This window comes from Mytilus californianus, unplaced genomic scaffold (genome assembly GCF_021869535.1).
Source record: "Mytilus californianus isolate M0D057914Y unplaced genomic scaffold, xbMytCali1.0.p SCAF_3, whole genome shotgun sequence".
NCBI lineage: Eukaryota > Metazoa > Mollusca > Bivalvia > Mytilida > Mytilidae > Mytilus > Mytilus californianus.
The window spans coordinates 18,972,760-19,261,117 of NW_026262679.1; the positions used below are offsets into that span (position 1 = coordinate 18,972,760).

Sequence of the window (288,358 nt, forward strand, 5' to 3'; positions counted from 1 at the left end):
AAAACGCTATAGATTGTGGAAACAATTCATATCTATTCTATCAGTCACCCTACCTACCATAAACTGAAACGTCGCCTAAGGTTCAGTAGGTAAATTATTTAAAAATCAAGACTTGCATCAAAAATATCCCAATATGAGAGACAATGGCGTCATTTTTCCTTAGAGCTTTCAGCTCTTTGATTGAAATGTAATAGCTTAGTCAAACCTCTGCAGTTGACATGAGTCAGAAATTGCAAGATTGTTAACTGTTGGCACAATATAAAAATAAGGAGATGTGGTATGAATGCCAAAGAGACAACTATCCACCAAAGTTCAAATGAAGTGGATGTAAGAATTATAAGCAATATATACGGCCTTCAACAACGAGAAAAAACCCATAACTTATAGTAGGCTATAAAAGGCCCCGACATGAAAAATATGAAACAATTCAATTGAGAAACTAATGGCCTGATTTATAACAAAACAATATAAGAAAAACAAATATGACAGACATGAACCAAAGAACCACTTACGGAACTACAGGCTCTCGACTTTGGACAGGCACACTCATTGGCACTCATACCACATCTTCTTATATCTACGTATAGAATGTGGCCGTGTTAAACTAGTTTGCTTGCGCCAAACGCTCCCTTTACCTAGGACAATGGTGTAACAGTACAATATATAAGACAACTATTTGATAGGAAAAGGGCACACGTGTACTAAATTTCAATCTCCATATATGCGGAATCAATTTAGGGAAAATCTCTTAAATCCTCATGGGAAAAATTGATTTTAATTGATTTGGTTAAGTATGACATTCATTTCAGTTTCAATTTACTATGTATTTTGGTATCAACATTCCAGAATAGAAACCCAATGTTTACAGTTTTGTTTGTGGTGATGTCAAAATCATTTGTATTGTGTCCGAGTTGTTGCCTACACTACAATTGAATTTGTGGTGTTCTTTTACAAATGTAAAGGATTATGGTCTCTAATTTTGAGAACGTAATTTTAAATGTTGAAGTGCTTTCTTACAGAATTGCGAATTGCCAAAAAGTATGGAAATAGAAATTGAAAGTTCCACAATGTGGAATCTAGATGTAAACGCTCATCAAAGATAACAGGCTTATAATTTGGTAAGACAAATGCACGTTTCATCTACTTTAGATTCAACAGTGGCGCTCCAATCAAAATAGGTGGAAGGCCAAATTAAATACGAAGTTGAAGAGCATTTAAAAACGGAAAATTCCAAAAAGTTGCGCCAATACGGCTTAAGGAATCTAAGTCTAGGGAGATAAACCTTAGCGTTTTGAACGTAAATGTAAGTCTAGATTGAGGCATACTTAACTTTCTGTGGCATCTTTCATAAAGTTCGATTGGATAGATAAGTTATATTTTCTCAGATAAAGGCCATAGGTCCGCTATATTTGGTAAAAAGATTAATTGTAAGGTATACATATATTCGACAGTGTTCTCAGATATTATATTAGTCCCTTCCTCGAAAATACTAGAATCAATAGCTATAGGTTAACTATATTTGGGGTGGAATGAGTATAAATAAAGCAAAAGTAGTATACCACTGTTCAAAAGTCATAAATCGATTGAGAGAAAACAAATCCGGGTTACAAACAAAAACCGAGGGAAACACATCAACTATAAAAGGAAAACAACGGAACAACAGAAACACTGAAGTGCAACAAAAACAAACGCCACTGCATCTGGCAGGTTTCATACGATCTTGCCCTCATTTACATGGATTAAGTAAATGATGGAATGATTTGGATTACTGACCAAAAAATTGGAATTCACAGCAAATCTTTGAATCCCACTTTCACATCAACATCATTCGCGAAAGAAGAAATACACCAATCACGAATTGGTTGCATACAGGTTTTGGTGCTTCAAAACAATTCAGACATACTAGTAAACAGAACAGTTAAAACAGTATAAGATGAAGGTTCCTGTTGCAGTTGCAACCTTAATCTAAATATATTTACATGTATGTATGTTTCAGGTAGGGTGAAGGTTGTCGCCTATCAAAACGTTTAAACCCGCTGCATTTGTTTGCACCTGTCCTACGTCAGGAACCTGATGTTCAGTGGTTGTCGTTTGTTGATGTAGTTCATTAGTGTTTCTCGTTTCTCGTTTTTTATATAGGTTAGACCGTTGGTTTTCCTGTTTGAATTGTTTTACACTAGTCATTTTTGGGGCCCTTTATAGCTTGCTGTTCGGTTTGAGCCAAGGTTCCGTGTTGAAGGCCGTACTTTGACCTAGACTGAGGGCAGGGAGTCCTTTAAATATGTGTGTGTGTGTATATATATATATATACAGAGAGAGATAAAAAAAAACCATGATGATTATAAGATGTATATGTATTGATTGTTGATATATATATATATGTTTGTAAGCCATTGGCCCATATAGGCGTAAAGCGCTTTTTCAATAAAGATTGATTTGGATAAGGTTTCCAATCGGTGTAAGGTTGGAGCAACATGGTCCATAATTAACAAATAGAGTATATAAGTTCAAACGAAGGTATATATAACTCGTCATACACACTTCTTTTTCAGACTAACTTATATTTATGAATTATTCATATGTATAACAAAGTGTCTAGGAGTAATGTTATTTCAGGCAACAGTAGCATACCGATGTTCAAATCTCTTAAATCGATAATGAATATACAAATCAAGGCAACAAACAAAAAACTGATGTGATCGCAAGAACTCCAAAAGGAGCTAGACCAGGTACGTCGACAGGGTACGCGTTTCCTTTGCATGCCTGAATCAGAAATAGCTTGTTTGTGAAAAGGAAAATTTCACTTTGTAAAAACACTTTCGGAAAACGTCATCATCAACAGTTGGTATTTTATTAGAGCCGTTTTTACCGGACGTCGGTATTTCAAACTGTATTTCTTTTCTCTTTCTCTCCCCCTCCCCATATTTTCGTTATTGGTGTGTGGCAACATAGGTAAAGTGACGTCTCAAGATGATTAAGATGAAGTTATCCTTATTCTCCCATTTCCACTTTCTAGGTGTTTTTTTCCACTAAATATGGTTTGGAGACTATGGTGATTGATTTGTACTTACTGATTAAATCCAATTGCTTTGAAAAAGAGTATACGTTCATAAAGATACAACAAAACAATTCTTGATAGATATTTTTAACATTACAACCATATATTTAGATGATGTGTTCTCTGTAAACAATCCAATTGTTTTTAAAAATACAAATGAAATTTATCCACCTGAATTCACTCTCACTAAATCAAACATTAAAAGTGACGTGTGTCGTTTTGTAAGGTTATATCCATAGCAAAAATAGTTGTAAACAGGACCTTTCATTTTCTATAAATAATTTTCCTTTCCTTGATGGTGATGATCTGTTGACTCCTTTTTTAAGAAGAGTGTTTGATATGGGCATGTTTGCAGTGAATTCTCGAATGTCAATAAACGTATTGTTATTATTTCGGGTAGAAAAAAATAACAGCAGTAATATACATATCCCGTTTGAATGGTTTTACACTAGTAATTTTTGGGGCCCTTTATAGCTTGCTGTTCGGTGTTAGCCAAGGCTCCGTGTTGAAGACCGTACTTTGACCTATAATGGTTTACTTTTATAAATTTTGACTTGGATGGAGATTTGTCTCATTGGCACTCATACCACATCTTCTTATATCTATATCATCAAGTGGTCAAAATGTTAAGTAAATGTTGTTACAAATATGAAACTTATTGTGGAAATATGAACCCACTTGCAGGAATTAAATAAAACGTGACATTTCGCAGTTTATTATGTCCATCTATCACCTTTGCTTAAACTACTTTTTGTTAAAGGTTATATTCATAATGGTATTTTTTTATATTTCATCTGAAAAAACAAGTATACCTACTAATTAGAAAGAATATCTACCTCTTTTTCCTCAAAGGAAAATTGTAGAATAAATGTATTAAAAATATTGTTTATATGTGAGGGGAGATCTCATATTTTTAATCATTTAAGGCGTAACTATAGCATAATATAATAATTTATGTCGAATTAATAAGATGTTAATGCACATCCGTGACAATTGGACAGTGGTTAATGTGCATTATTACAATGCTATCGATGATGTATATTGATATTGGTATATGTATATGTTACGCCATCACCAGTTGGTTGGCCGTTATAGAATATTTGTTGCACAGATAACGACGAGTATGTTCCAATGTCGTAACCACAATCCCGTCCTCTTTCCTCGAATGTAACCTAACAAATTAGACTTATTAGCGGGTTTATACTAAATGAGCAACACGATGAGTGCCACAGGTGGAGCAGTATCTGCTTACCCTTCATGAACACCTGATATCTTCTCCGGTCTTGCTGCTCAGTCCTTAGTTTTCTATATTATGTTTTGTTAACTTGGTGACCGTTATGAGATGTCTGTATCACTTATGACTTAGATATGTTACACTTGGTTGTAGTAATAATTCTGTCCTCATCCATGACTTGTCGCCGGATTGTTACGTGTAAAGAAAAATATGACCTCTTGCATTGAAACTGGAAACTTTTCTTTTTCCAATAAACATCCTTTGGTGTATGATATTCTATTTTTGGTGTATATTTTTCACTTTTCCGGACCGTAGTGGGTTTTCCTTTTCTTCCCTTTTCGTGAAATTTTATGTCCTTTTTCGACTTATGAATTGTGAATGTCCGCTTGGTATCGACTTTGTTTTAGTAGAAACACTTGACCGTACTGTTCTTGTTGTGCTTCTTGAGCTGCTCAATTCGTGAGTAAAACAATGTATTTATTATCAACATGAACAACAATAAAACATTGATGATTTGAATTATTTGATATCAGGTAGTATTTCATGGAATTGTCTCATATGCATCCACACATATATCCATTTTTCTAGACTTTAACAAGACTGTTACTGATAAAGACTTGTTAAATCAACAAAAATGAGCATACAAAAAATCATGGATCAGTCGTAACGTTGAAGGTTATAAATGTATGACTTTTAGTAGCATTGTCATTCCTGTTACTTTTGTTTATTATTATGGTGACACAACGGTATTATTACAACCACAAGAGGTTGTAAACAGGATATGAATGAAAGTTCTTTTAAACTTTGATTACCATTTTATGTTCTTTTATGACATCCTACAATAAATCCTTGTGCAAGGTTTATATTCAGATCATCGTAAATCAGTATCAATGGGTGAAACACCCAAGGTAAAAAGTTAATTTAATCTCGGTTATGATTAATGATATATCCCATATTTTAACCTTTTTTAGGTTGAAAATTATCAGGATTGTTTAAAGAAAATTTATACATCCTCCAGCATGTCAACATTGTAATCAGATTCGAATATTAATATGCTGCAACTCATATAGAACTGTCTTCTGTAATAAAAAGAAATGCGAAAGAAGAGATACGATTAGAGCCATCATTCGGTTCCTGAGATTGCAAAAAAAGTAAACTTAGTAAAGCATTTCATAATTATATCAATTGTATTGATAAACGAAAAGATTGATATAGTCTCAACTCTTAAGGTCACTTGTGGTGTCACTAATACGTCTTAAACAAATTTACGTAGTTGACCTTAAATTGCCATTTCACGCATAGATTTTTTATCAAGGCATATATGAGCAACAGCTTCACCCCAAAAGATAATTTACACACATTAAATCTTTGTAAAATACATTTTGTAGCAAAATATCCTTTTAGATCATATCTTAATATTGATTACAAAATCTCATCTTTTTTCACTAAATATAAGAAGTGTGAATCCCTACGGCTAATATATATTTAGGAAAATATTCAAATATATAAATACTGATGTACATATCCAACAGACTAATGTCTTATGAACATATGAAGGATGTTATTTGGTAGATTGATAATACTTGTAAATAAATGAAAATAACTTTATAAATTTATGCGTCCGAAGCATTTTTCTTAATTTACTTTCACCCTGAACTCTCAAAACCCAATATTTGAACTCCAAGAATAAATAAAAAACATATGAAGATCCATAGGCATATGACCAACAGGAACCTTAGAATAATAGCCAAATCCACATCAGGTCAACTTTGCTTGAGAGAGTTGGAACTTTAGTTCTTAATTATTTCTGGATTTATAAACGGACAATTCAAGAAAGGTCACTTTTAACTAGAGATAAAGGATACTATACTACAGATACAGTTAAGTCTGCCTCATATATTGACTTACATCTAGAAATTGACAATGAGGGTCGGTTGAAAACAAAACTTTACGACAAAAGAGATGATTTTAGCTTCCAAATTGTGAACTTTCCATTTCTATGTAGCAACATTCCAGCAGCGCCTGCATACGGAGTATATATCTCCCAATTGATACGATATTCCCAGGCTTGTATTTTCTGTCATGATTTCCTTGATAGAGGATTGCTGCTCACAAGGAAGCTATTAAACCAAGAGTTCCAAATGGTGAAGTTGAAATCATCCCTTCCTAAATTTTACGGACGCCATCACGAATTGGTTGACCGTTATGGAATAACCGTTTCATAGATGATATCAGATATGTTCCTTATGTCGTAACTACAATACCCTTCGCTTTTCACGAATGTGACCTACCGAATTATACCGGATTTGTAATAACATAAGCAACACGACGGGTGCCACATGTGGAGCAGGATCTGCTTACCCTTCCGGAGCACCTGAGATCACCCCAAGTTTTTGGTGGGGTTCGTGTTGCTTAGTCTTTAGTTTTCTATGTTGTGTCATCTGTACTATTATTTGTCTGTTTGTCTTTTTATTTTTGGCCATGGCGTTGTCAGTTTGTTTTCGATCTATGAGTTTGACTGTCCCTCTGGTATCTTTCGTCCCTCTTTTAAATCATGCCAGTACCGAATCACCGACTACTGAGCTGATGATACCTTCGGGAATTAATAGTCCCCAAATAGCGGTATCGACCAAGAACAATATTCGAATTCAAGAGGCCTAAAAAGTAGCCTTGATGATTAAAGCTGTTAGTTTTCTCATTGACATCATCTTTGTGCGTTTCGGCAATAAAGTTTATCGTCAGAATGAAGGTATTCCTATTGCCACCCATTGCACCACTTTACAGCTGACCTGGTCCTGCATTGTTACGAATTACAGTTTATGATCAAACTCAGTAAAGATCTGATTTTAAATGAATAAAATATGAACAGCTTTGCCGATTACAAGTTAATCTGTTGAACACTAATTCTTTTCTATAGATACTGTTTTTATCGAGCCTGCGAAATTTATTTCGTGAAAGCGAGACATAGCGATTCTAGATTCCGTCTTCGGCGTCAACATTTAGGTTCAGTCTGTGGTTGAAGTTTTTTTTGGGGGCATCCATGACTTTGTCAAAACTACATGGAATTAGATGAAATTTGGAATGAAGCTTGTTTATGATCAAAATACAGTATCCAGAGCAAAATTTTAAAAATATTTATTTTCATTTTTCCGTATTTTACCTATAAAAGAGGGACGAAAGATACCAGAGGGACAGTCAAACTCATAGATCGAAAATAAACTGACAATGCCATGGCCAAAAATAAAAGGACAAACAGACAAATAATAGTACAGATGACACAACATAGAAAACTAAAGACTAAGCAACACGAACCCCACCAAAAACTTGGGGTGATCTCAGGTGCTCCGGAAGGGTAAACAGATCCTGCTCCACGTGTGGCACCCGTCGTGTTGCTTATGTTATTACAAATCCGGTAAGTAGTCTAATTCGGTAGGTTACATTCGTGAAAAGGAAAGGGTATTGTAGTTACGACATAAGGAACATATCCGTTATCATCTGTGAAACGGTTATTCCATAACGGTCAACCAACTCGTGATGGCGTCCGTAAAATTTACGAAGGGATGACTTCAACTTCACCATTTGGAACTCTTGGTTTAATAGCTTCCTTGTGAGCAGCAATCCTCTATCAAGGAAATCATGATAGGAAATACAAGCCCGGGAATATCGTATATACATATAAATGGACATTTAACAAATAGATACAGTCTGGGGTGAAAGTTTGTTACACATCAATTACTTCGTCAAACCTTCATAGAATTTTATGAAACTTTTTTATGATTAAGAGATAATGTCTGAAGCACACTTACACTTTTGAAAATATATTTTCATTTTCAGTATTTTTCTGAAAGATGGACTTTTTTAACGGTTAACATATACTGACAGTCTGGGATTACATTTTTTTGGCATGATAAGTTTCTTTGCCTTCATAGATTGTTATGAAACTTTGACAGAGGCTAATCTTCAAGACCAAGAAATGGCATCTAAAGACAAAGATTGAATCTTTTTAACATTCTGTATTTTACTGATAAATGGACTCACTTTTTAATTCAACATTACACTTTTACACAGACAGCAGCAATCGTAGGTGAGACACAGGGTTCCGCGGAACCCCTTACAAAGTTTTTTATAAGTGTACTTGTGTATGTTATTTAGAAGGCAGTTTTAGGTCTTGGTTCTTGTACTGTACGGACCCTATAATTAAGTGTAAAGTATTGGTATTCAGACTTTGATTTACTATAGCCTGAATAATTTCCATTTACAACCTGTACTTATTTCTTTCATAGATACACATCAAAGATATGTTCGACCGAATCTTTAAAAAGCTTATTACAATTGGAAAAACACCTAATTATTCACGCTGGTGTTTTATAGAGCCCATATCAAATAGTATTTGTGCAAGGTAAGTGATTAGGGTTCAAGAATTTTTAAAAGTACAGAACGATTGCGTCAAGTTATTGACATTTGAACTTATTGATTTGTTGTGATTATTTCTACTAATTCACCGGAAATATTAGGCTCTAAAATCACTTAAGAGGACTGTAACCCCGCGTACCAAATTTTTTTGTAGATGTGTTTAATTTGCTTATATTTTAACCGCAAAAATGTTGACATTGTTGTCATAAAATTGAAACTAAATCTTTTCGGTTATAGGTTCTACTGTCTATGCTTGAATTGCATTTTACCTTGGAACTCCCGATGACGTAACAATAAAACAAAATACGATTGAAACTGGAAACGCTTTTTCGCACGTATTTCTACTACTCAATAGCCTCTCCTATCATAATTGGCTAAGGCTGTTTCACAAAATTACGTCGTGACTTGGGGAAACCTATGTAAAGGATGGGATTTGAAAACAAGAAACCAAGTGAACCTGGTCTTATTCACACATTCTGAAAACAAAAATACTATTGGCTGTTTATTGTCGTTTTATGCTTATTCAGCCTTAAATGGCTTGTGAGTCAAATGAACTTGAAATGAATTAAACAAAACGTTTAAAAAAGAAAGAATATGATTGGATGACATACGGGAATTAATGTAGAGTTTGGATGGGTCGGAAAATTTTCCTCTTTAATACTCTGAAGAAAGGATATTGGGGGTTTAGTTTCTTTTTTGTGCACTCTCATTTTATCATTGGTAAATAATTGGTATCAAAATAAGAAGATGTGGTATGATTGCCAATAATGATACCACATAGCAAGCTATAAAAGGCCCCGACATGTCAAATATAAAACAATTCAAACGAGAAAACTAATTCCCTGACACATGTACAAACCAATAAACGAAAAATAAATATGATATACAGCAACAAATCGACAACCAATGAACTACATGCTCATTACTAGAAACAGGAACATGCAGAATGTGGCAGAGTTGAACATGTTTGCGAGCACCCGACTCTACCTCTGACCTGTGACAGTGGTGTAACAGTACAACATAAGAAAAAAATGGTTTGAGGACTAGGTGTTATAGAATATTTTTAGATTATGAAAAACTAAAAAAAGGGGGGAAATGAAAAATGAAAAATTATAAACAATAATCAAAGCACATGTATCAGCTTAAAGTAAAAGATTATGTTTCGTTTGAGGGCTACATGTTAATGACACTCAGTCTTAAGTTTTCTTTGTAGTGTTTTGCAGAATATCGTCATTTCGTCGTTTTTCCTTTTGACCATGGAATTGTCTGCTTTTCTTCGATTTACGATTTTTCATTGTCCCATTGGTATCTCCTGTCTCTTTTTCTTGATTTTTTTTTTTTACCTTAGAACAATTTAAACAACAACATCAATGCTCGCCCCTGTTGTGTCACCAATACATAAACTATGAAAAAAACTTAAATATCCCATTAGTCTGTTTAAGAAAGCATTCTTATAGAAATTATTTTACTGATTATGTTTGAAAGAGACCAAATAAAAAAATTTTAAGTATGCAGTATTTTTTTCGGGGTGGTTTGAAGTTGTTGTAGAGAGCCATATGTTGGACTCTGTATGACGTATTTATGTCGATGGGTGTTGTACTGTTAACGTTTACATATAAAAAAAAATGTCAGATCAGTCAAATAAATAGTATGAAATGAATACTAATCAATGTTCTAATGATGTTTCTAATTGCAGAGGATACAAAGGTCATTGCCATAGATATGAATTAAGACCATTCGAACAATGAAAGAAATCCTAGAATTCCTATAATACAACATTAAGCCATTCAGTGTTTATGTGTGAAGGACTGATGCGAAAATAAATATCAATTATATAGTTCAACGTTAAAATTGTATTTTTATCGAAATTTGATACGGTTGCCAATATGATTTGGTGACCGGTACGGGGATGATTTACTCTGTCCCATTGTTTTTCTTGTCCTTATTGCGAGGGTTGAGCTATTTTTTCACTGAACCCTTTCATTAAAATATGGATGTTTTTATATATTTATTGTGCAGTATTCCATATCCATTTTACAGTCGGTAAAATTGAAACCAATGCTTTATAAATTTCATGCATCAGAATCGCTTTTCTGGATTTACCTTCATCTGGAACGCTCAAAGCCGAATAATTCAATGGCAAGGATGTATAAGAACCAAAACAGTCGAAGAGCTATATGACCAAAAGGGCCTTCAAAATAAAAGGAGTGTAAATGATAAAAACTTGTACAATCATTATGAATGAGCAAGCTATTTATCAATGAGCATTGCATGTTATCAATGTAGAACGTATAGTAGAGTTATCGGTCCTGTTACTGATGTTTAATGTTATGGTGATATAGCATTATTATATAAACACAAGAATGTAAACATAATATGAAAGTAATACATCTTTAACCTTGATAAACATAAATATGTTAAAAAATGCGTTTGTTACGTCAAAGAATAAATCCCTCGGCAAGGTTTATATCCAAATCATAAATCAGTATGAATGGGTGACACCTAAAAGTTCAAAAAAGGCAATCTAGTTTATCTCAAATGAACATATAACCCATATTTTAACCTTTTTAGTCTGGCAATCGATAGATTTTTTAGTAAACATATACAATATCTAGAAGTCTCACGATAGCCTGTTACTGTAAATTCAGAAATTATTGCGTGCATTTATTATTGCGATTTATGAAGAATGGACAATAATGCGAGATTAATTATTGTGATTTAAGGAAATTCTGCATACAGATGCATATATCAGATATCAGAATGCGAGTTCTAATTATTGCGATACTAACCCAGTCGCAATATTCGCATTAATATAAACCTCGCAATAATTTCTCAAACTACAGTATTGTAGAGATGTAAAATGCTAAGTACATACAGTTCGTAGACTTGAATAGCACAATGCCAAGCAATGAAGCTTGTCAAATGTAACAAGATATTGAAAACTTTCAAAACATAATTCTTTTTCAACATAAAATTACCCTAGAAGACTAGCAATGCAACAATGATACGGAAAATATTAGATAGGAATTTACATAACCGGAGCAACACAAGGATTAAAACTAAACAAATCATTTACAATATCAACAACAAACAACAATGAAAACTCAAGTTTGTTATAAAAAAAACTGCAAGAAAAGCCGGGAATGGTATTAGATCTTCCGGAAGTAGATAAATATTTTTGTCGATGAGTCTAATTTAAATCTTTATCTACTTTCTGGAGTTGGAATCTTAGTTTCTTTATAATTTCGAAATATATCAACGGAGAATTTAGGAAAAAAATGTATAAAAATTGAAACAAGAACATGCAGAACACATCAGCAAAAAATATCGAATGCCATGCACCCATTGTGTAATGGTCAACTTCTTCAGAGGTGAAACAGACGTGCTCTTAGCATACATTTGATGCAGTAATTTCTGATACAGCAGTTTTGGTCGGTAAAAAAATCTCTTGAATTTAAAGTATATATTATCTAACTTAACGTTGAGGAACTTCAAGAGGCATAGGAAAAGTCACCGACAAAGATATAAGACTTATGATCGTGTTTGCCAGACGAGCGTTTGTCTCATCTACATTAAAAACCAATCATTCCAAAACGATGTGCCAAATCAGTCTACGGTAAACTCTGCCGGTGAGAAATGTACATGGGGAAAATGGCGTATTATTTCATGACAAAAAATTCTTACACGCACTTGAAAAAAAACCAAGACAAGAAACAAGGCTTTCAAAGCTTTTCTTGCTTTAACAAAACCGCACAGGGTGTGAAACGCTGACTCGTCACTGCAAGTTGAAGACAACAGCTCTAGTACTGAATTTAAAGAAAATCTTAAATGCTTGATTGTTAAATAGATGTGTTCATAAAAGTGCTTTTTCATTGATCTGTGTTAAATTTTCAAATGATCGATAACGGGTTTGTTTTCAGGGGTGCATCATCCACATGTCATAATGTCAAAATATTAAATCCTTTGAATGAATAGGAAGTGCTGAATGATGTAGTCCGGGTTTATTACTGCTATAATAGTTCCAACATTTCAAAATCTGGTATGTCAGTTAAAAGAAATCCATAAAAATATAGTAGGATTACTTGAATATACAAGGTATTATATTGGATTAGGTTGTAAAAGCTTAAAGCTAATCAACTTCAGGTTAATATCCACAAAATCAATAAGTTGTCAATAAATGTGCAATTTTAAATTACTAATTATCATATCCGGGCCTTATAGCTGACGTTACAATAAAAATCAAAGTTGCTCGACTATCTAATAGTTTTAAATATAAGAATATGTCATAATTTCAGTCCATTTGAAGCAAGAATTTAAGTTCTAACTAAGTATTCCATGAAAAAATTAACAAAGTTGCAGAATATTGATAAATATAAAGGCATCAAAATGTTAAAATTTATCACAAAATCAGTCTATACAAATAAACTCATCATAGATACCAGGATTGAAATTATAAAGTCGATCATGTGACCTGGGACTAATACATGAATTGGTCCCATCTATTGGTCCCAGATGTAATGCAGAATATGCGTACTCTGCTGGGACTATCTTTCTTTTAAATAGTTGCCATGACGAGTTGTTAAAATTTGAGTTGGCCTTATCGACCTTATAATTAAGTTGTGTAGCATTTATCCCAACATCAATGCCATCTACTAATACGATTACGGTCCATTTTTAATAAAGTTCATAACACGATATAATTTTACATTTCATAATACTAGTAGCACATTCATCTTTTCGAATATTTTCTATCCTCGTTACTTTTTGTAATAAAAACATTATTTTTATATAAAAGTACATTTCTATATTTATTAATTTACTATTTTATTTCCCCCAAAGTCCATTGTTTGTTTTTAATTACAATTCTTTCTATTACAAAATATGTAAAAAAAAAGAAGTTTGTGTCTCTCACATATTAACATGTGCTTACCTGTATATCAATTAAATTGCTAAATCAACAAATTACTTTATAACAAAAGCTATTGTTCATTGCTTGTAAGAATAGAAGATATATGTAATTTCAAAACGATGAAATAGCAGGAAGACACCGTTTTCCGATAGCTTAAGCGGAATAACCCATTTGTGGTGTCATTGTGACATCATTGGTTAGTCGATAATTGACATACTTGAATGCAAGGGACCTATCTGACCAGTTTTTTTGGTAGAATTTGATATGAACCATAGCCTTACCAAAACAAATTACGCAAATCAACATCCATCTTTGAAGGAAATATTTTGTGGCAAATATATTTTTGTTTTTGCTAAGATTAATGCGTATGTCTGAATATCAATAACAATCAGAAGATTTTAAAATATGACCGTGTTTGTTATCTTTTGTCGTTGTATCAAAGGAGTTTAAATATGTAAGGACATTTCTGAAACAGAATTTATTCTAAATATATGACACACAAATTGAACATACATACAACAATTAAGGATGAAATAGAAGTGTCTGTGGTACATTTTTTACACTCAAATTAATTTCCCCAAAACAACTGGTACAGCAGCACTAAAGTCTTGTGTCAAGACATTAACATTCTAACTTATGATAATTTTCTCCTAAATCACCGGAAACTATAGGCTCTCAACTCATGAGGTGACTGTAATTCCAAGTACATAATATTTTCGATCTCTATTTTTGTAGACGGTGTATATAATAAAGGCGAAATTTGTTTAATCTATCAATGTTTTAACCGCAAAATTGTTGACACAGTTTTCATTAAATTGGGAGTAAATCTTTTCAGTAATGTTATACCTTTTGCTACATTATGTTTATACCTTGGTACTCCCACTGACGTTGTAATATAATGTATAACTGAGGATGGTTAATTTGTTCCTATTTCAACATCCCAAAGACCTCTCCTCTCAGAATTGGATAGAGTAAGACTGACTCACAGCGTTACGTCTTGCCTAGGGTAACTCTGTAAAGGATGGGATCAAAACATGAAAACACGCGTTTACCTGGTCACACACACATACTAAAATATATTATTGTTTGATGTCCCATCAGAATACAATAGCTATATCGCGACTTGGAACATGAAGTATTGTATATTAAATCGGTAAAAAATATGAAAAGGGGATAGGATGGGACACAATAGTTCAATAAATTTTTGCTGTCAAAGAGTTGGGTTAGATTGATTTTTGTTTGCCTCAAACGAGCCTTCTCTTGACGAATTTATTTTCGTGCAAGGATCACTACACCTTACACGGGACCATCACCTACGTTCCTTCTTGCGCATGGTTTGCTCTCATGACATAACCTACACAGTATTTCCTAAACAGTTATACCTTTTACAGTACTGGATACTATATATACAACGTTTTGGTGAGCAATAGACTAGACGTTCAAAGGGTACTAAACCCTTTTAATGTTGCTTAACGCATGTTGGTGTTGTAAAAACGCTTGTTGGCTTTAAGAAGTTTTGAAGTGACTACAAAAAAAAAGAATACGGTTATGCTTTTGCTTTTCCTAAATTTAGTTTTTAGAGCTAGACATGCTGTGTGGATGCTTGCCTGTTGTTTAGGACTTTGTTGACCTCAAATAAACTATTCAGTTTAAATTTAGCGGAAGATTAACAAAAATTAAGACTGTTTCTTATTGCATCTAATTACAGAAGCCGTTACCCTTCTGGAGTCTTTGACATATTTTATCACCGAAAGAATTCCTACAATATAAACGTATATCATTTAATGTTAACGTGTAAATTACTTATGTAAACATTGCATAAATAATGATAAATTGTTTATAAATACTATACGTCGACGTCAAATGTGTGTTTGAATTTAATTTAAATATTTCGAAAATGAGTGCATATGACATATGTTTGTAAGAACATGATTATAAAAAAAATTTAAGTAGCCGAATAGTTCATAGTTAGTCTGAATAACCCGGTTGCTAGGTCGTCTATTTTGGCAATGTACTTTACTGGTATCGTTTTCAAAGTTTGAGTGCATATTATCAAAAGATTGTTATTCTGACAAAGTGATTGGTGTTGACAAGTGCCGGTAATCGTTTAAATAACAGAAGACGTAATGAACGTTCAGGAGGCGACAACCAAGCAACAAATATTCACCAAAATAGGCATCAAGAGGTCATATGAGAGTCTTCAAAGATAATCAAGTGCCAAAGCCATACTCCAAACTCGTTGAGCCTAGACAGGTTGTGATCAGTCTAGATCAATAATGGTGAAAACGTTTAAGCATTAAATATTCAAACCGGCAGAAAGGACACTTAATTGGTTAAAATCGGCTTGTATCTTGTAACGACTAAATTTGACTTTCCTGCAATCTACCGGAACAAATATGTAAAAAACGATATTTAAGGTCGACGTCCACCACATACCAATTCAACAATTTAAATGAACCAATTTAGAAATCTAGAGGTTATGGTGTGGCTTACGACAAAGAAAAAAACTCCAATAACGTACGGCAAGCTCTAAAATCGACCCAATGTCAGGAAAGTTTTGCGTTTTTGCGTATTTTGCCTTCGGGTTTTTTGTTTTTTGCTTTCGTGCTTTTGCATTTTTTACCTTTGTCTTTTTTGCTTTTTTGTTTCGTGTTTTTACTTTTTGATTGTCCTTCACATTTTTTAGTTTTTTGTTTTTTGTTTTTTGTTTGTTTTTTGTTTTTTTTCGCCTATGAAATATCAAAGGCGAGTACACAAAATTGCAATAACGCGAAAAGGCCACCAAAGAAAAGTACTTTTTACTTCATTACATAGTTAGTTTAATTTAATTTTAAAGAAAGCAAGGCATAACTGTAAGAAAAGCAAATACTTCCAACACTTCATGAAAAATGCTCTCGACAAGATTTTATCCGTTGATAGTGACTTCATTACTTCTTTACAAACGTAATGAACGTTGCATTCTAGATAGGTTTCGTATTAGTATTATAACGTAATACATATTGTTAGAAAGCACGATCTTGTGCAATCGTGCTGTAATATTCTATATTCAATTTGCTTATCATTTCATTGGAATATTTTGTTCTTAACTATGACAAGATAATCGTTCATGAGTTGAAAATTTGAGAGAAGAATTTGAGAAACATAGTTTGTTAGTCTTAATAAACAAAATCAAAATCAAAACAAAAGACAAGGAGAAATATAAAACCGAACTGAATAAAAACACTAGTATTATGCACAAAACCAAATGCTGCAGTCAAAATGGATTCGCTTGAAGAAAACCGGGGCTTTATTGACAAGAAAGAAGGTTGATGTCAAACAAAATGCTTCCCAACTACAGTAATGGAACGAACCAACTACGTTAATAGAGTATAATATATATCAAAATCGGAAGAAAGACGGTACAAGAATAAGAATTTTTACTACCAAAGTCGGGCATACAGTATAGAACAATAGGATTGGAACAAGCATTTACAAAACAATAGTATACAGTATTTATATTAAATGTAACAAACGGATTTGTAAAAAAGCAAGAAAGTTGTTCGCCTGCAAAACACTTAATGAAGGTACAGAGGCTAATTACAGTTTCATTACAACCGCGGAATGTTATAGAGCATTACAATAATTAATCATATCATATAGTATTCTTTAACTTTGCAAACCAAATCGGTTAGAGACTTTCCTGTCTATGTCTTTTTTGTCAGTTGTATTCGCATTGATATACTTAGGCCATATATCCTCTTTTATTCCTTGATTACCACAAAGAATTATAAACAATTTAGGTACTACCAACAAGCTTTTTGTAGAAGTTTCGATAACATGTAATATTGTCTGATTTTCTCTACCTATTTTCTATTAAAAATGTACAACATTCGGATGAGTATGGAATATCTCACTTGAATCCAAGGGATATTTAAAATTCAAGATATATCGTTAAGAAACATTAGGGATATGAAATATCGCTTGACACTCCACAAACAAACGCACAAGCGCATTTACATACGCCTACCATATAAGCATGAAATAAAGTAAAACCTATTAAAGAAATAAAGAAAAGATGAAGAATGCATCCCTTGCTTTTAAATCTCTGAGATTTGAAAAAACGATTTTAATCTGTTTATCGTTTAATTATAAATTACAGAGGAACTAAGTTTAATTGCACTGTAAGGTTGTCCTGAAACTAGAACAAACTTATCACTGAATGTAAATACATTTAAATATCTGTTGACCGTCACATACACTTTGAATTAAACGTCAGCTTCTGGGTGACGTCATGACTCTTATAAATCATTTCCAGGGGTTCATAATTATTCTAATTCAAAATTCACTGCTTAATCCTAACCCACGCATATCTTTTGTGCGGGGGCTATAAATTTTTGATAACATATCAAATCTTGGGAGTTACTGACATAAATGGACAATTCATTCATATAAATTAACTTAAATATTTGATAAAAGTTTCTACTTGACGAGAGAATCAATGATAGACTGTCGTCCTGCATTATAAATAAAACTCATAACAAATAGAAATTTCGGTTACAATAAAATAAAAACAAAACATAAAACATAAACACGATAGAATTGCACACTTCTAAAGATAATAAACATATAGCTATTGTAGATTATATAATACATTAATGAGACGGCAACCCAACAACAGGAAAAATTTCAAGAAATAAATATACGATCTTAAACAATGGGCTTAAACAACTATATCTTATGGAAATCTTAAGTCCTGAGTCTTTAAAATGGTGCAAATGGTGGAATTTATGGCAGATGCAAAAGCTTCATGAGAAGGCGATCCGTCAAAGATAACCACGATTATGTCCCACTTGTTACATAGCAACAATCCCTTTCTTTTTTCATTGATCGGATTATCACCAAATTTGACTTGCAATGAGTAACACTACGGGTGTCACTAGCGAAGCATCTGATTTATTCCACGATTTTTTGTTGGTGTTCTTGTTCTCTATCTTTTATTTTCTATGTGATTTTTATGGACAGTGTTTTGTCCGGCCAGTCATTTGTATTTTGGGGGGTTATGGTGCAATATTTTTTTATGGACATTTGGTTTTGTATCGTCCCCATGGTATCTTATTCCTATTTTAAAACAAGTTGTAAATACTTTAACTAGACTACGAAAGGTCTGTCATCAACATTCAATTATATAAGATGATAACAAAGGTACTTTTAAAAATAAGTAAATAAAGGCAATCACTAAAAATTTTCCGAAATTGGGAAAAGAACATTTGCGGGATTAACAATGCATATGATTCTTATTTAAAAAAAAATATTAAGCAAAATGCATGTGATCAAAACAGAGTTGATCAATTAATCAATTAACACAGATAAATAAACAAATAGACAAATAAATAAAGAAAATAAAATGACATATATATTCCCTTAAAAAAGATTTAGAAAATATCTCAATTTTTGTTTCGCCAAAGAGGTTGTTCCATCAAAACTCCCAACATTTCCAAGCCACCACATTGACCATTGCCACCATGCACAATCATCAGCCACCATAGAACATTAAAACGGATTAATTACTAATTAATCAGTTAACTATTACTGTTATATTTACTATTCTTTAAAGCAATTTTCTTCACTATTTCTAATGGCCTCGTGCATCGAATCACTGTCTAAAATAAAGTATGTTCCTCGAATTAAGGAAGTGTTTTGCCTCCAAACATTATTGGTTGCCATCGGAAATGGCTTACCTGATTAGTAACGTTTCCATCTTTTTTGTTCATAGACACACCTACACAGATGATAACGCATATAAATTTGGTATCAAACCAAATCATTTCTATATTTAAACTAATAAGAAACAGACTCACGTGTGTAATATATATATATAGTAGTAAATTGTCAGATTTTGAAATTATGATATCATAAATTGGTTATCTTGAATTACAAGTGCGATATCATATTATGCATAAAAGACAAGGAGTATTTTTAACATTAGTAATTTTGACAATTACATCTGAAGTGGAGGGGAGAAGGTCCGAAGGCTCACGCATTTCCTGTTGTTTTATAGACATATTCTGTGCGACTTCGTGCTTAAAGGGGTTGAGAGCCCTCCACCAGGGACAACAAATCCATAGAATCCGCCATCACAAGCATTTAGCGAGGTTACTGAGAGCTAAAAGACATGCGGCAACTGGTTTGAATTTAGGTAAATTTTTAATACAAGATATAAGTGTTTTAGATGAAGAAAAAAAGTGTCCTTCTAAAGAAAACTAGTCCGATTTCATTTGTATGTAAGATAATCAAAACATATTTATTCTAATAAACCAGAAATAAATGACGCAATCAGTCCAAGTTATTGACCGGCAGTTAAAGATGAAAATGTTTTACTACTAGATATCAAACAAAGTTGATAAATGTGTATATTTCAAATTAAATACCTTTTTAATTCCAACTTGGTATTTTGTTTTACATATTGAAATACTTGAAGGTAAACTATTGATCAATACATGGATATAATAAAATATGTGTAATTAGCAATCCTGTCCTAGCTATAACAAATAAATAAAATTCTAAAATTAAGTTGAAATTTTAAAATTAATGCACGCAAGGAACTTGTGTAAATTACATGTTCTAAATTTCTAGATTTTTCGTTGACATAACATGTACACCAAACATCATGAAATCACATGTTGTTCCACTTTTTTGTCTTAAATTTCATATATTTCATACATTTATATGCCGATAGTATTTTATAAATATATTGCCGTGTGTAAGGCTTACTTGGTATATATCGGACAATTCATGGAAACTTTTAAACTTTTTGGACGTTCATCGTCATATTTTTTAAATTATTGTTTTAAAAAATAAAATACATTAAGACCTTCGCCTATCTAGCCGACATGATCTTATATTAAAGGACATTACTGCTTAAGATTGATGACCAGTCCACGATTGAAGGGATGAAAAAATGTGGAAAAAACAACATTGAAATGTGTTTCATGTCCTTCTTTTTTTATTATTGAAGCGTTAGTGCTCAAAGTTCTATTCAATCTGAATATTAAATTTAAACAACAAGATACCCATTGTATTCTCGTGAAATGTCATTTTAGTTTGTTTGTTGCATCTGATTCTTTTCATGTCATAAGTTCTGACAGAGTTATCTCCAGTGATTCAGTTTGTTGAGTAGATTTTCACATTTTCTACAATTTTATTTCAATAATAGTCGGGGATATATGTTTTAAGGTATGATCATGATAATCCAAATTCTTATAAACTACTAGTAACTCTTCTTTTAATTTGTAAATGCTTATCGACCTTCAGAAAGATCATAAGTAAATTTTTCTTCACTTGGCGCTTTTCTCTCTCTCTCTCTCTCTCTCTCTCTCTCTCTCTCTCTCTCTTTCTCGTGTTTAAAAGAAATGGACATTTTGTACAATAATGTGAAATCCTTTAAATATATAAATAAGTATTGTGAAAGTAGGAAGAACAATACGGTTCGGCATTTGTTCAAAACACAATTTGAAATGGTGTCTATAATTTGAGGAACATTTTTATCGTTGGATCTAAAACATTTAAATATGTTTTCATTCAGAAAGCTTATAAAAAAAATATCCTGTAAAATATCGTGTGATATTACGAATTGGAAAGACTAGTTTTGTTTTTTCAGAAATTGATAGATTACAAAAAATGGCCTTCTGTGGAAATTTTACAGAAAAAAAATAGTTGTGATGGAATAAATTCTCAGCTGATTATATTAATTGACCAAGCCATAACAAAAACTATCAAATTAATCAATCAACTTTGTAAGTGCTTTACTTTACTATAAAAAAAAAAAAAACAGGACAGTTGAAAAAAATAACCAATCTTTTGCAGAAAAAAATCTCTCAACTAAGTTGCTATTTTGATGTTGTTCCTTCTTAATTCAGATTTTAATCCCCAGATAATTTTTTTCTGTTGAAATTTTTAATGCGTTATATACTCTTACTCTATAAAATACCATTCATGTCTTCAATAATAATAATTGTCAGGTTGTAACTCTTTCTGGCAATGTTGAAGTGAGAAGTTCAGGATTAGTTATTTGTTTATGCTCTAAAACGTTATATTTTTTGACTAAATAAGAATCTAAATAAATAAATATAAAAATACAACTGGAATCTTAAAATGTACGCTTTGATAACAAAAATATGAAATATTATTTATTCCTCAAAATTACCAGAAGAACTAAAATCGATTGAACGCAGTCAAAATCCATCTTTAACAAACCCCTAACATTTTATAGAAGCTAAAAATGGTTCTGTAAACGTAAAATGTATGCCTTTAATAACGCAAGTGTAAAAATGTACAACAACGCCAAAAATGTAGTATTTTGTATAGTTGAAATAGGAATAGCAAAAAATTATATGTACAGAGTAATGTTTTTTTATGTAGAAAATAAAAAATAAAACAGGTCTATGTAAAAAAACCAACTTTAATTTTCTTTTTTTATTGACTTGATTCGTGGCATTGGTATAAGCAGATATTTCTGTTTTATTGTACATTGGTTAAGACAAAGGCAAACTGAGACTATTAAAAAGGAACTCAGAAATTTGTAAAGACTTTCAAGATATACAAATATTGTAAGATAGTAGTTTTTTCGTTTAAAACAGTTTCTTAACCCAAATTTTAACATAATAAAGTTCTGATATAATTTTGTATTGCTCTTTCTAGTTGAAGTGTAGCCTTAAAAATAATTAAATAATTCTTTCGGTTTCAACCTTAAGCTGTACTTTAATTACGCAATTATATCGACGTTTACATTTCATTGAACCCTGGACTATTTTTAACAAGACTTTTATCTACTAAGCTAACAATTAATTCGTCTGTGATAATTGATTGTTCGTATAGGTCATTCTTTGGTTGGTGTGCACTGGTTTTGTCTATGGTATATCGCAGTATGTTGTGTTTGTTTCTGGGTTCCGTTGTCCTGTAAGAGAGGATGAACTGTGTCTGGTGGATTTAACATTGCAGTTTAATTAATGCTATAGCTGTACCCTATTTGCGTTGAGTAAATGTCAAAGTGTGTTTAAATTCAATCATTTCAGCACTACAAACATTCTAATTGAAGTAGCAAATAAAAAGATAAAGTACTCTAATTTAATCGGTGTTTATTTATCCGACACCCCCGCGTTTGTACTGATCGACATTTTACAGATAGGTCCGATACTAGGTGTTACAGGGATGTTTGACCATAGATTAAAGGCTCCATGTTGAAATCGAAGTTTTAACAAAAATAACATATGATTGTAACTGCATCGATGTGCAAAATACAGAAAATATAATTTTTATTCAATAAAAACTGTCATAACTAATAATGGATAAATTTTGTTCCTTTTCGTGCCCCATACTTGGTATTACTTGGTATCAAAGAACTGATTGGACTAAACAAAGAGCATCAAAGTAAATAATTTTGAAGGACACAACTTATATAGTATCCTCCCTCACTGTAAATAAATAAAAACCGAATAAAAATGTTCAAAATTAAAGTCACCATATCTGGGACAGCGGTCAATAGCCTGTGCACATAACGCCACATGGCGTACGTTTTGTCTAGCATTTTCCCATGACGTATGCTACTGATGTCTTTATATTTAATTGAGGCTATCTTTTACAAAACAATAGTTACTTAAACGTACGAAAAGGTCAAAATGTCGGAATTTCGTTTGGTCGTTTTTTGGATATAGGATTATAACGAGTGCAAAACTTAAAAAAAAAAACTGTCTTTTTAAATAGATATAAATAATTTATATTCTAAACCTTTATCTTTAATTTCCTAACTTGTAGTTTCAATACGTATTTTTTTAAACTAAAACTATACATGTAACTATCATTATAACAATACTACAGAATGTATATACAACTGTATTCTTTGCAGTAAAATGAATCAATATTGCTCGTCCTGAATAATCATGAAATATTTCTCACTGGACGTTAAGGAAATAGTAAATGTTATTATACCTTAGTATGTATTTTCTTTATAAAATTATAGACAAATAAATTTACTATTTTTTCGAAATAGTCTGAAAAAGATTATAACCCAGTTCATAGTTTCAAAAACTATTAACCGGTTAATAGTTTTTTACGGGACATTTTCCAGTACTCTCTGTATTTTTTTAATTGAATTGTCTCCCGAAACCCCTGAATGATTGAGTATACTGCAACAGTGCTACTTATGACGTCAATACAGCATATAGCTTCGTGGGATTTTCACGTCGTCCGCTTCAAATGAAAAAAATTTTAGTTACCCAAAATATTGCATTTGGAACAGTTGTAAGAGTTGCAATAGAAACAGAATAACTATACATTGTTTCGAAATATATATATATATATAAACTAGTTTCATTTTGTACAATAAAACACTTATTTACTGGCTATTCGGACAATAGCAAAATTATTGTCCCCTAGACCCTAGACAACAACTTTCCTCCGCTTCGCATAGTTGGTGCATCGGGAGACAATAAAATTGCTATTGTCCTTGTAGCCAGTAAATAAGTGTATACAATGTCAGGTTTAATATTCCGAGTTATTACCTACTTATATTTACTAAAATATCTTCTTCTTCTTTCAGAACACTTTGAGTCCTATAGCTAACATACAGCAAGATAATAAACAAGTCATAAACATTTCAACGTCTTCTATTTTCTACAAACTACAGTTTTGTCAGGAGAAGAACGGCTGTCCTTCCTATCAGCAGCAATCTCATTTTTGCCAGACGACAATTTTGTGCGGGACAACAAAAACTTTGCAACAGTATTTTGAACTTTAGATCTTTGTCAAAGAAAGAACGCTATTAACAAGATCATCAAAACGAGACAAGTCGGAATTTTCTGAAGGAATGAGGATAAACATAACAGAATAATGGAAACTTCAAAACAAACAAAGCAACACCAGCCGCATTACGCCAACATGTTCTCTTGACAAACTTATTATAATGCGAAACTAATCTAGTCTTTTATTTGTACAGTACTTTTCATCTAATTTCTAATTAATGGAACATTCTGACTGTATACATTAATTAGATCTCAAGAAGTTTGCTAAAAACACTTTTGTGATCGGTGTGGATATATGTGTTTTATTGCTTGTTAGAACCACAGATCTGATTTTTTTATTTGCACATGCTTTCCCTTATATGTTCGATGGATGGATCATGAAAGGAGTTATCAGAGTTATTTACATAATGCGTATCAACCTACGAAACACATCACATGACCATATTGATGACTTTACCATATTCATATACATGTATTTTAAACGATATAAAATTGTATCCGTGTCAAAAACATAGAATGATTGAATTTATACTGAGTCACTAGTTGGCAGCATCATGGCATGTAAAATAAAACTATAACCGACAGCATTCGGGTACGTAAACTTATAATATGGAACTTCGAAACAACCATATCTGGCAATATTCTGACGTGTTTATAGTAGTCTTTATTCTATCACCTTTGACATATCAACCATAGCTGACAAATGTTCAATCATGTCAGTCCATAGTTAAAAGCTGTTAATTCAAAATTTTCTTGGACATCCGATGACGTTAATAAATGAATGCAAGCTAGGAACTTGCCTCCATTTTAGTCAATAGTTCTAAATAAATTTAAAATGTAATTAGTATCTTTCTTATTTATCTAAATTCATCAAACCTTTCGAAAAGTTGTATACATTCATTGCTATTTAGAACATTCTAGTGAAATATCAAGCAAAATTTGGTAATTAAGATTTTCAAATATTCCTTCTCAAAATTTGCCCTATCATATTTGACATCTACTCTGTTATAAATATTAACAAGCATGCTGTCTTATGGTATTGTAAGTTCAACGGTAAAATAGGTTAATGTGTTAAAATATATATATATCATTACCGATTCATTTGTTCATTCCATGTACTTAGTACATTTATTAGTTTTTGTCTTGCCGGACGAGAAATAAGCCTTAGCAGTTTCGCTTTCATCCGTGATTTCAAACGTTTTAAAATTAGTGGCTTATTGTGCTCCTAACATCATAAATCATACATTTTGCATTGTAGTAAATTTTGCATTGAACATATTGTATTGTATGCGTCATTCATGTAAATATGTTGAATAATGATGAAATCTCATTTAATTTATTATTTATTGTTACTGTTTTGTTTTTAATAAAAATGTGTTTCACACCATGTATTTTTATATTAAATTCAAGTGTTGCATATAGATAGAAAAATCTGTTTAAAACATGTATTTAACCCTCACCAATTTGTATGTGACTTCCTACGGTGATTGTTATTTCTGAGTAGGGAATATTGACCTTTCTATAGTACATCAGTTCAATGAGTTTCTAGTGGTGTTTGTTTGGTTTTCTATGTAGTATTTTGTGGACTATTATTTGTTTTTGGACGTTTTTCTTTTCGGCCATGTTTTTGTTTGTGACTGTTTTTTTCTTCTATACCTATTGTTTTTTTTTTGTTTTTTTTTTTGCTCTTTCGAAAGTATTCCGTGTTTTCCATGTCAAGGGTGTATATGCATTTTCGTGATTTTGTTTGATTAAAAATTGACATTGGTGTGAGATATTTGGTTTTCTCTAATGAATTAATTCTGAAATTGTGTACACTTTATCTGATTTTTGTTTGCTATACAGTGTGGGAATTTGTCAATCCTAGGATACCATATGCCATCAAAATCGAACTTCAATTAGAAACACTTTCTGTTTCAATTAAATATCCTGTGATTAGTCACTTTTGTTGGTGTCAAAATCGAGGTAAAGAGGATAAAAGTAGAGCATATCCGTGGGCATCTGTGGACACAGATATTCCATAAAGGTCAACCAAATTATGAAGGTAACCGTAAGCTTCAACCAAATTATTATGGCAACCGCAATCTTCAACCAAACTATGATGGCAACTGTAAACTTTAGGAGTCACAACTTAAACTTTACCGTTAAGATCCACTTGTTTCAATAGCTTCTTTGTGAACAGGAACTGTCTACCAATGAAATCATGATAGAAAACGCAAAGAATATCGTATTAATGTACAGACATATATTTCATATGCATGTGGTGTTGGAAAGTTGCTAAGTATAAATGGAAAGTTCACAATTCGAAAACCGAAATTATCCCATTTGCCGTGAAGTTTTTATTATCAAGTGGATTTCACTATCAATTTGTATCAAGATATACATAAGCGCTACTATATCTATAGTATTTTTTTCAAGTTCAATGGTATAATGAAATCAAAAGAGTCAACACTATGGCATGCCGTTTTACTATTTATTCTAATTTAAAGATATCTAATTAACTTTATAAGATATCTCATAAACTTTATAAGATATTTTATATAGTTTATAAGATATCTTATATAGTTTATAAGATATCTTATATAGTTAATAAGATATCTTATATAGTTTGTAAGATATCTCATATAATTTATAAGATATCCCATATAATTTTCTTTATAAGATATCTTATAAATTATATGAGATATCTATAAAATATATGAGATATCTTATAAACTATGTAAGATATCTTATAAAATATATGAGATATCTTTTAAGTATATAAGATATCTTATATGAAAAATATTTATAAGATATTATAAACTTTATAAGATATCTTATAAACTTTAAAAGATATCTTATGAAGTATATAATATATCTTATAAATAATATAAGATATCTTATAAAGATTACAAGATATCTTATAAAAACCTGATTATATAAGATATCTTATATATTATATGAGATATCTTATATAGTTTATAAGATATCTTATATAGTTTATAAGATATCTTATATAGTTTATAAGATATCTCATATAATTTTCTTTATAAGATATCTTATAAATTATATGAGACATCTTAAAAATTATATGAGATATCTTATAAACTATATGAAATATCTTATAAACTATAAAGTAAATAATATATCTTATATAAAAAATATTTATAAGATATCTTATATACTTTATAAGATATCTTATATACTTTATAAGATATCTTATAGATATCTTATAAAAACTAGATTATATAAGATATCTGATATTTAATATGAGATATCTTATATATTGTATGAAATATTTTATATATTATACGAGATATCTTAAATTTGGAATAAATAGTAAAACAGCTTGCCATACAACACACTTTGAAATATTCAGTGATAGGAACTCATGCATATAGCGCAGTTTCAGGAAATGGATAATACTAGCCTCTTTTCAATCTTCTTCAGAAGCCCTAGTATGAAGTCTATCACATATGTAAAAAAGGAACGAGTCAGTAAAAAGAGGAAGTCAGTTGGTCTATATGGAAATGCTGTCTGTTGAAAAAACAGTCCAAAAACGTAGCAAATATGTTGTCAATAGCATCTTAAAAATGTAATTTTCAAAGAATGTTTTGTTTTAATCAGAGTTTGTCTTTTTAAAACAAAGTATGATTTATCCCTCCATAAAGCAAAATAAGCGGACTAATTCTTTAAAAAAACAATAATATACAATATATCAATACATGATATAATATGCAAGTTAAGATATGAAGCTGAGCTAACACTGTTTTTAATATTTCATCAACATACTTTAAATTATTTAGTGAGAAGACTTCATGTATATAGCGGAGTGCAAGGTAATGGATATTATGAAAACAGGGAATGAAGATATCAAGCGGATATTCAAAACTCATAAGTCGCGTGAAACTGACAACGCTAGGGCAAACAAAGCGTGAAACTGACAATGCTAGGGCAAACAAAGCGTGAAACTGACAACGCTAGGGCAAACAAAGCGTGAAACTGACAATGCTAGGGCAAACAAAGCGTGAAACTGACAACGCTAGGGCAAACAAAGCGTGAAACTGACAACGCTAGGGCAAACAGAATTTAAATAACGACGACGAAAAGACAAACAAGTTGACAAACTCTCAGATGCTCCGGATTGGTAAGCTGATCCTGCTCCACTAGTAACTAACGGTATGCAAACATATGTAACATCGATCAGAAATATAACATAATACAAACGAGTCAATGAAAAAACATTTCTCGAAGAAAGACAATACCATTACATAGTGAACAATAAATACACAGACGAATCCAATTTGAAATCGGAATGAATTAACTCTGATGCACTGGAAGGGTAGTAAGTTCTTGGTTAACTAATGACATCCCTCATGGAAAGGAAACCCACATTCTGTGCTGTCTCAAACGAGGTACAGTCTACAAAGAGTGGAACATATCCGTGGGCATCTATTGCGGAGATATTCCATATGGTTAACCAAAATTATAATGGCAACTACTTAAACTTAACCATTCAGAAACTCTTGGTTCAGGGCTTCACTGTGAACAATAACCCTAAATTAATGAAATCTAATAACACAATAGTCGCCTAAGTTGTATTTTCACCGATTGTGGCCTATTCCCGAATGTAATATTTTGACTGTGTGAGGATTCACATAAGCAGATGCTTTTCCTGTCGACGCAATTGATCATGTTCCTTTTCATTTCATTCCCTCAGTTTTTATCTCTTAACTTAATTTGTCTTTCAAATCGATTTGTGAGACCATCGTTAAACTATTTTTGCCTTACTCGGATCGATATATCAACCATTCACCACTTTTTATTATCGTAACGATACATATACTTGTGCATTTATTATATTCCCAACTAAAATATCTTAAACTGTAAAACAACCACCTAGGCAAATACTATAAATGTATCTGCTAGGTATGCATGTATTTATGTATAAATAGAGCTCCATTTTGTCAAGGTTACAGTATCGAAATAAGAAGATACGACATGGTTTGGTCATAAAGGGTTGCTGAAATTACCAAGTGATGCATTTAAAAGAGGGACGAAAGATACCAGAGGGACAGTCAAACTCAGGTTTCACTTGTATCCTTGTACATTACAAAGACTTCCTTATTAATCAAATTACAATACAATACAATACCTAATTAGTTTGAAGATAACCATCTGGAATATTATCAAAACCAAAATGGTTAATAGTACACTCTGAATGCAGAAGACCCATAAACTTTTCCCAGAGGTATTTGTACAATTTTCGCCCTAAATAAATTATTTTGACAGTTATCCAGTGGTACTTCAGAAATCAATATCTTTATTCGAAGAGCTGACAAATCTTGATTTTTTTTAGTGCCGTCATCTCTGTTCCAATCTATTTTATTACCTTTAATGAATGAGTTTTGACTTTCTGCATTAATTTTCCTTGCACCACTGTCACTTCAGCGAGGAAAATATTTAAATTTAAGTGATATCATAAGCTAGCTAGAAATACCTACTTTAAATCAAATAGTCAATGTTTGCAATCAATGTTTGTGGATCTCTGACAATAGAAAATAATACACCATAAGTAATTGTTGTTTCTATAAAAAAAAAGATGCGAGGGGTACCAAAGGGACAATAAAAACTAATAAGTTGAAAGAGACAAACACAATCATGACAACAACAAAACGACAAAGACAAACATCAATCTACATGGAAAACAAAACATTACATAGAAACTAAAGACAGCAATACGAACCTCACCTAAAACTGAGGATGATCGCTGGTGCCCTGTGAAGGTAAGTAGATCCTGCTCCACACGTGGAACGCGTCGAGGTGCGCAGTCATGGAAAGTACACATTCGGTGTTGTCACTATCAAGGACGGGAGTGTGGCTACGTCAATAGGAAAATATCTATGGTTATCGGGGACTATGACACAAATATTCCTTAAAAGTCAACCAAATCAGGATGGGTTCGTTAAACTTTTGAAGGGATAGCTTCGACTTGACCACTAGGAACCCTTGGTTCAGTAGTTTCCTTGTAAACAGCAACCATCCATCAAGGAAATCGTGATAGGAAACGCAAAGTATTAAATATCGTAGCAACTGGGAGATATACACTCCATATGCAGGGACTGCTAGGATGTAGCGATAAGTTCACAAGTGAAACAGCTGAAGTCAGCTCTTTTGTTGTGAAGATTTGTTCTCAACCTACTCTTTCTGTCATTTTTTTTCCGATGCAAATCAAGATTGAAGGCAGACTTGCCTGTATCTGTGGTATCCTTTATTTCAAGTTCGACGGGATAGATGCATCCAATTAAGGCAAATAGTTAACCGATGTTCAAACATAGTCACCATTTAACTGAACGTGGGGTTAAAAGATTATACAAGCTTCTTTTCTTTCTTCCTATGAAGCTCTTGAATGAAATTTGCCTCATATATATAAAGAAAAAGGTCTGCAAGAAGAGCACAATTTGTTTCCACAGGAATGCCGTTTGTCTGTTGAAAACACCTAAAGTGTTGAGGAAATTATTGCTTTAAAAATTACAATGTTAAATTATTTTTTTTTTATTCATCCCATATCATTTCTAACATCAATAAACATGCATTCATTCATGGTTCCAGAGTATTCTTTTTTATATAATATTCACAACATTCTTTTTGAAATCAAAATATAAAGTGCTTGTGAGCACTTAAGGGTAGAGAATGCAATCATTTTGCAGTGGGAACTAAAAATTCAACATTGCATTGCATTAAGCATAGGTAGGAAATACTGTGAATTGGTTCAACTGCAATTCTGGACAAAGAAAGATAAATCCAATTTTTAATATTACTTGAACAATAATATCATTGATATTTTAGAACAGATACTAGATTCGTGCAATATGCACAACCTATGTAATTTTCTTAACAAGTATTGTTACATACATACACACAGTTTTGTAACTTGAATATTTGACAAAATTTTAATGTTCATGGATAGGATGTGAAGAATGATGTTCTCAGTATATTTTGTTATATATCAAATAGGTAATGATAGAGTCAGGAATACTGATAACTAATAAGCCAGCCACATTAGGGTTTTGATTGCAATCGTTCCCCAAAAAAGCATTCTCTTCACATCAAAGGTTTTATAACCCCAATGTTTGTCTGAGATATAGATGTATTTTCATCCATGGACTCCTCTCTAATGAGGCACTAAACACATGGTAAAGGGAGGCATCCTTTTGGCTGTGCTAGAAGTATAAATATGCAGCCACATCTGGCCAATATGGGGATATAAATTTAAAAGAACATTTCATCAACTCATTGGGAATTCTGCATGTGTCCTGTTGCAAAGAAAAATAATGTATGTTCCTATCAATCATACCCTCATTTTCCAGTTGTAGTCCTATGTCCCTCTCAACCCACCTTACAGAACCTACCCATTGCATGTATTGTTAGTTTGTTCCCGTCTTCAATATGCATGAGATACCAGAAAATCAATTAACTATTTGGCCGAAAGTTTTTGTTGGTGTATAATCAAATTTTGACATAATCTTATTTTCACATTTTACAGAGATAACAGGAGGCCGGTTTAATTCCAAAATAATAAAAACACTGATGTTAAGGACATTAAATATCTATGAAGTAGAATCAGAACATATAACAAACACAGCAGGCAACCGAAATCAAGTTATAATTATTTAATGTTATAAAAATCACTGAATGATCCATCAATACAGAAATATATATATAAAACATAAGATTATAATGCTCTTCTTTTCAAAGAACCACATTACATGGCATGAAAATTTTAACATGTGACTAGCAGTATAATGGCAAGCAGTAATTAAAAAAAGATGGACTCTGAGCTATTGTTCTGTATTAAACTCTTGTCCAATGGTGTTGACTATTTTGCAGTAAATATTTGAAGCAATCAAATTTCCCATGTGAATTCTTTATGGTCAAGTAACAGTAAATGGGTCATACCACAGATTTTTATAAAATTTTGCATACAGATGTAGTATGTTAAACTTGAACTGAAAATAAAAAAAATAATGCATTCTTCTCTTTTATTTTCAAAAGTATTATTAAATGAATTCTTTCAAAATAGATGTATATTTGAATTGAAAGCACATAAAATTGAACTATTTTGGTACCTAGCGGGTACTGAAAAATGTCTAAAAATGTTGTTTTACAGCTTTACACTGCTGACACGTTATGTCGACATTTGTAGTATTTTTTACACAAGAAACACTTTGACTGATGTAACCCCCCCACCCAAATAAAGGGAGTATTATATTATTTATTGGGCACCACTGTCTTAATTTTATCAGTTAAAGTTCAAGGTGGCAAAGTTGTTTGCAAAATATTTACCAAAATCTGTGACACAGGTCATTTACTGTTCCTTGGCCATAAACATGTAGAACATATAAGGAATTTAAAATATGTCACACATTTTAAAAGACACGACAAGATAAAGCTGGGTGCCATATGTCAAGCAGCTTTGACTCCTTGTTGCTGAGAAAAATTTAGAAAAAAATTCGTATATTTGGATGACATTTTTTAAGACACAATTTTTTGGCAAACAGAATGTAGAACATCAAAGCAACTAAAAATGTGTAACACTTGAAGCTTTGCTTCATATATCAGTAGGTATCATGTAGTTACTCCAAGAAATGGACCAGAAATGTGTTATAGGTAGACAGAGGTAAATCATATAGTACTTTACCTGCTTAAGCTGCAAACAATGTTCTAACTCATTCAAAAATTAATTGAATGAAAGAATTAGCATTAGCATTGTCACTGAAATACCATAATGAAACCATAGGTTTGCTGACATCAGACATCATAATTATACTTATTTATTCATGATGTCAAGACATTTGGTGAAAGTAATCTGTAATCTTAAACATTTGAAGCTTTTATAACATCTGTAATAATTCATTTTGAGGTTAAAAGTAAATGTTAAATTAAATTTTAAACTGTAGTCATGATTATACCTATAACACAGAAATTTGATTTGCTAGTTACACATGTATAATTTGTCAATTTTTCTATTTTTAAAATACCCTAGGAATTACACTTAAAATCTGACTCAAATAAAAAATATTAAATATTTTGAAAATATGCATGCAACACTTGGTTATACATATAATTTTGACATCTTTCAATGGTTAGATGTTGACTTTGTCTATGCAATTGGCTTGGTTTTTTCTACAGTAAAAATGTCCTTAGAGGATTGTTCCTGACCTTGACCATAACTTACAAATGGACTGATTTGCAGGGCATGTTGAAAGTCTGTTACTCTATGGTAACCTCTAGTTGCTATTTGCTTAATGCCCAGTGGAAATATTCATTACAATCTGGTATTATCAGGGAAAATTGAGAACAAAATTATGTTTAATTTATTAATAAGTAAATATTTAGATGCAATTGTATCATAATTCAGATATCCTTAGATTGACATTTTTCAATTAACCTTTTGTATATATGCATGTGAATTTAGACACTTTTAGGGATTACCGTTAAATGAATTTTGGCACGTAGTTTTACAAATATATATTTGCCTCCTAAATTTCTTGTCTTATGTACCTGATGGTGGTTTTTCTTGTACTGAAAAAAAATATTGTACATGTCTATTGGTAGCAGGGGAATTGAGACTACCAACATAAAGTAACAGTCTTTTGTGTTTGGCTGTCCAAGGTTCTTTTCATTGAATTGTTGGATATATCAATATAGGCAACAATGATAATATAATAAATTACATTATAATGATGATATAAAAAAATACTTATTTACAGGTGCTTTGATTGTAGCTAATGATTAAAACCACACAACAGTAGTGCCCTTGTGTGAAAAGCAAAATAAAATATGTGGTAAACAAAACTGAATCTTTATAAGGTACAGTAAAAAAAGTACAATAATGACAAAAATATATAAGGGATTATATACATTAATCAACTAAACATTAAAGTAATCTTTTAAAGACTTATTAAAAAGAAACTCATCAAAGATACCAGGCTTATCATTTTGTACGCCAGACAAAAAATTAAAATTAAATGGAGAAATTTGTCATACAGTAATTTCCTATGTAATATAAGATATTCTCATTTTTCAATTCCATTCAGAAAAAATTGGAAGAAATTCTTTCAACACAGCCAATGTCTTTTGGCCTGGAAGGAAAATTATACTGATAAAAAAATATAGCATGATTTTTTTTTCTGTCATCTGTAACAATAGAAAGAGAGGAAGGCATAATAAGGCCACTAATTTCAACACTTGAATTGGATAATAAAAGCTTAGAACTGCCACTGCGAAAATTAGGGTATGTTGGATAGGCCATTGATTTAGCCTTCCTTCATGTCACCTACAGACCTCTCAGAGAATTTTTGCAAAGGGCTCCTTAACAAGGCAGACAAAGGAGCCCTTTGTGAAGTAAGCTAAATGAAACTATCTAACAATGAAATAACTAGGTATGTAGGGCCTTTAAACAGAACAGATCTAACAATGAATAAAAAACATTTTTGGTACAAATTATGGCAAATGGACTAGCACAGTCTAGTACAAACCAAACATAAACGTTACAAGTTATATATCATCATAAGTCATCACAGAGAGCTTGTGTAAACCACAACCTTATCATTAAATTCATCTGAGATACACATATTAGAATAGTGTTTTCTGCATGTAAATCTTCAGAAAGCCAGTACCCTCACATATATTAATCAGCTCACATAAATATTGTTGTATATGTTGGCACCTTTGACTTGATCACTGGTAAAGCTTCCTGGAAAATTGAAGAAAAAACATTATTTAACAAACTTTTATTCAATCAATAAATACAGATTATAATCTGCATTAATCAAACAATTTACCATCTGACTGAAGCAGATGTCTCAGCTGTAAGATATTTCTATACATATTCACTAGTTAGTTAGAAAAAAAAGTCAACAAGAACTTTAAAACAAGTGAAGTGTAGGAAATTTCCATTCCTTGTAGATCTAAATATGACTTTTAAGTTTTAGAATGTTGATCTTTTGCCATCATTGAAGGTTTTTCAATGACTGTATGGATGATGATATTTTCCAGTCATTGGATATATGATATTGGATATAAATTAAATTACAGAAGCACCATGGGTTCATGATCCAAGTTGTATTCTTTATGAATCTGTAGCAGAAATAACCTGTTTTTTGTGTCAAGTACATTGAAGACTTAAAGTCTGCTGACAATTTATGACAAATGGTGTGGAAAAAAATTGCCCAAATTTTAGTCTATTGATTGTTGCTGTAACCCTGACCCTGACACAACACCAAAAGGTTTTTTTTTCAATCCAAGGTGTATTATTCTCAAAAGGAAGGGAAAGATCTGATAAATGGCTCAAAATAAATTGTCCCTTAACCAAAAGTTTTCCCAATCTGTTAATGTATTTATAGTTACCTAATGACTAAAAAATTAACAAATGATTAACATGGTATCCATCTATCCAAGTAAAGTGACAGTATCCAGCTAAGTTAAGTGAGAGATTTACAAATGATTCAAATGATAACATCCAAAACCAATGTAAACAACAATTTCAGTAAGCCAATTGCTGATGTTCCCTTAACCTTGACTTTGTGACATCAAAATCAAAAGGGGTGTTTAGTCATCTTATAAGGCATTATCAAATCTAATTTGGTAAAAGATGAGCATATGTTTCAAAAGATGTGTGGAAACCAAATTTCATTTTATCCATAGCTGCTGTGATCTTCACTTTTAACCTAGATCCCAAAAACAATAAGGGTCTTTCCAATCACAAGGGGCACCATCAAACCAATTTTTATACGAGTTGGACATGTGATTCAAAAGATAACATCCAGAAACAAAAATACATTGCAAAAATATCAGTCTATCAATAGCTGCTGTGACCTTAACATTTGATCCTAAAATCATTAGGGTTCTTCCTTATCCCTTGAAACATTATTTATCCAAGTTTCAAGATAGTTAGATATAAATCTTGCCAAAATGTTAAAATATTAATACCTTCTGGGACTTTTGACCCCAAAAATCAATGGGGTCTTTCTCTTCAAATGGGGTTTTATCATCATGCCTATTTTTGCAATTATATTCATTATGACTCAAACAATTTTGTCTAGAAACCAAAATGTATACATCAGAGCATCATTCATATTTTTAGCAAAGCTTGACACTGTTGCAACTCAGCTAAATAATACATTACTGATGCCCCCTTGGAGTATATGTTTATAAATGTAGAACAAGACTTACCTTTCCTCCATTTTGTTCAAAAGTCTGTAATGCTGTTGTAATTTTATCTCTAAACTTTTTATCCATCATTCTTTTGGAAACCTGAAAAATTAAATACACTTTAAAACAATGTTCACTCACATCTTATTTCTTTGGTATTTTTGGACAGTTGTATTATCAGCAATCATACCAAATTTCCTTATTTTTATACTTGATCATATTAAACAATGAAATTGGAAGTTAGGCTATATGGCAGTCAGGAACTTGCAATTGTTAACCTAATATGTGCTTTTTTGGACAAAAATAGTTTCTATAAAAAGCTAAGAGGTTAAAAAGTTCCCATTCAAAAAATTTGGAAATCATTTTTTTCATATTTTTGGTTCTCTCTGTTAAATTCATTTAAAAATTGTTTAGACACAGAATGTATTTTATGAAATATCTCGTGTTGCCTATGGATGTCTTTTTTATAGTATTGTGATTTAAGAGTTTCTTTCATTGAGGTATACCCTGTACATCTTATTTTTTTCGTAAGTCATTTAGTTATATAATACTAGAGCACACCTGCGAAATCGCTGGCATTTAGAGCGTGGTTGAAAGTATGTAAACTGTTGTAGGATGAATTTTTGCAAAAGATTTTATGACTGGAGAATTTCAGGAAAGGTATCAAAAATCATAGGTACTTGGGGACAGGACAATTTTTTTAGCCCTCCCCCTTTTTTCCAAAGTCTGTTATTTTTTGTTTTCTGTTAATTTCAATTATTTTCGTATATATATGTCTCTGATTATATAGAGACTCTATTTACTATCAATTCCAAGTTTAATACTATCCATGGCGGTCACTCTCTATATAATTAATCAGTGACCGCCGTAGATAGTAAACTTGGAATTGATAGTAAATAGCAAATACACTTTATTTATAGTATATGTATGATCATAGTATACAGAAAAACGTGAAAATAATTGTCCTGTCCCCAAGTACTTATGAAAATTATGAGTAATTTTAAAACAGTCCTAAACAGAAGACTTGTCTATGACTTAAAAGTCCTTCCGATGACGGAAACAATATTCGGACGCCTTTATTTTCGTTTTCCTCCCAAAATAACCCAAACTGAATAATTATAAGCCAGGATGACAAATGTGACTATGCATGGTACCTATAGGACATAGAGGCATGATGATTAATTTATAGAGGAAGGAAGAGAAGCGACACACAAAATGAGGTCTTCTCATTTAATAGTATAGATGTATGATGAGAGTTCTGCTTTAATATAATAAGTTATGCTGTCCTGTCATTTGTCTGAAGTAGCAATTTTTGGGCAAATATTTGCTCTATAATATTATGCATTTTTTAAAGCTCTCTGACATATCATATTTTTGCTTTCAAAACTTTTGTCTTGAATGTTCCTGTTGACACTTATTTTAGAAACATATGAAAGGAATTAAAATAATTATTTTCTTTCAAGTGAAATTTATAATTGGGGTCAATTAAATATATGCAGGCACCTTGACCACTCATCTTGCATAATACATTGTTATATCTAGTGTTTTTCCCACATTTCAAATATGAAATAGGAATTAAGTAATTAAAGGGCATTTCAGGGTTCTCACTAAGGTGAGTCAATGAGTCCTGGACTCATCATTTTCAAAACTGGTGAGTCCAAAGAAGCATCAAGATAGTAAAATGTTGTGTCAACTGAGCACAAATATCATCATTTTATGACAAAAGTTTAAAAATAATCAAAACTTGATGTTATTTCCTTGCTATACTTTTGTCATGAGGACTGAAATAATAAATGATATAGCAATAAAATTTCATCTTCTCACTGTTGTACTCACCATGGCCAAACATGACAAGTCTTGGACTCGCCATTCAAAATTCCTTAGTGAGAACCCTGCACTTGATGTAATTTAACTCTACAGGAGAGCACAATGAACAGAATTTCTTTATTTCAATAGCATTAAAATCCCTGTTGGAACCTTTAAAAGAATTGAAGCAGTAGCATTAACCCAGTCTAACCCCACTGATATGTGGTCTTTCGTGGAAAAATTTTGCTGGACAACAAGTATGCAGCATATGATTTATATGTATTGTTTTTGCCTATTTTACCCGTATGTTCTATTCAAAGTAACATTGGCCAAGTTGATTGGTCAGAAGCATTATCATAGTAAAAAAGCTTGGTAATTGTGGCAAAGTTTGGTTTGTGCAATTGCACCAGTGATTTCAGAGAAGTAGCTTCTTGGTAAAAACTTTGCTAAGTGATAAGAAAAGATTAAACAGTCTACGTTAGAACAGAATTACTCTTTTTAAATTATGCAAATCAAATAAGTGAAACTTTGTTACTTTTCTGTTATACTCACTTTAATGCGGACATGAACCAGCTTACTGTGATATCTTAGTATATAGGAAACACTAAATGGGACAAATTCTACAGATACTTTAGGTGAAACATCATTCCACACAGTCATTAATAATAATAACATTATCTGCAGATTATAGTTTACAGTTTTAAAATTTAGGGGGAAACAAATATTAGTGGAGAATTCTGATTTTTTTCAAATTTCTATCAAACTTACAGGAACAAGAAGATTTTTAAGATGTGGGTTTAAGTGAGGTCCTGTCAGATTACTTAATTGTATTGTGGCCTCTAGTCCTGCTGCAAATACATCACTGTTTTTGTTGCCCTGAAAAAAATCACATCAGATCAAATATTATTTGTAATTAATTAAACTTCTTTCCACAATATATATTGTTATAAAGTATGGTGATAAAAGTAAGACATCATTTCGGCAATAAGATTACTACAAAAATAACAACTACAGGTCAATGTATTGTCTTTATCGATTACCAATTAGGCATATATTTTAGAAAGTTCTCATTATAATGAACATGTGTACTAAATTTCAAGTCAGTGTGACCTTTAACTTTATGTATAGACTTTTGGTAGGAATTATAACACTTACTAGGGCAGCTCGAACACCATAGCAAACTTTTGGCAGGAGTGGTAATACTTTCTCAATGGCACCATTGGATTCTAACATTTCTTTAAAGCCTGTCCTTGCTACAAATGAGTAGGGATGTATGCTTTCTTGCAGACCCTTAATCATAAAAAAAGAATAAATCATGTGAAAAAAGTATTATTCATTGTTATTCTCAATGACTGTATATGCAAGTTTAATTTTTAACAAAATTGCTGTTAAAACAAAATGTTCTTGGTATGCAATGTTAGTTACAATTTCAGATCTATTCACTGAAAACAGTCTTTCAGACTGAATCACAAACTGAATATTTGAAGAATTTTTCTTTTTAATTTCTGAAATCTGAAATAAGAAAAAATTGACCCCCCACAATTTCTTTTTACCCCCCCCCCCCCCCCTTTCCCCCAAAAAAATTCTTTCCCTCAAGATATGGTCATAATCTCAATTCAAATTTCCAATGGAGTTTGCAACCATAATTACCCATTTAAATTTACCATAGTGCTAACTTAATCTATTTTATAATAGAATTTAAAATATGGTGTCAAATCTTTCATATGGATTTTTTTGTAAAAAAAAAGGTGCAACATTTGCAGATATTTTTACTGGTCTACCGAAATATGTATTTCTTTAAACATAATTTAAAAGCAGTGTGAGGGAGGTAATCAAAACATTGTATTTGGATTACCTCCCTTACACTGCTTTTAAATTGTCTTAATTGTTCATTAACCATTACTTTATACATAATTTGAAAGCAGTGTAAGGGAGGTAATTCAAATGATGTATTTGAATTACCTCCCTTACACTGCTTTAAATTATGTTTTGTACTAAAGTATTTGTCCATTAACCAGGACACCCTTGTTTTCCCCCTTTTTTGCCCCTAATTCCTAAACGGTTTGAGCCATAACCCCCAAAAGCAAATCCCAACCATCCCTTTGTGGTATGGAAACTTGTGGTATAATTTCAGAGAGATCCATACACCGTTCCACAAGTTATTGTCTGGAAACTAGAAAAATGCTTATTTTTGGCCCCTAATTCCTTAACTGTTTGTACCATAACCCCCAAAATCAATCCCAACCTTCCTTTTGTGGTATTGAACCTTATGGTAAAATTTCATAGAGATCCATTCACTTAAACTAAAGTTATTGTGCGAAAACCAATGTGTCTTTGGACGACGACGACTCCGCCAACGTCATACCAATATACGACCGCAAAATTGTTTTGCGGTTGTATAAAAACAAATTTAACATTGACCAATGAACCATGAAAATGAGGTCAAGGTCAGATTAAACCTGCCAGACTGACATGTACCCAAACCAGTCATTCCATACACCACATATAGTTGACCTACTGCTTATAGTATTTGAGAAACGGACCTAATCATGTAACTTTCACCTTAATCACTGATCCATGAAATGAGGTCGAGGTCAGGTGAACCCTGTCTGACGGACATTAAGATGTTGAAAGGAACCCATATACCAAATATAGTTATCCTATTACTCATAATAACATGAATAAGTGAGAAATTCACATGACAAAAAAACTCAAATTTTTTTTCAAGCAGTCACTGAACCATGATAATGAGGTCCAGGACATTGGACATATGACAGACAGTCACTTTGTAACATAAGGTATCTGCATACAAGATATGAATCATCCAGGTCTTCTACCTTCTGAAATATAAAGCTTTAAACAAATAGTTTACGCTGCCGCATAGTTATACCTACCGTATGTCTCGCATACTGCGACTTTTGTAGCAGGCGAAACAAAAAAGCATTTAAATTATGTCAATTATCTTGAACCAATACACATATGTCAAAATGTGAAGTTGGGGATTCAAATGGATTGAAGAGTTGATCTGACAATACACCTGTAATTAAATCTCCCGTCATTGACCACTGTATTGATTTATGATATTCTTTTCCCATGACTATTTAACTAAGGTTATCTTTGATTAACATGATAAATAATTAGCAATACATTGTTATAGATTATGAAAAATTATTTTTAATGTTTTATAAACAAATTAGCTTAACCATACATTAATTAACTTGGTTGTGCATAAAGTGTGGTTTAAGGGAGCAACTGGAAATTATTCAATCGGCATTTTTAATCTTTTGTTTTTTCTCTTGGGGAAAACAATTGAAAAAAATATTGACCTTACACATACCAGGTTAAAGGGTTTATTCAATATTGCCTGACCTTCCAGATACCAGCTGGTCTCTTTTATGTTTAATAACAAATGTATGCAAAAAGGGTGACTATTATACAGTTGCACTCTGTTTAAACCTGAGTAATCTATGTGAGTTATTACAAGTAGTTTATAGCATAAATATCGTTTCAAAAGAGAATAATGTGTCATTTCTTTTGCACTGATCACAAGGCACCTTAACTGTGCTGGTGACATAAAAGAACTTACAAGTGTGTATGTGTGTGATACTTTTCACTTTGTAAGGCCAAAAAAATTGGTGAAAATTATAAATAAATGTCTGGATTTCTGTAGTTATATCCTGCAACATGCTGCATTTACCTGAAATTTTCTGATATCCATGACAAATACTTAATAGATCATCCTACCTCTGATAATGTTACTAACACAGGATCAAAAGGAAGCTGATCTGGATGAGTATCCCATCCTAATTTGTGTTTCACAGATCCATGTTGCAACCTGCATATATAAAAGATATTAAAGCAAATATATCACTCATTTTCGTAATAATTTGAAAAGACACTGTTAAATCAATATTACCTTAATTTGAAAATATATAAATTTTGTAAGTAAATGAGGCCCTTTGATAACAATGTAGACTTTACTGTGTGTATCTGATTTTTTTTAACTGTACATTTGTATCCCTTTACTATTTTTAAATTATATGAACTGCAAAGAAAATTTACCTGAATATTTTCTTTCTACATGTACATGTTCTATACCTAAGTTCCTATACAAATTCTAACTTGAATGATGAAAACATCTGATGAAATATTGATTAATTTAACAACAGCATCATATCATTAAACCACTTTCAGGATTACTGTTAATGGCAAGTACATCATCATAATTTGATGTCACTTCTAGAAAATCAATGTCAAAGAATTTAAATAAAACAAGGTTTTGGGTATACATCAATGCTACAGCAATCCAACACTAAGAATCCTTGCCTTCAACTAAACAACAGACTTACACTGTATCAATTTTATCTGAAATTCACCAAATCTTTCTATTATAGAATTACCATTATTGCAGAACTCAAGAAGATTTGTTAACAAAACCTATGAAACTTTAACCCTTTTCCTACTAACACAGGGTTCTCAAAAAAGATTTAAAGAAGGCAGCTAAAGTTGGTGGCACATCTGTAATATACTCTTTCAGTTTTTAATTCTATGTTGGCCATGATACTGAGTAGACAATGAATCTGGATAGGCTGGCAGATTTTGAGAACCATCCATTTTATAAGTAATCAATGCTATTTTAAAAGAATAGCAGTAAAAAGATATCAGAATATTCTTCCTTTTTAACAAATATGCTAAAATAATGAACCAAGATACGAGTGGTTAGTTATTATCTTCATTGTACATACCTGCATGGTACCCCTCCTTTTGTATAGACAGCTGCAAATGCTGACTGACTCTTTGATGATGAGCTAAACTGAAAATATACATTAAATAATGAAACTAATTAATTGTTACTAACAGAAACACACCCTCAATGGTCGTGTGGTAGTGTTCTTGATTCAATCTAAGGCAATGCCAAACCATAAACTAATATGGGTATTTGCTGTTTCTTTATCATGTTAATATTACTAAGTATTTGGCATTTAGAATATACATTAAATAATGAAACAAATTAATTCACATCAACCGAATCACACAGACAATGGATTTCAAGTGCCTGTGAATAAAACTAAATTTGTAGCTCCCATACACAGACAAAGAAGACCTGGACAATTCTGACTGTTCTAATAAAGCCTATTTAGACTCTGATGCTTTGTACTTCAAATTTTTTTTTTAATTTGCCTGACACATGCCTGATGGATTTTGTACTAGGAACTTTTGTTGTTTGCACTGAAATTGGTAGCATGTGTTAAATTATTATAATTACTTACATAAGCATTAGTTACCAGTGCGACAATTCTACAATTCTACACACGAGAGGTAAATTTATTACCAACATTAACTAGTGTCAACAGCCACACCTACAGAATATTGTAATTTACCTAAAGACAACTGATTTTCATTTTAATATTCTATTTGCTATTTGTACACCATTAGTGAAAATCAAAGACATTCTCTAAATACATAATCTTCCAATTGATGCTTTTTCCAGGAAAAATTTGACGTCACAAAGCAACTATCTTTACATCACAAGGTGCTATGACACTTGAGGGTCATAATGAGGGTACCTTCATGACGAAAAACGGTAATTTTTGGTGCATGACGATAAAATGTACCCTTTCTTTCAGACGGTAAAAAAATCAACTGATTTTGACAAATCACGTTAAATTTTTTCCTAAAATAACGGTAACGATAATTATTTCAGACCTTTGACGAATCACGATAAGGATATTTTGACGAATCACGGTAAAATTTAAACCAATTTGACGCTAACGTACAGTGTAGCCGAAAATGACCGTTTGACGCCTGACGGTAAAGGGCATTCCTACCCTCACACTTTTCCTCCCACATCATGGCAAATGACCCCAGGTCAACTGGCCAGTTCATTCATAAAATCGAAATCTCATATATAATTAATAATAAGAGAGGCAAAAGATACCAAAGGGACAGTCAAACTCATTTGTCGAAAATATACTGACAAAACACCATGGCTAAAAAAGAAAAAGAACAACAAACAACAGTACACAAAACACAACATAGAAAACTAATGACTGAGCAACACGAACTCCACCAAAAACTGGGGTGAAATAGGGATAAAGTCTATGACATTCCACTTACAGGGTCTACTGTTTTGGGGTTTAATTTATCTGATGGTTTTGTCAATCTTGTGCTTTGTTGAGATTTGGTAGAGCTCTCTGCTTTTGAACTTGCTGCTTTGTTTGCACCGAAAAGTGGTGTTCTGGATGGCAAGCCGCCTGAACCCAGCCTTTTCTGTCCTGATGTTGCCATCTATAATTCAAATTCGGAATTAAACTGTTAAAGTCAACATGATTTCTTTAAGATCGAATAGTTTTTTAACTTGATTGTGTACAACTTTGGAGTTATGATTCGTCTGCATTAAGTTTTAAACTGGTTCTGAAATATGTTTTTAGCCAAGAATAACACTGAATAAATACCGAAAACCAGTCTTTCAAAAACCGGAAGCATTTTGCCGGAAGTACACTGTTTCTACGACAATATATCCATCCGCAATTTGAAAATTTTAAACCATTTTGTGGTGTTATTTTAGCAATAACGTGCTTTTAAGGTTAAAATTCAAAGAATATATGAAAACATCTTAGAAAAAAAATAGCACCACTTACCAAATTTTAGGCAAATGTAATACTAACTATTAAACTATTTTGTAGCGAATTGGTCAACCGAATTACTACGAAAGGCCAAACAACATGGCGTCTGCTGAACAGTAATGTGCTCTTAAAAATAAAAAAATCCAAAATAAATAGCAAATATGGATACAAGTATAAGAACTCTCTTGGCTGCAGCACAAAAACATTCAGGTACATCAATTCCTAACAGTTTGCAATTGAGGGTCTTACTGACAACAAGAAAAATCAACATAATTTAAAAAAAAAAACAAACACTCAAGTTTTTCAAAGATGGTATCGGGTCCGTTCGCTCCCAATACTCGTTCGCATCCTACATGTTCGCTCCTCACACGTTCTCCTCCTGGGTTCGTATGCACCCTATTTTTTCAAATACTGGTTGAATTATTAGATGTTTTTAGGTGAATTTATCAACATATCTAAATTTTCAGTAATAAAAATTCGGTAATTTTTAAATGAAATATTTTTCAGTGAATTGATAATTAATTATTAAATATTAATTTCATGTGATTACTGTTAATTTGTATTTACAAAGTCAAATTTGGTATGATTGTTCTGTTTTTGAAAATCATGATTGTTGTTACAACTAGCTTTGACTCAGATTCTTCAAAGATATTGCTGAAGAACCAGTTAACATGGTTAAAAGAGCAGTCCATGGTGAAAAAATCTTTGATTTGTGCAAAGCACTAAATTTGCTAGTTAATTTAGAATGCAATGAAAGTTGTATTTATACAGAAATCAGACCCTGGGCTATAGAAAATAATGCCATTAAAATTTTTGAGACAATATATATTTGGCAAAATTCATTTACAATGAATGGTTATGGCAAAACAGTTTTTGAACTTTATATTGAAAATTATTACATTGGTCATGTTGGTTACAATGAAATGGAAATTAAATATGCCAGATAAACTATGAAATAGAATATATCAGAAAGTAGTGTTTATATAGAAATTAGTTTCGGTGCTAATTATTTCATTTGTTACAATGAAGTACACTGACTCTCGTTTACATTTCTTGTAGGGTTCGCTAGGTGGGTAGGGATTTTATTTTTTTTGGCCAACACCATGTTTTAGACAAGAAAAAGACATTAGAGCAGGAAAAAATCTTTTACAAAAAAAAATTTGGAACGATTTGTGTCATAAATTTTTTGGGGTAGGTAGGACAACATCTAACATCATATTTTTGGCCTAAGTACAATGTAAGTAATTTTTATCTAAAGTTGGCATATATGTACACAATAACAGACAAACATGAGCTCTTGTGAGCTCTTTAACCGACTATATATAATTTCACATACACGTGAAAAAAATCAAACTGAATACAGAAAACCTTTAAAACAAATAAATCCCCAAATATTATTAGACAAATGCAGCTTCAAGTAAGTCAGTCTCTGTCATAATTGTTTTAGTAAATTGTTTTGTTATAGGCCATTAGTTTTCTCAATTGAATTGTTTCACATTTTTCGTGTCGGGGCCTTTTAAAGTGGACTAAACGATATGGTTTGAATGTCAATTAGATAACTATCCAGTGTATCCATCAGAGATCAAATCAGGTAGATAATAAATGGCAAGCAGTTATACGTCACAATTCTACAGCCTTCAACAATGTAAAACAATTCAAAAGAGAAAACCAATGGCCTATCATGCTGTTCGGTAATCAGATAAATTTGGGAAATTAGATGCTCTTCAGATAAAAATGTGCAAGAAATCATGTGCACTTATGTTTTACAAAAAATCTGGAAAAGAATTAAAACTGGAATCAATTTAAATGCTGTAGGTTGTTGAAGTTATCTCAGTGCAAGAATGGTAAAGAACCATATATATACATTTTGTAATTTGCGGCCATACTATTCAGACAGATATTTGCAATTCACTATTTTCTGTATGTAACAATGTGTGAATATATGCTGATCATCTTTTTACCACGAACACAGAGCACCCAAATTATATACTACAAGATATAAAATATAATTGGCTTGTGCCTGTGTAGAATTATATTATGATGTTGAGGTGGCCTTGCTGCCTAGGGATAAAACATTTGCACTGTTTTACTTGTAACACAAAAGGACTGTACATTTGCGCTGTAAACTTTATTACACCTGAACTTAATTGATTGGGCTGTGCTTTTTACTTATATTTTAACTGCCATCTTAACCATACTTTAGCGAAGTTAAGGAAAGATCTTTATTCATTCTTGAAAGTTCTCCCGTACAAACCACAAAATCAGAAGAAAAAAAAATACTGACAGGTATACGATAGAGAAAATGATATTATTATGGATGGAACATTCAAATTTTGCCCTAAATTCTTCAAGCAGCTTTATACACTTTGTGAAGAACGAAATTTGATTTTTAACCCCCTGCTGTTCATGTTGACTTTGAATTAAAGAGTCATGGTTGTTTTAAGGAATTAACTTTCATCTGCCCTGGCCCCTCTTTAAGTGCTGTCATTTTCATCTGACACAAGGATGATGGCAAAAGATTAAATCTTTTATATGAATATGTTGTGTTTTTTTTTATATTAAATGATTTTTAAACTTTTAACTCAAAAGTTATGTTGATAAAGCGCAAATGTCCTATGAATTAAAGCCAAAATGTCCTATCAAAAAGCACAAACATCACATGCAGCCAGGACTCGTTGCATAAACCATCTAGGGAACACTGTCCAGGCAAACGTATGATAATATGTAAATATTTGTCCATTAAGAATGATAAGAATTATCACTGGCAATTATTTTGTTAAATCTGAACCTTCAAATCTTGACAGGTTTTGTCTGTAATTATCATGTTTTCAGTATAATTTTGTATGAAAATGATGTTATGGTGTTTTACAGGGCCAGAGAAAAATCAGCCACTGCATCAAGCTTACAGTTTATTGAGAAATGTAGCTGAGAGTAAACCAGCAATAGATGCCCCAGAATCTTTTGGTCCAGATCTCTATGTCATATGTGCTGAAACTGCATTTCAGGTACAGTTTCATCACTTAAAATATGAAATATAATTATTTCATAAATATGAAATATAATTATAAAATATAATTATTTCATAACACAGAAAACAAAAAGATTTTTAACTTTGAATTTATAGGCCTTCAAAAACACTTATACTTTTTACAGTATTGTATTATAGTATGTTTCAATACTCACAGATGATTAAATATTAGTCTGTTATCTTTCAGCATTAGAATCAAATTAGTTTGAAGATATGACATCTGGCAAGTCAAAGTCGTTGACTTGGACTTCCTTTCTACACATGACTACATTTAAATGAAACTTAATCTATGCTTTTCTGAATTCATGACTGTTTGGTATCAGAAAATGAAACGCTGGCAACTTGTCAACCTGTTTTTTTTTTGCTTTCCCTTCAAAGGTTTATTAATAGTGTAGATTTGTAAGTAGTTACTGGATTTATATCATGTATTTAAATTTTTCCATTTTCAAAATGTATTGATAATCTACATGTGTACATGGGTTAATATTTTTCATTTTCATGATAATTCAATATTGTCTTTTACAGAATGGGTTAACCGAGATGGCAAGGGAGTGTTTGAAGATGTACTTTATGAAACCACCACCAGGAAACCAGTTCCTGTGTAGAGCTTACCTGTGTCAGGCACAGTTGTTAGCACCTAAAGAAGCTAACGATCCTGTAAGCCAACTAGACTTTTAATATCCATGATGATCTTTATATTCTAAATACAAAAAGACAAGTGCAATTGTAAAATGGTGTTGATAATCACTTTTCAGAATAATACAATGAAATCAACATGATCAATGTAATCAGAATTGACTCATAAATGTCTGAAATTATGTCATACTGTGGATTCATTTAATTTCGTGGGTACCAAATTTCGTGGATGAGGAAAACCTCCTTTTTCGTGGATATTTGATTTCGTGGTTTTGCCAATTTCTTCATACAAGCCTATTTAAAATTTGTAATTTGTTGAACATTTAAATTCATGGTTTCCCTGTACCCATGGAACCCAGGAAAATTGGTATCCAACGAATAATAATGAATCCACAGTATGTTAAATTAACAGAAAATATGATTTATCTGTTAAAATATAAATACTTGAATGGCTTAAATATGTATATTAATGAAGTGAGTCATTGCAGTTAGTGGTTTATTGGAGATTTTACATGAGATCTATATATATGTTGTTATACTTAGTCATTGCAGTCAGTGGTTTATTGGAGATTTTACATGAGATCTATATATATATGTTGTTATACTTAGTCATTGCAGTCAGTGGTTTATTGGAGATTTTACATGAGATCTATATATATGTTGTTATACTTAGTCATTGCAGTCAGTGGTTTATTGGCGATTTTATATGAGATCTATATATATGTTGTTATACTTAGTCATTGCAGTCAGTGGTTTTTTGGAGATTTTACATGAGATCTATATATATATGTTGTTATACTTAGTCATTGCAGTCAGTGGTTTATTGGAGATTTTACATGAGATCTATATATATGTTATTATACTTAGTCATTGCAGTCAGTGGTTTATTGGAGATTTTACATGAGATCTATATATATATGTTGTTATACTTAGTCATTGCAGTCAGTGGTTTATTGGAGATTTTACATGAGATCTATATATATGTTGTTATACTTAGTCATTGCAGTCAGTGGTTTATTGGAGATTTTACATGAGATCTATATATATATGTTGTTATACTTAGTCATTGCAGTCAGTGGTTTATTGGAGATTTTACATGAGATCTATATATATGTTGTTATACTTAGTCATTGCAGTCAGTGGTTTATTGGAGATTTTACATGAGATCTATATATATGTTGTTATACTTAGTCATTGCAGTCAGTGGTTTATTGGAGATTTTACATGAGATCTATATATATATGTTGTTATACTTAGTCATTGCAGTCAGTGGTTTATTGGAGATTTTACATGAGATCTATATATATGTTGTAATACTTAGTCATTGCAGTCAGTGGTTTATTGGAGATTTTATATGAGATCTATATATATGTTGTTATACTTAGTCATTGCAGTCAGTGTTTTTTTGGAGATTTTACATGAGATCTATATATATATATGTTGTTATACTTAGTCATTGCCGTCAGTGGTTTATTGGAGATTTTACATGAGATCTATATATATGTTGTAATACTTAGTCATTGCAGTCAGTGGTTTATTGGAGATTTTACATGAGATCTATATATATGTTGTAATACTTAGTCATTGCAGTCAGTGGTTTATTGGAGATTTTACATGAGATCTATATATATGTTGTAATACTTAGTCATTGCAGTCAGTGGTTTATTGGAGATTTTACATGAGATCTATATATATGTTGTTATACTTAGTCATTGCCGTCAGTGGTTTATTGGAGATTTTACATGAGATCTATATATATGTTGTAATACTTAGTCATTGCAGTCAGTGGTTTATTGGAGATTTTACATGAGATCTATATATATGTTGTTATACTTAGTCATTGCAGTCAGTGTTTTTTTGGAGATTTTACATGAGATCTATATATATGTTGTAATACTTAGTCATTGCAGTCAGTGGTTTATTGGAGATTTTACATGAGATCTATATATCTGTTGTAATACTTAGTCATTGCAGTCAGTGGTTTATTGGAGATTTTACATGAGATCTATATATATATATGTTGTTATACTTAGTCATTGCAGTCAGTGGTTTATTGGAGATTTTACATGAGATCTATATATATATATATGTTGTTATACTTAGTCATTGCAGTCAGTGGTTTATTGGAGATTTTACATGAGATCTATATATATGTTGTTATACTTAGTCATTGCAGTCAGTGGTTTATTGGAGATTTTACATGAGATCTATATATATATATGTTGTTATACTTAGTCATTGCAGTCAGTGGTTTATTGGAGATTTTACATGAGATCTATATATATGTTGTAATACTTAGTCATTGCAGTTAGTGGTTTATTGGAGATTTTACATGAGATCTATATATATGTTGTTATACTTAGTCATTGCAGTCAGTGGTTTATTGGAGATTTTACATGAGATCTATATATATGTTGTTATACTTAGTCATTGCAGTCAGTGGTTTATTGGAGATTTTACATGAGATCTATATATATATGTTGTTATACTTAGTCATTGCAGTCAGTGGTTTATTGGAGATTTTACATGAGATCTATATATATATGTTGTTATACTTAGTCATTGCAGTCAGTGGTTTATTGGAGGTTTTACATGAGATCTATATATATGTTGTTATACTTAGTCATTGCAGTCAGTGGATTATTGGAGGTTTTACATGAGATCTATATATATGTTGTTATACTTAGTCATTGCAGTCAGTGGTTTATTGGAGATTTTACATGAGATCTATATATATGTTGTTATACTTAGTCATTGCAGTCAGTGGTTTATTGGAGATTTTACATGAGATCTGTATATATGTTGTTATACTTAGTCATTGCAGTCAGTGTTTTATTGGAGATTTTACATGAGATCTATATATATGTTGTTATACTTAGTCATTGCAGTCAGTGTTTTATTGGAGATTTTACATGAGATCTATATATATATGTTGTTATACTTAGTCATTGCAGTCAGTGGTTTATTGGAGATTTTACATGAGATCTATATATATATGTTGTTATACTTAGTCATTGCAGTCAGTGGTTTATTGGAGATTTTACATGAGATCTATATATATGTTGTTATACTTAGTCATTGCAGTCAGTGGTTTATTGGAGATTTTACATGAGATCTGTATATATGTTGTTATACTTAGTCATTGCAGTCAGTGTTTTATTGGAGATTTTACATGAGATCTATATATATGTTGTTATACTTAGTCATTGCAGTTAGTGGTTTATTGGAGATTTTACATGAGATCTATATATATGTTGTTATACTTAGTCATTGCAGTCAGTGGTTTATTGGAGATTTTACATGAGATCTATATATATGTTGTTATACTTAGTCATTGCAGTCAGTGGTTTATTGGAGATTTTACATGAGATCTGTATATATGTTGTTATACTTAGTTATTGCAGTCAGTGTTTTATTGGAGATTTTACATGAGATCTATATATATGTTGTTATACTTAGTCATTGCAGTCAGTGGTTTATTGGAGATTTTACATGAGATCTATATATATGTTGTTATACTTAGTCATTGCAGTCAGTGTTTTATTGGAGATTTTATATGAGATCTATATATATGTTGTTATACTTCTTATAATAATTATAGAATAACTAACCCAAAAATTCAAATATAGAAAAATATTCAACAAGTGACAGAACATCACATTATTAATTTAACTCACAAATGTGTGTAGCCCATGAGTTAATTATCAGTGTTGGTCGGTCACAAGTTGAATATTTTTCTATATTTTAATTCTTAGATTAGTTGACCATGGACTTATTAATTGAAATAAGGTAGAAAATGAAAGGAACTATATTTTTTTCCATGCATTCTCAATTTCTTTTTGATGCAAAGTCATAGATAACGTCTTGACAACACCCCTTGTTGTATGACGCCAGATAAGTGAAATTGGCAGATGTATTTCACATGTGAAATTATCGGTTTTTATTTCACTGGGAAATCAAGGTAATTCTTTGCAACCAATTTAATAACAGGAATTATAAGTGCTTTAACTGTTTTGACATTTTGTTTTTGTTTTTGGGGGGTCTAATATCAAGAAACCCAATATTAAATGAATATGCCTACCAGATGTTTTTACATGAATGAAAAATTTCCATTGAGTTATTTAAGCATTATTTATATAATTTTGTTTTATTTTTGTAGGAACAGTTAGAAAAAGCTGTTGTTTATCTGATAAAAGCCATCAATTTTGCCAAAAACAATCCAAGGTATGTTAAATGAACTCTTTCATAAGTAGGCTAGTATTTACTTGTTGATAAAGAGAAATGAGGGGTTTACTATAATGAGACAGCAACTCAAAAACAAAAGTTATCCAAGATAATCACCATCTAACCTTCAACAATGGACAATCACTGAAACCATTTAACATGCTCTGAATCACCTTAAGTTTAGACAGGTTGTGAGTAAAATAACAGATGACCTTACATCTGACAGAAAATTATTCAAAGATTAAAGATTAATTATGTAGAGATAGTGACAACAACTAATCCAGATACCTGACTTAGGTCAGACAGGGCAGTTAAGTTGTTGTTTCTCAGTTTGAAAAAAACATGATAAGACATACATGATGTGAACCAGTTAATACAAAGAATATGATGGACTTTCACAGTTATAGTATATGATACATACACCAGGACAAAATCAAGAGTGTTGGGATCAAAATTATTTCATTGTAAAATTATTAAAATATTTTTGTTAAATACAAATAAGTATGCATGGTGTTGTGATATGTTGTTTTTATGCAACAACAGCATTTGGTCCATGGGAGACAACTCTATCTCCTTACAAGAATACATTTTCTTCAAATAGTTAATCTAACCTCATGAATTCAGTTTTAATGGATTACACCTTTACCTTTCTATAACTAGCTTTTTTTTAAAGTTGTGATAGTTTTATTTCAAAATTTTTTTTTGTCATGTCCAATAATGATTGTTATTTAGAGTCTTTTGATAAGAATCCTGGTTTGTATTTATAATTTTTAAAATCTCTGCATTTTATTAATTTTTCTTTTCAGATACCATTTTCTGGTTTACAATGCATCAGTGATTTACTGGCAGTTCTGTCGTCCTTTTCTGAAACCCAGATACAGACAATATCTTGCCCACAGCTTACATCAAGTAGTGAAGGCTTTGGATGATATTGATGACCAAGACTTTGAATGGAGAGCTCAGTTGATGATGTAATATACTTTGTTTCCTATTGTTGCTTTTAATTTTGAGAAAAAAAATATGTATGTATGTAATATACCTCCTGTGGTTGATGATTATCAAAATTCCTCCAATATAACTTGCAACATGTACTATTGAATCATAAAAGTAACAGAAAAATAATAGGTTGCACATGAACCTATTTAAAAATACAGATACAAACATAAAATATTCTGTTTGAATGATAATCAGATTTCTGTTAGATTTGAGATATCCATTATGAAAATTGATTGCTTGTTATAGTTGGAGAATAGATGAGTCAAGCTGTTTTAGATTTCATTAGTAATGAGACAACAGTCAGTCATTGACAAGATGGATATATCCGGTAACCAAGAAACCTAGTAATAGTATTAAATCGTGATAGAAATTTAGAATGTTCAGCTGAAATATCAGGTTCTGTCACAAACTAAGTTTGTAAACCTATCCTGGGTCAAAATATTGAAGTTGATTCTCTATGAATGTTTGCAAAACTTTATAGTTTATCCAACACCATCAGTTTTCATGAATGAGATTGCTGTTTCCAACTGTTAGGTCAGTATAACCTAGGTAAACGGTTAACATTTGTTGTACATAAAAAGTCCATTAATCACTTCCCTATTTTTTTAGTGCACTTATAGAATGCCATTTAGATGCTGGTAAGAAGACAGATGCCACAGGAATAGCTGGTCCTGCAGCTTCATTCATTAAACAGAATGTTCCTCAGTTATACAAACAAGTTTTTGGCCTCATTGTAAGCTTCATTTCAATATTTTAATTTAGATTTGTCTCTACCTTAAAAAATGATGTCTCATAGATTCGTAACACACATCTTTCTTTTATCAGTGTATACACTATTGTGCTAATTTTGTTTCGGTAAGAAGAAAACTAAATGAAAAAGACATTGACTTTAACCATTTAGGCATTTTGAATTTATTTTTGAATATATAAATAATAAAATGTTTCACTTACATTTGAATTGAAGCCTTTCGTATGTTTATAGACTATGTGGTTTTCCAACTTACTGCTTGAGTGTGCCTATCAATGGATAATGAAGAAAAGTATCTAAAAATACCAAAGGGACATTCAAAGTTCAAAGGTGAAACAGGAACTGACAACAACATAGCAAAAAAATGAAAAACAACAAAAAGACAAGTCCACAAAACACTACATTTAGAATAAAGACTAAGCAGCACGAACCATACCAAAATCAGGGTTGAACTCATTTGCTTCTGAAGGGTATGCAGATCCTGCCCAACTATTGGCAAATGTTACAAGAAACTTGGATAGTTGGAATAAAAATCCCCATCTTAACACTGACATGAAATTAGCTACAATGGGGCTAAACAGTCAACCATTTTATATGGTACTTTTCTGGTAATGTTTTTAACAAAAAAATTTGTTGCATATATATTTTAGGTTAGAAACCAATTGCTTGAAGCAGCCAAGTTGCACAAAGATGTGAAAAATTCTCCTGAATTAGCAGTTTATTACAAAATATTGAAATTAAAAGTGTAAGTATAGTAACAACTGAGTATTTATGCTTCATTTATTGAATATTCAACTCAAACCTTTACAAATGTAGTGTCCTCTCCACAAATTTCATATTGCATTCTTGTAAACCAGGAATTTTGAACTAGAATCTTTTTGTGAGAATTTATAGCATAAAAAATGACTTCTCACTGGGACAGAGATTACAGTCAGCTAAAAAAAGTATCAATTTTTTTAACTAAAAAAAAAAAAGAGACAAAACAGATACAATAAAAATAGTTCTGTAGAGTTGATACAAACAAAATTATAATTATGAGTAACATTTAGTTAATTTGAGTGAATTTTCTTCAGTGTTCAAATCCACAGTATTGATAATTCATCTGTTTCTGCAGGGCAAATGACATAAGTGAACCTAGAGACTACTATAGTGAGATGCAACACATTCTCAATCAAATGGGTGTACCACAGACCTTAAACGCTAACAGGGGCAAATCTAGGGCATCACGTCCTACCACAACCACCAGTCCTGCTGGACGTAGTCAGGAAGAAGAAAGGTATAGGCATTTACAATTTTTTTCTGTTCGTTTGACAGGTTTTATGATTAATGAACTGCTTTTGTATATGTAAAATTATTTTGTTAGCAATCTAGAAAATAGAATAGAGCTCAGATTTATCCAAATAATTTCTCCTTAAATAGCATTTAATAATTGTGTATGCTTCATGAAAAGTTAATTTTTCCATCTATCTTACCAATGTATGATTTGTTAGTTTAATACTCCTAAAGAATTGTAAAAGTTTGTTTTTTGATTTTGAAGAATCCATTATATTTAGTTGTACATTAATTTTCAAAGCATAAAATGACAAAGTTGACTGCCAAGATTGCAATGTTTACTTCAAAGCAGACTATATAGTAAATTAGAATTGTGAGACATTCAACAGTATAGTGATGTTTACAATAAAAAATTGAAAAGCATAGGTTTGATTCATCAGATAAAGTTTTGAATGTATAAAGATTTATTATTAGATTATCAGCTTCTTCATCTGGACAACATGAGTCTCGTAAAGAAGTCTCAAAATATCCCTCGTGAGTAAAAATAATGTGGTGATTTTAAATATGAAAATCATTCACAATGTGTGGTCATCACAAATTTTACAGCACAGGTTTAATCACTGTCTATGTTGGAAATATTTTAAAGACATTTCGATATAAATGAGTTCTAGCTAAAAGATTACTTTATTTGTATAGAAATAAAAAGAAAAAAGAAAAAAAGGTTAAGGTTTTTGAAAAAAAATATTTTTTTCTTTTTGAATATCTGCTTTTGTTGTTTATTGGTTAAAGAATTCACTCACTGGACATTAAACTCCATCTGTCAATCTTAATGAGTTTTCACAAATACATTTGTGTACCAGTGTTATAGCATGAGTTCTGCACTCTAAGGGACAGTTACATGTTGATGTGAAGTGACGTTGAAATGAGGCACCCTGTATTGTTTATTTTTATGTATATCTAATAAAAAAATAAACATCTCAATTAATTACAAATCAAATATGATTTAACATAGAATTAGTTCCATTTGAATCATGGTAATGTAAAAATATTCTTTATATTGCTATGTTTTTTCTTTAAAAATTGAAAAAATCAGAAATATATAATAAATTTGGAGAATAAGTAAGATTCTTAAAGTGTTTAGTTTTCCGAGGCATAACAGGAACAGAAAGGAAGTTGAAGCACTTAAGTAATTAATTATTAATTACGAAACGTAACTTTGATGGTTTTTATCAACAGTTTAGAGGACCTAGATAATATAATCAGTGAAATAGAATTACCAAAACGTAACGTATCATTAGAGGAGGAAGAAAATGATCCGGGGGATGTGTAAGTCACGGCATGAATCAATAGAATGCTACCATGTGCATGAGTCTAAGAATATGCATGATATAATAATAGTGATAATCTTTAAAGAAAATCAAAATGCTAGATTGGAGATGAAATTGTATCTTTATGCAAAAGAAAACAGAATATTTTGTATTAAATTTCTGGGTTGGGCAGGTCTTTTGGATGATCTTAAGTGGAGCAATGCATTCATTTAATGTCAAAAACTCAAATTTATAATGTATAATTATGGTCAAAAACTAATGCAGAAAAGATTTTTTACTGGTATGTATTGTCTGTTTGTAGTATGGTTGGTTCTAAAATGTCCATAGGTAAACCAAGTTTAATGAAAATGGATGGAAATCATATAAAGATGGATCAAAATGCCTCTAAAAATAGGCCAGATGGCGGGTGTGTCCAAATAAGTTAATTTCATGTTTCTATTTGCTGTTCGAAGAGTTTTGAAGAAACTTTTAATTTTGTCATAGTAAAAATTTTAAAATCATACAAAACCTGTTCACATGTATATTTTTTCCAAAAAAATTACAAATATCAATACAATAACTATTTGGTTATCTGTTATAAAAGTTCATTTGTCAGATAGAAATAAAGCCTTGGGCTTTAAAAAGTTAATATACTATTGCATTCATTTTAAGTTAGAAGTGTATAATGAGATTCATTATTGAAATAAAAGACTGAATTCTAGGTTGATAATATTTGGCAAAGACCTTTACAATATGTTTTGATACTTTGCTTTTCCTCTGATTGTAAATCTGAATGACGAAAGAATTTGTTCTTGTTTTTTCTCTTGCTTTTTTGTTTGATTGTCTTCTTAGCATGGATTGTTTATTATATTTAGTCTGAATTAAAGTGCTCATTATATTATTTTTTAGGAACTGTATAATATAGTTCTAGGGATTTTTGTGTTTTCAGAAATATTTTTAGGAGTAGTAAACCCCAGAACTTGATGTAACTGTTATAGAATGAAATGAAAAAAAGTTTATCATGATTTGTTTTCGAGATTAAAGATACAATATTAATAAGTTGTGGAATTAACTAATAATCAACCTTTAATACTAAGATATAATTTGTAGAATTATTTATAGCAATTACCATAGAAGTGAAAAATTTGTAATTTTAATATGAAATTGATTTACTAAATTGGCAATACATTTTCTGTACAAATAATTCACTTCAGGAAAAAGATTTGCTATTGAAATTTTGAGGTCTTCAAAAATTATATCAGATTTTACATTAGTCTTAATATTTTGTTCTGAGAACAAAGGTCAAGTCTGATGATTTACATGTGTCCTACATACATTTCTTGTGATGCTGATGGATGATATGAGATGCATCAAAATAAAAAGAAAAACACATTCTAGTAGACCTTTTTCGTTTTTATAAAAGCTTATTATCAAATCTGTCTTTTTATAGGTACATTATGTAAAAGGATTGATAAGGCAATAGAGTTATTTGTGTATAATTTTGAATGAAGATAGCATTAAACATTTCAACTTTGTACAATTAAGAGAAATTAATATAACAAATAAACATCAGATGGCAGAAACTTCATTTGACTTGACCTTGATTGTGCTAAATAAATAACTAGTTTCAATTAACAAAATATTACTACTGATAATTGTTATTTGAACAGAAAATGTATTGATTTTTTAATATTTCCACAAAACACAACATAATCAAGTAGACTATTCACTTTTTTCACGCAGAAAGACGCCAGTTAAGGGTCGTCGTACTCCGACCCCAACATCTACCAAAAAGCTACAACCAGAAAGCTTGGACAAGTGAGTTGTTTATGTTTTGTCTTGTTTCTCCTTTCTCTCCTGTCTTGTCTCCTTTGTATAACTTTGTCTGACCTTGGTCACTAGTTTTCCTGAGTTTTATCACCTATCGTTTGTTTGGAACCTCGGTCCTGTAGGGAAGGCGGTCTCACTAATTAGAAACAAGAAGAATTTTAGCGACAGGAAGCATCAAGAAGTGACAAGAAGAAAAAAATAGCGACAGGAAGACAAATTTAGCGACAAGAGTTATATACTATTAAAACAATAAAATTATAGAAAAGTCAATTAATTACAGTTGATTATTTGCTGTTTTATAAAGTTTCAAATTATGTTATATTTAGTAGCACTACGTACGTCTTGCAATTATTTTATTAAATTATTTTAAAGTATGTTTCAATCTGAACATTTTGTAGCAATCCCATGTCCCATCCTATAATATCTTTTTAGTGGTTAAAATAAAGATTAGATTATCTTATAATTTGGTTTGAACCTTTGATAATAGTCCCAGCTTTGATATATCACCCGTGCTGACTTTTACATAAAATCAATTCATTCATTTATACATATACTAAACTGTAAACTGTAAATATATCTTTTTAAACATATCCTTGATAACAAAAAATTCTTTTTAGAACAAATGAACAAATGTTTATTTTCTTCTCTCAGTATCATGAAATAATGAAAATACTCTTATATTTAAAACAAAACCACACACTTTTATACATGTTTCTATATATATATTTATTTGAAATAATCATTATTTAGATATATCTTGATGCTAAATTTATTTTCTTGTCGCTTAATTATTCATCTTGGTGCTTCTTGTCGCTAATAAGTGAGACCCGTAGGAAGGTATATTTGTTTTTTCTGTCATGTAACTAGATAGGACCTATAGAACTGGCACCTAATAGAGTCAGTAAGTACATGTAACCAGACCTATAGAACTGGTACCCTATTGAGTCAGTAAGTACACGTAACCAGACCTATAGAACTGGTACCCTATTGTGTCAGTAAGTACAGCCACCAAGGGTTTAGGTATTTTTCAAATGATTTTGGTTATTTTTTCATATCTTCAACATTCAGAGAATTCATGTTCACATTGATCCATAAAGTCAGAAAAGATGCAGTTTCATTAATTCTGCAATGTTGTGATAGTAAATCTTATTTCTTTATCATTGTTATTTAAATGACCCAAACTAAGTTAACAACTTGCTTTTTGCCAAACTTTTTTTTTAGTTGTATAACTAGTTGTATAGTTGTATAAAATGAGTTATTAAAACCAGACCCTTGGTGTCTCTTTATTTACTGGTGCATTATGTAGAAATTCACTTTTAGAATTTCCTACCACTTCCACAGGGTTTTGAACTTGTATAAAGGGAGTGTATCCCTAAGATCCTTTTCCTAAGATCTCTCTTCTAAGGAATAAACTTATAGTTCTTATTTAAATTTCTCATTAATGTATATATACACATCAAACATTATTTATTTCACAAAACGTTTTAGTCCCCTACCGACAAAGTATTTTTTCACACTTATTTTTTGTCATTTGTCAGATTCATGAAGATATTGATTTGATATTTGTTATATAGTTTACACCATGACAAGTTGTGGTTCAAGTTAGCATATTGTTCCATTACAATGAATTTTTAACCGGTAGTGGTCTATGTATTGCCATGCAATACTCTCAGAATTCTTGTTGAGTTATAATTGCTGATTCAATTCTACTTTTTCTTTCATTTTAGATTAATCCTGTTCCTGTCTTAAATATTTGAACTTAATTTATAATTTTCAGTCTGATTACTAATTAAGTCTATTGAAGAAAAACTAAGTTTGATTAGGTCCTTGTTATTGACCCAAATATTTTACATCAATTTCTTCAGATATAACTTTTATTTACTTCTATGTAGATAATTATTATGTATAAACATAATGATTAGTTTTAGATTAAAGTTTAATTTGGACAAAGTGAGGCCCCTGTAGACGTTTGCTGGTGGTAGGGAAATTTGTATGTCATATATGCATGTCTAAATTGTTTGCTTTTAATTATTTGATGAAAACTTAATATTCATCTCAATTAATTAGACACAGTGCTTCAATTCAATTGTGAACCAATAAGATAATATCAGGTTTTGATTGATAAAATGCTTCTTTTTTAACAACAGCCATTATGAATTAACCAAGATAAATGTGTTTATTGTTTTCATTGTTACCTTATTTCAGCAATTTAGATGTAAATGCACCAGACAGGTAATGATTGCAGCAATTTGAATTTGACAGAAATTTGATGTGTTCTTGCTTCAATTCCTTGTTCTTACTTTATGTGATGAATTATTTATTCAGGAATCTGAATTAGACAAAAAAAATAATAGATCATTGAATGATATTGTATGATTTTTATTCGATGTTTTCAATAAACATGAGGACTACTTCAATTTTGGGGTAAAAGTGTTTGACATTTTTCCACAAAATTGTTTGGTTGTCATCTGTTAATTTCAATATTAATTTCATTCATAAATGTGCCTTTAAATACGAATAAGGATTTGTGATTTGATTGCCAATGAGACAACTTAAGAACAATTACAAGTACCTGTACAGCGTTTGTTTTTTTCTTTATATTTTTTTATAATGTGGACTTTTATTATAACTTTTCCTACTGTCTTAAATCATTGTTTGATCAGATACAGAATAATGTGCGTTTTGTTTTTTATGAATGAATTTTATAATGGTACTTTATCTTTATATATATATATATAGAAATATACAATTAACATAACTTTCTTTCAACATGAAAATATTGTAGTTTGTGACATCTTTTATTGCGAACCCAATGAAAGTTTTCCACAGTGCCATCTCTATCTTGACCAGGTATTTAAACTTTTGCAAGTTCACCTGTCCTATTGAATAGATACAATAGCTATTGTTCTCTGTGTAGTTTATTCTCTGGGACCTTTAAATTTCTTCTAAGAGAAATCTATCATTCATTGATTAATTTACCTGAGTAAAAAGAAAATCTTATATATAGACAAAAATACTGTTTTTATACTCATTAATTGCATGTGATGATGTAGTTATTCAATATTAATAATATATTTTCATTCAGTTTAATATAAACATTGATTCAATCATAAAAATTTGATTTCTGACAAAACTTTCAACATTGTTCCTTTTAAAAAAAAATTTGCTTGACATGAATAAGAACTTGAAAATAATGATGTTTCAAATTAAGATCTTCTTAAATGTATTCTATAACTAAACAAAAAAAAATCAAATTTCAATAGGAACATTGATAAAACTTTTGTTAGAAATCAACTTTTTATGATTGAATCAATGTTTATATTAAACTGAATGAAAATATATTATTAATATTGAATAAATACATCAGCACAGGCAATTAATGAGTATAAAAAAAGTATTTTTGTCTATATATAAGAATTTTTTTTTACACAGGTAATTTAATCAATGAATGATAGATTTCTCTTAGAAGAAATTTAAAGGTCCCAGTGAATAAACTACACAGAGAAAAATAGCTATTGTATTCATTCAATAGGACAGGTGAACTTGCAAAAGTTTAAATACCTGGTCAAGATAGAGATGGCACTGTGGAAAACTTTCATTGGGTTTGCAATAAGTCTAATTATATATTTTGTATTGAAAATGGCATCTAATATCATTGTAGTTTTATATATTCATATTTGGAAAGTCTTAAGAAATCTATTTAGTTTTGTATATATTCAAGTACATACAGTCAAACATGTTTGTGTGGAATTTTCTTTAGAGTTTACAAAGTGGCTGTTACCACAAAACTTCTTTTTTCTTATTGTCTATGTTGACAGCTTGAATCAGATCAACATAAGTAAAATAAAAAGAACTTTCACAAATACATATCTTTGTTGTATCTGTTGCCATGGTGTTTTTTTTTTTTTATAGCTAAGATTGAATTAAACAAAGTATGGGTTACAAAATTAAGGAATTAATGTATAGTATTTTTCATATTTTTTCTGTTTCAAATTTTTAATGTAAATTATGATTTATAACTACTTCATTTAAAAATGAGACTTAGATGTACAAATAATTTGTGATAATGTTAACAGATTAGTTAATATAATGAATAAGTTTATGTAAACTGGCTGCCACAACCTTGTGAACACAGCTGTGTTTTACTGTATTGTTATCAAATATTAAGCTTTATTCTGTATAATACAAAGAGGCATTAACTACTTTTGGTCTACTTCTCATCTTCTCTGCTAGAAAGGTATTAACGACATGATTACAACTGTTGTCACTTGTTGCCCAGTAGAATTTTAGAGGGGATCAGAGAACAAACTTTCTTTTTAGTGATTTAATTTGAGAAAGAAACTAGCAAAACCTTAGATAAGGTGATGGTCTTTTTTATTGTTGTTACACCACTACATCTCCCATCAAAAACTTTAAAAAAAAGCAACATATATGTACTTCAATGGAATAAATTAAGTTCTAAATATAATTGCATGAAGGGCAAAAAATGAGAGAATCTCACTCTAGAATTTATAATTTTGCTTTAAACACACATCAAAGCTTTTGAGTTTGTGTCAGCCTTAATTTTCAGTAAGGTTACCCTTTGTTGCCTTGTGATTTTGAGGCTGTTTCATTTTGCACATACTATTATTACACGATTTTGATTTTTAACGAAATATGTTTCTTCATTAAACCATGGTTGAAATTATGCTTAATCAATGATTGACACATTTGTTGCATTTATAACAGTCCTAGTTGTGTGTCAAAAATTGTTTATTACCTGTGTGCTCAGGTAAATATTGACAATGCATAGTACTTGTTATAATTGACAATCTGCATAGTAATTGTTATAGTTAACAATATGCATAGTAATTGTAATAATTGACAATGTGCATAGTGATTGTTTGACACCTGCTAGTTAGAGTGATTGTTGATTTCCTAATGCCACCATATCACAAAAGTATCATGGCTAGATAGTTTCAAAAGCTGAACTGAAGTGGTGCTATGAAGTTTGGTTACATGCATGTAATTTTAAAAGATAAATTTATGTAAAATATTTGGTTATTTCAGTATTCAAAAATAGGTCATTATGTTGACCTGAGGACTGCAGTTTCTTTAAAGGTCTATTGAATTAGGAAAAATTTTAAATGTTTAGGTCTAGATTTCTACTAAATAACTTTGAGCAAACTGTGATTCCAGAAAAACTTTTTGTCTACATTTTTTGATATAATGTAATATTTGTCTTTATGCTGTTTTTCAGACCATATCTGTTGTTAGAATTAGCCAGGTTCTGTTTGGAGTTAGATTTTCCTGATCTTGCTCAAGATTGTGTTGACCAGATGAAAAATTCTAATGTAAAGGTATTGTCAATTGGATGTTATTATTTCGATATTCTAAAATGAATTAAACTTTCAATAAGGAAAGCCCATCTGGCATATGAAATTCACAAAAGTCAATTTAGAAAATGTTTTTATCTGGTGGCTCCATGATATTTAATTTCATGCCCCATGCACAGAATGTCACAAATAGACCATCATACAGACAAAAATAAATCAGTCCACATTGTACAGCAGATGCATTTCTACAAATTGCAAATGAATACATTGACCTCACAGTGAAAAGTAATAATGTTTGTCTGCTTGGGGATTTTAACACACGAACTGGTAACAAAGTTGATTCTACAACAATAGACAGTAAAGCTGAGTCCCCCTAGTCACCTTAATACTTTTATAATTATTATCTTTTATTTTACTGCTAGATATTGTCCTGTTGAAATATTCTATATTCAGTACAATTTTATGCATCTGACGTGCATTACTCAGTATCCACTTTATTTTTATATAAAACCTAAATCTTTTGTAGGATCCTGGATTTTTTTTAGAGTTGGAGTTTCTGCAGAGTGACTTAACAGTGAAAAGTTTAGGAGACAAGCAGGAGTCGTATCAGAAATCATCAGTTGATGTTAGTTTTGTTTTCAATTTAAGAATTAGTATCTTATTTAACAGGTTGATTGAAATTTATGCAGGTTAACATAATATATAAATAGCATATAGCTGAGAGGGTGATAGAGCAGATTCTTACACGCAGAAAACATAGACCGTCTGAGGCGAAGCCAAGGTTGATACTTTTTTTTCCCAGGGGTAACAATCTGCTCCCTCATCATCTCAGCTATGTGTTATTAATTTATTATACTGAATGTTCAGTTATTATTGTCTTTTAAATTTTGAATTAAATGTAATAAACTATGACGTCTTGTAAATAACAACCATCTGTTTTAAGTAAAGCACACTATTGATCAAGCATCTCAGTGAAGGGTAATAGAATATAGCCTTGTGATAATTATAGATTATTGTTTGTCATCTCAAAGAGATTGATTTTCTCGCTTGAGAAAAGCAATCTAGTTGAGATGACCAATGATAATCTGTTTATCGCTATTTTACCTATGACGACGTTGTTAATTTCATCGCTATTTTACCTATGACAACGTTGTTAATTTCATTGACAACAGCACATGCGCCCTTAGTTTCTAGCGATAATTTTTCATATCACTCTACATTGCTGAGAAAGGAAATTATCAGTCAGTAAAATCAAAGGAAAATTTTGTAAAATAGCAATAAAGTACATTATCACCATCGTATTAACCAATCAAAATCTGGTATTTTGTCATGAAGTTTTATAAATTGGAAATGAAAAGCTAGATAGGCAAATCGTCATCCCCAACAAAAAAAAAAATGACTATAATACATGTTTAAGGAGACCGTTATTGAGGCAAACCCCCACTCCCCACGAAACAAAGATGATGAGGCAAATATCCTACTCTTCACTGAATTAAAAAGTGTGATAAAACATTCATAAAGAGACAGTCATTGAGGCAAACCCTTCTCATCAAAAAAAGAAAAATGACAATAATACATATATTATATTGATGTAACAAAGCCCAGACAGCCATTGAGTAGTAGATAGACCAAATGAATGGTTAGAATTACACGTTAAGGAGACAAAGGCCTTAAAAATATTGATCATACATGGTTTTACACTATTAAACTTGTTTATGATGTTTAAGACATCAGATAGTCCATAATTTATCCAATTTCTATAGTAGACACATTTTAAAAATTATATATGAGTAAAATAGATCTGGCTAGGCATAAAAAACGAGGGTTGTTGAGCTACCAGAAATAATGGTTTAATTTTTGTCCTGAGTATGACAAAAAAAATCTCAATTGTATTATATTACAAAAGATTCATGAATTAAACTGTTTTTGGTGGGTTTTTTTCCCTGGTTCTAATCTCCTTCAATGATTAAATTTACTCAAGGAAATTTTTGTTCACAATTTTATCTTAATTACAAAATAACCTTAAACCTCACACAATTTCTCACTTTATATTATTATTTCTGACATTTTTTAAAAAGAATGAAATATGGAGAAAATAAGTAGCAGTCTAAAAAAAATATGAAGACAAGAAAAGAAAGTGATTATATGGATGTAGTATTTAAATACATAATGTGAGAAATTATTAATATGACATGATTCTGATTGTACACTTGTAATGATAATCCCTTTTAATGAAAATAACATTTGATATATTGTAAAAAAGCTTTTATTAACATCATTAGGTTAGACTTCAAGCCATCAAGAGATGTGAAGAGACAATGATGAATGCTATAAGGAATGGAGATCCAAATGTTATACAAGCTGGCTGTGTTACAACATTCAATCTCTGCTTACCTCTCATACAGTCCAATCTCCGTAAACACATCAGAAAACCTCTCACACTGTTAGCTGAAGCCCTGGAAGGAATACATAGGTAACATTTTATTTTGAATAATTGATTAATTCAGCCAAAAAATATCATTTTTTGCAGGATATTAAGAGAAATGTCTGTCCTGCAATTTGTAGGTACTTAAGTATTTTGATTATCATTTTCAAAATCATACTATTCTATTATTTGAAAATGTTTGTTTGTAATTTCAGTCTGCTTATCTACCTGCAATGTCAGATCCACATAGAAAATCTAAATGTGGAGATTTGTTTCCAATTTTGGTCCTTTAATAAGTCTGTGATGTCAGATCCATACAGGATTGTCTAAATGTGAAGATTTTTGTTTCTACTTTCTGTTCGTTAATCAATTTGTGGTGTTAGATCCACATAAAATCTTCAAATGTGAAGATTTTTGTTTCTAATTTCAGTCTTTTAATCAATTTACGATGCCAGATCCACACAGAATTGTCTAAATGTGAAGAAGATCAGGAACAAATACAAGTAGCTATGGATCATCTGAAAAAGGTAATATGACGGCTATAAAAATAAAAAGAAGTGGTATGATTGCCACTGCAATGAGAACAACTTTCCACCAGGTACCAAATGTTGTAAAAGTTAGAAACTGTTATTCACTGTTCGACTTTCAACAATGAGCAAAACCCACTCTGTGTAGTAAGCTATTAATAAAGACTCCAACATGACTCAAAGCAGGGTTCTCAATAGGGATTTTTGAAGACGAGTCCAGGGACTCATCATTTTTGGCCATGACGAATCCAATAATGAGAAGAAATTTTATTGCATTATAATTTCAGTCTTCATGACAAAATAAAGCAAGAAAATGACATCAAAATTATATTATTTTCAAACTTTTGCTCTAACATGTCTAAAATGTGGATATGTGCGCTTAGTTGATACAACATTTTACAATCTTCATGCATCTTTGGACTCACAAGTTTTGAAAATGATGAGTCCAGGACTCATGGACTCACCTAAGTGAGAACCCTGCTCAAAGAGAAAGCTAACAGCCTAATTTTATTTACAAACAATAAACGAAAAATAAATATGATATACGTGTACAGCAACAAACGACAACCACTGAATTACAGGCTCCTGACTGAATAAATAGTTAAAGGTAATATTATGTACTGTTACAAATGTTAAGAAAAGACAGCAGTAAGATGTACATCAAAAAACAGTTCAAAGAAAACACCAAAATATAGTTTTATATATAACTAAGGAACAGCTTTTTCGAATATGAGGAAGAAAGTTTACATTTGACAATATGATTGAGACAGGTGTCCCTAGTGTTGATACTGTCTTACATTGTTAACTGTAATATATTTTTTGAAAGGAACAATGTAGGATTAATCAACAGATGAAAATAAATCCTAGAAAAATCATTATTGAAAGTGCAATTAACTATTTTATAACTGTAGCCTTAATAAAGTTACTTTGAAGAAGACTTTTTTGTTAGTAGACTTCAAAATAGTTAGGCATGTTAGAAAAAAATCAATGTTTAAAAAAACTTAGTTGTAAGTAAAACACAACATATTCCAGTTCATACTAGGAAAAAAAAACAGGAGTCAACAATCAGGCAAAAAGCCAATTAAAAAAGTAGGAACAATATATTATGCAGAGAACGTTACAAAGGTTGACAAACAAAAGTTGAACTTAGATGGATTGTATTACAAAAGTATATAATGCATATATATGTATATTATAGGCAATACAATTAGATGATGGAAGTGTGTATAAGGAGAGATTAGAGGTAGCTCTACATAGACTAGAACTTCGAGCTCAGCTGTATAAACAGCCAGACAGACCTGAAGACATGGCGGCCATGATCATAGAACAGGTTTGGACAGTGTTGCTTCTTATACATTAAAAAATCAAATTAAACTTCTTAAATTCTGGATAATTTAATGTCCAAGTCATGTATGTAGTACAAACATAATTCAAATTGAGAATGGAAACGGCGAGTGTGTCAAAGAGACAACAACCCGACCAAAAAGCTGAAAACAGCCTAAGGCCACCAATGGGTCTTCAACACAGCGAGAAAATCCTGCACCTAGAGGCGGGCTTCAGCTGGCCCTTAAACCAAAAAAGCTGTTTTGTAACTTCTTTGACAATTCACATAACAAATGTTATGGCTCAACAGCAATAGGTGAATTATTGTTATAAGTTGGATATCTTAATGAGGAAATCTGACAATAAGAAAGATATTAGATTAATATAATATGCAAATGAAAGAAAATCTCTTTAAACCGAACGAAGGAACAGGACATGTTTTGTTTATTAACTGTAAATTAAGAAACTATTCTACAAGTGAAATCTTCAATGCAGCGGTCAACCTACAGACTATTCAACAATAAACAAGTATATATACCATATGTCAAGCTCTGAATTGCACAGAGTCTAGACAACTTATTTTCTTGAGTGGATAGATTCAGATAGGCATTGTTGAATAAAGAGATAATTTGAGGTAAAGGCTTCAATGGCTCAAACTCCCTGTGCTTTCCTGATGGTAATTGATTTTGTCTATATTTAATTCTCTATATTTAAGGCTAGGAAAGCTGATTCAGGTACCATGAGAATGAAGCGATCCTTGTTAGTGAAGGCAGGAGAGGCTCTAGCACCAGACGCTTTCCAGTTAGTGTTAGATAGTGAAAGTGACACTAAAGGTATAACTTTCATTTTGATGTAGATTATTATGTGCTTATAGTGTAACCCTGACAACTATATGCATTCATTTCCTTTTGCAGGTTTTTACTTTTACAGTTTGATTCTCAAACTCCTGATTTTTAATGTAATCACGTTAATGAAATAATTTTGATATGTTTACTTGCTTTAATCTGTTTTTTATTTTTTTGTGTAAATGTGTGAAATAAATATGTGCTTGAAACCTTGTTTTTTTTGTACTGTAACATTTTAACTTTAATGAATGTTTGTTTGCTTGGATCCCAATTTGCAATGTTATAGACTAATCTACCCTTATTTTTATGGATGTATCTATTTGCTTTGTAGATATTGTTGATTTTATAATATCTAGTATTATGTAAATTGATTCATTTTTTTGATTATCCATACATTCCTTATTTTTGGTAGTTGTGGTCAATTACATTTTACCAAAAAGTCATTTGCTGAACCCAGGCATGAGTTTACAGTAGAAAAGAAGTTACTCTCCTCTTTTGGTAGTAGCACTGATTCCGACTGCAATAAAAATCAATGAGGGATTTCTGCCTATTAATTTCCATGTACAATTAGTATTTAGTTAAAGTAAAAAAAAAAATGTTTTTAGATTTTACTTGTATTCAACTTAAATGTGGTTGGAAATAATTATATATTTAGGTAAATGATAATTTTTTGCTTACTTTTCTTCAAAGCTCTACATTGCAGTGAACTAGTACCAAAAACCCCTTAGAACAGGAGTTGTTCTTTTCATAATATAAAATTTTACAATAAAATTCAGAATTAATCTCATGACATATTAAAATTTACATTCATTTTGCTTGAACTCCTCATTGTCCATGGAAGTATAATGAATACTGTTTAGACGAATAGAAATATATATTGTAGTTGCAATGGCCTTATTTTGCTTAAACCTTCCATTTTTATCAAAATATGATACCATATTGAACTTTAGATATGCATATTTTATATTGTATTGATAGTTTGCTTGCACCCTTCCTTTTTCAGAGAAGAATGGAGACAATAGTTACTCAGGTTCCACATTTAGTATTTATTTTAGTTGCTATTCCTTCTTAGTTCCATTATTTTGACTGTTCTCTTAGCTGCTATTACAAATGAATAAAATTAATAACTTGCTATTTGCTTAATTAAAAGAAAAAATCTGATTATTCACTTTTCATACTCTTTATTTAATTTTGTGGTAATTTTTACACCATTTTGTTAAAGGTAGAACAACAGTCTATTTTTGAATATGTAGTTGTTTATGTTTGAAATGCTGTATTTTTTTATGATGTCACTTTAAGCTTGAGTAGAAAGAATAATCTATGAGCTACTCCTTACAAACACTGATACCAATATTTCAAATAAGGAAATATTAAAAGGTTCAATATTTGGAGAAAATTTGAATATTTTTCATAGCTCCTTTTTTTTTAAATTAGTGCTTTTAGATTTACAGCAACCAAATAATTTTATTTTGCATGAATAAGCACAGGATACAAGCTCAAAAACCAAGTATCAGATTTGTAATAGCATGACCTATTACGGAATAATGGCTGGATATATTTTTTTTAAGAAATCAATAAGCTGTCGATAACAAGAATTCTATTTTAACAATGTAGAACTAACTCATTCACTAAGATATATGTATGTTTCACTTAACAACAACTGATAGATAAAAGTTAACTAACAGACTGTAAAACATAGAAATTTATCAAGTAAAGATCACCAGTATGCTAGTACAGATTCCTTTATTTTTGTTGGTATCAATTTTCATGGATTGAGGAAAAAAAAATTTTTTGTGGATATTTGATTTCATGATTTTGTAAAAGTCTGCAGACAAGCCTATAGAAAATATGTACTTTGTATTTCACCTATACCCATGAAATCCATGACAATTGGTCTCCCACGAATAATTATAAATCCACAGTACCTATTTTCATATTAAATTTGGTTTCATGTTTCAAAGTTGAATTAAAATTCAGTGTCCTCATTATTAATTGTATATGTTATAACTTCAATTATTTGATAATTCTCATCTTTGGTAATGGCTTTATATCTATGTAAAATATCTCTATTTACTAATGTTTTTATAAAGAAGTCATTAGGTTGTCAAAAGTTTATGAAATCTGCTTGTCAGCTAGGGGGAGACAGTGTAGAACTATGCTTTTGTTATAGGAAATGTTTGGTTTATTGAAAAAAAACAATGTTATTCCATACACTCTTAGTAAATTCATATTTGTATTTTTTGTTCTTTTGTATTATATTCATTGGCTTATTTAATCGTAATTAATTACATGTAAAAAAGAACATTCTGAACAATTCAGTACTGATAAAGCTGGTATTTAGAATTAACCTGTGATTTTTTTTTAAACAACTTAGATAATTCTTTTTATCTTATTTAAATATTTAGTTACCAATAGTGAATAACATGATATGAAATATGAATAATTTAGAAAACAGTATGACCTGAAATTTATGTGGGTTTCTCCTTAAAAAATCCAAATAGATATACAGCTTAAATTAAATTAAATTAAAAAGGAATACAGAAATACAGACACATAACTTAAAATCACAAAAAAACAGAGAAACAAACCATAATTTGGTGTCAGAAATTGACAATATATCTCTATTGGTAACAGAAAAGACACTTCTTTCAAATAAAACCAATCTGATTATATTTAAAACCACATATTAAGAATATTTGTATATGCACAAATGCACAATATCTTGATTATTGTCTGGAATCCCCCCTCCTCCCAAAAAAATCAACGTTGAACACATGTATAACTAATTAGTATGTTCATTGCAGTAATGTTTTAAATTTTAGATGTCACAGGTGGGAAAGCTCCCCAGACACAAATAAAGAAACTTGCAAATAAAGCCAGACAATTTAACAAATGTGTGAAGAAAGCTGAAGGCCATTTAAAGAGGCTAGGGGATGAGAATGATAGAGAAAGGTGAGATTTACCAATATCATGCATGTAATGGAAGCACAAAGTACTGTTAAATGTATTTCTAAATGGAAGCACCAATATATACTTGGATATTTCTTAGGCACTACGTAGTTCTTTAAATATTAACTCATTGTATATGTTGCTTGTTATATATATATTTATCCATTTGTGTTGCACTAAATAAATGTAAACACATTGTTGCTATCTTCTTTTAGTTTATTACAGACATTTGTAAATTCAGAATATTTACTTTATGGACCTAATTATGTGTTAGATAAGTGATTAGGAATTAAAATATTTCCTATTCCCAATTTTCAACATCTTCCAAAGAATTTACTCAATTTCATGTGCCATACTTTCATTATTCTTTGTAAATTTACTTTTTAACCTTTAGTTTTATGTATTTTCCAAATGAATGGAACTTTAGCTGATTCAGTTGGCTATCATGTTGAATCGTTCTTAATTTACATAATGTAACCAAAGAGTTTACTTTTTTGTGGAGCTGCCATGTTGTAATTATTTGAAATTTAAGATGCTAATGCAAAAAAAGAATAAGATGGCTTGCATAAAACTACTTTTCATGATATTTTAAAGCATATTCGAAGTAAACAAAAATTATATGTTCATATGAGTTTTTTGGAATTTCTTCAAAGTTATGTGCCAATTGGAACAATAGTTCATCAACTTTCAGTTTCATTTTAACCAAACAAAAGCAGATGATTATGTTTTGATTTATCATGTATTTGAATAGCAATAGCTGTTGTGTATTTAAAATTTGAAAAATAAATTTTGGTTTTTCTTTGGCTTCACCAATATATGTTTACCTAGCCCTTCTTTGGGTTGCTTCATGTAGGTAACATTAATTGGCAAATACAGAACCTATGCATGTAATTATGTCGACTCTTAGAAGAAAAATTAAATAAAAAGACCCTTATTATTATACATAATGCCCTTTTATTTTTCTCCAGAAATACTAATCAGAGCACCATGAAATTTGTATTGACATTTTTGTGAGCATGCTATACTGTTTGATGTGTTTTCAGATCCATTGCTCTTTAACTTCCTATTTACCGAATACATATAGTAAGGGTATCATTAGCAAGCAGTAGTTGACAATTTAACTTCTTTTTCTCTGATAATTAAACGAATTAGAAAAAGGTGTATTTAAACATCGTTTAATAATCACATTGAAAAATAGATTAATATTTATTGGATATTTGATTGCCAGTTTTATAAATGACAGTTATGAAGATTTATATAAGCTAACCCACTGGCGGTATGTAGTTTTGATGTTAACACAAATAAGTTGATCAGAACAGAATGATTTGATTTTGTCTTTTGTTTATTGCACTCTTCACTACTTTTACAATCAATTGTTATTTTTGTTTGTTTTTTTCCACATGTTACTTTGTACTTAAAATAAGATAACTGAAGTGCTGAAAAAATACTGAAATGTAGCAACAGTAATATCATACAAAAACAATCACTGTATATTTACCTTACATGAAAGGTTACATGTGATGTAAATAGTATGTGATGCGAGAATTTGATATGTTACAAAGGATTCTTAAAATTATGTTATAGTTATGCCAGGAAAAGATAAGATTTGGGGTTTGGAAATCACCTTTTTACAATAACCTTCAATCTTTACAAATTTGATAAATGTATGTAATCAAGGTGTTCTTAAGAGAGAGATGCTGAGAAAAGTCCTGAACATCATCATCCATGTATTGTTGTAAAACCCCCAACCTTACAATATTTCTGGGAATAACTCCTTATGCTCCAGTCCATGTCCAAAATTTACATTATTAATCCAAAATATGTTCACTTGAATGGTTTGAAGCATTGCAATATAATAGGAGCAACGATGCATTGTTTTTGTCTAAATACCAGATGGAAACCCATTTCTGCCCATTTGTCTTTAACCCATAAATTTACATTCCTAGAGAATTAAGGTGTTACAGAAATGTCTTATTTTTATGGGAAATAATATGTTGATGCTCGTTACAGCCATGGCGACGGGAGGGAAGAGTTAAGTATCGTGTTTTTGTTTGTGGCTAGTTGTTAATAGTGCTTCTGTATAATTCTAACTCAATAATTTAAATGAATTCATGTGACTCTAATGTAAATTACATAAAATATTAGAAATTAGCTTAATTTGTATCTGAAGATTAACTTTACAAATTTTGAGGAGTGACTATTGTTTGAATGATGTATTGAAATATTGTTTGTATTAGACAAGTAGCATTAACAGTAAAATTAACAATGACATAGTTACAACAATTTTATATATATATTGTTAATAAAACATTGTAAAACTCAATGGCATTCCCTTATATTATGAGCTGTGTTTGTATGGTATTTAGGAAAGTACATTTTTTTTTATACTTATAACTTTTAATGATAGTGAAAATTGAAAGAGGAGCAGAGATTTTGGAGTTTATATAATTAATATTTATTTGTAATACATGTAATAAAAGAATAATGCTTGTTATGTTTTGAGAACTTGTTTTGGGGGCTTTCAGTTTTAAGATTAAGTAAAGAGATAGAAAATAAAATATATTGGTTATTTTTCATTTTGTTAATATATTTGGAAATCAGTTAAGAGAAAATTTGACATATAATAAATTGTGTTAAAATTGTGTTACTAATTTTAGGGCACGTCTATGGGGAGATTTGGCTAAGACAGCGAGAAAACAAGAAGTTTGGGATGTGTGCCGTGTAGCAGCTAGATTCTGTCTCCTGTATGATGATGATAGATGGAAAAATGTTTCTCCCATTAAGCAGGAAAGGTGAGATACTGGAAGTCTGTCACAAAGTTTATCAGTGATTGATGCTTCCCTTGAATATTTTATTCCTTTCATTTTACAAAAGAAATTGTTGGGAATTGTAAATCAGACATCTACAAATATTTTATGCACAAAATGTTCTTGCTGTTTACTGTTACTATTAGCACCAATACATATTGAAATACAGTTAAGACATTTTAAAACACAAGATATGGTGTTTAGAATTTGATCGTCCATCAACACAGAAGAAGAATGTTAACAAATTAAATGGTTACTGGATGAAATAAAAACACTGAATGTATAAATTATAACCAATTTTGGTACCAGTACTAATTTAATCCTTGAGTAATCTTAGGTTACAGGGCTTTTAAGTTACACGATTAAATCAGTTAGAGTGGAAATACCATCCAATAAACTGCTGTTTTTCACAGGATCTTTGCAAATTAATTCTGTTACCCACAGGATTGTTTTTACATTGCCTGACAGTACATTCTGTTTTTATATTAATTCTATTTATACTTTTATTTACCTGTTAATACATATTCATGTAAAAAAACAGTTCAATGGAATTAATTTTGAAAATTAACTTTTTCAGTCCTAAACCAGAAAAAATGAGAGACACAGGAGCTTCTGTAGTTTCAACTGTTCCTGAAGGAACAACATCTGGTACTGATTTAGGTGATAAATCTAAGGCAGATAGTAAACTTGGAACCAGACCATCCAGTCCAGAGAGACCTGTACCATTATATGATAAAGACTTGATTCGTATGCTGGCAGAAGTACAGTTTATTCAAGGAGAGGTAATGCTGGTTGTTGAATGTCAGAACATATTTTTATCTGCATTTTGGCCAGGAGTGTCAAAAACCTCTTATGTTACAACCTTATTTTGTCATTATTCCATAAGTTTTTTTCCCAGTGTCAGTGTATTTTAGATTGATGCCTTCAAAGCAGGTGCCAGATAATGTTTTGTTAACGCAATATCTTTTTTTATATTAAAGGCTATGGTACATTTACTGAGAACAGAAGGTGTAGAACTAAATGACATGCCTATACCTCCAGTAGATAAAAGTAAACGACCTAAAGGTTATGTTGCCAAAAAACCAGAGGAAGATCCTGATTGGCTAGAATACTGGTAAGTATGATATAAGATTTTGAGTGAATTAAATGACAATGTTTAGACAATGAAAGCTTAAAATACTCAGAAAGAGTATTTAAAAGTTGAAATAAAGACTCACAATAATCGATATCAATTCTTTTGTTTTAGTGATTGGATTCAATCGTTATCACAAGATTGCACTAAGAGTTTCCTGCGTGGCCTTGACCTTGGTGTAGAATTGGAGGAACCATGGCTGGTCTGTTGTGCCACTGCCTACATTTGGAACTACAATAATCATGTACTGACACAGAATAGACATAGGGAAATCATGGATCCTTTAATGGCATGTTTTGAAGGCTTGAAGAAAGTTGGCCATGCTGGGTAAATATGTATTCTGACCCATAGGTACATATCTGTAAGAGCCTCCCATTTTTCGTCTTCAAGTTAAAAAGAAAAGAAATTTTCCATGAAAAGTCTGCTGACAGGCAGGTCAAATCTCCCAATTTCCCAGTTTTACACATTTTCTTTGTTTTAAGTAGGAATTTGTCCTGTAAAAGATTGATAATGGTCAGAGTATTGTTAGTTTACTCTATTTAGAGTGTCAAATACCTGTCATGTTATTTTACCTAATTAATTTTTGAATTTTTTTTATTTCCAAAATTAAAGCATATACATTACATACAATATAATACATGTAAGATATACAATATCATTATTATTTCCTTATTAATTCATTAAAGATTTTATTCATTTTATTTCGCTTTTAATAGTTTACCCCAAAAATATCATTAAATATGAAAAACAACAAAAAATAGGTTCTATAACAGAAACTCCCCATAGAAGTTTCTCCCCACATTGGAGGATTGAATGTCAAAATCCTCAATTATCACTTGAGTTCTATTTGTATAGGGTTCACGGTACAGAATTATGTTATATATACATTTGTTTTATATGCCTAGGATAAACACATAGCCATGAAATGTATACTAATGATTAATACAAATTCAAACAGTAACCAGTTAGTAATGTACCATGTATTTACTCTTTCAGAGTTCATAATCAATGCTTGTATCGCTTAGCTAAATATGAACATATCAAATTATATTTAATTTTGTAATTCCTAATTTTGAAATGATCTGTATTTAAATTAGTGTAGTTCTATTTTTCTAAATACTTACTGAATGTTGTGATAATATGTAAATGTATTACTTGTAAATTAAGACAGTTTCAAGTTTCTGTTTTCTTGTTTCAGTAAGCATATATCGTTATAATTTCAGAGAAACAGTTATGTTGGTGAATGTATGTGGTGCATTGGCTTTTGCTTTAATGAAGCCCTGGATTCCAGATGGACCCAAGGAGCCAGAACTTCCAAGCCCAACACCGTCACAGTCCCCAGCTAGTAAAAAAGGAGGCAAAGCACCAAAGGATGCTAAGAATAAACCATCCTCCACAACACAGATCTCTATAAGTCCTGATGCTCTACCTGATCTCAAGAAAGCTATAGAGGTAGGAATTAGGATAAGATCCTACATTTTTGATATATATCATCTTCTTGGAAAAGAAGGGTCATGTCTATTAATCCATGACACAAAATCTCAACATACACCTAACAAAACATAAATCGTTGTTCATTGCTGCCTGTGGCTGTTTGAAGTATTATTGTATATATAGGGTTATTAGATAATGATAGATTTTTAAAGCTAGAGCATTGTTTATAGACAATATTAAATTCAATGAAAAAAATTCAACATTGAATATCAATAAAGGAAAATATTCCCTGACCCTAGAAATAATATATGTGTATTATTTATAGAGATAGAAGTATATCACATTCCAAAATCAAAACATTAAGATGTATCAAGTTGCAATAATTAAAACTGTGATTACCCTCTAATCACCTCCCCTCCAAAAAAAACAACGGAAAGAACCCAAAATGGCTCAAGTTTACTGGCTCAAATCAGGAATATTTGTTTAAACTAATAAAATAGTTTAACAATTCTAAAACTCTTTGACCATTTATGTAACTAAATTGAGGTATCACTCAGGAAGTCATTGTAAATAACTATTGTAATTTTAGGTTTGTGAGTATGCTATAGAAGTGACCAATGGTAACAATCCTTTACATGTAATACCAATGGCTAACAGATTAGCATTACTACAGACGTGGGTGGCTGCCAAACAGATGGCACAGCAACAGATAGCTAAAACATTTGGTGCTGATGATGAACCGTACACAGAGGGTCAGAGACAGATGACCAGAGCTATTGTGGCTGTAGAAATGTTACATCTCAGTAGGAATGGTATTTTGGAGTTTAAAGACACACCACCAGTTGCAGAGGTAATAGTTGTAGATACTTAGAATATAGCGTCCCCTTTTCTCCGATATGTTTTTTTTCAGTCTTAATTGTGTGAAATCTTATGATCCAATGACACAATGATGGCACTGTTGACAACAAAGTTGTTAGTAATTTGACATCATAATGAATTAGCTACTTATTGCAGCACCTAAAATAACTTTTGGAAAGTCAGTTTAACCCACCAATGGGAGAAAAGTCTTTTTTACCATGGGTCCTGGCAACTATTCAGTGAGAGCCCAGAAGACAGTAATTTTATCTGGTACTGACCTGGTCTATATTTGACTAGTTCAAGCTATTGATCCCTAATATGGAGACAAATTATTTTATAAAATGGACTTTTGGACTCAGAAATTCAAAATCCAGCAAGTATTATACTGAATGATTATGTAAAATAAATTTTTGATTTCACTTAAAATCAGCAAAGATTTTCTCTGTTGCCAATCTTCAGTTATTACCTAGGTTTACCTTAATACATTGAGAGTATCAAGTTTGAATTGTCTATATTGCTTACTTCAGATTGCTTCCATGATAGAAGAATGTAAATGGGCAGACAAGTTTGTAGAACTACAGTTATGGGCAAGGTTGACTTACCTATCATACCTGCAGAAGAACCACACCCTTGTTATGAGATGCAGTAAAAATGCCTTGAGATTTGCTGTGACAGGGACACAGCCTAAAGGCAAAAAAATTGAGGCGTAAGTTGCATTTAGTTAGATTTGAATAAAAGGAGATTTGGGGTGTACATCAATGTGACAGCAACCTAATGACAAAAATAACCAGAAGACATATAAAGGTCAACATAAAGTCTTTAACAACAGACAAGAGACAAGGGGGGAGGGGGCAGGATAAAGTAACAGTTCCAGAGAGGAAATTAAAGTTATTCATAAATTTCATTACCTGTCAGCATTTTTTTTTTATAAATTATGTTTCTAAAGGTTCGGGAAGCTAATTTGCAAGGGAAATTGATATTAACTAGTTTGTTTCTTGCATATTATTAAAAATATAATTTATTTCATATGACACAGTCACAGATATTTGGTAGAACAGGAAATGTTATCCTATGCCAGTGGAATTCTGGGACAGAGTTTGATGGACAATATGGCTGGCAAGAATGCTATCAGAAGAGAGGCAATGGAAGCATTCCTAAACAGTGCCAGGTATTAATTGTACATATCTGATAATAGTAAGGATCAGTAAAAGGTGGAAAATTATAAGTATGTGAATAAAATATGAGGTATACCAGGAATGCATATTTATAAGATGTGATAATATTGGTCAAAATAGTAGAATGCCTTTGAGTTTAAATAAGTGAGGTTTTGTGACTGTTGACCAGAGGTCAGTTTGCTTGTATAGAGAGATTTTATTGTACTTTTAAACATTTGAAAGGTAATGCCTGGAATGCAGATATGTATTGTACAAAAAGGACAGCAGCCATACATTTAAGAAATAACAGTATTATTATTCTAATTTTAATTCATTGATCTTAAAAAATCAATATAAAACGTTTTTGATATCTTTTAAACATGATTGTACAGTGATTGTCATAATCCAAAAAGTGGTATTACATGTCATATTGCATTAGAATATTTGAATGTTTGTACACCATTTGTCAGTCACCTTCAGAGACAGCTTGTACATAGAGATTTGACACTGTTTGTATATTTTACAGATATGCCAGAAATGCAGATAATTATGAGATGGTGATGACAGCAGCCCGACATTATTGGAATGCTTGTGTACCACTGGTCAGTCAGCCTATAGAGAGAGAACTACTGAGAGAACCCATTAAAATGATCTTACAATGTATAACAGCTACTGCTGAGAAAATAAAAAAGAAAGAGGTAATTAATTGTCTTCTGTTAAATATAAAAATTTAAGATTTGATCTTTTATCATTTCACCTGCATTTGATTCTAGATAAGTAATTCTATTGAAATATCTCATTTATAAATTCCAATTTTTTTAAATTACTGCTGAAACAGGATCACAACTGTGATGTGCAGTACAATTGCTGCTGTAACAGGAGTATTGAAGAATGTGTATAGATGTAAAACAATTATGAAAATTTGGCCTGTACAAACTCAGAAAAGTATATAACTTCTTACATGTAGAAATAGATGCCAAAAATGTTCTTTTTTTTTAGAGACATAATTTTAAAGTCTTGAGTGCAAGGCAGTTAATTTATTTAATTTTTGATAAATTATGGAAATGTTGGTTTTTTTTTTATAGGAAAAGCAAGAAGGAGAGGGAGAAGAGAACGAGGAAACAACAAAAGAAGTAGCAGTACCACAGAAATCACAGTCTACTATTGGTAGTCCTGAAGATGATTTAACTCTCAGGGCTTCAATGTATGGTGTTCTGTTCCAGTCATTTGCTGACAAGGTTAGTCCTGTTGGTCTCTGTAGATAATGCTGATTATTAGTCCCAAGAGTAAAGGACCTTTATAGTTAGTCCTTCAAATAATTAGGATCTTAATGTATGGTTTCTGTTCTAGTTATTTGCTGTCAAGGTTAGTCCTTTTGATCTGTAAAGACCTGGTGATTAGTTGGCAAAGAGTCTATGCCTCTATATAGAAATAAAGAGAGGTGGTATGATTGCCAATGAGACAACAATCCATTAGAGACAAAATGAAAAAAAGATGTGAGCAATAACAGGTGACTTTTTGGCCTTCAACAATGAGCAATCTATAGTAAATCCTGCAAATGATTAGGGCCTCAATTTTAATTTCTCATTGATACAGGGCTTGTGACATTTCACTAGGGTGTAGCAATCTTATTTTATTTTATAGACAGATGTAACTTTTTGTAAGTTGTTCTATATGAAAATAAGGAGATATGGTATGATTGCCAATGAGGCAACTATCTGTAAAGACCGAAGTACAAAAATGTGAACAATTACATGTTATTTTATCAATATTTTATTGCAATAAAAATACCAAAAAAGACAAACAGGAAAATTGTAAGAAATAACAAGTAAGATGCATTGTCATTTCAGAAACAATGGGAGGAAGGATTGAGAACTATGGACCAGGCCATTAATGACATGCCAAGGACAAAACATAGATTGTAAGTACTTGTAGGGAGAGAGTTAAGACAAGTTTTACTATTGAGAATCTTGACAAGGCTATAAAAGACACTTCAAAGACTAAATTTAGATGGCAAATACTGTCGTCAGGGGATAATAGGTATCAAGCCACGAATGAAATTCCAAAGACTAAAACATAAATCCCAAGTATTATGCTGAGGGACATTAAGGATTGAAGCCAACAGGATAAAGTCCCAAAGTTTGTGACTTGATAGTTAGGAAAGTTGGGTTAAAGTCAGGAGAGAGCATTTTGTTTATCAACATTCAAAGAGTGTAACTGTCTGAAAAAGGTATGACTGGTTTGAATAGATATAAGATCAGCAGAGCAGCAACTCAAAACCACAATAAAACCACAAGAGACATATGTTGGAATCTTTTTCTAACATTCCAATCAACTTTTGGAAACATTTCTGAAAGCAAAAAAATTTGTCTTCTGCTAAGACAAGTCAATTAAGACTATAATAATTTACTTATAAGAATAAGAAGATATGGTATGATTGCCAATGAGACAACTCTCCAGCAAAGACCAAATGACAGAAGTTAACAGCAATAGGTCACTGTATGGCCTTCTACAATGAGCAAAACTCATACCCCATAGTATGCTATAAAAGGTCCCGAAATGACAAATGTAAAACAATTCAAACAAGAAACCTAACATACTGATTTTGAAAAATTTTGTTTATAAAGATAAAATTCCTGTTTTCTAGGTTGATCTTCAAACACAGAGTAATGACTAAAGCTAAACTTGGAAGAAGTGTTAATATGGATATCCAGAAATTCAAGGTACTTTTTAATGTTCTTTTTTTCAAATTGAAACTGATTAGGTAAAGAATAGAGGATCAAAGTTTCTAGAAGTTTGTTGTTTGAAGGGTGTTCTTTTTATCAAAGCATGGTTTGACCATTTTCTTCAACTTTATGTATAATACTTTTCTTCTTGTTTGTAATTGTCAACATTACTAGCTTGCTTTGTTAAAGTGTTTTAAGCATTTGATATGACAAATATTATTATAGCATTACATGTAAATAGTAGAATTTAAATTGATTATATATACTCCAGTGTTTAAAGCAGATGAATTATATTTCAAACTTAATCAGAACAGACACATTAGAAGAAAATGATGATATTATATCATCAGATTTTACATCTAGTTTTGCTTTGATATAACAATGGCTTTTATATTTAAATTTTTTTTTTTTTTCTATCAGTAGTTTCAACATAGTGATAGTTATATTTTATTTATTCATATTTAGCTTCATGGAACAAAAGTGAGACAACTTAATTGTCAAAATATTATTTTTCAGTTAAAGTTCTTGTTTTTAGGCATAAATTTTATAGGAGTCCGTGTAAATGATTATTTCTGACATTAGCTGATGCTTTAGAAATATTTATTACATCTATCTAATAAAATTTATGCCTTTCCGGTACATTTTATTTTTTTGCTGTAATTTACTTGCATAGTTAAGTCATTTTATTCTCAAATATTCGTTTAGAAATATTTTTATATTTTGGCATGTATTTATTATTGTAAAGTTTTATTTTAGTAAATTATTATATAATTTGCTATTGAATGTGAAAAGGATTTATTATAAGTATTTTTGGACCTAAAATAGAAATAGGGTTGTTTGTGAAGCCTGCTCTCCACTCAGAAATTTTCCATTCTACAAAAAAGTTTTAAGCTGTACTTTTAAAATCACATATCTTCACATAGAAAAATGCAGTTTTAAGAATAATTTTGTCAACCTACAAACTACAGTGACATTGGAAATCAAGCAACAAACTTTTTTTTTTCAATCATGACATTTGGCCATTACAGAAAATTGGATGAACAACAAATAAAATCCTTATTTATAAAAACATGTTATTTTGTTTCATTTTTATAAAGGATGGATTGAGACATGTCAATAAGGTTTGATAATTGTAATTTAGATAATAAAAAAAGGTAGAAAATCTGCACAAGGAATTTTGTTTCATTGTTGAACAGATAATATATCTTGTAGTAAAAACTTTGAAAAATATCTCACTATCAATAATGAGTATATTTAAACATAGAAAAAAATGTATTTCTGTCAATAAAAAACTTTTCAAGAGTGAAACAGAGAATTCCTGTGTAATTTGACACACATGAAAGCTTATTACAGTCAAACCTGCTGTACCTTAACATTTTTTCAATGGTTTGAAATAATCTACTATCATTTTTTATTGGAATCCTTGTTTATTGGCCCCAAAACTTTTGAGAACTGAAAGGTTATGTGAATTGCAGGAAAATTCATACAGATCACTTACAAACATAAATGTAATTTTCATATAGTTCTTTCAACTTTCAAAATAAAAATTGAATGATTACAAAGCTTTCAAAATGAAGAAACAAATCAAAATTGGTCTGAATTTCCTTGTACATATGTATCCCAGTTTCAGTAGATTTGACTGTAACCCAGGTGTAAGTCTGTTATTTTCTATTTTCACGCTGATAGGACCAGGTAATTTGTTTATCACCCAAACATCTGCATGACATTGATTAGAATATAGTCATCAAATGGTTTTAGTATAGATATAAAATGTGTGCAGTGACACAAATTAGTTGAATGATACACATCATGTAGCTTATGTTGTCTGTAATTGCCATATATGTGATTCCATTCCCCTTAGAGTTTGTACAAGGCTTAATAGGGTGTGCAAAGTGCAGAAATTGAATCAGTGTGTGCAACTAAAATCATTGAAATATAGAAAAAAAAACAAAAATGACAAAATCGATGGAGGAGAAAGATGAGGAAAAATTTATAAAAGTCATTTACTATAATTGATAAATTAAAAATCAGACAAAAGAAGTTATTAACTTGAATATATGTTTCTTACCAATATTATGATATTTAGATATTTAGCAATATACATGTACAGTTGGTTTTTGAACTGATTTCAGTAATTTTACTTCTTGAAATTTGTTAAAAAGTTAATGAACAATGAAAATAATAAAAATTGGTAAGAACTGCTAAAATTGCTAACTTTGTAAAGGTAGTTCATCAGTTTCATAATAATATTATTTTTCTTGACAAAATCACTCTTGGATATATGACAAATTTCTCCAAACAATAAATTGACTTTGATTAGAATGTCAGATGGATAATAGTAAAAAAAATACCAGTTTGTTTAATAATTTTACTGCACACCTTTATATATATGTAAATGTATGTTGATTTGTACTAATTATTTTCACAGAACAAAACTGTTGATGCTTTTTGTTTTGATAGGATGAGAGTGAAGATTATGTGGCACACATGTGGAGAAGAGTGGCATTGAGTTCTAAAGAAACATTAGAACAACTTATATCATACCAAGCTGCTATTGAAGCTCTCAATGTAAGGATCATTTCTACAATTCTTCATGCATTTAAAAATTCTGACCATTTAATGATGTTTTAAATCAATGCAGAATATAACACATAGAGTTTTTCATTAAATCATCAGACAAACAAATTCTACCACTTTACCTTATCAATCAAGGCTTTCTTTAAGAGGGAAGTTCCAGTTGAAATCACTGCATGGTTTCTTTACTTTCTTTACATAATTAAGGGAACATATTGTAGTGTGTCATATTTTAATGTTTTTTTCATTATTTAGAGAATTGGATGTTAATGGTAGATCTTTGATAGATTTTGTTAAATTTATTCACAACTTGTATCGACTCAGGACGATTTATAGCATGACATATTGTTCCGACACCTGTCAATTGTTTTAGACTGTATGCTGCCATCTAGACGTCTGAAAATTTTGATCATTTGGTTGCTGCCTCATTGACACCCCACAACTCATGTTATTCCTATATGTAACAAATTTCTAATTTTACTTATATTCCACATTAATAAAAATTAAATATCCAAACAATAGATGTATGTAACCAAATGAACGGAAAACAAAATATTCAATTCAATAACTCAAATAATGGATTAAGTTTGTATTGGAAATTTTATTTAATATCAACAAGATGTTTTAATTTCATAATGCTGTAAAGCTTTTAACATTATCAGGGTACCTTGCTGTTAGCAGTAAGCTGTTAGCAGTAAGGTTATTTCTTTTGTGCAATAAATTTATAAGTTATAAGTGAGTTTAATCATCCCCCATCCCTCCTCAATAAAGATTTTTTTCTGAACTAATAATATTCATTTCTAATTGATGAAAAGTCTATTTACAGTAGAGATGAACTTCTACGTCTTTTGCATTCTTTACACAAATGAGTTCTGAGTGCAATGTGATGACACCCTGTATATATTTGATTTTTAACAGAGCCCCAGTAACGAATGGTTGAAGGTTGACTTATTGATCGAGTTTGGACAGTGGTTGTACAGCAATGAATTCCCACTACAGGATGCCATTGATCAAATAGAATGGGCTGTTGATATTATTCTTAATATGAAAACGGAAACAGATCTAAAGAAAGAACAAGGTAGATAACTCTATATGAATATTCATGCTAGAGAATGATCTTATATGTATTTATGTTGGTTTTTATAGGTGATAAGCATTAGTTTGAATTATAGTTCTTGGTGTTAAAAAAAGTAGGGGAGCCCATTTTCTGAGGTTAAAAAGTTGAATTTGCTTTCTACAACCTTCATAATTTTGGTAATCTGTGTTTGAATCTTGAAACTAATTGTCAGCAATAGTCATTGATAGTATAATCAGTTTAGGAAATCTGATTTTTTTCTTCCTTTTTTTTCTGTATTCTGACGCAATTGATACCTTTGAAAATTAATAATTGAATCAAATGATATATCTCAAAAATTGCAATTTACCCAAAAGGGCTGCAGCCAATTATTTTTTGTTTTCAATTACATAGTGATACTAAAGTCTTAATTTTGAAGAATGTAAACAATCTCAAATTTTGCATGTTTCCATCTTTTTGAAATGAATTATTTGCATGCTAATATTTGATAACCACTTTTTGTTGGTGCATGGTTTTTTAAAGAAGATTACAAATTAGCATGTTTTTATAGTGCTAGTACCCTAAGTTTCCATTACGAAACTGAAAATGTAAATTTTTCAGGGTTGCATTTAAGAAGAGCATTGAAAGATAATACTCAAATTTTATTACTGAATTCTGTTTTCCGTTTTAAGAGGGCATAGATAAAGATAAAAATTGACACAAATATTTAAACATCACTGGGCATTATTGTAAATAATTATAAATCATTTTGAAGGTTGAGTTTGAGGAGCAAAACATTTAAAACAGAACAAACAGAGATCTTACAATCTTTTAAAAGCAAATAGTGAAAATACCATAGCAGTTTTCTGGTAAATACAGTGATGCAATTGAAAATATATATTGTAAACTCCATTGATTTGTATTCAGTTAAAACGTTAGTTGATACATGCAACCCTGACATTTTTTCCTTTTTCAAAACTTTAATACTACTTGTATTAACATTTGTTATGTTTAAAACTTTGACTATATGTAGTTTATACATTTATTTATGTAATATTTACCTCACAGGAAAATCAGCTGGTGCAGACAGGAGAAAAGGTATACACACAAACACACATGCTGTAGTTGCACTTTTTCCCTAGATCCTTTTACTTCTTTATCATAAAGCACATTATTTTACCAATTGTTTTTGTCATACTTTTGATGAAAGTTAGGGTTGGCAAGAAAAAGGCACTGCTTTTCTACTGTTGATAAATGTGTCTACGTTAGCATCAACAATTGTTTAAGTTTATAATTAGATCAGTTGGCGCCATTCAAGTCAACTGCATTTTTAATTTTTATTAGCATGGAGATTATCCCGGCCCTTTCAGTCATGGTTAATTGACTGTAAGAATTTTTTTTTGCTTGCATGGTTTACAAGTACTGTTTGTGACTAGGTCAGTTTAAAAGAACCACTCTCAGTCTTAATATATACAATGCTTACATATGCAGTTTACAACTATGAAGTTTTATAAGAAATAATTTGTATAAGTCCATGGTATTATGTATGTGGCTTTGTTAGTTTTATAGTATCTCAATTTCAAGGATATTTTATGCTTTTTTTCAAATAATTGGTTAGCTACAGATGTTTTACTTTTGAATTTTTTTCTTTTTGCATATTACAATTAGTTAAGAAAATTAGGCCTTTGATTAACAACCAGTTTTAAGAGTAAATGCCAAATGATATTAACCTCATGTACATATAGTGCTCAGAATTTAGGATACAATCCATCAGATTGTTTTTTTGGGTTTTTTTTCTGCTATTTGGAAAGACATATTTTTTCTGCTATTTGGCAAGACACATATCTCTGTTGCCATTTTGATTTATTTTGAAGGTAACACTACCTTTTAGCACAAATAATATCTGATGCTTGAAAGACTATTATGTCCACAATATTGATCAATATAGAAACTTCTAAGTGGAAACATCACTTTTGAGAAAAAAACCAGTAAATTTGTATTGCATGTATACATATTATTCTAGACAAAAATTTTAGTTTTTCCCAACATGTTTCACTATTTAAAAAAATATCATATACAGTAGTCTTATAGATAGCTGCAGTTTAATAGATTACTATCCTTACCATAATAGGATAGCTACTGAGCTACTTTCCATGCTGAACTTACATTGGTTTAAATTTACATCAATATTGAAATCTTAAGTTCTATATTGCCTTCTGAATATATTAGTTAATTAGTCTGCATTCAGTTACAGTAGATCAGTTTGACCTATTTTTGAAGTAAGCATTAAATTTAGTATTGTAATATGTAAGATCATTAATAACTCACAAGAAAGTATTTTTGGAATAAGGGATACATCCCTGAACCATTTCACTGTACTAAATCATGTACTATATGTAAGCTGAACTAAAACATTAGGAGAGGTTAAAATAGGATATGGTGTGGCTGCAGCGGAAGGGGCATTTAATGTTACCCTTGTCCGTCTGTATGTCAACCCGTCTGTCCGTACGTCCCAAAATTGGTTTCTGTTCTCTAACTTTAGTTTGCCTCAACCAAATGTTATGAAACTTATACACAATGCTTATTAATACACAACACAGATCAAGTTCGAATTTGGGTTGCGTCACTTTTACCCTTCTTGAGTTATGTCCCTTTATAACGTTATATGGAAGCGGGGACATCATTTGTGTCCCATGGACATATTCTCCATTACAGTACCGGTACATTTTGAAATAGTGAATTATATATTTTTGTTATTAGTTTAAGAAATACATGTGCTTGCTTTTCTTTTATTATACCCTGCAAAATTAGTTGCAAGATATAATATAAAACAGTAATAAATAAATGAAGATGAAGGTTATATAAAATCTTAATTTTAAAAATCTCTAATATTTTTTTATATCAAGACAAGATTGCTTATACAGTGTGTGTTTTGTACTTTCTTCTGTGATTTTCTTCGCTCTTATTTTGAAGCAAGATTATCTGACAAGCTGTTTTGATATGAGTTTCTTTTAGGAGTTTCAATAAAAATGTGCTCTTTTGCAGAAGAAAACTTTGCAGTTTGCAGTTATGCTACATTTTGAAGCTTTTACATCATTAATTTGATTTGAAATTTTATTAAAGTGAAATCTTGCAGCACAATGCATTAGAGACAGTTCAAGTATTTGTGTAATATTTCTAAATAGAAATTTACAGATATGAAAATAACTTGTAAGAAGATATATATCTGAAAAACATATTTATTCACTGTTGTTTTCTTTCATGTATTTAGGAATGGGTAAAATGAAAGGTGAATATTGTGTTGTATACAGTATTTATATTCATTATATGGACTTAAACCCCTCCTCTCGAAATATCCTCACATATGTATACCTCTCCACTTAAAATTTTGATCTTGCACCTGTGAAAGTCAAAGGTCAAAGTTTAATGTTTTATTTTTGGATACCTTTTCAATATTTGATAAGGTTAGACATAGAAAAGCAGGGAGTTGGGTATTGTTTTGTCCATTGGGTTACTCCTCTGACCTCACACTTTATATCTGCAAACCCTCTTTATCCTTAGTCACTAATGGTTTTGTGCACTTATATTTTATTTTTTTAAGCAAATGATATTTTGAGTTTTTTAAAACAAAACATGCACTTGCCATAACTTCAAAAAATATAATATTTTATCGCACGTCCAAAAATATTTTATAAACACTAACACAAATCCCTACTCGGAACAATCTTTGGGTGCTTGTATATTATGACACATTTTGAATAATGAAATATTAAAACCTTAAACATTTACGCTGAATGATGTCTTCATTATTTTTTTCAAGAAATATATACCAACATCAAATAAAATATGTATTTTAACTATGATAATCTGATATTCTCTATTTTTACTAAAGACAGATTTCAATATTATCTTTCAGAAAAGAGTGTAGTATTTGGTAATTACTGTTGCTTTAAATGTTGCTTGAGTGCAGAATTGTTTTTGCCAAACAAAAATCATCGTCTTCAGTCAAAATGCTGGATTGTCTAAAAAAAAATATTCGTTAAGTTCCAGTTGAAAATGAGTAGCACATGTAACTCATTACAAAATTTCTTAATGTTACGCTATCATATCTCAGTTTGTTATTTTGGTCAAGCAATATCAGTAAAGATAAAAGACAAAGTAAGACATTTAATCATAATAATGCAATATATAGTGTTTCAGTCTGGTGAAGCTTAATATCATAAACAAGCTAAAAACAACTATCAACAGTCAAAATGTCTGATTAGTTTGAATCATTGATATATTATTTCAGATTTTTTAACCATTCATCATACAGCGCTGCAGGACTGTGTTGTTGTTTGTACTTCGCAGCATTACATGTTCATCTAGATTTATTATTGATTTTCCTGTGATATATCTGAATAACTGCATGCCAGCTATTTTTTCATTGCAGCCTAATATTTCATGTATTCATAGAGTAAAAAGAACAATCGGTTGTTGATAGGCAACCAAAAAGATCTTGTCATATTGCTCATTTTTTTTTTAATAATTATCATGTGATTTTATGAATTATAAAAAAAAATAAAATGATATCCTTTTAATGAGAACATTTTCAATCCCTATATAGCTTCCCAACATGATTGCTGAGGATGGTAGATGATTTGATTATTCTTATATACAAAATTTAAGATACATTTTATACATCTTATAAGATATCAACTCTGTTCATAATATTCAGTGTAACTTTAGCTATAGAAAATCTTACTGAATTTACTAATAAGTTTAACAAGAGAAATTGAAAGGTTGTTCAGTATGATGACTGAGACTCTTGTATATAATTATTCTGTATATATTCTGTCAGATATATAAGTAGAAATATAAAAACTTTCAAAGTACTGAGAAATGTACTTCAATCTTTCAGGGAAGAAAGGTGATAAAGGGAAACCTAAAGGAAGGAGTTCAGCTAAGAGTCGTGGTGCTGCCACCCCAGTTCCTACCCAAGAGGAGGTTAAGAAAGTAGGTGATGGAACCGGATCAGATACGAGGAGTATAACTAGTGATAGTGATAGTGAACTTAATCCTGAGGGTATTGTCCCAGTCACCAAACAGGCTATCATTGGTAAGTATTACAAGTTAAAAGCAAAATTTTGGGTATTTAGCTATAAGAATAAAGCTAAATTTTGGATATCTATAAATGTTGATTATGAAGTATTTGGTTCTTTAAATTCACTTCAAAATTGCCAATGTATTTGCCTTGTTGAAATGCCATCTCACTGATGAAACTTCTCCTTTTATTCATATGCATCTCAAAGTGAATGTGTATGTTTCAGGTGTTTTACCAGCTAACACATCTTTGACAGTCAGTGACCTTGAAGATGTCAGACAGATAGATAGTTTGATAAGGACACACATCTTACTGGCCGAGTTAGCTGGACATGACTCTCCATGTTATAAAGATTACCTTCTAATGGCTCAGACATACATACTTAGATTGTTACAGGTAAGATTGACTAGAACACACATCTTACTGGTCGAGTTAGCTGGACATGCTTCTCCATGTGCTAGGGTAAATGAATTATGACCACTTAGACATAGATACTAAGGTTGTTACAGGTCTGATCAAACCAAGGTAGAGCAGCATTAATCAGGACACTTGTTCTTTGTTTTCTGTATTTCATAGATCACTTCTACTTCAAATTTCATATTCAAGGTTTGAATTTAGTCTTGGTGAGATGAGCGTTTTTTGTCTTGCCTGCAACAAAAGTTGCAGTATGCGAGACATATTGATTACTATCTGGCGGTGACAATGTCAACTATTTGTATAAAATTTTATATTTCAGAAGGTAGAAGACCAGGATGCTTTATACCTTGTATGCAGATACCTTATGTTATGAAGTTTCCGTCTGTCATATGTTCATTGTCATTGACCTCATTTTCATGGTTCAGCAATATTTTTTTCTCATGTGAATTTCTCACTTGTTATGAGCAATAGGATAACTATATTTGGTATATGGGTTCCTTGCAACATCTACATGTCCAACAAACAGAGTTCACCTGACCTTGACCTCATTATATTTATCAGTGATCAAGGTTAAAGTTACATGATTAGTCCGTTTTATCCGATACTATAAGCAGTAGGTCAACTATATGTGGTGTATGAAATGATTGTAAAGGGTACATGTCAATCTGGCAGGTTTCATTTAACCTTGACCTCATTTTCATGGTTAATTGATCAATGTTAGGATTTTATACGCCCGTTTACGGGAGGTTTTTATGGTATATTGTAGTCCGTCTGTCGTCATCATGTCAGCCAATAACTCAAAAACGCTTTAACCGATTTGCATGAAACTTTAGAGAATTGTTTATATCTATTGATGTGAGCTCCCTTTCGATTTTTATAAATTATGGCGCAGCTGTTTGTTGTGTTTTGGTATGATTTTCAAGTACTATAAGCAATAGGTCAAATATGTTTGGTGTACATGTCTGTCTGGCAGGTATCAACTGACCTTGAACTCATTTTCATGGTTCATTAGTCAATGATAAGATTTTGTGTTTTGGTTCGTTTTTTCAATTAATTTATTCAACTATATTTTGTGAATGGAATAATTGTAAGGTGTACATGTCTGATGTCTGTCTGGCAGGATTTATCTGACCTTGAACTCATTGTGATGGATCTTTAAAATGTTAAGTTTATATGATACTTGTAGTTAAACCTTTATCTTTAAGACTTTCAACATAAAATTTATGGTCGGTAAAACAGGCAAGACATTCTTGCATTCTTGTTGCAATAATAATATTTTTCTCTGTTTAATATTATCTGAAGGTGACAGTTAGTCAGACAGGTCCAGTGATCAAAGAAATTGCCAAAAATCCTCCTGCTCAGGATCCAAAAGCTACATCTGCTAAAGGCAAGAAGGGAGGTAAAGAGAAAGAGGCAGCTCCACCAAAGGAGAAACCTAAGAGGAAGGGACCTTTGGATATTTTACCATCAACTGTGGAGGAATGGTCTATCTATGATATACCAGAAGAGGTAAGTTACAGCTGTTTATAAAAACCTATGTTATAATGGTCATCATTGTTTGTTGATTAAGGGGGGATTTGTTATTTGGAAACTTAATTTATCACTTTAATCTTGACAATGAAGTTTTTTATTTTCACATAAAAACACATGATAGTCTTTTTTATGCCTCAACCAAATGTTATATAAACTTTAACATATTACCAACAAACACAAATCAAGATCAAATTTGGGTGGCATCTCTTTTCCTGTTCTCAAGTTATATTCCATTTTAAATGGAAAAATTGTCCAATTTGCTGTATATTCACAAGCTGGTCATCTGGGATTTAACAGTTGAAAAATGTAGTTTTATTGGCCATGCAGAGTGCAGCCAGAAGAACAGATATTTTCGTCGGACAACCCCCAATTGATATGGGCAGCTCTTCAAATACAGAACTGTTATCTTAATTCTAATGCAATACAAGTGAACTGTTCAAAATTTAAATTTGAAATATCCTAGAAACAGTCACTGCAATTGTGCTACGCTAGTATCAATGACTCTGACTGTCAATACAGGCAGAAGTCATCCAATCAGTAGTTGCATTAGAATAGTGTTTTTATTGCTGTTATTCATCTTAATTGTCCTCATAAAGTTTCCAATTTTGATGAGACTCTTATTTCAAGTTCAAGATCTAGATGATATTTAGCATTTACACAAGCTTTATTTCCTTCTACATGTTGACAACAGTTATGTATGTGCTGCTTTTACACAAATTTGCAGGAGTATATAAATGAATATCAACAAAACTGATCAAGTTGTTTTACAATTTTTCCTAATTTTTGCTAAAATTAAACATTTGAACAAAACAGCCATGAAGGCTACCACAGAATATTTATATGGAAACTTTACCCAAGAGAAAGATGACATGTAGATAAAACAAAACAAGTTGACTGCAGTGAAAATCATATATAAAGTTTGACACAATAAAATCCTAAAAAATTCTTTCAAGATCAGTTATTAAATCTGTTATGATTATTTTTGTAGGTAATGGAAGCATTTAATCATGATATGATGAAGACCTCAGGAATTAATAATACTACTATTGTCAAACCTGTAAGTAAAATACAATTTTTTTTAATATTTTACTATGATGGCTAAAAATATGCTGACAACTTTTTTTAAGATTATATAAGTTTCTATTTTTCAATATCTCAATGGAAGACCAAGAAAAATGTGATGGTTGTTATCAGCTAACTTACAGTTTTATGATATAGAACATACCTTTATGTTTCAATGTTTCTAGTAATTATGGAATCTTTCAAAGAAAAGGAGATGATCTCTAAGGCCAATTAAAATTAATTGATAGATTTTCATCCCCGCCCGCCCCTCTGAAATCGTCCCGCCCCGAATTTTTTTATTTTTCAAAAAGTTACGATTTCCGGATTTTGTTCATTTCTGTTACCGGTAACCGTCAATAATTTCGTTTCATTCATAACTTCCTGTTTAAAATTTCGTTTTTCGTATTTCTTCGAGTAATTTAACCAAAATGATAAAGTCGACTTATTCTGCTGCTCTATGATGACAACATTATCTTCCGAGAATAGAGATTGATTACGAGAAGGGCATGAAATATTCGGGTTACGAGTAATAGGCAGTGTCTAAGAACGCAAATCGCGATATGTCACAAAATTCAGTGATTAGAAAACCGTGGATTTTTTTATTAATACAATGACTTCGTGTTAGGAAATTGGACTGTGAATGATATCCGAAGCGCAAGAATCAAGGAACACATTGGTACAAAAACATGACGGAATAAATAAATTGACACAAGCAGGAACTTGTCCGATTTATGACCGTATTGTCAATTAAAAAAGTCGGCCAACGAACAAAATGAATTATAGCAAGTCCTTAGATGTACCACAAGGCTGTCGTTTTTTTGTTGACAAACAGCAAACACCTTCTGTCCCCAGTCCCTCAATAGAGTCATTTAACAACTTCTTTATGGTCAAGTCCATGTTTTCAATTGTAATTATATTTGCACCTTGCATAATAATCTTAAAAGCATAAACCCTAGTATTTTCAACACAGTTTGAGTTTTCATTTCACTCTGTACTCATAATACTTGTGTTGCATACCAATGCATATGCTTTATTTTATCCCAGTCCTTCAATAGAGTCATTTAACAACTTCTTCTTTTTGGTTAAGTCCATGTTTTCAATTGTAATTAAATTTGCACCTTGCATAATAATCTTAAAAGCATCAACCCTAGTATTGAGTTTTCATTTCACTCTGTACTCATAATACTTGTGTTGCATACCAATGCATATGCTTCATTTTATGGGCACTACAAACCATAGCTTAGAAATCAAAATAAATTTGATGTAGGTAGTCTAAAAGAGAGCATTTCTCCACGTTTTTGCTATTTACTAAAAATAGGTTTCTAAAGTGACAATTACATGTAGAGCAGTGGTTGCCAATCAAAAATATGTAATTAAGAATCTGAAAAATTATGTAGAACATTATATATACATGATATAAGCTTATGATTTCCCTTGCATATGAAGAACACGTCACAAAAGGGTTTCGGAGGAAATAAAAATAAAAAAATAAAATCCTCCCACCCGCCCCATTTTTTTCAAAAATCTGGATGAAAATCTACTAATTAATTTTAGTCGGCCTAATATTGGTAAGATACAATAATACAAGTTTTGACCCTGTACATTTTTCAGACTACATATTTTATACTTTACAGATGTTGACAATGTACTACCTTGATCAGTTGTTAGTGAGACTAAGAGGTATAGGCTACAACCACCTGACTTTCCCAATCTTAGTCACATGTGATATTCTATCCAGAAATCTGTTAAAGAATAATCCACTCTATGTGTTGGTTCACTCAAGGTATGGATAATATCACCAGCAATTAAAAACTCATTTACAAACAAATTTCCAACACAGTTTTCGATCATTCCTTTTCATTTATGCTTTGCATGTGATATTGAAATTGTGGAATCATTTTCTTAAATTTTATAAAGAATTTTAAATTCTTAATCACAATAACTTTGAATATAACAAAAATATGGCTGTCTGACTGTTCACATTTTCACATTTCCTGTGACAACTCAAGTTTACTATGACTGAACTTCATTTGATCTTTTACATCATCTTTAGATCAAGGTTTTTTAGAATTAGGGATGTTGATAATGTAAAAACATTTATTTTTTCCACATAGATAAATAATAACTGAAGTTTTCTATCATTAAATCTCATGAAATCTTGACATATGCTGCCATTGATGTTTCACATTTTTTACCACAGTTTTGTGGGAAAATGTGTATTTTTCACATTTTATATGAAAATTCTTTTGCCTGAATTATATGCAAATTTTTACATGTGCTCATGGAAGAGTTTTTTTATTATTATTAAATTAGGGTAAATAGTTCCACAATTATCTTGTACTTTTCACACATTATTTTGAAGTAAATAAGTAAAGTGAAACATTTTTCAGTAAACTAATTTGACATTTAACTTTTTTCAGGGCTAGTGAGATCTGTTTAGAACTGAATTTAAAGAATGGTTATAGTTTCCATGAAAAGTTAGCAGGACCTGTATTACTGAATGAAGATGATCAAGCTCTGTAAGTAAAAACAAATTAGTATGACCAAATATTGGGTTATAATTTCAAAGAAAAGTTGATGTTATACTTATAATTAAGATGTTCATTCTCTTAATGACTTGTAGAGAGAAGTATGTGCAAAAACAATCTCTTTGAAATTATTTCCACAAATGATTATTATGCTCTATATGATACCTTAATACAAGTTGAAAAAATGTCAAAAAATATGCAGTACTTACAGGAAAAGCTGTTTAATTGGTAAAGTATTACAATTTCCGTAACTATTGGTATGCTTACAATCTAAGATCATCTAACTAAAGATAGCACTGTTTATTTATAGATCGAGAGATGAAATAGCTTTATGGAAAGAGAAACAGATACAGGTAGCAAGGGAGGAAATGAGAGTGAAAGAATCATTAGCTAGATTGAAAGAAGAGGCACAGAATCAGAAGAAGACACCTCAGCCTAGAACTGCTCCATCAAGTGCTGCCGTTAGTAAGGTAAAATTGTTCAGTGCCAGTTTATTACACTTTGTTAATCTATAGTGCATGTTCTAAAAACATTTGATACCTAGTAAGTGGACAATATACTGTTAAAAACTTGATAAAACAGTCATGTTCAGTTTTAAGGATTGCCTATAAGATGTATGGATTCAGGAAGTTTTCAGAGTCATTTTCATGACTCTAAGAATGACTTGGGAGGTCCATGTTTAGAAATCTGTAAATTAACATTAACAATCATGTACTTAATTGATATATCTGCAAGATCCTAAGCAAATCCTGACATGAATTAACCATTGGATTTATATAGCAGGTGATTTTTATACGATGTAGTATGTTTATGCATTAATAATTTGATATTTCAGGTTGAAGACCAAGTGATTGAATCACATCTTGGAAAGGTATTGAGTATCATTACTTACAGAGAGGTATGGACAGACACTGCAGAACTACTTATCAGACAGGTGATTATAAAGTAATGGAAAAATCTATCATAAACAGAGTTGAATAAATTTTATTTGTGCATAAATAGCTGTTTTCCAAGGGATATTGGTCATAAGAGATTTGTACGAATGGGGAGATCTTTTAATGAGTAAAGACAGAATTTTGGTCAACTAGTTTAAATGAATGATTTTTCAGAAGAAATAATGAAAAATTATATTGTGTTTAATGTACACCAGTTGATACATGATAGAATTTCCCTCACTGATAAATATGAACTTATACAAGGAATGTAAATATATAGTATATTCCTAGACAACAACTGTTTATTTTTTATTTAAGTTTTTATTAAATATTTGGCACTAAAATAATATTTCCTACCAATGAAAATATTTTCTTTTTCAGTGTAATTACCAAGCAGCGCGAGAGTATCTGAATGAAGCTTTCAATGCTGCTTTGGTGAGTTTTGTATTAGTTTGTGAAATACTGAGAACAAATATCATACACTAGTCTGTTTTAGAGTCTAAAACTTTCAAAGTATTTTCCTTTCAAAAGCATATATATGTAGGTGCTGTTTCTTTCCAAAAGTGATTCTTTTTGTTTGAAAAAATGAAATTCTGTGATGAAACATTACAATTTCTTAATAATTCTTTTTCTTCAACATTAATTTATCATCTCTTAAAGCAGTCATAGTTTACCAGAAACAGCTAAATTAGACAAGGGTATCTAGGTGTATACTTGAGACTTTATTAAACAAAGAATGGGGAAATAAGTAATATAAAAATAAGTAGATGTGGTAGGATTGCTAATGAGACAACTCTCCACCAGAGACCAAATGACAGAGAAGAAGCATTCATTCTACCATAGCTGGGTTTCATTATCAGTATAAGCATATACTATAGGTGATGGAATGGACTTAATTGGTTTGTTACCTGGCTTTCAGAACACAGATCATTAAAAGGAGGAATTTTGAATTGCAACACAATAGACTTGTATAATGTAAAAAAATGATTTTTGAAGTATTTTTCAATAAACAAATTAAAAAATAAGAAATATTCCTTGCTAAATTTACCCAATGTTCTATTGAGTAAATTGTCAGGTAAGATATACTAGCATAAATATCATTCTAATTTTTGTTTAAAATTTTTCTATCGACAGGCCTTTGAAGACAAGATTCTACAAGCTAAAATCTTATATTTCCTTGGGAAACTTTCATTGGCAGAATCTCAGCATGGACAGGCATTTAACTTTTGTCAGCAAGCTCAGGTTAGTAAACAAGTGTTATAGCAGGTTCCCTTTATTTGTGCAGTAATTTGTTGATCTAATTAAGCACACAAAGTATTGGAACTGAACGCAAATAATAAACACATAATTGCTTCTATACATTATTACCCCATTTTCAAAATGCCTCCCCTGGGTACCATGTATGTTTTAATGGAATAGCCATGAACAACATTGTTTCAATGTCTTACTGTATCTTTTTTTGTATGATATATGGTTCATAATGAGCTTATGTTAATATATTTTTAGCCAGCAAAACTAAACATGAATATAATCAATAATATAATAGATTTTTAGATACGGGAGCACAAGTTGCAAAAGTTTTCAATGTTACTTTATGATGTGCAGTGGGAATAAATACATATATAGAACACTGACTGTTTATATTTCTTTAGGCAATCCACCATGGAGATGAAATGTTTTGGTATGAGACAACTATGCTGATGGTTGATGCTACTCTACATGATTATGAAAGCAGAAATTGTAAAAGAATTGTAAGTTTACTTTATAAATAGAATACTAAAAAAAATACTGAGATTAATTTGCTGCAATTATAAAATCTGTTTGAACCAAATGATGGTGAACTAATCTTATGATGCACTTTTAGAATATGTAATCCCATTGCCTAACCAATATGGCCACCATTGCTATAAAACAGAAACTTGATCATCACATGATCGAAAAAAAATAATTATGCAACCAGTTCCAATAACTGATATGACTTCAGTTTCTATCAAAAGAAAAATGGACAAAACATGAATATTAGTATTTTCCTGTACAAATACACAATGAAAGATTTGTTACCTGGTTGAGAGTTGATGTTTGGATCATTATCAGATAATTCCTGTCGAACTGAGCCTACATACTTTATATTACATATAAATTTGAGTCAATATTGTGAAAAGAACTCGTCCCCGAATATTGGATACCCTCATGGGCAGTCAAGGTCCTTAAATACACCTGTAGTAAAAAGATCTCAGATAAACAATATAGGCTTTTTATCAAAAAGACTGATATGGACTGTAACTAATTTTTCTCCAATACATGACATGATCAAATAAATCATACTATATATAATCCTTTTTATACACTGATTAATTTCTGATAAAATTGAGTTTTTCATTTTTAATATTGTTTTAGGCTCGTGGAGTTTTGATTCATGGTTTGAATGAGTTCATGAGAATATGTGATGAGAGACCAAACAGAAATAGTGTTACGGCATTTATAGTTGCTATGATGGAGGCCAAGTAAGACTTCTGAAAATATTAATTATTTCAAGAAAATTAATTTAATTCACATAAATAGATATAAGATAGCTATGGTCAAGACTGGGATGTAAAAAAAAAGAACCTAAATTTATCAGATGTAGATAGAAGTTCCTTTTAATGTTTGTTTGATTTTCAAAATTTTCTATGTTTAAAAGTAGTCTGGGATTGTATATTTCAGAGTTGTAGAACCGGTATAAGAAATTTTAGAATGATAATTGTTTCAATAGTATTATTCTATCATATAATATTTTATTGTAGTTGTAAAATTGTTTTATTTATAGACTAGCGGAGATTCAGACTGACATTATATTTGAAGATGAAGAAAGAGATCTAAATGATCCAAAGGTCATGAAGGCTGTATTAACAGCATGTGAGGTAGGTAGTCCCTCAATTATAATACTTCAGACTTATTAGACCTATTCGATTTTCAATGTTGCTGCTATTACTTTTCCAGAGTTATGGCCCTTGAATTTATGAGTGATAATGGATTCAGAAAGATAACTTTAGTATGCTTTGGAAATGTACTTTAATAACTTTGCAACATTACTACCTACTATAATATTCAGTTCGTGTTTGATTCTCACTGTAGGTGCAATTACCCATTTAGAGTTTTGTCTTTAATTTCCATAAAATCGATGGTACCATATTTAGATATTACTAGTAATTTCCCTACCAATGTAAAACTGATGGTACCAGATTTTAATATTTATTCCCCATGTGCTAGATTCTCTTAGCCATTAATCCTTTATGCTTTTTGTCAGTTTGTCTTTTTGAGAGCATGTTTTGGCTTTGCTATATTTTTATAAGTTAGCTTATTGAACTTAGGGACATAGTTTTCTCTATTTGCAATGATTACATGTTACAGAAATTTGAGTCTGCCTCTGAAAAACTTATCATGATGAAGTTCAGACGAGAAGTGTTACCTATAATGAAGAAACATGCTGGAGTTCTGCAGAAACTTGCAAGAAAAGCTATAGAGAAAGAAATTTGTCATACTTATTATTTACAGGTGAGAAAACCATATAAAGTTTTTTATTTTTACTAGGACAAATTTTGTTTTACTGCATCTTTTAATTAAGATAATTGCATCATAATTACACTTACATGACACATAGCAATTTTATATTCATAAGTTCTCACCTTTTCTTTAAATTTCCATACAAACATATTGAACCTTGGACCATAAAATAATTTCTGAATTTCTGTTTGATTTATTACCAGGGAGTGATGGTGCTAAAAGAGGCAGTCTGCATAGCTGAGGAGGCTTATCAAGATGTTCTCACACTCCTCTCATTACAAGAGGTAGGTTTGTTACAGGATTAGAATTTTTCATGTGTGTTAGTCTCTGAATATAGTGAGAATTGAAACATTTTTCTTGCAAAACTTTTCGGAAATTAAGCTTTGCATGAAATGAACAATTGTAGGCTCTTAATAAAAACTGTAAGGTGACCTATAGTTGTTAACTTCTACATCATTTTGTCTCTGGTGGAGAGTTGTCTCATTGGCAATCATACCACATCTTCTTATTTTATATGGAATGATATGAATTCATTCAATTCAGGCATGATTTTAATTATTTTGTCAAAGAAGTGCGATGTGAGCTTTTGAATCATATATATGCCATGCAAAGTTCAAACTAAAGCAATGACAATTCAAATATTCAACAATTTTGAAATAATGTTCATATTGCAATTTAATTATAGGTTTGAAATTTAAGTTTAGCCACAAGGAATTGTCACATTGAACTGGTCTAAAAAGTAAAAAAAAAGAATATATAATTGTAGGTTAGAAATTTGAGTTTACCTATACAGAGAGAGTTAGCAGACATTAAAATTTGTTGTGGTGAGCTGATGTTAGAAATGTTCCAGGTTCATTCTAAAGAAATGAGAAACATACAACTACAGGACATGAGGAAAGGATCAGTAATGATGGTAATGGATTTCATCATTGCCCCATTTGAAATCACAGGAAATGATTTTCTTATTGAAGGGAACCACATAATTCCCCAAAATTAGTACCCCACAAAGTAGAATACTTACATAGTATTTTGATTAAGAATGCTCTAACTTGGTATTTCCAACTCACAGTAAAAAGTATGTGCCATCAAGCTTGTTCGTACACATTCCTCATATTTCATTAGGATTATACAGGGAAAACACAAATTATGTGACCATATAGAAAACTAATTGATGGAATTTTGAAATGAGATTAAAAAGATAGCTCTCATTTAACTATTTTAGAAATTAAAATCATGATCACTAAAACTGTTTTTATTTTTAGATATCAAAATAGAAAAAAATACAGTAGAATCTATTTTAATATTGTATCTTCTGAACAATTCCAATTATATAATGACAATTTAATTTTGGATGTAACACGTCTTCTGATTGGCTGAAAGTTTTTTGTCTATCAGCTCAGACATAATTTTGTCACATGACCGTGACGTTATCAATGTTTTTTCATGATTCACTCCTTAAAAATGGAATTTAGAATTATTATTTAGAATACAAAATATATCAGTCATTCCTTAAATAATTTAAAAAAAAAGACAATTTGTGAAAAATGTTAGTATCTTAGGTAAAAAGATATTTTAACAAACATTCATGCAATTGAATCTGATTTAATAAATGATATTAATCTTTATTTTCAGATGGTAGAAGATTTCATTAGAACCACCCCACATTATACTCACATGGAAAAAGAATGGGTTGATATGACCAAGTAAGATTAAAACAATGTATTTGATGTATTGTAGATAATTCTTCATTTACTGCTACAATTTTTTATTGAAGCATTATTTAGTTTATTTATAGATATATTTTATTATGAAGATCGATTGTTACTTGCTTTTCGTCCTGAACATGCATGAAATATTTGCCATTTGACAATAAGCAACCAACAATCAATCATGTTACGTGCTTAACGTCCAGTCAAAAATAATATATTTTTGATAAGGTACAAGATGTAGATAAAATATATAAAAACAACTGTTTTTCTGTATTTTTTTATTTTCAAAAAGTAGGTTAGTTTTGGACAAATTTCCATTTTTTTTTTTTACTAATTCATATTAAAATTTTATGGTTGATTAGATTATACAGGTTGATTATGACAACGAGTTAAAAAAGTTATTGTTTATCAACTGACCTGAATATAAAGAATGGTTTCCAGAATAAGAATAATAAATATATATGAATATCACAATAAAGTGTCAGTGTTCTATATCTCCGTGAAGAATTTGAAAAGAGTGCCTCAATATCAAAGGAGTTCACAGAGTAACCAATCGGAATAAAGAATTAGAAAACCCAGGATGTAAATACTTGTGAATAGAAAATCAAAGTACTGCCATACTGTGTACTCTGTCAGAGTCAGTAAATAAGTCAATGCATGAACAATGAACAAATATATACAAATACTATTTATTAAAAAAAAAAAAATCAATTCAAGCTGTACTACACAAATTTAATTTAAAAATAACATGATCTATTTATAAAGTGATCTGTTGTTTATTGCAGGGTTTTGGGAGAAGATGCTATTCTGAAGTTTGAAGATGCTCATAATTTAGGAATGTCTGTACCTAGAATAAGAGCAAGGGTAGGTAACTCCTCATCATAATATTGATGGGTAAAACTACATTTATTGAAAGGCCTGGACTTATATCTTGGCCAGGTTGCATAAGTGCTAATTGGCTAAAAGTGTGGTGATGTTAAAAGTATAGAGGTATATATATGTGTGGGCTAAAACCATTTAATCGAAGAACTAAAGTAAAATGGTAATTTTCAGAGTATTTTTGATGATTTATAATTAATTATCTTATATTATAATGTGGCAAACAATTAAGTCTTTATGTACCTGATCACTTGCCTGGTGATTTAAACATAAGTGAATAGCTTGTGAAATGTGACATGTCTAATAAATTCTCGAGCAAACCATAGTGAAGTAAGAAGGATGAGAAGAGTAATACTTAAAAAGGATAATAGGAATCACTAAAAATATTGGACAGTACAACAAACAAACATCAACCACCAACAACCATCTCCTCCGGAAAACAACAGACAACAATGATCAATTCATGGCCGTGTTTTCCTAAATTGTTAACGGCAGAAAATGTGGTGGGGTTAAACCAGATTTTGTGTGCTCAAACCTCCCCCTTTAACTATCTAAATCATAAGAGGTAAATATACATGTACATGTTTATATTTTTTCAGGCTTAGGATACTGTAAAAATCACAGTTTTATTACCTGACAGATACATTTGTATTTAAATGGTATCTGGTTAATATGCTAGTGACTGAAAAAAAAATGACCTATCTTTATAATTCTGAATAAATGAGTTTTGAATATTTATCAATGTCATTAAAGTCCAAATTTAGTTGATGACTGGCTAATATAATGACTCTTGACTCCGATCATCTTTGATATTCCGGTGAGATCTCGTAAACTTTTTTGTGCTTTTCAGGGATTTTGTATTGCCTGGATCAGCCATGATGGCTTACAGGTATTCTACATATGTAATAACTCATTTAATTCTTTATGCAGGAATTGTGAGTTTTTTGCCAGACCAAAAAAATCATATTTGGATGTTTATAAGTGTTTCTTTTTTTTCAGGCTTTGTGTTGTCTTGGCCAGACCATGAGAGCTTATTCTACATTTATAAGTCCAGATCCACCCACACAGTGGTTAGTCCATGAAATGGTAAGTTCTAGAAAATCATGTACTGTTAAATGGTCTCAGAAAAAGTTTGTTTTAATATGCCAGGTGCCAAAAAATAGGAAACAGGAGAAATTTTACACATAATAATTTAAAGGGACCAAGGGTTACTCATTTTTTTACAGCATGAAGAAAAATATTGATGGTTTCTTATAAATACATGAAAAGTATTTCATATCACATGGTATTATGGTATACCATGGTCCATCTGTGTTTTTGTCCACATGACATACAAAATTCAAAGAATGCTTTGATCCAATTTCAATAAAGTTTGACTTGGTAGGAGAAATCACACTTTCCATTTGGAATTTTTTCCATGTACAATCATTTCAGATCTATGGATCTTTTGCCATAAGATTTAAGACAATTTTTCACTAACTTGAGTATGCTCTGATTGATTTACTTGATTTGTTTGGATTGGTGAAAGTAAGCCCCTTTTCAATTTTGAAAATTTCATGATTTGTCATTACACTACAGAGTTATGAGTCTTTAACTGTCAAATTAAAGGCAATTTCTAACCCTAGGATTTCAAGTTTTATTGCAGGACTATTTTAATATCTTTTTAATACTTTCCACTGTATTCCCTTGGAATCTTGCAACAATTTCAATATGCATACTAGGGACGTATCTTGTGGTCCTGGTGCAGCTGTTTATTTTTCAAAGATGGTAGCCCATTTCCTTGTAATACTGACAACAATTTCACATCATAACATTCTGATAGAATTACATTAAATATTTTTGAAAAATTCAAATAAGAAAACACTTTAATTTAGATATAAAGATAAGAAGATGTGATATGATTGCCAATGTGACAACTCGCTACCAGAGAGCAAATGATGTAGACATTAGCAACTATAGGTCACTATATGGCCTTAAAGACTTTATGGACAAAAGTTTTCAAGCAAGGATTTGGGTTTTCAAGAAATGAGTTTTGTCTATTTATGATTTGTCTTTAGTTTATATCATTCATATAATTTCCAGGAATTAGAAAAGGTAGCAGATTCTGTAGAAGAGGAAGAGAAAGAGGAAAAGCCTGAGGTTGATATGGCTTCCAAAAATTATATCAGATATTCTAAACAGATAAAGGATATGAAAGTAAGTGCATAGAATGAAAGCCAGAGATTCTTCTAACATCAATCAGATAGTGTCTTAGATAGGAGGATGTATGTCCATGTCTTCTTAGAGTTTTACTTCATCACAGACATTTTGCAAATGTTTCAATTATATGATAGAGCTGTATTGAATTACTATTCATATTTTAGACAACAAGAAAAATGAAAGGCAAATAAAATATAGCAGTAACCTATTTGTATGAAAACCAGATCTTAGAAGAAGGAATAATGGGCAAATTTATATATGAGCTGGGCTTTCATAAGCATGAGAAAACTTCTACTTCATAATCAGAAAAATAAAGAGAATTATTATATGAATGAAAAGAGAGACATAAATAAAAATAAAGGGTAAACATAAAAAAACAGCAACCCAACAACACTAGTCTTCTTCTTTTTCAGGATCAGGATGAAGTCAGCAGACATTACATGTTACAAGCATCAGAATGTTTGGTTCAAGCTCTTAATCTGTCATTACAGAAAGGCTTTGTGGTGAGTATCTGGTCCTAATGGATTAAGTTGACAGTAGAGAAATGGGGAGGGGACATGATCTGTTATAAACCTTTGTTCAATGACTTTGGAAGTTTCACATTGTTAAAAATGTTAGTTTTCTAATATGATTATGAAGAAAGACTTACAATAAACAATTGATATTTGGTGTGGTTTTATATTAAGATTCATGCATGTTAGTTGCATGCAGTATCCATCCATCATACTTCTTCATTCTGTAACTTAGAAGGTTCCTATGTCTGTTCGTACACCAGTCCTGTATCAGGTTAAAGTTTTTGTTTAAATTAGTTTACCATGAAGTTGTGGTGGTCATATCAACTTTAAACTTTAATTCTACACATGTTCAATATGATTCAAACTTTTAAAAATATATGTCAAATTATGGTTTTGACCTAGATTTCACTGCTCACTGAACATAAAAAGGTGATAGTGCTAGCAGGGCATATTTCTCTAAGGACACATATTCTTGTTACATTCTAATTGGGTTTCAAAAGGAGAATAAGTTACAAAGACCATTGATATTTAAAAAAAAAAACTATTGTATGAGCCTAGTGATATCTCCTTTTTGAAGAAGATTGTGATACGTTACTCTTTAGTCCATGTTGAATTCAAAGTAATTTCATTGTTCAGTGTTAAGTTTTCAGCAAAGGTGAGTTTTTGAAGTACAAGGTAAGTGATATCCATTCCCATGTTATAAACAGGATAAGGAAGTTCATTGAAGTGAATTTTATGTGGAACTTTATCCTCATCTGATGGGTTTTACAAATGTACTAATACATGTATTGACTCTATTTCATAACATTGCTGGTACCAAATACCTGGATTTGGTAGACTGTTGATAATAATGTGTCTACTTATATTGACTTTTATCTATTTCAGGACATTGCTGGTACCACATCTCTTGAGTTGGTGGACTGTTATGGACAATATGACCCACAATCAGCTAGTCAATTCTTAGCTCTGTTCCAAGTAAGAAAAGTCACATGTCAGATGTTAATCAATAGAAATTATGCTTTTCATGAAAGGGTTTCATATGAGGGGAGATTTTCCTGTAACTGTTTAGTGACATTTTGTACCATTTATTTAGAACATTATAACAATTTAAAAAGATCAATGATATAAGCTGACAATTGGGCACATTTTCAATCTATTGAAGTTGCTTCATATAATGTAATTAAAATGGAATATTTTCATGAATAACACTTTTTTTTTCAATGAGTATATAGAGAAAGTTTTTAATTTTATTTTTGAAGCATTTTGAACCTGTAAAAATCTATATTCTATTAATTGTTGGATCATATAAAATTTGAGTAGGCTATATAATAATTCATGAAATTAGGCCATAGGTAAAAAATATGAAAGATAAATTATAAATCATCAGATTTGGACAAGGGGATATACTTGATCACCAGATTTCTAGATATTTTTTGTTGAGCCTGCATCATTTTGTTGCAGAACAAAATGTAGCAATCCTACATAACATCGTTGTCAACAGAAATTTTTTTTTTATGATAAAGAGATAATGTCTGAAGCAAAATATTGAAAAATGTGTAGATGTAATGATAAATGGACTTTGTTCAACCTTTATGGAAAGTTATGAAGTAAGAAATGGCATCTTAAGAAAAAAAAAATTGAAATATTTTTAGTGTACATTACTGATCAATAGAATTATATTTTGGAAGTCAACATAACACTTTTTCTGATAGCAGCAGTAGCAGGCAAGAGACATGGTTCCCTTTTCAAATTTCATTGTTTTATAAGCCAAACTTTGTTTGTTACAGAGTTGTTCAGCTTCCCAGACTTTGAAGACCTTACTCAGTAAAGCCCAAGTTGATCCAAGAACATCCAAGTTAGCTGCTTTACTTCACCAAAGAGACCATTTGATAGATGGTGACCTGACAGCCAATCTATCATGTGGTTCTCTAATGTCAACAGTACAGAAGTCACTAGATGATAACTGGCAGGTATGTATAATGTAAGGATAGACCAGATTCCATTTGTATGAATGAAAGGAGATGAAGGGTATATGACAATAAGACTGCAAACCAAGGACAATCTTACAATAAAGAAAAACAAAATCTAGAGGTCTTATAACAATATCCGTTTCTGTAAGATCATTAGGATTCTGTCAATGGTCAACTATGCTATTCAAATCAAGGATCCGGAAATTTTTCCACACAATTTCGGTCATTTTGAAATGATTGAAAAGTTGGTGCCCTTTCCAAATTGTCGATGTCAACTTAACTAGATTCATAGCATCAACGAACTTGTATTGCTGTTTCATCGCATTAACTAAGTAAATGTCTTACCATTACCATGAAGAACAGTTAAGGGAAGGCAATAGTTTAAAATTGAAATAATTTTAATGACTCAAAATGGTAAATCTTTCAGACATTGCTTACGTTTCTTTCGATTTGACAAATGTTAAAACCGGAAGTTTGCGATAAAGTTAAAGTAGGAATAATTCCGGATTCATTTCCGGGATTTGTTTTGTTTATCAAATTGACAGGAAATCACCGGCTTTTTTATTTTATTACCTTTAAAAGTGTTTGAATGTAACAGACAATAGTTGCACTCGTTTAATTTAGCATTAAATCAATTTGCATTTTACGATTAAATATTAAATTTGCTGAAGACAATTTCACGCATGCGTATTATATAGTAAATAAAGCACATGAAAAAAAAAACTTTTTTCTCCGTAAATTTAGGTTTAATTCTTAAATCAGATTTGATGATTGTCTTTGCTTAAAAGTAAATAAATAATGAATACACTTGTCAGGGAATTTCAATTTTTGTTAAGATATTATTCTGAGCTTGTGATCACTGTCAGGTGTGAATATTAAAACCACAGGTAAAAAGTGATTAGCGATCATTAGCCAATGTGTCCCGAAGGCTTTGATATAGATATTAGGAGGGCCCTCAGGATTATCAAACTACTGGAGTGGCAGTTTTATTACAGGAAAGGGATTATAAACAAAAACAAGTGATCACAACTTACACAAGACAGTGCAAAATGGCGATTAAGAAATCCGATTTCAAACATTGAGTCAAGGATTTGTATAGTGTACACTATACAAATCCTTGATTGAGTCAATGAAATGACCGAAATTATTTCTTTAAAAAAATAAAATTTGTCCTAAATCCCAATTTCTCGTTTAGGACAAATAGTTTCATCTTAGGACATGACTGGCATATATGACCGTTTCCGGACCCTTGATTCAAATTGTACATCTGTTAAATCAACAATATTAAGATATAAATCATTAAATTTGAAGCATTTTGATAATAAAAAAAATTATGCATTTTCTTTGTTTGAAAAAGAAAACAATGATCCTTCGCTACATGTTGAAAACTATAAAAGACTGAATTTCAGTTTTTAAAATAAACAATGAAACAAATACAGTTGTAATGTACCATGTAATTACAAGAAGCAATAGATTTTTTTTAGCCTTATTTATGTTTTCACTTTCAGGCATGGAAGAGATTGATAATTCAACCCAATCATTTAGATATACTGAAAGAATTTCCAGCCAACTTTAATTTCATTATACTCCAACACAGTCCAGATAGGTAAGATACAATACTGTAAACCAACTCAGAAACTATAATATAAATTGTCACGAGTATGTCATACTAGGACCTTCTCTTATATTACTATAATGCACCAGCAGAGTAAGAAAATAAGAAACAAACCACTGTGAAATAGGCTAGAAAGGGCTAAAGGCAAAAATAAGTATTCTTGAAAATAGTTTGATTACAGTATAAATTTGAGAGCTAGGACCTGTTTTAATTAAACTTGCAGTGAGTTGTGCTTTTTCATCAAGCTTATATTTTCCTCTTTGCATTAAAGATATTGATTTTAAAATAAATCTTTGTTATATCTTACATCTTCAAACTAAAAAAAATACATGCAGAAAACTAAGATATCAGATGTTATCATTTTTTGTTTTCCATTTCAGGTCCTATTTGTATGGTGCTTTATTAGATAAACCAAAGGCTCAGCCAGCTGGTGGTAAAAATCCAAAGGCTCAAACAACCCCTGGTAAGTAGTAAGGTGCAAAAATTAAAAAAAAACATGAGTAAGTAGGGGGAAAAAACCTCACTGGTGATCAAAAGTCATAAGGCACAAACAACCTCTAATTTAAATATCTGGAATACTATTATATTAATACTCTGAGTATCTCCTTGTAAAGAAGATTTTGAGGCCTAACTGTTACGTAATGCCAATATGAGTTTAATGAGTTAAAAAAATTAATGTTCATTTTAAAGTTATTTGATATGATGAGTTATAGAAGAAGATCCCATTTACACTCCTATGAATGGACAACTATATGTTAGTCTATCAAATTGCTGTTTCGGGTATTGCTCCAAAGCAGATGAGACATATCATTGTGTTAACAAGATTTTGAAAGAAGAAAAATTTCTTGCAATTTTTTTACTTTATTTACATTAAGATTCAATGAAATTACAAGAAATAACTAATCAAAGAATTCAAGTATTGAAAGATGTTCAACTTATGACTGAACAACACTGATATCTTAACCATTTGCTATGCACAAACCTGAATTAATGTGTTGTTTGTTCACTCAATATTTTCTCCAAATTCAAATTCTTGGATTTGTTATTGTAAAATTGTTTTCTTAACAGTTCCAAGTAGATCAAAAGTATATGGTGTAGAAACAAGTCCACAGCTGTTAGACGAACTGCTTACGAAGTTTGCTGATCATAAACAGAGTGTGCAACAACTTCTGTTGAAACAAGAATATCAGAGAGCACAGGCCATGATGAGACAGAAAATGTTAGAAAACTTGGATGAGAGCCTAAAGAAAAGTACAAGGGTAAAATCACATGCAAAAATGTAAATTAGTTAAACAGAAAATGTTATGCTAAAGGAAACCCCATTTTTAGAAAACAATAGAAGAATTTTGTATAGGTCAGTGGGTTGCTGTCTCCTGACATATGTTTTTTTAACTTGTGTCTTCAATTAAAGATCTCGTCCTGAATATGCATGAAATATTTGCCACTGGACGTTAAGCAACCAACAATCAATCAATCAATTAAAGATCAATAACAGTTTATTTTACTCAAACAACATGACAGCAAATTGAAAATTCTGCTGTTTTTATTGTGAAGATTTAATTTTGTTTATTTTTTTCAGGGTCCCATTTATGATGAAGACGATGCTGAAGAAGAAGCAAGGTTGCAGGAAGAATTCAAGGAACTACTGAATGACATGGAGGCTTATCTTAAGCCAATCACAGCACAGCTTACAGGGACTCTAAGGTAAGGTTAAGGTATATTAATAACACCACATTTTAGAAGATCAATTAGGGTAAAGTTGTACAATACAGGGGCATTAAAAGATACAAAAATTAGAAGATGTGGTATGATTGCCAATGAGACATCTCTTAAGCAGAGACCATAGAAAAAAAGTATGGCTGGACTTAACAATCACAACCTACCTTTCATGGATACTGAGATAAAGCTGAAATTAACAAGGCCACAGCTAGGCAGAAGAAACAAAATAAAGAAAATAATCTTGGCATACTGGTATGCTTGTGTCAAAGCCTTTAAGAGTTTTCTATATGGTAGTTCAACAGGTTGGCAGGCATGTGACTCCATATATTACAGTGAAATAATTTGAGAAACATTCAATCAATCCTTTTAAAATTTTGGTATGTTGTTTTTCATAGCAAATTAAAGGTCAAGTTTGATATTGACAATTTTCACTTTTTCCATTATGGAGTTCCAATCATGGATGGTTTGACAAATGCTTCTTGATGTGGTTTGTGTTCTGATAACTTGTCAACCATTCCACTAATTCTTTTCCAATTTTGATATGTTGTTTCTGATTACAAATTTGAGATCATGTTTGTTTTTAAAAATTTACACTTATGCTGATCAGGAGTTATGGCCCTTGATTATTTTGTTTTATTCTCTATGTAATGTTTTTTATTAATTTCTATCCCAGACAGATCGGTACCAGTGCTGTTCGTCGGCAAGTCTTTTAGATTGATTAATGTGTTGGAATAAGGAACATTATATATCAAATTTTTGCACAAATTATGAATGAATCACATATACCAAGATTTAGTTTCGCTATAAAATCTCAGGAATGAGTGCTCACATGGTTGAAGGGTCCTAAATGTGATTTGCAACCCTAGATTTTTATGTGTTCTGGTTTTACTTTGATTACCACATTTTCATATTCTTTTATGATTTTATATTCTTGCTTCTGATGTGGATATGAAGCTCCTACCTACTGCTGATTATAATAACTATGATAACAATAATATAATTAATATTTTCAGCCCTGAAGCTTTGACACCTGCCAGCAACCCAAACCAGAAAGCGTCCCTAGAGCCCCCACCCAGTAGTGAGTGTGTAATATTACTGGCTGACCCAATGCTGATGCAAATGCCACTAGAGGCACTGCAGTTCCTACAGTTAGATAACATTATCTCTATTTCACGAGATTTCTCCTTACAAATGTTCAACCACCGAGGTTACAAGGAGGATGGTGCACAAGGTAATATATGTGATATTAAATGACTGATTTTACATTCAGTGTCTTTCAATGTAGACAATACATATAACAGCCGCTACATTTAAAACATATTAGGTACCTTGGGAAAAAAGCTTTAAACTTCTGCTGTTGAGGATTGTATCAAACCTTCACTCTCAGTAGGATGGCAAACCCAAAATTCTATATTGCTTCTTTTCCTGGTTCCTTTATCATAAAAATTGTTTCGGTAGGTACCTTAGATGTTTTAATGAAAGATATCTGAATTATATGCATGAAATGGTTTTGAAGTAAAAGTCACACATAACTTATATATGCTTGTGGTAAATAATGAATATACAAATAAAGGTGTCAAGTGAAATAATTTGAATATTGGTAAAATAATCCACAGTTGTTATCTATATTTGTCTACTGTTTGCTGTAAAAAAATAGGAAACACCAAAAACTATCTGTAAACGTGGATATTTTCTCGGGTTTTTATTTTCCTGATTTCAATGCAAAAAACTTTTCTTGCAGCAGTTTAATTCATGCATTGAACAATAACTTTGCCATTCATTCCAATATTGTTTATTAGGACATATTATTTGTGTGGAGGACAAATTCTAGTATTTTCTGTGATTGTGTGTAAATTACCACGTTTACAGTAACTTTAAACAGCAAGTTTTTCTTTTAAACCAGAAATCAATGAAGACACCAAATTCACAAATTACAACTCACTTTGATATGGGAAATTTTGAAAGCATGTGGCACACTAACTTGCACAAAAAGCATCATTAATGGAGACACAAAAAGCTAGTTAAATATGGTGTGTTATTGTGAGTTAAAAGCATATATAGTAAATGCTTTATTTAATCACATTACTAAACTATTTACTTCTTAAAAGATAAATTTGGAAATTAATGGAAAGTTAGTGTTTTATCTTTTTATGAGATATGACAAGAGAATCAATAAATTACATTTTATGATAGCAAAAAGTGAGAAATACACAAATTATAGTGGAAAGGGGAAAGGGATAAAACACCTGGAGAAAAATTGTGAAAAAAAACCAAATACATTGACCATATTTGACCAGACGTATTTTTTCCAACAGGAAATGAGGGTAGGTAGAGATTTTCCACTCTAACAGCTTCCTTTAGTCACTAAAACTCCAGTTATTGGTAGGGCCTTTACTCCTTTGATTCCATATTTTATAGAATTAGTTCTGACTCAGTATTATTAGTGTTTGTGTGTTTTTTAAATTTGTTTTGTTTTTTCAATTAACAGGTTATTAAAACTTTATCATACTATATTGAATGTATCATTAAATTGTATATTTTATGCATTTTCATCAAACATTTCATTTTTTCATTTTTCACTTTGCATGTATTTCAACAAAGAACAGTTGATTCAATCTATGCAGCCAGATACTGTCTGGCAAGATCAATGATGAACAGTGACCCTTAAAATGAATGTAATAATGCTACAACTTTGCTTTAACAGAACTTTGTGATTGTTTGATGTTTTTTAAAGATAATGAATTGAGATAAAGGGGTCAAGACCACTGTAAGGTCAAGGTTGAGAATTCTAATAACAGTCATAACTAACTTGCTGAAATATTACTAAAAACAGGGTCAAGCTCAGGGGCAAGTCAGATGAAACGACCAAGTATGTGTGCAATCAAAACATCGGTTCTTTCTGTATTTTATGAAGTTGTTTTTTATTCTTAGGTCTATTCCATTAAAATGAATGGGGTACAGTAGGAAGGGAATTCTAATTTTTGGACATTGGTTACCAATAGTTTATGGTGATGGTGATAGATGTATGCAAAATTCTAATTTGTGGGGGGGGGGGGGGGGGGGGGGGGGGAGTGGACTTTGAAATTCCCTTAGTACTGTCCCACCTCCATTTTCATGGAATAGACTTTGCAATATGCATGAATTTTATATATTTGTATATCTTTTGATAATAATCAATTTTTGAAGAAGAAAGTAAAAAACAATGAAAATACTTCTTTGACAAACAAAATAATATATTTTTGATGAAATGAAATAAAATAAAAAATAATAAAAGCAAATATAAGTTACTAAGGTAGAACAAGGTAAGTATGGCAAATATAAGTTGCCAAAGAAAGAATAGCATATAAAAGTGTATGGAATTTAATAGTTCTGAAGGTGATAAGATCAGTTTAAAATACAGAATTTGGTTTACTACAACAAGATGGAAAAGTGTCTGTGATGGGCAGAGGTATGCCAAAACCACTGAATAAACAGGCATCATTCAAAAAACAGCAATCAAGGAGTTCTGTCATGAGTGGGCGAGTGTCGATTCTACAAAAACAATCATCAACAAGGTCTATTTTAAATGGGCGAGTGTCGATTCTACAAAAACAAACATCTACAAGATCTATTTTAAATGGGCAAATGTCAAGGCGTTAGTATGAATGCACAAAATACCAAATTGATGTATTGTTTAAGTTCGTCAAAGTATTGTGTGCAAAATGTATCGTCTGTCAAATTATTTTGTGTAAAATAAAATTTTAGCCACTTATGTTATGCAAAGGTTTGATATTTGACCTTTGATATAATTATTTTACATTTTAATAAAAGTGAAAAATTACTTGTATAATAACTTTTTTTTCTAATTGTCATCAGTCATAACACACCATTAGCAAATATATTTGATTAGTTTCAGTATCAAAATTGATTACAGACTAAGGTCAAATATCATGTATGCCAAACATTTTGTTTTAGTTTTTGTTACTTGTTTAACTTTTTATTTAACTGCTGTTCTTACTTCTTATTTTATTATTATTTAAGGGTTATTTACCTATTGTTATTTCACATTGTATCTTTCTTGATTTACAGTCTCGTCTCGTCTCATTTCTATTCTGTTCTCATCAATCTTTCCAAAGTTTGGTCCATTTTATTTAATTGTAACATACTTTTCTACTGATATGAAAATGAGTGTTAATTATTTTAGAACTTTTTTATCGATTAAAACCCAGCTAGAATCTTCACCAATGCTTTGAACATTTGCAAGTTGCAACAAAATCACTGGTTAGATGATTTAGAAATCACTCCAATAAGTAGGCTTCTGCTGTACTTTTACACTTGTTGTTGATATTTTTATTCTTAATTTCTGTTTCTTTTTTTTTCTGAAAAGTTTGTTTTTCATTTGTCAATAGGAGAGCAACCCAACAAAACAAGATCACAAAAATGGACAGATCTTGTTTTTTTATTTTATATTGTTAAGTTGATTATGATTATTTGTTTTACAGAAGCCTTCGTTTATTTTAATAATAAGTTCATAAAATCAATACATATGTTTTAAAGTATAAATACACAGGTTACACTTGAATATGTAAATTATGTATTGCACACTGTACACATTATTGTACTTGCATGCTGTCCTTGCCATTGATATTGCTACCCCATTCATAATTTGTATCATGCAGAGAAATCATTCTTTTATTTTTGGCAATTTACAAACAAAATATGTAAAAGTAAGGCTTTTTTTGTTAAAAATTTACTTGGGCTTTGAAGAATGCACAATTTAATAATTTACTGTAAGTATTAAGTCGTGCATGTAAAAAGGTCAATGATTTCACATGTGAAAGATATCCTGTAATTTAACTCCCCTGATGTCATACAACAATAGATGTTGTCAATGACATTGCATCAAAACATAGGGAGAAGTCATAGAAAAAGATATGGTCACATTTTCTAACATGGTTACATTAAAAGTCAATGTAATTAAAAGAATAACTAATCCAAGAAAATCAAATATATAAAAAAAATATTCAAGTCCTGACAAAACAACACTGACAGTTCACTCACGTGCTATTTTCACTTCAGTGAATTGTTGTTATGATCACTTGTTGAGTATTTTCAATGTTTGAATTCTTGAATAAGTTATTCTATAATTATCACATAGTAAATTTTACTAATGTCCATGATCACATAAATATTTGTTATTTACAAGTCTACTATTACTATTGAAGACACTAAATTTCATTGACTATATACTACATGTTTATCTTGGATATAATATGTCTGTAAAAAATCTAGCCATAGACATTTCTTCTTCACAGAATGCTTTAATATAATTGTATTTTAACAATTGTACACATTGTCACTTAAGGCACTTTGTAAGTATAGCTAGTTCATCATTAAACGATTTCCATTAGAAGATTTTGTATCAAGAAAAGTTTACAGAACATCAAATTAGATTATAGTCACATTGCATACGTAAAAGAATGTTACATTGAGTGAATCAAGTCTTAGATCCAGTGAATATAAAAACTAATCTCAGAGTAATATTTCACTATTTCAGAGGAAACAGCTGGGGGTGACAAGAAGAAACCAAAATCTTCAAAGACTGCAGAAAATCCACTATCTAGGATTCCTGGTATGAGAGATGCCAGTAAGAGGACAGCCAAAATTGTAAGTGTCTGTCATTTTTTTGTCGAGCCTGCAAATTTTGTCGCAAAAGCGAGACATAGCGATCCTACATTCCTTGGTCGGCGTTGTCGGCGTCCACAAATATTCACTCTGTGGTTAAAGTTTTTGAAATTTTAATAACTTTCTTAAACTATCCTGGATTTCTACCTAACTTGGACAGAAGCTTGTTTATGATCATAAGATAGTATCCAGAAGTAAATTTTGTAAAAATAAAAATCCTGTTTATCCGTATTTTACTTATAAATGGACTTTTTTTTCTGCCAGTTAACATTACATTCACTCTGTGGTTTAAGTTTTTAAAATTTTAATAACTTTCATAAACTATCCTGGATTTTTACCAAACTTTGACAGAAGCTTGTTTATGATCAAAAGCTAGTATCTAGAAGGAAATTTTGTAAAAAATTATTTCATGTTTTTCCTTAATTACTTATAAATGGACTTTTTCTTCCAGTTAACATTACATACAGTCTGCAGTTGAAGTTTTTAAAACATTTATTAGATTCATAAACCATCCTGGATTTTTACCAAACTTGGATAGAAGCTCCTTACAATCAAAAGATAGTATCTAGAGGAAAATTTTTAATAATTTTTTCCCCATTTTTGTTGAGCCTGCGACTAACAGCAAAAGTAGGCGAGACACTGTGTTTCGTGGAACCCTTACGAATTTTTTTATATAATTGAGATAATATCTTATTTAAGATTCTTGGTAACAGGAATGCCAGTAAGTTTTTGATAGAATTTTACTAAAATTGTTGTAAGGATCCGGTCAAAAAGTTTTAAAATTTTGTTGCATAAGCACATAACCCAGTATTTCCAGTTGGTTTTTGTCTCGTCTTGATGGAGTCGAAATGCGAGACATAGGTATGCTGTGTCTGGCGTCGGCAACGGCATCAACAATGTATTAGTTTGTGATTAGGTCTAGTTTATGGTGAACCACTAGTGGTACATCTCATTTCCATGGAGATTATTTGCCCCCCCCCCCCCTTAGTTTACATGTATTAGTTTTTGATTAAGTCAGTTTAAGCGGAACAATTAGTGGTAAGTCAATGATGTTTGGTATGCAGTTGTATAAGCATTGGCAGATCTCATTTCCATGGAGATTTTTTGGCCCTGCCCCTTCAGTCATGGTCTATTGACTTTAAATGTTTTGCATAGTTTACATGTATTAGTTTGTGATTAGATCAGTTTAAGATGAACCTCTAATGTTAAGTCAGTGATATATGGTATGCAAATGTATTTGCATTTGCAACTTTCGTTTCCATGGAAATTATATGGCCCCACCCCCTCACCACTGTTCATTGACTTTGAAACTTTTACATTGTTTTTAAGTTGATGTTTGTGCTTAGGTTTTTTTAAATGGAACGTCTTATGATAAGTCAATGGTATTTGGTATGCAGTTGTATAAGCATTGGCACATCTTATTTCTGTTGAGATTGTTTGGCCCTGTACCTTCAGTCATGGTTCATTGACTTTGAATAATTTGCATAACTAATTGCATGTTTAAGTATTGCTATTTTAATTTCAACATTTGCATTATCAAAATAACAAAAAAGGCGAGACATATCTCTGTGTGAACAGTTTATTGTCGAGCCTGCGACTTTTGTCGCAGAAAGCTTGACTAAGGGATAGTGATCCAGCGGCGGTGGTGGCGGCGTTAGCTCACTTCTAAAAAGCTTTATATTTTAGAAGCTAGAAGACCTGGATGCTTCATACTTTGTATATAGATGCCTTATGTTACGAAGTTTCCGTCTGTCATATGTCCATTGTCCTTGACCTCATTTTCATGGTTCAGTGACTACTTGAAAAAAAAGTGAACATTTTTTGTAATGTTAATTTCTTTCTTATTATGAGTAATAGGATAACTGTATTTAGTATGTGCGTACCTTGCAAGGTCCTCATGCCTGTCAGACAATTTTCATTTGACCTCTACCTCATTTCATGGATCAGTGAACAAGGTAAGGTTTTCGTGGTCAAGTCCATATATCAGATACTATAAGCAGTAGGTCTACTATATTTGGTATATGGAATGATTGTAAGGTGTACATGTCCAACTGGTAGGTGTCATCTAACCTTGACCTCATTTTCATGGTTCAGTGGTCAAAGTTAAGTTTTTGAGTTTTGGTCTTTTTTTCTAATACTATAGGCAATAGGTCAACTATATTTGGTGTATGGAAATATTTTATGATGTACATGTCAGTCTCGCAGGTTTTATTTGACCTTGACCTCATTTTCACAGTTCATTTCTCAGTGTTAAGTTTGTGTGTTTTGGTCTGTTTTTCTTCAACTATAAGCAATAGATCAACTTTATTTGTTGTATGGAAGGATTGTAAGGTGTATATGTCTGTCTGGCAGGTATCATCTGACCTTGACCTCATTTTCATTGTTCATTGGTCAATGTTAAGTTTTCATGGTTAAGTTTGTTTCTTAGATACTATAAGCAATAGGTCAACTATATTTAATGCATACATTGAATGTAAGGTGTACATGTCTGTCTGGCATGGTTCATCTGACATTGACCTCATTTTTATGGTTCATTGGTCAATGTTAAGTTTTCTTGGTTAAGACTGTTTCTTAGAAACTATAAGCAATAGGTCAACTATGTTTGGTTTATTGAATGATTGTAAGGTGTACATGTATTTCTCGTTTGGTTTATCTGACCTTGACCTCATTTTCTTGGGTCATGTTAAATTTATGTGTTGCTTGTAGTAAAGCTTTATATTTAGGACTATCAACATAAAATCAATGGTTAGTAAAGAAGGCAAGACATTTCAGCGTGTGCACTCTTGTTTTTATAACATTACCAATTATTTGATTTGAAAATTACATTCTATAAATAATAATTAGCCTGCACTTATTTAGTAAAAATAAATATCCAGCATGTTCAGAAGAAATCATGGTCAGAAATGTACACCAATATAAGTTGAATTTGTTTGTATTATAACATTTTCTGTTTTCTCTTTCAGATTCCTCTCAGTAGAGATGTTCCAAGTTGGTGCCATGCAGTTGATACTCATAATTTTAGATGTATCCTTTCATCTTACATAATTTTTACCAATAATGGAAATAAAGGCTTTTGTCACTCATACCACATCTTCTTATATCTATTTTGTAACTTTTTTCAATTATTTATCAACAGTTTTTTTGGGAATATTTAGAATGATTCAGTTGTGTAGAATGACTTTCATATGGTTTTAAAATGATGAAAAGTCGGTTAAAAAAAACAAGTCAGTCTGTTAAAAATATAACTATTATGAATATGAAAAATTTGGAATGTTTTTTGCCTTCAAAAGAGGATAGAACACAGAGGCAGTGGGCAAATTGGATTTAGGTTTTCCTTTCCATATGGGAAAGTGCATGAAAATCTTGATTATTTAGGTAGTTTGAATAACCTTAACTGATTATAAGATTTTGTGGATACACATTTAGATAGTGCTGAAACAGGTATGTTTATTACAGTAAGGGTATCTTCATTTTAAATTTTGAAAGTTATAATTTTATATGATAAGTTCAGTAGAAAAGTATCAAATAAATTGTGTAAAACAATTCTTTAAAACTTACTTGTTGATGCTTTGAATATATTCTACAAACTGTTTTTTATGCCCCTGCCGTTACAAGAGGGGGCATTAAGTGTTTACCTTGTCTGTCCATCCGTCGGTCTCTCCGTAACGAACGTATGCCCAAAAATTGGTTTCTGTTCTCTAAGTCTCCCAAACGAAGTTTGGGAAGACTTATTGTTTTTGCTCAGTTATTATTATTTTTATTCTTCTTCTTCTTCTTCTTCCGCCGCTTTTAAAATTGAACTTGTCCGCACCCGTTCTCCAAAACCCCTTGTCAGATTAACTTAGGGTTTCACAATATGTTAGACTAACATGTCTAGTGGTGCAATCAGGGTTTTGTTTGTGCAATGGGGGTTATAAAGGGGTATTTTGAGGGTCAAAAAGAAAAGAGGGTTTTACTATAGAACCCTATGGGATTTTATTTTTTTAAATTTTCAAATGATTATAAATTGAAAACCGTTTGTGATAAACACAATCTTTTTAATTGAAAATGTTCTAAATGATAAAGCCCATTAAATGAAATACAGGGTTAGTCCCCAGGGGTCACCCCACCCCCTGCCATTTAAGAAAGTTCTAATACCTTGTAAGTGGTCAAGATCCCCACCCCTAAACCATATATATTTTGTTTTGTCATGCTAAGATGGTTTAAATGATATACAGGGTTAGTCCCCAGGGGTCATCCCAACTGCCTGCCATTTGAGAAAGTTCTAATATCTTGTAAATGGTCGAGATCCCCACCCCTAAACCATATATATTCTGGTTTGTCATGATAAAGCACATCAAATGAAATACAGGGTTAGTCCCCAGGGGTCACCCCCACCCCCTGCCATTTAAGAAAGTTCTAATATCTTGTAAGTGGTCAAGATCCCCACCCCTAAACCATATATATTCTGGTTTGTCATGCTAAGATGGTTTGAATGATATACAGGGTTAGTCCCCAGGGGTCATCCTGACCCCCTGCCATTTGAGAAAGTTCTAATATCTTGTAAGTGGTCGAGATCCCCACCCCTAAACCATATATATTCTGGTTTGTCATGCTAAGATGGTTTGAATGATATACAGGGTTAGTCCCCAGGGGTCATCCCGACCCCCTGCCATTTGAGAAAGTTCTAATATCTTGTAAATGGTCGAGATCCCCACCCCTAAACCATATATATTCTGGTTTGTCATGATAAAGCACATCAAATGAAATACAGGGTTAGTCCCCAGGGGTCACTCCCACCCCCTGCCATTTAAGAAAGTTCTAATACCTTGTAAGTGGTCAAGATCCCCACCCCTAAACCATATATGTTCTGGTTTGTCATGCTAAGATGGTTTGAATGATATACAGGGTTAGTCCCAAGGGGTCATCCTGACCCCCTGCCTTTTGAAAAAGTTCTAATATCTTGTAAATGGTCGAGATCCCCACCCCTAAACCATATATATTCTGGTTTGTCATGATAAAGCCCATCAAATGTAATACAGGGTTAGTCCCTAGGGGTCACCCCCCACCCCATGCCATTTAAGAAAGTTCTAATATCTTCTAATAACCACTTCTGAGTGGTCAAGATCCCCACCCCTAAACCATATATATTCTGGTTTGTCATGCTAAGATGGTTTGAATGATATACAGGGTTAGTCCCCAGTGGTCATCTCGACCCCCTGCCATTTGAGAAAGTTCTAATATCTTGTAAATGGTCGAGATCCCCACCCCTAAGCCATATATATTCTGGTTTGTCATAATAAAGCACATCAAATGAAATACAGGGTTAGTCCCCAGGGGTCACCCCCACCCCCTGCCATTTAAGAAAGTTTTAATACCTTGTAAGTGGTCAAGATCCCCACCCCTAAACCATATATATTCTGGTTTGTCATGCTAAGATGGTTTGAATGATATACAGGGTTAGTCCCCAGGGGTCATCCCGACCCCCTGCAATTTGAGAAAGTTCTAATATCTTGTAAATGGTTGAGATCCCCACCCCTAAACCATATATATTCCTATTTGTCATGTCTCGAACATTTGAATGACCTATACGGTCAGTCCCCAGGGGTTCCCCCGACCCCCAATGTTCTAATATCTAGTAAATGGTTGAGATCCCTACCCCTAAACCATATATATTCCTGTTCGTCTTGTAACGAACATTTCAATGACGTATAGGGTCAGTCCCCAGGGGTTCCCCCACCCCCAATGTACTAGAATCTTGTAAATGGTCGAGATCCCCACCCCTAAACCATATATATTCTGGTTTGTCATGCCAAGATGATTTGAATGATATACAGGGTTAGTCCCCAGGCATCACTAATGCATATAACTTCACTGGACCAAACCAATTTTCACTGGACGTTGCCCAATGTCAGGCGACCCTGGGAATTACGAATTATGGGAGCTTCGTTTGGGAGACTTCGTAACAGCATCCTGTTACAATCATTTCTTGTTTTTAGTCTGCCTCAACCAAATATGAAACTTATACACAATGCGTATTACCACAAAATACAGCGACTCTTTTCACAAAAAATCTTACGATTAAAATTTATAGTAAGTTATACTGAAATGTGTATGACTTACGAGTATTTTTACTCTTCAGATTTTTTGTGAAGAGACGCAGATCAAGTACGAATTTTGGTGGCGTCACTTTTACTGTTCTAGAGTTATGCCCCATTATAACATTATATGTAAGTGGGGGCATCATCTGTGTCCCATGGTCACATTCTTCATTTATTTAATCATATTTCAGTGCTACATGATCTTTATATCTGAAGACTACTAGAAAATGTGTCAAAGCGTTCATCACAAAATACTGTTATGATTTTTTATTTCTCATTTTTTTTGTATGTCTGTAACCCTCAACTCCAAATTAGCCTATTTTAGTATTTATGTTGGCAAATAATCACTATCTGAGAAACTGTCTGTTCATTTGTTAAAGAATAAACTTTTTTATATACTGCTTAAGGACCAGTTAATGTCACTTTATTCAGTAATAGGTATGCTTTGTAAATACTACACACTGATGTAGATTTCCAACATATGTTGAACTTTAGTTGAAAAAAGATCATTTTCTTTCATCTGGTTAATACAAAGCAATGCCTAGTTTTCTGTTTTTAGTGCATTGTGGGAAGAAACATTTGTGGGGCCATTTTGTCATTACTTGATGCTGCCCTTAATTTTGAAGAATTACATGTTTTTCAGACTAAGCAATAACTAAGCCTGCTTTAGAATACAATTACTTACAAATGAATTCAATACATATACAAATGTTTACAATTAGAATGCATGCTTCTACAGAACCTTATATTTTGTTGATTTCAAGTGAGACAAATTCTTGTCAAATTCCGATTTAGAGAAAGATAACAGCATCTGAATTTGAAAACAGGATAATAATGTATTTGATACATTGAAATAAATTCTTCTCTTCTTACTACACAATAACAAAACATGTCTTTAATAATGTATTAAGTGGAAAAAAAAATATCCATTTAGTGGATAGATTCAGAAGTGACAGTATCTGGTCCTCACCCATAAAATATATCAAAATCTAATCACTATCGACATATTTTTTGATGATAAATAGTAGAATTATAGTTTAGGTACAGGCATATGATGCTAAATTTAACTCTTGCTAAACTTTGATTTCAAAAGATATTTCTTTACAGATACACACAATCAGTGAATTTCTGTTGTGACTGATATTCAGTCAGCACATTTGTTAAAACTGAAAATTTTTATTCATTCTAATTTTATTTTCAACAGAGGAAAATAAACCAGTTGAAGTATTCCAAACAGTTCTAGAAGAATATGATCAACAATTTACAGCTAGATGGCTTGGTGTTATGGGAGATGATCATGCCCCAAGGTAGATTATCTAAAAGTTGGGGTAGGTTAAGGGGTACCATTACCATTTAACAGCTTGAAGGGCTGGTGTTTTCAAAATGGTCATGCCCCTAGGTATGTTATCTGAAGAGTAATCAGTGAGATTCCATGCTGCTATGTATTCTCTCTGAAGGATGGAATATGCAGGATAGATAACCATTCTCTTATGTATGTTTTCTGAAGGGTATATTAGGTATAGATTACCACCCATAGATATGTTATATGAATTGTAGCATAGGTAGGGAACATGATCATGTCCCTAAGTAAGTTATCTGACAGGTAGGGTAGGTATGTGAGATGACCATGTTTAAAAGTATGTTATCTGACCATGCTCCTAGCTATGTTATCTGAAGGCTGGGGTAGGTAGGGGAGATGAACATGCTCCTAGATATGCTATCTTGATGGTGTAGAAGGCTTGGAAGATGACCATGCTCATATTTATATCATTTGAAATTGTTTGTAGGTACTGTGGATTCATTTTTATGCCCCTGCTGTAGCGGAGGGGGCATTAAGTTTTACCCTTGTCCGTCTGTAAGTGGGTCCCAAAATTGGTTTCCGTTCTTTAGTTTACCTCAACCAAATGTTATGAAACTTATACACAATGATTAAAACCACAAAACTCAGATCAAGTACAAATTTGGGTAGCGTCACTTTTACAGTTCTTGAGTTATGTCCCTTTTTAACGTTGTATGCAAGCGGGGCATCATCTGTGTCCCATGGACACATTCCCCATTTATTTTTCATGGTTACCAATTGTCTTAGATTGAGTTAAACTTGCATTTTAGTGGATATTTTATTTCATGTTTTTAATTTATTGGAAATGACCATGCCTTAAAGTTTGTCATCTGAAGGTTAAGATAGGCTATGAGGATGACCATACCCCTAGGTTTACTATATTAAGGATAGGTTAGATATCAGAGATTTCCTTTATCCTAGGTTTGTTTTCAGAGGGGTGAGGTATGCTTTTGAATGACCATGCCTTAGTTATGCTATAATGGCTACTGTAAAACAAATTAATGTTTTTACCTTCTATATAAACTTTTATACTTTCAGTGTTGGTGAATGGGAGATCTATCTTGCAGAAAATTCATCATTTGTTTTCTATGGTATGGAGAAGTTTATAAAATATATACCACCAGAAAAACTCACAGCTCTAAATATTCCAGGTAAATATACATACAATTGTAATCAGAAAAAAGGTGTGTTGATGTACAGGAGGAAACAATTTCAAAATGTCTGGGGAAGTAACATGAATTTGTTTTTTAATTTGTCCAGTCTTGTATAAGCATTTCAATTGGTTGATAGCCAGCGCATTTTTCATGTATTTTGTTTTTTAATTTGTCCAGTCTTGTATAAGCATTTCAATTGGTTGATAGCCAGTGTATTTTTCATGTATTTTCTTAAATGACGAATTTCTTCAATATCTCGCTGGCACCAGGAAATATCCACAAGGATGTCTCTTTTTTACACACTCTGCTTTGGTATTTTCGAAGTGTTTAAGCATTTGTTAAATGCAGCTGTTTTTATCCACCACTTACGATAGTAGAGGGGCATTATGTTTTTCGGTCTGTGCGTCCGTTCGTTCGTCCCTTTATTCGTCTGTTTGTCGGTCTGTCCCACTTCAGGTTAAAGTTTTTGGTCAAAGTAGTTTTTGATGAAGTTGAAGTCCAATCAACTTGAAACTTAGTACACATTTTCCCTATGATATGATCTTTCTAATTTTAATTCCAAATTAGAGTTTTGACCCCAATTTCACGGTCCACTGAACATAGAAAATGATAGTGCGAGTGGGGCATCCATGTACTATGGACACATTCTTGTTGCTAATGTCTTGATAGAAAAAGAATAATGTAATTGAATTAGATTAAATGTTTAACTTAACCATCCTTATTGATATTTAAACAGATAGCCTTTGTTAGTCTTGTATGTTTTTTTAATTTTAGTTCATTTATATGTTTTGGAGTTTATTGTGACGTCCATTTTCACTAAACTAGTATACAATTTTATTTAAGGGCCAGCTGAGGACCACCTCCAGGTGCTTGATTTTCTCGCTGCGTTGGACCCATTGGTGGCCTTTGGCTGTTGTCTGCTCTTTGGTCTGGTTGTTGTCTCTTTGACATATTCCCCATTTCCATTCTCAATTTTATATCATGTTCTGACATTTGATTTATGAAAAATACCAGTCTAAAGAAGGTAAAATGTCCTCAGCCAATGGAAATTCCTTCTTATGACTGGTATTTTTGAAAATAACACTTCCAAACATGATAAACCTGTCTTTAACTTTTACTAAATTGGCTAAATTTTATTTATCACTCTTTTTGGATATATGAGTTTAACATAACTTAAGGATTTATGAATTCAAGAATATTTTATTGTTTTGGTGGCCAAATAATTCCTGTTATCACACCATCTCTTCTGAGTTATGATATTTAATGAAAACTGCCTGAGTAGTCCCATGTTAGCTGCATTATGTGCAGGAGGCCTTGTTACATAAAACCAGATTTGAAAAAGGAGATTTGCTGCTTCTCTACTAAGCTTGATGTAGTAAGTGTAAGAGCAAGGACTGGTTGGCTTTAAGAAAGAATAATGGGTTAATGTACCGGGACATTTCTTTCTATTAACCTGCAGGGTAAAACTATGACCACAGGTCTAGTATAAAGCAAGGTATATTCATTTTCATTTGTTATCCTGTACTATAAGCATGTAATATTTGTCACTGGACTTAAAGCAGCCATCAATCAGTCTCATAAATTTAAACAAGCAAACTTTTTGTTCATAGAGTGTAGTATTGTATATCTGTTGGACATGGCACAGACAAGCAAAAGTTTTACCAGACAATCTAAACTGGATGTTCTTAAAAGGTGAGATTATTTTTTTTTTCTGATCAAGCTGTCATTATTTTAAGAAATATCATTTAATTCTTCTTATTTAAAAAGGTAAGAACCAAGGAGGTAAACGTAATACCGGTATGTTCAGACAAATACCAAACCGAAGTTGAGATTAAATTGGAAATTCAATGTTGAGACAGCAACTCAACACAAAAACAAGTAACAGCTTGTAAAACATAAAATATCACAAGGTCGCTAAATATTCTTCCTTAGTAAACACATAGTACTATATACAGACTCTTATTTATAATATATTTCTATTTATATATTTCTTCTAAATTTGAAGGAAAAAAACAAACAAATAAAACATGAAAATTTATTTTCGGAAATGTTTTCTTTGAAAGAATATTATAACTGATATTGACCTCACACATTATAGCTTTTAAGCAGGCTATGTAGTCAAAAGTTTGTAAATTGTTCGTTTCAAATAAACTTTTATGAAAATATTTCAGCTTCCTTTTATATTTCATATACTTTTCATACAGTATCAATTTTCACTCCTACATTTAATATGAAAAATCAAGGAATCAAAAAAGATTTAAAAATTATAATCTTTTAATGATTGTATCATCATGATGTTTCTTACTATTGGACACAGCTAAGAATATGGAATGTAAGGTACCTATGAACTGTACTGTCAAACTTCATTTGTATATGAGAAATTATCATATAAGAAATTGATGTTACTTGCAAACTGATAAAATGGTTGATCTAATTTCAATTTTAATAGATAAAAGTCTTAGGCATCTGATAAAAAGTGTTGACTAAAGATTACTGTGACTTTGACAAGGGCAAACTTTTTATTGCATAAAGGTAGTAAGTTGTGAGCCATTCAGCAGAAGTTGACAAAAATTTGAAATGTTTATAAATGGTCACTTATTCACCCTGATATATAATGTTTTCTGACCAATGTGATTTGTTATTGTAGTTCTAGTATCCTGAATCTTGAGAAACCAGTAGAAATGGCTATGTTAACCAGTCTGACAGGGATCAAATGTCTGATGACCAACCAATGGCATTGTACACTAGCAGAAAATGCTAATAAACTCAAACTAACAATGAAAGGTAAGAGTAGTGAAAGATAGCATTGATTCTTTTAGGTTAATAAATCTTACTCTAGTTTTTTTTACATTGAAATATTTACTGTGACTTGACTGTATGTGTTGCTCTCCGCCTATTGCAGTTTATTCTAAATTCTGACAAAATTGCAATTTCTTTTATCAAACCAAACTGTTCAACTGGTCAGAAATTTTAACAAACTGCTGTAGAAAACAGTCAATTGGTGAAAGTGCAAGGTGATAAAATAATGCATACTTACAATCCTGTTAGACTTGAATTCCACTGCAATGATATTTTGGAAAAAGTCAGTCCAACAATTTGTATACTAATTTTATTGTAATATTCATGCAAAAGGTGATAGGTAGTAATTTTGAATTGCTATAAAAATATCCAAACTAAGCTTGCATACAATTTTTCTTTTGAAAAGTTTTCTATATTCATAAGTATCAGACATCATTTGAATTTAAACATTTTAAATTCAGTAAAATATATGTGAAATTACAATATGTAGTTAGTAAGTTTCCATGGGAGATAATCAATTTTTCTTTCGAACAGTCTTCAATATTCATAAGAATAATGATTTAAGATTATCTCCCATGGAAACTTACTAACAACGTATCGTAATTTCACATATATTTTACTGAATATAAGATATTTAAATTCAAATGATGTCTGATTCTTATGAATATAGAAGACTTTTTCAAAAGAAAAGCTTAGTTTGGACATTTATTATGTAATTCAAAATTACTACCTATCACCTTATGCATGACAATTACAATAAAATTTGTATAAAATTTGATAGACTGATTTTTCATAATATCATTGCAGTGGAATTAAAGTCTTATAAGATTGTAAGTATGCTTTATTTTATTACCTTGCACATTCGCCACTTGACTGTTTTTCTACAGCAGTTTGTTAAATTTCTGACCAGTTGAACAGTTTGGTTTGATAAACAAATTGCAATTTGGTCAAAATTTTGAATAAATTGCAATAGGTGGAGAGCAATACTTAGTCAAGTCACAGTAATGTCTTTTTGAGCTACAGTTTGCAATATGATTTTTTTCTTTTTCTTTTTTTTTTCAATGACACCACTGTAGATCAGGCATGATGCCTCTTCACATTTTATCAGAACAGTCAGAGGGAAAAAAAATTGTCATCAGAATTGATTTTTTACCTAAGTAGCAGCTAGAACAAGCATAGGACATATAGTTTATCTAAAAATCTAAAAGATGAATGAAACTTTTATGTCTCTTATAAACCATATTCTGTATTTATTCTGCATTTAGATCTTGAAATGAATGATTCTAACTTTAATGAACTCCATGAAAAATGTTAATCAAAAGTACAAATTATGCCATTATCTCACTTGGTTCTTTGTCAAGGTAGCATTTGTGAGATTTGTGTGCATTAAAACATCTAAAAATTGTGACATTGTAGAAGACAGCTAATCCCCATGTCTATGTATTATGCATTAACCGACAAAAGATTATTCTCTATGATTTAAAGTTGCTTGAATTTGGACCACCAATTATGTCCACACTAAAATTAGATGAGTTTTGTCATTATTTTACTCATGATCAGCTTAAGTTGTGTTGTGTGTTAAGGTCCAGAGCTAAGCAACTCTTAATTGATACAGTAATGATCTTTTGTCAGTTAATGTCATGGTTCAGATATTATGTGTTACTTTGTTACTTATTTAAATTTTAAAAACATTTTAAAAGCATACAAGGGGATTAGCTTTTGTTATCAAAGGCTTCATTATTTTATTTAATTTACACCATGATATATATCCTATGAATTTCTTGACAGATCTATTGGAAGGTGGAAAAACCCCTGGAGAGACTGTCAGATATCTTCTGGCACCTAACCTTAGACCCAAAAAGGAAGAGGCAACTGATGCTAAGGGGGTCCAGTCACAAACCAAAGGTGAAGCAGAAGATGAACCATCAGAATTCTCCTACAGAGAAGCTAAAGAAGCCCTCGATTCCCCAGAATTGGACCGTTCTCAATATAATATGGTGGTTTATGGACTTCCTAATATTGTTGTAGTTCAACAGTAGTTTGGATACTCACAAATTAAAAAAAAAAACATTTAAGTTAATTCAAAAATTATCTTGAGTATAGTTTCTAAGAACTGTGTAACATGTTTTTGTATACCCTTTATATTATTTTGGATTCTATCTATAATAAGAACATTCCACTTTTAAAAACAATTAATATTTAGAGATTTTGCAGATAGAATACTGTTAAAGCATATTCCAGAGCATTGAACAAAATAATTTTAATAAGCAAAAGTTATTTCAAATTTAAATAAAAACTTTCAAACCTAGAATGATTCTAAGATAAAAATAAATTTTTCCAGGTTAATTTTCATATGAAAATATATTGTTCAGAACCAAATTTATATGTTATAATACCGGTAAACACTTGTTTAATGTGAAAAGTTTAACAAAGAACATTTGTAAAAACAAGTTACTCTACTGAATTGCTCTCTTTTCAGAACTTTCTGAATTGCCTTATTATTTAAGATAATATTTTAACTTTCCTGAAAATAAAGATACATTATAAGAAACACATACACATATTTAATTGACTTGTGAAAGAAAATCTGTGATATTTTGCATTTTATTTAATTTATACATGTTAAAAGTTATATTGGTGATTTCTATTTTTTGTTTATTTTTTGCAAATAAACATAATTTATCTTTGTTATTATTCCTCTGTGTGTACAGACAGTATTCTTATAATATTTAAGATTTCAGTACATGTCTGAAATCGGACAAATTAGTTTTAACTCATCCAGTGTAATGTACCTGTCCCAAGTCAAACAAAACTAGATTTAACTCATCCAGTGTAATGTACCTGTCCCAAGTCAAACAAAACTAGATTTAACTCATCCAGTGTAATGTACCTGTCCCAAGTCAAACAAAACTAGTTTTAAATCATCCAATGTAATATACTTGTCTCTCAAAATCAGACATTTCAAATGTAATTGACCTTAGTTTTAATTCCACCGGTGTAATGTACTTTTCAGAAGTCAGACTTAAACTTGCTTTAACTCATTCAGGGTGATTGACCTGTCCTAAGTCAGACAAACTGGTTTTAACTCATCTAGGATTATGTCCCAAGTCAGACAAAAGTAGCTTCAACTCCCCCACTGTAATTTATCTGTTCCAAGTCCGACATAAAAAGTTTCAACTCCCAAGTGAAATGTATTTGTTACAAAATCAGACAAAACTAGTTTAACTCCTCCTGTGTAATGTTATTGTCCCAAGTCCAACCAAACTAGATTTAACTGAACAATGTCACTATATCACTTTCAACAAAGAGCAACACTCTTTCCATATAATAAGATATAAAACGCTCGGGTATGACAAAATGTGAAACATTTCAAAAGGGAAAACCGAACTGTCTGATTTATACTACAATGAACGAAATACCTATATAAAACAGAAAAGCAACCGACAACAACCACATGATTACAGGTTTGACTTGGGACAGTCACATAAAGAATGCAGTGGTGTAACGACACAACATAACATCAAATGACTCATCACTTTGGTACTGAGCACAAACAGAAAAAAGCGTACCAATTTAAGAATGCTCAAAGTTACTGATCTGGCGGCGTTAACAAACTTCTTAAAAGCTTAATATTTCAGAAGGTAGAAGACCTGGATGCTTCATACTTTGTATATAGATGCCTTATGTTATGAAGTTTCCCTCTGTCATATGTCCATTGTCTTTGACCTCATTTTCATGGTTCAGTGACTTCTCGAAAAAAAAGTTTAGATTTTTCGTAATGTTAATTTCTCTCTTATTATGAGTAATAGGATAACTATATTTGGTATGTGCTTACCTTGCAAGGTCCTCATGCCTTTCAGACAGTTTTCACTTGACCTCGACCTCATTTCATGGATCAGTGAACAAGGTTAAGTTTTTTGTGGTCAAGTCCATATCTCAGATACTTTATTGCAATAGGTCTACTATATTTGGTGTATGTAATGATTGTAAGGTGTACATGTCCAACTGGCAGGTGTCATCTGATCTTGACCTCATTTTCATGGTTCATTGCTTTAAGTTAAGTTTTTGTGTTTTGCCGGTCTGTTTTTCTAATACTGTTTGCAATAGGTCAACTATATTTGGTGTATGGAAATATTTTACGATGTACATGTCAGTCTGGCAGGTTTTATTTGACCTTGACCTAATTTTCATGGTTCATTGCTTTATGTTAAGTTTTTGAGTTTTGGTCTGTTTTTCTTAAACTTTAAGCAATAGGTCAACTATATTTGGTGGATGAAATGTTATGATTGTAAGGTGTATGTGTCTGTCTGGCAGGTATCATCTGACCTTCAACTCATTTTCGTGGTTCATTGGTCAATGTTCAGTTTTCCTGGTTAACTTTGTTTCTTAGATACTATAAGCAATAGGTCAACTATATTTGGTACATGGAATGATTTTAAGGTGTACATTCATCTGACCTTGACCTCATTTTCATGGTTCATTGGTCAATATAAAATTTCCATGGTTTGGTCTGTTTCTTTTATACTATAAGCAATTGGGTGTATATAATGATCGTTTTAAAGGTGTACATGTATTTCCGGCTTGGTTTATCTGACCTTGACCTCATTTTCTTGGATCATAAATGTTAATTTGGTACTTGTAGTAAAACTTTATATTTAGGACTATCATTGAGTATCAACATAAAATCAATGGTCAGTAAAGTAGGCGAGACACTTCAGTGTTTGCACTCTTGTTTATATGGGTAGAGCCTAGCTATCCCATGTAATTGTATGGAAAGAGAAGACTGGAAATTACAGCTGTAAGCTTTTAAGAGTACCAGACTTGTTTCAATCTTCAATCTTTATTAATTAGTTTGTAATACTTGGCCATTAGAGGGCTTAAAACCTGTCCTAACTTCAATGCTAGTGTTATGGAATAGCAATACTCCTGGTGTCTATTTTGAGGAATTAAGATTGCTATATCATCAACGTTTAGAAAATGGTGGAGTAGTTTGTAATAGCATATTCAGATAGAAAACAAGCCTTTTTTATTTAATACAATAACTAACATTTTTTTTCAAACATACAAAATGGCAACAACACGATTAAAAACTGACGGTATTACTTCAAAGCTACTGTATTGTTTTGCTTGTACTTGTTTGGTTTTTTTTCATCCATAATACCATTATCATTTAGTTCAATGCTTTTCCTATATTAATTTTTATTATATGTTCTGTCATTCTACTAAACGATTTCAAGTGTGGTAGACCGAGATCTCGAGAAACTAGTTAAACCCCGCCACATGTTTCTCAATGGATATATTTTGTCGTTTGGGAGATTTATGTGTTGATGGCAGATCCTTGATAGTCTCTGTTAAAGTTACAACTTTTTAAACATTTGTCAAATTAGAGTTTGATATAGTTACTCTATAAGTACCTGTCTATTGTTGTAGAAGACCGTATGCTTACAACTAGATGTCATGGTTTATGTCTGTATTTGGGGTTGATTGATGTCTAATTGATGTATACCCCACACCTCCTTTCATTTATACCTATTGATCGAATGTGAGGCTATTTTACAGTGCTTGTCCCAAACCAGAATCTCACTATTTTCTTTACTTATTGAAGGTATTTTTTTACTAATCTATTAGTCTTTAGCACTTTAGTTATTCTAAATGTAAACCCTACATATAATTTTTCTATGCTACACATTCTTGTGCATTTTACAATTACATTATCACTAGCGAGTCCACATAAAATATAAAATTATTATATGTATTAGCGACGGAGTCAAATTGTCATAAACATCTAAACATTGTGCTAATTCTTTTATGACCTTCTGAGGCATACGTATTGTTGCATTTTGTGATTACAAATAATTGATTGTCAGTTGTGTTATCACAAGAAGAGTTATCAGAACTGAGTAAAGAATTTCTGGTATTTTACCAGTGTTACATGCATCTGTATCACAGACCTCAATACATCCACTACTTCTGACATCATTAAATTCTAGTCTTGTCCCCATGGCACTACAGTGACTAAGGCGACCAATTTCTGTCTCTGATTTCATATCACCATTATCCACAACACAGTCACGGACTATAACATGGTTACCATTATCCTCTAAAAACCAGGAAACATTTACATCCGTATGTAACATTCGAAAAGACTATTCTAAATGCAACAATTACAAATGAATGTTGTCAAAAGGCTTCATGCTTTGGTTTGATGAGAACACTTAACACAAAATACTGAGTAAAAATGTAATATTAAAAGCAATTGAACATACAGGAATTACGACCGAAGGTTACATGTAACCAGTCGAAACCCAATACATGACAAAACGCTATGTTTCTTTAATCTTATTTAATTGCTGTCTTATCGAGATTTCATGATGTTTGTTCCTCACAAATATATCGTTGTACAGCAGGACTTCGGCAATATTTTTAAAGTAGTTTGTTCTTCATATGTCTTGGATTATCACCCATTTTAGTTTTTTACTTCTCTCATTTGTTCGTCTCTTTCTTTTTGCTTAGTGTTGCCTCGTTGTATTTTCATTTTGCACTCCTGATTTTTTACTTTATGTCACGATTGTTAATTCTATAGCTTTTCTCTTGCTATTAAAACATCTGTTTTACTTTATTAAAGTAATCACTACATAAACTATATACATTACCATCATCGACAACAACTTTAATACATTGTGTAGCAGGGAAAAGACCAGTTCTTCCAGTCCGAGGTGCCCAACAGTCAGATTCTAAATAAGCACTGTTTGCTCCATCGGGATTCATGAATGTATCATCACATCCAGGGTTGTCATGGTTCCGCGAGGAACATTTGAAACAACTGAGCGCGTTCACTGTAAATGAGAACATCAGTGCAAGAACATTTGAAAAACTCAGAATTGCGTTAATGTTTAGATAAATATACAAAAGAATGATAGAGAATGAATATCGATAATTATAACTAATTAACGCATAATTTACTGAATTAAAGACAGCACTTATAAGCAACGATATAACATGTAAAAACTGACTCCAAATGATCATAACTTGACACAATAGTAAGATTTGGTCACGTAATGGGGAGAACATGTACTATGAAGATAGCATGATTTCTTTTAACGTAAATATTTTAAATTTCCACGAATCCTTAACCTATACCTCAAGGTTTCAACTAACATGAAACTCAGCAAATATTTCCGTTAGGGTATATTATGAACAGTGACTTACACTATTTTGCGCGTTGGTTAACCAAGTCAAGGATTTGTAGAGTAAATACTAACCTCGACCAAGTAATTAAGAAAATAACAAAATTTAATTGTCTATGATTTCAATTCTTAAACAGTTTCCATGTTTAATTAACTTTTCATTATTGGTACAACTTTCAACCAAGGTTGCTGTATCCCCCTTTTGCATTACTTTGGTTTTGATTTGGATTTGGTTAAAAGTCACGCGAAAGTAACCCAATTATGAATGGCCTCCGAATGTTATTCATTTCTGAATGTCACTAAGATATAATTCATGAGCTTTATAAGTAGCAGTGTAACACCAAAAGATATCATAAAATATCTATCTAAGACGTAAAAAACGTCATTTCATTTGTCATACTTCAATTAGTGATGGGAACGTTTCACCCAGCAATGTAGATATAATTGGGTTTAATTTTTAATTTGATTTTCATCAAGGAGATGTAAACCTTCAAAAAGACAGCAACCCAACGTCACAAAATAAAAACGACAACTTTGATATATCTACAAACAGTATATGCCTGTAATTTAATGGTGACTTATTTTTTGTAGTAATACATACAAATGATGACAAGAATTGGGAAAGATAAATCAACGATATTGGACACTTAATTACGATAAGGTATACGTGCAATGTTTTTTTTTTGATTAAGTTAAAGGTATTCTAAGGTGAAAACTTCTTTTAATACATCAACTTCATGGTAAACAATAAACAAAATGGTTAGAAAATGAAGGCTGTCGTACTTCATGTTCAAGATGATTTTTAATTAAGAGTGAAGAATAAGAGCTAAAGAATATACTCTTGTCGTGTTAAGTAAAAGGATTCGCAAGATGACTCCTACATACATTTCTTATCACACTCATCGATGATTTACAACACGCACTTTTAAAGTAAAGAAGATAGTGACGTAATCATAACACATATACAACATAAAAAATTACTTACCAGTAAAAATGTTAATTAAAACATAGAGTAAAGATATTAAACGTCCCATAGTCAGCATTGTGAAATCTAGTCACAAATTTGGAACAATGCCCAAGGCGATGAAGATACGGATCTGTGTTTCTAACGAAGCCAAGAAGAATGTTTTCTGTCAATGTTTATAAGCGGTATTGATGATGTTTGGTAATGCAAACACTTAAAACTATCATGAGAGTTGAAAACTCAATACACCTCATCTTGGAACAATACCAAATCAATACACAAAAGTTTACCTTTCAATCTTACAAACAATAACAGATTTTATTCTGTGTAAAAAATAAATATCGAAACTTAAACAAATTCTCAAATATTTATAATCACACAGACTAATGAATTTTAAAGAAGCAGCAATGAAAATTAATAATCATGGGAAATAACCACACGTTCTATGTAGTACTGTGTAATGCGGCATTCACGGAGTGTTGATTATGGCTCCTGTTTGATATCAGACAACTCTACGACACGAAAAGTCAAAAAGTCGGATTCCTGTCTTCAATAATCTGGAATGGCATATCATTGTCTAAACACAGTCGTATACGTTCGTAACAGAGTCCTACAGATCGGGAATAGTCCGGAGAGATCTACCAAATAGGTGAGTACATTTTGTAATAGTAAATAAATGCATTTACAAATTTGAAATATATAGTTCAAATTCACATCCACGAATAACAGAATCTTAATCAGACATTTGACACATTTCAACATGGAATGGTCCTATCAAGGGCGGCAGTAAAAATTCAGAATGTGTGACTGAGGCTTAATTTTCAATAATTGACCAGATTGATAATGCGTGATTGTGCAACAGATATATTTTTTTTTGATTTTCAAATCATTCATTCATAAAGAGATTGTTTAGACTGTCACTTGGACGATTTGAAGCTTTTCATATGTATAAAAGAGCTCATAGTCACAAGTAATAGTTCAAAGCTCTATACATATAATGGATCTATAATGACCTCCTGATGTTTTAGTTGTTGTTTGGTTGCTGAAATCTTACGTTAAACCAAACATCATTCATTTCGGGGTCTTATTTATATTCATATATATGGTTCAATTTCTTTATTTGAAAATAAGATCTTACAAACCCAAGTCCTACAGGAATATGCATCATGAAAGGGACTAAAAACTCCCGCAGTTTCAGTATACAGGAAACAAATTTAGTGTTATAAAGGGGTGTTTTAAACATTCAATGTTTAGAATGCAGCTAATGGAAAAATCCACTTTCATCTTAAGTCATTCAGATCACAAAATAAATATACGCCGTTTTTAGGTTTAGGGTACGTTAGGGTTAGGGTAATGGTAAGGGTTTATAATAAAACACAACCGTTGTTCAAGGTCCTGATGCTATAGTGGATGAAGATGGACAAATCGGTAACTAATCTTCATTCAAAGTATACCCACATAATTATATCTTAAAAAAAGATATATATCCAACTTTTGGTGTTAGAGCGCCTACTGATGTCAGGATGGTGGTGAACCGACTGGTACCTAATCATCACTGGTACCCAATCATCATATTAATGTACCCATATCATTGAAAGGGGAACCCGGCGACATAAACAAAAATAATATCTTAACAGTAATTTTATTTCGATAACTAATTGATGTCTACAATGTATACATGCATGCAAACAATTCATTATAACATATTAATAACTAAACAAAATGGTTCACATGCATGCCAATGCTGTAACAACATAATCAACAACAAAAAATAGTTGTCAGTAATATTCCTATACTGACGTACACCATGAACGTAGTAATATTCCTATACTGACGTACACCATGAACGTAGTAATATTCCTACTGACGTACACCATGAACGTCGTAATATTCCTACTGACGTACACCATGAACATTATAAAACATCTTGGTTTAAATATCGTTTTAGTTTAATGGATGGCTGGTAATCGTTCAGTCTCCTTTTTTCATATTCATTTTCGGGATTCTGTTTACAGAGTATTTATTCTGCTATTACCTTGACATTTTTGTTCTTACATTAAAATAACTTAATAATTGCGTGAGATAAGTTTGCTCGTAATTTTGTTCTAATCCAAATTATACTCTTTGTAAAATTTAGATTTAAGGCTTTTACCAAGACTGCCACAAGTACCGTCATCAAAATGTTAAGTTGTTGTGAAGTCTGTAAATGGAATTCGATAAACATGAATTATGCTTGATAACATCGAGAGAGGTTATAGTAGTTACTACTGTACAAATCCTTGTTCTATATTGCTCTATGGCTCTGTATGCTGGGCTCTATTCAGATTGAGAAAAAAAAAACCAGTTATTTTCATCGCAAATGATAATTTTTGCCATCTACATTGTAGTTACATACAAAAATAACTTACATTTTTAACCTGATGATTTAGCCACCAAAAACAATTGTTATAATGTATGATTATTAGTAAACAAAATACCATATGAATGTGACTTTTTTCATAAAATAGACATCCACAAAAAATAGTGTTTAAAATACGTATTGAATTATATGGCAAATGCCAATACCTATTTTCATTCAAATAACTTTAATTATAAAAATATAGTTTGTTGTTATACTTGCAATATACGAGATACGTGTATCTTAGTGTATCTTAATATCTCGAAATACATGTATATATTTAGATCTATTTCAAGCACTCATACTTAAATCTGATCTTTCACTTTGTTCCGTAAAAATTGCTAGTCCCTTACAAGAGCGACAATCAAATTTAGAGGAGCAAAGTGGTTTTAATCATATTGTATTTCAATGGTTAAAGTATGAAAATAAACACCAAACAAGGATATTCTGCTACATGAAGGAAAATAAATTGTATTGAACTTTAGCACCTAGTCAATGATTGTTTTCTCTAAACTAACATTCTACAAACATTACAAATAACTAATCTTTATGACAAATTCTTTGATTTATGAATAGTTTACAAATAACTTTCCTAAATCAATTCCACCATTGATTCAATAGCATTCATCGATATATATTAAATCCAATCACCATGTAGGCTTATTTTGCGATATACACATGTAGCCTTCCGCGGGACGTTAAAAAATTCCCGCCAAATTTTCAAAATTTTGGTAGAAATTGTATTCCTAAATATAAACTGTTACTCTGTTTGACTATGCATTGATAGTCTTGTCCAAAATTATACTGTTCCTTTAAATGTTTCCAGTATAAAACCGTGTTATTGATTTCACCTTTATCAATGATTTGTGATTCTTTAAGTTTTCCTGGTTCCGATCAATGAAACAGTCTGTTTATTCAATATAGGATTAGATATATAACAAGTAATTTTCACTGAAGTATTAAGTATACAACAAGTAATATGAATATCCAAAGAGAAACTGCTGAAAGTTTTTGTCCTGTGTTGCATCCATCTAAATCACAGCTAAGTATACATCCTCGCATCCGCTCGCCATTATATTGTAAAACTTTCATCCATCCACAGTGGCTCTGGCGACCAATTTCAGTCTCTGAATTTGTACCTCCGTTATCTACTACACAATCTCTTACCACTAAACTAAATTTCTGGCCGTCGTCGTTTTCTGTAACGAAAAAAAATAGACGTTGACAATTATTTAAAGTATGCTAACAGTTAACGTAAAGTGAAGAATCGTGATCTTTGACACACTACTAATGTGTTGTTAACATCTATCAAGATGATGTATTTAAACCAGCATTACTTATATTTCCCCAATTATATGAGACCCTTTGTTTGAACGCTACTTCATGGTTGCACGACACGTGTTTTTTATTGGTATAACCTTAAGTATATTGGTAATTTTTCTCAGAGACAAGTGCCTGTGAGTCGAAAATATAAAACGATTGAGACCATGAACCAAAAATGTCCTAAACGGAATAGCCAAATGTCTAAGGTATCTTTTGCCTCTAGGTGTTGAAACCTTTGTTATAGATCAATAACATATTTTTTAGCCTGAAATATACAGACATAATGTATAAATTCATGTTAGGACCGTATTACTGCCTATCGATGAGCGGGAGGTGTCTACGATAGTTCACCAGTAATTTTACCGACTCGGTGGTCACAGTTGTCTAAAAACGTCTGATACATATTTCCTTGCAGATGACATCTATTACTGGATTAACCTTTATCAGGTATGATTGGGATCAAAAGTTTGAAAATGCATGAAATATTTGCCACTGAATGTTAAGAAACCAACAATCAATCAATCAAAAGTTTGGAAATCCAACAAGAAATGCATATACTCTGGAATGATGCATACGACTTGTAACGATGAGAAGCTTAAGCGTACAAGATATAATAGCTAATATGGCCACACCAATTCTATGAAGAATGCAAGATCAACAATGATGTGAATGTTACCTTTGCAGATATATGCACATCTTACAAGTATATTGACAAGCGATATCATGGGGAAGTGGTTTTTGTTTTAGCAAAAAGAATAAAACTTAAATAAATGGGGAATGTGTCCGTGGGACACAGACGATGCCCCCACTTGCATAAAACGTTATAAAGGGACATAAATCAAGAACGGTAAAAGTGACGCTACCCAAATTCGTACTTAATCTGAGTTTTGTGGTAATAAGCATTGTGTATAATTGTCATAACATTTGGTTGAGGCAAACTAAAGTTAGAGAACAGAAACGTAAAATTCATCAATTTTTCCATTTGTAAAGGGGCATAAGTCTAGAACGGTAAGTGTGACGCCATCACAATTCAAACTTGATCTTTGTTTTGTGGTAATAAGCATTGTGTAAAGATTTATAACATTTTGTTGAGGCAAACTTGAGTTAGAGAACGGAAACGATTTTTTTTCTTCAATTTTCCATTTGTGAGGGGCATAACTCTAGAAAGGTAAAAGTGACGCCACCAAAATTCAAACTTGATCTGCGTTTTGTGGTAATAAGCATTGTGTATAAGTTTCTTAACATTTGGTTTAGGCAAAGTTAGAGAACAGAAACCGATTTCGGGACGTTCGGACGGACGTTCGGACGTACGTACAGACGGACAAGGGTAAAACTTAATGCCCCCTCCGCTACGGCGGGACCTAAACATATATGATGTCAGTTCTAATTGGGTTTCTGTTTCATTTAAGTGCTTCCATATCCGTTTTGAGAGCCATGAAAAGAGTTAAAGTTATCAATTTACAAGTGTCAGTATTGTCTCAATCACCCCGAACCTTGACAGGTTAGGTGAATATAATTTAATAAAGACTATCAAATATTTGTCGTCAGCCCATACGTTTGTAATAGATGGAGATATCTCATACAAACGACAATTTTAAACTGATTTCACAAGAACTCAAGCACCCTCCTTATATAATAAGATTAATAAAATAACATAAAGGTACTAAAACTTTTCACAGAAAAAAAACATTGTTTCATAAAAGCCCTTAATACAATGATATCGGCATTACGGGCGCAAAAACAGGCAACAATGGCTGACAAGATTTTAGGTACTGTGAAGTAAACTCTTTTGTTTAATTTTATACACACCATCAGTAACAGTCATCTTGATACATTCTGTAGCAGGAAACATCCCCATTCGGTCTTTTCGACTCGCCCAACAGTCTGTTACATAATACTTTCCCGTGTTATTAAAAGTGTCCTCACAATCTTGGTTATTTCTATTCATAGAGGTACATCTGAAGCATCCGATACCATCAGCTGGAATAAGAGAAAAATAAGGTTTGGCTGAGTTCAAGGAAAGGGATAAATAAATAAACCATTCCAACAAATCATGAATGTCTGGCATCGATTATCAATCTTAGGTAATTATTTTCTCTTGAAAGTTTCGTAGGGTATAAGTCTCGCAACGGAACGTTTTTTATCTTTAAAAGATGGGATCTAGGTTGTACTCAAAAACTTAAAACCTTTGATCTCAAAACAATTGAAAACTCGCCCGATAACTTTTACATATATAATGCACTTAAGATTGGTTTATAAGTAAAGCGCACATTGAATGCGGTGGCTTTTGTCAAAGAGGTCCTTGGTTAAAAAGTCAATTAATAAACCCCGTCGATATAACAAATATGATGGGAAATCATCGTCTTTTAACCGTTCTTCAAGGGTAATACCATATAAAAGGGTTTATTATGTGATATACACATGGAACATCTCTGTCCTTTTCCATAATTTTTCAATTTTCATTTTTTCTTATTTTAGGAACATTTGATGTTTATCTGGGGGTGGGAGGTAGTATAGAAGATACATGAAACATTAGATTTTTGTTAATGCAGTTTCAAACGACATACAATAGCATCTGGCTAATAAAAAAATAATGTCACAATACCGATTTACTTATATATAATCTTCTAATACTTGAAGCGCAGAAAATCTAAAAAATGATAAAAGTTCACACTCTCCATCATTATTCCATCGTGTTATATACTACCAATCATGGTTTTTGTAGAAGACAACATACACGTGGCAGTGCCATAACAGTTCGAGAAGATAACTTACCATGGTTTGTGTAGTAGACAACATACATGTGGCAGTGCCATGACAAGTCGCGTAGATATCTTACCATGGTATGTTTAGTAGACAACATACATGTTATAGTGCAATGACATGTCAAGTAGATATAACTTATCATGTAATGTGTAGCTGGCAACATACATGTGGCAGTGCAATGACTGGTCGAATAGATAACTTACTATGGCGAGAGTTGTAGACAACATACGTGTGGCAGTGCATTGACATATCGAGTAGATTACCTACCACGGTTTGTGTAGTAAATAACATACAAGTGGCAGTGCAATGACATGTCGAGTAGATTACCTACCATGGTATGTGTATAAGAGAACATACACGTGGCAATACAATGACATGTCCCACGGTTTTAAAAGTAGATAACATGCACGTCACAGTACAATGATATGTCGAGTAGATTACCTACCACGGTTTGTGTATAAGAGAACACACACGTGGCAGTGCAATGACTTGTCGAATATATTACCTACCACGGTTTGTGTAGTAGATAACATACACCTGGCAGTGCAATGACAGGTCGAGAAAATTACTTACCATGGCCAATGTAATAGATAACTTACCATGGTACATGTATTTGTAGTAGAACATTTGTCATGATATTTGTAGTAGAAAAATTATCATAGTACAGTATATGTAATAGATAACTTACCATGATATGTATAGTAGACAAGTATAAATATGATTTTATGTAGGTTCATGTACTCCATACTTGGTTTTCATGTTACACACATGTATAAAGTCTTCATCATTCAGCTGAAAATATTAATAAATTGTGAAACAAACAATGCCTTCTACACTCATTTTTCATTTAGACACATTGAATTTAAAGTTTATGTATATCAATTACCAATCAAAACAAAACAAATCAGATACTGGTTATAATTGTTTTATTTGTTTGTTTGTTTGTTTGTTTGTTTTGCTTTGTTTTGCTTTGTTTTCATTTTGTTTTTATGATTTTTCTTTGGTTTTCTCTTTTATTGAAAAAAATATTTTAAAAAGGAAAAGTTAACAAATGGAATTGGCGCGCCATATAATCTTGTTCACTTCCGTTTGCAAAGTACCTATAGCGAGTCCGGACTATTCCAATGAGAAACAGTTTGGAGATAATTTCCGGAAGTGACCAGTATATACATTATATATGGACATAGATGTTTTGAATACAAGTTTTTTCCCCTACTGTTAGTTTGATATGCAAATGATTTATTTTGTGTAAGGTAAATGACGGCATGCGCTTTTTAAATTGCATTAATAAAGCGGTGATCAACTCAATGGCGAGCAGTTTCCCATCTCCACTAAATCTCCAGAGGTTCGGCTGTAGGAGAAATACCGATAAACACGTTGAATTAATTGTATCCTGAGATCAATAAACACGGCATGGAAAAATTAATAATCATCTTCATTACTGTAAATCCGATATGGGATTTCTCACGAAGGAATATCGACTGACCAATAATTCATCATCAGTTCTGTTTAGGCGTTAATTTTTCACTTTTGTATACATATGAAATAAAATATGAACAATATATCATAAAGCTCGTACCATAGATATAATAGCACATCTATGCCCGTACTGATACAAACATAATTTAATCTAGCACCACAACTAAATTTCAATGACGTGAATGATATGTGATTTATGTAGAGCGAACAATAAGCTGATCATGCAATATTAATGTAATGTTGTTTGACTAGAATTATTTTTCAGATATAAACTTGTATGGAAATTTTCTATTTGTTTCTGACAAAATTACAAAGAAAGTGTTTCTTTTTATATATAATTGTTTCCTTGTTTTTCCTAGTTATTCACGGATACTTATAATAAAACGACGTTTTTTATTTGTGTGGTGTTTCTACACTACTCAGATTATTTTGTTATCCACTTATTCCCCTGTGCTTATTCGGGGGTATTGTATTTGGTGCAGTTCTTATAGAAAGTCTGCATTATAACTTGTAAAATCACAAGTGTGTTTCTTTTTAATCGTTATTATGGTATTGCGGGTGGTGTAGAATTTAAGATTTTAATGGAATGTTAAGGAACATTTATTCTTTCTGTGTAATAAGATTACTACTGGTATGTTTTCCTTATACGTGTAACCATCATTTCGTCGGCTTTTTTATGTACATTCGAACTTCTCAGTTAAAAAAATGGAGACAATTGATTATTGCGCTTTTTGTTTGACAGGTTCTCTGCAAGGATGGTATCGATAAAAAGTATCAAGAAATCTTTCTTGTAAGCTGTAATAATTTTAAACAAAAAACAGTTTAGTATATACTTTTAACATGTTAAACAATTGTATGATTATGGGTCCAAAATAACTTAAAATCTTTATCGTTACCAAAGTTAACTTGTAACTCGATCGAAGGAATAATAACTTTCCTATTGCTTCAACGGTCCTCCAACAGTGTGTGATAGTGTTACCAAGAAATACTAGGGTTAAATAGAATTATCCTAAAAATAACACACCCGTAGAAAATATATGTCCGAAACATTCAACAGGATGTCATTTCTCTACATCCTAATTATCAACGAAGCAAACTGATCGAAAAACAGATATCCCTTGCATCTATCCTGTGCCATCTGGGCCATATTCATCATGAAACATTTATATACCGAAAAGGTAAAACTTTTCATCGCTATCAAAATAAACCATATATAGCGTATAGCAAGAACAAGGGTCAATTATTTCAATGAACATGATATCGTATAAAATGATTGTCAGAGATTTTCATGTTCAACTAAATTGCAGTCACACGTATGGCCATTCTAGTAAAAAATATGTACAAGCCATTTTTCGAAGAAGAAAAAAGAATATTGGAATTTATATAGAAAATGCCAAAAATGATAAGTATCGGCTAGATGTAGGACCATAGAAAACAACCAGCTGGATGTAGGGCCATGGAATAACAAACCTAACAACAGAACATTCAAGGACAGTAGCTGTCTGTGTCCGAACTTACTAGCGTTCTTTTTATTCCCGATTGTGACATTTTGACTGAGTTTGGATTCGCATGGCGGGCGATGAATGCATAGCAGGAGACGCTTTCGCTTTCAACGCACGCTCATTTTGGAGTTCAATTCCTGTTTGTTTTTTACTTTGATTTGTATCTTCTTGATAAGTTTATGAGATTTGAATATCAGTAACCTAAGGTTGCCTCTAATTCAATTATGAATTTAGTTTTTAAAGGCCGATAACTATATCGGTAGCCTTTTTACAATAGTCTATTCAATGGAATTATATTTTTTAATGTCTTTATAAATATATATGTAATGTGTTATTCTCAATGTGTGTCAATTAAAAAATGACTTAAATGACTTAAATATATTTTTGACTACAACGGCTTATCATATCATGGTTTCAATAAATTTGTCATCAGAAACGGTAGTCTACTTAATCTTAACATGCTTAACGTGAAAATCATTCAAAACACCTAAGAATTTTCTACCTCCAGGTATGGACATGTATGAATGGACTGAGCCAGATTTTGCACAGCTTATTCATTGTGTATATTGGCCCGATCAACTGTTTTGATTCGAGTGCCAGTGGTGAGTCTTCTGTAGGCGTAGTAAATTATAAATCAGTTTTACAGTTGATAAAACAAGTAAAATTTGTCAAATTTTGTCAGTTTTTATGTTCTTTTTCTGAAATCTAAGCAATTATTTTGATTTAATTTAAATCTATTTACCACATCAGTATAACATGGTATTGAGGGCATATTTAAAATTAACATACAGTCATACAACCATAATTTTGAAGCTGACTATGTTCTTTTTCTGTACCTGTCAGAGAGTAAAAAATATTTACTTATATTATCCTACATTATCCACCAAGAAGGAAACGTTTTTATAACAAAGCTAGTCTTCTTTAGCACATATATTCACAATCAGACTTAAACATACACACATATACCGTATTAGCTGGCATAATTTATCCGCTTAAACAACATTAGACAAATATCTCAAACTCACAAATCGTTTTATATCCCAGTAAGCGATAGAATTAAATGTATCTGATACATTCCAATATCATTACACAGATTTAAGTCTTAAGTAGGTTAAATCTTAACACATCTGATCAAACCATTCTTGATTTGATTGAACATACCTAACATATTGACAATATTTTGTATATTTGATACATAAAGACGGTCTTACATATTGAAAAATTTAAAAAATAGTGTTAGTAATTTGCTACAATCCATTAATTTATAGGAATTTGTTTATTATTTACTTACATATACTTAATTATCTCACATTGCTAATCCCTTGTTGTGTATTTCTAGTAGTAAACATATCATCACAGACTTGCGCATTTAGAAGTTCTTGTAACCATGGTAACATTCGTCTGCTGAAAGACAGCTTACACTTAGGAATCAATAATGGTGAATATTTAAATTGTAGTGACAGAGTGTTGTATTTACCATATCAATAACTGGGTGACATATGGATACAGAAGTTCGATACAAAATCATTAAAACACAAAATAGAACTTTAAAAATTCCAATATGATATCAGTGTTATTATGGAGGTTATTAAAACCATCTGAGTGCATATGAAAATACATTGTTTATCGATTTACGGAGACTCCGATCTTTGAACACCTGACGTTAAGTGCATAATGTAACAAGACTTGGGCTACCAACATATATAGAACAGAGCAGGTCTTCTGTTTTTTCATAGAGTAACTATGATGCCGTTTCAGTGGGCTCGACATGTGCCAATATCGTTGGATCTTATCCAAAATTTAGTAAAAATTGAGAAGTCACCAGCCTGGCCCAAACGTCTGTGAAGCCAAATGCAGAAACAGTATGGGTGATATCAAAACTAATACCCCGACGATTCGTCTTCTTTGATGGACGTGGTGAGAGCGTGGTTTTTTTTTCTTTTCGGGACAAAAAAATATGTTCTACACTTTAACAAAAAAACAAACAATAACATATTGGAACCAAAAAAAAAATGAAACTCAATGTTGTAACATCCCCCCTAATTTTATTTTTTTTGGAATCAAACCATTTTACATAAAAATACAATGCCTTCACAAATATGAATGGTCGGTGTCTAAATAAACATAGTACATACAGAGGTTGTCAGTCCAGTAGCTCCTAGTCGGATAGTACGTACGGAGATTGTCAGTCCTGGATCTTCAAATCGGATAGTACATACGGCGATTATAAGTCCAGAAGCTCCTAGTTGGATAGTACATACGGAGATTATCAGTCCAGCAGCTTCTAGTCGGATAGTACATACGGAGATGGTCATTCCAATAGCTCCTAGTCGGAAAGTACATACGGAGATTGTCAGTCCTGCAGCTTCCAGTCGGATAGTATTTACGGAAATTGTCAACCTAGCAGCTTCTAGTCGGATAGTACATACGGAGGTTATCAGTTCAGTAGCTTCTAGTCGGATAGTACATACTGAATTTGTCAACCCAGCAGCTTCTAGTCGGATAGTACATACGGAGGTTGTCATTTCAGTAATTTCTAGTCCGATAGTACATACGGAGATTGTCAGTCCAGCAGCTTCCAGTCGGATAGTATATACGGAAATTGTCAACCCAGCAGCTTCTAGTCGGATAGTACATACGGAGGTTATCAGTTCAGTAGCTTCTAGCCGCATAGTACATACGGAAATTGTCAGTCCAGTAGCTCCTAATCGGATAGTACATACGGAGATTGTCAGTCCAGCAGCTTCTAGTCGGATAGTATATACGGATATTGTAGGCCACCAGCTTCTAGTCGGATAGTACATACGGAGATTGTCAGTCCGGCAGCTTCTAGTCGGATAGTACAAACGCAGGTTGTCAGTCCAGTAGCTTCTAGTCTGATAGTACATACGGAGGTTGTCAGTCCACAGTAGCTTCTAGTCGGATAGTACATACGGAGATTATTTGTCCAGCAGCTCCGAGTCGGATAGTACATATGTGCTGAAGGAATGACAATCTCCGTATGTACTATCTGACTAGGGGCTGATTGTCTGGCAATCTCAGTTTGTATTATCCATCTAGGAGCTACTGGACTGATAATCTCCATCATGTCAATAGGTACTATCCGAATAGGTGCTGATGGACTGACAATATCAGTAGGTTCTATCCGACAAGGTACTGATAGACTGGCACTCTCCGTATGTAAAAGCCGGCTCGGTGACAATAGACTTGACACTCTATGTTGGTACTATCCTACTAGGTGTCAGTGATGATTCTGTACTTAAACAAGGCAGTTTTGTAATAATTAAGTTTTCAACTGCTCAGGATAAACTTTCAGTGTGTAAAATATAAAAACAAACTACAATTCGGGTGTAGCGCCTATAGACACGACTTTAACCTGTTTTATTAAGGCACCGAGCATTTATGTTCTGTGACGGAAAAGTATTTTTGTAAATTTTGTGGTTTTAAAATTTTTTCTAGAATTCGTTGCAGAATAGATGTGAAAAATAGATTTTTCGTTAAAATTTAGGGGCAAAAAGGGGGGGGGATAGAACATTGAGTATCATTTTATGCTCACCTGGCCCATAGGGCCAAGTGAGCTTTTCTCATCACTTCGCGTCCGTCGTCCGTCGTCGTCTGTTAACTTTTACAAAGATCTCCTCTGAAGAAGTTAAGTTTAACCAAACTTGGCCACAATCATCATTGGGGTATCTAGTTTAAAAAAAATGTGTCCGATGACCCCGCCCGCTAACCAAGATGGCCGACATGGCTAAAAAATAAAACATATGGGTAAAATGCAAGTTTTGTCTATTATTTTGAAAAATAATATGATAAAAATTATAATAGATAGATAGAAACTTAAACAAGCAAAATTGATCAGCAAGACAAGATCTAATAACAAGCAAAATTTTGCCGATATTGTTAGTAGACTCTCTCTCTTTAAAGTAGTGATTGCCCTCTAATTAGGAATATTTTACCATCTTTTGTGTTTTGAGCAAAAAAGAAGATAGAGAGAAACTAAACAATACCCTTGGTGGAATATGCATATAAACCAAGATGAGCGACACAGGCTCTTCAGAGCCTCTAGTTTTTCTTGTTCCCGTATGTTGTTATACAAATACAGGGGAAATTTGCCATATTTACCGCAGGAGATTACCAATTGAAACTGAAATCTTGTGCAGTAAATTCTCGATTTTGCTATTCTTAAAACGAAGTAACGGAGGTACTCGGGATTACAATACATAACCAGTAGGGTTTTTTATGTTGTTTTTTTTTGGGGGGGGGGGGGGGGATTCATCCAACTTAATTGGCTGCTTGTTCGAACCGGAGATTTCCAGTATTTTCATTTTCATGGACAGCATTTCTGGGGCTAGGATATTTATTTTGAAACAGTTTTGGTGACAGATTATTTATTTTTGCAAGTTGCTGAGTTGCTGCTATGTCAGAGTCCCGTTTTGTTTTTAAAGATTGTCAATTAGACGTCCAATGGTCCCTTTTCTGTCGGCTGACATTATTGCATGTTGCTGCAATGTAAGATCCCCCTTTTCCCAGAATCAACATGTTGTAAATTTCCTAATGGTCGACAGTTATAAAATCAAAATCTCAAAATCAAATTATTTTTATTATTCCAATCAGGGTCCCACAGGGAGCATTTACAATTAACAATTATGATAATATAAGCAACAATCATGAGAAATTGTACAGTATATAACGTGACAGATATTATAATAGACAAATGAAAATAGCATTAACAACAAAAATACATTTAAACTACTCTTGAGTATTTTTTTTATTTTTTATTGTTATTATTATTTCTATGTCCAGCAGTGCACCTCGTGTTCACATCAACACAATTATCGTTTAAGATTTATAAAATTAAGATATATAGTTTGTTCATCTGCTGGAGACACCAAGGGACTATGCTTATGGATATACTGTTGTATACAATAGCTGCAACAGCAATCTTCCTCGTGCATGTCAAAAGCAGATGAACAATAAAAAAAAATAATAATAAAGTTTGAACATACTTAAATTATTATCTATAAAGATGGAAATTTGTTCATCTGCATGAAATACTAAGGGACGGTGTTCTATGATATATACTGTTATTTGCGATAGGCAATAACAGCAATCCTCCCCGTGTCAGAAGCAGATGAACAAAATAAATAGAGAAACTGAATCCGGTCAATTAACAAATAATTTTTTTAAATAACAACAATTGCTAATTATGCGAAACATGTCATATAAATCTGCTATTTGCAGTGTTTAACCAGGAATATACACAACTCTTTTAATACAGTCGAGTTCTCACAAGACAGCAGCCATAGAAATTTCTCTTGGGAATATAAGTTAATGAAATTGGTACATGATTCCGAAATAATGTGATATAAATGGTGTCTGTCTTCGTTATATTTTGTGCAATAAAAGAGAAAATGAACTTCATCTTCAGTATTACTAGAGTTACACTGCTGACATAGTCTAAGGTGTGGAGGAGTACCCTGGTATCGTCCTATTTCAATCTGTAAATGGTGAGATGACACCCTAAATTTTGTTAATGATCCCCTAAGCTCAAAATTGTTCATGATATTTAGATACTTTTCGAAACCATAATTATTCTTAAATTTTACATAAGTGCGGAGCTTTCCTTCTGAATTCTTGGTCAGTTGATCCTTCCAAATTTTTATACACCTCTCTTTCAATATTTTCCTGAAGGTATTTTTTGAAATATTTTCCCCATCATTTAGGTTTGCAAACCCAGGAAGAGATTTTAAAATTTGTTGGAGAGAGCCATACCATGACGATTTATGTTATATGCATCTTTCTTCTTTTTTTTTTGCCATATATATTGATGATTCATTTTGTACGGGATAGGCACGAGATTCGGAAAAAATATAATTAATAGAATTGATGAAAATTTGGTACTATTAGACTTTACTATATGGTCTTGAAAAATGGTCGCATTTTCGAAATTTATATGTTATATATAAGGACTAAGAGAAAAAAAAATAATATTATTACTTTCTCTGGGAAAGATACTTTTATATTTCATGTAGAACATGTAAATTAATATATTAATACATCTTTGATTTGCAATGTAAAAATACGTACTTGAGGAGGAAAAAAAAGAAACCAAAATGGGCCGGTCAAGGCCGGAATAGTGAAAAATTAGAGACAAATAAAATTAATCAATCTGAGGGATGGGACGAGGAGTGGTGGTTTCTTGTGCGTTCATTGAAAACAAACGATGACAAATATAGTTGAAGACCTATTATGCTGTGAAAATAGGAAATGGTAAATAAATATTTGTGTTTTTTGTATGACCATTATGCATAAAAGGTCCTTAGATAAAAAAAAAATATATGTACTTTGTAACATTACGTAAGGGAACAATAATAAAACTTTGAAGATAGAGTCCCCCTCCCCCGGATAACTATGGAATATAAATATGGTTGCTTTGGTCTTCTCCCCACCGCCAGTAAAAGACTTGCCAAAGTAGGGCGTCCGTTTTGCTGTACGGAATGTCTAAGTTTGCACCGCCTTCATGTCAGTATGGGGACGATAAATCAAATCTGATGTCTCGCGTAGAGAGCGTATCCACGCTCTCGGCACGTTAAGAACTCTTGTAACAACTCTTTGAGGGGTCCGTGGGTGGCCTGTGGAAAGGCAAAATTTCTGTCCTTATCCAATTTACCCTCATTATCCAATGGCGGTCCAAATGTTCCAAACATCATCCCGGAGTGCCTCTATTACAGGACCTACCTATTATATATATTGTTTATGTTCTCGTCCCGAACATGCATGGATTATTTGCCACTGGACGTTTAACAACCCAAAATCAATCAATTGAACAGAGAAATAAAGGGGCATTTTTGTTTATTCTTAATTCTGTTTTCGTACCAGGCAAGCATCAAATTATTTAATATTTTGAGAACTTAACATCAAATTTATATAGAAGGAAATAAAACGATATTCTCCCACCCTCCCGATTTGAATCATCGTTCTCTAATGACAACATTATTTTTTACAATGAAAATTACTTGAGTATACTATATTCGACTGAACTTGCATCCCTTAAATCTTTAAGTAAGCGTTTCCTGAATCCCAAAGTAAGCGTTGTACATTGATTTTTCAGAAAAACGGTGAATAAACCTGATAAGATCAATTGTGGTCTTATATTTTTATAAAAATCATACATCAACCCTTTGCGCTTTTCCGAAATCGGAAAACAAGCGTAAAGATATACACTGCGATATGTATAGATATAAGAAGATGTGGTATGAGTGCCAATGAGACAACTCTCCATCCAAGTCACAATTTGTAAAAGTAAACCATTATAGGTCAAAGTACGGCCTTTAACACGGAGCCTTGGCTCACTCTGAACAGCAAGCTATAAAGGGCCCCAAAGATTGACTAGTATAAAACCATTCAAAAAGGAAAATATGCATGTATTCAAGAATCCGATATAGAACAAAAATAACTAAAGGTTAATGATATGAATGTTTAAAACAGGTTTTATCGTAAGCAGCATTATTTTATGTCCAATAAAGCATTTATAATTATTTATGCTACATCTTTTTACTTTATTCTATATTATTTATGTATTAAATTTATTTTTAATTTTGTTTCTTTTCATTTCTTTTCTTTTCGTTTTCTTTTTTTCTTTTATTGTTATCATTAGTATATGTAAGAGAATGATAATCCCTTTCTTCATGAATAAGTACGAGCGTTAGCGAGTACTTATCATGAAGTAAGGGATTATCATTTTCTTACAAACTTAGAATATTGTAAAGTGCTCAAGGCTCAAATGATCTATCAGTTAGTTTCATTGTCAGTGCAATGTTTATAATTGATGCATGACTTCCTTTTTCGGCATGTCATTTATGGATTAGTTTTATTGATGTGAGGACTTTCTTATCATTTGGGAAATATTTTTAAAAAAATGCGTTATAGATATTAGGTGACACAACAGTCATACAGTAGAAAGAAAAGGTAGGAATTGTATGTTTCCTGATTGTGAGTATGAATGTAAATCATGTAATATTTTAGTGAGGAATTATCCTTTTTTTTTTAGTTACAGTTTAAATCAATTAATACATTTGAGTTACAACTAAATTTTATTTCACAGCCAATAATTTGGTCCGGCTTTTTACATCAAATACTGTTTATGTCAGGGAAATGTTCAAAAATAATGCCCTTAAAAGTGTTTAATATGTTCAAAACTAAATTCCTATTTTTTTTTATCGGAATACATGTATTGGAAATAACTATTCTCCCCAACCGCTGATCAAGTAATCAAAGTTTTGGAAAGCTAAAGATTTAGGTTATTTTTTATCTGAAAGATTTTTTTCCTTTTTTTTTTGCATTGCTTTGGTATTGTTTAATTTTATAGTAATTTGAAGTTATTAATATTTTCATAATAACATTCACGGTACCAATTTTACTGCACCAGTGAACTTCAACTTATTTTGAGATTTTTGTTTGTTTCACAATTCAACTTTTAGTCAGTTTCAATCACTCTGTGATAAATTCTTTCAATCTGATAAATGTGCTTCAGGGCAGTTGTAACTCATTTATAGAAACTCTTTGTTTTGAACTGTAAATAGACCCAAATAATAGGATAATCCCTTACTAAGAACATGATTTACATTCATTCTTCACAATTAAGAGGCATCCAATCCTACAATTTCATTGGTCGAGAGTACTTTGCTATATTCTAATACTTATTGTTGTTGTAGGGGAATATTTCATCAATAAACAAAAGTATCGCTAATCAAGTGAACATATTTCAGACATTACATTTTTAATCATCATTGCTGCTGAACCTCGAACTTGATTACCTTACACGTCAATTAAGAATCTTGACAAACTATGATAAGCCGCGCTTTCATCTTTGACAAGGTTAATCAGAAGTCAAAGCTATGGTCAAACGACAAGGAGTGATTAGTCCTAAAATGATCTAAGTAATGAAGTGAACACGGTTCTGCGTAATTATGATTTGTCAAAATATCAGTTCTCCATAAATATTCGTGCTTTACCTTAGCGAGTCCAATTCAATCAAGACTTTTGTGAAGTAACCAGTTACAATAAAAATGCTCCCTAAACAACTATTTCGGGACGATGGTGAATATTTCCAGATGATTGGTGGTATGGAGCCATTTGGATTAGAATCAACAAAACCAAAAGCAGACAATATTAGGTCTTCTACTGCAAAGATGTCGTTCACAAAATGTCACCAAGCTGATTCCGTGAAATCAACATCTGCCGTTGACAAGTATAACAAACCTTGCAGAGATTTAAAGACTGCCGTCAACAAACTTACACTGAACAACGACTTGATTGCTGATTGCAGCAGAACCTACTCGCTTCCGACAGTCGCAGGAAAACACCAGGATCTGAATAGCATCTCGCCACAGACACTTTCTGATGTCATTGACGGTCGCTACAAAAACGTCATCAATAGTTACCGAATCATCGACTGCAGATACCCGTATGAATTCGAAGGAGGTCACATCGAAGGTGCCGAAAACAGGTATTCACATGCATCCATCTTAGAACTGCTTCAACAGCCGACGACAGAGAAGCAAATTCTTGTTTTTCATTGTGAGTTTTCATCAGAACGAGGTCCAAAGATGATGCGTTTCCTGAGAAGTAAAGATCGTGAATTGAATAAAGAAAATTATCCTGCTTTGAACTACCCAGAGGTATATTTACTTGATGAAGGGTACAAATCTTTTTTCAACGAAAAGTCGACGTATTGCGATCCTATTAGTTATAAACCGATGATCCATTCTGAACACTCGTCCGATTTACGTCAATTCCGGGCAAAGTCAAAGTCTTGGAATGCTGGAGAAAAACGACAACATGCAAGAAGATCTATACGCCTGTAATATAAACTTTCGTATGAAAAGGGATTGAATATATTTCTTGTGATAGTGCTACTCAGAAACATTTTACGGAAAGCTAATATAGTGCTGTAGAGCAAAGTAACTGTGATATGATATAAATAGCTGTGATATAACAAATTATTTGTAATATGACAAAAACTGTGATACAGTAAAGTAACTTTGATGCAAGGTAACTGTGATACAAAGTGACTGTGATACAAAGTAATTGATACAAAGTATCTGTGATACAAAGTAACTGATACAAAGTATCTGTGATACAACTAACTGTGATACAAAGTAATTGTGATTTAAAGTAACTGTGATACAAAGTAGCTGTGATACAAAGTAATTGTGATACAAAGTAACTGTGATACAAAGTAATTGTGATACAAAGTAACTGTGATACAAAGTAATTGTGATAAAATTTAGTTAACGTTATATTATAATAGTAGCTATTGGACTTGTTTTATTTCCTGTTTATGTTTTGTTTATCTGTTTTGTTTATTAAAGTTTCAATTGAATGAAGTTTATAGTTATGTGTTTCTATATGTGCTTAATCTGTTTGAGATCATTTGTTTGTCTGACTCAGTCTTCCAGAATAAAAAAAACCCACAAAAAAACAAACATACACTTACAAACAAATTGAACGAAACAGCCAAATTTTGCTAATATGGTTAGTAGACTCACGCTTTATAGGAGTGATTGCCCTCAAGTTGTGATTTTTTTTACCCTCTTTTGTGTTTTGAGCAAAAACTAAAGAAGATTGAGAGAAACTAAACAGTGTCCTTGGTGGAATATGTATATAGACCAAGGTGAGCGACACATGCTCTTTAGAGCCTCTAGTTTTTCTTGTTCTCGTAAGTTGTTGTACAAATACAGGGAACATTTTCCATATTTACCGTAGGAGATATCAATTGAAACTGAAAGCTTGTGCAGTATTTGGGATTACAATACATAACCAGTAGGTTTGTCTTGTTTTTTTTTTTGTTTTTTTTTGGGGGGGGGGGGGGGGGGGCTCTAACTTAATTGGCTGCTTGTTCGAACCGGAGATTTCCAGTATTTGGGCTAGGATATTTATTTTGAAACTATTTGGTGACAGATTATTTATTTTTGTAAGTTCCTGCTATGTAAGAGTCCCACTTTTTTATGCCCCCGCCGTAGCGTAGGGGCATTAAGGTTTACCCTTGTCCGTCTGTACGTACGTACGTACGTCCCAAAATTGGTTTCCGTTCTATTACTTTAGTTTGCCTCAACCAAATGATATGAAACTTATACACAATGCTTATTTCCACAAAACACAGATCAAGTTTGAATTTTGGTGGCGTCACTTTTACTGTTCTAGAATTATGCCCCTTTACAAATGGAAAAAATGCTGAATTTTTCGTTTCCAATCTCTAACTTAAGTTTGCCTCAACCAAATGTTATGAAACTTATACACAATGCTTATTACCACAAAACACAGATCAAGTTTGAATTTTGGTGGCGTCACTTTAACCATTCTAGAGTTATTCCCCTTTAGAAATGGAAAAATTGCAAAATTTTTATTTTCATCTAAATATCCAGTAATTTTATTAAAATTGGAGTTATCTTCCTTTGTCCATGATTATAGTTGAATCAACTACAATCAATGCTATATACAATGCAATGTTTAATTTTGACTTCCACTGATAAAACACAGATCAAGTTGAATTTGGGTAGTGTCACTTTAATCATTATTGAGTTATGCCCCTTTATAAATCGAAAGATTGCAAAATTTTTAGTTTCCATTCTGTAACTTAAGTTTGCCCCAACCAAACATTATGAAACCTATACACAATATTCATTACCACAAAACTAAGATCAAGTACATATTTTTTGTTTCCGTTTTCTAACTTTAGTTTGCCTCAACCAAATGTTATGAAACGTATACACAATGCTTATTTCTACATAATACAGATTAAGTACGAAATTTGATGGCAACACTTTTACCATTCTGGAGTTATGTCCCTTTATAAACATAAAAATTGCTGAATTTTATGTTCCATTCTCTAATTTTAGTTTGTCTCAACCAAATGTTATAAAACTTATACACAACCGTTCTAGAGTTATGAGTGTTTACAAATAGAAAAAATGCTGAATTTTTCGTTTCCAATCTCTAACTTAAGTTAGCCTCAACCAAATGTTATGAGACTTACACACAATGCTTATTACCACAAAACTCAGATCAAGTTCAAATTTGGGTAGCGTCACTTTTACCGTTCTTCAGTTATGTCCTTTATAACTATATGCTATGCAAGCGGGGGCATCATCTGTGTCCACATGTGGACACTATCCACATTTATTCTTAAGAATGTCAATAAGACGCGTCCAATAGTCCATTTTCTATTGGTCGACATTATTGCATGTTGCTGTAATGTAAGATCTCCCTTTTCCCAGAATCATCACTTGGTAAATTTTCTAATGGACGACAGTTATATGCATCCTTTGTTTTTGCCATATCTATTGATGATCCGGGCCATTTTGTATGCATGGGATATAGACACGAGATTTGGAAAAAATATAATTAACAGAATTGATAAAATGTTGGTACTATTGTATTAGACTTATTCTATATGGTCTTGAAAAATAGTCGCATTTTCGACATTTATATGTTATATATAAAGACTAAGAGAAATTTTTTTTTACTACTATTACTTTCTCTGGGAAAGATTCTTTGATATTTCATGTAGAACATGTAAATTAATATTAATACATCTTTCATTTGCAATGTAAAAATACGTACTTTAGGAGGGAAACAAAGCAATCCAATGGGCCGGTCAAGGCCGGAATAGTGAAAAATTAGAGACAAATAAAATTAATCAACCTGTGGGATTGGACGAGGAGTGGTGGTTTCGTGTACGTTCATTAAAAACAAACGATGACAAATATAACTGGAGACCTTTAATGCTGTGAAAATAGAAAATGTTAAATAAATATTTGTGTTTTTTGTATGACCATTATGCATAAAAGGGTCATTAGATAAAAAAGATATGTACTTTGTAACATTACTTAAGGGAACAACAATAAAACTTTGAAGATAGAGTCCCCCTCCCCCGGATAACTAGGGAATATAAATATGGTCGCTTTGGTCTTATCCCGACCGACAGTAAAAGCCTTGCCAAAGTAGGGCGTCCGTTTTGCTGTACGGAATGTCTAAGTTTGCACCCCCTTCATGTCAGTATGGGGACGTTAAATCTGATGTCTCGTGTAGAGAGCGTATCCACGCTCTCGGCACGTTAAGAACCCTTGTAACAACTCTTAGAGGGGTCCGTGGGTGGCCTGTGGCAAAGCAAAATTTCTGTCCTTGTCCAATTTACCCTCATTAACTAATGGCGGTCCAAATGTTCCCATCATCATCCCGGAGGGCCTCTATTACATGACCTACCTCTTGTATATATATATATATTGTTTATCTGTTCCCGTCCCGAACATGCAGGAATTATTTGCCTCTGGACGTTAAACAACCCAAAATCAATCAATTGAAGAGAGAAATAAAGGGGCATTTTTGTTTATTTTTAATTTATTTTCGTACCAGGCAAGCATCAAATTATTTAATATTTTGAGAACTTAAGCAATTTATAGAAGAAAAAAAAAACGATATCCTTCCACCCTCCCGATTTAAATGATCGTTCTCTAATGACAACATTATTTTTTACAATGAAAATTACTTGAGTATACTATATTCGACTGAACTTGCACCCCTAAAATCTTTAAGTAAGCGTTTCCTGAATCCCATAGTATTAAGCGTTCTACATCGATTTTTCAGAAAAACGGTGAATAAACCTGATAAGATCATTGTGGTCTTATATTTTTATAAAAATGATACATCAACCCTTTTAAAAATAGCTCAAGAAAGATTGATAATTGATGACGGAAAGTGCGCTTTTCCAAAATCGGAAAAACAAGCGTAAATATATACACCGCGATACATATGCATGTATTCAAGAATCAGATATAGAACAAAAATAACTAAAGTTTAATGATATGAATGTTAAAAACAGGTTTTATCGTAAGCAGCATTTTAAGTCCAATAAAGCATTTATTATTTATGCTACATCTTTTTAATTTATTTTATATTATTTATTTATTTAATTTATTTTTAATTTGTTTCTTTTCATTTCGTTTTCTTTTTTTCTTTTATTGTTATCATTATACTCATTGTTGTTGTAGGGGAATATTTCATAATATCAAAACTGAAATAGTTTTTCAACAATAAACAAAAGTATCGCTAATCAAGTGAACATATTTCAGACATTACATTTTTAAGCATAATTTCTGCTGAACCTCGAATTTAATTACCTTACACGTCAATTAAGAATCTTGACAAACTATGATAAGCCGCGCTTTCATCTTTGACAAGGTTAATCAGAAGTCAAAGCTATGGTCAAACGACAAGGAGTGATTAGTCCTAAAATGATCTAAGTAATGAAGTGAACACGGTTCTGCGTAATTATGATTTGTCAAAATATCAGTTCTCCATAAATATTCGTGCTTTACCTTAGCGAATCAAATTCAGTCACGACTGTTTTGAAGTAACCAGTTACAATAAAAATGCTCCCTAAACAACTATTTCGGGACGATGGTGAATATTTCCAGATGATTGGTGGTATGGAGCCATTTGGATTAGCTTCAACAAAACCAAAAGCAGACATTGTTATGTCTTCTGCTGCAAAGATGTCGTTCACAAAATGTCACCAAGCTGATTCCGTGAAATCAACATCTGCCGTCGACAAGCATAACAAACCTTGCAGAGATTTAAAGACTGTCGTCAACAAACTGTCACTGAACGGCGACTTGATTGCTGATTGCAGCAGAACATATTCGCTTCCGACGGTCTTAGGAAAACACCAGGATCTGAGTAGCACTCGCCACAGACACTTTCTGATGTCATTGACGGTTGCTACAAAAACGTCATCAGTAGTTATCGAATCATCGACTGCAGATATCCGTATGAATTCGAAGGAGGTCACATCGAAGGTGCCGAAAACAGGTATTCACATGCACCATCTTGGAACTTCTTCAGCAGCCAACGACAGAGAAGCAAATTCTTGTTTTTCATTGTGAGTTTTCATCAGAACGAGGTCCTAAGATGATGCGTTTCCTGAGAAGTAAAGATCGTGAATTGAATAAAGAAAATTATCCTGCTTTGAACTACCCAGAAGTATATTTACTTGATGAAGGGTACAAATCTTTTTTCAACGAAAAGTCGACGTATTGCGATCCTATTAGTTATAAACCGATGATCCATTCTGAACACTCGTCCGATTTACGTCTTTTTCGAGCGAAGTCAAATTCTTGGACCACTGGAGAAAAACGACAACATGCAAGAAGATCCACACGCCTGTAATATAGGCTTTCGTATGGATAGGGATTGAATATATTTCTTGTGATATAGTGCTACTTAGAAACATTTTACGGAAAGCTAATATAGTGCTGTAGAGCAAAGTAGCTGTGATATTATATAAAAAGCTGTGATAGTACACAAATTTTCTGTAATATGACAAAAACTGTGATACAGTAAAGTAACTTTGATGCAAGGTAACTGTGATACAAAGTGACTGTGATACAAAGTAACTTTGATACAACTAACAGTGATACAAAGTATCTGTGATACAAAGTAACTGTGATACAAAGTAACTGTGATACAACTAACTGTGAAACAAAGTAACTGTGATACAAACTAATTGTGAATAAAATTAAAAATGATACTAAGTAACTGTGATACAAAGTAATTGTGATACAAAGTAACTGTGATACAAAGTAATTGTGCTACAATTTAGTTAATGTTATATTATAATAGTAGCTATTGGACTTGTTTTATTTCCTGTTTATGTTTTGTTTATCTGTTTTGTTTATTAACGTTTCAATTGAATGAAGTTTGTAGTTATGTGTTTCTTTATATGCTTAATCTGTTATAGATCATTTGTTTGTCTGACTCAGTCTTCCAGAATAAAAAAAAAACACAAAAAAAAAAACCAAACATACACTTACAAACAAATTGAACGAAACAACTGAACAAATGGGCCAAGGGCCAAAGGTTCGTCATATCATAAACAATACAGAATGATCAATTATACAGATTTAAATGTTATATATAATGTAAACATCTAAACATGAGACAACTTAATTTACGACCGGCGTTCTCAATCGGATAACCCGTGGTTATACAGGGCTTACACCATATCTTATATATACTTCATCTCAAATTTAGCCCGACAATGTTACAAAATTGTTTGTACTTCCCTCAACGGAATTCGAACCCCTCCATCTGTGACACCACCGCCGCACTGTGAATAGCGTCCTTGACCACTCGACCAACTATGCTATAGATAACATAGATTTTGGTGTTTCCTGTTCGACTTTATCTAGAGTTGTAACACAGTACATGACGTATAGTGGCAAGTAGATGGCATACCTTTCAGATCAGCAGTGTTTTGTCTATCGTAAATTATGATCGTGTTATTTATCATACCGTCACATTTATATTTTATTGAATTCTTCCGGCTTATACAGCCTGACACTTTTCACCAAATTTATACTTTCTGTTTTTGTCTTGTGACCAGGTGGTATAAGGCATAGATGAATTGAATGCAGAACGTTCAAATACTTTATTATGTATTATAAAGAAGGCAACGACAGATCTGAAATATACAGATAATGACAAATAAATATAACTTTACAAATAAATGCATATGAATATATCACTTTGTAGCAAATAATGTATATTATGTTTAATTACACTATTGCAAATAAATAATAATGCAAAACTAGTTAAATGACAACTCTGAATGTAAACAATTTGTTAATTAATGCTAATGAAAACTGTTCACTAAAGTAAGTTGACCATACGTCTCAATAAAATACTATACAACATTGAAAGTTTATTACAGGTAAAAAAGAATATATAAAGTTTGAAATACAATTAGCAAAGTAAATGATACTAAATAAAATATTTAAGACAAAAACTTTTAACCATAGATTAATTTGAAAAACCCTTAAACTATAAATACCTTATAATGCTGGCTACGGCTCATAGTGTTGTTTCTGGTGTTACTTATTCTGCATTGACAATATAGTTAAAAATTACAGTATATATAGTCAAAAGGTGAACTGTCAAACTGGCCAGAACCAGATAAAACAACTATTAAGAAAAGTAATTTGTCCAATAGCCAGTGGTGAGTAAATATCAAAGAGCCTAGATAGAGTATTTGGATTCATTGAACCATATAATACAAATATATGTTCAATATAGTAAGATCATTATAATATAGAGTAAATAGACGATTCAAAGTTCTAGAAACACCAGCACCATCACTAGGTACTACTGATTTTATCTGGATCGGTTTGAATTCCTTCATCTGAAACAACGTGGCCCAAATAACGGACTTCTCGTTTAAAAAAAATGACATTTCGAAGGTTTCAGTTTTAAACCATGTTCCCGTAATCTCTTGAAAACAACTTCTAAACGTTTCAAATGTTCTTCAATATTGGCGGAGTAGACAATAATATCATCTAAAAAGACTAACAAAATGTTAAAAATCTCATCTCGAAAACAATGCTGCATCAAACGTTGAAATGTTGCAGGTGCTTTGCATAATCCGAAGGGCATTCGTAGATATTCGTAAAGTCCAAACGGTGTTGTAAAAGCAGTTTTCTCGATATCATCTTCATGCATCGCCACGACATTGTAACCGCTAGTTAAATCCATTGTTGAAAATAATTTAGCTCCACTCAAAGCATCAAACGATTCCTCAACACGAGGTAATGGGTAAGCATCTTTGTAAGACTTCTGGTTTATTTTTCTAAAGTCCACGCACATGCGCAGAGAATTGTCTTTTTTTCTTACTAGTACGATAGGTGAAGCGTAAGGACTTGTGCTTTCACGAATAATCTTGTTTTCAACTAACTTCTGTATATGTTGTTTGACTTCTTCATACTGGTTAGGCGGAATTCGTCTATACGGTTGAACAATCGGTTCGTCATCTACTGTGCGAATTTTATGTTTTACAGTTGTTGTATATCCAACATCACTATCATTTTTCGAAAAAATATCACTATAGTTATAAAACAGTGTTTTTATTTGTTCTCTTTGCTTGGTTGTTGTTGATAAATGGCTAATATCTACAGGCATTTCAAAATCTTCCAACTTTGACAAATTCACATCAGTTTCTGCACAATACGCAATATCATGAATATAAATTTCATCTGTATGTCCAGTTCGTATAAATTCAACATGTCCTCTATCATGGTTTTCTACATCACCTTTCAATAAAATACCAACTCTAGTTCTTGGAGCAAGCCATATATCGTCATCTCCAATATTAGCAACTCTAAAAGTTAAACGTCCATTTCGAACAGTAACAAACGTATGTACAACAATAAAAGTAGAAGGTAAGTGTCCACTAGTGTGTAAAGGTTCAACAACAGCATCATACAATCTCGGTAAATTCGGCCCAGTTCCATTTAAAATAGTCACAGAATTTGCAGGAATACGAACTGGTGAATTCGAGCAAAGTTTAATAAATCCAATAGTATTACAATGTTCATTTTTGTTACAAGCTTTAAAAAGTTCTCTAAGTTTAAAATTTTCTGCTATTTCGGTAACTTCTTCTGGATACTGGTTCCCATAATCTTGTTGCAAAAGTTTTTTACATAAGCTAATAACGTTCATTCCCAAAAGTCCAGGGACATTTTCTTTTCTCATACGGGTATAACTGTCAATAGGATCCTTCTCAATCAAAACACCTCTGTTTGGCAAACGTTGCCCCATAATGTCAATATCCACTTCAACATATCCTATATACGGTATACAAATTCCATTTGCTCCTTTCAGATTAAACGTGATATCAGTTTGTAGCTCCGTACACCTCCTCAGAAAACGGTTATAAAACGACTCTGTAACTGTTGTAACAGTTGACCCAGTATCTACTAGACAGTTACCCTTAAATCCTGCAAAGTAAGCACTAACTGTTGGACATTTACCCACTAAACGATCAGCTTGTATTGAGTCCATATGATTATCATCTACAATGGGACTCTTCACGGCAGACGCTACTCGTTTCCCGACTTCTTTGAATTAACAACTGGACAGTCTACAATCTTGTGACCTGGCTTATTACATCCAAAAAATAACAAAGTACGTCGTTGTGGTTCGAACCTATTGTATCTACTGTTATAATTTGTCGACTGTTGCTTTGAATTCATGATCTTCGTTAATGTTTCAATTTGTTCACTTTGTTTCTGGACAATACCCAATAACTGGTTGAATTTTTCGGATTGTTCACTACTACTGTCAGTTTTATCCTTACTAGCGCACACATCAGCTGTAGGTTCTTCTGGTACAGTATCAGTTGTTTCACTTTTCGTCTTTGTGTTATATCTTTTATCTTTATATTCTTCCTCCTCGGACCACATAATAGCTTCTTCACGTAAATCCAAAAATGGCATATGAGGTTGTGCACGAACTATTTGTTTCAGATGCTTTCTTAAGAAACTGTCTTGTACATTTTGTGAAAATTGGTCGCATAATGTTTTCTCTTTATTAGGCATCCAAGTAGAATCTTTAATTGTAATTTTACTCATTAAATCCATTAACACATATGAATATTCTCTGAGCGATTCATTTGGCTTTTGCACACGATCCAAAAAATTCTTCTGTAGTTTGGTAATATTATCCTTTACACCAAAGGCATCTTGTAAAATTTCTAAAATTTGATCTGGACTTTGTCGTACTAGATGAGAACGATATTTCACTTCATCTTTAGCAGAACCTTCAAGTTGTAAATATATAAAATCCGCTCGTTCTTGACGGGACATGTCACGTGAATGTAGCACAGTATTAACATCTTCAATCCAATCTTCAACTGGAAAATTATACCCGGAAAACTTCGGAACCTTTCTATCTTTCTGTACATATACAACATTCTTTTCATTCGGTACTTTTTTCACTTCATTTTCACCACCAGATTTCCAAGACATTTCTTTAATACTATTCTGTAATTCATTCACTTGCTTTTGTAAAGACTTACAAGTAGGATGACTTGCCATTATGAACTTTCAAAACTATTGAAAATTATAAAAAATACAAAAATTGCAAAAATACACAATATATAACTTCAACTCTATATTCACAAAAAGTGAATAAATGCACAACTATAATCCAGTATAAATAAAACACATAATCCAAAATGAAAAAAAAATTTACACATTTCAACATATATCACAATATCTCTCAATATCACATATATTCCAAATACAGAAAACAGTTACTTCATCGGTCCTCATTGGTACATGGTTTCTGCACTGTTATACATCTTCGTTAGTGTTCGCCTTTCAATCTCCGACAATGTTCGGTTAAGTCCGTATATATTCCAATAACACCAATAATCTCCGTCACTGGTCGGCTCCTTCCGTGGATTTCCGATCTGGTAGAAACTCCGTCAAAGTTCGGTCAACTCCGTGGATAGCCCGATGACACACACACATCAACTTCGTAAATGTTCGGCTTCCTCCATAGATACCCCGCTCAGCCGTCTGATGGAATGTCAGCAATCATTGCCTTCTGGTTTGTCGACGACGCCATATGTGACCAGGTGGTATAAGGCATGGATGAATTGAATGCAGAACGTTCAAATACTTTATTATGTATTATAAAGAAGGCAACGACAGATCTGAAATATACAGATAATGACAAATAAATATAACTTTACAAATAAATGCATATGAATATATCACTTTGTAGCAAATAATGTATATTATGTTTAATTACACTATTGCAAATAAATAATAATGCAAAACTAGTTAAATGACAACTCTGAATGTAAACAATTTGTTAATTAATGCTAATGAAAACTGTTCACTAAAGTAAGTTGACCATACGTCTCAATAAAATACTATACAACATTGAAAGTTTATTACAGGTAAAAAAGAAAATATAAAGTTTGAAATACAATTAGCAAAGTAAATGATACTAAATAAAATATTTAAGACAAAAACTTTTAACCATAGATTAATTTGAAAAACCCTTAAACTATAAATACCTTATAATGCTGGCTACGGCTCATAGTGTTGTTTCTGGTGTTACTTATTCTGCATTGACAATATAGTTAAAAATTACAGTATATTTAGCACATACTTACAACTTCTCGTCCAATCAAATTGCTTATATTTGCCTTCTAATTTTCATAGTACATACTTTTCCTGTGTACTAAGTAACTACGCATGAATGACCACAAGGGTAAGATTTCATTGTATCGTCGTAACCACGATTTAAAACAAAAATTGCCACTGGCTATTTTGAAATAAAATGCTGTGTTCCAAATTAAATTAAATAGTTTGTAATTAGTTTTCACATTGATTTTTAAATATCCTGCTATTAAAATCTTTGGATCTAAAAAATGTTTTTGACAATTGCAAATTTTATCATTTGAATAAAGGGTAATACATATGGTTCTTTATACCTTGATTAGAGTACAACGATATCTTAAAACTATGATAATGTATCATCCATGCAATTACTTTGTACACAGAAAAGTGTGTACTATGAAACCTTGTGAAGGAAAATTAAAGCAACTTGGTGATAATTTTTTAAACTTTCTTAAGGAAAGTGATCTATTTCGTCATGAATTGATTGATTTATTGATTATTGGTTGCTTAATGTCCAGTGGCAAATATTTCATGCATGTTCAGGACGATGTCATGAATTGAAAAACTGTGATTATGTCTGAAGATAATGTGCCACCTATATATATATATATTTATAAACATATTCTGATAAATCTTTTAGTTTTTACTTTGAACTAATAAAAAAAAACACACACAAAACCTATAATCTCTGATCTATTTGTAGTTGCTTTTTAATGCCTATCTGCTAGACTATATCTTTGGGGACAAACTATCTATATGTTTCAAATTTATTATAGCTTTAGTTTTACTGTGAAATTAAAAAAATGTTTTCAAAACATGTAAAGCTTCCACTGCAATTTAATTATTGCCTGCTTTTGGTCAATTTATTTTGTCATCTTACCTTGTAAGAAGAACATGTATAGTAAAACACCGCTTTATATCAGTATACATACTTACACCAGCAGCTACCATCCATTCATTCTGGAGTGAAGGGCTTTTTGAAATCACATATTTTACAATGATACTAGTGAGTAGATTTACAAAATTCGTTAATGAGCTCCGTTTTACAAACACCTGTGATACAAGAAGTCAGCCAAAATAAACTATCAATAGACCAATTAAAAGATTACTCGAGTTGTAAATATGTGCTAAATTGGATAGTCTATGGAAAGGTATATACTATGAAATTAAGAGCTCGGGGCAAGCCCCTCGCTCTAAATTTCATAGTATATACCTTTCCATAGACTAACCTAGACATAGTCAAAAGGTGAACTGTCAAACTGGCCAGAACCAGATAAAACAACTATTAAGAAAAGTAATTTGTCCAATAGCCAGTGGTGAGTAAATATCAAAGAGCCTAGATAGAGTATTTGGATTCATTGAACCATATAATACAAATATATGTTCAATATAGTAAGATCATTATAATATAGAGTAAATAGATATAAACGAAGTACAAAGTTGGGAATAATATCAAATAGATAATTTTTATATAAATGAACTTGTCCACAGTCTTTTCATCGCTTTTCGTTTTTGCCATGCGTTGTTAGTTTGTCTTTGACTTTGATTTCAATGAAAGTTATCTATGTATTACTGGTAAACTATGAAGTCAGAGATTTCGTTACCGCTATTGCTTTTTACTTAATTCTTCCATAGATACAAACAAAATGGTTTGGAAGTTTGACCGTTCCTATAGAATAGTATTTTTAAATGGAATAGCACATCCTAATTTTTACAGTGATGTTGTTTACCGGGCACGGAAATTTCGATCTTGGCTTATCAATCCTTTAAAAAAAACTTATTCTAACACTGTAATTAGACCTTTGAATATTGTTTTATCGGTATAAATATTGATTTTGTTATCAGTAAATTAAAACGATACTAAATAATATTGTTATACACATAGGCACATCTTAACATCGTTCAAGACCGAGAGTTAAAATCATTCCTCAGTAAAGGACCTAAATATCGTCCCCCGTCAATTATTAATTGGAATGAGTGTCGTAATATCATCCACGACTCACTCCATACTTACTGTTTGAAATGGATAAAACGGGAAAAAGCTGACAAAAAATCTTTGGACTCTTTTTTTAAATCAGTAATGAATATAGTTGATATACGTATTCAACATTTTAAAGAACATTTTACTCTTAACAATAACCACAATAAACCTATTTCTCGTATCAAACATAAACTAAAAGAACTAGCCAAGGAATTTGTTTTTGTCCCGGCCGATAAAGCTGCTAATAATATTATTATTGTTTGACGTAAATTTTACATTGAGGTTCTGAAAAAAGAAATCACCAATTCACCAACATTCCAACTGACTCCATTTTCAGAAAACGACATCTGTAACAAACATAAACTTTTAGCTACCGCTTTACAAGCAGAACCAAATACAATGAAAGTCCCAACTATGTATTGGCTTCCGAAGCTACACAAAACACCTTACAAATATAGATTCATTTCGTCTTCAAGCCATTGTTCCACTACTAAATTGTCTATTTTTCTTACCAGTACACTTGGTACAATCAAAAACCTGATAATAAATTGTTCAAATAAGGCCTTCGAAAATAGTGGAATTAATTACTTTTGGAGTGTCAAGAACTCGTTGGAAGTACTTGATAAATTGCATGCATATATTGGTGATTTTGAAAAGTTTTGATTTTTCTACCCTATATACCACATTGCCTCACATTGTCATTAAGAAAAAATTCACACACCTATTTAAATGGGCATTTAAAAAGTCAGAATGTGAATATATATGTTCAAACTCTTTTAGGTCATTTTTTAGTAGCAATAAACAAAAAAACTATGTCAATTGGACATGCTTTGATACTATATATGCCCTTGAATTTTTACTAGATAACATTTTTGTTCGCTTTGGAGATTCCGTATATCGTCAGGTTATCGGAATTCCAATGGGGACTAACTGTGGACAACTTATTGCGGACCTTTTTTTGTATTGCTATGAGTTACAATTTATGACAAAAATCAGCAAAGACCCATCGAAACAACATCTGATACACAAATTTAATAATACTTTTAGATATTTGGATGATATTTTGGCTCTCAATAATGACGACTTCAGTATGTATACTAAAGAAATTTATCCTGTTGAACTTACTTTAAATAAAGCTAATACTAACAATGACCACTGCCCTTTCCTCGATCTTGATATCTATATCATTAACGGAAAGCTTAATACTAAAATATATGATAAAAGAGATGATTTTTCATTTCCTATCGTTAATTATCCATTTTTAGATGGTGACGTTCCCTTGTCACCATCTTACGGTGTTTATATATCTCAACTTGTACGATTCGCTCGTGTATGTAACAATGTTTTAGATTTTAACGAGAGAAATTTATGTATTACTGAAAAATTATTACACCAGGGTTTTCGATATCACAAACTAGTCAAAACATTTACTAAATTTTATCATCGGTATAAGGACATCATTCGTAAATATAGCTCAACATGCAGACTTCTTATACGTTCAGGTATTTCACATCCAATTTTTTATGGAAATATTCTTTATAAAGCACAAAAATGTCAGTATTCACCTCTGAAGCTAACAAAACCTTTAAATAGACTTATTAAGAAGGGATATAGTTACGATACTGTTGTCAGGTCATTAAAGATTGCATATTTTGGCGTTAATATTGATTCACTTATAGGGTCTTTGCATCGGCACTAAACACATTTATTTAAAAACCAGTTGTTGGCATGACACGGGTTATGTTCTTCTCATATATGTTATGATGGTATGATACTAAACCCCTAACGGGAAGGATTGTGCCTGATATTCATATGATGAAGACATAATCTTTCAATCAGTTTAATTGAAGTCTGGAGCTGGCATGTCAGTTAACTGCTAGTAGTCTGTTGTTATTTATGTATTATTGTCATTTTGTTTATTTTCTTTGGTTACATCTTCTGACATCAGACTCGGACATCTCTTGAACTGAATTTTAATGTGCGTATTGTTATGCGTTTACTTTTCTACATTGGCTAGAGGTATAGGGGGAGGGTTGAGATCTCATAAACATGTTTAACCCCGCCGCATTTTTGCGCCTGTCCCAAGTCAGGAGCCTCTAGCCTTTGTCAGTCTTGTATTATTTTTAATTTTAGTTTCTTGTGTACAATTTGGAGTTTAGTATGGCGTTCATTATCACTGAACTAGTATATATATTTGTTTAGGGGCCAGCTGAAGGACGCCTCCAGGTGCGGGAATTTCTCGCTGCATTGAAGACCTGTTGGTGACCTTCTGCTGTTGTCTGTTCTATGGTCGGGTTGTTGTCTCTTTGACACATTCCCCATTTCCATTCTCAATTTTATTCAAGGTGCTACAAGGCTGAAGCTATCGAGACTCACACTGTTATTGCACAAGGTCATGTTTTTCTCCGACTGTTAATGACATCTCTACATTAAATCCTTTATATATTGGATGTGTACTGGTTGGTTTCTTAGCCATATATATATGATCTTTTTTTAATTAATTGTTGTTAGCTTTGATTGAGCTGTCAGTAACTGTGAGTACGGTACTCTCAGATCAGTATTTTATGTCTTTTTTGTTGTGAGGGTGTGAGGGATGTATAAATACCTTTCCACGTTCTATCTGTGTTTTTGTTATATGTTTTTCTGCTTTTAATCCATCTGATGAGTAAAGTCTTTTCACCTGAATTTTATAGTGTTCTTATGTTGTACTGTTACACCAGTGTCCAAAGTTATGGGGATGGTTGACGCCTTCAAACACGTTTAACCCCGCCACATTTAATATGTTCATGTCCCAATTCAGGAGCCCGTAAATGAGTGGGTGTCTTTTTTTCTGACTGTTTTTCATATTTGTTTTTCGTTATTTTTTTGCATAGTTTGTTCTTGTTTTGAGCGGTTACACCACTGTCCCTGGTTAGGGGAGGGTCCTCGCCTTGCATATGTTTAACCCCGACACATCCTACATGTGCCTGTCCAAAGTCAGGAGGCTGCAGTTCAGTGGTTGTCGTTGGTTCATGTCTGTCATATTTGTTTTTTCAGGAAATTTGTTTGTTTTTTTTTAATTAGGCCGTAAGTTTTCTCATTTATATTGTTTCATTTTTTTTCATGTTGGGGCCTTTTAAAGCCGACCATACGGTATTTTTTTCTCATTGATGAAAGCCGTACGGTTGCCTATAATTGCTCACCCACTTCATTTGAACTTTGGTCGATAGTTGTCTCATTGACAATCATACCACATCTCATTATATTTATATAATGAGGTTGAATTAATTGTCTCATAGACAATCATACCACATTTCATTATTTTTATATAATGAGGTTGAATTAATTGTCTTATAGGCAATCATACCACATCTCCTTATTTTTATATTATGAGGTTGAATATACCTTTTGTAACTGTCTTCTTGGCAATCATACTACAACTCCTTATTTTTTTATATTGTTTTATGTATTCACACCACTTGTCAAGCGCTCCTTTTTTTTTAAATCTCGTTTCAGTGAGAGGAATATATGGTACTAGATGAGATAGTATTGCGTTACCGCAACCCTTAATCAACGATTGAATGATTACATCTCGATGTACTGGTAGATGGTGCTTCACTTTCTACTTGTAACAAAAAAGCTCCGAAAAGCCTTTATTTGTCAACTGGTATCGTTGTATATTGACATTAATTGCACCCCTGCAGTTATATATAACCACAGACAGAGAATAAAAGAAAATAAAAACCCAACTATTAAACTTTATAGATTGAAAGCTGTATAACACATAAACGCTGATTATATTTCATTATCAAACATCTAAAATGTCAAATTTTGTTCAGGTAAATGTTTGCAAATAACTATTCATTCTTTAATTTTTTAATTTTACACCATTCAGCAAAATGACTTGACCTGTTTGTAAAAGTGTTGAACTTTTGTTCACCGAGTCGTGATTTAGCTCTTCTAACTACTTCTTCTGGTGGGTAGACATCACATTCGGTATAATCGTGAACAAATATGTTTTGATCTGCAAGTTTGAAAATGAAATCTTCCTCTACTATGGTCCTAGTTCCAAGAACGCCAGCATAGTTGTAATGTACCACCGAACATTTAATGGTTTCTGGATATTCTACCTTGGCAACTACGGCTTCGTGAGACAGGCTACAATACGTGAAATCAATAACATCTCCAGGGGAAATATTTGTTATCTCTGTAGCTTTCTTATATGGCAATGTCTTTAGCTCAGTTTTCCCAGTCTAAAATTAATCAAAAAGAAAACTCATCGTAAGCTATGGTCCTTTTGACTACCGGCATATACAAATTTCAACCAAAACATTAAGTTTTCTCCCGAAAAAAGTTTTTCCCTTTGGTTGCAAAATCTGGTAAAAATAAATCGTCATGCGAAGGGCAATAACTCGTTGGATCATTTTTGGTAGAGATAAATAGTAGAATATCCTGTCATTCTGACATTTAACTTCTGCTATATTCTCTATGTCCTATTATTGTTTTCTATATATTATGGGTAAAATAAATAGAGAATATCATTTGGCTTTTGCAATATCACATCCGTATCAACCCGAGACACCAATATAATCCCAAGAGCTCTGCTCGAGGAATTATATTAGTTGAGGGTTGATACGGTGTGTGATATTGAAAAAGCCACATCATATACACTTTGTTATAAACCTCAAGTAGATGTTTTTATGTGACATGACGTTAAACTGATATCGATGACGTGACGTAATACAAATTATTATATACTAAGTAGTAAATACAGATAAATTGTATGTGTAATACAATTATTGGCAAGCGTGCTGTATCAGCCACCCGTGATGATATCAATATCAGCACGGTTGCAAAACTTTATCACACCTTTAATCTCAATGACGTCACGTCATCGATTGCAGTCACGGTTGCAAATGCTTTATCAATCCCCTAATATGTATGACGTCATGTCAAACCTATAATCTGTATGACGTCATTTCAAACCTCCTTACCTGTATGACGTCATGTCACATAAAAACATCTACGTGAGGTATATGTATATAATAAAGTGTATATGATATGGCTTTTTCAATATCACACACCGCATCAACCCTCAACCAATATAATCCCTCGAGCAGAGCTCTTAGGATTATATTGGTGTCTCGGGTTGATACGGATGTGATATTGAAAAAGCCATATGATATTCTCTATTTAAAGGTGTGATAAAGCCTTTGCAACCGTGACTGATATCGATATCATCACGGATGGCTGATACAGCACGATTGCCGTTGACAGTATAACACATAGATATAAGAAGATGTGGTATGAGAGCCAATGAGACAACTCTCCATCCAAGTCAAAATTTATAAAAGTAAACCATTATAGGTCAAAGTACGGTCTTCAACACGGAGCCGTGGCTCACACCGAACAGCAAGCTATAAAGGGCCCCCAGAATTACTAGTGTAAAACCATTCAAATGGGAAAACCAACGGTCTAATCAATATAAAAAACGAGAAACGAGAAACACTAATGAACCACATCAACAAACGACAACTACTGAACATCAGATTCCAGACTTAGGACAGGTGCAAACAATTGCAGCGGGTTTAAACGTTTTAATGATACCAAACCTTCACCCTTATCTGAAACAATAGTGTAACATCACCACATAGAAAGACACACTATAAAATATCAATTGAAATGGCTTAACTCAATCAAAAGACATATTAATACAAGTGAACATACACTGAACAAATAAATTTGATCTATGATACAATGTAAATACAAAATAAATAAACTAAGGGAAGAATAATTAAAGTAACATGTTATACCGCTGCGAAATGTTAAACAATTGAAGAAAAGCAATATGCTTGAACAATAATATCAGCCATTTGCAATTACTTTAAACACAGGTAAATGAAAATAATTTTGTTGTTAGGTTTACGTGTACAGTTCAAATGGAGAAAGGAAATATTTTTACCAAATAAATAATTTTGATGTTTATAGTACGAAGAAGTGAAAATTTATAGTAATACCAAACACTTATCAAAGCTGGTATATAGACCAGATATAACCCTGAAAAAGTAAACATTAAAAAACAAAAAAAGCATTACAATTAGTATCAACAGGTCAAATAAACAAGAAAGTACGATTTGAGAGTACTCGCAGTTACTGACAGCTAGTTAAAAGCCAAAAACAATTAATAATAAAAAATCATGCATCAGAGACTAAAATCAACTAAAATACATCCCAGGGATTTAGTATTTTAACGTCATGGACAGTCAAAGAAGACATGACTTGTGCAATGCCAAAAATAAATGTATCGACAGGCAGTAGGATAGTCAGGAGTTAACCTCTTTATAGATCAAAATGAACGTGGGTGTGTCTTTATACATCCCGTTTGAAAAGAATACAAATCTAGTTATGTTTTAGTTTGCTGATGACAAAATCGATATTAGTGCCAATGTAAACTATATTCAAAGATCTAATTACAACATTGGTAAGATAACCTTTACTAATAAGTTTGTTTAAAGGTTCGATGAGTTTACACGGATCACATAGTGATTTCCGCGCTTTAAGTACAATATTACCGTAAAATTTAGGATGTGAAATATCGTTTTCTGTATTTATCATATACTTATAGAAAATAATGGTATAATTGTACCCCATGATAAAACTAATTTGTACATATGTTTATTCATTAAATTTGAAGAATTGTCTTAGCCGTGTGATATGAATTTTGTTATCAACTGCTTCTGGTTTATATCAACTGCTTCCGGTTATTATCGCATGCCTTTCTGTAACATAATCGCATGGCATTTCGACGTCATTCGGCAAATTCCGGAAAATAAACCTCAATGACATGTTTTTAGTGAAAAACATAACTAAGTTGGATAAAAAAAATAAACAAAATATTAGGAATCAGGAAAATATATTATTAAAAAATGCAAAAAAATTAATACAATTAATGCATTTTTCAAAGTTTTAAAAAAAGTTCTTGTCTGAAAGTCTTCTGCTGAAGTATATGATAAATAGAACATAACATGTCATTTTTCATATCAGACCCCTCATCAGCCCATGGTCAAAATCATCCCTCGAGCCTGTCGGCTCTCGGGCTGATAAGGGGTCTGATATGGAAAATGCCATGTTATAATCTATATTTATCATATACTTAGAGTAAATAACTTATAATTTTTACTGTATGATAATAGCATGAAATTTACTTGAATTCCATATTTTCCGAAATGGCGTTTAGCGGGCTGATATTAAAAATGTATCACATGCTTCCAGCTATTATCACATGCCTTTCCGTAACGTTATCGCATGGCGTTCCGGTGTTACTCGGCAAATTCCGGAAAATACACCACAATGGTACGTTTTCAGTGAAAAACATAACAAAGTAGGGTACGACACAATCATTAGGAAACAGGAAAATACATTATGTAAAATGCAAAAAATAAACAAATGATACAATAAATGCATTTTTCAAAGTTTCCAGCATAATTTTTTAAGTTACTTTATAAATGTTGACCTTTCCAAACAGTGTACATTATGTTTTGCAGAATTTTCTTTTATCGTCAATCTAAAAATATATTATACTGTTGTCTTTTCTCCTCTGTTGAGGCATATGATAGAAATTTGTCATATCGGATGTATTACATTTGGCGTCCGACGTCCGTAAACTTTTCACTTTTTGAAATTCTGCTTGTGAACCACCAAAAAGGATCATTATTTTCAAACTGTTATTTTTCTCCATTGTTGAAGCATATGATAAAAAGATCATAATATGTCGTTTTTCATACCAGATGTGTTATCAGCCATCGGTCAATATCAGCCCTCGAGCCTTCGGCTCTAGGGCTGATACATTGAACCTTGGGCTGATAATACATCTGCTATGAAAAATGCAATATAATAATCTGCTATTACTAATAAGTATATAATAAATATACAATATATGAAGATAAGTTGAAAAAGACGCACAAATAAAGAGTTATGTATTTACTGGCATTTGATCGATACCAGTTCTGTTGGATTGTACTGTTAGGCCCCCATAGTATCATCAGCTTAGTAGTCCGTGCTTTGGTACTTAAATGATTTATAACATAGAATTACTCTTCATAAAATCTCCGTTGAGAAATTAAGAACATTAATTATAAAGAAATTTTGAATTCCTTTTGGTCTTATATCTCCTAACGTTTTCATGTACCATTACATCATTGGCTTTTAAAGTTGTAGGTCTGAGCGTTACTGATGGAGATTTCAAGAAAAACGCTTTGGATGCACAAAATTTATAAAGTATTATTTCATTTACGAATGGTCTTCACTTACTCAATAAAAGATAATAAATTGTTTGTCTTTAATATATATTCTCTTCAGTAAACCTTATATAACTGCATAAAGATATTAACATTTTCTGTATCTCACCTTGCATTGTCTAGACAGATGACTAGATCTGTAAGAAAAAGTAGAGAAGTTCTGATCCCCACATCTGTCTAAGGCTCTCTTAACTACCTCTTGTGGCCGAAAGGTTTTTTCCTGGCTGAAATCGTACACGTAAACATAATCTTTTTTCAAATCAAAGAAAAAATCTTCTTTGACAACAGTTCGAGTGCCAAAGAAACCTGGATAGTTAAAATGCACAAGCGTTAATTTTACTTCGTGTAAATCGTTCGTATTGTAAGGGGAAACTCTTGTTGCAACACCTTCATGATTAAGACCAATATAAGGGAAGGTAATCACATCTCCATTGTGAATCATATTACATCGTTTCACCACTGGTTTTGGAATCTTTGAGGCTGGTTGTATCAGGGGCATAATTGTGTCCATAACAAATGAAGAAACAAACGGTAAAGCAACAGCAATAGCCGAACTTACAGCGAAATAGAACCAGGAAACGTGGAACATCACTGATATACCGATACTTATTAAACAAAATATGAGTGATATCGTCATTTTTCTGTGTTCCTTTTCGTAGCATTTTAAACACATCAACCCTTTCTGTAACTTGTCCTTTAACATTGCCATTCTATCAACCATGGAAAGCAAACTAGCTATAACAGATATATGAGCAAACCCTCTTATAAATGGTTTTATACTTTGGCAAACTTTTATTGCACCTTTAAGCAATAGCTTTAATAACCATGAAATTGTAGATTTCACGTAATTCGCACTTGACGATACTTGATTACTAAATTTTGAACCAATCGCAATTTCATTTGATTTTTCTTCGCAATTATTCCCAAAGAAATTGTAAGATTCAGCATGTTTCTCCTGTTCAAATTTGTCGGCCATTTTGTTTGCCCTGTCCACAATCTGTTCAGGTGTAAATGGACTCGACTTATACCGCACAACGTCAATCTCCTCCACCTGCATATTATATTCTTTTGTCTCTCGTACTACCGTAAACTTTCGTCTAATATCTTTCTGAAAATGAATCAATGTCATTTTTCCGACTCTTTGATTCCGTATAGCCTCCACGTCAGTAACGATGGCATGGTGGTTATACACATTCAAACCAACGATTCTTCTATGAAATCTAATGTGATCTCCGGGACTGATCTGTGTAATCCGGTGAACTTTTTCATACGTCATACATTCTTCACAGGTAGCGCCTAGTGTTTCAATAAACTCGTCTATATCGCCATTACTGTGTCCAAGATTTGTAATGTCAGAAATATCGACTTGTTCAAATTCTTGCAAAAATTCGCCATTATCTAGTACTTCATTTGTTAAACTGTCTAGTTCTGACTGAGAAAAGTTAATGCCATTCCTTATTTGTTTGTCAACAAATAGATTTGGTTGCTCTGTTTGGAGTATACGACGCAGCTCATTTTCTCTGCCTTCGAAATGAGACAGCAGATTTGTAAAGGAGGAACTTTCATTTTCATCTTGTGGAAATGTACTTCCTGTTGGTAATATTTGGCGAAGCGATGTCATCTACAAAGAATTAAAGATATCTTTAATGTTTCTGATGGAAAAATGATAGTTTCATGGACCTAAACGAAACAATATATGGTGCACTGATCATAACAATTTAAAATACAATGTTAAAACCAGTTGTTGGCATGACAAGGGTTATGTTCTTCTCATATATGTTATGATGGTATGATACTAAACCCCTAACGGGAAGGATTGTGCCTGATATTCATATGATGAAGACATAATCTTTCAATCAGTTTAATTGAAGTCTGGAGCTGGCATGTCAGTTAACTGCTAGTAGTCTGTTGTTATTTATGTATTATTGTCATTTTGTTTATTTTCTTTGGTTACATCTTCTGACATCAGACTCGGACTTCTCTTGAACTGAATTTTAATGTGCGTATTGTTATGCGTTTACTTTTCTACATTGGCTAGAGGTATAGGGGGAGGGTTGAGATCTCATAAACATGTTTAACCCCGCCGCATTTTTGCGCCTGTCCCAAGTCAGGAGCCTCTAGCCTTTGTTAGTCTTGTATTATTTTTAATTTTAGTTTCTTGTGTACAATTTGGAGTTTAGTATGGCGTTCATTATCACTGAACTAGTATATATATTTGTTTAGGGGCCAGCTGAAGGACGCCTCCGGGTGCGGGAATTTCTCGCTGCATTGAAGACCTGTTGGTGACCTTCTGCTGTTGTCTGTTCTATGGTCGGGTTGTTGTCTCTTTGACACATTCCCCATTTCCATTCTCAATTTTATTTATATGGTTTAGGGGTGGGAATATGAACAGTGTTTTAGCTATTTTACAATTAATGATAACAACAACACGACCAAAGAGCAAAAATAGCATGTTTAAATAAATAAATTATTCGGACATTAACGTCAGAGGTCAAGACCACATGAAGGTCATGATGATATACTACATACATGTACCATCTTGTGGTCATACATCTTCATGTCAAATAGCATCTTAATCCAGTGTCAAAAGATATCAGTTGTGGCCCGGACAAGGTTCTGAAGAAGGAGGAACACTACTTAACATAATGTTTTCCTTTGTTGCAGAAGAGACACTATATAAATAGATATTAGTTGCTAAGCTTAAGAAGATTGTTACTTCGAGAAAACATTGTCAAACGTGGCGAATCCTGAATGTTCTTTCCTTATTGACTTTTATATTTTAAGTTGAAACAATAATAAACTAATACTTTATGTACATAACTACGGAAGCGTATTAGCGCCACACAATTTTTTTTTATATTTTTTCCTATGTTTGCGATTAAAGGTTACACGATACCGAATGACGCTACGCCACGAGTTATCGTTCCTGCTGTTGTCGACATCCGTGAAATTGATGGCAAACGTAAAACCTGATGCTTTATAATAACTTAGAACGAATTGAACAAACAATTTGCCTCAGTCTGGTATAAAAAAGTTGAAAGATAAATGTTTCTTTATTTGAAATTTGCAAATATATATGATTATATATTAAAAATACCTTTATCATGGCATAGCGTCGCTCTCTATACGTATCATATTCTTTCACCACCAAAGGGTGTTTAAGTGCGATTGAAATAAAAGAACAATAATGAGAAAACAAAAACCAAAATCACAATATGTGAATTTAAATAATAAATTAACCTTTTATTCTAAATAAACATTTTTAATAGTAACTGTTCATAGATGCAGAGTGTCGAGGTATTTGATGCAATACGTTATTTGACATTGTTGCTTCGTCGTTTTCCTCTCATTCTTTACATTTAAATATATATTTTTTAAATGTTCTGTTTCTATTGATAAGTTCGCGTTTGTACGATTTATCTATATGTGTTCTTATGCATAACAGACTGAGCTTTTTATTCTGGGTTGGGTTTTTTGCAACACATTCTTATTAATGATGCACGCTGTTTACCAGACTCAAGCTAGCGACCAATTCTAGCGACCAATCAAGCTAGCGACCAATTCTAGCGACCACTAAAGAACACATTGAGAATCAACTTGTCTAAGAATCTTTATGTGGTATATGAGAAAACCACAAAACCACATTATGAAACAACGTTCTGTTAAAAAGAAAATCTATCTACCAGTACGGTATATATATTGTTTGTTAACGTTTAAATGACCAGAAATGTCCATCAAATTAAGGGAGAAGGGACACTACAATACGAATGACGTCTGTAGCTGAATGCACTGACTAGTTTGGTTGCTAAATGTCTGCATCAATATCAATGAGTAAAATACAACATGCCAGAATATCGTAAAAGTCAAAACAATTTAATACAATAGAAAAACAAAGGGTATGGGGTATCCCTCCATGACACAAAATCAGTAAATGCACAGCGAAAAACACACAAAAAGCTAAGGAACATTCTTCGTTAACGAACTATTTTTATTCCCCTACATTCGAACACATACTATATGTTATCATATATGTATTTATACAAATAAAGGTGCGCCCCTCTTCGGAGTTTATTTTATTGGGAGAGGGACTAGTTGGGAAATAAAGTAATCCATATCTTAACGTCTTCTTTACGATTTCTCTGTTTTCCAAACTCTAAACCGAGATCGCAAAGATAAATCAATTATTGTAAACAAAATATTAAAAACGGAGCGTATATCCCCCAAGCACATAATGGCTATACAATAGCACTTTGCGGTTTAGAAATCAGAATAAAAAGCTAAAGAGTTTTTAGAATTTGAATAATAAAAAAAACAAGCGTGTTTGTTTATGATGATTTGCTCGCACAATCGTGTTCAATATTCAATGAACCGTAAATAATTTAAAAAGTACATATTTTAATGAACATGTGTACCTAGTTTCAAGTTGATCTGACTACAACGTCATCTTAGACTAGATTCAACACTAACGTCATTCTAATGCAGTATGAATGGACGGACAAACGGACAAACGAATTAACGAACGAACGAACAAAAAAAAAAACAGATAATATTATGGGCTTTACTGTCGTAGGCGGAGCATAGAATAACTATGTAATGTGAGTTCACTTAAACTTGTTCCTTTGTACAATGTATCAGCTTTCAAATAAACGAAATAAGAAAAAATATTATGTGCGAAAGAATAACTATATACTGGCTTTCCATACACTCGGCATCCTCAAATATCCTTTATTTTCTAGAAAAGGAACTTTTAATGTCTATTCCCTATGCTGAAAATGAAAACATACAAAATAACAAACTATAAGAGTACATTTCATGCCCACAAACAATATTTTGAACTGAAAGTATACGTGCACTATTTTGTACGGCATGCATCCTTACTTAAAAGAAATGTAAAGATTTTTTTGTTTAAAAAAAACCCGTACACTTTGAATGTCAACTTTGAACCCCTCCAATTCCCAGAAGGTCCTAACCCCCAAAAAATCATTTAAGTGGGTCCTGCTCTGATTCATTACCTTTCATTTGAGCCATGTCCGGTGTCGAACTTTGCCGTACAGAGCTGGCGAAACTTGCCGAAAGAATGTACGGTGGACACGTAAAAAAAAAATAATACCAACTTTGAACCCCTTCAACTCCTAGAAGGTCCTAACCCCCAAAAAATCATTTAAGTGGGTCCTGTTCTGATTCATTACCTTTCATTTGAGCTATGTCCGGTGTCGAACTTTGCCGTACAGAGCTGGCGAAACTTGCCGAAAGAATGTACGGTGGACACGTAAAAAAAAGCCGTACACTTTGAACCCCTTCAATTCCCAGAAGGTCCTAACCCCCAAAAAATCATTTAAGTGGGTCCTGCTCTGATTCATTACCTTTCATTTGAGCTTTGTCCGGTGTCGAACTTTGCCGTACGAAGCTGGCGAGACTTGCCGAAAGAATGTACGGTGGACACGTAAAAAAAAAAATAATACCAAATTTGAACCCCTTCAATTCCCAGAAGGTCCTAACCCCCAAAAAATCATTTAAGTGGTTCCTGCTCTGATTCATTACCTTTCATTTGAGCTATGTCCGGTGTCGAACTTTGCCGTACAGAGCTGGCGAAACTTGCCGAAAGAATGTACGGTGGACACGTAAAAAAAAAGTAATACCAACTTTGAACCCCTTCAATTCCCAGAAAGTCCTAACCCCCAAAAAATCATTTAAGTGGGTCCTGCTCTGATTCATTACCTTTCATTTGAGCTTTGTCCGGTGTCGAACTTTGCCGTTCGAAGCTGGCGAGACTTGCCGAAAGAATGTACGGTGGACACGTAAAAAAAAAAATAATACCAACTTTGAACCCCTTCAATTCCCAGAAGGTCCTAACCCCCAAAAAATCATTTAAGTGGGTCCTGCTCTGATTCATTACCTTTCATTTGAGCTATGTCCGGTGTCGAACTTTGCCGTACAGAGCTGGCGAAACTTGCCGAAAGAATGTACGGTGGACACGTAAAAAAAAAATAATACCAACTTTGAACCCCTTCAATTCCCAGAAGGTCCTAACCCCCAAAAATCATTTAAGTGGGTCCTGCTCTGATTCATTACCTTTCATTTGAGCTATGTCCGGTGTCGAACTTTGCCGTACGGAGCTGGCGAGACTTGTCGAAAGAATGTACGGTGGACACGTAAAAAAAAAAATAATACCAACTTTCAACCCCTTCAATTCCTAGAAGGTCCTAACCCCCAAAAAATCATTTAAGTGGGTCCTGCTCTGATTCATTACCTTTCATTTGAGCTATGTCCGGTGTCGAACTTTGCCGTACAGAGCTGGCGAAACTTGCCGAAAGAATGTACGGTGGACACGTAAAAAAAAATAATACCAACTTTGAACCCCTTCAATTCCCAGAAGGTCCTAACCCCCAAAAAATCATTTAAGTGGGTCCTGCTCTGATTCATTACCTTTCATTTGAGCTTTGTCCGGTGTCGAACTTTGCCGTACGAAGCTGGCGAGACTTGCCGAAAGAATGTACGGTGGACACGTAAAAAAAAAATAATACCAACTTTGAACCCCTTCAATTCCCAGAAGGTCCTAACCCCAAAAAAATCATTTAAGTGGGTCCTGCTCTGATTCATTACCTTTCATTTGAGCTATGTCCGGTGTCGAACTTTGCCGTACAGAGCTGGCGAAACTTGCCGAAAGAATGTACGGTGGACACGTAAAAAACAAATAATACCAACTTTGAACCCCTTCAATTCCCAGAAGGTCCTAACCCCCAAAAATCATTTAAGTGGGTCCTGCTCTGATTCATTACCTTTCATTTGAGCTATGTCCGGTGTCGAACTTTGCCGTACAGAGCTGGCGAGACTTGCCGAAAGAATGTACGGTGGACACGTAAAAAAAAAATAATACCAACTTTGAACCCCTTCAATTCCCAGAAGGTCCTAACCCCCAAAAATCATTTAAGTGGGTCCTGCTCTGATTCATTACCTTTCATTTGAGCTATGTCCGGTGTCGAACTTTGCCGTACGGAGCTGGCGAGACTTGTCGAAAGAATGTACGGTGGACACGTAAAAAAAAAAATAATACCAACTTTGAACCCCTTCAATTCCTAGAAGGTCCTAACCCCCAAAAAATCATTTAAGTGGGTCCTGCTCTGATTCATTACCTTTCATTTGAGCTATGTCCGGTGTCGAACTTTGCCGTACAGAGCTGGCGAAACTTGCCGAAAGAATGTACGGTGGACACGTAAAAAAAAAATAATACCAACTTTGAACCCCTTCAATTCCCAGAAGGTCCTAACCCCCAAAAAATCATTTAAGTGGGTCCTGCTCTGATTCATTACCTTTCATTTGAGCTTTGTCCGGTGTCGAACTTTGCCGTACGAAGCTGGCGAGACTTGCCGAAAGAATGTACGGTGGGCACGTAAAAAAAAAAATAATACCAACTTTGAACCCCTTCAATTCCCAGAAGGTCCTAACCCCCAAAAAATCATTTTTTTTTACGTGTCCACCGTACATTCTTTCGGCAAGTTTCGCCAGCTCTGTACGGCAAAGTTTGACACCGGACATAGCTCAAATGAAAGGTAATGAATCAGAGCAGGACCCACTTAAATGATTTTTTGGGGGTTAGGACCTTCTAGGAATTGAAGGGGTTCAAAGTTGGTATTATTTTTTTTTTTACGTGTCCACCGTACATTCTTTCGGAAAGTCTCGCCAGCTCCGTACGGCAAAGTTCGACACCGGACATATTTCAAATGAAAGGTAATGAATCAAAGCAGGACCCACTTAAATGATTTTTGGGGGATAGGACCTTCTGGGAATTGAAGGGGTTCAAAGTTGGTATTATTTTTTTTTGACGTGTCCACCGTACATTCTTTCGGCAAGTTTCGCCAGCTCTGTACGGCAAAGTTCAACACCGGACATAGCTCAAATGAAAGGTAATGAATCAGAGCAGGACCCACTTAAATGATTTTTTGGGGGTTAGGACCTTCTAGGAATTGAAGGGGTTCAAAGTTGGTATTATTTTTTTTTTACGTGTCCACCGTACATTCTTTCGGCAAGTCTCGCCAGCTCCGTACGGCAAAGTTCGACACCGGACATAGCTCAAATGAAAGGTAATGAATCAGAGCAGGACCCACTTAAATGATTTTTTGGGGGTTAGGACCTTCTGGGAATTGAAGGGGTTCAAAGTTGGTATTATTTTTTTTTTACGTGTCCACCGTACATTCTTTCGGCAAGTTTCGCCAGTTCTGTACGGCAAAGTTCAACACCGGACATAGCTCAAATGAAAGGTAATGAATCAGAGCAGGACCCACTTAAATGATTTTTTGGGGGTTAGGACCTTCTAGGAATTGAAGGGGTTCAAAGTTGGTATTAATTTTTTTTTTACGTGTCCACCGTACATTCTTTCGGCAAGTCTCGCCAGCTCCGTACGGCAAAGTTCGACACCGGACATAGCTCAAATGAAAGGTAATGAATCAGAGCAGGACCCACTTAAATGATTTTTTGGGGGTTAGGACCTTCTGGGAATTGAAGGGGTTCAAAGTTGGTATTATTTTTTTTTTACGTGTCCACCGTACATTCTTTCGGCAAGTTTCGCCAGCTCTGTACGGCAAAGTTCAACACCGGACATAGCTCAAATGAAAGGTAATGAATCAGAGCAGGACCCACTTAAATGATTTTTTGGGGGTTAGGACCTTCTAGGAATTGAAGGGGTTCAAAGTTGGTATTATTTTTTTTTTACGTGTCCACCGTACATTCTTTCGGCAAGTCTCGCCAGCTCCGTACGGCAAAGTTCGACACCGGACATAGCTCAAATGAAAGGTAATGAATCAGAGCAGGACCCACTTAAATGATTTTTTGGGGGTTAGGACCTTCTGGGAATTGAAGGGGTTCAAAGTTGGTATTATTTTTTTTTTTACGTGTCCACCGTACATTCTTTCGGCAAGTTTCGCCAGCTCTGTACGGCAAAGTTCAACACCGGACATAGCTCAAATGAAAGGTAATGAATCAGAGCAGGACCCACTTAAATGATTTTTTGGGGGTTAGGACCTTCTGGGAATTGAAGGGGTTCAAAGTTGGTATTATTTTTTTTTTTACGTGTCCACCGTACATTCTTTCGGCAAGTTTCGCCAGCTCTGTACGGCAAAGTTCAACACCGGACATAGCTCAAATGAAAGGTAATGAATCAGAGCAGGACCCACTTAAATGATTTTTTGGGGGTTAGGACCTTCTAGGAATTGAAGGGGTTCAAAGTTGGTATTAATTTTTTTTTTACGTGTCCACCGTACATTCTTTCGGCAAGTCTCGCCAGCTCCGTACGGCAAAGTTCAACACCGGACATAGCTCAAATGAAAGGTAATGAATCAGAGCAGAACCCACTTAAATGATTTTTTGGGGGTTAGGACCTTCTGGGAATTGAAGGGGTTCAAAGTTGGTATTATTTTTTTTTTTACGTGTCCACCGTACATTCTTTCGGCAAGTTTCGCCAGCTCTGTACGGCAAAGTTCAACACCGGACATAGCTCAAATGAAAGGTAATGAATCAGAGCAGGACCCACTTAAATGATTTTTTGGGGGTTAGGACCTTCTGGGAATTGAAGGGGTTCAAAGTTGGTATTATTTTTTTTTTTACGTGTCCACCGTACATTCTTTCGGCAAGTTTCGCCAGCTCTGTACGGCAAAGTTCAACACCGGACATAGTTCAAATGAAAGGTAATGAATCAGAGCAGGACCCACTTAAATGATTTTTTGGGGGTTAGGACCTTCTGGGAATTGAAGGGGTTCAAAGTTGGTATTATTTTTTTTTTTACGTGTCCACCGTACATTCTTTCGGCAAGTTTCGCCAGCTCTGTACGGCAAAGTTCAACACCGGACATAGCTCAAATGAAAGGTAATGAATCAGAGCAGGACCCACTTAAATGATTTTTTGGGGGTTAGGACCTTCTGTGAATTGAAGGGGTTCAAAGTTGGTATTATTTTTTTTTTTACGTGTCCACCGTACATTCTTTCGGCAAGTTTCGCCAGCTCTGTACGGCAAAGTTCAACACCGAACATAGCTCAAATGAAAGGTAATGAATCAGAGCAGGACCCACTTAAATGATTTTTTGGGGGTTAGGACCTTCTAGGAATTGAAGGGGTTCAAAGTTGGTATTCATTTTTTTTTTACGTGTCCACCGTACATTCTTTCGGCAAGTCTCGCCAGCTCCGTACGGCAAAGTTCGACACCGGACATAGCTCAAATGAAAGGTAATGAATCAGAGCAGGACCCACTTAAATGATTTTTTGGGGGTTAGGACCTTCTGGGAATTGAAGGGGTTCAAAGTTGGTATTATTTTTTTTTTTACGTGTCCACCGTACATTCTTTCGGCAAGTTTCGCCAGCTCTGTACGGCAAAGTTCAACACCGGACATAGCTCAAATGAAAGGTAATGAATCAGAGCAGGACCCACTTAAATGATTTTTTGGGGGTTAGGACCTTCTGGGAATTGAAGGGGTTCAAAGTTGGTATTAATTTTTTTTTTTACGTGTCCACCGTACATTCTTTCGGCAAGTTTCGCCAGCTCTGTACAGCAAAGTTCAACACCGGACATAGTTCAAATGAAAGGTAATGAATCAGAGCAGGACCCACTTAAATGATTTTTTGGGGGTTAGGACCTTCTAGGAATTGAAGGGGTTCAAAGTTGGTATTAATTTTTTTTTTACGTGTCCACCGTAAATTCTTTCGGCAAGTCTCGCCAGCTCCATACGGCAAAGTTCGACACCGGACATAGCTCAAATGAAAGGTAATGAATCAGAGCAGGACCCACTTAAATGATTTTTTGGGGGTTAGGACCTTCTGGGAATTGAAGGGGTTCAAAGTTGGTATTATTTTTTTTTTTACGTGTCCACCGTACATTCTTTCGGCAAGTTTCGCTAGCTCTGTACGGCAAAGTTCAACACCGGACATAGCTCAAATGAAAGGTAATGAATCAGAGCAGGACCCACTTAAATGATTTTTTGGGGGTTAGGACCTTCTGTGATGTGAAGGGGTTCAAAGTTGGTATTATTTTTTATTTTACGTGTCCACCGTACATTCTTTCGGCAAGTTTCGCCAGCTCTGTACGGCAAAGTTCAACACCGGACATAGCTCAAATGAAAGGTAATGAATCACAGCAGGACCCACTTAAATGATTTTTTGGGGGTTAGGACCTTCTAGGAATTGAAGGGGTTCAAAGTTGGTATTAATTTTTTTTTTACGTGTCCACCGTACATTCTTTCGGCAAGTCTCGCCAGCTCCGTACGGCAAAGTTCGACACCGGACATAGCTCAAATGAAAGGTAATGAATCAGAGCAGGACCCACTTAAATGATTTTTTGGGGGTTAGGACCTTCTGGGAATTGAAGGGGTTCAAAGTTGGTATTATTTTTTTTTTTACGTGTCAACCGTACATTCTTTCGGCAAGTTTCGCCAGCTCTGTACGGCAAAGTTCAACACCGGACATAGCTCAAATGAAAGGTAATGAATCAGAGCAGGACCCACTTAAATGATTTTTTGGGGGTTAGGACCTTCTGGGAATTGAAGGGGTTCAAAGTTGGTATTATTTTTTTTTTTACGTGTCCACCGTACATTCTTTCGGCAAGTTTCGCCAGCTCTGTACGGCAAAGTTCAACACCGGACATAGCTCAAATGAAAGGTAATGAATCACAGCAGGACCCACTTAAATGATTTTTTGGGGGTTAGGACCTTCTAGGAATTAAAGGGGTTCAAAGTTGGTATTAATTTTTTTTTTACGTGTCCACCGTACATTCTTTCGGCAAGTCTCGCCAGCTCCGTACGGCAAAGTTCGACACCGGACATAGCTCAAATGAAAGGTAATGAATCAGAGCAGGACCCACTTAAATGATTTTTTGGGGGTTAGGACCTTCTGGGAATTGAAGGGGTTCAAAGTTGGTATTATTTTTTTTTTTACGTGTCAACCGTACATTCTTTCGGCAAGTTTCGCCAGCTCTGTACGGCAAAGTTCAACACCGGACATAGCTCAAATGAAAGGTAATGAATCAGAGCAGGACCCACTTAAATGATTTTTTGGGGGTTAGGACCTTCTGGGAATTGAAGGGGTTCAAAGTTGGTATTATTTTTTTTTTTACGTGTCCACCGTACATTCTTTCGGCAAGTTTCGCCAGCTCTGTACGGCAAAGTTCAACACCGGACATAGTTCAAATGAAAGGTAATGAATCAGAGCAGGACCCACTTAAATGATTTTTTGGGGGTTAGGACCTTCTAGGAATTGAAGGGGTTCAAAGTTGGTATTAATTTTTTTTTTACGTGTCCACCGTACATTCTTTCGGCAAGTCTCGCCAGCTCCGTACGGCAAAGTTCGACACCGGACATAGCTCAAATGAAAGGTAATGAATCAGAGCAGGACCCACTTAAATGATTTTTTGGGGGTTAGGACCTTCTGGGAATTGAAGTGGTTCAAAGTTGGTATTATTTTTTTTTTTACGTGTCCACCGTACATTCTTTCGGCAAGTTTCGCCAGCTCTGTACGGCAAAGTTCAACACCGGACATAGCTCAAATGAAAGGTAATGAATCAGAGCAGGACCCACTTAAATGATTTTTTGGGGGTTAGGACCTTCTAGGAATTGAAGGGGTTCAAAGTTGGTATTAATTTTTTTTTTACGTGTCCACCGTACATTCTTTCGGCAAGTCTCGCCAGCTCCGTACGGCAAAGTTCGACACCGGACATAGCTCAAATGAAAGGTAATGAATCAGAGCAGGACCCACTTAAATGATTTTTTGGGGGTTAGGACCTTCTGGGAATTGAAGGGGTTCAAAGTTGGTATTATTTTTTTTTTTACGTGTCCACCGTACATTCTTTCGGCAAGTTTCGCCAGCTCTGTACGGCAAAGTTCAACACCGGACATAGCTCAAATGAAAGGTAATGAATCAGAGCAGGACCCACTTAAATGATTTTTTGGGGGTTAGGACCTTCTGGGAATTGAAGGGGTTCAAAGTTGGTATTATTTTTTTTTTTACGTGTCCACCGTACATTCTTTCGGCAAGTTTCGCCAGCTCTGTACGGCAAAGTTCAACACCGGACATAGTTCAAAAGAAAGGTAATGAATCAGAGCAGGACCCACTTAAATGATTTTTTGGGGGTTAGGACCTTCTAGGAATTGAAGGGGTTCAAAGTTGGTATTAATTTTTTTTTTACGTGTCCACCGTACATTCTTTCGGCAAGTTTCGCCAGCTCCGTACGGCAAAGTTCGACACCGGACATAGCTCAAATGAAAGGTAATGAATCAGAGCAGGACCCACTTAAATGATTTTTTGGGGGTTAGGACCTTCTGGGAATTGAAGGGGTTCAAAGTTGGTATTATTTACGTGTCCACCTTACATTCTTTCGGCAAGTTTCGCCAGCTCTGTACGGCAAAGTTCAACACCGGACATAGCTCAAATGAAAGGTAATGAATCAGAGCAGGACCCACTTAAATGATTTTTTGGGGGTTAGGACCTTCTGTGAATTGAAGGGGTTCAAAGTTGGTATTATTTTTTTTTTTACGTGTCCACCGTACATTCTTTCGGCAAGTTTCGCCAGCTCTGTACGGCAAAGTTCAACACCGGACATAGCTCAAATGAAAGGTAATGAATCAGAGCAGGACCCACTTAAATGATTTTTTGGGGGTTAGGACCTTCTAGGAATTGAAGGGGTTCAAAGTTGGTATTAATTTTTTTTTTACGTGTCCACCGTACATTCTTTCGGCAAGTCTCGCCAGCTCCGTACGGCAAAGTTCGACACCGGACATAGCTCAAATGAAAGGTAATGAATCAGAGCAGGACCCACTTAAATGATTTTTTGGGGGTTAGGACCTTCTGGGAATTGAAGGGGTTCAAAGTTGGTATTATTTTTTTTTTTACGTGTCCACCGTACATTCTTTCGGCAAGTTTCGCCAGCTCTGTACGGCAAAGTTCAACACCGGACATAGCTCAAATGAAAGGTAATGAATCAGAGCAGGACCCACTTAAATGATTTTTTGGGGGTTAGGACCTTCTGGGAATTGAAGGGGTTCAAAGTTGGTATTAATTTTTTTTTTTACGTGTCCACCGTACATTCTTTCGGCAAGTTTCGCCAGCTCTGTACAGCAAAGTTCAACACCGGACATAGTTCAAATGAAAGGTAATGAATCAGAGCAGGACCCACTTAAATGATTTTTTGGGGGTTAGGACCTTCTAGGAATTGAAGGGGTTCAAAGTTGGTATTAATTTTTTTTTTACGTGTCCACCGTAAATTCTTTCGGCAAGTCTCGCCAGCTCCGTACGGCAAAGTTCGACACCGGACATAGCTCAAATGAAAGGTAATGAATCAGAGCAGGACCCACTTAAATGATTTTTTGGGGGTTAGGACCTTCTGGGAATTGAAGGGGTTCAAAGTTGGTATTATTTTTTTTTTACGTGTCCACCGTACATTCTTTCGGCAAGTTTCGCCAGCTCTGTACGGCAAAGTTCAACACCGGACATAGCTCAAATGAAAGGTAATGAATCAGAGCAGGACCCACTTAAATGATTTTTTGGGGGTTAGGACCTTCTGTGAATTGAAGGGGTTCAAAGTTGGTATTATTTTTTATTTTACGTGTCCACCGTACATTCTTTCGGCAAGTTTCGCCAGCTCTGTACGGCAAAGTTCAACACCGGACATAGCTCAAATGAAAGGTAATGAATCAGAGTAGGACCCACTTAAATGATTTTTTGGGGGTTAGGACCTTCTAGGAATTGAAGGGGTTCAAAGTTGGTATTAATTTTTTTTTTACGTGTCCACCGTACATTCTTTCGGCAAGTCGCGCCAGCTCCGTACGGCAAAGTTCGACACCGGACATAGCTCAAATGAAAGGTAATGAATCAGAGCAGGACCCACTTAAATGATTTTTTGGGGGTTAGGACCTTCTGGGAATTGAAGGGTTCAAAGTTGGTATTATTTTTTTTTTTACGTGTCAACCGTACATTCTTTCGGCAAGTTTCGCCAGTTCTGTACGGCAAAGTTCAACACCGGACATAGCTCAAATGAAAGGTAATGAATCAGAGCAGGACCCACTTAAATGATTTTTTGGGGGTTAGGACCTTCTGGGAATTGAAGGGGTTCAAAGTTGGTATTATTTTTTTTTTTACGTGTCCACCGTACATTCTTTCGGCAAGTTTCGCCAGCTCTGTACGGCAAAGTTCAACACCGGACATAGTTCAAATGAAAGGTAATGAATCAGAGCAGGACCCACTTAAATGATTTTTTGGGGGTTAGGACCTTCTAGGAATTGAAGGGGTTCAAAGTTGGTATTAATTTTTTTTTTACGTGTCCACCGTACATTCTTTCGGCAAGTCTCGCCAGCTCCGTACGGCAAAGTTCGACACCGGACATAGCTCAAATGAAAGGTAATGAATCAGAGCAGGACCCACTTAAATGATTTTTTGGGGGTTAGGACCTTCTGGGAATTGAAGGGGTTCAAAGTTGGTATTATTTTTTTTTTTACGTGTCCACCGTACATTCTTTCGGCAAGTTTCGCCAGCTCTGTACGGCAAAGTTCAACACCGGACATAGCTCAAATGAAAGGTAATGAATCAGAGCAGGACCCACTTAAATGATTTTTTGGGGGTTAGGACCTTCTAGGAATTGAAGGGGTTCAAAGTTGGTATTAATTTTTTTTTTACGTGTCCACCGTACATTCTTTCGGCAAGTCTCGCCAGCTCCGTACGGCAAAGTTCGACACCGGACATAGCTCAAATGAAAGGTAATGAATCAGAGCAGGACCCACTTAAATGATTTTTTGGGGGTTAGGACCTTCTGGGAATTGAAGGGGTTCAAAGTTGGTATTATTTTTTTTTTTACGTGTCCACCGTACATTCTTTCGGCAAGTTTCGCCAGCTCTGTACGGCAAAGTTCAACACCGGACATAGCTCAAATGAAAGGTAATGAATCAGAGCAGGACCCACTTAAATGATTTTTTGGGGGTTAGGACCTTCTGGGAATTGAAGGGGTTCAAAGTTGGTATTATTTTTTTTTTTACGTGTCCACCGTACATTCTTTCGGCAAGTTTCGCCAGCTCTGTACGGCAAAGTTCAACACCGGACATAGTTCAAAAGAAAGGTAATGAATCAGAGCAGGACCCACTTAAATGATTTTTTGGGGGTTAGGACCTTCTAGGAATTGAAGGGGTTCAAAGTTGGTATTAATTTTTTTTTTACGTGTCCACCGTACATTCTTTCGGCAAGTCTCGCCAGCTCCGTACGGCAAAGTTCGACACCGGACATAGCTCAAATGAAAGGTAATGAATCAGAGCAGGACCCACTTAAATGATTTTTTGGGGGTTAGGACCTTCTGGGAATTGAAGGGGTTCAAAGTTGGTATTATTTACGTGTCCACCGTACATTCTTTCGGCAAGTTTCGCCAGCTCTGTACGGCAAAGTTCAACACCGGACATAGCTCAAATGAAAGGTAATGAATCAGAGCAGGACCCACTTAAATGATTTTTTAGGGGTTAGGACCTTCTGGGAATTGAAGGGGTTCAAAGTTGGTATTATTTTTTTTTTTACGTGTCCACCGTACATTCTTTCGGCAAGTTTCGCCAGCTCTGTACGGCAAAGTTCAACACCGGACATAGCTCAAATGAAAGGTAATGAATCAGAGCAGGACCCACTTAAATGATTTTTTGGGGGTTAGGACCTTCTGGGAATTGAAGGGGTTCAAAGTTGGTATTATTTTTTTTTTTACGTGTCCACCGTACATTCTTTCGGCAAGTTTCGCCAGCTCTGTACGGCAAAGTTCAACACCGGACATAGTTCAAAAGAAAGGTAATGAATCAGAGCAGGACCCACTTAAATGATTTTTTGGGGGTTAGGACCTTCTAGGAATTGAAGGGGTTCAAAGTTGGTATTAATTTTTTTTTTACGTGTCCACCGTACATTCTTTCGGCAAGTCTCGCCAGCTCCGTACGGCAAAGTTCGACACCGGACATAGCTCAAATGAAAGGTAATGAATCAGAGCAGGACCCACTTAAATGATTTTTTGGGGGTTAGGACCTTCTGGGAATTGAAGGGGTTCAAAGTTGGTATTATTTACGTGTCCACCGTACATTCTTTCGGCAAGTTTCGCCAGCTCTGTACGGCAAAGTTCAACACCGGACATAGCTCAAATGAAAGGTAATGAATCAGAGCAGGACCCACTTAAATGATTTTTTGGGGGTTAGGACCTTCTGGGAATTGAAGGGGTTCAAAGTTGGTATTAATTTTTTTTTTACGTGTCCACCGTACATTCTTTCGGCAAGTTTCGCCAGCTCTGTACAGCAAAGTTCAACACCGGACATAGTTCAAATGAAAGGTAATGAATCAGAGCAGGACCCACTTAAATGATTTTTTGGGGGTTAGGACCTTCTAGGAATTGAAGGGGTTCAAAGTTGGTATTAATTTTTTTTTTACGTGTCCACCGTAAATTCTTTCGGCAAGTCTCGCCAGCTCCGTACGGCAAAGTTCGACACCGGACATAGCTCAAATGAAAGGTAATGAATCAGAGCAGGACCCACTTAAATGATTTTTTGGGGGTTAGGACCTTCTGGGAATTGAAGGGGTTCAAAGTTGGTATTATTTTTTTTTTTACGTGTCCACCGTACATTCTTTCGGCAAGTTTCGCCAGCTCTGTACGGCAAAGTTCGACACCGGACATAGCTCAAATGAAAGGTAATGAATCAGAGCAGGACCCACTTAAATGATTTTTTGGGGGTTAGGACCTTCTGGGAATTGAAGGGGTTCAAAGTTGGTATTATTTTTTTTTTTACGTGTCCACCGTACATTCTTTCGGCAAGTTTCGCCAGCTCTGTACGGCAAAGTTCAACACCGGACATAGCTCAAATGAAAGGTAATGAATCAGAGCAGGACCCACTTAAATGATTTTTTGGGGGTTAGGACCTTCTGGGAATTGAAGGGGTTCAAAGTTGGTATTATTTTTTTTTTTACGTGTCCACCGTACATTCTTTCGGCAAGTTTCGCCAGCTCTGTACGGCAAAGTTCAACACCGGACATAGTTCAAAAGAAAGGTAATGAATCAGAGCAGGACCCACTTAAATGATTTTTTGGGGGTTAGGACCTTCTAGGAATTGAAGGGGTTCAAAGTTGGTATTAATTTTTTTTTTACGTGTCCACCGTACATTCTTTCGGCAAGTCTCGCCAGCTCCGTACGGCAAAGTTCGACACCGGACATAGCTCAAATGAAAGGTAATGAATCAGAGCAGGACCCACTTAAATGATTTTTTGGGGGTTAGGACCTTCTGGGAATTGAAGGGGTTCAAAGTTGGTATTATTTACGTGTCCACCGTACATTCTTTCGGCAAGTTTCGCCAGCTCTGTACGGCAAAGTTCAACACCGGACATAGCTCAAATGAAAGGTAATGAATCAGAGCAGGACCCACTTAAATGATTTTTTGGGGGTTAGGACCTTCTGGGAATTGAAGGGGTTCAAAGTTGGTATTAATTTTTTTTTTACGTGTCCACCGTACATTCTTTCGGCAAGTTTCGCCAGCTCTGTACAGCAAAGTTCAACACCGGACATAGTTCAAATGAAAGGTAATGAATCAGAGCAGGACCCACTTAAATGATTTTTTGGGGGTTAGGACCTTCTAGGAATTGAAGGGGTTCAAAGTTGGTATTAATTTTTTTTTTACGTGTCCACCGTAAATTCTTTCGGCAAGTCTCGCCAGCTCCGTACGGCAAAGTTCGACACCGGACATAGCTCAAATGAAAGGTAATGAATCAGAGCAGGACCCACTTAAATGATTTTTTGGGGGTTAGGACCTTCTGGGAATTGAAGGGGTTCAAAGTTGGTATTATTTTTTTTTTTACGTGTCCACCGTACATTCTTTCGGCAAGTTTCGCCAGCTCTGTACGGCAAAGTTCAACACCGGACATAGCTCAAATGAAAGGTAATGAATCAGAGCAGGACCCACTTAAATGATTTTTTGGGGGTTAGGACCTTCTAGGAATTGAAGGGGTTCAAAGTTGGTATTAATTTTTTTTTTACGTGTCCACCGTACATTCTTTCGGCAAGTCTCGCCAGCTCCGTACGGCAAAGTTCGACACCGGACATAGCTCAAATGAAAGGTAATGAATCAGAGCAGGACCCACTTAAATGATTTTTTGGGGGTTAGGACCTTCTGGGAATTGAAGGGGTTCAAAGTTGGTATTATTTTTTTTTTTACGTGTCCACCGTACATTCTTTCGGCAAGTTTCGCCAGCTCTGTACGGCAAAGTTCAACACCGGACATAGCTCAAATGAAAGGTAATGAATCAGAGCAGGACCCACTTAAATGATTTTTTGGGGGTTAGGACCTTCTGGGAATTGAAGGGGTTCAAAGTTGGTATTATTTTTTTTTTACGTGTCCACCGTACATTCTTTCGGCAAGTTTCGCCAGCTCTGTACGGCAAACTTCAACACCGGACATAGTTCAAATGAAAGGTAATGAATCAGAGCAGGACCCACTTAAATGATTTTTTGGGGGTTAGGACCTTCTAGGAATTGAAGGGGTTCAAAGTTGGTATTAATTTTTTTTTTACGTGTCCACCGTACATTCTTTCGGCAAGTCTCGCCAGCTCCGTACGGCAAAGTTCGACACCGGACATAGCTCAAATGAAAGGTAATGAATCAGAGCAGGACCCACTTAAATGATTTTTTGGGGGTTAGGACCTTCTGGGAATTGAAGGGGTTCAAAGTTGGTATTATTTTTTTTTTTACGTGTCCACCGTACATTCTTTCGGCAAGTTTCGCCAGCTCTGTACGGCAAAGTTCAACACCGGACATAGCTCAAATGAAAGGTAATGAATCAGAGCAGGACCCACTTAAATGATTTTTTGGGGGTTAGGACCTTCTGTGAATTGAAGGGGTTCAAAGTTGGTATTATTTTTTTTTTTACGTGTCCACCGTACATTCTTTCGGCAAGTTTCGCCAGCTCTGTACGGCAAAGTTCAACACCGGACATAGCTCAAATGAAAGGTAATGAATCAGAGCAGGACCCACTTAAATGATTTTTTGGGGGTTAGGACCTTCTAGGAATTGAAGGGGTTCAAAGTTGGTATTAATTTTTTTTTACGTGTCCACCGTACATTCTTTCGGCAAGTCTCGCCAGCTCCGTACGGCAAAGTTCGACACCGGACATAGCACAAATGAAAGGTAATGAATCAGAGCAGGACCCACTTAAATGATTTTTTGGGGGTTAGGACCTTCTGGGAATTGAAGGGGTTCAAAGTTGGTATTATTTTTTTTTTACGTGTCCACCGTACATTCTTTCGGCAAGTTTCGCTAGCTCTGTACGGCAAAGTTCAACACCGGACATAGCTCAAATGAAAGGTAATGAATCAGAGCAGGACCCACTTAAATGATTTTTTGGGGGTTAGGACCTTCTGGGAATTGAAGGGGTTCAAAGTTGGTATTATTTTTTTTTTTACGTGTCCACCGTACATTCTTTCGGCAAGTTTCGCCAGCTCTGTACGGCAAAGTTCAACACCGGACATAGTTCAAAAGAAAGGTAATGAATCAGAGCAGGACCCACTTAAATGATTTTTTGGGGGTTAGGACCTTCTAGGAATTGAAGGGGTTCAAAGTTGGTATTAATTTTTTTTTTACGTGTCCACCGTACATTCTTTCGGCAAGTCTCGCCAGCTCCGTACGGCAAAGTTCGACACCGGACATAGCTCAAATGAAAGGTAATGAATCAGAGCAGGACCCACTTAAATGATTTTTTGGGGGTTAGGACCTTCTGGGAATTGAAGGGGTTCAAAGTTGGTATTATTTACGTGTCCACCGTACATTCTTTCGGCAAGTTTCGCCAGCTCTGTACGGCAAAGTTCAACACCGGACATAGCTCAAATGAAAGGTAATGAATCAGAGCAGGACCCACTTAAATGATTTTTTGGGGGTTAGGACCTTCTGTGAATTGAAGGGGTTCAAAGTTGGTATTATTTTTTTTTTTACGTGTCCACCGTACATTCTTTCGGCAAGTTTCGCCAGCTCTGTACGGCAAAGTTCAACACCGGACATAGCTCAAATGAAAGGTAATGAATCAGAGCAGGACCCACTTAAATGATTTTTTGGGGGTTAGGACCTTCTAGGAATTGAAGGGGTTCAAAGTTGGAATTAATTTTTTTTTACGTGTCCACCGTACATTCTTTCGGCAAGTCTCGCCAGCTCCGTACGGCAAAGTTCGACACCGGACATAGCTCAAATGAAAGGTAATGAATCAGAGCAGGACCCACTTAAATGATTTTTTGGGGGTTAGGACCTTCTGGGAATTGAAGGGGTTCAAAGTTGGTATTATTTTTTTTTTTACGTGTCCACCGTACATTCTTTCGGCAAGTTTCGCCAGCTCTGTACGGCAAAGTTCAACACCGGACATAGCTCAAATGAAAGGTAATGAATCAGAGCAGGACCCACTTAAATGATTTTTTGGGGGTTAGGACCTTCTGGGAATTGAAGGGGTTCAAATTTGGTATTATTTTTTTTTTTACGTGTCCACCGTACATTCTTTCGGCAAGTTTCGCCAGCTCTGTACGGCAAAGTTCAACACCGGACATAGTTCAAATGAAAGGTAATGAATCAGAGCAGGACCCACTTAAATGATTTTTTGGGGGTTAGGACCTTCTAGGAATTGAAGGGGTTCAAAGTTGGTATTAATTTTTTTTTTACGTGTCCACCGTACATTCTTTCGGCAAGTCTCGCCAGCTCCGTACGGCAAAGTTCGACACCGGACATAGCTCAAATGAAAGGTAATGAATCAGAGCAGGACCCACTTAAATGATTTTTTGGGGGTTAGGACCTTCTGGGAATTGAAGGGGTTCAAAGTTGGTATTATTTTTTTTTTTACGTGTCCACCGTACATTCTTTCGGCAAGTTTCGCCAGCTCTGTACGGCAAAGTTCAACACCGGACATAGCTCAAATGAAAGGTAATGAATCAGAGCAGGACCCACTTAAATGATTTTTTGGGGGTTAGGACCTTCTGGGAATTGAAGGGGTTCAAAGTTGGTATTATTTTTTTTTTTACGTGTCCACCGTACATTCTTTCGGCAAGTTTCGCCAGCTCTGTACGGCAAAGTTCAACACCGGACATAGTTCAAAAGAAAGGTAATGAATCAGAGCAGGACCCACTTAAATGATTTTTTGGGGGTTAGGACCTTCTAGGAATTGAAGGGGTTCAAAGTTGGTATTAATTTTTTTTTTACGTGTCCACCGTACATTCTTTCGGCAAGTCTCGCCAGCTCCGTACGGCAAAGTTCGACACCGGACATAGCTCAAATGAAAGGTAATGAATCAGAGCAGGACCCACTTAAATGATTTTTTGGGGGTTAGGACCTTCTGGGAATTGAAGGGGTTCAAAGTTGGTATTATTTTTTTTTTTACGTGTCCACCGTACATTCTTTCGGCAAGTTTCGCCAGCTCTGTACGGCAAAGTTCAACACCGGACATAGCTCAAATGAAAGGTAATGAATCAGAGCAGGACCCACTTAAATGATTTTTTGGGGGTTAGGACCTTCTGGGAATTGAAGGGGTTCAAATTTGGTATTATTTTTTTTTTTACGTGTCCACCGTACATTCTTTCGGCAAGTTTCGCCAGCTCTGTACGGCAAAGTTCAACACCGGACATAGTTCAAATGAAAGGTAATGAATCAGAGCAGGACCCACTTAAATGATTTTTTGGGGGTTAGGACCTTCTAGGAATTGAAGGGGTTCAAAGTTGGTATTAATTTTTTTTTTTACGTGTCCACCGTACATTCTTTCGGCAAGTCTCGCCAGCTCCGTACGGCAAAGTTCGACACCGGACATAGCTCAAATGAAAGGTAATGAATCAGAGCAGGACCCACTTAAATGATTTTTTGGGGGTTAGGACCTTCTGGGAATTGAAGGGGTTCAAAGTTGGTATTATTTTTTTTTTTACGTGTCCACCGTACATTCTTTCGGCAAGTTTCGCCAGCTCTGTACGGCAAAGTTCAACACCGGACATAGCTCAAATGAAAGGTAATGAATCAGAGCAGGACCCACTTAAATGATTTTTTGGGGGTTAGGACCTTCTGGGAATTGAAGGGGTTCAAAGTTGGTATTATTTTTTTTTTTACGTGTCCACCGTACATTCTTTCGGCAAGTTTCGCCAGCTCTGTACGGCAAAGTTCAACACCGGACATAGTTCAAAAGAAAGGTAATGAATCAGAGCAGGACCCACTTAAATGATTTTTTGGGGGTTAGGACCTTCTAGGAATTGAAGGGGTTCAAAGTTGGTATTAATTTTTTTTTTACGTGTCCACCGTACATTCTTTCGGCAAGTCTCGCCAGCTCCGTACGGCAAAGTTCGACACCGGACATAGCTCAAATGAAAGGTAATGAATCAGAGCAGGACCCACTTAAATGATTTTTTGGGGGTTAGGACCTTCTGGGAATTGAAGGGGTTCAAAGTTGGTATTATTTTTTTTTTTACGTGTCCACCGTACATTCTTTCGGCAAGTTTCGCCAGCTCTGTACGGCAAAGTTCAACACCGGACATAGCTCAAATGAAAGGTAATGAATCAGAGCAGGACCCACTTAAATGATTTTTTGGGGGTTAGGACCTTCTGTGAATTGAAGGGGTTCAAAGTTGGTATTATTTTTTTTTTTACGTGTCCACCGTACATTCTTTCGGCAAGTTTCGCCAGTTCTGTACGGCAAAGTTCAACACCGGACATAGCTCACATGAAAGGTAATGAATCAGAGCAGGACCCACTTAAATGATTTTTTGGGGGTTAGGACCTTCTAGGAATTGAAGGGGTTCAAAGTTGGTATTAATTTTTTTTTACGTGTCCACCGTACATTCTTTCGGCAAGTCTCGCCAGCTCCGTACGGCAAAGTTCGACACCGGACATAGCTCAAATGAAAGGTAATGAATCAGAGCAGGACCCACTTAAATGATTTTTTGGGGGTTAGGACCTTCTGTGAATTGAAGGGGTTCAAAGTTGGTATTATTTTTTTTTTAAGTGTCCACCGTACATTCTTTCGGCAAGTTTCGCCAGCTCTGTACGGCAAAGTTCAACACCGGACATAGCTCAAATGAAAGGTAATGAATCAGAGCAGGACCCACTTAAATGATTTTTTGGGGGTTAGGACCTTCTGGGAATTGAAGGGGTTCAAATTTGGTATTATTTTTTTTTTTACGTGTCCACCGTACATTCTTTCGGCAAGTTTCGCCAGCTCTGTACGGCAAAGTTCAACACCGGACATAGTTCAAATGAAAGGTAATGAATCAGAGCAGGACCCACTTAAATGATTTTTTGGGGGTTAGGACCTTCTAGGAATTGAAGGGGTTCAAAGTTGGTATTAATTTTTTTTTTACGTGTCCACCGTACATTCTTTCGGCAAGTCTCGCCAGCTCCGTACGGCAAAGTTCGACACCGGACATAGCTCAAATGAAAGGTAATGAATCAGAGCAGGACCCACTTAAATGATTTTTTGGGGGTTAGGACCTTCTGGGAATTGAAGGGGTTCAAAGTTGGTATTATTTTTTTTTTTACGTGTCCACCGTACATTCTTTCGGCAAGTTTCGCCAGCTCTGTACGGCAAAGTTCAACACCGGACATAGCTCAAATGAAAGGTAATGAATCAGAGCAGGACCCACTTAAATGATTTTTTGGGGGTTAGGACCTTCTGGGAATTGAAGGGGTTCAAAGTTGGTATTATTTTTTTTTTTACGTGTCCACCGTACATTCTTTCGGCAAGTTTCGCCAGCTCTGTACGGCAAAGTTCAACACCGGACATAGTTCAAAAGAAAGGTAATGAATCAGAGCAGGACCCACTTAAATGATTTTTTGGGGGTTAGGACCTTCTAGGAATTGAAGGGGTTCAAAGTTGGTATTAATTTTTTTTTTACGTGTGCACCGTACATTCTTTCGGCAAGTTTCGCCAGCTCTGTACGGCAAAGTTCAACACCGGACATAGCTCAAATGAAAGGTAATGAATCAGAGCAGGACCCACTTAAATGATTTTTTGGGGGTTAGGACCTTCTGGGAATTGAAGGGGTTCAAATTTGGTATTATTTTTTTTTTTACGTGTCCACCGTACATTCTTTCGGCAAGTTTCGCCAGCTCTGTACGGCAAAGTTCAACACCGGACATAGTTCAAATGAAAGGTAATGAATCAGAGCAGGACCCACTTAAATGATTTTTTGGGGGTTAGGACCTTCTAGGAATTGAAGGGGTTCAAAGTTGGTATTAATTTTTTTTTTACGTGTCCACCGTACATTCTTTCGGCAAGTCTCGCCAGCTCCGTACGGCAAAGTTCGACACCGGACATAGCTCAAATGAAAGGTAATGAATCAGAGCAGGACCCACTTAAATGATTTTTTGGGGGTTAGGACCTTCTGGGAATTGAAGGGGTTCAAAGTTGGTATTATTTTTTTTTTTACGTGTCCACCGTACATTCTTTCGGCAAGTTTCGCCAGCTCTGTACGGCAAAGTTCAACACCGGACATAGCTCAAATGAAAGGTAATGAATCAGAGCAGGACCCACTTAAATGATTTTTTGGGGGTTAGGACCTTCTGGGAATTGAAGGGGTTCAAAGTTGGTATTATTTTTTTTTTTACGTGTCCACCGTACATTCTTTCGGCAAGTTTCGCCAGCTCTGTACGGCAAAGTTCAACACCGGACATAGTTCAAAAGAAAGGTAATGAATCAGAGCAGGACCCACTTAAATGATTTTTTGGGGGTTAGGACCTTCTAGGAATTGAAGGGGTTCAAAGTTGGTATTAATTTTTTTTTTACGTGTCCACCGTACATTCTTTCGGCAAGTCTCGCCAGCTCCGTACGGCAAAGTTCGACACCGGACATAGCTCAAATGAAAGGTAATGAATCAGAGCAGGACCCACTTAAATGATTTTTTGGGGGTTAGGACCTTCTGGGAATTGAAGGGGTTCAAAGTTGGTATTATTTTTTTTTTTACGTGTCCACCGTACATTCTTTCGGCAAGTTTCGCCAGCTCTGTACGGCAAAGTTCAACACCGGACATAGCTCAAATGAAAGGTAATGAATCAGAGCAGGACCCACTTAAATGATTTTTTGGGGGTTAGGACCTTCTGTGAATTGAAGGGGTTCAAAGTTGGTATTATTTTTTTTTTTACGTGTCCACCGTACATTCTTTCGGCAAGTTTCGCCAGCTCTGTACGGCAAAGTTCAACACCGGACATAGCTCACATGAAAGGTAATGAATCAGAGCAGGACCCACTTAAATGATTTTTTGGGGGTTAGGACCTTCTAGGAATTGAAGGGGTTCAAAGTTGGTATTAATTTTTTTTTACGTGTCCACCGTACATTCTTTCGGCAAGTCTCGCCAGCTCCGTACGGCAAAGTTCGACACCGGACATAGCTCAAATGAAAGGTAATGAATCAGAGCAGGACCCACTTAAATGATTTTTTGGGGGTTAGGACCTTCTGTGAATTGAAGGGGTTCAAAGTTGGTATTATTTTTTTTTTACGTGTCCACCGTACATTCTTTCGGCAAGTTTCGCCAGCTCTGTACGGCAAAGTTCAACACCGGACATAGCTCAAATGAAAGGTAATGAATCAGAGCAGGACCCACTTAAATGATTTTTTGGGGGTTAGGACCTTCTGGGAATTGAAGGGGTTCAAATTTGGTATTATTTTTTTTTTTTTACGTGTCCACCGTACATTCTTTCGGCAAGTTTCGCCAGCTCTGTACGGCAAAGTTCAACACCGGACATAGTTCAAATGAAAGGTAATGAATCAGAGCAGGACCCACTTAAATGATTTTTTGGGGGTTAGGACCTTCTAGGAATTGAAGGGGTTCAAAGTTGGTATTAATTTTTTTTTACGTGTCCACCGTACATTCTTTCGGCAAGTCTCGCCAGCTCCGTACGGTAAAGTTCGACACCGGACATAGCTCAAATGAAAGGTAATGAATCAGAGCAGGACCCACTTAAATGATTTTTTGGGGGTTAGGACCTTCTGGGAATTGAAGGGGTTCAAAGTTGACATTCAAAGTGTACGGGTTTTTTTTAAACAAAAAAATCTTTACATTTCTTTTAAGTAAGGATGCATGCCGGACAAAATAGTGCACGTATACTTTCAATTCAAAATATTGTTTGTGGGCATGAAATGTACTCTTACAGTTTGTTATTTTGTATGTTTTCATTTTCAGCATAGGGAATAGACATTAAAAGTTCCTTTTCTAGAAAATAAAGGATATTTGAGGATGCCGAGTGTATGGAAAGCCAGTATATAGTTATTCTTTCGCACATAATATTTTTCTTATTTCGTTTATTAGAAAGCTGATACATTGTACAAAGGAACAAGTTTAAGTGAACTCACATTACATAGTTATTCTATGCTCCGCCTACGACAGTAAAGCCCATAATATTATCTGTTTTTTTTTGTTCGTTCGTTCGTTAATTCGTTTGTCCGTTTGTCCGTCCATTCATACTGCATTAGAATGACGTTAGTGTTGAATCTAGTCTAAGATGACGTTGTAGTCAGATCAACTTGAAACTAGGTACACATGTTCATTAAAATATGTACTTTTTAAATTATTTACGGTTCATTGAATATTGAACACGATTGTGCGAGCAAATCATCATAAACAAACACTCTTGTTTTTTTTTTATTATTCAAATTCTAAAAACTCTTTAGCTTTTTATTCTGATTTCTAAACCGCAAAGTGCTATAATTGTATAGCCATTATATGCTTTGGGGATATACGCTCCGTTTTTAATATTTTGTTTACAATAATTGATTTATCTTTGCGATCTCGGTTTAGAGTTTGGAAAACAGAGAAATCGTAAAGAAGACGTTAAGATATGGATTACTTTATTTCCCAACTAGTCCCTCTCCCAATAAAATAAACTCCGGAGAGGGGCGCACCTTTATTTGTATAAATACATATATGATAACATATAGTATGTGTTCGAATGTAGGGGAATAAAAATAGTTCATTAACAAAGAATGTTCCTTAGCTTTTTGTGTGTTTTTCGCAGTGCATTTACTGATTTTGTGTCATGGAGGGATACCCCATATCCTTTGTTTTTCTATTGTATTAAATTGTTTTGACTTTTACGATTTTCTGGCATGTTGTATTTTTCTCATTGATATTGATGCAGACATTTAGCAACCAAACTAGTCAGTGCATTCAGCTACAGACGTCATTCGTATTGTAGTGTCCCTTCTCCCTTAATTTGATGGACATTTCTGGTCATTTAAACGTTAACAAACAATATATATACCGTACTGGTAGATAGATTTTCTTTTTAACAGAACGTTGTTTCATAATGTGGTTTTGTGGTTTTCTCATATACCACATAAAGATTCTTAGACAAGTTGATTCTCATTGTGTTCTTTAGTGGTCGCTAGAATTGGTCGCTAGCTTGATTGGTCGCTAGAATTGGTCGCTAGCTTGAGTCTGGTACGCTGTTTCCCGATGAAATTTTGTTTTGAAAGTAGAAATTCAAATTATAGAAAATCATGAAAATGTGTGAAAATACGGGGAATTGTACCACAATTTATGCAATTCCGCTAAGAAGCCCATTCTTTTTTAAATGGTCACCGAAAACGTCGCTAGCAAAATAGAAAAAGGAAATTTATTTGGAAAAGAATACCGATAGAATTTAGCGAAAAAAAGCACCGTACAAGCAGACGAATAAACTCAGACAGAAATTAGTTTGGAAAAGAATACCGATAGAATTTAGCGAAAAAAAGCACCGTACAAGCAGACGAATAAACTCAGACAGAAATTAGTTTGTTGGCATGGAATGAAAAAAGAAGAGTAGTTGAACATGCCTATTTGGTCGAACAAATTTTCCTATGTCATGTGTAAACAGTCTTTGAAATTTAATGGACTACTGAAGAAATCCGATATGGTTTTGGAAGCTTATTTGAAATAAACTACTAGCATTGTAATCTTATAAGCATAGGCTATACAGGACAGCTACATCGGAATAAGGAAAAAGTTACCAAAACTTAAAACATATGGGATGTCAACACTATATGTGCACTCGGTTAGGACGAAATGAAATTAAATCATTCAGATCCCGTTACATTTTTTCTTTCAATTCCATTCTGGAATAAAAAAAAATCTCTAAATTTACAATCAAACGATTCATCAAAAACCTGAGGCCCCACAATAAATGAATGATCGTTGCTGCAATGAAAGTAAATCCAGAAAAGCGCTTCAACGGAAACAAGTTATAAAAAGATGTTTTCAGTAACCTATTTTATTTAAACGGCAAAAAAATGGGATGTGTGGGTTTTTGATGTTTTGAGTTTGAAATGATGTACAGGTATAGCTGATAAAAAACGCACCTCTTCACAACGTGAGGAGACAAAACGACTCACAGACGATTAGAAAAGTGCCTTTGGGGGAGGGGGAGGGGCATATTGCTCACATAGGCGTCGGGAAAAGCCCGAGAGTACTTGCAGTCTTATAAGGAGTTTTTACCACAAGTATACAAGTATTTATGAAAATTAAAAAAGGGTTGTTATTTCTTTGTGTACATAAATGGAAATGTGGGAAATATACAATAAAACAGCAACTGGCCAATTAACGGCTCACAAAACCAAAGACATCTAAATAGCATGTGACTAATGCAGAATGAACGAGTATTTTTTTACTGCTAATTTGTAGTTTTAGTAAATATTCGTTGGTCCCTTGAATTGGAAAGTTGATAATAGATATAAGAAGATGTGGTATGAGTGCCAATGAGACAACTCTCCATCCAAGTCAAAATTTATAAAAGTAAACCATTATATGTCACAGTACGGTCTTCAACACGGAGCCTTGGCTCACACCGAACAGTAAGCTATAAAGGGCCCCAAAAGTTACTAGTGTAAAACCATTCAAACGGGAAAACCAACGGTCTAATCTATATAAAAAACGAGAAAAGTATGTTTAGTATGGAAAGTATTAAATCTATCAAATTTTAACATCACATGTTCACAACAAAAGTCAGATTTTAACTATAACAACAACAAATTTCAGTCGCCTAGTACGTATTTATTAGTCTTTAAACTTTAGTATTTCAGGAGAAAACTCAATCCATTATGAAATAAGGAGATGTGGTATGATTGCCAATAAGACAACTTGTCACCAAAGACCAAATGACGTAGATGTTAGCTTACTTATGTTGCTACATTTCAGATCTCCCAATTACCATTCAACTATGAACAGCTTATTCAAAAAGAAATTTTGTCATCGAATGATTTATAAGATAGAACATCAACATATATGCTAATATATATTTTTCTCCCTTGAAAAAATGCTGGGAGCATATTGTTTTACCCGTGTCCGTTCGACAGTTCGTCCCGCACTTCGTATTTATGGTTTAAACAGCGGATTTCTAAAAACAACAGTTTTAAGCTTAAACTTCACTGGTGTTAATACATATAATTAAGATGCGCATCTTGTCAGATTTTTTGAACGACAGGTTGTTGAATTTGGCATTTTGATAATATATTGCACCAAGGTTATTTTTACCTATGTTGAGGGTGCATATATATATTCTGAGGATATTTTTTTTTAATAATTTTTTCACGAATAACAGAATGTTGAACTTCGTCTATTTAAGTGAAATTTTGCATACAGTATGCAAGGTTTGTCTTACTAACTTCGCACACAACCCACACGTTTACACTTTACAGAGTATACTTTATTTAGAATGTGTATTTTATCAGCATGTTGATTTTCTTTATAATGTTCACAACTAAAAGAATGTTTAACCTTTTTTGACAGTTGCATCAAATGTGTCTTTTAAACTATTCTAAATTGTATTGTATCGTCCTGAAAATGCATGAAATATTTGCCACTGGACATTAAGCAAACATCAATTAATCAATTCAAATTGTACGTCAACATCGCTGTTTACCAAATGAATTTTTGAAGCACTTATTTTATTCATGCATGGATACATCGGTGACATCACCATTGTTTCCTTTGACAGGGTTAAGTTGAAGATTCAGTTTTGAAAAGCTAAAAATGCAACCAGATAGGTCGAAATAAAATAAACTCGGTCGAATGTTATATTGAATTATTAGGAAATTTACGACAGGGGGAAATGAAAATAAAATAACAAACACCATTCGGATCCCGTTACATTTTTTCAATACCACTGAGTAAAAATAACGTTATTCTGCATGTATTCAGTAACGTCACACGTTTTCTGTCAAATTCTAAGCGTATCTGTCAACTTTGAAACATTATATCTAAAAAAACCAGGATGGTGACATATGTGTTTCTATACATGCATGGATTCAGTACACAATCCTGCATATTATGTTAGTTTTTAGTCTTTTTCCGTATATAAGAACATATAGCCATCCATTGAAAAATTTTAAAAAATAAGTTTAAAAAAAAGCATTTTCCCTATATATCCTAGGTATATATCGAAGTTTTCTTATAAAAATTACGAGAAAAAAAAAATGATGACCTCCATTTCTTATTTCATATTCTGATGTAACTCGATTCAAAGTACCAGTGTACCAAAAATTTGTTTTATCTTATTTCTTATTTAAACTTCAAAGGAAGCAGCTGTTATAAATGGAGGAGGCTGCATATATTAAAATTTATCACCCTTTGCACGCATCAATTCTTTATTACTTTATTTTTATATTATTTTTCTCTATCCCCATAATTCTCCATCATGTATATTTAAGCACACTATTAATCTCTATTCTTATTTTTTGTATGTTTTTGTCTATTCTTTATTTTTTAGCCCTTTATTTTGCACTGTTTGCCCATTATTCTCTACTCTGTAAAACCCATCCATACCCTTCTCTATTGAATATTTGCTCTGCTTTTCCTTTTCTTTTTGCACCCCCCCCCCCCCCCCCCCCCCCCCACACACACACAAAAAAAACTCCTTTGCCTTCACATATTAAATCTGATTTTACTGCGCTTTGAAGATAAATAAAGTGTTCATTAGAAACATCTGAAGGTTCTAAATAGGTCAATCAAACACCTCAAATTGATTCCTTGTGTATAATCTGAGCATAATTTCATGTTACATAGTCAGTCGTTATCTTTTTCAGCCCTTTTATGAACGATGTTTACTATGTATTTGGGGTCTCCTTTTCCACGATGAACATGCGGAATCGGTATCACAGACTCCTCCAAAATTGTGTGCAATCAGCTGTCAAGCATGTGTTCTGTTTGTGTTTCTGGACGTTTAGTTGCATTTCTTTGCTTAGTACGAATTCCTTGTTTGTTAACTTTCATCCCCTTTGTTTTACAGCAAATTACATGATCTGTGCATTTATGTAGGTATTATTAATTTCATTTTAAAATACTTACTAGTATTTGTTTATGAGTTAATGTGGTTTAACACAGTTAAATAGAATATCACCAGAAAAACTGTTTACTTTAATAAGATTTGATGAATGAACAGGGAATGAAAACTGTCCACTTAAACCATAAAGACGTACTGCTCGCGAAATTCAAGTGAAAGTAAGAAGAAAGGGATAGAAAATAGGACAGTTAGGCCTATAAGGATCCTGTATTGTATTGTAAGTGCATCATCTATACTACTAAAATAACGAGGTCCAATTTGTTAGCCGGCATGATGTAAAAACGATGAAACAAAGAATTCAACTTTATATATAACTAATATAGGACAAGAGTGTTCATTCAATCATTTACCCCAAAAAAATATATCTACAAGCAGTTTCCGGTTGATGTAAGAAAACCAGGACGGATTCAAAAAGAAAGATTTTGAAACAGAGAAGAAAACCGTGCACCTTATAATCAGCACAACTTTATCAAATGACAATACGAAATCCAGGCTAAAAATAAGGCGTAGGTACTTTAATTCAGTCACGGACTCGCGATGTCGCGGGTGAGTTCTAGCATTCATAATTACTCTAAATATCAGCACAACAATGTTAAAAAAATTTTGTTCTTCCCTCGCCGGTATTCGAACTCATTCTATTGGGATATCGTGATATATTTATATACATATTGAAAAGTTATAAAATTTAGGGGAAAAATAAGGCTGAAAATGCACTAAATATTTATATTCAATATGAATATTCACATTTTGTCTATTAAGACATCAAATTGTTCTAAAATTTTCTCCATAATTTCCTACCGGTATGGTAGCTGGCGACGTCGTCAGGGGTAACGTCTATTAGCGACATCATTATTAATCCTGAACGTCATACATATAATATAGTACAACGTAGGTACCAAAAAAACGAAAGTGAAAGTACATATATAGGAATGCCCTACGGATTCTCATTTTATCTATTTAATTTAGGACAGGTTTTCTTTGTGAAATAATTTTCTTTATTAATTCTCATTGGCGTTGTATTATCTGAACACTGATAAAATGGAAAAATAAACAAATTTCTTTATTTTTCCATTTTATGCAACTATTTAATGATCAAAGTACTGAAGTACTGAACATCGGATGACCGAAAGTTCTGGTGGATGGTCACAGGCACTTGTCTCAGAAATAAAAATCATATCTCTATACCTGGAAGTAAGGTTAAGGTACATAGATATATTTTATTTTCTGAGACAAGTTCCTGTGTGGATGATGAATAAATGACAGGGAATTCAACCTCACCGTAATAATTATTATATTGTAGTGATATAATCATTTGTTATAAGTATAATATTGGTTTGTTGTTATATATTATATTAATATTTGTATAACAGTTATATATATAGCAGATCATACGTCCTCTAGATATTCTTCCGCATGCGTTAACACAAATGTTCGGTATTCATGATTTGTTACCGATATCAAATCAAATCAAATCAAATATTTTATGGTCGTATAAACTTTACAGTTTTTGACCAACATGTATTAACACAATAAACATATATACATACATATCAAACAAACACAATAAAAACAGCATCAAAATTTATAAAAAACTAACAAGCTGTTAAGAGTCCCCTGCCTTAGTCTCTTCAACAATATGTTTTATCAATATTTCTCACGACAAAACATTTTCATTTCATTAATCTATGTTCTTAAAAAATATTTTCATGAATATTTATTGATGAAATTAATATATAACAAGCGATAAGGAATGCTATTTTGCACGCGTATTTATACGATTCACACGAAGTGATGGGTGCTTTAAAATGCAAGGGCCGTGTGCAGAATTTCGGCGCTAGCATAACACCGGAAAGACCTCTCAAGGTGATCCGCTGTAAAAACAATAAATGATCGTCTTACAATTTATAAAAGACTAAAAGCTGGTCGTTAAAAATGTATGTTAAATAATTCTTTCTACCGACTTAGATAGTAAGAAGCCGTAAAGCAAAACTGGTTAAAGTTGAGCATTAAACAGAGTATATTTGACCAATTTCAGCAGACTTGGAATTCAGAAATGGAAAACTCTCCAAAAGCATTATGTTATAAACTGTTTAAAGAAAACTTTGAATTTGAAGAATATTTAGACTTATTACCTTATAAAGATAAAATAACGTTATGTAGGTTTAGACTGGAAATCACTGGTTACCTATTGACACCGGTATATGGCTTGGAATTGTTAGAATTAATTCTCGAGAGATAGGTGATGAATTTCACTATATTCTAAACTGTACAGCTCTAACATAAAGTAGAAGAGCTGTTCTTAAACCTTACTATGTTAGCCGAGTAAATGTTTTGAAATTCGGCAGTTTATTTGTATAAAAAAAATATTCGGGTATTGAAAAAGTTGTGTAAATTAATCAGAATTATCAATACAGAAGTATGTTCTCCAGGTTGATCATCAATCACTCATCTTTTTATGTTCGTTTTGTACAAAATTGTCATGCACAGAATCTGTATGTTATTATATGTAAAAATATCTTTCGTTGTAACATTAATTTGGTTTTGTAAGAAATACTTCAAGAATCTGAACAAAAATCTGTTGAACCATTTGGTTAACGTACAGTATCAAATATTTACATACTGATAACAACACAATACATTGCTACTTTGTACTAGAACGACAAATTGAATCATTCTTTTTAGCATAGACGCTCACAAGATTTAAGTGTTCGAAAGGACGTGACAATAAAATGAGATATTCTATATCCAATTACCGGTACTATAATCAGCAAGTGAATTCTTTATGCTCCTTTATTTAAAAGTATGTGTCGTCTGAGGTCAGAGGGTACTTGAGGTCATTTGTTGTGTTGGAATTTAATATTCTATTTTACTGTATGTAAGTTGCATGACGATGTAGTTGTAACTAATTACAATTTAAATGTAAATATGCCTTTGACCTCCTTATGGGTAAAAGAGTTTCTAACATATAAGCAATAAATATTATTGTTTCGTTTATCGAGTCTTTACGATAAACAGTCAACCTTCATCAAGACAAACTCGTACAATTCAATATAAAGGACTGCAACAATTTTTTTTTTATGAAATTAGTGAAACATAGCCGGTGTACTTTCCAGCTGAGAAGCGCCAATACTTTTTGTTAAGGTTCATGTTGACCCTTTGGCTAAAATGGCTGCATTTTCACCTCAAAATTTACTCTGAGTACAGACAAACTTGTTTATCTGGAAAAGTTTTAAGGCATAGCATGCCCTAGATAAATAAAATTAAAATATATTTTATGTTTTCGAAAATTAAAAACTTAACAGGATTTTGCAGTGCACTTTTTTTCATTCCTCCAGAAAGTGGCAAAATAAACTAAGTTGTGAAAGAGGTTTGAGAACTTCCCCACACGTAATAATTGAAGTGAACTGTATTGATTGACATGGACAATAGATGGACAATAGATACCTGACAATTATTGGTGATTCAAACTGTGTACCTGAGTGGACCATATCAAGTGAAACTCAACTGTTTGTTAATTTTATCATCTTCTGTGGAGACGAAAAAAGTGCACTGCAAAATCTAGTTAAGTTTTAAATTTTCTAAAACCTACAATGCATTTGAATTTTATTTATCTAGGGCATGCTATGCCTTAAAATTTTTCCAGATGCACAGGTTTGTCTGTACTCAGAGTAAATTTTGAGGTAAAAACGCAGCCATTTTAGCCAAAGGGTCCACATGAACCTTAAGTGCTGCTTACAAAAGGTTTCAAGAGAAAACGAAAGTAGATATATATATATACAATTTTGTTTACGTCTTTGTTTTTTTCTACTCAGTTTTTAGAAAATTAAATAAAAAAGACTTACCACAGGATCTCAAGAAATAATAATAAAAAATAAACCACAATCCAATGCGTCAAAATGTTTGCTCTATAAATAAGGTTGTATGTTTACCATTCAACACATCACAGGAATGTTGCCAAAACATCCAAGTTTACTGTTTACTTGTATGTTCCTCCTATCTAAGGAGCACTTCCGAAGGATAAGTTTATAAACTATTTGAACGTATAAGAATATTTACAAAGACTCAGTTTTTACTTACTGTTAGTAGCACCATCACAAATATAAAAGCCATCGGCACTGTACAATATATTTCTGGAATATTTCAGACTCTTTACTATACAACAATACATGTATATACATATTTCATTTTGGATCCGTTGGTTGTTGAATTATTTATCATAGATTTCAGAACATTGATCTAAATTAGTTTACCAGATGAGCTAATGGTATAGTGCGGAATCCATCACTGACCAGATACTCAGTAACTATAATAAATGGGAAATCGCGGAATCCCACACTGACCGTCTTAATGTTGTCCTGATCACTATAATAAAATTCATTCTTTATTTGTACAATGTCGCTTGATACTATCCTTTCACGAATATCCTTTACTTTTGTAACTTTGATATTAATCATATAATGATCTTATGTGATAGTCCATTTAAGCCTTGGTCTGATTTGATATAGTACGTTTGATATAAAGGCTGTAACACAATGTTCTTGCTGTTGCTCAAGTTCAATATCCTTATATTTTGAGTTCTTTAGTTTGAATAGCTCTTTAAATTTGGTTGCAGATGGACAAGTATAAATAGTACAAGAGATCCTTATGCCTCTATTTTGTCATATGTTCCAAAAGGTGCGTTGTTATTCATATAGGATTTTAGAACTGATAAATGTCTATCTCGCTCTGACTTTAGGGCAGGACACATTAGCAGAAAGTGATTTGTATTTTCACGGTTCGTTTCACATAGCAAGCACTTGTCATCTTCTCGACCTCTTGTGATTTTTGCTCGATCTGATTGTAGTGTGTAGGATCTTGTAATTAACCTCGCTTTGGTTTCGGCATTTTTTACTTCGATAGTTGTACTGGGTACTAGCTGCCAGATGTGATTAGGCCTTTCAATAGGTAATGGATTTATTTCCATGGATTGCATAGTGGTTTTATTTTCTTTTTCTGCTAACCACTGCTTCTCTCAATGAATGTTTACTGCCTCTTTTATAGTTCATTTCCAGGCCTCTTTTGATGGTTTATTGTTCATAATTTAATGTGCCTTTAGTAGACAATATTTTTCCAAAATTGCTTTTAATCTATTGACAAAGTTGTTATTATTTGGTGGTGACATGCATAATTGCCTTTCTATGATCATGAATCAATGCTAGTACGATCCCGAATAATGCCTCCGAATAAAGTAAGAGCAAGACTTCCTCTGTCGCAACCGGAAATAATGCACGATGTTTTGTCGCGCAGAGACATATCTTAAACCGTTTATGGTAGGGTTACCTGTGGCCCCTTTCAGCGTAACTATTATCCTTGTGCGAATAGAGGAAAAAAAAACAACAACACGAGAATTCTAAAGAGATCAAAAACAGTCTTCTGGTTTTATCTACATACGGAGATTAATCATCAGTCCAATCAGCACATAAACTGATAATAATAATGATAGAATAAACATATGAAACCGATTTGAGTGGGTAGGATATTTGTTTTTGTCAGAATTTCAGTGAGCAGGGTATTTGTTTCTTTCTGAATTTCAGTGATCAGGTTATTTGTCAGACTACCAATTCAAAATTTTATATAATTTTATATATTAATTAATTTTTATAAAGATATTGGTACCACTCAGCGTTACACGACGTTCCCAATAAAACGACGATTTTGACGTTGTTCCAAAGAAGTTTCGAACGTATTACCTTTTTACTTACATATGTGAAAATGCTGTTTAAAGTGACCGTAGAATTTACTTTCTTCTAAAAAATATTCATTTAGCAGAGATTTTCGAAGTTTGTTCACTATATATTTTTAATTTTTTTAAGACGGGGTTGGCATTGATAAATGCAAACTTTGATTTTCAAATTTCCATATAAATTAAAACAATATTCGAAACATATGCAAAATTTTTAATTTTGTGTAAAAATTGTCACCAACAGTAATGTTTAGCACGGAATAACAATTTGATGTCTTGTTACATGATTTAAAATCTGTTTTGTATACTATTTAGCGTCTTTCATTTTCAAAATCAAAATGCTTTGAAACTTTAAAACTGAGTTTGATACTTTGAGTGAAACAAAGCAGGAAAAAATCTGAGGTTTCCTCTTTACTCTTAGGACGAGCGTGCTTCCAACATATCACATTGAATGTCTTTGCTTATAACCTTCGATGTTTTATTTTCTTAATTTTATTTTACTATTTGTGCATTATTAGTTTCTTCTTTATCTTAAAATTTAGCAATGTTCTCTTTGTCAGAAGACGTCCCTAATCTTGGCTAGTGAAATTGTTAATATTTTGTTTCTTGTTTCTGTCTCTTTTCTTCTGTTATACGTTTCTATTTGTTTGCTGTAATTTGGTAATTTCTCTCCATTAATTTTTAGCTCACCTTTCCGAAAGAAATGTGAGCATTTATCATCACTTGGCGTCCGTCGTCGTCAGTCCGGTGTAAACTATTTCAAACATCTTCTTCTCTGAAACTACTAAACCAATTCCAACCAAACTTAAGCTAAATGATCCGTAGGGTATCTTGAATAAAATTTGTGTTTTATTTTCTGTTTCGTCAAAAAACATGGCCGCCATGGCTAAAAATAGAACATGGGGGCAAAATGCAATTTTTGGCTTATATCTCAAAAACTAAAGCATTTAGAGCAAATCTGACATGGGGTAAAAATGTTCATTAGGTGAAGTTCTATCAGCCCTGAAATTTTCAGATGAATCTAACAACCCATTGTTGGGTTGCTGCCACTAAATTGGTAATCTTAAGGAAATATTTGGTTATTATCTTGAATATTATTATAGATAAAGATAAACAGCAAAAATGTTCAGCAAAGTAAGATCTACAAATAAGTTTATATGACCAAAATTGTCAATTGACCCCTCATGGAGTTATTGCCCTTTAAGGACAATTTTACGCAATTTGTTTATAATGATTTCTAACTTTAAAAAATCTTCTCCTCTGAAACTACTGAACCAAATTTAACCAAACTTAAGCTGAATAATTCTTAGGTTATCTTGAATAAATTTTGTGTTTTATTTTCTGTTTCCTCAGAAAACATGGTTGCCATGGCTAAAAATAGAACATAGGGTAAAATGCAGTTTTTGACTTATATCTCAAAAACTAAAGCATTTAGAGGAAAGTTAAAGTATTCATTGCGCTCTGAATTATCAGCCAAATCGGGTATCTGATTTTTAGGTTATTGTCCCTGAATTGGTGATTTTAAGGAAATTTTGCAGTTTTCGGTTATTATCTTGAATGTTATTATAGATAAAGATAAACTTTTAACAGCAAAAATGTTCAGCAAAGTATGATCTACAAACAAGTTTTATATGACAAAAATTGTCAATTGATCCCTTAAGGAGTTATTATCCTTTAAAGACAATTTTTCACAATTTGTTCATTAGTTTGCTTACTTTAAAAAATCTTCTCCTTTGAAACTGCTGAATCAATTTCAGCCAAACTTGGGCTGAATGAGTTTCAGAGTATCTAGTATAAATTTTGTATTTTATTTCCTTGTACGTCAAGAAACATAGCCACTATGGCTAAAATGGAACATAGGGGTAAAATGCATTTTTTAGCTTTTGAAGAAAATATGACAGATACAAATTACATTTAAATGGCATTTTTAAGCCACTCATTAACATATATTGAAAAACAAAAATAATCATTGATGAAAGATATAAGCAAAAAATTACAGGTGAGCGATTCAGGCTCTTGAGAGCCTCTTGTTTCTATTTATGTTAATATTCAAATGCTTCTTAATTTGATTATGTGAAAGATGTTTATTGACGATCGCCAGATATTTTTCTTTTCATAATCTCATTATATCAAAACTTTATTCATAAGCGGTCCGTTTTATTTATTTTTTCATAAAAAAAAGTGGCTTATACTATATAGTATTATAATTCATATTACATATTCTATCAGGTAATACTCGTATTTTTTGTCACAATCTTGACATCAATTATAATTCTGTTTTATAAATCCCTAACGAAGTACTTGATAAAATATGCATCAAGTTTGAGAAAGAAATACGTGATCTTTAAGCTGCCATTATCAACTTTAAATATTTTAAGCTTATTCGGGGTTTAAATTGTTTTTCTTTAAAGAAAATGTTTTCATTGATTACAATTTTTAAATTAGGATTGTTTTATCAGGAAATCATTCAAAAAAAATTATGCCGCTGGTTTTCTTCTATGAATTGTTTTACATTTGTCATTTCGGGGTCTTTTATAACTGATAATGAGGTATGGGTTTTGCTCATTGTTGAAGGCCGTACGGTGACCTATAATAGTTGTTAACTTCTATATCATCTGGTCTCTTGTGATTTATTAAGAAAACGAGAACGGAGATTCAGTATTGGGTTTTTTTTTTTGCTTTCGGAAAACACATTTTACGAGCCATCTTTTCATCTGAATTCACAAATTAAAGATTCAAAAAAGGTCAGCGATCAATACCTTTTTATTATGTTTTGAAATTATAGCATTTTGGCATAGTACGGAAAACTCTGCTCGTTTTATATAGAACCAAATCCACCTTAACCACTATTTGATTTTCAGCAGGCCGAATTCCGATTTTTAAACATGTGATTTTTTTTTATGTGACAAGATATGTATTTTTCAGTTACTACTTTAGTACATATAAATGAATCAATATTTTCTGAAAAGAAGTACTATGTACTTTTTATACTATAAATTGTTTTTGATTTAGCGCTTCCAATTTCAACATATAACTGAGTATCGGTTAACACTAAATTTTCTTTGACAATTTTAGACCGTTTCCAAACGGCTTTTAGAGAACCGCCGATCCACACAACAAGCTTTTTGATGTTGATTTAGTGATAAAAAAAGAGGAAAATATGGTGTCAATTTGATTTATATACAGTCAAACCTGCTTAAGAAACCACCCGTATTAAGCAAAAACCTGTGTTATAAGACCATTAATTGTAGGTCCCTCTGTAGTTCATTTCATATAGAATGAACATGTAATTCTTCTACAGAGAGTCAAATTGTAAACAAGCATATCACTGCCACTACCCAGCTTATAGATTGAAATAAACAATTAATTTCCCCATAGGCGACAATAATAGCCTTTTTCGAGATACAGACTTTAGAAAGTTGATTTTTTTAACGAAACCGTGCTAGAATTAAAGAAAAGTTATTAGGACAGTATTTTTTGGTCCAAAAAATATAGGTTCGCGTTGCTTTTCTTAGCGTAATTTGTACTTATCTCCCATGCCTATCAATTTTGCACTTAAAAATACGTGTCTCATCCTAGCGTTTAAAATACATCTCAGTTCCGTTAGGACTAAGGAAAATAATTTATTTGGCCTTTGGTATAATGCAGAATGCACGAAGTCTCTAATAACAAAAAATAACAGGCGCACATATCAACCATTCAGGATTAGCTATACTCTTAATTCTGAATTCCATGTTATGCTCATCAAATGGCTGCGTCCATAAAATCTAATGGTTGATTGCAACCTAAAGCCTCTTCTGAACATTTGAAAGTCCCTACTTTGTACTGGTTACCTAAATTGCACAAAAAACCATTTAAATTCCGTTTCATCTCCGCATCTAGTAAGTGTTCTACTACCAATCTATCAGTGCTTCTAACTACCTCATTTACTACTATCAAAGAACTTGTTATTAACTTTTGTAATAAAGCTTATGAAAATAATGGTATTAATTATTTTTGGAGTGTTAAAAATTCTTTAGAGGTTTTTAGATAAAATACATGCGTTTGATGGTCCTTTTAATTCTGTTGACAGTTATGATTTTTCTACTCTCTATACTACACTTCCACACAATCTTATCAAGAAAAAGTTTTCAAGTTTAATCAAATGGTCTTTTGAAAAATCTCATTGCAAATTTATTTGCTGTAACTCGTGTAAAGCCTTTTTCTGTAACGAAAAAGGAAAGTATGCTAGATACACTTACTGGAAATGTGAAAATATGATTGAAGCTTTAAATTTTCTCCTGGACAACATATATGTACGTTTCGGCGATAAAGTGTATCGACAAGTAGTAGGTATTCCTATGGGCACTTACTGCGCCCCTTTAATAGCAGATTTATTCCTGTATTGCTATGAATCTCAGTTTATGACCAGACTCAGTAAAGACACGTCATTGCTACATTTGGTTGATACATTCAACAATACCTTCCGTTATCTGGATGATATTTTTTCGTTAAATAATCCAGAGTTCTCTAAATATACTACCGAAATTTACCCAAAAGAACTTACTTTAACTAAATTAACATAAACAGCAGTAGTTGTCCTTTTCTAGATTTAGACATTTCAATCTCTAAAGGAAAACTCCATACTAAAATTTACGACAAAAGAGACGACTTTACATTCCCTATTGTTAATTTTCCTTTTTTAGACGGCGATGTTCCTTTGGCTCCATCATACGGTGTTTATATATCCCAACTCGTTCGTTATGCCCGTGTGTGTAGTCATGTCATAGATTTTAACGAACGTAATCAATGCATCACTGGTAAATTTTTAAGTCAGGGATTTCGTGACCATAAATTACGTAAAACTTTTACTAACTATCATAGATACAAAGATTCGATTAGTAAATTTGGCTGTACCTGTACAAAAATGATTAAAAACGGTATTTCACATCCTAAATTTTACGGTAATATTGTACTTAAAGCGCGGAAATCACTATGTGATCCGTGTAAACTCATCGAACCTTTAAACAAACTTATTAGTAAAGGTTATCTTACCAATGTTGCAATTAGATCTTTGAATATAGTTTATATTGGCACTATTATCGATTTTGTCATCAGCAAATTAAAACATAACTAAATTTGTATTCTTTTCAAACGGGATGTATAAAGACACACCCACGTTCATTTTGATCTATAAAGAGGTTAACTCCTAACTATCCTACTGCCTGTCGATACATTTATTTTTGGCATTGCACTAGTCATGTCTTCTTTGACTGTCCATGACGTTAAAATACTAAATCCCTGTTATGTTTTAGTTGATTTTAGTCTCTGATGCATGATTTTTATTATTAATTGTTTTTGGCTTTTAACTAGCTGTCAGTAACTGCGAGTACTCTCAAATCGTACTTTCTTGTTTATTTGACATGTTGATACTAATTGTAATGCTTTTTTTTTTATTTAATGTTTACTTATTCAGGGTTATATCTGGTCTATATATCAGCTTTGATAAGTGTTTGGTATTACTATAAATTTTCACTTCTTCGTACTATGAACGTCAAAATTATTTATTTTGTAAAAATATTTCCTTTCTCCATTTGAACTGTACACGTATACAAAATTAGTTTCATTTACCTGTGTTTAAAGTAATTGCAAATGGCTGATATTTTTGTTCAAGCATATTGTTTTTCTTAAATTGTTTAACATTTCACAGCGGTATAACATGTTACTTTAATTATTCTTCCCTTAGTTTATTTATTTTGAATTTACATTGTATCATAGATCAAATGTATTTGTTCAGTGTATGTTCACTGGTGTTAATATGTCTTTTGATTGAGTTAAGCCATTTCAATTGATATTTTATAGTGTGTCTTTCTATGTTGTGATGTTACACTATTGTTTCAGATAAGGGTGAAGGTTTGGTACCATTAAAACGTTTAAACCCGCTGCAATTGTTTGCACCTGTTCTTCAATCTGATGTTCAGTAGTTGTCGTTTGTTGATGTGGTTCATAAGTGTTTCTCGTTTCTCGTTTTTATATAGATTAGACCGTTGGTTTTCCCGTTTGAATGGTTTTACACTAGTAATTTTTGGGGCCCTTTATAGCTTGCTGTTCGGTGTGAGCAAAGGCTCCATGTTGAAGACCGTCCTTTGACCTATATTGGTTTACTTTTATAAATTTTGACTTGGATGGAGAGTTGTCTCATTGGTACTCATACCACATCTTCTTATATCTGTTTAAAGACCACCTGTCATATGAAACCACATTTTTGCTCTCCATTAAGTTGCCTCTTAAGACAGCTTTCAATGTATATACACAGCGTATTCAATGTAGTATATTTATTAGTATTTGATATTCTCTCTTCCTTTTCTTTATAAATTGGTTATTCATGCAAAGAATATTAAACTTCCCGCAAAATATAAATTTTCAAAAAATATGGAAAGAAAGAAATTTTGGAAGATGTGGGGTCCAGTGCATGGGGATTTTTTTCCGAAAGGGTTGGAAGTGTCTGTAAATATATTTAGTGGAGCCTGTTACATGTTTGTGTGCAATCGATCATATTTGTCGGACATCTATAACCCTAACACTGAGTGCATTTTGATGTTGATCTATCTCAAATTTCTTTCTCTCTCAAATTAATGTAAAAGAAAAGTTCCATTTACAATTGTAATAGTCGATCGTCGCATCGCATGCATATGTATCAAGCATTTATATTAGAGATTGCAGTTAATAAACTCCATTCTGCCTCACATTACTTCTTTTTTATTCACATGTTGATAGGTAGATGACTAAAAGATTGTTCTTCTCACATTACACAAAAACATGATCGTAAGCTGTACTGAAATGTTCATGACATACACGAGTATTTCTTTCGTTAGATTTTTTGTGAAATTTTTTATTCACATGAAAATAGTTTCGATAGTTTTAAAAGTAACTCTAGGAATTAAGGATAGGATGTATAGCTTGATTTTTTTGAATCGTTAATATTATGGCTAAGGGGGGTAAATAAGATGAGCTAACTTTTGATCGCAATTTCATTTTCATTGTATGTTGCTTTTCTAAAAGTGAGACTGTTATCATATGTAATCTGTTTGCGCCTTCAAACTAGTTTAACCTTGCCACATACTGTATGTGCCTGTCCCAAGTCAGCAGCCTGCAATTCAGTGGTTGTCGTTTGTTGCTGTGTTAATATTTGTTTTTCGTTCATTATTTTGTACATAAATTGTACATAAGGCCGTTAGTTTTCTCGTTTGAAATGTTTTACATTTGTCATTTCGGGGCCTTTCATAGCCGACTATGCGGTATGGGTTTTGCTCATTGTTGAAGGCCGTACGTTGACCTATACATGTAATTGATAATTTCTGTGTCATTTGGTCTCTTGTGGAGAGTTGTCTCATTGGCAATCATACCACATCTCCTTTTTTATATTGTCTCATTTTCATGGCCCCGGAGCCTTGTCTTTATGAAGTATCCGAGTTAAATATTTAGACATCTCAAATCATTGATACAATGCAGATCTATATCTTAATGCATATTAAACTAAAACTTTATTTCATATAGATCAGACCATTTCATGAAATTATTTTATACCAAATATGCAAGAACAGTCACGTACAGTTTAGCGTTATCATAACGTGAACGTCAACTTACAGCTATGGGGACATATCATTGGACATCTTAGATCGTTTCGTATTTTCTACCAGCAGCTCAAACAAAAGTACATATCATATCATTTTAGAGGAAATTAAATGTATTTTCCATTCATATCAGTTAAAAGGTGTTAAAAATTAGAGATCAAGTAGAATTTCATTTAATAAACAACCTCCGAATTATTCTTTGTATTGTTTTGTCCATCGGGACGTTTTATTGGACATGGTAGAACCAAGAAATTGTCTGACGATGTCTTGTGAGCTATTTGATGTAACTTCCGTATCAAAGTTATTTTGTATATTTTGTATATACGTATTTTGACTGCATTGTAGAGAACAGGGTTGTAATTCAGTGTATATTGTCTGGTTCATTGTTTACACTTTTGTCACAGTTCATTTTGAATAGACAGTTTAACGGGTGGATTAAAACAGTTCACTACTCATTACTTTACACATTGACAATTTTTGTGTTGACGATCTATTTAATTTAAAGTTGTATTTCTTATCGTGTTAGCTGAAAATATTGTGTTTGTACAAAATTGTTCTTTCTCACCAAATTTGTTGACGAAATTCCTGGTAGAAAGCTTCAAAAACACAAGAAAATTCTCCGAGCAAAATATCCCACATCCAACCTTCAGGGGAGACAACTCATTTTTTTTAAGATAACATTAAATATATATATATAACTTGAATCAAATGCCACACTTGAATTAATGACTAAGCTATTTGTCAATTCAATCATTGACTCTGAAGAATCATTCTATTGATTGATGATGTAACGGAGATATTCGTCTTTAGTTTTTATGATAAAGATATCACCCATAGAGCACAACATTTCTGTACTTGAAAAAAAATAGAACAGCAGTGGATATATTACTTTTTATGACAACATAATTTGTTTTTATTTATTTAATTTTCTTGTTGTGTCTTTTTTTGATTACTTTATGATCTCATCTTTTCTTCTTCTTTTATTTTTACATTTTAAAATTGTATGTCTTTTTCTCTATTTCATGTTTTTGGCACATTACTTTATATTATATTATACAGCATCTTAGGTGTATTCTGGTTACAATTAGAATTCCACACATTCACACACTTTAAAAGTACACAGTTGTATTGGTCATTCCGTTTTTTATGCATTTATCAAAATTTCAGATTATTGTTTTGTTATAAATAGAAATATCACTTGAAAATGAGTAATAATAATATAATTTTTTTTTCATACAACTGTCAAAGTCTTAATTCAAAAGAGAAGCGAAGAGATGTTTTTGATTATCTTAAATAAAAAAGCTGTAATATATATTGCTTACAAGATACACCTTCCTCAGAAAATTATGAAATATCAATAAAAAATCTATGGGGAGGAGGTGGCCCGACCGTACGCGTATGGTCGGGTTAATTAACACGTTTACTTTTAATACTTAACTCTTTATAAGGTATCTTCATAAGTTATGACCCTTCTAGTTGTCACGTCATTAAAAAGACGCTATCAAATGTCATTTTATTATATTATAATAATAACAAGATTAGCACATATTTACAACTTCTCGTCCAATCAAATTGCTTATATTTGCCTTCTAATTTTCATAGTACATACTTTTCCCGTGTACTAAGTAACTACGTATGAATGACCACAAGGGTAAGATTTCATTGTATCGTAATCAAGATATTTAAAACAAAAATTGCCACTGGCTATTTTGAAATAAAATGCTGTGTTCCAAATTAAATTAAATAGTTTGTAATTAGTTTTCACGTTGATTTTTAAATATCCTGCTATTAAAATCTTTGGATCTAAAAAATGTTTTTGACAATTGCAATTTTTTTTCATTTAAATAAAGGGTATCATCCATGCAATTACTTTGTACACAAAAAAATGTGTACTATGAAACCTTGTGAAGGGAAATTAAAGCAACTTGGTGATAATTTTTTAAACTTTCTTAAGGAAGGTGATCTACTTCGTCATGAATTGATTGATTTATTGATTATCGGTTGCTTAATTTCCAGTGGCAAATATTTCATGCATGTTCAGGACGATGTCATGAATTGAAAAACTGTGATTATGTCTGAAGATAATGTGCCAATTATATATATAAACATATTCTGATAAATCTTTTAGTTTTTACTTTGAAATAATAATAAAATAAATAAAAAACACAAAACCTATAATCTCTGATCTATTTGTAGTTGCTTTTTAATGCCTATATAATGACTATATCTATGGGGACAAACTATCTAAAAATATGTTTCAAATTTATTATAGCTTTAGTTTTACTGTGAAATTAAAAAATGTTTTCAAAACATGTAAAGCTTCCACTGCAATTTAATTATTGCCTGCTTTTGGTCAATTTATTTGGTCATCTTACCATGTATAGTAAAACACCGCTTTATATCAATATACATACTTACACCAGCAGCTACCATCTTTTCATTCTGGAGTCAAGGGCCTTTTTGAAATTACGTGTCTTACAATGATACTAGTGAGTAGATTTACAAAACTTCGTTAATGAGTTCCGTTTTACAAACACCTGTGATACAAGTAGTCAGCCAAAATAAACTATCAATAGACCAATTAAAAGATTACTCGAGTTGTAAATATGTGCTAAATTGGATAGTCTATGAAAAGGTATATACTATGAAATTAAGAGCTCGGGGCAAGCCCCTCGCTCTAAATTTCATAGTATATACCTTTTTATAGACTAACCTAGACTTAACTTAAAAAATAAGCATTTTCACACAGTTGATTTTACTCACTAGTCAAAACTATAGTAAACACATTTTATGCGTATGGTCATTACCGATTTGTTATTACGAATGTATGGCAATATGTCGACTTGGGAAGATAACTTCCAAAAATCTTAATGAACTTTTAAACAAGAAGTCAACTGTTTTACTGGCTGACGAAAAAGTGGACAGGATAAAGAGTCTAATAATTGACACTAGAGAAGGACAGAAAACAGATACACCCAGATTTAGACAATATGTGAAAGACAGAGGGTTTCAGCTTGTAACATGTACCGTTTTGGGTTTAGGGAAAGATCTGTGTGTTCCAACGAAAGAGATTAGAATTCTACACATTTCAGCTTTGCTTACTTTTGAAACTTTATATAATTAGCATTGGTGGTGCAATATTCAGAATTTTGTTTCCTATACGTGTTTTTGTTTTTACTTGCTGTCGTCGCATCTCCGAAGAAGGCTGGCTTTTCACTCGCAAGCAAAAGGTGTAACTGCAAAGGATCGTGCACAACCAAGACGTGCAAATGAAAAAAAAGCTATGGTACCGCGTGGAAGTGAATGTCACCCTGAGCATGCATGCATCAATATTTAATGTTTATGTAGCCTTTGAATTATAAAGTTAGTACATTTTCATGTTACCATCATTATTTTTTATATAAAGTTTATTGTATTATAGAAACGTTTCTAATGCATATTTGAAAAATACCTATATGGTCCAAATACTCATATGGTCCGGAACATATATACAAAATGGTTTACTAAAAAATGAGTAAATTTTGCAAAACTATAAAACATAATGCTTGCTTTACCACTTTATATTATTTGCTCCGTAGTTATTGCAAATTGAGATTATATAAAAATGAAAAATCATGTGGCGTCCTTGTGGATTATCAACTTTCATTTTCAAATATATAAAGGAGACACATATTTAAAAAAAAAAATGTTCAACTGTTCAATTATATACGAAAAATTACCAGAAAAGCTCGCCTTTGTCATGATTGTATATTATAATTGGTTATTTATTTGTAATACATGAAACCATAATGTCGGCAATAATTATCCGAGACTTAAGTTGCAGTGTTCTGATTATTTTCAGAATCGTATGTGTTAGAGCAAACGAGAAAATTTTGTCAGAAAAAAATGTGATTCTTACAAATTTTAATAACTTAGAAAATATCCTTTTACCAAATGATGATAAATCATAACATTAAATTTTGTAAAACTATTAAAATACTTCATAATCTATTTCGTAAACGACTTCTCGTCCTGTATATGCATGAAATATTTGTCGGGGACAATTTTTTTTCTTTACTTAAAAAAAACACTAAATACTTTTCTATGTTTTATCATTAAATTAACCGACATATACTTAATATTTAAACTAAAGATGTTGAATTAAAAAAAAAAGATTTAAAAACAATAATAAATTAATCACTAAGTGTTTTTATGGTAAACATATCTAATGTCTGGTTATTTTCTTATACAAATAATTAATTTTTCTTTTTTTAAAAGATAATAGTATAATTAGTTATGTAATTTGACACGTGTCTAACGGTTCACTGATTTTCAGCAATATGAAAGAAAAACCGGCAAGTGCCTGAACATTGTTCTATTACAAGTTTAATTTTGATTCTTTTTCTATAAAATTTGGAATTTATGCATTTAATATCAATCTCTACCATAATATGAAATTTGATTACATGAAAAAGCACCACTTCTAGTCCTTAGTGGCATATTATAAGTCCTTTTCGGTGTTTAGACGCACCCTTACATTTCTATTGCTTGACTTTCATTTAGTTTTTCAGATATCTTAATAGATTTATAAGATACCTTGAAAATGGAATAAATATTAAAACTGCTTGCCATAGATACTTATAGACGTTGCGCACGGTATTGGTGTCTCCGATAGATGGCGGGTTATTCCAACTCAAGCTCTTTTCTTATACAATAAATATCCATGTTCTGCATATCATTCGAAAGCAAATAAACCAAAGAAATCAATAACATAGATGATTTTGTGCTTTTTATATTATGTAACTTGAGAAAATATTTGCTCATTTCGATGCCTATTACGTCATTTTAAGATTTTACAACTGTAGTGTATAACTTTAACGAAAAATGGCGTCATAGACGTTTTTATCTGTGAGTGAAAGAAAATCGTCAGAAGCGTTTAGATTAGGAAGAGAAAAAATGTCCCACTGAGCTGCTTAACCCTTATACAAACTTTCTGCCTTCACTATTACAAGATGTAACAGATGTAAGTGGCTTTTAATAACATCAGAAAAAATGTACATGTCCTATAGAAGCTATCTGAAGTCATCATTATGTAACAATCGAACTTGTTATTGAAAACAACACAACGGCTATTTCGAAATGCGAAACTAGAATATCTAAAGTATCTGTTGTAGCAAATGAAACAAAATCCCGTTTAAATTCTGAAGCAGCACGCATCACAAACATAAGTGATATCCGCTCGACTGGAATTTATAGTTTAAAGAGTAAGGTGCTTCTTTTAAGTGATCAAGTAAAGGACGTCAATACCGCTATAGAGGATTTTCAGACAAAAGTTAATTCATCTATGACATCCACTAGTGAATTACGAAGACGCATTTGTTAATGTCGAGAGGGACTTCCAAGCGAGTAAACGTGAAGTAATGACTTATGCAGCAGCCGCAGTTCAGACAGCAGATAAATCTATCTGTTGTACCATTAGATTCTCCGATTAGGTCCGAGACACCTCGCGTTTCAACAGCATGTCCGATATTACCTGCACACGATCGAATTCATGTATCTCAAGAGACAATACCTAAAACGGATAATTATCAAGTTAGTAACATGTCAACTTTACCCAAGAAAATCGTCGAATCAACAAACATTCAAGCAAATGATACAGACAGTATTTCGGTACATTTTCCGAGATCAGTATGTAACCATAAAACCTCGGATTTCAAAGGTTTCACTCGCGAAGTTCAATCGTCACTCGAATCCGTATTGGAATCCCAACCTTACAGTTTTACGACACTCGATGCGTAGTATTCGGAATGAATGGATAAACAATTGTCACTGTCATGATGCAAACTGTGAGTTTTTTCAAAAATACAAGTCTGCAAAAAGGGAATTTCGTACAGTTTTAAGAAAAGCATTTGATGAATATGAAAGTAATAAAAAACTATCGAAAGTAACCTTGATATTGATCAGAAAACGGTTTGGACGATCATAAATAATCGAAAAAAGAAATAAACTGCTTGTAGTGCGTTAGTGAAAGATGGTGTGGCTTATACCGATCCTAAACAGATCAATGATATCTAGCTGTCTCATTTCCAAGATGTATTTTCTCCGTCGACATATACCGACCTGAAGCGTGAAACCGAAATTGCAGAAACACTGTCATCTATTCGCAAACTTGTCAACCGGGATCAGAACAACATTACATTTAAATTATCAGATGTAAATGAAATTTGTTCAAAACTAAAGAACAACAAAGCTTGTGGCCACGACGGCTTATTTTATGAGCACATACGATATGGCGGTAAATTACTTATAAAACACTTACATCACCTTTTAAACTTGTGTATCAAATGTGCGTACATTCCGAACGACTGGAGAAAGAGTATGATAATACTTCTTTATAAAGGTGGTAACAAGCCAAAAACAGAAGACATATACACCTTATAATTTTTTATATACACAAAATATAATTGACCTATTGCTTATAATAATTGAAAAATAGACCAAAACAAAAAAAAACTTAACATTGACCAATGAACCATCAAAATGAGGTTTAGGTCAGATGATACCTGCCAGATAGACATATACACCGTAAAACCATTCCATACACCAAATATAGATGACCAAATGCTTATAGTACTTGAAAAACTGACCAAATCACATAAACTTAACATTGACCAATGAACCATAGACATATACGAACGAAGTATAGCGAAATCAGAGAACTATAATTTAATAAATTGGAAATTAATGTAGACTGTAGTTATTTCGTTTAGTTTTGTTTTTTCCGTATTTGTCTCTATTTTGACTGTTATCATTCAAAGATCTATTATTACACCAAATACCGCTAAATGTCATTCTCTGTTTAATACAAAAAGGATTTCAACGTTAAAAAGACTGTAAACTTATTAGAGTAATCAATGAAAAAGTCAGTTCCTCTGGCTAATGGAAATTTTATTAAGAATCTACAATGTATTTCTATCTTTTATTTAAACTTTGATGGAAAGTTGTCCCATTGGCAATCATACCACATCTCCTTATTTTTATATAGAAAATATGCCAAACTTAGCCGTTTGCGTTTCATGTGTCATTTATGCTGGCGATGCGAAATTACTAACCTAAAAAAAATACCGCTTAGTCACGAAAAAAAAAAATTCGTAAGGGTTCCGCGAATTACATTATGAATCTAATAAATGTTTTTAAAACTTTAACTGCAGACTGTATATATGTAATGTTAACTGGAAGAAAAACTAAGTCCATTTAAAAGTTATATACGGAAAAAACAGGAAATAAATTTTTACAAAATTTCCTTCTAGATACTATCTTTTGATCATAAACAAGCTTTTGTCCAAGTTTGGTACAAATCCAGGATAGTTTAAGAAAGTTATTAAAATTTTTAAAACTTTAACCACAGAGTGAATGTAATGTTAACTGGCAGAAAAACTAAGTCCATTTATAAGTAAAATACGGATAAACAGGAATTTTTTTTACAAAATTTACTTCTGGGTACTATCTTATGATCATAAACAAGCTTCTGTCAACGTTTGGTAGAAATCCAGGATATTTTAAGAAAGTTATTAAAATTTTAAAAACTTTAACCACAGAGTGAATGTTATATTAACTGGCAGAAAAACTAAGTCCATTTATAAGTAAAATACGGATAAACAGGATTTATTTTTACAAAATTTACTTCTGGGTACTATCTTATGATCATAAACAAGCTTCTGTCCAAGTTTGGTAGAAATCAAGGATTAAAATTTCGAAAACTTTAACCACAGAGTGAATATTTGTGGACGCCGCCGCCGACGACGACGACGATGGAATGTAGGATCGCTATGTCTCGCTTTTGCGACAAAAGTCGCAGGCTCGACAAAAATGGGTCCAGAAATTCTCTAAGCTGTTATAGAATAGCTTGAAAATAATGTTGACCCAATGATTTTCTCATGTTTAACTACACTTCTCCCTTTTATCAAGTTTCCGAATTCGATAATGGTTTGTCAATCAAAATGTCGGGCGCATTGCATTTGGCGCACATGAAAAAAGGTTTGTGGCGCAAATGTAATATGGTTTGTGGCGCAAATGAAATGCCAATTGGCACAAAAGCAAAGCACCGGGTATGGCAACTATAAGTGACCTCCTTAAATAGAAAAAAACACAATATACATTTATCATTCTTCTTTCGCACAATTTTGTATTTTGAGAGAAACTGAAGTCTTGCTTTAATTTGAGAAATATTTTCAGCACTATGCAAACAGATTGACAGGAAAATTTTGAAAGTATGAAAGACATAAAATGTAATGTTTCGAGGGGGGACAATATTAAAATAAGTAGATAGGGTATAATACCAATGATACAAGTATCCCGTGAATGAAGTGGATGAAAGCACCTTGCGGCCTTCAACAACGAGAACACGCATACCGTGTATAGTCGGCTATAAAAAGCCCCGACATACAAAAAATGTGAAACAATATAAAAGAGAAAACTAAGGGCCGAATTTACATCAAACTAATCACGAAAACAAATATGACAGCCATGAACAAAGAACCACTGAATTACGGGTTCCTGACTTTAAAACACATAAAAATATTACGTGTGAGCGCTCAACCATCGCTTAACCTGGGACAGTGGTGTCACAGCACAACATAAGAACAAACTGTAAAAATCCGTTGCATTTGGATTAACTCAAAAAGCGGTAAGAGATACACAAAGAATTAACATAAAATCAGTAAACTTAAAGCTCCGAAAAAAAAAAAACAAATGTTCGGAGAGTACCACATACTTCTGACGTTAAAAAAAACCCTGCAAAAATCTATGTGGCCTAACATGTAGGTGAATGTTGCAAAGTTTCTGACGAAGTGTATGTACTTTCGTCACAACAAGAGTGCACACGCTGAAATGTCTCGCCTGCTTTACTGACCATTGATTATATGTTGATAGTCCTAAATATAAAGCTTTACTACAAGTATCACATAAACTTAATATAATCCAAAAAAATGAGGTCAAGGTCAGATAAACAAACCGGAACATGTTTACCCTACAATCATTCCATACACCAAATATAGTTGACTTATTGCTTATAGTTTCTTAGAAACGAACTTAACCAGGAAAATTTAACATTGACCAATGAACCATGAAAATGAGGTCAAGGTCAGATGAGCCATGCCAGACAGACATGTACACATTACAACCAATGCATTAAATATAGTTGACATATTGCTTATAGTATCTAAGAAACAAATTTAATTAAATAGCTGTCCCCCTTACGTTGACCTATTGCTTATAGTTTAAGAAAAACAGATCAAAACATCTGAGCAACGAAAATGAGGTCAAAGTAAAAAAAAACCTGCCAGACTGACATGTACATCGTAAAATATTTCCATACACCAAATATAGTTGACATATTGCATCTAGTATTAGAAAAAAAAAAGACCACTGCAATCACAAAAACTTAACTTTAACCACTGAACCATGAAAATGAGGTGGAGGTCAGATGACACCTGCCAGTTGGACATGTACACCTTACAATCATCCCATACACCAAATATAGTAAACCTATTGCTTATAGTATCTGAGATATGGACTTGACCACGAAAACTTAACCTTGTTCGCTGATCCATGAAATGAGGTCGAGGTAAAATGAAATCTATCTGACAGACACGAGGACCTTGCAAGGTATGCACATACTAAATAAAGTTATCATATTACTCATAATAAAAAAGAAATTAACATTACAAAAAATCTTAACTTTTTTTCAAGTAGTCACTGAACCATGAAAATGAGGTCAAGGACAGTGGACATATAACAGACGGAAACTTCATAACCATAAGGCATCTACTAGTATATACAAAGTATGAAGCATCCAGGTCTTCCACCTTCTAAAATATAAAGCTTTCAAGTAGTTAGTTAACGCCGCCGTGGCCGCCACCGCCGCCGGATCACTATCCCTATGTCGAGCTTTCTGCGACAGAAGACGCAGGCTCGACAAAAATTAGGTGTGTATTACAGACACTGGACACACTTACATCGATACGGCGAGACTTAAGCCCATATTGCTCAGTTGTTTTAATTTTGTTAGTTTTTGTTTAGTTTTAACTAAAATCAAATTTAGCATACTGATTACCAAGTTATGCAAATTAAGCAGATAAAGCAACCATTGTGGAAAATAAACACGTCAACTACAAACTTCATTTAACTAAAACTTTAATAAACGTAAATAAAATCAGAAACAAAACATACACTAAACAATGCAAGTCACATAGCTACTATTATGTTTCACAGGTACTTTGTATCACAGTTACTTAGTATCACAGTTACTATATATCACAGTTACTTTGTATCACAGTTACTTTGTATCACAGATAATTTGTATCACAGTTACTTTGTATCACAGTTACTTTGTATCACAGATAATTTGTATCACAGTTACTTTGAATCACAGTTACTTTTCATCACAGTTACTTTGTATCACAGTTTGTTGTATCACAGTTACTTTGTATTAGAGTAGCACTATTGTTATACAAAAAGAAAGTTCATATTACAGGCGTATGGATCTTTTTGCATGTCGTCGTTTTTCTCCAGCAGTCCAAGACTTTGAATTTGCCCGGAAATGACGTAAATCAGACGAGTCTTCAGAGTGGATCATCGGTTTATAACTAATAGGAAAACTCACAATGAAAAATAAGAATTTGCTTCTTTGCAGTTGGCTGTTGAAGAAGTTCCAAGATGGATGCATGTGAATGTCTGTTTTCGGCACCTTCGATGTGACCTCCTTCGAATTTATACGGGTATCTGCAGTCGATGATTCGATAACTATTGATGACGTTTTTGTATCTACCGTCAATGACATCAGAAAGTGTCTGTGGAGAGATGCTTTTCAGATCCTGGTGTTTTCCTGCAACTGTCGGAAGCGAGTAGGTTCTGCTGCAATCAGCAATTAAGTCTTCATTCAGTGTTACAAGTTTGTTGACGGCAGTCTTTAAATCCCTGCACGGTTTGTTTTGCCTGTCGCCGGCTGATGACGTGATTTAACGGAATCACCATCATGACATTTTGTTTTCAACATCTGTGCATCAGAAGTCATAAAAAACATAGTGCCTGCTTTTGGTTTTATTGCTTCTAATCCAAAGGGTTCCATACAACCAATCATTTGGTAACATTCGCCATCGTCCTGAAATAGTTGTTTAGAGAGCATTTTTGTTGTAACTGCTTATTTCACAAAAGTCGTGATTGAATTTGACTCTTTGAGGTAAAGCACGAATATTTATGGAGAACGAACATTTTGACAGATCATAATTTTACAAAACCGTGTTCACTTCATTACTCAGATCATTTCAGAATTAATCACTCGTTGTCTTTTGACCATAGCTTTGACCTCTGATTAACCTTGTCAAAGATGAAAGCGCGGCTTATCATGGTTTGTCAAGATTTTTAATTAAAGTATAAGGCAATTAAGTTCAATGTTCAGCAGAAACGATGATATATTTAATGTCTGAAAAAAGTTCACTTAATTAATGATACTTTTGTGTAATAATGAAAGACTAATTCAGTTTTTATATATGAAGTATTCCCATACAATTTTTTTTTTATTAAAATGAATAAATAAAATGAAAAGAAAATTTAAAATAAAAGAATGAATAATACAAAATAAAGTTGAAAAACATAGCATAAATATAACTGCTATAAATAAAATAAAATAACACTGTTTAAATAAAACTTGTTTTAAACCTTTATAGTAATAAATTTTATTTATTTTTCAATTGTAGATTCTTAAATATATAAATTGTTTATATGTATATCCAACAACATAAATAATGGTCCACTTTTTTCCTTATACAGAAGTTTCATAATTTTTTGTTTATGCAAAAAAAATAACTTTAGTATGTTTTAAGCGTATTAACCTGGAAATTAATTTATGGGTTTATAAACAAGTTTTCGTTTTAGTGTCGACCTTCGTTGTGCTCGTCCAATTCAAAAAAAAAAATATGAGTTATAATTTAGACAATTTCAAATTTGTCATTATAACAAACTTCGATAAGAAACTAGGCATAATTTTACTTTTCTATTTTTTCAGGTTTAAATTTACACCCGACATTTTCCTCTTTTCTTTTGTATGTTTTAAATATAAAAATAAGGAGATGTGGTGTGATTGCCAATGAGACAACCATCCACCAAAGTTCAAATGAAGTGGATGTAAGCAATTTTAGGCAACCGTACGGCCTTCAACAATGAGAAAAAAACCCATACCGTATAGTCGGCTATAAAAGGCCTTACATTGCTTTGAAACCTTCACCTACATGTTAGACCACATAGATTTTACAGGGTTTTCCAACGTTGGCAGAACGTGGTACTCTTCGAACATATGGTATTGAATTTAATGAATATCCCTATCCGATTGAATGTGATTGCGTATAAAAGCAGCTAAAAAGACGCCCTCAAGTCTTAGAATTGAAAATTCTTCCAGATAAGATAAGAAATCTCAAAATTTTATTGAATTCAGAAACATGTAAAAAAGAGAGAACTGTAGTTAGAAATGAGAAATACATTGGGTCAAAATTATTTTTGAGCGATTATATAACAGCTTGGTCATTCCCGAACCCATTATAAAAATAAGGAGATGTGGTATGATTGCCAATGAGACAACTATCCACCAGAGTTCAAATTATCCAAAATAAGTAATATCCATAACTTATATTGCGTGACTATTTTCCCAAATCGGTGAAAAACTTACTTTGGCACTAATTTAATTTCCCTCAAGTTACCAGTATGTATATATAGCGGTTATTTAAGTAATCTCGCATCGCCAAAAACAAATGACACATGAAAAGCAAACGGTGAAGTTTTGGACAGCGGAAGCATGTTTTCTATATTGTCTTGATAAGTATGTAATATTTGCCACTGGACGTTAAACGAAATTCAACATCACCGTCATCATTTTTCTGTAATGATTCGAACGCAATTGATGAATCTTATGTAGGATAAAACACATGTCTGGGGGACTATACAGGGATCGTCAGTCCAGTAGCATCTAGTCGGATAGTAGATATGAAGATTGTCAGTCCAGCAGCACCTAATCGGATAGTACATACATAAAATAAGGAGCAGTAGTGTGATAGCCAATAAGACACTTACACAAGAGTCCAGATGACAAAATTAATAATAAAAACTAATGGTACACAGCTCCCTCACAAGTAAAAACCCATAACTGTAAAATATTAAAGCATACTGATGTTTTTGGTGGAGACATTATCGCGTGTTTAAAAAAAATCGTAAGGGGTGAACCATGTGTCTCGCCTGCGAGTGCTGCTGTCAGTGTAAAAGTGTTATGTTGACTTAAAAAGTGAGTCCATTTATCAGTAAAACACAGAATTTAAAAAAAAATCAAACCTTTTCTTTAGATGCTATTTTGGCCTTGACGATGAGCTTTTATGCAAGTTTCATAACAATCCATGGAGTTTACAAATTTATCATGTACAAAAAATTTAACCCCAGGCTGTCTGTAAATGTTAACTGTAAAAAATGAAGTTCATCTTTCAGAAAAATACTAGAAATGAAAAAAATATATTTTCAAAGGTTTGCTTCAGACATTATCTCTTAATCATTAAAAAGCTACTGCAAAAGTTTCATAAAACTCTATGAAGGTTTGACAAAGTAATTGATGTGTAACAAACTTTAATCCCAGACTGTATCTACTTGTTAACTGTAAAAAAACTAAGTCTATTTATCAGTAAAATACGAAAAAATGAAAATAAATATTTGCAAAATTTTGCTCTGGATACTGTCTTTTGGTCATAAACAAGCTTTTGTACAAATTTTTTAAAATTCAATGAAGGTTTGACAAAGTTGTTGATGACTGAAAAACTTTAACCTCAGACAAAATCTGAAGTTAACTGTAAAAAAAAACCAAAGTCCATTTATTATTAAAATACGGAAAAATAAAAATAGATATTTTCAAAATTTTGCCCTGGATACTGTATTTTGGTCATAAACAAGCTTCTGTCCCAATTTCATAAAATTCCATGTAGGTTTGACAAAGTTATTGATGTCCAGAAAAACTTTAACCACAGACTGAACTTAAATGTTGACGCCGCCGACACCGACGACAACGGAATCTAGGATCGCTATGTCTCGCTTTCGCAAAATAAATTTCGCAGGCTCGACAAAATTGTTTTTGTTGAAGGGTTGTCTTAGAAACAGATATCTGCACGCGTTGTATTTTACCAACTATTCTTCTTCGACCTAATAAAAACTATAAATAGAGAAAGATTTGGTATATACGTCACGAATGTGATACGAAAATGAACCCTGCTTTGTGTTGAAATATATTGAATTTGTAAATCACTTGCAATGAAATAGCTTCAAGAATTATTTTCTATATTTCCAGATTTGAAAGACGCATGTTGATATAGTACATCTTACTTTATCGAAAAGTTTTTGATTTGTTTTCGTGACTTTTAGCCAGAAAATACCTTTTTATGTATTACATTCCTTCTATAAAAAGAGGCAGAAGTTACCAAAGAGATAGTCGACCTCATAAGTTGAATGCAAGCTGATAGCGCCATGGTAAACACGAAAAATGATGAAAAGACCAACAACTGTCTTCAAAACACAACATAGAAAAATAAATACTGAACAACACGAACCTCGTCAAAATCCGGAGGTGATAACAGGTGCTCTATAAGGGTAGTCAGATCCTTTTCCACATGTGGCACCATCGTTTTGTACAAGTTCGATGAAAAGTCTCATTCGGAGATGTTGCATACAGAAGAATGAATCCTCTAAAGAATCCATCCTACTATTTGTTTTTTATTCTTGCATACTTTTAAACTAAAGATAGTCATAGTCACCAAAATCTGTCAAGAGAGTCTTTTATTTTGTTAAAAAAAACCATTGCAATATCGATTTTTAATCAAATACAAAGGTAACGGCATGGTTAGTAACATTATCAACCTTTACGACAGACAAAACAGCTAATCTGAAAGGTACACCATCTACTTGCCACTATACATCATGTACTGTGTTACAACCCTTGATTAAGCTGAACAGGAAATAACAAAAGCTATGTTATGTAAAGCCTAGTCGAGTGGTCTATGGCGCTGGACACAGTGCAGGAGTTCGAATCCCGCTGAGGGAAGAACAAAAATTTACTAACATATTTCGGCTAAATTTGATATGAAGGATATATAAGTCATGGTGTTTGCCCTGTATAACCACGGGATGTCCGATGGAGAACGTCTTTCGTAAATTTGTCTCATGTTTAGAAGTATATATATATGAAACATTTTAATCTGTATAATTTGTCATTCTGCATTGTTTATTATACCGCGAAACTTTTTTTGTGTTTTTATTGTTTCGTTCAATTTGTTTGAAAGCGTTTGTTTGGTTTTATTAAAAAATTGAAATACTGAATAGACTTTTAGATCATTTCAAACAGATTAAGCGCATAAGGAAATACTTAACTAAATAATTCTATTAACAGAAACTTTAATAACAAAAATATAGAAACGGATTAACAAAACATAAAACAAGTCCAATAGCGACTATTATAACATAGCATTAACTATATTATATCACAGCTACTTTATATCACAGTTACTTTGTATCACAGCTACTTTGTATCACAGTTAGTTTATATCACAGCTACTTTGTATCACAGCTACTTTGTATCACAGTTAGTTTGCATCACAGCTACTTTGTATCACAGCTACTTTGTATCACAGTTACTTTGTATCACACTTTGATTTATCACAGTTACTTCGTATCACAGTTACCTGGCATCAAAGTTACTTTGTTGTATCATAGTTAAATTTGTCATATCACAGTAAGGTTGTTGTATCACAACTTTTTATATAATATCACGGTTACTTTGGTCTAGAGAGCTGAAAATGAGGCTAAGCGATTGGTGATGTAGTGTATCAAAGGTGTCAGTTCAAATCCCGTTGAGGGACAAAAATTTTTCAACATAAAAATCTAATTCTTAACACTGTTGGGTTTAATTTTCAGACTTATATATATATATATATATATAAACAAGTCTTAATTGAAAACAACGTTCAAACCTATGATTGCGTTGGATAAAAACCGCAATTTTTATACGTGTGCATGCAAAACAAATTTCTTGTTAGAGGGGTCTAAATACAGCACAAACAACATTTTCCAAAAGACCAAAATAGTGAAAAAGTATATTTTAACAAAACGCATTTGACTAACAGGTCGAACAACGGATGTTCTTAAACCCTGCTGACTGCCATTGGCGATGTAATAAATGGATCTTAATTATAAATTTAATACTAAACAGAAAACAATAAACTTGCGGAAAAGATGGTATACCGTAAACAAAAGGGGCAAAGGTTTTTGTACACCATATCCGGATTTCGACAATTAATGTCTCTTCAGTGATGTTAGGAATCGAAACGGTATTTGGAAAGCCATACAATTTACCTCAATTTAGGATGGACTCTTGAATTTTGAGGAGTCAAAATAGGATGAACGGATCATATAAACCCGAAGGCAAATAATATCAATAATAAGCAAGTCTAAAAGGGTACATCTCCCTTTTAACCTTTTCTTTAGATGCTATTTTGGCCTTGACGATGAGCTTTTATGCAAGTTTCATAACAATCCATGGAGTTTACAAATTTATCATGTACAAAAAATTTAACCCCAGACTGTCTGTAAATGTTAACTGTAAACAATGAAGTTCATCTTTCAGAAAAATACTAGAAATGAAAAAAATATAATTTCAAAGGTTTGCTTCAGACATTATCTCTTAATCATTAAAAAGCTACTGCAAAAGTTTCATAAAACTCTATGAAGGTTTGACAAAGTAATTGATGTGTAACAAACTTTAATCCCAGACTGTATCTACTTGTTAACTGTAAAAAAACTGAGTCTATATATCAGTAAAATACGAAAAAATGAAAATAAATATTTGCAAAATTTTGCTCTGGATACTGTCTTTTGGTCATAAACAAGCTTCTGTACAATTTTTTTAAAATTCAATGAAGGTTTGACAAAGTTGTTGATGACTGAAAAACTTTAACCTCAGACAAAATCTGAAGTTAACTGTAAAAAAAACCAAAGTCCATTTATTATTAAAATACGGAAAAATAAAAATAGATATTTTCAAAATTTTGCCCTGGATACTGTATTTTGGTCATAAACAAGCTTCTGTCCCAATTTCATAAAATTCCATGTAGGTTTGACAAAGTTATTGATGTCCAGAAAAACTTTAACCACAGACTGAACTTAAATGTTGACGCCGCCGACACCGACGACAACGGAATCTAGGATCGCTATGTCTCGCTTTCGCAAAATAAATTTCGCAGGCTCGACAAAATTGTTTTTGTTGAAGGGTTGTCTTAGAAACAGATATCTGCACGCGTTGTATTTTACTAACTATTCTTCTTCGACCTAATTAAAACTATAAATAGAGAAAGATTTGGTATATACGTCACGAATGTGATACGAAAATGAACCCTGCTTTGTGTTGAAAATATATTGAATTTGTAAATCACTTGCAATGAAATCGCTTCAAGAATTATTTTCTATATTTCCAGATTTGAAAGACGCATGTTGATATAGTACATCTTACTTTATCGAAAAGTTTTTGATTTGTTTTCGTGACTTTTAGCCAGAAAATACCTTTTTATGTATTACATTCCTTCTATAAAAAGAGGCAGAAGTTACCAAAGAGATAGTCGACCTCATAAGTTGAATACAAGCTGATAGCGCCATGGTAAACACGAAAAATGATGAAAAGACCAACAACTGTCTTCAAAACACAACATAGAAAAATAAATACTGAACAACACGAACCTCGTCAAAATCCGGAGGTGATAACAGGTGCTCTATAAGGGTAGTCAGATCCTTCTCCACATGTGGCACCATCGTTTTGTACAAGTTCGATGAAAAGTCTCATTCGGAGATGTTGCATACAGAAGAATGAATCCTCTAAAGAATCCATCCTACTATTTGTTTTTTATTCTTGCATACTTTTAAACTAAAGATAGTCATAGTCACCAAAATCTGTCAAGAGAGTCTTTTATTTTGTTAAAAAAAACCATTGCAATATCGATTTTTAATCAAATACAAAGGTAACGGCATGGTTAGTAACATTATCAACCTTTACGACAGACAAAACAGCTAATCTGAAAGGTACACCATCTACTTGCCACTATACATCATGTACTGTGTTACAACCCTTGATTAAGCTGAACAGGAAATAACAAAAGCTATGTTATGTAAAGCCTAGTCGAGTGGTCTATGGCGCTGGACACAGTGCAGGAGTTCGAATCCCGCTGAGGGAAGAACAAAAATTTACTAACATATTTCGGCTAAATTTGATATGAAGGATATATAAGTCATGGTGTTTGCCCTGTATAACCACGGGGTGTCCGATGGAGAACGTCTTTCGTAAATTTGTCTCATGTTTAGAAGTATATATATATGAAACATTTTAATCTGTATAATTTGTCATTCTGCATTGTTTATTATACCGCGAAACTTTTTTTGTGTTTTTATTGTTTCGTTCAATTTGTTTAAAAGCGTTTGTTTGGTTTTATTAAAAAATTGAAATACTGAATAGACTTTTAGATCATTTCAAACAGATTAAGCGCATAAAGAAATACTTAACTAAATAATTCTATTAACAGAAACTTTAATAACAAAAATATAGAAACGGATTAACAAAACATAAAACAAGTCCAATAGCGACTATTATAACATAACATTAACTATATTATATCACAGTTACTTTATATCACAGTTACTTTGTATCACAGCTACTTCGTATCACAGTTAGTTTATATCACAGCTACTTTGTATCACAGCTACTTTGTATCACAGCTACTTTGTATCACAGTTACTTTGTATCACACTTTGATTTATCACAGTTACTTCGTATCACAGTTACCTGGCATCAAAGTTACTTTGTTGTATCATACTTAAATTTGTCATATCACAGTAAGGTTGTTGTATCACAACTTTTTATATAATATCACGGTTACTTTGGTCTAGAGAGCTGAAAATGAGGCTAAGCGATTGGTGATGTAGTGTATCAAAGGTGTCAGTTCAAATCCCGTTGAGGGACAAAAATTTTTCAGCATAAAAATCTAATTCTTAACACTGTTGGGTTTAATTTTCAGACTTATATATATATATATATATATATAAACAAGTCTTAATTGAAAACAACGTTCAAACCTATGATTGCGTTGGATAAAAACCGCAATTTTTATACGTGTGCATGCAAAACAAATTTCTTGTTAGAGGGGTCTAAATACAGCACAAACAACATTTTCCAAAAGACTAAAAAAGTGAAAAAGTATATTTTAACAAAACGCATTTGACTAACAGGTCGAACAACGTATGTTCTTAAACCCCGCTGACTGCCATTGGCGATGTAATAAATGGATCTTAATTATAAATTTAATACTAAACAGAAAACAATAAACTTGCGGAAAAGATGGTATACCGTAAACAAAAGGGGCAAAGGTTTTTGTACACCATATCCGGATTTCGACAATTAATGTCTCTTCAGTGATGTTAGGAATCGAAACGGTATTTGGAAAGCCATACAATTTACCTCAATTTAGGATGGACTCTTGAATTTTGAGGAGTCAAAATAGGATGAACGGATCATATAAACCCGAAGGCAAATAATATATATAATAAGCAAGTCTAAAAGGGTACATCTCCCTTTTAACCTTTTCTTTAGATGCTATTTTGGCCTTGACGATGAGCTTTTATGCAAGTTTCATAACAATCCATGGAGTTTACAAATTTATCATGTACAAAAAATTTAACCCCAGACTGTCTGTAAATGTTAACTGTAAAAAATGAAGTTCATCTTTCAGAAAAATACTAGAAATGAAAAAAATATAATTTCAAAGGTTTGCTGCAGACATTATCTCTTAATCATTAAAAAGCTACTGCAAAAGTTTCATAAAACTCTATGAAGGTTTGACAAAGTAATTGATGTGTAACAAACTTTAATCCCAGACTGTATCTACTTGTTAACTGTAAAAAAACTAAGTCTATATATCAGTAAAATACGAAAAAATGAAAATAAATATTTGCAAAATTTTGCTCTGGATACTGTCTTTTGGTCATAAACAAGCTTCTGTACAAATTTTTTAAAATTCAATGAAGGTTTGACAAAGTTGTTGATGACTGAAAAACTTTAACCTCAGACAAAATCTGAAGTTAACTGTAAAAAAAACCAAAGTCCATTTATTATTAAAATACGGAAAAATAAAAATAGATATTTTCAAAATTTTGCCCTGGATACTGTATTTTGGTCATAAACAAGCTTCTGTCCCAATTTCATAAAATTCCATGTAGGTTTGACAAAGTTATTGATGTCCAGAAAAACTTTAACCACAGACTGAACTTAAATGTTGACGCCGCCGACACCGACGACAACGGAATCTAGGATCGCTATGTCTCGCTTTCGCAAAATAAATTTCGCAGGCTCGACAAAATTGTTTTTGTTGAAGGGTTGTCTTAGAAACAGATATCTGCACGCGTTGTATTTTACTAACTATTCTTCTTCGACCTAATTAAAACTATAAATAGAGAAAGATTTGGTATATACGTCACGAATGTGATACGAAAATGAACCCTGCTTTGTGTTGAAAATATATTGAATTTGTAAATCACTTGCAATGAAATCGCTTCAAGAATTATTTTCTATATTTCCAGATTTGAAAGACGCATGTTGATATAGTACATCTTACTTTATCGAAAAGTTTTTGATTTGTTTTCGTGACTTTTAGCCAGAAAATACCTTTTTATGTATTACATTCCTTCTATAAAAAGAGGCAGAAGTTACCAAAGAGATAGTCGACCTCATAAGTTGAATACAAGCTGATAGCGTCATGGTAAACACGAAAAATGATGAAAAGACCAACAACTGTCTTCAAAACACAACATAGAAAAATAAATACTGAACAACACGAACCTCGTCAAAATCCGGATGTGATAACAGGTGCTCTATAAGGGTAGTCAGATCCTTCTCCACATGTGGCACCGATCGTTTTGTACAAGTTCGATGAAAAGTCTCATTCGGAGATGTTGCATACAGAAGAATGAATCCTCTAAAGAATCCATCCTACTATTTGTTTTTTTATTCTTGCATACTTTTAAACTAAAGATAGTCATAGTCACCAAAATCTGTCAAGAGAGTCTTTTATTTTGTTAAAAAAAACCATTGCAATATCGATTTTTAATCAAATACAAAGGTAACGGCATGGTTAGTAACATTATCAACCTTTACGACAGACAAAACAGCTAATCTGAAAGGTACACCATCTACTTGCCACTATACATCATGTACTGTGTTACAACCCTTGATTAAGCTGAACAGGAAATAACAAAAGCTATGTTATGTAAAGCCTAGTCGAGTGGTCTATGGCGCTGGACACAGTGCAGGAGTTCGAATCCCGCTGAGGGAGGAACAAAAATTTACTAACATATTTCGGCTAAATTTGATATGAAGGATATATAAGTCATGGTGTTTGCCCTGTATAACCACGGGGTGTCCGATGGAGAACGTCTTTCGTAAATTTGTCTCATGTTTAGAAGTATATATATATGAAACATTTTAATCTGTATAATTTGTCATTCTGCATTGTTTATTATACCGCGAAACTTTTTTTGTGTTTTTATTGTTTCGTTCAATTTGTTTAAAAGCGTTTGTTTGGTTTTATTAAAAAATTGAAATACTGAATAGACTTTTAGATCATTTCAAACAGATTAAGCGCATAAAGAAATACTTAACTAAATAATTCTATTAACAGAAACTTTAATAACAAAAATATAGAAACGGATTAACAAAACATAAAACAAGTCCAATAGCGACTATTATAACATAACATTAACTATATTATATCACAGTTACTTTATATCACAGTTACTTTGTATCACAGCTACTTCGTATCACAGTTAGTTTATATCACAGCTACTTTGTATCACAGCTACTTTGTATCACAGTTAGTTTGCATCACAGCTACTTTGTATCACAGCTACTTTGTATCACAGTTACTTTGTATCACACTTTGATTTATCACAGTTACTTCGTATCACAGTTACCTGGCATCAAAGTTACTTTGTTGTATCATACTTAAATTTGTCATATCACAGTAAGGTTGTTGTATCACAACTTTTTATATAATATCACGGTTACTTTGGTCTAGAGAGCTGAAAATGAGGCTAAGCGATTGGTGATGTAGTGTATCAAAGGTGTCAGTTCAAATCCCGTTGAGGGACAAAAATTTTTCAGCATAAAAATCTAATTCTTAACACTGTTGGGTTTAATTTTCAGACTTATATATATATATATATATATATAAACAAGTCTTAATTGAAAACAACGTTCAAACCTATGATTGCGTTGGATAAAAACCGCAATTTTTATACGTGTGCATGCAAAACAAATTTCTTGTTAGAGGGGTCTAAATACAGCACAAACAACATTTTCCAAAAGACTAAAAAAGTGAAAAAGTATATTTTAACAAAACGCATTTGACTAACAGGTCGAACAACGTATGTTCTTAAACCCCGCTGACTGCCATTGGCGATGTAATAAATGGATCTTAATTATAAATTTAATACTAAACAGAAAACAATAAACTTGCGGAAAAGATGGTATACCGTAAACAAAAGGGGCAAAGGTTTTTGTACACCATATCCGGATTTCGACAATTAATGTCTCTTCAGTGATGTTAGGAATCGAAACGGTATTTGGAAAGCCATACAATTTACCTCAATTTAGGATGGACTCTTGAATTTTGAGGAGTCAAAATAGGATGAACGGATCATATAAACCCGAAGGCAAATAATATATATAATAAGCAAGTCTAAAAGGGTACATCTCCCTTTTAACCTTTTCTTTAGATGCTATTTTGGCCTTGACGATGAGCTTTTATGCAAGTTTCATAACAATCCATGGAGTTTACAAATTTATCATGTACAAAAAATTTAACCCCAGACTGTCTGTAAATGTTAACTGTAAAAAATGAAGTTCATCTTTCAGAAAAATACTAGAAATGAAAAAAATATAATTTCAAAGGTTTGCTGCAGACATTATCTCTTAATCATTAAAAAGCTACTGCAAAAGTTTCATAAAACTCTATGAAGGTTTGACAAAGTAATTGATGTGTAACAAACTTTAATCCCAGACTGTATCTACTTGTTAACTGTAAAAAAACTAAGTCTATATATCAGTAAAATACGAAAAAATGAAAATAAATATTTGCAAAATTTTGCTCTGGATACTGTCTTTTGGTCATAAACAAGCTTCTGTACAAATTTTTTAAAATTCAATGAAGGTTTGACAAAGTTGTTGATGACTGAAAAACTTTAACCTCAGACAAAATCTGAAGTTAACTGTAAAAAAAACCAAAGTCCATTTATTATTAAAATACGGAAAAATAAAAATAGATATTTTCAAAATTTTGCCCTGGATACTGTATTTTGGTCATAAACAAGCTTCTGTCCCAATTTCATAAAATTCCATGTAGGTTTGACAAAGTTATTGATGTCCAGAAAAACTTTAACCACAGACTGAACTTAAATGTTGACGCCGCCGACACCGACGACAACGGAATCTAGGATCGCTATGTCTCGCTTTCGCAAAATAAATTTCGCAGGCTCGACAAAATTGTTTGGTGATGTAGTGTATCAAAGGTGTCAGTTCAAATCCCGTTGAGGGACAAAAATTTTTCAGCATAAAAATCTAATTCTTAACACTGTTGGGTTTAATTTTCAGACTTATATATATATATATAAATAAACAAGTCTTAATTGAAAACAACGTTCAAACCTATGATTGCGTTGGATAAAAACCGCAATTTTTATACGTGTGCATGCAAAACAAATTTCTTGTTAGAGGGGTCTAAATACAGCACAAACAACATTTTCCAAAAGACTAAAAAAGTGAAAAAGTATATTTTAACAAAACGCATTTGACTAACAGGTCGAACAACGTATGTTCTTAAACCCCGCTGACTGCCATTGGCGATGTAATAAATGGATCTTAATTATAAATTTAATACTAAACAGAAAACAATAAACTTGCGGAAAAGATGGTATACCGTAAACAAAAGGGGCAAAGGTTTTTGTACACCATATCCGGATTTCGACAATTAATGTCTCTTCAGTGATGTTAGGAATCGAAACGGTATTTGGAAAGCCATACAATTTACCTCAATTTAGGATGGACTCTTGAATTTTGAGGAGTCAAAATAGGATGAACGGATCATATAAACCCGAAGGCAAATAATATATATAATAAGCAAGTCTAAAAGGGTACATCTCCAAAAAAATAGTAAAATCATGAACAAATATTAAATAATTCGGATAACTAATATCCTTTATCAGTAAGATGTCAAATGATTCTTTTCTTGACATGTGGTAGTCCTGTACTGAAGCCTGAGTTACAGGAAACAAGTGATGGTAGGGACTCATTTTATGTTTTTTTGTTATTTATCGATGGCTATTTTATATGTGTGTGTGTGTGTGTGTGTGACATTTTAATCTGTATAATTGGTCATTTTGCGTTGTTTATCATACCGCGAAACTTTGGCCCATTTTTTTTTGTTTCGTTCAATTTGTTTGTAAGTGTTTGTTTGGTACTATCAAAAAAAAAAATACTGAATCAGACTTTCAGATCATTTCAAACAAATAAGGCCCATAAAGAAATACTGAACTAAAAAATTCTATTTATAGAAACTTTAATAACAAAAATATAGAAACGGATTAACAAAACATAAACTGTAATAAAACAAGTCAATAGCGACTATTATAACATAACATTAAATCATATCACAGTTACTTTGTATCACAGATAGTTGTATCACAGTTATTTTGTATCACAGTTTGTTGTATCAGTTACCATGTTGTATCACAGTTAGTTGTATCACAGTTTCTTGTATCACAGTTACTTTGTATCACAGTTACTTTGTATCACCTTGTATCACAGGTACCTTGCATTACAGTTACTTTGTTGTATCATAGTTAAATTTAACATATCACAGTAAGGTTGTTGTATTACAATTATTTATTTAATATCACAGTTACTTTGATCTATAGCACTATATTAGCTTTCCGTAAAATGTTTTCTTTTGAGTAGTACTACCATAAGAAACATTTTCAATCACTTTTCATAAAAAAGTTCATATTACAAGCGTATGGATCTTTTTGCATGTCGCCGTTTTTCTCCAGCGGTCCAAGACTTTGACTTTGCCCGGAAATGACGTAAATCGGACGAGTGTTCATAATGGATCATTGGTTTGTAATTAATTGGATCGCAATACATCGACTTTTCGTTGAAAAAAGATTTGTATCCTTCATCCAGTAAATATACTTCTGGGTAGTTCAAGGCAGGATAGTTTTCTTTATTCAATTCACGATCTTTACTTCTCAGGAATCGCATCATCTTTGGGCCTCGTTCTGATGAAAACTCACAGTGAAAAACAAGAATTTGCTTCTCTGCAGTCGACTGTTGAAGAAGTTCCAAGATGGATGCATGTAAATACCTGTTTTCGGCACCTTCGATGTGACCTCCTTCGAATTCATACGGGTATCTGCAGTCGATGATTCGATAACTATTGATGACGTTTTTGTATCTACCGTCAATGACATCAGAAAGTGTCTGTGGAGAGATGCTTTTCAGATCCTGGTGTTTTCCTGCAACTGATGGAAGCGAGTAGGTTCTGCTGCAATCAGCAATTAAGTCTTCATTCAGTGTAAGTTTGTTGACGACAGTCTTTAAATCTCTGCAAGCTTTAACGGAATCACCCTGGTGATATTTTGTCAACGACCTCTTGGCACCAGGAGTCATAAAAGAAATAGTGTCTGCCTTTGGTTTTGTTGCTTTGAATCCAAAGGGTTCCATGTCACTAATCATCTGGTAACATTCGTCATCGTCCTGAAATAGTTGTTTAGGGAGCATTTTTGTTGTGGTAGGTTACTTCACAAAAGTCGTGATTGAATTTGACTTTTTAAGGTAAAGCACGAATATTTATGGAGAACGAACATTTTGACAAATCATAATTTTAAAGAACCGTGTTCACTTCATTACTCAGATCATTTCAGAATTAATCACTCGTTGTCTTTTGACCATAGCTTTGACCTCTGATTAACCTTGTCAAAGATGAAAGCGCGGCTTATCATGGTTTGTCAAGATTTTTAATTAAAGTATAAGGCAATTAAGTTCAATGTTCAGCAGAAACGATGATATATTTAATGTCTGAAAAAAGTTCACTTAATTAATGATACTTTTGTGTAATAATGAAAGACTAATTCAGTTTTTATATATGAAGTATTCCCATACAATTTTTTTTTTTATTAAAATGAATAAATAAAATGAAAAGAAAATTTAAAATAAAAGAATAAATAATACAAAATAAAGTTGAAAAAAATAGCATAAATATAACTGCTATAAATAAAATAAAATAACACTGTTTAAATAAAACTTGTTTTAAACCTTTATAGTAATAATTTTATTTATTTTTCAATTGTAGATTCTTAAATATATAAATTGTTTATATGTATATCCAACAACATAAATAATGGTCCACTTTTTTCCTTATACAGAAGTTTCATAATTTTTTGTTTATGCAAAAAAACTAACTTTAGTATGTTTTAAGCGTATTAACCTGGAAATTAATTTATGGGTTTATAAACAAGTTTTCGTTTTAGTGTCGACCTTCGTTGTGCTCGTCCAATTAAAAAAAAATATGAGTTATAATTAGACAATTTCAAATTTGTCATTAGAACAAACTTCGATAAGAAACTAGGCATAATTTTACTTTTCTATTTTTTTCAGATTTAAATTTACACCCGACATTTTCCTCTTTTCTTTTGTTTGTTTTAAATATAAAAATAAGGAGATGTGGTGTGATTGCCAATGAGACAACCATCCACCAAAGTTCAAATGAAGTGGATGTAAGCAATTTTAGGCAACCGTACGGCCTTCAACAATGAGAAAAAACCAATACCGTAAAGTCGGCTATAAAAGACCCTACATGAAAGAAGATGAAACAATTCAAACGAGAAAACTAACGGCCTAATTTATAACAAAATTTACGAAAAACAAATATGACGGACATGAACCAACGACAACCACTGAACTACGGGCTCCTGACTTGGGACAGGCACATAAAGAATGTGGCGGGTTTAAACATGTTTGTGAGCGCTCAAAATTATCTTTTTAAGTAGTCAAAAGTTGGAATTAAACAAAAATGTCCTTTTTACAAATGATATTTATGACTCCCAAACATTGTGTAAAAGTTTTGACTTTTTCAAACAAATTTTAAAAAGTTACATACAAAAGAAATAATTACTCCATAGAAATTAATGTTGTTCTTTTGTTTCTTTTGTTGTTCAGTATATAATGTCGTGCTATATACTTGTCTTGCAGTCTTCTAAGATCAATTCATGGACCTTTTGATAATATGGAGTATTATCTGAAATTAGAAGTACGTGTGTCCAGTGACTGTAGTAATACCTTCTTATTTTTGTAACGAGAGCATATACACTTTTTTATACGTATAGCAACATAAGAGAGACGACCATTTAATTCTCATGGTTAAAAAAAAGGGGTGGGGTATTTGTGGATTTTTTTTCTTGGCTGGTGAAATATTCATTTTTCCTTTTGCTAGTCCGGCTTTGTTTTGATAGCAGTAACCAACATTGCTTTGAAACCTTCACCTACATGTTAGACCACATAGATTTTACAGTGTTTTCCAACGTTGGCAGTACGTGGTACTCTTCGAACATTTGGTATTGAATTTAATGAATATCCCTATCCGATTGAATGTGATTGCGTATAAAAGCAGATAAAAAGACGCCCTCCAGTCTTAGAATTGAAAATTCTTCCAGATAAGATAAGAAATCTCAAAATTTTGCGAAGAAGAATTCATTGATTTTGAGCAATACTCTTAAACGATTGTCTTAGTGGTCTAAATGAATTGTTTTATTTAAGGTAGTAACTCACAGTTGCCATTCTGGTTGACATTATTGAATTCAGAAACATGCGAAAAGAGAGAACTGTAGTTAGAAATGAGAAAAACATTGGGTCAAAATTATTTTTGAGCCATTATATAACAGCTTGGTCATTCCCGAACCCATTATAAAAATAAGGAAATGTGGTATGATTGCCAATGAGACAACTATCCACCAGAGTTCAAATTATCCAAAATAAGTAATAACCATAACTTAAATTGCATGACTATTTTCCCAAATCGGTGAAAAACTTACTATGGCACTAATTTAATTTCCCTCAAGTTACCAGTAATATATATAGCGGTTATTTAAGTAATCTCGCATCGCCAAAAACAAATGACACATGAAAAGCAAACGGTGAAGTTTTGGACAGCGGAAGCATGTTTTCTATATTGTTGTGATAAGATGTAATATTTGCCACTGAACGTTAAACGAAATTCAACATCACCGTCATCATTGTTCTGTTATGATTCGAACGCAAATGATGAATCTTATGTAGGATAAAACACATGTCTGGGGGACTATACAGAGATCGTCAGTCCAGTAGCATCTAGTCGAATAGTAGATATGAAGATTGTCAGTCCAGTAGCACCTAATCGGATAGTACATACATAAAATAAGGAGCAGTAGTGTGATTGCCAATAAGACAACTACAAAAGAGTCCAGATATTAAAACTAATAATAAAAACTAAAGGTACACAGTTATATACGTCACGAATGTGATACGAAAATGAACCCTGCTTTGTGTTGAAAATATATTGAATTTGTAAATCACTTGCAATGAAATCGCTTCAAGAACTATTTTCTATATTTCCAGATTTGAAAGACGCATGTTGATATAGTACATCTTACTTTATCGAAAAGTTTTTGATTTGTTTTCGTGACTTTTAGCCAGAAAATACCTTTTTATGTATTACATTCCTTCTATAAAAAGAGGCAGAAGTTACCAAAGAGATAGTCGACCTCATAAGTTGAATACAAGCTGATAGCGCCATGGTAAACACGAAAAATGATGAACAGACCAACAACTGTCTTCAAAATACAACATAGAAAAATAAATACTGAACAACACGAACCTCATCAAAATCCGGAGGTGATAACAGGTGCTCTATAAGGGTAGTCAGATCCTCCTCCACATGTGGCACCATCGTTTTGTACAAGTTCGATGAAAAGTCTCATTCGGAGATGTTGCATACAGAAGAATGAATCCTCTAAAGAATCCATCCTACTATTTGTTTTTTTATTCTTGTATACTTTTAAACTAAAGATAGTCATAGTCACCAAAATCTGTCAAGAGAGTCTTTTATTTTGTTAAAAAAACCCATTGCAATATCGATTTTTAATCAAATACAAAGGTAACGGCATGGTTAGTAACATTATCAACCTTTACGACAGACAAAACAGCTAATCTGAAAGGTACACCATCTACTTGCCACTATACATCATGTACTGTGTTACAACCCTTGATTAAGCTGAACTGGAACTAACAAAAGCTATGTTATGTAAAGCCTAGTCGAGTGGTCTATGGCGCTGGACACAGTGCAGGAGTTCGAATCCCGCTGAGGGAAGAACAAAAATTTACTAACATATTTCGGCTAAATTTGATATGAAGGATATATAAGTCATGGTGTTTGCCCTGTATAACCACGGGATGTCCGATGGAGAACGTCTTTCGTAAATTTGTCTCATGTTTAGAAGTATATATATATGAAACATTTTAATCTGTATAATTTGTCATTCTGCATTGTTTATTATACCGCGAAACTTTTTTTGTGTTTTTATTGTTTCGTTCAATTTGTTTGAAAGTGTTTGTTTGGTTTTATTAAAAAATTGAAATACTGAATAGACTTTTAGATCATTTCAAACAGATTAAGCGCATAAAGAAATACTTAACTAAATAATTCTATTAACAGAAACTTTAATAACAAAAATATAGAAACGGATTAACAAAACATAAAACAAGTCCAATAGCGACTATTATAACATAACATTAACTATATTATATCACAGCTACTTTAATTCACAGTTACTTTGTATCACAGCTACTTTGTATCACAGTAAGTTTGAATCACAGCTTCTTTGTATCACAGTTAGTTTATATCACAGCTACTTTGTATCACAGCTACTTTGTATCACAGTTAGTTTGCATCACAGCTACTTTGTATCACAGTTAGTTTATATCACAGCTACTTTGTATCACAGCTACTTTGTATCACAGTTACTTTGTATCACACTTTGATGTATCACAGTTAGTTCGTATCACAGTTACCTGGCATCAAAGTTACTTTGTTGTATCATAGTTAAATTTGTCATATCACAGTAAGGTTGTTGTATCACAACTTTTTATATAATATCACGGTTACTTTGGTCTAGAGAGCTGAAAATGAGGCTAAGCGATTGGTGCTGTAGTGTATCTAAGGTGTCAGTTCAAATCCCGTTGAGGGACAAAAATTTGTAAGCATAAAAATCTAATTCTTAACACTGTTGGGTTTAATTTTCAGACTTATATATATATATATATTGTGGCATACCATCTTTTCCACAAGTTTATTGTTTTCTGTTTGGCATTAAATTAATATTAAGATCCATTTTGTAAGATCTGGTGATCAATTTATTTGGCAATCGCCAATGGCAGTCAGCAGGGTTTAAGAACATCAGTTGTTCGACCTGTTAGTCAAATGCGTTTTGTTAAAATAGACTTTTTCACTTTTTTTGGTCTTTTGGAAATTGTTGTTTGTGCTGTATTTAGACCCCTTTATCAAGAAATTTGTTTTACATGCACACGTATAAAAATTGCGGTTTTTATCCAACGCAATCATATGTTTGAACGTTTGCCTTCGGGTTTATATGATCCGTTCATCCTATTTCGACTCTTCAAAATTCAAGAGTCAATCCCAAATTGACGTAAATTATATGGCCTTCCAAATACCGTTTCGATTCCTAACATCACTGAAGAGACATTAATTGTCGAAATCCGGATATGGTGTACAAATTTTTGCACCTCATGTTTGCGGTATACCATCTTTTCCGCAAGTTTTTTGTTTTCTATTTGGTATTAGATTAAAATTAAGATCCATTTTGTTACATCTGTGATCCGTTTATTTGGCAATCGCTATGGCATTCAGCAGGGTTTAAGATCATCCGTTGTTCGACCTGCTAGTCAAATGCGTTTTGTTAAAATATACTTTTTCACTTTTTTGGTCTTTCGGAAAATGTTGTTTGTGCTGTATTTAGACCCCTCTAACAAGAAATTTGTTTTGCATGTACACGTATAAAAATTGCGGTTTTTATCCAACGCAATATTATATATAATAAGCAAGTCTAAAAGGGTACATCTCCAAAAAAATAGTAAAATCATGAACAAATATTAAATATTTCGGATAACTAATATCCTTCATCAGTAAGATGTCAAATGATTCTTTTCTTGACATGTGGTAGTCGAACTGAAATAATAATCTTGAACGTCATACAAATTATCACAAATCAATACGCTGGTAATTTTTTTCAATATTGATGTTTGGATGGAGGAATAAATTGCTTAATACTATGAGAGTCCTGTACTGAAGCCTGAGTTACAGGAAACAAGTGATGGTAGGGACTCATTTTATGTTTTTTGTTATTTATCGTTGGCTATTATATGTGTGTGTGTGTGTGTGTGACATTTTAATCTGTATAATTGGTCATTCTGCGTTGTTTATCATACCGCGAAACTTTGGCCCTTTTTTTTTTGTTTCGTTCAATTTGTTTGTAAGTGTTTGTTTGGTACTATCAAAAAAAAAATACTGAATCAGACTTTCAGATCATTTCAAACAAATAAGGCCCATAAAGAAATACTGAACTAACAAATTCTATTTATAGAAACTTTAATAACAAAAATATAGAAACGGATTAACAAAACATAAACTGTAATAAAACAAGTCAATAGCGACTATTATAACATAACATTAAATCATATCACAGTTACTTTGTATCACAGATAGTTGTATCACAGTTATTTTGTATCACAGTTTGTTGTATCAGTTACCATGTTGTATCACAGTTAGTTGTATCACAGTTTCTTGTATCACAGTTACTTTGTATCACAGTTACTTTGTATCACCTTGTATCACAGGTACCTTGCATTACAGTTACTTTGTTGTATCATAGTTAAATTTAACATATCACAGTAAGGTTGTTGTATTACAATTATTTATTTATTATCACAGTTACTTTGATCTATAGCACTATATTAGCTTTCCGTAAAATGTTTTCTTTTGAGTAGTACTACCATAAGAAACATTTTCAATCACTTTTCATAAAAAAGTTCATATTACAAGCGTATGGATCTTTTTGCATGTCGCCGTTTTTCTCCAGCGGTCCAAGACTTTGACTTTGCCCGGAAATGACGTAAATCGGACGAGTGTTCATAATGGATCATTGGTTTGTAATTAATTGGATCGCAATACATCGACTTTTCGTTGAAAAAAGATTTGTATCCTTCATCCAGTAAATATACTTCTGGGTAGTTCAAGGCAGGATAGTTTTCTTTATTCAATTCACGATCTTTACGTCTCAGGAATCGCATCATCTTTGGGCCTCGTTCTGATGAAAACTCACAGTGAAAAACAAGAATTTGCTTCTCTGCAGTCGACTGTTGAAGAAGTTCCAAGATGGATGCATGTAAATACCTGTTTTCGGCACCTTCGATGTGACCTCCTTCGAATTCATACGGGTATCTACAGTCGATGATTCGATAACTATTGATGACGTTTTTGTATCTACCGTCAATGACATCAGAAAGTGTCTGTGGAGAGATGCTTTTCAGATCCTGGTGTTTTCCTGAAACTGATGGAAGCGAGTAGGTTCTGCTGCAATCAGCAATTAAGTCTTCATTCAGTGTAAGTTTGTTGACGACAGTCTTTAAATCTCTGCAAGCTTTAACGGAATCACCCTGGTGATATTTTGTCAACGACCTCTTGGCACCAGGAGTCATAAAAGAAATAGTGTCTGCCTTTGGTTTTGTTGCTTTGAATCCAAAGGGTTCCATGTCACTAATCATCTGGTAACATTCGTCATCGTCCTGAAATAGTTGTTTAGGGAGCATTTTTGTTGTGGTAGGTTACTTCACAAAAGTCGTGATTGAATTTGACTTTCTAAGGTAAAGCACGAATATTTATGGAGAACGAACATTTTGACAAATCATAATTTTAAAGAACCGTGTTCACTTCATTACTCAGATCATTTCAGAATTAATCACTCGTTGTCTTTTGACCATAGCTTTGACCTCTGATTAACCTTGTCAAAGATGAAAGCGCGGCTTATCATGGTTTGTCAAGATTTTTAATTAAAGTATAAGGCAATTAAGTTCAATGTTCAGCAGAAACGATGATATATTTAATGTCTGAAAAAAGTTCACTTAATTAATGATACTTTTGTGTAATAATGAAAGACTAATTCAGTTTTTATATATGAAGTATTCCCATACAATTTTTTTTTTATTAAAATGAATAAATAAAATGAAAAGAAAATTTAAAATAAAAGAATAAATAATACAAAATAAAGTTGAAAAAAATAGCATATATATAACTGCTATAAATAAAATAAAATAACACTGTTTAAATAAAACTTGTTTTAAACCTTTATAGTAATAATTTTATTTATTTTTCAATTGTAGATTCTTAAATATATAAATTGTTTATATGTATATCCAACAACATAAATAATGGTCCACTTTTTTCCTTATACAGAAGTTTCATAATTTTTTGTTTATGCAAAAAAACTAACTTTAGTATGTTTTAAGCGTATTAACCTGGAAATTAATTTATGGGTTTATAAACAAGTTTTCGTTTTAGTGTCGACCTTCGTTGTGCTCGTCCAATTAAAAAAAAAATATGAGTTATAATTAGACAATTTCAAATTTGTCATTAGAACAAACTTCGATAAGAAACTAGGCATAATTTTACTTTTCTATTTTTTTCAGATTTAAATTTACACCCGACATTTTCCTCTTTTCTTTTGTTTGTTTTAAATATAAAAATAAGGAGATGTGGTGTGATTGCTAATGAGACAACCATCCACCAAAGTTCAAATGAAGTGGATGTAAGCAATTTTAGGCAACCGTACGGCCTTCAACAATGAGAAAAAAACAATACCGTATAGTCGGCTATAAAAGACCCTACATGAAAGAAGATGAAACAATTCAAACGAGAAAACTAACGGCCTAATTTATAACAAAATTTACGAAAAACAAATATGACGGACATGAACCAACGACAACCACTGAACTACGGGCTCCTGACTTGGGACAGGCACATAAAGAATGTGGCGGGTTTAAACATGTTTGTGAGCGCTCAAAATTATCTTTTTAAGTAGTCAAAAGTTGGAATTAAACAAAAATGTCCTTTTTACAAATGATATTTATGACTCCCAAACATTGTGTAAAAGTTTTGACTTTTTCAAACAAATTTTAAAAAGTTACATACAAAAGAAATAATTACTCCATAGAAATTAATGTTGTTCTTTTGTTTCTTTTGTTGTTCAGTATATAATGTCGTGCTATATACTTGTCTTGCAGTCTTCTAAGATCAATTCATGGACCTTTTGATAATATGGAGTATTATCTGAAATTAGAAGTACGTGTGTCCAGTGACTGTAGTAATACCTTCTTATTTTTGTAACGAGAGTATATACACTTTTTTATACGTATAGCAACATAAGAGAGACGACCATTTAATTCTCATGGTTAAAAAAAAGGGGTGGGGTATTTGTGGATTTTTTTTCTTGGCTGGTGAAATATTCATTTTTCGTTTTACTAGTCCGGCTTTGTTTTGATAGCAGTAACCAACATTGCTTTGAAACCTTCACCTACATGTTAGACCACATAGATTTTACAGTGTTTTCCAACGTTGGCAGTACGTGGTACTCTTCGAACATTTGGTATTGAATTTAATGAATATCCCTATCCGATTGAATGTGATTGCGTATAAAAGCAGATAAAAAGACGCCCTCCAGTCTTAGAATTGAAAATTCTTCCAGATAAGATAAGAAATCTCAAAATTTTGCGAAGAAGAATTCATTGATTTTGAGCAATACTCTTAAACGATTGTCTTAGTGGTCTAAATGAATTGTTTTATTTAAGGTAGTAACTCACAGTTGCCATTCTGGTTGACATTATTGAATTCAGAAACATGCGAAAAGAGAGAACTGTAGTTAGAAATGAGAAAAACATTGGGTCAAAATTATTTTTGAGCCATTATATAACAGTTTGGTCATTCCCGAACCCATTATAAAAATAAGGAAATGTGGTATGATTGCCAATGAGACAACTATCCACCAGAGTTCAAATTCTGTTGCATGACTATTTTCCCAAATCGGTGAAAAACTTACTATGGCACTAATTTAATTTCCCTCAAGTTACCAGTAAATATATAGCGGTTATTTAAGTAATCTCGCATCGCCAAAAACAAATGACACATGAAAAGCAAACGGTGAAGTTTTGGACAGCGGAAGCATGTTTTCTATATTGTTGTGATAAGATGTAATATTTGCCACTGAACGTTAAACGAAATTCAACATCACCGTCATCATTGTTCTGTTATGATTCGAACGCAAATGATGAATCTTATGTAGGATAAAACACATGTCTGGGGGACTATACGGAGATCGTCAGTCCAGTAGCATCTAGTCGAATAGTAGATATGAAGATTGTCAGTCCAGTAGCACCTAATCGGATAGTACATACATAAAATAAGGAGCAGTAGTGTGATTGCCAATAAGACAACTACAAAAGAGTCCAGATATTAAAACTAATAATAAAAACTAAAGGTACACAGTTATATACGTCACGAATGTGATACGAAAATGAACCCTGCTTTGTGTTGAAAATATATTGAATTTGTAAATCACTTGCAATGAAATCGCTTCAAGAACTATTTTCTATATTTCCAGATTTGAAAGACGCATGTTGATATAGTACATCTTACTTTATCGAAAAGTTTTTGATTTGTTTTCGTGACTTTTAGCCAGAAAATACCTTTTTATGTATTACATTCCTTCAGTAAAAAGAGGCAGAAGTTACCAAAGAGATAGTCGACCTCATAAGTTGAATACAAGCTGATAGCGCCATGGTAAACACGAAAAATGATGAACAGACCAAGAACTGTCTTCAAAACACAACATAGAAAAATAAATACTGAACAACACGAACCTCATCAAAATCCGGGGGTGATAACAGGTGCTCTATAAGGGTAGTCAGATCCTCCTCCACATGTGGCACCATCGTTTTGTACAAGTTCGATGAAAAGTCTCATTCGGAGATGTTGCATACAGAAGAATGAATCCTCTAAAGAATCCATCCTACTATTTGTTTTTTTATTCTTGTATACTTTTAAACTAAAGATAGTCATAGTCACCAAAATCTGTCAAGAGAGTCTTTTATTTTGTTAAAAAAACCCATTGCAATATCGATTTTTAATCAAATACAAAGGTAACGGCATGGTTAGTAACATTATCAACCTTTACGACAGACAAAACAGCTAATCTGAAAGGTACACCATCTACTTGCCACTATACATCATGTACTGTGTTACAACCCTTGATTAAGCTGAACTGGAACTAACAAAAGCTATGTTATGTAAAGCCTAGTCGAGTGGTCTATGGCGCTGGACACAGTGCAGGAGTTCGAATCCCGCTGAGGGAAGAACAAAAATTTACTAACATATTTCGGCTAAATTTGATATGAAGGATATATAAGTCATGGTGTTTGCCCTGTATAACCACGGGATGTCCGATGGAGAACGTCTTTCGTAAATTTGTCTCATGTTTAGAAGTATATATATATGAAACATTTTAATCTGTATAATTTGTCATTCTGCATTGTTTATTATACCGCGAAACTTTTTTTGTGTTTTTATTGTTTCGTTCAATTTGTTTGAAAGTGTTTGTTTGGTTTTATCAAAAAATTGAAATACTGAATAGACTTTTAGATCATTTCAAACAGATTAAGCGCATAAAGAAATACTTAACTAAATAATTCTATTAACAGAAACTTTAATAACAAAAATATAGAAACGGATTAACAAAACATAAAACAAGTCCAATAGCGACTATTATAACATAACATTAACTATATTATATCACAGCTACTTTAATTCACAGTTACTTTGTATCACAGCTACTTTGTATCACAGTAAGTTTGAATCACAGCTTCTTTGTATCACATTTAGTTTATATCACAGCTACTTTGTATCACAGTTAGTTTGCATCACAGCTACTTTGTATCACAGTTAGTTTATATCACAGCTACTTTGTATCACAGCTACTTTGTATCACAGTTACTTTGTATCACACTTTGATGTATCACAGTTAGTTCGTATCACAGTTACCTGGCATCAAAGTTACTTTGTTGTATCATAGTTAAATTTGTCATATCACAGTAAGGTTGTTGTATCACAACTTTTTATATAATATCACGGTTACTTTGGTCTAGAGAGCTGAAAATGAGGCTAAGCGATTGGTGCTGTAACTAGTGTATCAAAGGTGTCAGTTCAAATCCCGTTGAGGAACAAAAATTTGTAAGCATAAAAATCTAATTCTTAACACTGTTGGGTTTAATTTTCAGACTTATATATATATATATTGTGGCATACCATCTTTTCCACAAGTTTATTGTTTTCTGTTTGGCATTAAATTAATATTAAGATCCATTTTGTAAGATCTGGTGATCAATTTATTTGGCAATCGCCAATGGCAGTCAGCAGGGTTTAAGAACATCAGTTGTTCGACCTGTTAGTCAAATGCGTTTTGTTAAAATAGACTTTTTCACTTTTTTTGGTCTTTTGGAAATTGTTGTTTGTGCTGTATTTAGACCCCTTTATCAAGAAATTTGTTTTACATGCACACGTATAAAAATTGCGGTTTTTATCCAACGCAATCATAGGTTTGAACGTTTGCCTTCGGGTTTATATGATCCGTTCATCCTATTTCGACTCTTCAAAATTCAAGAGTCAATCCCAAATTGACGTAAATTATATGGCCTTCCAAATACCGTTTCGATTCCTAACATCACTGAAGAGACATTAATTGTCGAAATCCGGATATGGTGTACAAATTTTTGCACCTCATGTTTGCGGTATACCATCTTTTCCGCAAGTTTTTTGTTTTCTATTTGGTATTAGATTAAAATTAAGATCCATTTTGTTACATCTGTGATCCGTTTATTTGGCAATCGCTATGGCAGTCAGCAGGGTTTAAGATCATCCGTTGTTCGACCTGCTAGTCAAATGCGTTTTGTTAAAATATACTTTTTCACTTTTTTGGTCTTTCGGAAAATGTTGTTTGTGCTGTATTTAGACCCCTCTAACAAGAGATTTGTTTTGCATGTACACGTATAAAAATTGCGGTTTTTATCCAACGCAATATTATATATAATAAGCAAGTCTAAAAGGGTACATCTCCAAAAAAATAGTAAAATCATGAACAAATATCAAATATTTCGGATAACTAATATCTTTCATCAGTAAGATGTCAAATGATTCTTTTCTTGACATGTGGTAGTCGAACTGAAATAATAATCTTGAACGTCATACAAATTATCACAAATCAATACGCTGGTAATTTTTTTCAATATTGATGTTTGGATGGAGGAATAAATTCCTTAATACTATGAGAGTCCTGTACTGAAGCCTGAGTTACAGGAAACAAGTGATGGTAGGGATTCATTTTATGTTTTTTGTTATTTATCGTTGGCTATTATATATGTGTGTGTGTGTGTGTGTGACATTTTAATCTGTATAATTGGTCATTCTGCGTTGTTTATCATACCGCGAAACTTTGGCCCTTTTTTTTTTGTTTCGTTCAATTTGTTTGTAAGTGTTTGTTTGGTTCTATCAAAAATAAAAGAAAGACTGAATCAGACTTTCAGATCATTTCAAACAAATAAGGCCCATAAAGAAATACTGAACTAAAAAATTCTATTTATAGAAACTTTAATAACAAAAATATAGAAACGGATTAACAAAACATAAACTGTAATAAAACAAGTCAATAGCGACTATTATAACACAACATTAAATCATATCACAGCTATTTTGTATCACAGTTTGTTGTATCAGTTACCATGTTGTATCACAGTTAGTTGAATCACAGTTAGTTGTATCACAGTTAGTTGTATCACAGTTACTTTGTATCACAGTTTGTTGTATCACAGTTAGTTGTATCACAGTTACTTTGTATCACAGTTACCTTGTATCACCTTGTATCACAGGTACCTTGCATTACAGTTACTTTGTTGTATCATAGTTAAATTTAACATAGTCACAGTAAGGTTGTTGTATCACAATTATTTATTTAATATCACAGTTACTTTGTATCACCTTGTATCACAGGTACCTTGCATTACAGTTACTTTGTTGTATCATAGTTAAATTTAACATATCACAGTAAGGTTGTTGTATCACAATTATTTATTTAATATCACAGTTACTTTGTATCACCTTGTATCACAGGTACCTTGCATTACAGTTACTTTGTTGTATCATAGTTAAATTTAACATATCACAGTAAGGTTGTTGTATTACAATTATTTATTTAATATCACAGTTACTTTGATCTATAGCACTATATTAGCTTTCCGTAAAATGTTTTCTTTTGAGTAGTACTACCATAAGAAACATTTTCAATCACTTTTCATAAAAAAAGTTCATATTACAAGCGTATGGATCTTTTTGCATGTCGCCGTTTTTCTCCAGCGGTCCAAGACTTTGACTTTGCCCGGAAATGACGTAAATCGGACGAGTGTTCATAATGGATCATTGGTTTGTAATTAATTGGATCGCAATACATCGACTTTTCGTTGAAAAAAGATTTGTATCCTTCATCCAGTAAATATACTTCTGGGTAGTTCAAGGCAGGATAGTTTTCTTTATTCAATTCACGATCTTTACTTCTCAGGAATCGCATCATCTTTGGGCCTCGTTCTGATGAAAACTCACAGTGAAAAACAAGAATTTGCTTCTCTGCAGTCGACTGTTGAAGAAGTTCCAAGATGGATGCATGTAAATACCTGTTTTCGGCACCTTCGATGTGACCTCCTTCGAATTCATACGGGTATCTGCAGTCGATGATTCGATAACTATTGATGACGTTTTTGTATCTACCGTCAATGACATCAGAAAGTGTCTGTGGAGAGATGCTTTTCAGATCCTGGTGTTTTCCTGCAACTGATGGAAGCGAGTAGGTTCTGCTGCAATCAGCAATTAAGTCTTCATTCAGTGTAAGTTTGTTGACGACAGTCTTTAAATCTCTGCAAGCTTTAACGGAATCACCCTGGTGATATTTTGTCAACGACCTCTTGGCACCAGGAGTCATAAAAGAAATAGTGTCTGCCTTTGGTTTTGTTGCTTTGAATTCAAAGGGTTCCATGTCACTAATCATCTGGTAACATTCGTCATCGTCCTGAAATAGTTGTTTAGGGAGCATTATTGTTGTGGTAGTTTACTTCACAAAAGTCGTGATTGAATTTGACTTTTTAAGGTAAAGCACGAATATTTATGGAGAACGGACATTTTGACAAATCACAATTTCAAAGAACCGTGTTCACTTCATTACTCAGATCATTTCAGAATTAATCACTCGTTGTCTTTTGACCATAGCTTTGACCTCTGATTAACCTTGTCAAAGATGAAAGCGCGGCTTATCATGGTTTGTCAAGATTTTTAATTAAAGTATAAGGCAATTAAGTTCAATGTTCAGCAGAAACGATGATATATTTAATGTCTGAAAAAAGTTCACTTAATTAATGATACTTTTGTGTAATAATGAAAGACTAATTCAGTTTTTATATATGAAATATTCCCATACAATTTTTTTTTTATTAAAATGAATAAAGAAAATGAAAAGAAAATTTAAAATAAAAGAATAAATAATACAAAATAAAGTTGAAAAAAATAGCATAAATATAACTGCTATAAATAAAATAAAATAACACCATTTAAATAAAACTTGTTTTAAACCTTTATAGTAATACTTTTATTTATTTTTCAATTGTAGATTCTTAAATACATAAATTGTTTATATATGTATATTCAACAACATAAATAATGGTCCACTTTTTTCCTTATACAGAAGTTTCATATTTTTTTGTTGTATGCAAAAAAACTAACTTTAGTATGTTTTAAGCGTATTAACCTGGAAATCAATTTATGGGTTTATAAACAAGTTTTCGTTTTAATGTCGACCTTCGTTGTGCTCGTCCAATTTAAAAAAAAAAGAGTTATAATTAGACAATTTCAAATTTGTCATTAGAACAAACTTCGATAAGAAACTAGGCATAATTTTACTTTTCTATTTTTTCAGGATTAAATTTACACCCGACATTTTCCTCTTTTCTTTTGTTTGTTTTAAATACATGTATAAAAATAAGGAGATGTGGTGTGATTACCAATGAGACAACCATCCACCAAAGTTCAAATGAAGTGGATGTAAGCAATTATAGGCAACCGTAGTGGCTTCCAACAACTGAGAAAAAACCCATACCGTATAGTCGGCTATAAAAGGCCCTACATGAAAGAAGGTGAAACAATTCAAACGAGAAAACTAACGGCCTAATTTATAACAAAACTATTTACGAAAAACAAATATGACGGACATGAACCAACGACAACCACTGAACTACAGGCTCCTGACTTGGGACAGGCACATAAAGAATGTGGCGGGGTTAAACATGTTTGTGAGCGCTCAAAATTATCCTTTTAAGTAGTCAAAAGTTGGAATTAAACAAAAATGTCCTTTTTACAAATGATATTTATGACTCCCAAACATTGTGTAAAAGTTTTGACTTTTTCAAACAAATTTTAAAAAGTTACATACAAAAGAAATAATTACTCCATAGAAATTAATGTTGTTCTTTTGTTTCTTTTGTTGTTCAGTATATAATGTCGTGCTATATACTTGTCTTGCAGTCTTCTAAGATTAATTCATGGACCTTTTGATAATATGGAGTATTATCTGAAATTAGAATCACGTGTGTCCAGTGACTGTAGTAATACCTTCTTATTTTTACAACGAGAGTATATACACTTTTTATACGTATAGCACATAAGAATGACGACCATTTAATTCTCATGGTTAATAAAAGGGGGTGGGGTATTTGTGGATTTTTTTTCTTGGCTGGTGAAATATTAATTTTTCCTTTTGCTAGTCCGGCTTTGTTTTGATAGCAGTAACCAACATTGCTTTGAAACCTTGACCTACATGTTAGACCACATAGATTTTACAGGGTTTTCCAACGTTGGCAGTACGTGGTACTCTCCGAACATTTGGTATTGAATTTAATGAGTATCCCTATCCGATTGAATGTGATTGCGTATAAAAGCAGCTAAAAAGACGCCCTCCAGTTTTAGAATTGAAAATTCTTCCAGATAAGATAAGAAATCTCAAAATTTTGCGAAGTAGAATTCATTGATATTGGGCAGTACTTTTAAACGATTGTCATAGTGGTCTAAATGAATTGTTTTATTCAAGGAAGTAACTCACAGTTGCCATTCTGGTTGACAAACCATTATTGAATTCAGAAACATGCGAAAAAAGAGAACTGTAGTTAGAAATGAGAAAAACATTGGGTCAAAATTATTTTTGAGCGATTATATAACAGCTTGGTCATTCCCGAACTCATTCATGATAAAAATAAGGAGATGTGGTATGATTGCCAATGAGACAACTATCCACCAGAGTTCAAATTATCCAAAATATGAATACCCATAACTTATATTGCATGACTATTTTCCCAGATCGGTGAAAAACTTACTATGGCACTAATTTAATTTCCCTCAAGTTACCAGTATATATATATAGCGGTTATTTAAGTAATCTCGCATCGCCAAAAACAAATGACACATGAAAAGAAAACGGTGAAGTTTGGGTTAGCAGAAGCATGTTTCTATATTGTCTTGATAAGTATGTAATATTTGCCACTGGACGTTAAACGAAATTCAACATCACCGTCATCATTTTTCTGTTATGATTCGAACGCAAATGATGAATCTTATGTAGGATAAAACACATGTCTGGGTGACTATACGGAGATCGTCAGTCCAGTAGCATCTAGTCGAATAGTAGATATGAAGATTATCAGTCCAGTAGCACCTAATCGGATAGTACATACATAAAATAAGGAGCAGTAGTGTGATTGCCAATAAGACACTTACACAAAAGTCAAAATGACAAAATTTATAATAAAAACTAATGGTACACAGCTCCCTCACAAGTAAAAACCCATAACTGTAAAATATTAAAGCATACTGATGTTTTTGGTGGAGACATTACCACGTGTTTAAAAATAAATCGTCAGAGGTTCCGCGGAAACCTGTGTCTCGCCTGCGATTGCTGCTGTCAGTGTAAAAGTGTTATGTTGACCTAAAACGTGAGTCCATTTATCAGTAAAATACAGAATAAAAAAAAAAATCAAACCTTTTCTTTAGATGCTATTTTGGCCTTGACGATGAGCTTTTATGCAAGTTTCATAACAATCCATGGAGGTTTACAAATTTATCATGTACATAAAATTTAATCCCAGACTGTCTGTAAATGTTAACTGTAAAAAATGAAGTCCATCCTTCAGAAAAATACTACAAATGAAAAAAATATATTTTCAAAGGTTTGCTTCAGACATTATCTCTTAATCATTAAATAGCTACTGCCAAAGTTTCATAAAACTCTATGAAGGTTTGACAAAGTAATTGATGTGTAACAAACTTTAACCCCAGACTGTATCTACTTGTTAACTGTAAAAAAAACAAGTCCATTTTTCAGTAAAATACGGAAAACTGAAAATAAATATTTCCAAAATGTTGCTCTGGATACTATATTTTGGTTATAAACAAGCTTCAGTCCAAATTTCATAAATTTCCATGAAGCTTTGACAAAGTTATTGAAGACTAAAAAACTTTAACCTCAGACTGAGTCTGAGTGTAAACTGTAAAAAAAGTCTATTTATCAGTAAAATACGATAAAATGAAAATAAATGTTTTCGAAATTTTGCTCTGGATACTGTCTTTTGGTCATAAACAAGCTTCTGTACAAATTTTATAAAACTCCATGAAGGTTTGACAAAGTTGTTGATGACTGAAAAACTTTAACCTCAGACAAAATCTGAAGTTAACTGTAAAAAAAACAAACAAAGTCCATTTATTATTAAAATACGGAAAAATGAAAATAGATATTTTCAAAATTTTGCCCTGGATACAGTAGTTTGGTCATAAACAAGCTTCTGTCCCAATTTCATAAAATTCCATGTAGGTTTGACAAAGTTATTGATGTCCAGAAAAACTTTAACCACAGACTGAACTTAAATGTTGACGCCGCCGACACCGACGACAACGGAATCTAGGATCGCTTTGTCTCGCTTTTGCAAAATAAATTTCGCAGGCTCGACAAAAATTGTTTCTGTTGAAGGGTTGTCTTAGAAACAGATATCTGCACGCGTTGTATTTTACCAACTATATAATAATTCTTCTTCGATCTAATTTAAACTATAAATAGAGGAAGATTTGGTATATACGTCACGAATGTGATACGAAAATGAACCCTGCTTTGTGTTGAAAATATATTGAATTTGTAAATCACTTGCAATGAATCGCTTCATGAATTATTTTCTATATTTCCAGATTTGAAAGACGCATGTTGATATAGTACATCTTACTTTATCGAAAAGTTTTTGATTTGTTTTCGTGACTTTTAGCCAGAAAATACCGTTTTATGTATTACATTCCATCTATAAAAAAAAGGCAGAAGTTACCAAAGAGATAGTCGACCTCATAAGTCGAATACAAGCTGATAGCGCCATGGTAAACACGAAAAATGATGAAAAGACCAACAACTGTCTTCAAAACACAACATAGAAAAATAAATTCTGAACAACACGAACCTCATCAAAATCCGGAGGTGATCACAGGTGCTCTATAAGGGTAGTCAGATCCTTCTCCACATGTGGCACCATCGTTTTGCACATGTAAGTACAAGTTCGATGAAAAGTCTCATTCTGAGATGTTGCATACAGAAGAATGAATCCTCTAAAGCATCCATCCTACTATTTGTTTTTTAGTCTTGCATACTTTTAAACTAAAGATAGTCATAGTCACCAAAATCTTTCAAGAGAGTCTTTTATTTTTTTTAAAAAAAAACATTGTATTATCGATTTTTAATCAAATACAAAGGTAACGGCATGGTTAGTAACATTATCAACCTTTACGTCAGACAAAACAGCTAATCTGAAAGGTACACCATCTACTTGCCACTATACATCATGTACTGTGTTACAACCCTTGATTAAGCTGAACAGGAACTATCAAAAGCTATGTCATGTAAAGCCGAGTCGAGTGGTCTATGGCGCTGGACACAGTGCAGGCAGTGATGTCACAGAAGCAGGAGTTCGAATCCCGCTGAGGGAAGAACAAAAATTTGCTAACATATTTCGGCTAAATTTGATATGAAGGATATATAAGTCATGGTGTTTGCCCTGTATAACCACGGGTTGTCCGATGGAGAACGTCTTTCGTAAATTTGTCTCATGTTTAGAAGTATATATATATATATGAAACATTTTAATCTGTATAATTTGTCATTCTGCATTGTTTATTATACCGCGAAACCTTTTTGTGTTTTTATTGTTTCGTTCAATTTGTTTGAAAGTGTTTGTTTGGTTTTATTAAAAAATTGAAATACTGAATCAGACTTTTAGATCATTTTAAACAGATTAAGCGCATAAAGAAATACTTAACTAAATAATTCTATTAACAGAAACTTTAATAACAAAAATATAGAAACGGATTAACAAAACATAAAACAAGTCCAATAGCGACTATTATAGCATAACATTAACTATATTATATCACAGTTACTTTATATCACAGTTACTTTGTATCACAGCTACTTTGTATCACAGTAAGTTTGTATCACAGCTACTTTGTATCACAGTTAGTTTATATCACAGCTACTTTGTATCACAGTTAGTTTGCATCACAGCTACTTTGTATCACAGTTAGTTTATATCACAGCTACTTTGTATCACAGTTACTTTGTATCACACTTTGATGCATCACAGTTACTTTGTATCACAGTTACCTGGCATCAAAGTTACTTTGTTGTATGATAGTTAAATTTGTCATATCACAGTAAGGTTGTTGTATCACAACTTTTTATATAATATCAAAGTTACTTTATGGCACTATATTAGCTTTCAATATTTTCTTCTGAGTAGCACTATCACAAGAAATATATTCAATAACTTTTCATAAGAAAGTTCATATTACAAGCGTATGGATCTTTTTGCATGTCGCTGTTTTTCTCCAGCGGTCCAAGACTTTGACTTTGCCCGGAAATGACGTAAATCGGACGAGTGTTCAGAATGGATCATCGGTTTATAACTAATAGGATCGCAATACATCGCCTTTTCGTTGAAAAATGATTTGTACCCTTCATCCAGTAAATATACTTCTGGGTAGTTCAAAGTAGGATAGTTTTCTTTATTCAAGTCACGATCTTTACTTCTCAAGAAACGCATCATCTTTGGGCCTCGTTCTGATGAAAACTCACAGTGAAAAACGAGAATTTGCTTCTCTGTAGTCGGCTGTTGAAGAAGTTCCAAAATGGATGCATGTAAATACCTGTTTTCGGCACCTTCGATGTGACCTCCTTCAAATTCATATGGGTATCTGCAATCGATGATTCGATAACTATTGATGAAGTTTTTGTATCTACCGTCAATGACATCAGAAAGTGTCTGTGGAGAGATGCTTTTCAGATCCTGGTGTTTTCCTGCGACTGTCGGAAGCGAGTAGGTGCTGCTACAATCAGCAATCAAGTCGTCATTCAGTGTAAGTTTGTTGACGACAGTCTTTAAATCTCTGCAAGGTTTGTTTTGCTTGTCGACGGCAGATGGTGATTTAACGGAATCACCCTGGTGACATTTTGTTTTCGACATCTGTGCATCAGAAGTCATAAAAGACATAGTGTCTGCTTTTTGTTTTGTTGCTTCTAATCCAAAGGGTTCCATACAACTAATCATTTGGTAACATTCGCCATCGTCCCGAAATAGTTGTTTAGGGAGCATTTTTGTTGTAACTGGTTATTTCACAAAAGTCTTGATTGAATTTGACCTTGTGAGGTAAAGCACGAATATTTATGGAGAACGGACATTTTGACAAATCATAATTTCAAAGAACCGTGTTCACTTCATTACTCAGATCATTTCAGAATTAAAACTCGTTGTCTTTTGACCGTAGCTTTGACTTCTGATTAACCTTGTCAAAGATGAAAGCGCGGCTTATCATGGTTTGTCAAGATTTTTAATTAATGTATAATGCAATTAACCGAAATGAGGATTTTAAAGGTAATGTCTGAAATATGGTCACTTGATTAACGATACTTTTGTTTGTTGATGAATTTTTTTTTTCTGTTTTGATATGAAATAAATCCGCTTTATTAACAATAACAAAATAATTAAATGAAAAAAAATAGGATTAAGAAATTAAAAATAAACATTTTACTGAAAGGAAATAAAATAACACGACTTGAAATAAAACCATTTTTAAACATTTATGTTCCTACATGTAGTAATTTTGTTCTCCATTGCTGATCATTTCAATATATGTATTGGTATATGCATACTCAACAGCATAAATAACGTTCAACTTCAAAATAAAATATTTTCAAAATTTCTTGTTTTTGCAAAATGGCAAAACTCTTGTATATTTTAGGCATATTAACCTCGAAATTAGTACATGAGTATACAAAGAAATTTTGGTTTAAAAAAGTATGAGCCATAATAAGTTACTGTCAAAGTGGTCAAAAGAACAAACTTCAATTCAGAAACTAAGCATTAAATTAAATTTCTTTTTTTTTAAAGGTTAACATTTTTTGTTGTTAAAGGTTAACATTTTTCGTTTTTTGTGTGTTTGTAAATAAAATGTGTTTTCTTATAAAGTCAAAATTTAGAATTAAAAAGGGGTCTTCATTTTCAAATACATTGATTTGTTCGAATCCAAAATGTTTTGTCAAAATTTTGACTTTTTTCAATCACCTTATGAAATAGAAATGTTTACTCAAAAAGAAATGAATGTAGTTGTATCGTTTCTTTTTGTTGTTGAGTATATAATGTCGTGCAATGTATTTGTCTCTACTTTTGACTGTAGCATCCTTATACCAAAACTATAAAGTGTCATCTGAAATTTAATTATGTCTATAATACACATCTCCTTGTTTTTATATCGGAAGCGCATACAATTGTTGTACATGTAAACATTTTGCTAAATTCAGCTTATACATGTCAATTATTATTCTGTAAATAGGATTTTGGTGAACTAGCTAAGGGAATAAATATCAAATGAAAATAAAAGACCGTTTTATTGAGGAGAGGTACATGTATCAAACAAATGTTTCAAACATAGTGATTGTTAAATTTGAAAGCACAAGTGTCCTAAAATAAGACCAAGGGTGGAGATCATTGGCATTAAAAAACCCTCCCCGACAAAAAGAAGAAAAAGAAGAAAACAAAACAAAACATATAATAACATAACAAAAATTTAAAAAGACAAACAAAGAATGAAAGACGGGAAAACTGACAGTGTCACTTATATTTGAAAGAGTTTATTGCCGCAATAACGATTTTTACTACTAGAATTTGAAAAGGAGAGTGCATGGAAAAACTCTCAAAGAGATTACAAGGGAAAATGTTCCAAGATATTAAGAGGTTAACATGCGGCCTTCAACAATAGATAAGTGTATAAACTATATAATTAGAACGCTAAACAAGTGACAACTCCATCCATTGGATCACGGCTGAAAACACATTATATTCATAATTACTCTAAATATCAGCACAACAATGTTAAATCTGCAAATTTGCGAAAGCAAATTTTTTGTTCTTCCTTCGCCGGGCTTCGAACTCATGCTATTGGGATATCGAGACAACACCGCCTGCACCGTGTCCAGCGCTCATAAATTATATATGTTAGCGGCAATGAGTGAAATTAGGAACTAAGCTTAAATCTTAGGCAATAGGCTAACGCCTAGGCATTAAGTTATTGCCTGAAATTTTCAGACATTAAGCTTATTTCCTGTAATCTGATGAAGATTATTCAACCTATTACTGAACATCATTTCAGGCAATAAGTTAAACTTGGGATTTTTGTTTTATATTCCAAATACAGGTACTTTGTAATTCTGTGAAATATTCTTGATGAATAATATTTAAAAAATTACATTCCAAAAATTGATATACATTCATTTAAAAGATCTTCAATTTTTCGTATTCAAAGCAGGACTTAACTCGTATTTCTATGTGGTATTGCAAAAATTATAAGTTTTAAACAAGTAATTGTGTCTAATGGAAAAGGGGGAATTGAAGAGTCTATCTGAAAGTTATCTAAAGAAAATTCACTCTTCACTAATGGAGCCAGTTTGAGCTGGTCACAAATAGACAACAGAGGATATGAATTTTTGCTGGTCACATTATCTTTCCATCGGTTTTATTGAATATATAAATTTTCTAAAATACCCATCTAGTCTTTCTCAATTCTTAATCTGGATTATTAGCACTTAAGCGACAACAAATTTCTTGAATCTTTGCGGACAATAAATTTGAATCAGGGAAATTTGTAAATGAATTTTTGAAAAGTACTGTTGACAAATTATTGCCTATATATATGAAAATATTTAATACTGTATTAGATACTGGGATTATTCCTGATGCATGGTTAATTGGTATTATAAAACCTGTATTTAAAAATAAAGGAGATAAAAATGATCTCGATAATTATCGAGCGCTTTGCTTGACTTCAAATTTGGGCAAGGTGTTTACATCTATTTTAAACACAAGACTTAATAAATTGTCTGATGAAATAGGGATCATTTCGGACTCACAAGGTGGATTCCGCAAGGGATACTCTGTCCAAGATAACATGTTTGTTTTACATTCTATTATTACATTATATTTATCTGCCGGAAAGAAATTGTTCTGTGCATTTGTGGATTTTAAACGGGCGTTTGATACCGTTTGGAGGGCCGGACTTTTCCAAAAACTTATAAAAAATAACATCAGAGGGAAAATGTTTACGTTGATACAGAATATGTACACAGATATTAAGTCTTGTGTTAAACTTGATAATTTGAAAACTGCATTTTTTCCATGTGAAACGGGTGTTAGACAAGGAGAAAAATTATCTCCATTTCTTTTTGCCTTATACTTGAATGATTTAGAAGACTTTTTAAATCAACATTTGGGCCATGGTTTAGAATACCTAGATTCAGAATGTATACATAGCATAGGTATTTATTTGAAAATGTTCATTTTACTATATGCAGATGATACAGTTATCTTTGCAGATACTGCTGAAGATTTACAAAATACTTTAAATATATTTGAACAATATTGTAATACTTGGAAAGTTAAGGTCAATGTCTCAAAGACAAAAATTGTAATTTTTTCTAAACGTAACTGTAATAAGAAATTCAAATTTAATCTATGTAATGATGAAATTGAGATTCAAGATACATATACATATCTTGGCTTGTTATTTAATTATAATGGTAATTTTTGTAAAGCCAGAAACAAATTAGTAGATCAAGCTCAAAAAGCTTTATACAGTCTGTACCAGAGAATTAATAATATTAGTATTCCTTTAGATTTACAGATAAAACTATTTGATTCTTTGGAAGCCCCTATTTTGACTTATTCCTCCGAAATTTGGGGATATGAAAATAAGATGAATATTGAGAAGATACATTTACAGTTCTGCAAAAAAATTCTGGGGGTTAGGTCATCGACCGCAAATTTCATGGTCTATGGTGAACTTGGCCGATTTCCTATCGAAATTAGTATAAAGATGAAAATGATTTGTTTCTGGTACAAACTTGTAACAAATGTTGATAAACTGTCTGGAAAACTCTACAAGCTTATGTTTAATTTATTTGAAAATGGAAATAATTCTTTTAAGTGGATTAATTATGTAAAATCTATTTTTGATGAAACTGGTAACAGTGAAATCTGGCATGTACAAGGAAACGTTAATTTGAATTTTTTAAAAATTAACGTTAAACAAAGACTCCATGATCAGTTCATACAAAAATGGTTTTCGGATATCGATAACTCATCGAGGGGGAAGTTCTATTCAAAATTTAAGACTGACTTCTGTATGGAACCCTATCTAATTAGACTTAGAAAATTTAGTAGACTCTATATTTGCAAACTTCGCACTTGCAATATCAAATTTCCTATCGAAACGGGGAGATGGAATAGAATTCCAGAAATTGAAAGAAAATGTAAGCTTTGTAAGACTGGTCTTGGAGATGAGTATCATTACATAGCGCTTTGTGACAATGCTGATGTTATTGAAGTAAGAAATGCATATATTCCTAATTACTACAGAATCAACCCAAATATCAACAAACTTTATGGAATGTTGAAATATTGCAACTTAAATGTATTAACTAACCTTTCTATTTTCATTCAAAAGGTTGAAAAACTACTGCTTTCTCTGTAAATCATCACATATGAATATTTATATATGTTACACTTTTTGTTACTATCCATTATCATTTTATTGTGTTCATGTGATCACGTGGTTATTTAAACTTTACAGATTGCACGTACTTTTTGCGATCTGGTCAATAGATGTAGTATACATTTAGTTTTGTAAAAAAAAAAAAAAAATATTTATATTGTTTTATTTTATGTATTCTACTCATTTCGCTTCTATGTTATTTGTAAATTTATGTGTATTTGTCGCTCCTGTTACGCAGGAAATCTGCGTCTGAGTGTATTTTGAATAAACAATAAACAGAAAACAAAGATCATAATTATACCCCAGGCAAAAGTACATGATCATTAGTTTTGGCACCAGAAGAGAAGGCAGCTATAGACTGTTACAACTAAAATGGTATGACATGTTTTACCATTGGAGGTTTGAATGACTGGTTATTAAAGTAAAAGAGAACTGTATGGTATTTTGGGAAAGCACATAAAGAAATAGGTCATGGCAGCCTATTATTATTGTAAACCGTATAATAAAACAACCTAATAATGGCTTTGCAAACATTTTCCATGATTCCATTGTTCTATTTCTTCCATTTTGTTAAAATTGTAGCATGTTAAAAAGCGCATAGGGAAGGGGGTAGCAGTAAAACCCATTTTATCCAAAGAGTTATACAGAAGAGGACAGTTTGATTTAATGGATTTTCAATCAAAGTCAGATGGAAACTATATTGTCTTATGGTGTACCAAGATCACATGACAAAATTTTATATAATTAGAGCTCTTACGTCAAAAAGTGCTTCAAAGGTTGCTTCTAATTTACTTGATGTTTTCAAAATATTTGGTGTGCCGAATAAACAGCAAAGTGAAAAAGTCGTGAATTTACAGATTTAATTATATCCGAATTAATGCCCCTGTGGCCAGAACTAGTTATTGCTCACGGGAAGCCAATACATCCCAAATCACATGGTAGTTTGAGTGGTCGAATGGAAATATTCATGACATGCTTACTGCATGGATGAGGGACAACGAATTAAAAAAGTGGTAAATTGGGATCGAATTCGTCCATATACAATAGAATTTTTGCTCTACACAAATGTATTGAACGATCACCAGATGCAAATGCTAGAAACTTAAAACTATGCAATCGTCTGTGCCATAGCTCCGCACCAAGTGAAAACAAATAAATTTCAATATAATTTTCTATCAATATTAAAATAAGGAGATGTGATATGATTGCCAATGAGACAACTATCCAACACGTTTACATATATTTTAAGAGGTTTATTCAATGAGTTTTGATATCAATATTTCTTCTTATTTTATTATGTGCCAAATGTATCTTAACTTTGAATAAATTTCTTTATATTTACTCTCATTTACATTTAAGGTATTAACATTAATGCCGGGACATAATTTTCAAGATTTAAGTTTAAATCCTAGTATTTAAGTTTAAATCCTAGGATTTAAGAGTAATGCCTTACTTTATTTAGGCAATAGACTTACTGCCTAGGCGTTAGCTTATTGCCTAGGATTTAAGCTTTATCCCTAATTTCACTTTGCCGCTAACATATATATGTCAAGCTCTTAAGAGTCTAAAACCTGTCATCAATATCCAATTCCCTATATACACATGACAATGATAATATAACAAAATACCACCTATGACGACGTTCAAAACTATATAAATAATCAATGATTATAAAGATCGTCTTTTTATTAAGTATATATCGCAAGTCGTTTTAATATGTATTTCATTTTCCAGGTATCTTAAAATGCAAATAAGATATCTTATAAACTAACTGAATGTCGAGAAATAGAAATTTAAAGTGTCAAAACTGCCTTTTCTTGTAGCTTTTTACGCACATTCTTTATATTTGATTCAATAACTTAATTTCATAACTTTTTAATTTAATTGGAAGTATATTAAAATGTTTCATGATTTTTTTTTATATACTAGAACACACCCGTGACATGGCAGGTCCGTGACTGAATTAAAGTACCTACGTCTTATTTTTAGCGTGGAAACTACATGGGACATATACTATTGGCATCGGTATCGAATTCGACCCTGAACTTGTTGATTGGTGTAATTTTTAATCAACACCATCATCCTATATAAGTTATATAGAAAGTCGAATTCTTTGATTCGTCGTTTTTACGTCATGCCACGTTTTTGTTTAGGGACCAGCTAAAGCACGCCTCCGGGTGCGGGATTTTGTCGCTGTGTTGAAGACCCATTGGTGGCCTTCGGCTGCTTTCTGCTCTTTGGTCGGGTTGTTGTCTCTTTGACACATTCCCCATTTCTATTCTCAATTTTATTAACAAATTGGACCTCGTTATTTTAGTAGTATAGATTCATATGCAGTTTAAAAGAGTTCTAAATAAATACAAAATTTCAAAATAATCTGAATTACTGCCAAATGAAATATTATACTTTGCCTTGAAATAAATGTTAATATAAGGTGTGGATACACGATTATGTCATTGAAGTGAAGTCACTGTCAAGAGATTTGCCAGATTTCAACTAACAGATTCACTTGCCTCGCCTGGAAAGAAAAGCAAAAGACTTCAGATTCAAATATCAAGAATGCAGAATGGAGAAAATTACATTCTTTACGTAAGGCCAAGTTCAAGACTAAATATTTTTAGGGCTATTTATAGCTCTTCACGTGTTTAGGTTCAATTCTTCTTGGCTTTCTAATACTTGGGTTTGAGTTTTCCTGATGAAGATAAATCCAAAAAAAAGCGCTAAGCACGCTAAAATCAATCAAAGAGCTGCAAGCTCTGAGGAAAAATAACGCCATTGTCTCTTATATTGGGATATTTTTGATGCAAGTCTTGATTTTCACATGATTTACCTACTGAATCTTTAGAGACTTTTCAGTTCATGGTAGGTATGCTGACTGACAATAGAATAGAAATGAATTGTTTTCAATGTCCATGGCTTGTTTATTTGTTTGTCAAGATATATATATATATATATATGTTTGAAGTGAATGTAAAAAAGAAGATGTGGTATGATTGCCAATGAGACAACTCTCCACAAGAGACCAAATGACACAGAAATTAACAACTAAAGGTCACCGTAAGGCCTACAACAATGAGCAAAGCCCATACCGCATAGTCAGCTATAAAAGGCCCCGAAATGACAAATGTTAAACAATTCAAACGAGAAAACTAACGGCCTAATTTACGTTCAAAAAAATGAACAAAAAACAAATATGTAACACATCAACAAACGACAACCACTGAATTACAGGCTCCTGACTTGGGACAGACACATACATACAGAATGTGGCGGGGTTAAACATGTAAGCGGGATCCCAACCATTCCCTTACCTGGGACAGTGGTGTAACATGACTATATTTATATACTGGTTGTTTCTTTTGTATAAAGAAATAGCTCAAGACTACGTGAACGATCTACAATATTCAAAGTAATATGTGAATTTGTTTCTTGCAATTTCATTATTCTTAGTCAAGGATACATTAACAGACTATCCCCTTCTTTGTAGAATTATTTAACAAAATGATGATGAAGAGCCTGCAGTAAGCAAGCTCTTATACCCCACATAGTCCTTATTTAAGAGATAAGTTACAAGTGACTTAGTGACATTTTTATTTCTGTTACTTAAAGGATGATCAAATTCTGTAGATTTAGACAATAGTATTGTTATACTAGTTTGACAATTACAAATATAGTGACACCATTTATACAACCAAATTTCATTGTTGATATTTATATATATATAAACTGAAATCTTTAAATGACAACATAAATCATTGCAGAATTATCTTTTTTTCAAATGATTTAATGTTTGTGGGTCATTTATTTCAAATAATTAACCCGTACTAAAATAAGGAGATGTGGTTACATGATTGCCAATGAGATAACAGTCTGATAACTAGCTAGCTATCCACCAGAGTCTAAATAATTTGGCTGTTGGCAGTTATAAGTCACTTTACATCATTATAGCCTCATTTTTTGTAAGGAACTAGCTAGACCTTTTTCTTGGGCAAGGTGTATTATATAACTCTGAAAGCAATACAATCCAGTGTTCTTCCCAGGATTTTTTTTTATAGCGCTGTGGTATTAGCGCCCGATTTAAGATTGATTCACCTTAAGTTTCATGTTTGTGACTTGATGTTACATTTATTTATAACTACCATGTTAGTTTTATTTTATTGAATAGACAAAGACCTGGATTTTTTATACATGTGCCATGTGCATTAACTGAAATGCAAATAAGTGACATTTCAATTATTAATTAAACTTTAAAAATTTAAAATGCGTAGATAACTTAAATAATTTGATTTTATTACCACCCGTTCCCAAATGTAGCACAGAAGGTATATCTTTTTTTCTCACTTTCAGTTGTTTGACTTATAAACTAGTTGTATATCCTTTACAGCTTCATTATTTATTTATACACATATTTAAGAAGGTTTACAATGACAAAATTGGAATTTCTTCATTAATTTTTATTTACATTTATCAAATTACAATTTTGCAATTAAAATTGGCATATCCTTAAATATCAAAGGAAGAAATGGAATAACTCTTTCCATAAGTACTGAAATGTTATTAAAGGCATGTTTAAAATAGGCTAACATATTTGATCATATTCCAAGATAAATATAATAGAAATCTTTTTTTTTAAGAAGTCTTTTTTTATCATTAAAGGTGGATTATCAATTAATAAATGTTTGCCAATTGAAACATAACAACCACCTTTAAAAGTTGTGTTTGGTTATTTTATGAATATGTGAATTATTGCTATCAGAAATATTTTACAAGATTTGACAATACTTGTTTCAGCACTTTTGAAATTGTCTCCCTTCACAACTTCCTGTTTACACATTTTGCTGTATCTCTATGAATCATTAAATGCCATTACTTATCCAAGTCATCCACAGTTAACATTGATTTTAAATTAATATCCAATGAATATTTATTGAAAAGTGGATGGCAAATCTCAGTACTTTTTATTTATTTTTTAGAAATTTTCGTATCCGATTTTGAAAAAGTAATCGTAAAATACGGGCTTGTAATGAACACCTGGACAACGGGAATGCTTTTCTCAAAACAATACAGGTTCAATAGTTTAGTTGTTAACTCGAAAAAGGAATGAAATAATCGTAATGTTTCAAAAATGGACGAGACCACGTTGTCAGAGAAAGGGTACAACTTTCCTTAAATACTTTTGGTATGATTCATTGAGCACTGCCTACTCCTTTCATAAAGTATCTGCATCTTATAATTCTTTTTAAAGTGAAGAAATCCAGAAAGAAATAAAGTCTTTTTGACAGAAAAACTTCTGCAATTATCGCCATTGTATTCTTTAATACAACTGGCCCCTGCGATATTTGATCTATTCCATATAATTCCATTTAATAACAACAGAGACATATAATACAAGAGATTCGCAACTCAGCGAAATCCCGTAAAAACACGCGGCCACTAGTTAAACCTCGCGAGATCTCCTTAGGTAATAAAGTCATGAATAAAAGTATTAAAAGTACTCGAAGTAAGGACGAATGTTTAAGCATAACATAAACTGTTTCAGTGTTAAATTTATCATAATTAATTAAATAATTTGAGTTCATATATAATTATTTATTTTAATGTAATTTTGATTTAAGATTTGTATTATAGAAAAAGAGACATAATTTGATATTGTATTTAAAAAAAAACTGATAGTAAATAATTAACACTTGATAAATTGTGTCAGAGTTCATTTTATTTGATAGTTTCATAATAGGTTTCCATTGAATATACACCTGTCTCGGAGACATAATTTCACAGTGTGACATGTATATTAGGTTTGAATTATTCGATGACCAGGTAAATCACGAACATGTTATAAATAATGAGTTTTAATTGACATCCTGTAAACAAGAAGTTGTTACACCACAGGTGTCCACACACGATTTCCAAAAATACAATTCACAAAATGTAAAATTAATTAATGTGGAAAAAAAGTTAATTTATTTGTTAATTAATTGTTAATCATGAAAAGCTTTGTTTTCTATTCTTGATATTTATAAATTATTAAAATTTTATTTATTTTTATATTCATCATTAATTGGGCTTGCATTGAGTTTTTTCTGTGGGATTGCCGGTAAATGTTTGATTTCTATGAGTTGTTTGACAGTTTCTTCATAGGCTTGCATTGAGTTGTTTTTTAATTGATTGTCGGTAAATTTATGGTTTCTTCATGTTCGAAGTGTGTATTGAGAATTAATATTTAAGAAAATTACATTTAATTTCTCATTTGAATAAAGCTTCATTCATGTGCACGCAATATGGAAAATTCCGATTTTATTTCGTGGGATGACAATCTTACTACTTAGATACTCTCCTAGTTGAATAAACTGATAACGAACTCTTTGTTGATAGTGAAAGTGACGAAGACATAAGCGAGAGACCCACCAACAAAAGCAATTGACAATACTGCATACATAGATGGATATGTGTGTCCTCGAAGCAACAAAAAATCTATAAAAAAACACAACATTGAAGTGGGAGCCGAGGTCATACATCAAAGCAACATGGAAGACACTATTTAAAAAGTTTTTTATAACCTTTTTTCCACGAGACAATCATTTGTAGTGGTTTTTGTCTTTAAATCATTTGTAGTGGTTTTTGTCTTTTTTATTCTGGGGTAAAGAGATGGCAGTTTAAAAGTAAGTGTGTATACATATACAAATCCTTGGTGTAAATACATTTTTTTATTATCAAATATATATATATATATATCTTTTGCAGTCACCATTGAAATGTCCTTAAATACGATTTTAATTTAAAAATGAATAAGTTCATGATTGAATGAGAAGCGTAGTCTGAAACGACAACAGATGCATGAAGCTCATTCATAATATTACGACCAGCAGAAGGTTTCCTTTACTAGGAAAATTTTACTCCTTTTGTAAATTTACTGCATTCGTTCATCTTTGGCACGCCACCCTAAAAGGAAGAAAAAAACAATGACTTCAGAATAGGAGAAAATAAACAACTTTGCCATAAACAGAATGAAAAATGAATAAATTGCCAAACAAAATGCAGGCTATAAATTTCATAGTGCACAAAAATGAAGAACTGATTTAAGGAAATTTGTCCATGAACAATTTCAATATTTAGCCAGTTTAATAAAAAAAAAAGAAATTGGGAGTAATATATATCCCCATAATATGACATATTTATTTGTAAATTTCTAGTTTTGACGAAACAGATTGAAATAATTAGCATAGCTGGCTTTGTGTATAAATGTTGATAATTTTGAAAAAAAAAAAAACACTTTAGGATCAAATTTTACGAAAATAGTCTTATTTTCACGAAACAACATTTAGGAGTATTATTGCCCCATAAAATTATATATTTATCAGCATATTTCCAAGTTTAAAGAAAAAAATTGGGAGATCAAATGGTTTCTACGGCAATAGGTGAAGTAAAATGGGCCGAGTTTTAACTTTGTTTGTATTTGATTAATCTCATCATTAGAACACATTTTATCAATATAAATTATTAGAATTCGTTTTTTGTAATTTTTAAATATACTTGCATGCTTTAGCTGTGAAAAGTATCGGCATTATCCATTATAAAAATCGTTAGGCGTAGGACCTTTTTCACAACAATGGCGGATTTTACCCAAAAATCCATCGGTATAATCGGCTTTCCGGGGGCCAAGTCATTTCATTGGCTGTTGTATAGACTCCACTAGAGTTGCGAATCTCTTGTATTATATGTCTCTGATAACAATAAACATATGGACAGGTTAAGAATGAATTTCTGTACAGGACATAGTTATGTAAAATAAGGAACCGAGTTCGGAAGGTGGCTTGGAAGCGACCGGAAGCGATAAAATTAAATCTGGTCAATGGTATAGTAAAATTGACGCTTTGACAGCGTCATTTTCCAAAAACAATACATATCTCATTTAAGAACAAATGTAAGACTATATATCGAATACCAAGCATACAGAATGAAATACCTAACATTCTTTTCTCAGAACAAGTGTAGGACTACATACCAAATACTAAGAATGAAGAACGAAGGACCTAACATTTTGTACTCGGAACAAGTTTAAGGCTTAAAACCAAATACTAAGCAAGTAGAATTATATACTCAGTACAAGTGTTAGACTAAATACAAAATAGAAAGCATGAATAGTGAAGTATCTTAAAATCTGTACACAGGACAAGTGTAAGAGTAAAAACCAAATACCAAGCATGCAGAATGAAGGACTTTACAGTCTGTACTCAGAACAAGTGTCAGAATAAATATCAAATACCAAGTATGCAGAAAGAAGAACCTTATATTATGTTCCCAGGACAAGTGTAAGATTAAAAACCAAATACCAAGCATATAGAATGGAGAACCTAATATTCTGTACTCAGAACAAGTCTCAGTCTAAAAACCAGATACCAAGAATGTGGAATGGAGAACCTAATATTCTGTACTCAGGACAAGTCTCAGTCTAAAAACCACATACCAAGAATGTGGAATGGAGAACCTAATATTCTGTACTCAGAACAAGTCTCAGTCTAAAAACCAGATACCAAGAATGTGGAATGGAGAACCTAATATTCTGTACTCAGGACAAGTCTCAGTCTAAAAACCACATACCAAGAATGTGGAATGGAGAACCTAATATTCTGTACTCAGGACAAGTCTCAGTCTAAAAACCAGATACCAAAAATGTGGAATGGAGAACCTAATATTCTGTACTCAGGACAAGTCTCAGTCTAAAAACCACATACCAAGAATGTGGAATGGAGAACCTAATATTCTGTACTCAGGACAAGTCTCAGTCTAAAAACCACATACCAAGAATGTGGAATGGAGAACCTAATATTCTGTACTCAGGACAAGTCTCAGTCTAAAAACCAGATACCAAGAATGTGGAATGGAGAACCTAATATTCTGTACTCAGGACAAGTCTCAGTCTAAAAACCACATACCAAGAATGTGGAATGGAGAACCTAATATTCTGTACTCAGGACAAGTCTCAGTCTAAAAACCACATACCAAGAATGTGGAATGGAGAACCTAATATTCTGTACTCAGGACAAGTCTCAGTCTAAAAACCAGATACCAAGAATGTGGAATGGAGAATCTTACATTCTGTACACTGGACAAATGATAATTGAAACTTAAATTAACATAATTCATTGACTAATATCAGATGATTATAACACTGATTTTTCAAGTAAAACAGACCCTGCTTGCATTTCTTCATACCTATTTTGTTTTTGTCTTTTCTTTGCAAAAAAACGCATATTTTTATTTTTATCCATAATCATTCATCTCATTTACAGAATAATTTTATGTAGTGTAGACCAAAAGTGATAAGAGGTCTACCATTGAGGTCAATGTTATTGTGTCTATTCAATTATGGAACACAAGAGATATTAACTGTGGTCAATTAAGATTAGCCTTAAAGTGGAGGTGATTCCAATTTATACTCCCATATTTAAGTGAAATTATTTGTAAATAATGACAGTGTCTATCATACTATATAAAGTATATTGTATCAGTACTCTTATTTGCCTAAGAAAAGAATTGGAACAATAGCATTTCAAAAAAAGTATGGGAATCAACTTTGATATCAATTACACACCTTGTAGCAAATTTGACTCAATTACTTACACAAGCATAAGATAATGATAAAATACTTTCATAATTCTCATCAAGTGCTTAAATTTGATATATTACTTTTTCACATTAATTTATAAATAGTAATTTATTATAATTTTTGATTTACAAAGGAACTATATGCAAGTGTATATCTAAAATAAAGTAGCTGTTTGACCAATCTTTTCTTAATTTAAGAGTAAATAACATGTCAAAAGTTGACAATAGATGATTAATAAGGTGTATAAAGTCTCTGCAAGTCATAATCAAAGCATCGTTGATGTTGTGATCCAGCCATATTCATAGCTAGTCTCATATGCTTTCTGACCATACTTTTTTCTTAATTTTTTTCTCTTTTCATTTCAAATCTTACTGTAAAATTTCTATGTTATTGTCCAAATGTAGGGAATTTCGCAATATTGATGCAATTATAGATATATATACTGATCTTTCAATTTTAGACTCTGTCAGATTTGATTTTTGACAAGAATGGAAAGGAAAATCGTCAAACAAGTAACATATTTTTTATATGCCTTTAATAATGACAGGTTTAATAATTTCCAGAAAGAGGCCTTATAAATGCACTTTCTCAACAACAAAAGTTAAAAAGAATAATAACTAATTTTTATCTAAATTGGTGTTCATTCTTCATTAAGAAAAAATACATTTCCTGTATTCAAATCTGAATGTACAAATACCTAATGCTGATATATTTCCAATTACTGTTAAATAGCAATATAATGGGATATAAATGTAAAACAAACACATAAATTTTATTGCAGAAAATGCTCAGGTAAGAGTTATGCAATTTTGTTTAATATTTCAACCAAATTTCTGATAATTGTAACTAATTAATTAGAACTTGATTTATTGACTTATGTCAGATGATAATTGCACTGATTTTACAAGTAAAATAAAATTTGCTTGCATTTTTTATACATATTATTTTCATTTTAAGTATTTTCTTTGAAAAAAAACCACATCAGATTAATCATTCAGCTACCTAGCAAAATTAACAGAATATTTCGATGTTGTGTAGGTAAAAAAAACCAATACATTCGTAGGTTTACTATTGAGGTCAAGAATGTGTGTATTCATTTAGGTGTGTAATTAATTGTGTCTATTTAATTATGTAACAGGTCATGAGATATTTTAACTGTTTTGAATTAAGCCTGGGGTTGTTTCTAATTAATACTTATTTGAAAATCATGAGTTACTACTCATTCTGACTCTTCCTTGCCTATGGAAAGAATTGGAGTAATACCATTTCAAAAAAGTGTGGGAATCAACTTAAATATATTAATACACATGTAGACCTACATTTCATTGAACAATAATTTACACAAACACAAGATACTAATATAATACTTTCAAAATTCTTATCAACTGATTCAATTGATGTACAAATACTTTTTCAAATTAATTGATAAATAGTAAATCATCATAAATTTTGATTTAGAAAGGAACTATATGCAAGTGTAAATCTAAAACAAAGTCACTATTCGACCAATCTTTTCTTAATTTAAGGGCAAATAACATGTCAAAAGTTTGCAGTTGATGATTAAAAAGGTGTAGAAAGTTTCTGCAAGTCATAAAAACACATAATTAGTTTCATGATATGTCTTCAACTTAGTATTCTGCACCATCTCCAAAACCAGAGTGATCGCATAGATCCAGCATGGCTGAATCAAAAACACATAATTAGTTTCATGATATGCCTTGAACTTAGAATTCTGTGCCGGCTCCAAATCCGGTGTGATCACAGAGATCCAGCATGGCTGAATCAAAAACAAATACCAAGTATGCAGATTGAAGGACTTTACATTCTGTACTCAGGACAAGTGTAAGACTAAATATCAAATACCAAGCATGCAGAAAGAAGAACCTTATATTCTGTACTCAGGATAAGTGTAAGACTAAAAACCAAATACCAAGCATGCAGAATAGAGAACCTAATATTCTGAACACAGAACAAGTGTTAGACTGAATAACCAAGCATGCAGAATGAAGAACCTAATATTCTGTACTCATGACAAGTGTAAGAATAAAAACCAGACACAAAGCATTCAGAAAGAAGAATCTAACATTCTGTACTCAGGACAAGTGTAAGACTAAAAACCAAATACCAAGCATGCAGAATGAAGAATTTTATATTTTCTATACTCAGGACAAGTATAAGACTAACACGCTGAAATGTCTTACCTGTTTTATTGACCATTAATTTTATCTTGAAAGTCTTAAAGATAAAGATTTTACTACAAGTATCACATAAACTTCACATTTTTAAATATCCATGACAATGAAGTCAAGGTCAGATAAATCCTGTCAGACAGACATGTTCACCTTACAATTATTCCATACACCAAATATAGTTGACCTATTGCTTATAGTAATTGACACATTCCAAAACATAAAAAGTTAACACTGACCAATGTACGATGAAAATGAGGTCAATGGTCAGATGAAACCTGCCACACTGACATGTACCCCTTACAATAATCATTCCATACACCACATATAGTTGACCTACTGCTTATAGTATCTGAGAAACGGACCTAATCACATAATTTAACCTTAATCACTAATCAATATTATGAGGTCAAGGTTAGGTGAACTATGTCTGATGGACAAGTAGACGTTGCAAGGAATCCATATACCAAATATAGGTATCCTTTTACTCACAATAAGTGAGAAACTCACATGACAAAAAAACTATAATTTTTTTTCAAGCAGTCGCTGAACAATGAAAATTAGGTCAAGGACAATAGACTTATCACAGACGGAAACTTCTTAACATAAGGCATCTGCATACAAGGTATGAAGAATCCAGGTCTTCTACCTTCTGAAATATAAAGCTTTATACAAATAGTTTACACTGCCACCGGATGGTAATCCCTATGTCTCACATACTGTGACATTCATCGCAGTCGAGACAAAAACCAAATACCAAGCATGAAGAATGAAGAATCTAATATATTGTACTAAGGACAAGTTTAAGACTAAATACCAAATACCAAACATGCAGAATGGAGAAAATGACTTTCTTTTAAGGCCAAGTGAAAGTCTAAACATTGTTTTTTGGTTCCTTTAGGTGATATAGCTCTGCATGTGTTTAGGTCTTATACATTCTTGGCTTACAAATACTTGGGTTTGAGCATTCCTGATGAAGGAACACCTAGAAAAGAGTTTCAGACACATAAAATAAATAAATTGTTATTTTTAGTTAAGGATAAGTGTAAGACTAAATTCCAAATACCAGGCATGCAGAATGAAGGACCTAATATTCTATACTCAGGATAAGGATTAGACTAAACACCAAATACCAAGCATGCAGAATAAAGGACCTAATATTCTTTAATCAGGAAATTTTACGACCAAACACTAAGTATTTTATATATTTGTCTGCAAGCATCACTGAAGATACCTTAAATGTTTAAATGTGCATTTGGTGCAGCAAAATTGGCACTTAATATTATTAGGTAGAAAATTACATATGAACAGGGCAAATAATTCGGATGCAAACTAATTGCAATTTCTTTAAACAATCTGTCTGAATGAGAGAAAATAGGACACCTGAATATTTTTATGGTATCCCAAAAACAAATATCCAAAACTGTAAAAATATAAGAGCATATACCTCAAGCAATGGGAAATGGCCTTCACACAGCACAAAAACATTTATTTTACATAGTTTTAATAAATTTTATTGCATAAAACATTTTGTTATCATTAAGGGTATCTCTGTATATAAAAAATATGTTATGATAAAAGGAGACAAAATGCCAAGGAAAAGTCCAATTTAT

General features: G+C 32.6%; 11 protein-coding genes, 3 long non-coding RNA genes and 1 pseudogene across 29 annotated transcripts in view; 5 read left to right on the plus strand and 10 right to left on the minus strand.

The window, feature by feature from the left end:
• Positions 1 to 32,026: 32,026 nt before the first annotated feature.
• On the minus strand, positions 32,027 to 44,829 carry LOC127734060 (PACRG-like protein). Its single transcript, XM_052243671.1, has 7 exons — positions 44,508 to 44,829; positions 43,136 to 43,203; positions 42,135 to 42,225; positions 39,546 to 39,680; positions 39,159 to 39,266; positions 36,606 to 36,686; positions 32,027 to 35,127 (listed from the first exon to the last, which is right to left on the minus strand). Exons 1-7 carry the CDS (start codon positions 44,676 to 44,678, stop codon positions 35,071 to 35,073), a joined length of 711 nt encoding a protein of 236 aa, XP_052099631.1. The 5' UTR covers positions 44,679 to 44,829; the 3' UTR covers positions 32,027 to 35,070.
• A 261-nt stretch (positions 44,830 to 45,090) lies between these two features.
• On the plus strand, positions 45,091 to 131,607 carry LOC127734061 (cilia- and flagella-associated protein 46-like). Of its 14 annotated transcripts, none has more exons than XM_052243672.1 (74): positions 45,091 to 45,226; positions 47,888 to 48,021; positions 48,570 to 48,701; positions 52,840 to 52,904; positions 53,711 to 53,875; positions 54,510 to 54,633; positions 55,299 to 55,393; positions 55,763 to 55,924; positions 56,395 to 56,454; positions 58,971 to 59,045; positions 61,263 to 61,289; positions 64,297 to 64,396; positions 64,899 to 64,997; positions 66,655 to 66,845; positions 67,228 to 67,324; positions 68,523 to 68,654; positions 69,363 to 69,480; positions 70,496 to 70,522; positions 72,315 to 72,444; positions 74,452 to 74,472; positions 75,099 to 75,233; positions 75,826 to 76,030; positions 76,229 to 76,362; positions 76,495 to 76,707; positions 77,604 to 77,832; positions 78,404 to 78,664; positions 79,200 to 79,378; positions 79,709 to 79,840; positions 80,353 to 80,524; positions 80,912 to 81,064; positions 81,677 to 81,747; positions 82,474 to 82,549; positions 83,650 to 83,673; positions 85,013 to 85,120; positions 86,045 to 86,204; positions 87,249 to 87,278; positions 90,097 to 90,114; positions 91,081 to 91,278; positions 91,490 to 91,659; positions 92,983 to 93,189; positions 94,202 to 94,270; positions 95,910 to 96,058; positions 96,696 to 96,794; positions 97,114 to 97,273; positions 97,639 to 97,737; positions 98,120 to 98,173; positions 98,873 to 98,980; positions 99,391 to 99,489; positions 100,136 to 100,242; positions 100,545 to 100,638; positions 101,129 to 101,272; positions 101,485 to 101,565; positions 102,048 to 102,194; positions 102,914 to 102,984; positions 103,776 to 103,854; positions 104,869 to 104,955; positions 105,952 to 106,065; positions 106,482 to 106,571; positions 107,469 to 107,558; positions 108,371 to 108,553; positions 110,062 to 110,159; positions 110,549 to 110,631; positions 111,237 to 111,427; positions 111,748 to 111,872; positions 112,561 to 112,587; positions 112,901 to 113,118; positions 117,424 to 117,533; positions 120,515 to 120,575; positions 120,957 to 120,992; positions 124,836 to 124,938; positions 126,009 to 126,121; positions 127,735 to 127,816; positions 128,772 to 128,908; positions 130,712 to 131,607. In XM_052243672.1, exons 1-74 carry the CDS (start codon positions 45,178 to 45,180, stop codon positions 130,960 to 130,962), a joined length of 8,637 nt encoding a protein of 2,878 aa, XP_052099632.1. In that variant the 5' UTR covers positions 45,091 to 45,177; the 3' UTR covers positions 130,963 to 131,607. The 14 variants fall into 14 exon arrangements, with proteins under 14 accessions (XP_052099632.1, XP_052099633.1, XP_052099638.1 ...); XM_052243673.1 differs by lacking the exon at positions 90,097 to 90,114 and adding an exon at positions 89,452 to 89,469 and having other exon boundaries at positions 45,100 to 45,226; XM_052243678.1 differs by lacking the exon at positions 112,561 to 112,587 and having other exon boundaries at positions 45,100 to 45,226.
• Positions 131,608 to 134,604: 2,997 nt separating this feature from the next.
• LOC127733457 (uncharacterized) lies at positions 134,605 to 137,329 on the minus strand. Its single transcript, XM_052242815.1, has 3 exons — positions 137,096 to 137,329; positions 135,577 to 135,759; positions 134,605 to 135,023 (listed from the first exon to the last, which is right to left on the minus strand). The coding sequence occupies exons 1-3, from the start codon at positions 137,151 to 137,153 to the stop codon at positions 134,770 to 134,772; spliced, it is 495 nt and encodes a 164-aa protein (XP_052098775.1). The 5' UTR covers positions 137,154 to 137,329; the 3' UTR covers positions 134,605 to 134,769.
• A 1,371-nt stretch (positions 137,330 to 138,700) lies between these two features.
• LOC127734062 (U-scoloptoxin(05)-Er1a-like) lies at positions 138,701 to 147,978 on the minus strand. Its single transcript, XM_052243688.1, has 4 exons — positions 147,834 to 147,978; positions 144,250 to 144,353; positions 142,605 to 142,775; positions 138,701 to 140,671 (listed from the first exon to the last, which is right to left on the minus strand). Exons 2-4 carry the CDS (start codon positions 144,305 to 144,307, stop codon positions 140,421 to 140,423), a joined length of 480 nt encoding a protein of 159 aa, XP_052099648.1. The 5' UTR covers positions 144,308 to 144,353; positions 147,834 to 147,978; the 3' UTR covers positions 138,701 to 140,420.
• Positions 147,979 to 155,246: 7,268 nt separating this feature from the next.
• Positions 155,247 to 156,504, plus strand: LOC127733458 (M-phase inducer phosphatase-like). Its single transcript, XM_052242816.1, has one exon. It carries the CDS (start codon positions 155,611 to 155,613, stop codon positions 156,406 to 156,408), a length of 798 nt encoding a protein of 265 aa, XP_052098776.1. The 5' UTR covers positions 155,247 to 155,610; the 3' UTR covers positions 156,409 to 156,504.
• A 4,470-nt stretch (positions 156,505 to 160,974) lies between these two features.
• Positions 160,975 to 162,019, plus strand: LOC127733398 (M-phase inducer phosphatase-like; annotated as a pseudogene).
• Positions 162,020 to 163,016: 997 nt separating this feature from the next.
• Positions 163,017 to 163,696, minus strand: LOC127733460 (uncharacterized). The gene is made up of 2 exons (XR_007997094.1): positions 163,434 to 163,696; positions 163,017 to 163,064 (listed from the first exon to the last, which is right to left on the minus strand). It is a non-coding gene; the product is annotated as an uncharacterized LOC127733460 (long non-coding RNA).
• Positions 163,697 to 173,272: 9,576 nt separating this feature from the next.
• LOC127734063 (uncharacterized) lies at positions 173,273 to 214,091 on the minus strand. The gene is made up of 3 exons (XM_052243689.1): positions 213,945 to 214,091; positions 177,935 to 179,446; positions 173,273 to 173,781 (listed from the first exon to the last, which is right to left on the minus strand). Exons 2-3 carry the CDS (start codon positions 179,444 to 179,446, stop codon positions 173,386 to 173,388), a joined length of 1,908 nt encoding a protein of 635 aa, XP_052099649.1. The 5' UTR covers positions 213,945 to 214,091; the 3' UTR covers positions 173,273 to 173,385.
• On the plus strand, positions 183,551 to 185,281 carry LOC127734065 (uncharacterized). Its single transcript, XR_007997398.1, has 3 exons — positions 183,551 to 183,848; positions 184,202 to 184,378; positions 184,909 to 185,281. It is a non-coding gene; the product is annotated as an uncharacterized LOC127734065 (long non-coding RNA).
• LOC127734064 (uncharacterized) lies at positions 185,289 to 198,118 on the plus strand. 3 transcript variants are annotated; one of them, XR_007997395.1, is made up of 3 exons: positions 185,289 to 187,505; positions 193,372 to 196,025; positions 197,086 to 198,118. It is a non-coding gene; the product is annotated as an uncharacterized LOC127734064 (long non-coding RNA). The 3 variants fall into 3 exon arrangements; XR_007997397.1 differs by having other exon boundaries at positions 193,372 to 195,491; positions 197,797 to 198,118; XR_007997396.1 differs by lacking the exon at positions 197,086 to 198,118 and having other exon boundaries at positions 185,289 to 186,261; positions 186,439 to 187,505; positions 193,372 to 196,722.
• Positions 214,092 to 248,587: 34,496 nt separating the features above from the next.
• LOC127733399 (M-phase inducer phosphatase-like) lies at positions 248,588 to 251,416 on the minus strand. Its single transcript, XM_052242765.1, has 2 exons — positions 251,408 to 251,416; positions 248,588 to 249,337 (listed from the first exon to the last, which is right to left on the minus strand). The coding sequence occupies exons 1-2, from the start codon at positions 251,414 to 251,416 to the stop codon at positions 248,588 to 248,590; spliced, it is 759 nt and encodes a 252-aa protein (XP_052098725.1).
• A 4,308-nt stretch (positions 251,417 to 255,724) lies between these two features.
• Positions 255,725 to 258,553, minus strand: LOC127733400 (M-phase inducer phosphatase-like). The gene is made up of 2 exons (XM_052242766.1): positions 258,545 to 258,553; positions 255,725 to 256,474 (listed from the first exon to the last, which is right to left on the minus strand). Exons 1-2 carry the CDS (start codon positions 258,551 to 258,553, stop codon positions 255,725 to 255,727), a joined length of 759 nt encoding a protein of 252 aa, XP_052098726.1.
• A 4,544-nt stretch (positions 258,554 to 263,097) lies between these two features.
• LOC127733401 (M-phase inducer phosphatase-like) lies at positions 263,098 to 265,935 on the minus strand. Its single transcript, XM_052242767.1, has 2 exons — positions 265,927 to 265,935; positions 263,098 to 263,847 (listed from the first exon to the last, which is right to left on the minus strand). The coding sequence occupies exons 1-2, from the start codon at positions 265,933 to 265,935 to the stop codon at positions 263,098 to 263,100; spliced, it is 759 nt and encodes a 252-aa protein (XP_052098727.1).
• Positions 265,936 to 269,695: 3,760 nt separating this feature from the next.
• Positions 269,696 to 270,397, minus strand: LOC127733403 (M-phase inducer phosphatase-like). The gene has a single exon (XM_052242769.1). It carries the CDS (start codon positions 270,395 to 270,397, stop codon positions 269,696 to 269,698), a length of 702 nt encoding a protein of 233 aa, XP_052098729.1.
• A 17,835-nt stretch (positions 270,398 to 288,232) lies between these two features.
• LOC127733404 (schlafen family member 9-like) overlaps positions 288,233 to 288,358 on the minus strand; it is a gene marked incomplete at its 5' end in the record, with an annotated part of 10,438 nt that continues 10,312 nt past the window's right edge. The window contains one exon of the mRNA XM_052242770.1: positions 288,233 to 288,358. This exon is cut by the window's right edge and continues 2,422 nt beyond it.

What these genes read in the sequence shown, in the direction of transcription:
- LOC127734060 (XM_052243671.1), bottom strand. Translation starts at nt 44,678, where the DNA reads ATGGCAACATCAGGACAGAAAAGGCTGGGTTCAGGCGGCTTGCCATCC. An exon ending in AAAGGAGGGGTACCATGCAG is followed by an intron (nt 42,226 to 43,135) that starts GTATGTACAATG and finishes TTATATATGCAG; the next exon opens with GTTGCAACATGGATCTGTGA. An exon ending in ATGGTGTTCGAGCTGCCCTA is followed by an intron (nt 39,267 to 39,545) that starts GTAAGTGTTATA and finishes GATTTTTTTCAG; the next exon opens with GGCAACAAAAACAGTGATGT.
- LOC127734061 (XM_052243672.1), top strand. Translation starts at nt 45,178, where the DNA reads ATGGATACAAGTATAAGAACTCTCTTGGCTGCAGCACAAAAACATTCA. An exon ending in GTGCTGAAACTGCATTTCAG is followed by an intron (nt 48,022 to 48,569) that starts GTACAGTTTCAT and finishes TGTCTTTTACAG; the next exon opens with AATGGGTTAACCGAGATGGC. An exon ending in CAGCTTACAGGGACTCTAAG is followed by an intron (nt 111,873 to 112,560) that starts GTAAGGTTAAGG and finishes TTTCTATCCCAG; the next exon opens with ACAGATCGGTACCAGTGCTG.
- LOC127733457 (XM_052242815.1), bottom strand. Translation starts at nt 137,153, where the DNA reads ATGCTGACTATGGGACGTTTAATATCTTTACTCTATGTTTTAATTAAC. An exon ending in TTTAATTAACATTTTTACTG is followed by an intron (nt 135,760 to 137,095) that starts GTAAGTAATTTT and finishes TCTCATTTACAG; the next exon opens with TGAACGCGCTCAGTTGTTTC. An exon ending in TAAAGTTGTTGTCGATGATG is followed by an intron (nt 135,024 to 135,576) that starts GTAATGTATATA and finishes CCTGGTTTTTAG; the next exon opens with AGGATAATGGTAACCATGTT.
- LOC127734062 (XM_052243688.1), bottom strand. Translation starts at nt 144,307, where the DNA reads ATGGAGTACATGAACCTACATAAAATCATATTTATACTTGTCTACTAT. An exon ending in TGTCTACTATACATATCATG is followed by an intron (nt 142,776 to 144,249) that starts GTAAGTTATCTA and finishes CTCTTATTCCAG; the next exon opens with CTGATGGTATCGGATGCTTC. An exon ending in CAAGATGACTGTTACTGATG is followed by an intron (nt 140,672 to 142,604) that starts GTGTGTATAAAA and finishes TTTTCGTTACAG; the next exon opens with AAAACGACGACGGCCAGAAA.
- LOC127733458 (XM_052242816.1), top strand. Translation starts at nt 155,611, where the DNA reads ATGCTCCCTAAACAACTATTTCGGGACGATGGTGAATATTTCCAGATG.
- LOC127734063 (XM_052243689.1), bottom strand. Translation starts at nt 179,446, where the DNA reads ATGACATCGCTTCGCCAAATATTACCAACAGGAAGTACATTTCCACAA. An exon ending in ATCTGTCTAGACAATGCAAG is followed by an intron (nt 173,782 to 177,934) that starts GTGAGATACAGA and finishes GATTAATTTTAG; the next exon opens with ACTGGGAAAACTGAGCTAAA.
- LOC127733403 (XM_052242769.1), bottom strand. Translation starts at nt 270,397, where the DNA reads ATGTCTTTTATGACTTCTGATGCACAGATGTCGAAAACAAAATGTCAC.